We start from the raw sequence: 288,358 nt of genomic DNA on the forward strand, positions 1-288,358 counted from the left end.
CCAATCAAGCCTCAAGTTCTGTGAAAGACTCTGTTTTGAAAAATAGGTGGAGAGTACTTGAGGAAGACACCCAATATGACCTCTGACCCCACATTTCCATGTATGTGTATACACACATATAATGCACACACACAGAGAGAGAGAGAGAGAGAGAGAGAGAGAGAGAGAGAAACGAGAGAGAAAAAGAGAGATCTTCAAAGCAACATAACATCAGGAAATAAAGAAAATAAATGCAAACAGGAAAGTTAAGATAGTTAATAATTCCTTCCTCGAGAGTTTTACTTTTTTCTTGAAGACTAACTTATTGATGATTTGAAACCATGGTGAACTATTTTGTTTGATTTTTAAGATTTATTTCGTTTTTATTTGTGTGTGACAGTGTTTCCTCTGTGGTACTATGTGTATAGTGTATACACGGGCCAAGGAGGCCAGAAGAGGGCATCAGATCTCCTGAGACTGGAGCATCAGACACTTGTGAGCTGCCATGTGAGTGCTGGGAACTGAACCTGGGTCCTCCAGAAGAACAAGTGCTGAGCCATCTCTCCAGCCCCTGCTGCGTGGCTTTGGAGGGCCTGTACTAATGCCTCTCAAACAGTGGTCTAGATCAGAAACTCCCTGAACTTTTTGAAACACTGATTCTGTATCCTGCCACTTAAAATATCCATCCTTTACTTTAAACCAAATGCATGTTTCCCTATTCTTTTATATTAATCTGTACTGTTTTGTTTACACAGGTTTCTTGAGATAGAATATCTGTGCATTTTGGGGGCCTGGGACCTTTCCCTGAGACAAACCTGGGAGAATTTTAGGCAGGGTGGTGTTGTGTTCGATATATAGTCTAAGATCACTTCTCTGTGTCCTGTTGAAAGTGGGACAGGGAGAGATGGCAGTGGCCTTGAGACACTTGGAAGGTTAACTGAAGCAGCTGGCTTCTCCAAAGAAGCAGAAAGCTGGAAGCAAGTGTCCACATATACACCGAGAGAGATGTCTGTGTTATGGAGCGGTTCACCTGGTTATTCAGGCTGACCGGCCCCAGTATCTCAGGTCAGGAACTGAGATCGAGGACAGCTGCTAGCTGCTATAGTCCTCGACTCTGCCCACAGGTCTGAGACCCAGCAGAAACGATGGTTTAAGCTCTACCATGAAGGCTGGACGATGAAGGCTTAAGACAAACTAACATTTCAGTTCAAACCCAAAGACAAGAAAAGGCCGTATCCTAACTGAGGTGCTGAGGTAGAAGGCATTATTTTATTAAAAGAGTTAAGTGTTGCGGTCTACCCAGTCCTTCAGCTGAAGGGATAGGCTTCACCACCATCAGAGAGGGCTGTCTGTCTGATATAAATAGCCTTCCTGACACTCCTGGAATAACATTGACCAGATGTCTGAGCAGCCCGTAGTCTAGTCCAGTCGGCATATAATGCTAACCACCATACGATCGCTACTGAAAAGAATGAGGACGCAGGCTGGAAGCGATGTGATGGTAAAGGGATAGGGAACGCCTTCATCAGAGACATACGAGGAAAACTGACTCTGACAGAGAGGGGGAAAGAAGTATTTCTGGCTTTCAGCATGATTAACTGGGTGAATGCCGTGCCTTTTTACTGAGAAAGATACACTGGTGTGCTAGCAAACTAGAGCGTGAAGGCTTTAACTCACTGCGGACTCCAGATGTCGGCGGTACTTCTAGTGGAGCAGACAGTCGGCGTGAGGCGTAAGGTCTGCCCATTTTTTCAGATGCTTTGTTTTTACCAGTGGGCAGATGACTTTCTAAAATGGAAGGCACCACCTCCAGCCCACAGCTTGCTTTCCTGTGGAGTTGATTTAATGGTGGTCCCAACCTCCAGACAGACGTTGGAAGACAGGACCTGGCAACACCCGGGGAGAAATGCAGTGCAGGAGAGAGAGCCCAATAGCATCTTTTATCTCTAAAGTGGACTCAAGCAGAGCAACAGCAGCTGCCCATATGGTTCCCTGGCCCAGACCTTACGTCTGGGACCTGGGAAAGACACCCAGGCAGGCAGAGAATTTGCTTATTCTCATCGGTTGCTGAGGCTCAATTATGTAACAGTTCCACTGGGTTCCTATTAAACAGAACGACCCAGATGCTTAAAGATGGTAATAATGTAGAAAGAGGGACTATTTGTAGGACAAAAAGGGGACAGCAAGAGACAGTCATGGGGACAAAAGAAGTTGGTGGGAGTGGGAGACATTTAATATGGTGATCTGGTTGTATAACACTTTTAAATTAAAAAATAGATTTATTAATTTTATGTGTGTTTTTCCTGCATGTATTTAAGTGTACTATGCACATGTTTGGTGCTCTTGAAGGGCAGAAGAAGGCACTGGACACCCTAAAACTGGATTACAGATGGTTTTGAACCACTATGGAGGTGCTGGGAGTTGAACCTAGGTCCTCTGCAAGACCAACAAGTACTGTTACCTGCTGAGCCATCTCTTCAGGACAGCATATGCACGTTTTAAGGGAGGCACAGGAAGTCACATTTTACTTTGGTAGATACACATCACTGTGCATAGAGTGGTTAAGTTCCCCACTTCCTGATTTTTTTCAAACCCTGCATGAAAAATAGTGCTGCAGTTTAAGACATCTCAAGGTAGCACACAGACAGGGAAGCTAAGAGGAAGCTGCAGCTCAATTGGGAGATGGCTTGCTTAGCACGCACAGCACCTGGCTGTTATAGCTTGGGCCTAAGACTCACCATTTAGCCCAGGCAGGTCTGGGACATGCTGAAATCAGCCTAGTTTTTGAGCGTAGACATTACAGGCACCCTCCACCACATTTAGTTTATAGCCTTTGTTTTTCAGTTTACACACTGAGAGATCACCACTTAGCGTAAATGAATACTTCTGTTTTATCAGAGGACTCAGAGTTAAAGAAATAATATTGTGGTGTATTGTTATGTTTTCTTCAAAGCAAGGAATTTGGCATTATATTCTTATTAATACCTTATCTTTTGTTTTAGTTAGCATACCAAATAATGAATTCCATCTGGCCAATCCCCATATATGTGTCAATGTGCTCTGTTCCCGCTAACCTTCCTAGTACTTTCCCTTGTCCCTTCTCTTCTCGTCAGTCTCCTTCTTCCTCAGGAGCAGTCCGTCTTGCATGCCTCTATTTTAAAATGAAGGTCTTCTTTGCACGACATCACAAGGACTACCTTCTTTCCTGTGGGTGGTATTCAGCACGTGCCTGTTCTGTGCATCAGCAGTATACAGCATGGCCTCCCTTCTAACTCCCAATCACTCTGTCTAACATGTAGTTTGGAGGATGGCAAAAGGTATCAGGCAGCAAATGCAAATTGAGTTGGGGTTTCTTCAATGAAAACCCAGTGGGCCCTACTACTTTATTTATTAATCTTTCCCCCTGGGGTCTTTGTTTTATGAACCCTTATGAAAATAGTTTTTACCCGATATAATTTGTAAAATATGAAACAAAACCCCACAAGTTTTGATATTTTGACCCAGTGTCATTTAAGTGTAAACAGAAGACCATTTTTCTTTTTTTTTTTTTTTTGAGACAGGGTGTCTCTGTGTAACAGCCCTAACTGTCCTGGAACTAGCTCTTGTAGACCAGGCTTGCCTTGAACTCACAGAGATAGGCCTACCTCTCCCTCCCAAGCGCTGGGATTAAAGGCGTGCACCACCACTATCTGGCACAATTTCTGCTGGTTACATTCTGTGTTCCCTTTCTCCCTCTTTCTTATATTCATCTTTCTTTCTCCCTTCTCATTTTCCCTTTTCCCCTTACAAACTAAACAAAATAAACAGCAGCAACAGCAAGGCAAGCACAAAGTTCAAAGCATTTGACCAAATATGTTGAGCCTTTAATCTACTACTGCTGATGTAACAAAACTATCTTAGATTCGGCAATTTACAAATAACGGGAATTGATTGCTCTTGATTCTGAATAGGAAGCCCAATCCTAAGGTTCTTACAGATCCACTGTCTGGTAATGGCTTCTTTGTCCTTTTCAGGGGATGTCATTGCTGCGCCCTGCAGAGGGAAACACTGTGTCCTCAAATGGTGGAGAGAATAGGAGAGCAAAGGAGAATGAATCAGGGTCCTCCTGGTAAAAGCCAGGCAGCTGCCTGTAACCTCTTCTCTAATGACATTGGCCCCATCTTTGGGGACAGAATCAATCACTTACCAAGATGGGAGCTACGTAATAATTTCCCACAGAGACCCTCCTTTGTAATGTCATCACGCTGTAGTTCAGGTTCTAACATATCAATTGTCACAGAGACGTAGATTCAACCCACAGGACTGATGGAACATGTGTATGTCTGTAGCATGTTGTTCAACCTTTAAGGACCTGTATCTGGTGGGATACAACACACCAAGAAAAACCAAGAGATGAATGAGCTCACTGTGTACTAAAAACTGACATATCCTTCCCCTGCTTCCGACTGGAAAAGCTGAGTATGTGGTGTGGTCTTGGCAAGGCTGGGAGCAGGAAAACTGGCCAGATGGAAGGGGCTCTTTGAAATCACCTTAGTGACTGTGGACCAAGTGATTTGCTGACAAAAATTCCCCATTCGGTAGTAAAAATGAGGATTTTTATGATTGAAAAATTTTATGAGTGAAATTAGAAGCCATTAAAAGCACCGCTGAGATGCAAATTACTTCACTTAACCAAGGGCCAAAATGGCTTTGTGGATCACAGTTGTTAATGTGAATGGCACTCAGTGGTGAACTGGGAGTCAGAACAGACTGGAACCCAGTTGCTTCATGCATTCAGCAGAGATTCTGAATGGGCAAGCTGCTGCCCTCTGAAACTCCAGCACCTTCAACTCGATTGAAGGGCAGTTGCTAATAGAGAGAATTCGATCCTGGCAGAGATCCACCCAAAAATGCATTATGGATAAAGGGAAAATGGTTTTGTGGTTAAATGACTTTGGTAAACACTGAGTAATAGCATAAGTTAAAAAAGATTTTCTGCTTTAAGACCTCTGCCAGATTTTAGCACACAGATAGTAGTTGTGAATTTACGGCCTTATTTCCCACATTGATTCATCCAGTGAGCCATTTTTCCCTCAGAGCATCTTTTAAGAGTCGTGTTCCACAAAATATATTGTGGGAAACATTCTATTGGGTGAGTCTCTGAAGACAGGTTATACGTGAGATAACTATAGAATTTGCTATACAAATATGGGAGACTTTGAGAGCAAGCAGGGGCTATAAGTAATTATACCTGATAGCAAATACAAACTGGACTATCTTGGGCAAACCAGAAGGTCTGCTTTCCTAGTTATAACAACTAAGGGATGGAGCCACGGCAATAACGCTTTTCTTAAAGAAACAGGACATAAATAAATCAGGTCATTTAAGTTCCTCTGAGAGCAGGTAACAGGATGAGCTTAGATGAGCGGGAGACTTACAGGGCGAAACATCTCTGAAGGAGAGAGGAGGAGGAACAGGTAATCATTTCAGTGTCTACAGAGGAAGGAAAGACAGAGTGGGGGTAGGGGCAGAGAAAGGAGCAAAACAAAAGCATCTGAAATCTGCTCAATCTAGTTCTTCCTCTTCCTTCATAGGGACTTTCCTCTGACTTAAGCCCAGATTCTGAAACTTTCTAAGGGAAACTTCAAATTTGTTATTTCTTTGGAGTCTGTTGACAATAGAAATGGAATCTAAGAACTGTTGGGGTGCCACAGATCGAAAGAGACTGCAACTATAGAGCAGAAGAGAGGAATCTATTTGAAGCAGGGATGTGGAGCTGAGGCTGTGTCTCAGAGATAAGTGCTCACACGGCATGCACAATGCCCTGAAAAGATAAATAGCATGAGGTGATATCTAGATCTTTCTATGTCTAGAGTTTTCTTCTCAAATGATCTTACTAAATCTATTATATAAAATTCACAGCACTGGGGATGGAGACATGGCTCAGCGGTCAAGAGCTTTTGCTGCTCTTGTAGACGACTACAGTTTGATTCCCAGACTTGCGAGCTGGTTGTGTAACTCCAGCTCCAGGGAAGGCAACACCATGGTCCGGCTTTGGAGGGTACCAGGCATACACATGTTGCACTTATATACAAGCAGGCAAGACACCTGCATAAAACATAAATAAACAACAAATAAATCGCATTCCAAAGTATTCCAATTATACTGAAATATCATCACCAAAAACTAACATATATTTCTGATTTATCAATGTAGATGTTTTTATTACATGTTCATAACAAAATTTTTCACTAAGTCCAGTTAACTAGCAGAAATTTGAAAGGAGTGACTAGATATATGGGATTTTTTTTTGAGGTGTCTGCAAACTGTGATGGTGTGAGAATGGATGCCCTTTCAATTGATTACAAAGTCACAGCTTTTGATAATATTGCTTCAGCTTGTCAGTAATATTTATAACTAAAGAAAAGTCTGGATTTCTGTCAGAGGACAGTGAAAATTAAGATGTATTTTTTTTGACTCAGAATTCATGGATGCTTGTTTAAAATCATTGTTTTGTTAAGTTTTCAGACATTTCTCATCCAAAGACCCTTAAAGTGGATCTCTGATTCTGTATCTTTGGAGGGATCATGAGGGAGGTCTCTACCCACTGGGACACATAGGTGTTGATTACTCTGTGCCGTGTGTTAATCCCTTTTTTTGTGGAAAAAGTCTCTGATCTAAATTTTGGATATTAGGAAGAGATGGTGCTGAGGAAGAGGCAGTCTTAGGATTTATGGCACTTCCTTTCTCTGAGATTAAGGGAGATGTGGTTGAAAACACAGGCTCTATAGCTAGCTTTCTTAGTTTCAAATCTCCAACCAGATCTGCTTGTTACTAGCTTTGCTATCTCACCTCATTGTTTCCCATTTCCTTTGTCATAAAAAACTGGGGTAAAAATATTTACCTCAAGGGATTCCTATAAGAATTAAGCAACAGGCCGGGCGGTGGTGGCGCACGCCTTTAATCCCAGCACTCGGGAGGCAGAGGCAGGCGGATCTCTGGGAGTTCGAGGCCAACCTGGTCTACAAGAGCTAGTTCCAGGATGGGCACCAAAACTACAGAGAAACCCTGTCTCGAAAAACCAAAAAAAAAAAAAAAAAGAATTAAGCAACAGGCATAGAATAGGCTTAAATATTAGCCATTATCAAAAGTGAATCATCATTGAGGACAAAGGTGGCTAACTGATGGATATTTGACTGGCTTGCAAAGATGAAAAGGGTTTCTAAGATAGAGCTCACATTATGAAGCAGATTTCTGGGCTGGTTGCCATAAGGCATTGCTTGTTGGTTCAACTGCAAGCTTTGGATTATAGTAGAAAGGTCATTTGTTGGTTCCCAGTTGCTCAGCTCCGAAATAATAACACAGAAATTATATTATTTAACTCATTGTTTGGCCCATTAGCTATAGCTTCTTATTGGCTAACTTTTACATCTTAATTTAACCCATTTGTATTAATCTGTGCATCACCATGAGGTCGTGGCCTACCAGCAAAGTTTCAGCACATCTGTCTCCGGTGACATGGCTTCTCCTTTACTCTGCCCTTCTTTCTCCCAGCATTCAGTTTCATGTTCCCCGCCTACCTAATTTCTGCCCTATCAACAGGCCAAGGCAGTTTCTTTGCTCACCAATGATATTCACAGTGTATAGAGGGGAATCCTGCATCACTGGGTGAGGCTGGAGATCTCTCTTGCTTCCACTGAGTGCAATGACTGAACAGATCGATGCAAACAGGAAAAAGAAGTACCATGGTGAGGCATCTTTAAGAAGCTACTACCCTGACAGTAGAGTCACTTGTAGAGTAGACCGTGGCACACAGCCTTGGAAAATTTTGCTAGCAGCAATATAAAAAATGACAATGACAGTAAGGATTTGCTATGGTTTGAAAGTGACATGTTCAGTGGTGAGATGGTGTGGTGTTTTTTTCACCATGGTGTTTTGTATTCCTTAACATTGTGAGTCCAAACAAATCTTTGCCTCCTTAAGTTGTTTCATTGAGTATTTGGTCACAGTGCTAAGAAAAGGAAGAAGATCAGGACTTATTAGTTAGGCTCATTGCTTTGTCTATACCTGCTCTTGGGAAGCCAGATTGGTCCCTTTAGGTTTAAGGTATCTTTCAGAATTCTTGAATTACTCTGCTCCAGTGGGTTGAGTTTTGTTCTCATTGAGATGACCAAAAACTCAATCAAGGCACCTTAAGAAAGGGAATATTTTGGTTCACAGTTTGAATGTTCAACCCATTATGAAGCATAACTCAAGGACATGGACAGAATGAGGCTAAATCCTTTGCCAAAATGTAACAGGAATGATTCTCTTCCTGCTCCTGGTAGAGTCTTGGTTCCCCTCTGAAATCCCATGAGCTGCTTCCACTGCCCACATTCTTCTTGGTATTCTGGTCTTCTGAACTCTCACCAGATTGGCCCACTAGGCTCTGCTTACAACATTCTATGGTTTCTTTACCACAGAGCTCCATCCCATAGACATTTCTCCCATAAAGTAAGTCCAAAGGCTTAAACTTCGCACGGTCGGGTTTACTGTACCAGTTTTCTGTGCTAGTTACTTCTCTCGCTGTTGTGACAAATACATGATAAAAGCGACTTAAGAATGAAAAGTGGAAGGTTTTTGATTTTGCTGTTGATTTTGTGTGTGTGTTTTTAGGTGTGTATGTATGTGTGCGGGTATATGTGTGTGCATGTCTGTATGCGTATTTGTGTATATGTGTACAGATATGTGAAGGTATATATGTGTGTATGTGTATGCATGTGTGTATGTGTTCATGTGAGTGTATCTCTGTGTATGTATGTGTAAGTATGTGTACATGTGTGTGCATGTATGTGTGTTTGTATATCTGTGTATGTATGTGTGTGTGTGTGTGTGTGTGTGTGTGTGTGTGTGTTTGAGAGTACAGTCCATCTTAGCATGGAAGTTGTAGCAGGAGCATAAGGCATCTGGTCACGTTGTAACAAGGAAGAAGCAGAGATGACTGCCTATGCTCAGCTCATTTTTTGCTTTTATTCAGTTGCAGGTCCCATGCCATGATTGGGTCATGAAGACACACAAATAAGTATGTTCCCATGGTGATTATAAATCCAGTTGAGCTGACTATGAAGATTAATCACCACATGGATATTTGAGCAATTCATTTGAAAATTAAAGTGATATAGTCCTTATTGTGCCTGAAGGTGGCAATATGATCATACTTACAAAAAATTTTATTTGATAATTTTTTATTCATCTATTTATTTTGCATCCCAGCCATAGATTCACTCCCAATCCTTCTCGTACAGCCCCTTTCTCCATCTCCTCCCTTTCCTATCCCTTGACCCCCCTCATTTTCCATCCCATCCAGGAAAAAGCATCATGAACATCAATAAACATGACACTTCAAGTTGCAGTAAGACCAAGCACCTCCCTTGTATTAAAGCTCGGCAGACTGACCAGTGTGAGGAATAGGGTCCCAAAAGCTAATCAGAGACATCTCCTGTTCCTGTTTTAGGAATCCCATGAGAGGACCAAACTATACAGCTGTAACATATACAGAGTGCCTAGGTCAGCCATACAGGCTCCCTGGTTGTCAGTTCAGTTTTTGTGAGCCCCAGTGAGCCCAGGTTATTTGGTTGTGTGAGCCCTGCTGTGGTGTCCTTGACCCCTCTGGCTCTTATACTTCCCTTTCTGCCTTCTCCTCCTCCTTCTCTTCCTCTTTGTCCTCTTCTTCCCCTTTTGCTTTCTCCTCCTCCTCCTCCTCCTCCTCCTCCTCCTCCTCCTCCTCCTCCTCCTCCTCCTCCTCCTCCTCCTCAGGATTCCTGATCTCTGCCTAATGTTTGACTGTGGGTCTCTGCATCAGACTCCATCAGTTGTTCAATGAAGCCTCTTTGATAACAATTGGGCTAGGCACCATTCTGGTCACAGGAGATGATCAGTTCAGGCTACTTATCCTCTATTGTGAGAACTCTAAGCTGGGGTCCTCATTCTAGACTCCTGGGAGATCCCCTGTGCCAGGCTTCCACCTGACCCTGACATGCCCCCCAGCAGTACCACACAGCACTCTCCGTCCCTGTGCTAAACTCCATTTTTAAAGATTTATTTTTATTATTTTAAATTATGTGTATGTATGTGTGTCTGAGTATGGGTTATGCATGTGTGCAGGTGTCTGGAAGTCAGATGCATTAGATCTCTCTTTAGTTGAGCTGCTTGATGTAGATGATGGGAAACAAACTTAGGACCTCTGCATCAGTAGTGCATGATATTAACTACTATACAATCCTGCTAACTTCAGATGTTGGAATTACTATAATTAAATGAGTACGTCCAATACCTCCATCCCATCCCTCAGACCCCGCAGGTTACAAGCTCCACTCTGCCCCCAAACCCTTCTATCCCCCCCACCTCTGCAACCCCAGAGGAACACTGAAACAGAAACTGCAACTACACAGAGAAGACCAAGAGAGAGGACCAAGTGAGGAACTCTGAAGCACAAGCTGTGATGGCACAAAGTGGATCAAGAGAGCACACCAGGAGAGAAGACCAAGAGAGCAGGCCAAGAGAGACCTCAGGGGCTCCCTGAGTCACAGACAGTAACAGTACAGAGCAGACCAAGAAAAGTTCCCAGTGACACAGACAGCCACAGCAAGGATTGAACCAAGAGGCAAAGACACTGCTGGCACCAGTTGGAAGAAGAATGGGCAGGTGTCAATGCAAGAATTTATCCAACAACCTAAAAAGCAACATGGTAACACCAGAAGCTAGTGGTCTGGGTTCCAACAGGAAGACTTGATCATCCTAAACAAGAAAAAGCAGAAGAAAATGATTTTAAATGTAACTTTATGAGGATGACGGAGACCTTTAAAAAGGAACTGAAAATTTCACTTAAAGAAAAGACATACAAAAAATTGGAAGAAATCAATAAATCTCTCAAAGAAACCCAGGAAACCAAGAAAAAACAATCAAACAGGTGAAACAAACAGTTCAAAACTTGAAGACTGAAATAGAGGCATTAAAGAAGATACAAAATGAGAAAATTCTGGATATGGAAAATCTGGTAGATGAATGGGAACTACAGAGGCAAACATAACCAACAGAATACAAGAGATGGAAAAGAGAATCTCAGGTGTTTAAGATACTATAGAGGAAACAAACAGATTCATTGGTCAAATAAAACATTAAATCCAACAAATTCTTAACACAAAAAGTCCAAGAAATCTGGGACACCCTGAAAAGACCAAAACTAAGAATAATAGGATAGAAGAAGGAGAAAAACTCCAGCTCAAAGCACAGAAAATATATTCAACAAAATCATAGAAGAAAATTCTTCCAACCTAAAGAATATCCCTGTGAATGTATAAGAAGCTTACAGAACACTAAATAGACTGGACCAAAAAAGTCCTCTTGCCATATAAAAATCAAAATGAAAAACATACAGAATAAAGAAAGAATATTAAGAGTTGCAAAGGAAAAAGGTCAAGTAACTTATAAAGGGAGACTTATCAGAATTACACCCAACTTCTCAATGAAGGCCAGAAGGTCCTGGACAGATGTGCTATAGACACTAAGAGACCACAGATGCAAGCCCAGATTATTATACTTAGCAAAACTTTCAATCACCATCGATGGAGAAAACAAGATACTCCATGAAAAAAACAGATTTAAACAATACCTATTCACAAATCCAGCCCTACAGAAAGTACTAGAAGGAAAACTCTAACCCAATGAAGCTAACTGCCCCCACAAAAACACACAGATATCCTGACATCAGCAAACCCCAAAGAAGGGAAGCACACAAACACTACCACCAAAAAAATAACAGGGATTAACAATCATTGGTCATTACTATCTTTTAATATCTGTGGAATCAATTCGCCTATAAAAAGACACAGGCTAAGACAATGGATACAAAAGTAGGATCCATCCTTTTGCTCTATACAAGAAACTCACCTCAACCTCAAAGACAGACATTACCTCAGAGTAAAGGGTTGGGAAAAGGTTTTCCAATCAAATAAACAAGTGGGTGTAGCTATCTCAATATCTAACAAAATAGACTTCAAACTAAAATCAATTAGGAGAAATGGAAAAGGACACTTTATACTCATAGCAAGAACAATCCATCAGATGAATTCTCAGTCCTGAACATCTGTGCCCTAAATACAAGAGCACATAAGTAAAAGAAACATTACTAAAACTTAGATGGCACATCAAAAGAATGTACCTTCTTCTCAGCACCTCATGTAACCTTCTCTAAAACTGACCATGTACTCAGTAACAAAGCAAACCTTAACAGATACAAAAAAAATTGTATCTCCATTGTTTAAATTTAGAATTTAAAATGTTGTAATTTAACAACAACACTAATTTCAGGAAGCCAACAAATCATAGAAATTGAACAGTGCCCTCTTGAACAACCCCTGGGTCAAGGAAGAAATAAATAAAGAAATGAAAGACTTTCTAAAATTCAGTGAAAATGAAGGCACAATGTACCCAAACCTATGGAACACTATTAAAGTAGTGCTAAGAGGAAAGTTTAAAGCACTAAGTGCCTACGTATAGAAAGTGGAGAAATCTCATACTAGTGACTTAACAGCACACCTGAAAGCTCTAGAACAAAAGGAAACAGACTCACCCAGGAGGAGTAGATGACAGGAAATAATCAAATTGAGGGTTGAAATCAATAAAATAGAAACAAAGAAAACAATACAAAGAATCAATGAAACAAAGAGCTGGTTCTCTGAGAAAATCAACAAGATAGACAAACCTTTATCCAAATTAATCAAAAGGCAGAGAGAGAGAACATCCAAATTAACAAACTTAGAAATGAAAAGGGGGACATAACAACAGACACTGAGGAAATTCAGGTAATCATTAAAAACCTGTACTCCACAAAATTGGAAAACGTAAAAGAAATGGAAAAATTTTTGGATAGGTAACACATACCAAAGTAAATCAAGACCATGTGGACAATTTAAATAGACCTATAATCTGCAAGGAAATACAAGCAGTCATTAAAAGCCTCCCAACCAAATAAAGCCCAGGGTCAGATGGTTTCAGTGCAGAATTCTACCAGAACTTCAAAGAAGAGCTAATACCTATATTTCCTCAGTGTTCCATATAATAGAAACAGAAGGAACATTGCCAAACTCTTTTTATGAATCTACAGTTACCCTATACCTACACCACACAAAGACTCACCCAAGAAAGAGAATTACAGACCAATCTCACTCATGCAAAAATGCTCAATAAAGTACTGGCAAATCAAATCTAAGAACACATAAAAAAAAAATCATCCACCATGATCAAGTCGGCTTCATACCATAGGCGCAGAGATGGTTCAACATACGAAGTCTGTTAATGTAATTCACCATATAAATAAACTGAAAGAAAAAAGTATGATTATCTCATTAGATGCTGAAAAAGCATTTGACAAAATTTAACACTCCTTCATGATAAAGGTGTTGGAGAGATCAGGGATACACAGAACATACCTAAACATAATAAAGGCAATATACAGCAAGCCAACAGCCACTATCAAACTAAATGAAGAGAAACTCAATTCCACTAAAATCAGGAATAAGATGAAGCTTTCAACTCTCTCCATTTCTATTCAACATAGTTCTTGAAGTTCTGACTAGAGCAATAAGACAACAAAAAGAGATCAAGGGATTCAAATTGGAAAGGAAGAAGTCAAACTTTCACTATTTGCAGATGATATGATAGTATCCATAAGTGACCCCACAAACTCTAGTAGGGTACTTCTACAGCTGATAAATACCTTCAGTAATGTGGCAGGATACAAGATCAACTCAAAAAAACTTTAGCCCTCCTATATACAAATGATAAAGAAGCTGAGAATGAAGTCAGAGAAACATCACTCTTCACAACAGCCACAAATAACATAAATATCTTGGGGTAACACTAACCAAAGAAATAAAAGACCTGTTTGACAAGAACTTTGAAGAAAGAAATTGAAGAAGATACCATAAAATGGAAAGATCTCTCATGCTCTTGGATAGGTAGGATCAACATAATAAAAATGGCAATCCTACCAAAGGCAATCTATAGATTCAATGCAATCCCTATCATAATCCCAACATAATTCTTCACAGACCTTGAAAAAAATCAGCTTCATATGGAAAAACAAACAAACAAAAAAACCCAGGATAGCCAAACAATTCATACAATAAAGGAACTTCCAAAGGCATCACCATTCCTGACATCAAGCTCTATTATAGAGCTACAGTAAAGAAAATAGCTTGGTATTGGCATAAAAACAGACAGAAGGACCAATGGAATGGAATCAAAGACCCAGATAATATTAATCCACACACCTATGAACACCTGATTTTTGACAAAGAAGCTAAAATTATACAATGGAAAAAAGGAAGCATATTCAACAAATTGTGCTGGCATAACTGGATATCAACCTGTAGAAGAATGAAGATAGACCCATATCTATGCACCATGCACAAAACTCAAGTCCAAATGGATTAAAGACCTCATTGTAAATCTGACCACACTGAACCTGATAGAAGAGAAATTGGGAAATAGCCTTCAAGGCATGGGCATAAGAGACTACTTCGTAAATATAGCACCAGTAGCACAGACACTGAGAGCAACAATAAATAAATGGGACCTCCTGAAACTAGAAGCTTCTGTAAAGCAAAGGACACAGTCAATAAGACAAAAAGACAGCCTACTGAATGGGAAAAAAAAAAAAACCTTCACTAACCCCACATCACACAGAAGACTGATCTCCAATATATATATGGAACTCAAGAAATTGGCCATCAAAATTCCAAATAATCCAGTTAAAAATGGGGTACAGAACTAAACATAGAATTCTCAACAGAAGAATCTCAAATGGCTGAAGGACACATAAGGAATTGGTTAACATCCTTAGCCATCAGGGAAATGCAAATCAAAACAGCTATGAGGTACCATCAGAATGGCTGAGATCAAAACACCAATGATAGCCTAGCTGGAGAGGATGTAAAATAAGGGGAACACTCCTCCAATGATGGTGGGAATGCAAACTTGTACAACCACTTTGGAAATCAGTATGGCAGTTTCTCAGAAAATTGGGAACCAACCTATCTCAGGATCTAGCAATACTACTCTTGATTATATTCCCAAAAGATGCTCAATCATACTACAAGGATATTTGTTCAACTATGTTTATAGCAGCATTATTTATAATAGCCAGAACCTGGAAATAGCATAGGTGTCTCTCAATGGATGAATGGAAAGAAAATGTGACACATTTACATATTGAAGTACTACTCAGTGGTAAAAAACAATGACATCTTGAAATTTGCATGCAAATAGATAGAACTAGAAAAAACCATCCTGAGAGAGGTGACTCAGAAAGATGAACATGGTATGCACTCACTCATAAGTGGGTGTTAGCTGCAAAACAAAAGATATTGAGCCTATAGTTTATGATCCTAAAGAAGCTAATTAACAAGGTGAACCCTAAGGAAAAAATACATAGACCTACCTGGAAAAGGGAAACAGACAAGATTGCTAAATTGGAAGCATGGAGTTGCGGGGGGGGGGGGGGGAAGGGAGGGTGGAAGAGGAAGAGGAGCAGAGAAGCAGAGGGGAGAGGAGAACTTGAGGGAATGGGATAGTTGAGATGGAGGAAGGACAGAGATAAGAGCAAGGAAAGAGATATTTTGATTGAGGGAGCCATTATGGGACTAGCAAGAAACCTGACACTAAAGAAATTCCCTGGAATCCACAAGAATGAACCCAGCTAAGACCCTAAACAATAGAAGAGAGGGCACTGGAACTGTCTTTGCCATGTAGTCATATTGATGAATATCTTAAATGTCACCATAAAACTTACATCCAGCAACTGATGGAAACAGAGGCAGAGACCCACATTGGAGCACTGAACTGAGCTCCCAAAGTCCACTTGAAGAGTGGGAAGAGTGAGAATATGAGCAAAGAAGTCAAGACTGTGATGAGGATGCCCTCTTGAAATAGTTTACCTGAACTAATGGGAGCTTACCAACTCCAGACAGACAGGGAAGTGTTGTGGGAAGTCCTTCTATCTAGATCTTGTTTTTATTGGTTAATGAATAAAGAAACTGCTTTAGCCTACAGCAAGGCAGACCTTAGCTAGGCAGAGAAAACTAAACTGAATTCTGAGAGAAAGAAGGTGAAGCCATGAGATGCCATGTAGCTCCGCCAGCGACAGAAGTAGGGACTTTACTCAGTAAGCCACAACCTTGTGGCGATACACAGATTAATTGAGATGGGCTAGTTTAGGATATAAGAGTTATCCAGAAATACACTTAAGCTATTGGCCAAACAGTATTGCAAATAATATGGTTTCTGTGTGATTATTTTGGGGCTGAGCAGCTGGGAACTACTTAGTGGCCTCCTGTAACAGGGAAGGAACCAGCATAGTTCCAAACTAGTCCCTCAGAATGTGGATGACAATTGTGTGACTGGGGCAGACTGTGGGGCCACTGGCAGTGGTTCCAGGATTTATCCCTACTGCTTGTACTGTTTTTCTGGGAACCTATTCTCTTTGGATGTATACCTTGCTCAGCCTAGATGTAGTAGGGAGGGCTTGGACCTTTCACAAAGCAATGTATCTTACCTTCTCTGAGGAGTGGATGGGGGTGTTATAGGGAGAAGATGGAGGGAATGGAAGGAGGGGAAAATTGGAAATTGGGATTGGTATGTAAAATGAAAAAAGATAGCTTGTTTTCTTTTTAAAAAAACATAAAATAAAAATAATTAAACAAGTACATTTAGGCTTGGAAGTAGTACTGAGGGTGGAGAAAAAAGAAGGAAACTAAGATTTAAAATATACTTGAGGACTTAGGAGATTAGTAAATGATAAAGCCATTGTCTAGCATGCTTTTGGTTCTTGGTTTGATACTTATTTCCATTGCCACCAAACATCTCCATATCCACTCACCCACCCCACAACATACAAACTACAAACTATACACACACTACACCACACATACATACCACACATGTATACATACCTCAGATCATATACATACACACACCACACACATACCACACATCACATACACACCAGACACCCTCCCACTTCCCACATATACACCATAAACTACACACACACCACACATCACACACACATACTACGCATATATACACACCACACATCACAATACACACCACACACACACACACCACACACACACACACCACATGTTGTAGTGACCCCCCAGCGATAAAATTATTTTTGTTGCTACTTCATTACTGCAATTTTGCTATGGTTATGAATCATACTGTAACTACCTGTGTTTTCTGATGGTCATAGGTAATCTCTGTGAAAGGATCAGTCAACCCCCACAGGTTGAGAGCCACTGAATATGGACCAAATAACCACAGGTTCTTTCCAAAGAAACTTTGTCTATTCAGTTATTACACTGTTGTACTATGTCTTTGAATATAAGGATTATTATCTTTTTTAATACCACATAAAAAGCATTTTTTGTTAATTAAAATTATTTATTAAGAAATTTGTACCGTTAGTACTTTCATATTCCTAGCTAAAGAATTGCTGAAATGTTATCATTAGCAAATTAAATATTTTTTCCCATATTATTCCGGTTTCTATGTTATTTTGAAAATGTATGACTTTGATCCTAAATCTTTGGGAATATGTGAACCTGATGCTCCAGTATAAAGAAGGAATTTCTGATGTTACAAAGCCTCTGAAATTCTTGTTTTGTTTCAAAATAGTCAATATGGATTTTGCTGTTAGTCCCTGTTTTTTTAGTTCTCATTTCTTCTTTTCATCTTCAAAATGCAATTTAAGTATACTATCACACTGCCATCTGCTTATAGATATTTATCAATTGATTAACATCAATTCCCCTCTTCAATAGTTTTTCTTCCTACAAAAATAGTGTTATTGTTTTCCTTCATCCTTTCTGATTACAGAGTACCCAGTAAATGGTTATTTTGTTTGTAATAATTTTTGATATGCCTTAGACTCATCTTATTATCACAGCATGGTGTTGGCTCTATTTCGATTCTTAGGGATGCTCTTATTAGAACTGTTATATTTTAGACATAAAAATATTTTTAAGAATTAAAACATCAAAAACAAGTGGTCATTACTTCATTTTCATTCAATTATGTCACATACTTGAATCTCTTCTCTAAGGTAGTATTATCTACCTATTGAATAATTAATTGGTGTACAAATATAGTAGGGTAAATACAATTATGGAAACTTTTATAGAATTACTAGAAGTGAAGAATGTGTTTTTGACAATAAAACCATGTCAATATCTAGAAATTATAAACAACATAGTGGGTTATTATTTACAGGCTATATTTTAGTGAACATCAAGTACGTAATGTTATTCATCAAGGAGTCAATTTAGAAACAATAACTAGAATGTGCAAATTCTAATCTAAAGAATTTGTTTTATTTTACTGTATGCAGAATTTTAAAGTTGTTTAATACTCAGTTTTTTGTCACCTTGAAGATTTCTGTCATGAAAACAGTAATTCATTTGTTAGATGTTTTGAAATTTCAGTCTTCTGTGGCTATTATATTTTATCACATTACCAAATAAAATTTATGTCCTCATGAAACAGTTTTCACTATCCTAGAAGTCTCTGAGTACTTTGATGTGTTAATTTGTCACTTGACAGCCTATAGGACATTGAGGTACACAGAAGTGAGATATGGCTTCCTCGGTGCAAACCCCCACATACACATCAGCCTTACACTTTCCTTTTCTGTTGTGGAATTTGCTTCAGTTTTGAAAATGGTCACTGTTTGGCTAGTTGAACACTTGGCGAAGACAGAACTTATGAGGTCTATTTCACTGAGGTCTGTAGAGCTTACATGTAAACCTTAATCAATATATGTGTCTGTCTCCACATGATAGGTACCTAGAACATATCATAAAGCACATTGCACTTCCTTTCCTAGTGTCCCTGGAAAACCATCAATACGTGTGTGTGTGCATGTTTGTGTCTGTCAGAAGACATTCTCTCATTCCAGTTTGGCTTGGAGGACTCTGAGGTAGGCTTCCTGGAGTTTCACAAGAAATCTTCAATCACTGGCTCTAGTAATGGGCTTAATAACTTTGGTTATATTCATGCCTACTTATCAATTTCTTTTCTCTGTATACACAATATATAGTCATTCTAGTTCTTCATCCTACCCAGAGTTGTGTGACTGACTTTGGGAAACAACTCTTGCTATGTTGTGTGTTATTAAACTCTCTGGGATTCCGCTAGATTACATGTGCTAATTAGGGCTTTGCTTTGCTATGACCAAACACCCCAAGAAAGCAGTTTAAAGTACGAAAGATTTATTCTGATGCATGGTTTTATAGGTGTTGGTCCATCATGACAGTAAGAAATGACAGAGAAGTTTATATTATGATGGCAGCGAGGAACCAGACAAAAGAAACAGGACAAACCCAAGGTGAGATACAGCCTCCAATCCAATACACTTAGAATACCATCCCTTCAAATGGGTCTCTCCTCCTTTTCATCACCTCTCAATAATGCCATTGTTATATAAATTCATCAAGATACCAGTTTATCCATCAAATCAGAGCTGTAATGACCTGTCTTTTGATAGGCCTTCATAGATATACCCGAGGTATGCTTTACAAATCTTCTAGATATTTCTTAACCCAATCACGTTGACTATTAAGATTAGCAATCTCATGACCTGGCTTTAGAAGTAATAGGAAAATCAATCCCAGTTGTTTTCTATTGCAATTTAAGCTTCACCTTCACAGCTTCATACACAACTTTCTCAGGAGTTACATTTAGAGAATCCAATTATAGTACATGTTATTAACCTCAACAGCTTTTCGTAAGCCTGATACAAGCCTGCGCGTCTTCCCGTTCTTGCATGCTTGTAAAGCAACACTTCTCATACACATAGCCAAGAACTGCTCCCAGCTCAAGCTGCCAAGCCCAAAGGAATGGGTCCTTGGTCTACAGCCTCTTCAGCCTTTGTGTACCTCTGGGGCTAAGCCTGGGAAAACATTTCCCCAGTATGGGCGTTTCCAGCAGAATACCTTGAAGCTTTTGTATTTTCAGGTGCTCTTCTTTCACGTGTGTTCTTATGGTTGGACTCTAGAGCTCTCCATGGGTGCAGCCTTGATAATTTGCCATTTTTATTGCTCCAATGCAAATCCTGTGCTTCCTCTTTAATTGTGGGAGCAACGTCCTTGAGAACAGCAGATGCTCTGTCCACAGTGTTGTTTCCACTCATATGCTTTTACATACCAAACCACACATTTTTTCACAGTTTTCTGTCCTGCTTGTTGTCCTTTTTCACTGCACAAGTGGCGAAAAGAAGCAAGCAGTCCCCACAGAACAGCCTGAATGCCACCCTGTCGTGAAATTTCTGTGACCATGGGAATCAGTCTTTACTTCTGAATTCAGTCTCTTTCAAGTTCAAGGGCACAGAAAGAGTACAGATGGGTGCTTTGCCGGTGTATAACATGCATGGTCCCTCGCTTCCTCCCTGACAGGCCTGTTCCTGTTGAAAACTTCATGAGTACAGCCTTCACTGGCCACTTTTCTAGGGGCATTTGGCTTTCAGGAAAGGCCCTTTAAGCTCTGCTTGGAGCATTCTAGGGCTTCTCAAGGCCACAGCTCTCAACTTCCAATCAGTTCAGAAGGCCTATTAAGTACCTGACAAGTAATAGCTTAAAGGGTGAATTATTGATTTTGCCTCATGGTTGGAGGTGATACAGTCCTCTACTTCATGGTAGCAGGAGCCTTGGTGGTGGGAGGAGCACATGGCAGCTGCTTGCTAGCAATTTGGTGGGCCAGGAAGCAGAGATGGGACAGAGAATGGAGACAAGGTATAAAATTCAAGGTTGTCCCCCTAGCGACCCATTTTCTCCAGTTAGGCACGTACTGTCCAGAGTTCCACAATCTCCCAAAACAACGCCATCAGCTGGATGCCACATGCTCAAACACACGGGCCTGTGATGGTATTTTTATATCCTTGCCATAACAGCTTCTCTTTCTTCATGTGGGCTCTAATGACCCTACAGCAATTTTCTTCCAAGACGGCAGAGGTGGGAGGTGCATGGAATCTTTGCATTGTTGCTACGAAGTCTTGGTGATTTAACGGAGAAGGTGATAGATGCTCCTGTTGATGGAAGGAGTTGCATGCATTAAAGGAAGGAGAAAAATTGCTGAAAATTATATACCCTGATATCTAATCACTTTCATTGATAGTCAACAGCTTGTATTTTCCACTATATTAAGTATTCATCTCATGTTTGCCAGAGGTTTTCTCTCCGCTTTCATGGAGTGTTCAGCCTATCAGGGTTGATCCCATGCTGTAGCCTTCTTTAACACAGGGCATTGCAGAATCCGTGGGTGCAGGAGAGGATTGTCCTATATAACTGTCTTGATTTCAATAGTACTTTTGTGCTTGACATTCTCGTTAATTATTTAAGCCAGTAGTTACAGACATGCCAGAAAATACGTATTAAATCTGCTAAATATTTATGTGTAACTGGAGGCCTATCTATAACTAGTCAAGTGTTCTTGTCATTCTAATCCACTTCTTGGCACTTAATAAGAGCAACGTAAGACCTGAAGTTAGAATTAGCTCCTTGTAAATTTTCGCTTCATTTTCCTAGAATTTTAGTGGGTAAGAAATCTAAGAAATTTGCTGGTCGGCTTCTGCAGTAGCTGCTCAGAAGGGCACATCGGCTTTCTCCTTGGGGAGACCTGTCAAGCATTTCTGTCCCATTATCTCTGGGAGTTGGTCCTGATGGGCAAGGTCCATGGACTTAAACACTTCTCCTCCCTTCCCTAACCCTCTCCTCAGAGAGTGCTTCTCGAATTCAAAATGAGTATAAAAACAAATCTTCAGAGTCTTCTTCCCCTTTTGTTATTTATTGGTTGTATTTAAAATCTTTCCCTAGAGCCAACCCAGTTTTTGGACAGTGTTTTGGAGATAAATGTAAAAGCTCTATTTTCTGTATCTTTACTATTAAATAAAGAGAAGTTATTTACTGTCTGCCCTTTCCTCAGCTGAGAAATCATTATTTTAGAAGACCGGAAGCTATGTCCCCTGGCTTCAATTTATAGATATTTTTGGAATCTCATCTCCAAAGGATTGGTTCAAGGAGCAGAGGCATTTGCATATTTAATTTGTCATGTTGTGAGTATGGAGCAGAGCTATCTGGGGAGCTGATGCCTTCCTCGTCTCATCAGTACCGTTTCATTTCTCACGATTTGCTTAACCACAGCAAAATGGGTCGCATTCCTCGGATGCCGGGAGAATTCTACACAGCGACAGAAATTCATTTAGTGGGAATGTTGGCGGGCAAGATAACGTGGAGGCACCCAGCAAAAGCCCTGTCTCAGCAAGGGAGAAGGCTGGTAGGCACAACTTTTGGAGTCTTAATTGTGGTCCCGTTGGGGCCTCGAGATCTGTCACAGTGAACACAGTTTGCAGGTACCACAAAGGACTTAAGCAGGGACTCATTTGACTGTTGACTATTTTTCCAAAGCCCCATGTGTTGAAGGTTTGGCATGATTGGGGCGAGACCATTGGTAAGTGGTGACTAGAAGAAGGAAATTGGGTTACCGGGAGAGTGCACTTATAACAGCTACTGAGATCTGAGCATCTTTTTGCTTTCTTGTCTTTGCACCCTGGGTACAACATGGTGGGCAGGCCTCCACTGCTCCAGGATCTCACCCTGAGGCACTGTGCAACAGGATGAACTATAGCCTCAAACTATGAGCCAGAAGGAACTTCCTTCCTAAGGCTCTCGTCCGGTACTTTGTGACCACAATGAGAAAATTACTTAATGCAATGGTTTCGGAGGCGCCAGTCCATAGTAACCTGGCTTGCTGCTTTGGACATTAGGAAGGAAGTTCGTTTTGGTCCATCATGGTGGGGATGGCATGATGATAAGAGTGGTCCCAGTGTGGTAGGAGGAGTGGGAAGTGTTGTTCACATTGGATTCAGAGTCAGGGACAAAGAAAGTGACGAATGCTGGTGTGACTTGGCTAAACTTCTCTGAAAATGCCCTCACCAAGGTGTGTCTCCTGGGTGACTCTCCATCAGTCAAGCTGACTGTGAAAATCAGTCATCACAGGTCCACCAGCTGAGGGACCTGGCTCCCTCTCAAAGTGGATGCTACCTTAAACAGGTGTGAGGAGAAAGCAATGTGTGCCTGCCTGTGTTTGCCTCTTCTTCCTGAGCTGTGCCTCCGCCACTGCTCCTGCTGACATATCCCGCTGACACCACACTCCAGCCTCTCCAGCTGTCCCATGCTGACTCGATAGTGACTGAACAGGACGCCCCTGGCCTTCAGTGCTGGGTTGTGAGCGGAGGATGTAACCCATGGATTGAGCAGCTCCTTGATTCTGAGGCTTTCGGATGTGTAGATGATCATTGCTGAATTACCCAGTTTCTATCCTGTAAACCAATCTAATAAACCCTGATATAAATATATATATGATATATATATTATTTATATGGTGTACACACACACACACACACACACACTCCTTCTGTTCCTCTAGAGAAGTCTGTCTCACACAACTGTAAACCAGATTAACCTTCTCTCCTTATAAAATGACTATCTCAGGTATTTTTTTTCTATACCAATGGAAAGCTGGCAGTTATGGTCAAACTGAAATACTTCCTGAAGTCCATGTTTAAAATACTTGCTTCCCAGTTAATGGGGCTTTGGGAGGCTGTGGAACCTTGGAGGAGGTATGGCCTACGTGGTGAAGTAGGTTACTAGGGCTGAGCATTTTATGTAATAAACAGATCTTGTTACAGACTATGTCTCTCTATGTCCTGGTCTATTGTCACATGAACAGCTACGGCCACAGGAACTCCACACTGTGCACCCCCTCCAAATCATGATGGACGGCAACCCTCTGAAACCATGGCCCAAAGCGGGCCATTCCTCTCATGGTTTATTTCTGTAGGATATTTTGTTTTAATAATGGAAGGGTAACTAAAACATGGGCTAGCATAGAAGGATATCAAGCGTTTTCAAATAGAGGAATAAAAGACCAGAGCAGTGGTTCTCAACCTTCCTAATGCTGAGACCCTTTAGTAAAGTTCCTCATGTTGTGGTGACCCCAACCATAAAATTATTTTCATTGCTTCTTCACAACTGAAATTTTGCCAGTGTCATGAATTGTGAATATATGACATGCAGGATAACGGATATGAAACCCCTGTGAAGGGTCGTTCTAACCCCAAAGGGACTGTGACCCACTGGTTGAGAACCACTGGACCAGAGCAAGGAACACCTTTGTCCAAGAGGAACTAAGACTTCCAAAGTCAAAATGAAGTAGTGACCGTTTATCAGACACAAGCACAGACATCAGTATGTGTGGCTGCCGATTGAGCTCTGACTATGCAAATAAACACCTTCTAAATAAGATGAGATCAGCAACCCCCCCCCCCCCCAAAAAGTTCCCTGGGTAGGAATCAGAGAGGTTCATTTGTCTCTTTCTCTTGTCTCCTGAATAAGCTGTGAGCAAGCACGGGAAAAGTTAGAAAAGGGTTTTGCGATTTTCTGATCCAATGTGCTTTGTGATTCAAAGTGTTTCCAAGTATGGTCCACATACCCAAACATTCTAGGTGGAGGTTTTTTTTTTTTTTTTTTTTTTTTTCAGAAAATGTTAGATATTTTGAAACAAAAATTCCTTCTATTATTGGCTCTACACGATGAGGCAAGGAGACAGTAATATACAGAATGACAGGGATGAGCCTGGATTGCAGAGTGGGCTTGAGGGTGGGAAATAGCTCCCAGGAGAGGATCAAACAACCTCACTGCCTTTGGCGATGCCTTGGAAGTTGGAACACATGTGGACCCCTTTGTGTTAACCCCCTACAGTTGCTAGACATGGTCTCTCATTTCCTAAATTAATTATTATTCAAGCCATCCAAACACCTGTAATTTTGCTCCCAAGACAGCCGAGAAGGCAAGAAGCAAATGTATGCTACAGTCTGATTTTCCCCAGCATCAATGTCAGAATGTGATAGGCCCTAACAGAAGGTTCTTCACTCCTACTGAATGGTGGAAACCTCATGCTGGCAGGTGAGGTTGCTTTTTCTCTCGGAGCTCATTTCTTCTTCCCCCACCTCTGTCAACATCCCCAGTCCCCAAGTCTAGATGGAGTCTCTCTTACATACTCCTGAGCCGTGTTAGGTATTCTGAGGAAAGCAATATCAGCAGAGAATCTAGGTTTGAAGGCTGAGTTTGCGAAGCACCGCCCTCTCAGCTTCACACACATTTTATTTCCTCCTCACAAGAATCACTGGAAGTGCTGGCCAGAACACCGTGACTGTCCACCACAGAACCCCTCCCCTCGGCAGTTTACCATAACTGCCTCCATGGTGCTCACAGCTGTGCCTGAAGCTGAGCCCACAGGGGAAGTGGTCTGCGTATGACACATGCACTTGGTTTCATCTTCAACCACTTGAGGTTCGAGGACTCGAGTCACCAGAAACTGTCCTAGGGATTTTGAATGGACAGGGCTTTTTGAGGTGGTATGAACTTCCTCTCAGTATGACAGTCTCAAGACCTCCCAAAGGGAGTGTTCTAGATAACAGAAGGTGAGGTGTACCCATTTTTTTATGAATAACCTCAGTGTCTTGCAACAACACTTAAAATCTGCAATTGTTTGAAACTCTGCTGGTCACAGCTGAATTGCCCGCGTGGGTGCACGTGCGTGTGCCCATGTGCATGTGTGTGTGTATGTGTGTGTGTAGAGTTGTTGGGGAGGAAGAACAAGAGAACAGAGATCACACTACTTAAAAGGAGGGCATGGAATATTCTGCAGACTATTTTTTTTTAGAATAGATACAATCTATGCCATGCATAGCACCTGTGTCACCCAAGGAGCTCCTGAAAGTGACATCTATGACCCATGGCTGAAACTTGAGATCTAGGATGGCATCGTCATTATTAGTGCATGCGTGCTGATAGCTCATCAGTTCAGTTACTCCATTAAGGCTCCTCAAGCTCAGTGCCTCTTTATCCAGAGACCTGTGAAGTAAAGGAACACACGATTGGCCCCTGCTTTCACACGTGAGATGGCCGCATTTTAATTGCTATATATGTTTGGGTTCAAAATGGTCACACCTGGGAGGCACACAGCAATCACTGGCCACCATGCTTTGCACCTGAACTGGCCTCCATAGGCTCATTTCCTGAGCACTTGGCTCATCCCCTGGTGCTATTTTGAAGTTTATGGATCCTTTAGGAGGTGAGGCATTGGTGATGGAAGCAGGTGAGCAGGGGAGGGCCTCTGGTTTCTATTTCCGGTCCAGTAAAATGTAAGGAGTCTCTGTCATACGCTCCCACCATAGGCCTTCCCCAGTGCAATAAGCTGAAATCACAATGCAAAAAGTTAAAGCGTTTCTGCCTTATGTTCCTCCTGTGAGGCGTTCTGCGGCACTGACAAGAACAGTGACTAAGGATGCCCTAGCAAATGCAGTTCTAGGAAGCAGCGGAGCACCGCAGTGCTGCTCTCTCAGTAGAGCTCAGTTCTACTTTTTGGGTTTGCATCTCCAGGTCCCAACTCCAGCATCTGAGTTCTTTGCTCCACCTTTGAGATAGCCTTTATTTTCCAGGGACTCAACTCCTGTTTGCAAATGAGGGATTCTATTTTCTGCTCGCAGTAGTTGTGGTTTGGGGGCGGAGGTGTTCCTTCATGGTGTATTGTTTCTGTTCCTCTTAGGAGAAACTGACATGTTTCGGTCACTATAATCCCTTTACAACTTCATGGGGGTGGGCTGGGGAAGGTGATTCAGCACTTGCTATTTTTCTTTTCTTTTCTTTCTTCTTTCTTTATTTCTTTCTTTTTCTTTCTTTTTTCTTTTTTTTCCTTTTTTCGAGACAAGGTTTCTCTGTAGCTTTGGTGCCTCTGCCTCCCGAGTGCTGGGATTAAAGGCGTGCGCCACCACCGCCCTGCCACACTTGCTATTTTTCCAGAGGGCTAGAATTCAGTGTCCAGCATTCATATTAGGGTTTATAACCACCAGTTAGTTCAGTTCCTGAGAGACATGATGTCCTCTTCTGTACTGCACAGATACACCTCCACCCCCTCTGTGTGTGTGTATGTGTGTGTGCGCGCACATACACACACACACACACACACATTATTAAGTTAGAGTTACAGGTGGTTGTTAGCTGCCTGACATGCATTTTAGGAAATGAACTCTGGTCCTGTGGACGAGCAGCAAGCACGCCTTTCAAGTGGTTTACACTGAGCCATCTCTCCAGTCCCTTGAAGGTTCTTTGTTTCTGTCTGTGAGATCCCAATAGGCATTGCTTTATGCCTTTTTGAGGACGTAACAAATGCTTCCCAGCTCCTGTTTCAGATGAGATCTCCCACTGAAGCCATTCCTTTGCCCTTTGGACGTGTGAGGGATTAGAAACAGTTTTACTTTTGCGCCCAGCAATTTCTTCCTCTTTTTTGATTCCGAAGCCTTTGTTTGCAAACTTAACAGTTTGTATTTTAGCTCAGAGGTCTACTTTTGCATGTTTATCATAGGCAACAAGCAGAAGCCAGGTGGCTCTTTTAATATTTCACAGGAAAATCTGTTTAACTAGGTCATGGAATTCCTTAGGAATGTTTTTTAGGGTTGTTTTTTTTGTTTTTTTTTTTGTTTTGTTTTGTTTTTTTGCATTACCACATGTAAACAATTTGGTCCAACTCTCTACTACTAGGTTAGAAAGGTTTTGTTTGTTTATTTGTTTGCTTTAATCTTCTAACCTCTTAGAACGATGCCCTGGCTTCTTTTTAATCCTCCGCTAATGCTCTCCCCTGTACTGTCAGGGCTCCACAAACAGTTTAAGACAGTGGTTCTCAACCTTCCTAATGCTGTGGCCCTTTAACACAGTTCCTCATGTTGTGGTGACTCCAACCATAAAATTATTTTTCTTGCTACTTCACACTGCAATTTTGTTACAGGTATGAATTATAATGCAAATACCTGATACGCCGGATATCTGATATGCAGCACGCAAAGGGGCCGGGACTCACAAATGGAGAACCACTGCCTAAAGACCCTCTCGCTCAGTGAAAACAACAGCCTCCACACCAGTGCCTCGGGTTTTAGGTTTTCATTTAATTTTCTTTTTGCTCTGCTGGGGTTGAACCAGTGTCCTCTGGCATGCTGGGAGTCTTAGTTGTTTTTCTCATTGCCCTGAGGAGCTGCCTGAGAAGAAGCAACTTACGGCAGGTTCATGGTTCATGGCAGGGACCAGCTCCTATTTCCAGCGTGAGGGGGCTTCATCTTGATGGATCAGGAAGCAGAGAAAGAGGAGCACAGCTGGCATGCTCCTTTCCCGTTTTTCGTCTTGTCCATGGCATGGAGCACCCACACTCAGTGTAGAACCTCTCCCCTCAGTTCATGCTCCCCAGAAAGTCCCTTGCAGGCATTGCTGTCATGGGAGTGCCTCCGTCCAATGAAAAGTGACCAACAAACGAGGCAAGTTCTCTACACTGACCTCTGTGCCCAGTTGTCATTTTACTTTTGGCTTTGAAACAGAGTCCGATTAAGTTTGGAGAGAGGCCTTGAATCTGTGGTCCTCCTGCTTCAGTCTCCTGGATAGCTGGTCTTTTGCCACCAGGCCCAGAAAGTTTTCAGTATCATATACTCTGCTTCTAGCTACTAAGTTGGCTTAAAATTAACTCAGGCTGGGAAGTATGCTGGCTCAGAAAGGAAGTCAACAAGGGATATTTTTGTGTGGTTGAGAATGGGAGGAGGGGAAAAGTCTTGAGAGTGGAACACAGGACAGGGCACACCCAAGAACTTTTGAGAGCAATTTTATGAGTGGAGCAATGATGATTGGAAGTGGGAAGAGTTAAAGTCTAATTGACAAGGTAGCTTGTTGTGAAGTCTTTGAATGTCACGTCAGGAACTTGTACTTCATTCTGTGACAGTGGCTGCTATGGTTTCTGGGCAAAAAAGCAAAATGATCTCATCTTTGTTTAAGACAGATAATTACATAAACAATATGATTATGTAAATTAGGTAGGTAATGTGATCTAATCTGTTTTTAAGGAAGATAATTAATTTCAAGATGGTAGATGGATTATCGTGTGGTAAGACTGCAGGCAGACTCCTGGTGGGCAGTTATTAAGCAGGATGCTGTTTCACTTCTGATCTCTTTTTCTATTAAGTTTTTTTTTTTCCTAAGTTTTACCCTTCCGGAAAAGTTCCATCTCAACTGTATTCTCTAGCAGCTGGCATTATTTATAAGTTCTTACCATTATTTATTTTTGAAATTTATTTCATTTATATTTTATGTACAATGATGTGAGGGTGTCATATCCCCTGCAACTGGAGCTACAGACAGTTGTGCTCTGTCATGTGGGTGCTGGTAATTGAACCCCAGTCTTCTGGAAGAGCAATCAATGTTCTTGATCACTGAGCTATCTCTCCAGCCCCTTACCATTATTTATTCTGCAAAGATTTGCACGTGGCTTAAAAGCAATTTATAATGTGGCAGTGGTCTGAAAAACCAAGGAGGAGAAGACCAGAAGAAATACAAGCACACTAGCAGTGTAAGACCAGCTACAAAACACTTAACCGCAAACAAAAATAACTCCGGTGGACTTTCTTTCTGACCTAGTATACTTGCCGGGCTGGGTTAATTTTAAGCCAGTTGACTCATCAGTGATCATGGATATTTTATTTCATGACAATAAAGCAGACTTCCCTTCTTTATATTACGCCAGCCACCTGTTTTGTTACCCCCCACTTGACAAAAAAAGCCCCAAAGTTTCCTGTGATTCATCATTTCCTAGCATATCTGCAGGCTGAACTGCAGAGATCATTGAGTTTAGAGTTAGCTCAATGACTTAATATCACCTTTAAGAGGAAATAATATTAGAGGTTTTCAAAAATGTATCTGAAATGGCTCTTTGAATTTATTAAACTAAATTAGAAGATTGATACTGAGCATCCTGGTGGCTAATGGAAAAAGAGAAATGTAAACTGCTCTAAAATTCAAACTGTCATAGGACAAAACACATGAGGAACCAAGTGACTGGGAGTAATGAGTCTGAAGGCATGAATCAAACATTATATATAACTCACAGAGATCTGCTGCCTCTGCCCCATGGGGGCTAAAGTTAAAGACCTGACCCACCGTGCCTGACAATATCAGCAGTTTTAAACCATGGTTAGAAGGGTTTCAGGAAACTTTATATATCTCTTATTATGTGCCTTTTTAATTTGCAATATCCATGTTAATAACAATATCCATGTTAGTAATGACAAACATCCTGAGATAAAACACTTGCACAGAGTACTATTGTTTCAGCACACAGTTCAAGAGTTTTCAGTTCAGGGTTGCTGGGCCCTGTCATGGTACAGCGAACCAAGTTGGGAACATGTGACAGAAGAAAATTGTTTAGCTCATGGCGGCCAGGAAGCAGAGGGACAGAGAAGGGGCTAGGGTCTTAATATCCTCCTCAAGGACACCCTCCCAGTGACCTCACTTCCTTATACTATGGCCCAGCTTTCAATGCTTGCATTGCCTCTCATGGTCCTTGATCCAACCCACAACCGTGTAAGGTTATAAAGGACCATCTGGCTTACCTGAGTGATTTGTAACAGAGTCTAATGATGTGGTATCCTCGCTGCAATGTTTATCTTTGTAGAATAAATTATTACAAGGTCCTGAGAAGTCAGGAAGCCTACAAAGTCAAGCACTGTGCTCTTTGTCTATCCTGGAAAACTCTGGTCAGTGTTGATGCCCATCATCAATATTCATTTCTTCTCACTTTTGTCCATTCTTTTTCCAGCAAAGATCTTGTTTTTGAAATATAGCTGTTCAAGACAAATGGCCAAAGATAATTTTCAGGGAAATACACTTAAAGCGAGACCTTTGACAGCCTTGTGCTGAGCAGTAATGACTTTGCTGCATGCAGCTGTCTGAGTCCCATGATAGACAGGTTTCTCCCATCATAAAAGGAACCCAAGTCATCAGCATATATCCCCCCACCTCTTTCTTTCTTTTGTAGCAAGAACAATTTGATACCTAAATTTATGGCTTGAATTCAAAGCTTAGGATTCTGAGATCCATAATTTGAAGTATACTATCTCATTCTTATATCCTTTTTTTTTCCTCCCAAAGACTTCAAAGGAATGCATTATTTCTGCCTAAGCATTGTCTTTCTGGTACGTAAAATCCTTTGCATTTAAGGTAGAAGAATTCAATTCTATTTACATTTTCTCAGCTCCTATGTACCTTACGCAGGGAGCTGTGCTAAGAACCTGAAGTGACATGGCACTGGCATAGCTTAGGAAGAGAAACCAGAGCTCGAAGGAGTCCACAGAGCCACAAGTACAGCCGTGAAGCACAGGCCCCAGGCATGATCCCAACCCAACCAGGATAGAGAGAATTGAGGGTGGTGGGATGCTGTGACACACACAGACAGGAGCAGGGACTTCAGGAAAATTAAAGTGCACTTGCCACAGTCAAAGTAGGCATGGTGTGGTTAGGAGACAGCTTTGACAATGCCACAGATTTCATAGAAGCCGGTATTAGGTGACAGGCATAAATATTTCCTTAACAGAGTTATAGAATGTCAGCAAGCATCACCTTCCAGTGGCTCTCAAAAAGGAAACATCTTATTCCTCTTCCTGGATCACGTAGGAAGTGTCTGGGAGAGAATTAAGGCAGTGTTACATGCCCATGTGCACAGCAGTTAGAGACAGCAAGCCCTGTCCCAGCGGTTTGAGCTGGCAGAGAGGTCAGCTCCCAAGTGTCTCAATGAAGGAGAGACTGTTGCACCGTGTCCCCAGGGAGCCATCACCCTCCTTTTCTGTCTCCTCAAGCCGTGATAGATTTTTTTTTCAGTTTCTCTTTGTTATCTGCAATTCAAGTAAAAAGGAGGTTAGGCACGGTTTTGTGACTGAACTTTCAAGAGAGGATGAACCTACTCTAAGACGGCATGACTTTTTATTTGAGGCATGTTATCCCGTTGAGGTAATTTCTAGCAGAAGCTTTAAGGATTTTCTAAGAAACCAACTTGTAGAGAAAGCTTAAGCTTTGGTTCAGAGAATTCAAAGTAACGGAAGAATGGCAGAAGAGAGACTTTAGTGCACATAAAAATGATTAAAAGCACTTTCCAGTCTTCATTTAGATTATTGACTGGCAGGACATTCATAACCTTGAACCCTCGAACCAGGAGGCTCAGTGGGAGAAAAAACCGCATCTGTGTAACATCAATCCGTTGGAAAAGTAGGAAAAACCCAAAGGGGAAGCTGACATCTCGAGCTGAGAGATGAGCAAATCTGTACAAGTCCCCAGCAGGGGCTGAAGTGCCTCGTTTGTTCAAACAGAAGCTAAAACAGAATCCTGTGTGATGGTCAAAGAGGGTTGCGTGGGAGGTCAGGGGAGTTATTGTCCATCTCAGACATACCCTGCTTGAGTCTGAGTCTTCTCCTTTGGATATACAAAAATGATAAAAGCTGTTCAAAGTCTCCAAGTCTCCCTTAGGGCTCTTTTGGGGGAATAAAGTAAGAATACATACAGGAGGTGTCTTGAGAAGGGAAATACGGAAGCAAACATTAACCGTCACTGTCGAGTACAGAATGCTTAGCACATGCCGGACGAGGGCTTTAAGTGTATCCTTCTGCTCTAGCATCTCTGTTTGATGGGCTGGGACACTGAGGTTTAGAGAGAAAAAAAAAAAACCTCAAAACAAGCATGGAAAAGGCAAAAGGTGAGGCCCCTGCCACACAATTCTGTGTGTGGAAAGATTCAACGGACTATCACATTCAAGCTCACCATTCTATGGGTGCCATTTCTTCTTCATTCCAAGCCACGCTTCTCCTCTGTACACTGGCTCTTTCCCTCAATTTCACTGAATTCATGTTTGCTCCTAACACTTCTGCCTCCCTCCATTGCACCAACCCTCCGAGATTTCTCCCCCAGGCCCTTCTGTGGAGAATCAATACTGTATTGATCACCTCTGTATTCCTAGCTTCTGCCTGAATCTGGTCACTTGGGAAGTCCGTAAATATTTAGTCAATGAAGGATTGAATGAAATAAATTAAGTGGGTCAATACCACCAGGCCGAGTGAAGCTCTCTCTATCCAAATGCCAGTCTTTCTCCAGTATCACTGGAATCTAAAGTTATGGCTTAGTTTAAAATAATGTACTTAGAACTGGAATATTTAAATCAAAAACCATTAATTAAAACCTCAGTGGTTTCCTAAGTTAGTCATGTACTATAAAAATAGAATGATATATTATTTTGGTCATGGGAAATCAGCTGGAAGGAACGCTGAACTGAGAGCTGGGACTAGCTAATGACATGGGAGTTTGAAGCTGGAAGCAATCTGCAGATATTTGAGAAAAGACTTGGGGCTACTTCGTATTAATTTTTGTAGCATATGGAATCTCTTGTCTCAATCTCATTTGAAGAATACAAAATTTTTCTTCCTACTTAGCTATGCACAGTTCATATTCTGCGAGGGTACATGCCATGTTGTAAAATGCTGGAAGACGAATCAATGCAAGAATAATTTTTATGTAAAGAGAAGTTCAAAATAAGTTTAGTTGAACTTTAATATGTAGGCAACACTGTAATTTTAAAATGAAAAAAGTATTTTCATTTACAGCCATGTGTTAAAATATTGGAAGATGACAAATGCAAGAATAATTACTATGTAAAGAAAAGTTTTAAAAGATTAAGTTTATATGAACTATAATATATAGGCAATATTGTCATTTTAAAATGAAAAAATATATTTTCATCCATTAAGAAATGACATAATTTCAAAAGTGATTTCATCATGCCAGAATGTTGATAGAGAGTGTTACTCATGTCAGTGAGATAATCTGGCTTCTCTTTTGTCTGTTTAGTATAAAGCAATCACTATGCCACCTAGCATTTATTAAAATTCATTGACAAATGATATACAACATCATCAAGGGAAATATGTCCCACTTACAGTATGATTTATCCTCCAATGTGGGCCCATTTTCAAATGACTTGGTAACCCAGACCATTAATTCCACATGCTCATTATAGGTGGACTGGCTGGGACAAACTGTGAGTAGTAAAATGGGGAGTGTGTGGACTGAAAACTCTGAACTAGCTTGCTTTCTGTTGCTGTCATAAACCACGCAGACCAAAAGCCATATGGGGAGAAAGCAGGTTTATTTGGCTCATACTTCCCCATCTTGTCCTTCACTGAGGCAAGCCAAGGCAGGAACGTAGGCAGGAGACTGGAGATGGGATCTGAAGTGCAGACCAAGACAGGATGTTGCTTCCTGGCTGGCTTCCAGGTTCAGGTTCAGTTATTCATCATATATAGCCTAGGACCGCCTTCCCAGGGTGGTGTGGTCCACCGTGGGCCAGGCTAGTCTAATCAATCATTAGCCAAGACAGTTGCCCGTGGATATGCCCACAGGCCAATCCGATGGCGTCGATTCTTCAGCTGAGGGTCTTTCTTCCCTGGGTGTATCTAGTTTGTGTTAACCGACAAAAAATAAAAGCCAACCATCACAGACCTCCTGATGTACCGTTTCAAGCAAACTTTCGAGCATAGAGCATACATACATGCATATATAATCTACAAACCCCACATCCAATCACTTTTTTTTGACAATTGCAACTTAAAGCCAATTTGGGCTCTTTAATTGTCCATTTTTGAGACAGCCTCAGTTTGCAATAGAGTTAATCTTTTATTTGTAATTTGGCCTAAAAGTATATTAATTTGTATTCTTAAAGCATAAGAACTCTTGAAATATAACTGGATCATAATTATTAAACCTACAAACCCTTAAAAATTTAATTTTTGTGTATATGATATGTGTGTGTGTGTGCATGTAAGTGCAAATGGAAATTAAAAGCCAACCTTAAGTGTCATTCCTAAAGATTCATATACCCTGTCTCTTGAGGCAAGGTTTCTCACTGGAACCTAAAGTTCACGAATTAGGCTTGGCAGGCTGGCTGGTGAGTCCCAAGGATCATTCCTGTATTTGCCTCCCCAGTCATGGGATTACAAGCACGTGCATCATGCTCAGATTTTTAACATGGGTGCTGGGAATTAAATTCAGGTCCTCTTATTTATGTGGTAAGCACTTCACAAGCTAAACTAGCTCTCTAGCCCCCAATTTCTTTTTATACACACATTTCTTTTTTTATTTCTTTTATTATTATTTATTTATTTTATTTATTTTTTTGTTGAAAAAAATTTCCGCTTCCTCCCTGCCTCCCATTTCCCTCCCCCTCTCCCCACTCTTCTCCCCCTCCCCCCACTCCATTCCCCCTCCCTCTTGAGTCTGAAGATCAGTCCGGATTCCCTAATTTTTTTTTATTGATTCTTTATTTTTATCAGCTCTTTACTTAGTGTTCAAATTAGTCGGGTTATATCATAATTTTAAATAGGTGACTTGTTTGAATTGAGGCACAAATAAAATCTATAGAATTTATTGGTGCTGAGTGGTGGTGACACAGCCTAAGCCTAATACAAAACTATATATCCCAGCACCTGGGAGGCAGAGGCAGGCGGATCTCTGTGAGTTCGAGGTTAGCCTGCTGTACAAGTGCTAGTTTCTAGGACAGGTTCCAAAGCTACACAGATAAACCCTGAAACTAACCCACCCCCAGAAAAAAGAATATATTGGCATATTTCATATTCTTTTAATCTGTTGGTATTTCATTTTTCCCTGGCTTGCCTCAAATCACTGCTCTCTTGCCTCTGAGTCGGGAAAGCTGGGATTATAAGTGTGTGCCAACATACCCATCCATGAATTACTAATTCAGGAGATCAGACTCCTTGTTTGTTAAGCTTCCATATCTATGCTTTTCTGGTTTCTTCTTCACAGTGTCTGCTGTAAAAATGCTCCTCTTCCTTGCATTTCCCATGAGCCTGGTAGTAAGGCATAGAAGTTTAATGCTTCAAATTCAAGTTTTGAAAACAGTACTTGCTTTTTAAATTTTTTAATTTTGTTTTATTTAAATAACATTTTTTTCATTTATTTTACATACCAACCACAGTTTCCCCTCCCTCTTCTCCTCCTGGTCATCCTGTATCCCCCCATCCCACATCATCCACTCCTTCCCACCTACTCACCTCCCCTTCCATTCCTCCTCTGCCTCCATTCAGAAATGGGGAGGCCTCCCAAGAGATTGAACAAAACACGGCATCAAGGTTGGGCAAAGTAATCTAGCATGGGGAATCGATTCCCAAAAGTTAGCTAAGTGCCAGGTACAGGTCCTGATATCACTGCTAGGAGCTTTACGAAGAGCACAAGTTATGTAACTTCACATGTATGCAGAGGACCTAGGTTGGTTCCATGGAGTTTCCCTAACTGTTGGTTCAGAGATCATGAGCTCCCACGAGCTCAGGTCAGCTGTCTTTGTGGGTTCCTACACATGATCCCCCTGGCTCCTGCAATCCCTCCTCCCTCTCTTCAGCAAGACTTCTGGAGCTCAGCCCAGTGCTTGGCTGTGGATCTCTGCATTTGCTTCCATCAGGACGGAGTAGGAGAGCAACGAAAGAGACATCTTGATGGAAGGGGCATTTGGGGATTAGGGGGAAACCTGGTCCCAGGGAAACTCCCAGGAATCCACAAGGATAACCCCAGCTAAGATTCCCAGCAATCGTGCAGAGGGTGCCTGAACTGGCCATCTCCTGTAATCAGATTGGTGACTACCCTCATTGTCATCAGAGATGCTCTATCTAGTAACTGATGGAGACAGATGGTAATACTCTCCTAGTGTCTTTGCATCCCTCCACAAGGAAGCACTGAGTGATGTCAACTATGGTTGCTGCCTGGGTCCAGATTTACTTGCTAAAGGTTATAAAAGGCTGTTTAACTAATAAAAATCTTTTGTTTTAAAGAAGGAATAGTGTTTACGATGTCCTGTATTGAGAACCCAGGTTTCTGTGAAAACAGGACTCAAGTAGTTGCTTTAAACTAGGGATTATTTTCTGTCATGGATGATGATTTTGAAGAATATGGAGCATTACTGGCAAATGTGGTTCTGTGGCCTGTTTTCTCCAAAATGTCCAGCTGGTGACAACATGCTGATATGCTTTTCTCAGTTTCTTGTTTTATTTATGCAAAGCACAAGAAAAAAAAAGTATCTTCAATTAAAAATTCAAGATTTGCCAATGGCATGATGTTGTGATTCTACCATTTTCCTTTATGTATTAACCATATAACATCTCCAAATTTTTCCTTTATTAATTACAAGTATGAGTACAGTTAAAACATGTAGACCAAGATAATGCTTTGATTTCATAGCACCTTCACCAATTTTCAAGTTAACAAGTTGGTGCCCAACATCTTCTACATACAACCAATGACATTTTTTTTTTTTCAGGTTCAACATTGACTAATGGCCTAACATGCTTTTGATGTATTTCAATTAACTACAACTGCTATTTCTTTGTTGTTAAAATGATCCATCATTGGTCAGTTGGAGATCCTTCAGCTTGACTCCTGCAGTTTTTTTTTTTTTTTTTTTTTGCCATAGCACCTTAGACTTCTTTTAAGGATCACAATATTTTAGACTTACCTTATACATTTGTTGCTCTAGAACACCAGGCAGCCATTTATAAGAACAAGTGTGGTTTCTTTTTTCCTTTTTTTAAAAAATTGATTCTTTGGTAATTACATATCATGCATCCCAATCCCACTCATTCCCCAGTCCTTCCATATCTGCCCTCTGCTCTTATAGCCTCCCCACAAAACAAAAGAAAAAAATAAATGCTAGTCTAAAATTATTGCTTTGTCTGGATCCCATTCCTGGATAGTGAATCTATTCCTGCCATGATGGCCTTCATCCACTGATGAGGGCAGTGTCCTCATGACATCACCACTTAAAGGCCCCTCTTAATATTTAGTTGAATTTCAAACTGAGTCTTGGAGAGAACCTTCAGATCATAGTTCCGTGTGACCATTTATTGCATCCCACTTCAACACTTTCCATTCTTTTACAAATTTTGGTTCTATTTTTTATTTTCTCCAATTCTCCTTTTCCTCATCATTTTCTTTATTATGTTCGTCTACTCTTCACCTTGTTCTACTTTAGTCTGCATTCCTAAGTTTGTTTTTTTTTTTACTTTGAATTTTTCCTTGAATATTCTCAGCCCATGTTTCAAACTTTTTCTAGGCACCTCATTTTCTAATTCCAAACTATGATCGAAATAAGCTTCTCTTCTCTGTCAGCCACCGAGTCTTAGTTATTGTCCCATGGTTTCTACTCTTTTCAAACTCTCAAAGCTCACTTGAAAATAAAAAGTTAAGATTTTCACTGTTTTCTGCCCTTATCTTTATAACATGATTTCATTGTCTATAGGAACGATGTTCTGTTATTATCATTTTTTATTTTGTCTCTGAATACACTCTTTTATTTGTTGATATTTCTGTAGTCTTTGCCAATCAAAACAACAAGATAACATTTTAAGAGGTCACTGCTTATCTTGTTTATGTAACACTAAGTATAACACTTGAATTTATTTATTTATTAAAAATTTCCACCTGCTCCCATCCTCCCATTTCCCTTCCACTCCCCGCACTCTCCTTCCTCCTCGCTCTCCAGTCCTAAGAGAAGTCAGGATGCCCTGCCCCGTGGGAAGTTCAACCCCCCCAATCCAGGTCTAGGAAGGTGTGCATCGAAGCAGACTAGGCTCCCAAAAAGCCAGTACATGCAGTAGAATCAACATCAGGTGTCATTATCATTGGCTTCTCAGTTCGCCCTCATTGTCAGCCACATTTAGAGAGTCCGATTTGATCACATGCTCGTTCAGTCCCAGTTCAGCTGGCCTTGGTGAGCTCCCATTAGATCAGTCACACCGTCTCCGTCTTGTCTCTGTGGGTGGACGTACCCCTCACGGTCCTGACTTCCTTGCTCATGTTCTCCCTCCTTCTGCTCTTCATCTGGGCCTTGGGAGCTCAGTCCAGTGCTCCAGTGTGGGTCTCTGTCTCTATCTCCATCCATTGCCAGATGAAGGTTCTATGGTGATATGCAAGATATTCATCAGCTATGGGAAAAGGCCAGTTCAGGCACCCTCTCCTCTGCTGCCCACGGACCTAGCTGGGGAATTCCCCTTGGACACCTGGGAACCCCTCTAGAGCCAATTCTCTTGCCAACCCTAAAATGGCTCCCTTAGTTAAGATATCTTTTTCCCTGCTCCTATATCCACCCTTCCTCCATCTCAACCATCCCATTCCCCAAGCTCTCCCCAACCCTCCCCTTCTCCCTTTTTTCTCCCCATCTCCCAATCCCCTCCAACCCATCCCCACGCCCCTGCTCCCAACTTTTGCCCGGCGATCTTGACTACCTAAAATATCCAGGAGGATAAATATATGTTTTTCTTTGGGTCCACCTTCTTATTTAGCTTCTCTAGGATCACGAACTATAGCCTCAATGTCCTTCGTTGATGGCTAGAATCCACTTACAGGTGAGTACATACCATATTCCTCTTTTTGGGTCTGGGTTATCTCACTCAATAAAGTGTTTTCTATTTCTATCCATTTGCATGCAAAATTCAAGATGTCACTGTTTTTTACTGTTGAGTAGAACTCTAAAGTATATATGTGCCACACTTTCTTTATCCAATTTTCTATTGAGGGGCACCTAGGTTGTTTCCAGGTTCTAGCTATTACAAATAGTGCTGCTATAAACATAGTTGAGCAAATGCTTTTGTAATATGATTGGGCATCTCTTTGGTATATTCCCAAGAGTGGAATTGCGGGATCCTGAGGTAGGTTGACTCCCAGTTTCCTGATAAACCGCCACACTGATTTCCAAAGTGGTTGCACAAGTTTGCATTCCCACCAGCAATGGATGAGTGTACCCCTTACTCCGCAACCTTTCCAGCATAGGCTGTCATTGGTGTTTTTGATTTTAGTCATTCTGATAGGTATAAGATGGTATCTCAAAGTCGTTTTGATTTGCATTTCCCTGATCACTAAGGAGGTTGAGCATGACCTTAAGTGTCTTTTGGCCATTTGAACTTTTTCTGTTGAGAATTCTCTATTCAGTTCAGTACCCCATTTTTAAAATTGGGTTAATTAGAGTTTTAATGTCTAGCTTCTTGAGTTCTTTATCTATTTTGGAGATCAGGCCTTTGTCTGATGTGGTGTTGGTGAAGATCTACTCTCATTCAGTAGGTTGCCTTTTTGTCTTAATGACAGTGTCCTTTACATTACAGAAGCTTCTCAGTTTTAGGAGGTCCCATTTATTCATTGTTGCTCTTATTGTCTGTGCTGCTGGGGTTATACGTAGGAAATGGTCTCCTGTGCCCATGTGTTGCAGACTACTTCCCACTTTCTCTTCTATCAGGTTCAGTGTGGTCAGATTTATATTGAGGTCTTTAATCCATTTGAACTTGAGTTTTGTGCATGGTGATAGATATAGATCTATTTTCATTCTTCTACAGGTTGACATCCAGTTATTCCAGCACCATTTGTTAAAGATGCTTTCTTTCTTCCATTGTATATTTAGCTCCTTTGTCAAAAATTAGTTGTTCGTGTTCATAGGTTTTTGGGTTAATATCCAGGTCTTCAATTCGATTCCATTGGTCAACATCTCTGTTTTTGTGCCAATACCAAGCTGTTTTCATTACTGTAGCTCTGTAATAGAGTTTGAAGTCAGGGATGGTAATGCCTCTAGAAGTACTTTTGTTGTATAGGATTGTTTTGGCTATCCTGGTTTTTTTCCATAGCCTTTGCTGGAGAGGTTGTGGAGAAAGGGGTACCCTCATCCATTGCTGGTGGGACTGCAAACTTGTGCAACCACTTTGGAAATCAGTGTGGCGGTTTCTCAGAAAAATTGGGATCAACCTACCCCTGGACCCAGCAATACCACTCTTGGGAATATACCCAAGAGATGCCCTATCATATGACAAAAGCATTTGTCCAACTATGTTCATAGCAGCATTATTTGTAATAGCCAGAACCTGGAAGCAACCTAGATGCCCTTCAATGGAAGAATGGATGAAGAAAGTGTGGAATATATATACATTAGAGTACTACTCTGCGGTAAAAAACAATGACTTCTCGAATTTTGCATGCAAATGGATGGAAATAGAAAATACGATCCTGAGTGAGGTAACCCAGACCCAAAAAGAAGAACATGGGATGTACTCACTCATAATTGGTTTCTAGCCATGGATAGGGGCCACTGAGTCTATAATTTGTGATCCTAAAGAAGCTAAACAAGAGGGTAAACCCAAGGAAAAACATATAGATATCCTCCCAGCTATGGGAAATAGACATGACTGATGGGCAAAAAATTGGAATCTTGGGGGTGGGGTGGGATGGGGATGAGGGGTGATGGGGAGAGAAAAGTGTGAAGGAGAAGATGAGGGGAACTGGGGGAATCGGGGTGATTGGGGATAAAGGAAGGTTGGATAGGGGAGCAGGGAAACTCATACCTTAGTTAAGGGAGCCACATAAGGGTTGGCAAGAGACTTGAACTTGGAATGGCTACCAGATGCCCAGGGCAATGTCCCCAGTTAGTTCATTGGGGCACCTGAGGATAGGGAACCTGAAATGAACCTATCCTATAATCATACTGATGAATATCTTGCATATCGCCATAGAACCTTCATCTAGCGATGGATGGAGATAGAGACAGAGACCCACACTGGAGCACCGGACTGAGCTCCCAAGGTTATAATGAGGAGCAGAAGGAGAGAGAACATGAACAAGGAAGTCAGGACCATGAGGGGTACACCCAACCACTGAGACAGTGGGGCCGATCTATTGGGAGCTCACCAAGGCCAGCTGGACTGCTACTGAAAAAACATGGGATAAAACCGGACTCTCTGAATGTGGCAGACAATGAGAGCTGACGAGAGGCCAAGGAGAATGGCACAGGAACTTTCATCTGGCGATAGATCGAGAGAGAGACAGAGACCCAATTTGGAGCAACGGTCTGAGCTCTTAAGGTCCAAATGAGGAGCAGAAGGAGGGAGAACATGAGCAAGGAAATCAGGACCACGAGGCGTGCACCCACCCACTGTGACAGTGGAACTGATCTATTGGGAGCTCTCCAAGGCCAGCTGGACTGGGACTGAATAAGCATGGGTTGAAACTGGACTCTCTGAACATGGCGGACAATGAAGGCTGATGAGAAGCCAAGGACAATGGCACTAGGTTTCGATCCTAATACATGAACTGGCTTTGTGGGAGCTTAGCCTGTTTGGATGCTCACCTTCCTGGGCCTGGATGGAAGTGGGAGGACCTTGGTCTTCCTGTAGGGCAGGGAATTTGGACTGCTCTTCAGTATCGAGAGGGAGGGGGAATGGACTGGGGGGAGGAGAAGAGGAGTGGGGATGGAGGAGGGGAGTGGGGGGAGGGGGCAATATGTGGGAGGAGGGGGAGGGAAATGGGAAACGGGGAGCAGTTGGAAATTTTAATTAAAAAAGAATAAAAACAAAACAAAACAAAAAAAAAGTTGATTATTGTTCTCTCAAGATCTGTGAAGAATTTTGTTGGGATTTTGATGGGATTGCATTGAATCTATAGACTGCTTTTGGGAGAATTGCCATCTTTACTATGTTGATCCTCCCAATCCAAGAGCAAGGGAGATCCTTCCATTTTCTGGTGTCCTCTTCAATTTCTTTCTTCAAAGACTTAAAGTTCTTGTTAAATAGATCTTTCACTTCCTTGGTTAGAGTTACCCCAAGATACTTCATGTTATTTGTGGCTATCGTAAAAGGTGATGCTTCTCTGATTTCTTTCTCTGCTTCTTTATTCTTAGTGTATAGGAGGGCAACTGATTTTTTGGAGTTGATCTTGTATCCTGCCACATTACTAAAGGTGTTTATCAGCTGTAGGAGTTCTTTGGTAGAGTTTTTGGGGTCGCTTATGCATACTATCATATCATCTGCAAATAATGAAAGTTTGACTTCTTCCTTTCTAATTCAAATCCCCTTGATCTCCTTACGTTGTCTTATTGCTAATGGTAGAACTTCAAGCACTATATTAAAGAGGTATGGAGAGAGTGGACAGCCTTGTCTTGTTCCTGATTTTAGTGGAATGGCTTTGAGTTTCTCTCTATTTAATTTGATGTTAGCTGTCAACTTTTTGTATATAGATTTTATTATATTAAGTATGAACCTTGTATCCCTAATCTCTCCAAGACCTTTATCATAAAGGGGTGTTGAATTTTGTCAAATGCTTTTTCAGCATCTAATGAAATGATCATACGTTTTTTCTTTCAGTTTACTTATATGGTGGATTACATTGGTAGATTTGCGTATGTTGAACCAGCCCTGCATCTCTGGAATGAAGCCTACTTGATCATAATGGATAATTTTTTGGATGTGTTCTTAGATTCGGTTTGCCAGTATTTTATTGAGAATTTTTGTGTCAATGTTCATGAGTGAGATTGGCCTGTAAGTCTCTTTCTTGGTTGAGTCTTTGTGTGGCTTTGGTATCAGGGTAACTGTAGCTGCATAAAAGGAGTTTGGCAATGACTCTTCTGTTTCTATATTGTGAAATACATTAAGGAGTATAGGTATTAGCTCTTCTTGGAAGTTCTGGTAGAATTCTGCATTGAAACTATCTGGTCCTGGGCTTTTTTTGGTAGGGAGGTTTTTGATGACAGCTTCTATTTCTTTGAAGTTTATAGGTCTATTTAAATTGTTCACCTGGTCTTGATTTAATTTTGGTATATGGTACTTATCTAAAAAATGTCCATTTCTTTTACATTTTCCAATTTTGTGTCATACAGGCTTTTGTAGTAAGATCTAATGATTCTCTGAATTTCCTCTGTGTCTGTGGTTATGTCCCCTTTTCATTTCTGATCTTATTAATTTGCATTTTCTCTCTCTGCCGTTTGATTAGCTTGGATAGGGGTTTGCCAATCTTGTTGATTTTCTCCAAGAACCAGCTTTTTGTTTCATTGATTCTTTGCATTGTTTTCTGTGTTTTTATTTTGTTGATTTTAGCCCTCAGTTTGATTATTTCCAGTCTTCTACTCCTTTTTTTTTCTAGAGCTTTCAGGTGTGCTGTTAAATCTCTAATGTGAACTTTCTCTGTTTTCTTTATGTGGGCACTCAGTGCTATGAACTTTCCTCTTAGCACTGCTTTCATAGTGTCCCATAGGTTTGGGTATGTTGTGTCTTTATTTTCATTGAATTCAAGGAAGACTTTAATTTTTTTCTTTATTTCTTCCTTGACCCAGGGGTGGTTCAGTAGTTGACTGTTCAGTTTCCATGAGTTTGTAGACTTTCTGGGGGTAGAATTGTTGTTGAATTCTAACTTTATTCCATGGTGATCCGATAAGACACAGGTGGTTACTACAATTTCTTTGTATCTACGGATGCTTGCTTTGTTACCAATTACGTGATCAATTTTTGAAAAGGTTCCATGAGATGCTGAGAAGAAGGTATATTCTTTTCTGTTTGGGTTGAATGTTCTATAGATGTCTGTTAAGTCGATTTGGTTCATTATATCTTTTAGTTCTCTTATTTCTCTCTTAAGTTTATGTCTGGTTGACCTGTCCATTGGTGAGAGAGGAGTGTTGGAATCTCCTACTATTAGAGTGTGGGGTTTGATGTATGCTTTGAGTGCTAGTAATGTTTCTTTTACATATGTGGATGCTTTTATGTTAGGGGTGTAGATATTCAGGATTGAGACTTCCTCCTGATGAATTGTTCCTGTTATGAATATAAAGTATCTTTCTCCATCTCTTCTGATTGATTTTAGTTTGAAATCAATTTTGTTAGATATTAGTGTAGTCACACCCGCTTATTTCTTTGGTCCATTTGATTGGAAAACCTTTTTCCAACCCTTTACTCTGAGGTAGTATCTGTCTTTGAGGTTGAGGTGTGTTTCTTGTAAACAGAAAAATGTTGGATTCTGTTTTTGTATCCATTCTCTTAACCTGTGCCTTTTTATAGGTGAATTGAGTCCATTGATATTAAGTGATATTAATGACCAGTGGTTGCTGACTGGTTATTTTTTCTGGTGGTAATGTTTGTGTGTTTCCCTTCTTTGAGTTGTGCTGGTGGAGGATTCTTAGATGCTTGTGTTATTATGGGTGTTGTTGGCTTCCTTGGTTTGTGGTTTTTCTTTTAGTATTTTCTGTAAGACTGGGTTTGTGGCTATGTATTTTTTTAAATCTGTTTTTGTCCTGGAATATCTTGTTTTCTCCATTGATGGTGAATGCAAGCTTAACTGGGTATCATAGTCTGGGCTATCATAGTCTGGGCTTGCATCCATGGTCTCTTAGTGTCTGCAGCACATTTATCCAAGACCTTCTGGTTTTCATGGTTTCCGTTGAGAAGACAGGTGTAATTCTGATAGATTTCCCTTTATATGTTACTTGACTTTTTCCCTTGAAGCTCTTAATATTTCTTCTTTATTCTATATGTTTTTATTTTGATTATCATATGGTGAGGGGATGCTTTTTTATCCAGTTTATTTGGTGTTCTGTATGCTTCTTGTACCTTCATAAGAATATCCTTCTTTAGGTTGGGAAAGTTTTCTTCTATAATTTTGTTGAATATATTTTCTGTGCCTTTGAGCTGTAATTCTTCTCCTTCTTCTACCCCTATTACTCTTAGGTTTGGTCTTTTCATGGTGTCCCAGATTTCCTGGATGTTTTGTGTTAAGAATTTGTTGAATTTGTTATTTTCTTTAATCAATGAGTTTATCTCCTCTATAGTATCTTCGGTGTCTGAGATTCTTTCTTCTATCTCTTGTATTCTCTTAGTTACACTTGTCTCTGTAGTTCCTGTTCATTTACCCAGATTTTCTATATTCAGCCTTCCCTTGGTTTGTGTTTTCTTCATTACCTTCATTTCATTTTTCAATTCTTGAACTGTTTCCATTACCTGTTTGATTGCTTTATCTTGGTTTTCTTGGATATCTTTGAGAGATTTATTCATTTATTCTACCTTTTTTTTTATCTTCTCCATTTCTTTACAGCAGTTTTTCACATCCTGTTTAAGGTCCTCTATTATTTTTATAATGTTACATTTAAAGTTGATTTCTTCTACTTCTTCTGGAATACAGTGTTCAATTCTTCTTGTTGCATGATCCCTGGAATCTGGTGTTGTCATGTTGCCTTTCAGGTTGTTGGAGGAATTCTTGCATTGGCGCCTGCCCATCTCTTCCTTCAAATGCAACCAGGAGAGTCTTGGCATCTTGGTCCAATCTATGCTGACTAACTCTGGGTGGATCTCCTCAATGCAGGAGCAGGAACTGTTCCTGGGCCAAGGACCTCACAGACAATAGGGAAAACTTGGGGGAGGCAGGGTCATGTGGAAAAAAGAAACCCCTGCAGCAGGAGCTGAGAGGGCCTTGTGCTCCTTTCTTGGACGTTCCACCCCGCCCCGTGATGGCACCCACTCACCTGTCTGGATGGTGGTCCTCAGCACAGGGACAGGGACTCCTGGAGGTCCAAGGACCTCACAGACAAAAGGGTGAACTTGGGGGGAGGGAAGGGTTGTGTGGCTGTTACTATCATATCTTATGAGAACATGACACAGCAGTCAACTAGTCATTATTCTGGTTCTCAAGTGTTCCTGGAGAGCACAGAAACAGACAACTTCCTAGATTTGGGTCTGTAGAATCCCACTTTCTGTTGCCAGTATGCTGTGTTTGTACTTCAGGGAAAACCCATCTGCTATGGTCTTAGTTCTTCTCTTTTGTCTGGGTGTCCCTATTCTGTTCCATTTCTACACAATGTTTTATAGTTTCCTGTGGTATGATGATTTGCCCCAATTTTCTAAGGTGACATTGAATTCATTATTTCGTCTTTATGTGAATTTTAGGATCACAAAGACTTCCTTATCTTTTAAAATATATTTTCATTTGAGATTTTGTGAAGGATCTGAAACCTGAAAAGACACATCCCAATTTGGGTTATTGGAATCAAGAACACTTTAGGACAATGGGCACCATCCATGCTGAAGGTAGGCTTGGCATTGGGCTCAATAAATGCTCTGGATAAACCCTTTCCCTTTGAGACCAGACACCATCCATGCTGAGAGTGAACTCTCCTTGGGGTCTTAGCATCATTATTTCCCCTGGAGAGAAGCCCCACAAATTTTTATAGTAGACTTCTCCTCTGTTGTACTTATGTGGAGGGTGAACTCTTGTCCTGTGATTGGCTACCACTTTTGCTGAAGATAGATTCTACCTGATTAAGACTGGGCACCTTCCATTCTGAGAATGGTCCTTACTCTTACCCTAGGATCAGACGCTGTTCATGCTTAGGGTTGAATTTTCTCCCTTGGGTGGATTTTTCCCTCTGGGAATGGTCACCTATTGATAACTCAACATCTAGGCTGCTCGTCAGATGTCCCTTGCCTTTCCTTAGCCCTTTCTCTTACTTGTGAGCACAGATATCCTGTTGTTCTTGGTGATTTGAAGCCTGATGCTCATGGGAATACTGTTTTACTTTTGTTGTACATGTCATTTATAGACCTTGTTTTTGTTTTGCAATCATGGGTGCTGCTACAACTGCCTTTTGCCCATGAGATGTTTTACAACTGTGGTGGTGTGGACATTTTAAAACATGTAAAACCCAAGGTCAGTTTTTTTTTCAGTTTTTTTTTTTTTTTGTAATAGAAACACCCTTTCTTCTAAGAAGCATATCAGATAATAAACAAGATATGTAGTCAGAGGCTGATTGTTCATTTCCCAGCTGCTCAGGCCCCAAACAATCACACACAAACTGTATTTATGAAAACACTGCTTGAACAATCACTTAAGCATATTCCTGGCTAAATGTTATACCTTAAATTAACTCATTTCCATTATTTTATATTTTACCATGAGGCTCATGGTTTACTAGTAAAGTTCCTGGTGTCTGCTCCTTCAGCGGCTACATGGCTTCTCTTTGACTCTGCCTACTCTTTCCTTCTCTATCTGCTTGGAATTTGTGTCTTGCTCTATTCTGTACTGCAATTGGCCCACAGCAACTTCTTTATTAACCAATGGCATTTACAGTATACAGAGGGGAATCCCAATCAAAGATGCTTTTGGATAATATAGTGAAAAAACACTGAATAAAATCTGAAAAACCTCAAAAATTTCAAGAGAAAAGGCCACCAAAATTAATCCTTCAATCCCTTCTCAAGTAAATTATGAGAATTATGGTGATCATCAAGAAAACACCACACCGATATGCCTACAGGCAAATACGATGGAGGCAATTCCTTGATTGAAGTTTTCTCTTCCCAGGTGACTCAAGTTTGTGTCATGTTGACAAAAAGGAGCCAACGTAGAAGGGAATAAAATAGGTGGTCTTCCCCAGTGTGCAGGGCATTATCTACTTTTATTTTTATTTATTTATTGCAGTACTAAAGATTAAACTGACAGCCTTGCTCATTCTAAGCAAGTACTTAACCAACTGAGCTGTATCACAGCACCACACATGTTATCAAAAGCATTGGAGACCAGGATAGAACAAAAAAGATGGAATGCACCCTCTTTCTACCTGACTTGTGGGAGCTGAAAATTAAGCCTTCTTCTGCCATTAACTTACTGGTCCTTAGGTCTTAGATTCAGACTGTAATCTGCAGTTAGTTCTGTGACTCTCAAATGTGACACTCTTGTGGTTTGAATGAGAACTTTCTCATTCTCTCACTTGTTTAAACACTGATCCTAAGTCGATGGGGCTTTTTGGAAGGGGGCATAATAGTTAGGAAATGGAGCCTTGCTGAAGGAAGTAGGTCATTGGGGGCAGTTTGTGTGTGTTTGTGTGTGTGTGCACATACACATATGTGCACACACACACAAGCACATGTTCAGACTTTGTAACCCAGCTCTACTTCCTGTTTATGATTTATTTATTGAGTATGAGTGCAGCGTGACTCATTAGCCTCCTACTTCTGCCGTCATTCCTTCCCTGCCTGCTGTCATTTCTTCCCCTCCATGATGGACTGTATCCCTCTAGAACTGTGAGCCAAAGCAAGTCAGTTCTCCTGGAAGTTGCTCTTGTCTGGGTATTTATCACAATTGCAAAAGAAGCAAACACCCTGGCTTTGCAGTGTCTCTAGATGCAGAAAGCAGACCATGGTACTTCCTATCCTTTTAATAACATGAGCTAATGTTTTACAATAAATTTCTTGATATATTTATTATGTCAGTGTATTTCCTATTGGTGTCTTATTTTTATGAAATATGACAAATACAGGATTGTGTGTGTGTGTGTGTAGGTAGACTAGAAATCAACAGCAAGTGTTTTCCCCAGTTTACACCTCATTTTTTGAGACCTCACTGAATCTGTAGCTCACTGGCTAGTGAGCCTCAATGATTATCCTGGTTCCTAGTGCCCAGATTCTAGGTGCATGCTCACATGCCCAGTTTTTTTGTTTTGTTTTCTTGTTTTTGGTGGCTGATAGGGACTGAACTCAGGTCTCTGAGTTCATGTGGCAAGCACATTGTCAACCGAGTCATCTTCTGAGCCCTATTTTCAAATATCAACACTAATGCGAAAATATCCACAGTGAAAAACATATCAACATTTTAGATAAAGTAGGACTCCGTCCCAGTGCCATGATGAGCCATGTTGGAGCCCGAGGCAAAAGGAAAAACACATTATTCATAATGATACTGTCTTTGTTTAAAAATTGGATATTTGTTCATCATGGTTGCTCTGCATTAATTTTAATTTACTAAATTGCTAGATGCAAAGCTTATTTCCTGGATTGTCAAGTGTTTTTGAAGCACCCTGAAATTTTGGTGACTGAGGAGAGTACTCCACTGCCCTTGTCCTTGTCCTGAGCCTGCTGCAGTCATTTGGCCCTCCCTCCTTCAGTCTCTCCGTCTCCCCCTCCCTCAGCCCATCTGCCTTCCTGTGTTAGTTACCTTTTCATCACTGTGACCAAATAACTGACAAACACAGTTTATGAGACAAAGGATTTATTGTGGCTAAAGCCTTCAGGAAAGGTCAGCTTGTCACTGCAGGGCAAGACCAGCTCCTAGGGTACACCTTCCTGGCATCCAAGCAGACCCAGAGCCAGAATGCATAGGTCCAAAGGAAAGGAACCACTCCTCTCTGGCTTCACCACCCAGCATCCAGGTTCCTTCAGGGAGGCTTCATTTCCTCAAGCTTCTACATCTTCCCTAAACAGAGCCACCATCTAGGGACCTGGTACTCAACAAACACATGAGCCTATGGGGCACATTTCACATTCAAACCACACCTTCCAGTACCAGGGTCAGTATGGAGGTATTGGAAGCTCTGGCTTTTTTTTCTGCTCCCTTTGGGCATGTGGGCTTGATTTTGTCTGTTCCTGAGTCAGCAGAAACTGAAGCATCTTTACCTGCTGCCTCTAGAACCTCTCTCCCTTTATGGAATGCATCTCAATCTCAAAGCCTATTGAGCTTCGAAGCCTGAAGGACCATGGACAGCACTTTCTTTCACTGTTCATGCCCCAAATCCCCAGAGTAGCACTAATATAGCACAGGTGTCCAGAGTCAACATTCACAGTAGGTTTAAAATAATGCGAGAGGATAGCACACAGACTTCAAAACCTGAACTGAATAATAGATGCCTTGTTCCTGCCCTGGGGAATTTCTCATGGTCTGTACTCTGATTTGTCTTTTTCTCTCCCTATTCTTCCTTTTCAGAACACAGTGTGACACTCCAGAAAGTGAGCCCAAACTTTGGATACCGCAACACAAGGCTGTTATCTACAAAGTTCACATTTAAGAACCATGCAATCAAGTTGCAAAAAAAAAAATCACAAAAATCTTATTTTTGAATTAAGTTTATGTGTTTTGTTGCTGGATTCTTTTAATAGCTGTCCTCACTCACTTGAAGCTACTTGTACCTGAAGAATACAGAATAGAGATGAGTTTTTACATATGGAATATGCTGAACTAAAGGCAATTGAGGAAAAGCACACACAAGAAAAGTTCTGTGCCATCTTGCGCTGTACTTGTAGAGAGGTATCCATCACTGTGGCAAGATACTTGATGCAATCAGCTTACAAGAAAGATTTGGTCTGAATCACGCTTTCAGAAGTTTCAGTCCATGGTTGTTTGGCAGGGCATTATGATGGGCAGTATCCAGCAAAAGGAAGTTGTTCACCTCATGATGCCTGAGAAAGGGGTAGAGAGAAGAGTGGGAGGGAGTGGAAGATGAGGAAGAGCAGGAGGGAGAAGAATATGAAGAGGAGGAAGAAGAAACCAAGGTCATAATATTCCTTTCAACTTCCAATCCTCAACAACCTCACTTTCTTCGGGACTGGGAACCAAGACTTTAGCACACGGACTTTGAAAGACATTTAGGATGCCAGTGGCGACACATCTTTCAGGAAGGGTGATTTATGGAGGTCAGGGCAGGAAACAGAGCCAGAGCAATGGTGGCAGCCTTGCAAAAGCATGTATTTTCCTTTCTACCCTAGAGCCTGTCACCTCTCTGGTCTTCTCACTTCTCTCCAAAATTATTATTCTTTGTCAAGATGCTACACAAACCCAGATGTCAGCCACCTGTGTGGTGCTATCACCATCGAGGTCTTTGTGGGTACACACAATGTTCAGAAACCTTCTTTTGTTAATTTGTGTCTTGTCCATCTAATTATAGGGATTCAATCCCATGATATACAGAAGGAAAAAAGCATTTTCTCCCCTTTTCCCTTATGCCCTTTCCGTCCTTACCTCCCTTTTTTCTTTCCTCCCTTCCTATTCCACTGTTTAGGATGCTGAGAGTACAGCAGAGAATAAGCCAAGATTCTGTTCTTTATAAAGTTTATGGTTGACTAAGGACAGATATAAAATAAACAAGAAAGTATGTGTGTGTGTGTGTTTGTGACCAGCAACTCAGGCAGTGGTAAGTGCTGAAACTACTCCCAGCATGACAGCTGGATATAGGGGACAGGGAGGGCTGGGGAACAAGACCCACACACTTACATTTTTAACACCTTAGTCTCTCCATCACCACCTTCCACATTTATCTTTACTAATATGAAAAGTGCATCTGTTAGGTCATTCTTTCCTCTCTAAGTTATCAAAAACCTTTCCTGCATGTTGCATCACCTGCTGAAGAAAAATTCCCAAACTTTAGCAACACAGCCTGCAGATTAGACAAGGCCAAGTTCGCTGTAGTGTCCAGGAAGGGAGGGCACTTCCTCCACCAGGAAAGATCAATTTCTATCAAGAGCTGGAAGTTTGGTGAAACTTTCAGAGCTTGATCTGGTTACAGGACAGATTATGTTTGACAATTTAGGCTGGTGGCTATGCCAAACAGAGACTCTGAGACAAAAGGCTCAAGTACTTAAGGAAGCATAATCCTCTCTCTTGGTGTTTTCTACGAAACATTGATGGGTCTATCAGGAATTTTTAGTAATGAGCAATCAAATCACTTCCTAGGGTAGGAGTACTCAGGAATGGTAAAGTTACGCTAATACAGCTGTAATGACAATGGGACAATAAGAGGTGTGTTTATGAGATCACTCTGATTATAAAAGTAAATTGAATACATAGCCAAACCAATGTATTTCATTTATTTATTGCAGTGGGAATTGAACCTGGTGCCTTGGGCTTGTTAGGCAAGCACATTGTCACTGAGTTATATCCTCAACAACACTAGAGTTTGAAAGCTTTGTGTGACTCCCAAAAATCATAATATGAGCTACATTTTTCAAGTTTTAAAGAGTCATGTTTAGAAATATGTGCAATGTCATGATTATAAGTGATTGTCGGTTTCTGTTCTGACAGTTCGGAGATATTTTGACAGCCATCCTTTTTGTCAGGAACCTTTATAGTCAAAATAGGAAAAGAATGTTGCATCTTCCCCATCCTAAATCTATAGAAATAAAATATGTGGAAATTTATTGTTATACTCACTTAAATTGATTGTGGTCCAAACAGATTGGATTTGAAGCCAAAATGTTTACCCACTAGATCATGTTGTCATTACTTTTTAAACTTTTTTTCCGTATCGATAAATTGGGATTTTTGTTTGTTTGTTTGTTTATTTATTTATTTATTTATTTTGATTTTTCGAGACAGGGTTTCTTTGTAGCTTTTGGTTCCTGTCCTGGAACTAGCTCTTGTAGACCAGGCTGGCCTCAAACTCACAGAGATCCGCCTGCCTCTGCCTCCCGAGTGCTGGGATTAAAGGCGTGCGCCACCACCGCCCAGCTGTTTGTTTTTTTGAAGCAGAGTCTCACCATATAGCCCAAGCCAACCTTGAACTCACTATGCATCCAGGCTGGCCTGGACTTTTGATTGTCCTTCCGCAGAATCCTGGAGTGAGTTTATTTCACCCTTTTAAAACTTGAGCCCTGACTTTACTCAGAGCCTCATGGAGATGTGATCCACTAGCGATGGTGGTGGTACTCAGGACGGAGCAAGGAGATAGGGCTGAAAAGATGTGTTTGGCAAGTTCCCCACAATACTTTTTAAAATGCTCTGGCCAATTTAGAGAAGTGGGTCATAATTCATGTGTGGCTGTCGGGGCCATTCATCCTCTCTGATGCATTTTAGTTACTGCACAGCTGTCAGGCCAAGGAAGTTATAAATCTTCCGATGTGTTAACACTCACGTTTAATTAATACTAATAGGCAAAGCTGTCTCTAGAGGGAGATGATATGATGGTGAGGATAACATCTGGGAAATAGATAATAAAGGTAGTGTGTGAACCAATTATTTCTAGATCAATCTGGTCTGATAGTTAATAGCATTATTCCTTGCTGAGGTTTTTCAGTAATTTGTTTTTTTTAGAGGAATTCTTTTGTGATTTGTATTTGGTCCTTTTATGCTTATTTTAAAAGACTGTAGACAGCTCTACCATTTCTTTGGAAAAGATGAGAAAACCACACTTACACTCATAAAGTTTCCTATGCAATATTCTAGGACTGTTTCTCCCATTTTTGATATCCATCCCAGACAGGTTCTTTGGGACTCTGGGCTTTGGGCTATGACTGTGCCCAGAGGCTTGATTTCCAAGTGATCCTTGGGCTCAATCAAAGTCAAGTTGACTCAGCAGCATTGAGCAATGAGGCATTCATATTCTTTTAACTACTTCACCTTGCACTTTTGTGTGTTAAAAGATGGTCTGAATGGTGACTTTCTTCCAAAGTCCTTGAATCAGTTTCTATGTAGATAATGAACAGCCCACAGAGATTTCAGAAAACACCCACAGCGTGCATGGAAGACTCACTCTGGATGTGTTCAGTATATAATGAATTTCTGAGATTCTCTGATGGGTGATAAGGAAGAAAGCTTTATCAGACTTCCCTTTTTACACACACACACACACACACACACACCCCTCACCTGCACAATTAAGGTAAAGTCTGGCTAAGTGGCCATTTTGGGGATTTCAAATGTTAGTCTTTCTCAGACATGGACGGTTTTGAGTAATGTGTATCTGTCTATAAAGACGAATGAAGTAGTCCAGTGATGTTTCATCTAGGCACATTTTTCTTTCTCTCTAGACCTCAGTGATGGCCTTTTCACTTCATTTTTTAGCTTAAAAGTTCCACTAATCTAAGAATTGCCCTTTCCATTAACTTCAGGGGATAGATTTAAGGATCTCTGGTGATAAAGTTTAATATCTAACCTAGGTGCAGTATAGAGAGTCACAGTAACATATATAATAAAATAGGGCAATTGTTATAATGTTGTCGTAATAGCTATGTGACTGTGGTTTATCTCTTTCTGAAAATATCTTCTTATACTCTATTCACTGAAGTCTGGACTCTCATCCTACAGAAAGATCAATGTCTGAAAGAAGAGTATTGCAGATTTAGTCAGTGGGTGAAGAATAGGAAATAGGAAGCTGTACTTACAAACCAACTTGTCAGCTCCAAGAAGGGGAAGGAGAAAGATTAGACAAATCTAGGTCTTGTTAACACCATATTCAACATCTAGACTAAGCTTTTCTCACATGATCCATATGTCTATATGTAGAACTGAGTAGGAACTGATCCAAAGGTTAAGGCAGCAAAGAAGGTGAACGTATTACAAAAGCTAAGATGCTTGACCTTCATTGTCAATTTAATGGGATTATAATTACCATGGAAACACATATGTGTGTCTATGAGAATGCTTCCAGAAATGGAAAACCTAAATTTGGGCAGCACCATCCTATGGACTGGCGTCCCAGGCTGAGTAAAAAGAATAAAGTGAACCAAGCAAGAGTAATCATCTTTCTGCTTCTGGCTATATATGTAATGTCATCAGCTACTTTAAGTTCTCACTGGCATGACTTCCTTGCCATGGTAGACTACTCTCAAAGGTCGAGCCATAAACCTTTCTTTTCTTAAGTGTCTTTTCTCTGGTATTTCACACCAAAAAGAAAGTAACTGGTACAAAGGCAAAGACACCAATCCTTCTCAGCTTCTTCAGTCACATGGTAGTGTAGGGTGTGTTGGTCCAAGGGAAGTGTCAGTGGTTTCAAGAAAGATGGACAATGAGTCCTTGAAAAGTCACACATCAGAGGTATCATCTATAGCAAAGCTTTTCAGGAACTAATACTGTATTGTCCAGCCATGCTGTTTCCAAAGTCATTGATTTTTAGAAGTCAGGTAGGAGCTAGTAATACTAAATGATTTATTTAGATTTTCCCACCATAACTTGTTTATCGCTGATAGCTGAGGAAAGCAGGGAAAGTCAAGTGTAGATACGAGGGGACTGCTGAATACCAACCAGCATCTCCACAAAGTTGCTCTAAAACTCTCCTGCTTTTGGCTTCCCAATAGAAGAATGAAATGGGATGGGTCTGCCGGTTCTCTCTCAATCATCAGTGAAGAAAGGAAAAGAAAGTGTAGACCTGAGAAGCAAGTGCGATGACAGCACAAACTTTCTGGGAGCATGGTAGACATGGAATGAGTTGGGAGGGAGGTTGGGGAGAGACAAACAGTCTGGGGAGAACACTGTAGGCTCATGGGTTAAGAGGCAGGTTGGGGAAAGGAAAGCCTGGGGAGAGCATTGTAGATGCATGGGTGGGAGGTAGGTTGGGGAAAGAATCACAGCCTGGGGGAGAGCAATGCAGACTCATGGGTTGGAGAATAGCACTCTAATTGATTCCTCCTTCCTTGATCTTGGGGCAATGGTTACCATATAGTCTGTTTCAGACATCAGCTCTTTATAACCAATTCCTGTGGTGCTAGGACCTTAAATGCAATACCAGTGTAGAAAAAGACCCTTGTGGGAGTGAGATATTTATAAAGTTAGATGAGGAGTGACCAGCCACATTTCCTTTATCTTGTCCTTGTAAATCCATAGAGTAGGCAGGTTGTGGCCAAGGATGCTGCTAAATCGTGACACTACCCTTTCAAGTAGTTTACAGATGAATCTCTAACCAGAACAAACACTCAAAAATGCCAAGCACAGTGTGTATGTGTGTGTGGGGGGAGTGCATGTGCATGTGTGTGTACCTGTGTGTGTGTACAAAACAACAAACAGCATCGTACTACTTGGGCTGCAGCAACAGAGTTACAAGCTGAAAGTCTGTCTGAGCTGCATGGAGGGAATCACTAGCACTATGGCAGAGCTGACAGTGTTCAAATGGGGAAGGACAGAAGCTATTGTCGATTCTTGGGCATCTCTTCCCCTCCTATGCAAGGCTCTGATGACAGCATGTGTACCAGACACCAGACCTACTTGGAAAAAAGGTGTCTCTAAAGCTTCCCTTCTGGGCTTATTGGCCAATGGATAACATTTCCTGCCAGAACTGGTTATTTTTTAGCTGCACTGAGCACTGTTCTTTTCTGAAAGAACATGCAAATTGGATAACACAAGGTTTTCATTGCATGAAAGATGCCACGAACAAAAGTAGAAGTGACAGGTATTAAGAAATTGCTTGACAATGCCCCAAACTGACAAGGGACGAACACCTAGAATACAGAATGAACTACGGATTTCTGCAAATCAACTAGAAGGGAGGAACCCTAACATAAAAACAAGCTGAGACCATGAATAGGCAATTTAGAGAACAGAAAGCCCTAAAGGTTGTCACACATTAAAAAGCTGCTTAAATTCATTATTCATCAGCATTTAAGTTACATTACAATAAAAGGGTTCACACACAATAGCCTTGAAAAACAGCAGGGATATGGAATCCTGTGATTATGCATGGCTTATGGGGATATAAATTGACAAAACCATGCTACAGAACATTCTGGAAGGCAACAATCAAATTAACCATATGTGTACTCCAAGGTTCAAGAGTATTTATTCCTTATGATCTCCTAAAGAAGTTCATGAATAGTATTGCTCAGGAACATGCTTTGTGGGTGTTCATCATGGTGTTTTGCTTTGTTTTTCTAAGTACTGGAAGCAATGAAGGTATCCACTACTGGGTTAGAGGTCAGGGATGATGTTCTATGTCCACTCTGGTATTTAAAGGAGTCGCTAGAGCAAGGTATTACATGAACACAGAACAATGCCAACATGTCTTAAATCAGAGTCCTAAATAGCGCAGGAATTAATGCAATGTGTAGCATTAATATGTACTACTACTTATGTGAAGTCATAAGAAATATATACAATATCAAAATCAACAATTTGTAAGAATAAGCACAGGCATCAGAGTATTCATCAGAGACATTGGAAAAGTTGACAGGGTAGTTAAAAGGAAAGAAGAATGGGCAAGGAAAACAATGAGAATACAGTAGATGAAAGGAAAGAGCCTATAGCAAACCATTGCTTATAGAGATTCTAAGAAAATCTTAGAATGAATTGGTTCATGAAAAGTTCCCAGATCTGAAGAAACACAGGTACAGATCGATGGGAGATAGTATAAGTACATGAATTTGAGATTAGGAGACCTGCCACTCATAAGAATTCCAGTGAGCAGATTGTGTAACAGTTTCCTACAAATCAAAATATCCCAACCTGGAGAGAGGCTTATAGTTAAGGCTTGAGAAGTAAACAACTCGTAAGTCTCAGGTTCCCTGAAACTTACAAGATTCATAAGATCCTTTTCCATTATGTGAACAAGAACAATTTCTTGAGGAGAATATTCAATAAGCAGAACTCTCTGCAAGCTATGTGGGGAGATCCATAGAAGCAGCTTATGTAAGTGGTTACCAATGCTAAGGTAGGCTTTTTATTGATGTATCTGCCTTGACTGATCCATGGCGCTCCAACATGTGCTAGCTATATCTACATAAAACCTGAGAGAGCTTGAAAAGCAATTCTAGGAAAAAAAAAGAACAGAGTTTAGCACAGTTTTTTGGTAGCCACAATTTTTTTTCTAGATGGACTTGTGATGAGTAAGGGCACCACAGCTACTTTAAGAGAGGTGCAGTAAAATCTGCATGGCTTCTTTAAAAAAGGGGGGGGCAGTGGCTTCCTGGTTCACCAGCACAAATGGCTCTAACTCTTTCTTGGGAGGTCCAATTATGATGCATTTAAATGGGATCTGTGAGTAGCATGTTACAAACTGCTTAATGGCTCAACACAGACCCGCTGCATACTTGAAACTGGGGTGGTGTGTGTGACTTGCAGAGTCATTGAACATGTCTCTACCATGCTGGACTAGGCAAAGCAAGCAGGCAGGGCCCTGTTGGCCCTAGCCACACCCACTTAGCATAAAAAAGTGGTTCTGGTCAGAAAAGGATTACAGTTATGCAGTAAGGACAGATTCAGACATAAAAGACCTCTAAATGGGTTACAGTGTGTTTAAAAAAATGTATGTAGACTTGGAAGAGAGAAGATAAAGAGTATAGTCATAAAAAGAAGTAAATGATTTAGAAAAAATATAAAACAAAGCCTTTAAAGAAACAGAGTAAAGGCAGTCATAGATTAAAGGAGTAAAGATAATAAAATAAATATTAAAAGGCAATAGAGTAGAAAAATAATACCACATAAAGATGGAAAATACACAGAGAGTCTGGATTATGTATACTATTGTGTTTTCTTTAAATTTTTTGACTGTGAAAAAGTTAAGTAACCAACAAATATACTTTAAAGGTACCTTGTCATCAAAATTTGGGTCTAAGGATATGTTGCTTTAGAAAAGAGGTTCTTCTTTTGTTTCCACAGAGGACGAGAACCTGTGGAATTCTTCCAGACTAACGTGGTTTGATGGGCCAAGAGCCCTGAAAGGTCACCTTTAACATCCCTCAAAAAATTAATTCCCCCAACAAACAGCAGGAAGCAGTTTGGAGAGAACTATACCCATATTTCCCAATATTGTTAATAAATGTTTCTTTACATTTAAAGGAGGATAGGCTATGGGATGAATACTTTGCTTTGGTATAACTCTTGCTTTATTGATACAAATTTAAAGCTAATTTTGTTATATGTATATTTCTGTTCTTGATTAAGTTTTTATATTTGTGCAGCTCATTTAAAAATGTAATGTATAATTAAGAAATATAGGTTAATAGAGAGTTATCTATAATAGTCAAGCTTGTAGTCATGTTAGTTAGGTTTTTTTTAGATATTTAGAGATATATTTCAGTTAGATAGGTACTCTTCAATCCTTTAAAAAAAACTACAGAATATGGCATTTAAAATGTTTTAAGAACTTAGGACTTTTCATGACAATGAGACACATCTGTTCCTGGCAGCACCCATTACTTCATAAGATGATGGGCATCAAAGAGGCTTCTTATGGCATTTGCTAGCCATTTGGGCAAGAAACTGCTCTTGCCTGGATTGCTTGATGTTATGCTGTAAGAACTGGACATGCAGGACCCATAGAGAAATGACTGATGAACTTGCCTAAAGGTGAGATGGTCCTTTGGGGCTCCTGCTTCATGAGAGAGACTGCCAGACATTCTGCAGAACACAGAAGAAAGTGACTGACAAACTGCCAATATAGGCAAAACTGTCTTTGAAATTTCCTGTTTCATGGGAAAGTCTGCTGGATACTATACTATACTACGGTGACCCTGTAGATTGATGATGAATGCTCCAATGATACAGAAGAACTTTGGGTGACTGTCAATGCAGTGAGATGTCTCTGTCAATTCTAGAGTTCTGGAAGTTGATTACAATGCACTTCCTGTTTACTTAGTTAATACTACATCCTTCTGGATTCTGATGGAGTTGAAGAGTAAGATAGTTATAGTTACAGTTTTCCTTAAAATGATGACAGATAAAATAGATATAAATATTGTAACTGTAATTCTTGCTTGGTAACTGTTTTGTTATATGTAATTTTTACTATGTTAAAGTTAAAACCTTCCTTTTTATTTAAACAGAAAAAGGGAGGTGATGTGGGATTCCCCTTTGTATGCTATGAATACCAATGGTTAATAAAAAACTGTCTTAGGCCTGTGATAAGGTAGAGTAGAGCTAGGTGGGACAAGTAAACTGAATGCTGGGAGAAAGGAGGCAGAGTCAAAGAGAAAGCCATGGAGCCGCTGCCAGAGATAGACATGCTGAAACTTTCCCAGTAAGCCGCATCCTCGTGTTGATACACAGGTTAATGGAGGTGGATTAATTTAAGATACATGTTAGCCAGAAATACACTTAAGCTATTGGCCAAATAGTATTGCAAACAATATGGTTTTTGTGTTATTATTTCGGGGATGAGCAGCAGGGAACAAACAAGTGGCCTCCTACAACACATGTAGCTATGAGTAATCCCTCCCCCATACTACTATCCACAATCCCTGTAACCTCACTGGTTCACTAAGGTAGACTTGGAGTTAGTTGTTTCTTTAGTCCATTACCAGTGCCCTATATGGGGTGGATAGATTTTTTTTTTAATTGCTCCCCAGGAAAAGTCACACGACAAGCAAGGAACTAGAAGCCAGAGTGAATGTCACCTTCCTCCTGTTAGTCCTAAGAAAAATGAGTAATATTTAGATTGAAAAAAAAATCCAAGGTCAAGTACTAAACCACACAGGGTCCCTTTTCTTCCTTTAAAAGGAAAGATCTGTCACTGCAGCCTGGAGTACAGGAGACAGTGGGGAGGCTCATCCGACCTCACCAGGGAGGTTCCAAAGTCACAATTAATTGGCTGCACCTGGACTAATTTCCCCAGGTATAATTTGTCTAACCCTGAGAGATCAGGCTTTAAAACCGTGAGAGGTATCAAATACAGCAAGGAAAAGAAAGGCTGACGGGAAAACACAGTCATCCCATTTCAAAAATCATCCGTGAAATAGCATTAAATGGTACAATACTGGCATAGTGCTTAATTTTCCACCAAATGCTTTATATGTCCATACTTAAAAAAATTAAAGTGCTCCTTTAAAAATATTCCTAAACCCCAAAGTGCTGTGATTTTGAAAGGCTCTTCCTAAAGCTGTGATTTCTTTCTCTGATTTTGCTATTGAAAACAATCTCCCATTGAAAGTTGCAAACAAATGAAGCTCAGTAACATAAAAATTACGGAGCATGGCTGCAAAAGAGACCAGTGGAAGAGCGATTATATAATATAGGCATCGAAAGACGCCAAAATCTGTATCACACAGATTGTAAATACAAGCAGGTAAGGAAAGCAGCTACTTTGAATTCAGAAAATGACACATCTTTTAAGTGAGGGTTCCAGGGAAGAGCTGGTATTTGAGGTAGATTTAGAAAAGTAGGTAGACTTGGGGATGTGGAAAGGGCATTTCATGCAAAGGGATTGACTTGAAGGAAAGTTCAAATGTCATGAAAGTGAAGGCATGTTTGGGAAATGGTAACTGGTCCCGGTATTTAGATTATAAGTTTGACCATCGTAACGAACAGTGATATGACAACTACTAAATACTCTTGGTGTGGTTTTCCCTGGCTCTGAGAGGACATTCTCAAGTGCAGAAACTGTCCAAGAGTTAGCAACTGGAGTGACGCAGTGACAGACACAGAATGCTGATCTCAGGTGTCTGAGTCCTAATCGGTACAAGAGAGTGAAGGTTGACTAGAGATCGCCAGGTTTGTTCCCAATTGATTGGCAGTTGAGGGATGTTGATGTATTGATTTCAGGTCAGACACAGGACATGGCTTTGCAGGAACTCTAAAGAGACATGTTTTGGTAGTTGAATGTCAAATGGGTCGGATAGGGTATAAGTCCTATGCAGTCAAGGAAACTGTTTAGGAGGGGAGGGAGATGGTGCAGAGGAATGAGGTGTGCAGAAGAGAGAGAGAGCCATTAAAGAGGAACCTGGGACATGTATAAGGCTGCTAGCAGCTGTGGTGTCCTGTGATCTAGGGAGGCTGTGGGGAAGGCGCAGCCTGAAGATGTGGAGCTGGTGAATTTAGGAGATGAGGGAGGGAGGGACTGGTGGATAATCAAAGTGACGACTCCCTGGAGGTGTCTAGAGATGGGAGTTACTACTCATTCAAGAAGAAACAGACAGGATGACCCAGAGAATCCTAGAGGGATACCAGGGAAGACTGGGATTGGAGGAAACGCCCACATGCTCTGATGGATCTCCATCCTCCTCTCACTCTCAAATTCCAGCACACAACATGCTCACTTCACTAACAGACCATTTAACTGACTGGTTCATGACTTGTGTGAGTTTAGGACAAGGAATGCTGACCAGATTCCCTGGAAGAGCTGTTTCTAGGTGCCGGCTACCCATCCGTCTTCTCTCTGTAAAGGAACCATTCTGTCTTCTTTCTATGGCTCATTCCTGTGGTATGTGTGGGCATGTATACACCCGGTCAAACCACCCACCTCTTCTAGCTACTGATTTTCGTGAATAAGCTCTTATTTCATGCTTTCTGGAGTTCCTGTTTCTGAAAACACTCTTCATATGTAGGTGGCACCACTTTGCAAATAGAGCTTGTCTCTTTTGACTAGGAAAAGTAATGTTTTAGTCAAGAAGAGAATGTTATACATTTTTGCATCTGCCACGGTGGGGATTCCCACAGGCTCTGCCACTCACAACTAGACTTTTAAGAAATCTAAATAATGCAAAATTTATTTATAAGAAACCATAATAATCATATGTATCTTTGGGGATAATGTCTCACAACATAGCCCAGGATGGCCTTAAATTCTTGATCCCTGCCTCGACCTCTTGAGTGCCGAATTTACAGTTGTGTGCCACAATACCCAGAAATAATGCATATCTTACAGAGGAACATGTAATCTGTGCTTAATAAACAGCATCTCACTTACCCATTCATTCTGCAAATGCTTAGTATGGTCTATTTTAGTAAGAGTGCAGTCTTGAGTGATGGAGATAATGTATTCAAGACAGTCTACATTCTCTTCTGCAGAGATACTGGACTTACAAAATTTAACCAATTTCTTTAGAGGAAATGATTAATAAAAAGGGAAATAGGAAAGGGGAGCATGGCTCAATGGATAGGCACTTTGGGTTATCCTTGGGTTATTGGGTTAGAGGATTAGATTTCCCCGACACACACACACACACTACACTCTCACATGGTGGTTGGAGAATAGAATATTTGAAATGTGTTCCTCAAAATAAGTTATGCTATCATGATATTATTATTGAAATGCTATACATGCTGGAATGTAGTTTGTTTAAAAATGACCTGATTCCAGGTGGGGGAATCTTACCTGTGTGGGGAGCCATCCACTCAATTTCTCCCACCTCATCGTCCACTCTATAAAGTGATGATTTCTTAAAATGGCAACTCATTCTCTCCCTGTAATTTTAGAATTTGCAATCCTTTGTATTAAAAATTAATCCTTCAGATGTCCTTGCTTTTAATTACATCTCTAAACATTTTTGGAGGCATTGGTTTGTTCTGACCTCCTGATCTCTACACTACCAACGAATTCCTCCAATTTGTATGAATGCACCTTAAAAAAATAAACCAAAGTCAATTCTTTATTTTGTAGGCATTTTTGCTAAAAGCATGGGTCACAATAATATACCAACATTATTGTATTTGTGTAAGCTATTTTTAGGAATAAATTAAAAATAATTAGGATATTAGTAATTCTAAGTCAGGATGAAATCATAAGACCTTGGCAACATGCAGTTGCTCCCAGGAAGAAGGGAAAGGTGTCTTCCTCCAAGTGGACACAGGGTAATGTCTGATGCTTCCCGAGCAGACAGTACAGATGTCTGAGTCCATTGCTGCTAATAACTTGCTCTGGGACCAGGAAAAGAAATCATTTCACTTCCTACTGGCTGGGCTTTCACAACTAGAATAGAAAGGGTAATGAGGCTTTTGTTTGGATGAGGCAGGAAAGAAAATTCTAGTGCCTTTCACTGTTTTGCCGCATTCCAAACACAAAGCCTGATGTGGGCCTCAGTGTTCTTAGTATGTAGTTCATACTTCATGTACATGTTCCAAGCTTGATAGAAGGAAAACAAAATGTTCAAATAAAACTTGTGAGAAGCAAACAAGCATGAATGTTAGGGGGCCAGGGACAGAGCAGAACACTGGCTAAGGGAAAAGCCAAGTTTAAGTGCCCCAGAGAAAGCAGAAAGAGAACTCAGAGTGGTCTTCATTCTATTATTTTGGTTATGAAGTAACTTTAATTAAATTTGTATTTTAATTAGATAGTCGTAAGATGTTAAATGTCACAGAAACATCTTAATCAAGTTAATGAGGTGAGAAAATAGGGCACAGAATTCTAGCTAGGTCAAACGTGTAAGGTCTATTATCAAAACAGAGAAAATGTAATGGTTTCCTTCCCATAACCCAGAGAATCAAGCCATTAAAATCAGGTGCCATTGAGCTCAGGTGGAAAATGAGAATCATTCAGATATGCGAAACATAATTAAAGGAACGTTTTCCAAGGGAAAATTAATTAAACTGAATAAACATATGGGTTATCACATAACTTAAATATAAAATTACCACTTTGCATCATATGGACTCCAAGAGAATAGTAATTCTTATTTTTAATGTGTTTTTGTAATATTGTGGAGATCACTGTATCTGGTATGGAGTCACTGATCCCCAGAAAGTCAATGACAGAAAGAGAGTAAGAAAATACTCACAGCTACATCAAAAATGGGTGATCTTATCAGCTGCACTCTTAGGGCAATGCTGTTTATGCTCTACATAAAAAAGATAAAAGGTCAGAAATGATATATTTCATTATCAAGGGTTTTCTTAGCTAGTCATTCCCAGTACTTATGAAGAGGAGGCAGGAGGATCAGGAATTTAACATTGTCCTTGGCTACCTAATAAGTTTCAAACTGGTATGACCTACATTGAAATCCTGCCTCTAATTGAAAATACAACAAGAAAGATCTTCCTAAATATCAGAATTCAAGTTCCATTCATCTGATTCAACTTAAAATGCTCCCAAACCTTAATTTTCATCTTCTACCCCAGTGGGCACGAAAGGAGGGTATCTAATTTCTGTGCTATTTCCCAATCACAATAGGGCTATTTGTTAATCTCTAAATGACTGCCTCTGATTTTCCATTTGGATAGCCAGTTTCCCATTTTTAGCTGTTGGAAAAAATTAAGACTCCTTATGGGTACTTGATTTTCTTCTATTGTGCTTTTTCTGGGCTCCGCAGCTTGCTTTTTAAAAACTTTGCTACTGATCCAAGAAACCTATTTCACCTGTGGGAAGAAATGGTGAAATGTACTGCACTTTGAATAATTTACGGTATCTTTTAAGGAAAAAAAAAGAAGTGAATATTTTATATTCAGCAGCAAATGAAATGTGTACAGTATTTATAAAAACAGCATAAATACTTGATAGGCTTTTGGGCCATTACTTTGGATCACCTTTTACAAGACGCATTGCGCCTCCTTTGTGCTGGCTCCTATTCATCAGAGCAGTTGGTAAGCACAGTGGATTTCACATCACACCAGTCCCTCTGGGTCAGGATTTTTTTTTTTCAAAAGAATCTTCCTCTCCTCTCAGCCCCTCACCTCCCCTCTGCCTCCCCACTCCCACTCCTCCTCCATTTCAATTCAGAAAAAGAGCAGGATTCCTATGGATATCAACAAAACATGGTATATCAAGTTGCAGTAAGAACTAAGCACCTCCCCTGGTATTAAGGCTGGATAAGGTTACCCAGTATGAGGAGTAGGGTCCCCAAAGCAGCAGAATAGTCAGAGACATCCTCTGTTCCCACTGTTAGGAGTTCCACAAGAAGACCAAGCTATACAACTGTAACATATATAGAGTGCCTAGATCAGTCCCATGCGGGCTCCCTGGTTGTCTGCTCTGTGAGCCCCTATGAGCCCAGGTTAGTTGATTCTGTGGGGTTTTCTTGTGATGTCCTTGACCTCTCTGGCTCATACAGTCCTTCCTTGCTCTCCAGTAGGAGTCCACAAGCTTGGCCTAATGTTTGGGTGTGGGACTGCATCTTTTTGCACCAGTTTCTGGATGAAGCCTATCTGATGACTATTGGGCTAGCCACCAGTCTATGAGTATAGGCTTCACTACATGGGCATGTTTTCTTTGGTTGTGTTTGGTTCTATCTAGGTCTCTGGGTCATCCAGCCTCTGGGTCCTGGAGCTATAGGCAGTGTCAGGGGTGGGCTCACTCTTTGTGGCATGGGTCTTAGAGTGGACCAGTCATTGGTTGGCCACTCCCACAATCTCTGCATCACCCTTACCCCAGAGAGACATGCTTTCTAATGCGTAAAAATGTAAGCTTATTCCAGAGGTGCTCAGGTGCTCAAACACGTTTTCCAATCTCTCTCTCTCTCTCTCTCTCTCTCTCTCTCTCTCTCTCTCTCTCTCTCTCCCTCTCTCGCCCCCGCATGTGTTTGTGTGCCTGGAAGACAACCAACCTGAAGCCATTTTTTAGGAGCTGTCCAACTCCCGTTTTTCTTTTCTGAGAGAGGGTCTCTCACCAGTCTAGAATTCTTTGATTAGGCTTGGCAGTATATCCCAGGGCTCTGCTTGTCTCCAGCCTCTGAGGCAGTGTTCTGAAATTTTCGAGTTGGGGTTCTAAGGGTGAACTTGCTCTTGTACAGCCAAGCACTTCGCTGACCCTTCCAGTCTTCCCCTATTTAGAACTATTGGATCAGATTAGAGCGAGTATTCAAGAACGGGAAAGATAGATATTGCTCATTCAATCTTTAATTTTTATTTTTGGATGTAAGCACCTTTATACTTCAAAAGAAACACCGGCTTTAACTCAAAAGGATGTAGGGTCAAGTTTAGTGATTCCATTTGCTAAGTGTATGCTGGATGTATATACCAACACATGTATATTTGAGGGCCCGGGAGGATGAAGGGAGTCTCTGGAAGAGTTGTTATCCCTGCTTTGCCAATGAGAAAATGCAGAGAGGGTAAGTAAGGCTGAGCACCATGCACCCAACCTGCTTGGATAGAAGCCTCATGGGTTTTCACTTAAACAAGGGGCTTGTGTGTTGGACTAGGTAGAGGCTATGGCACAGACCGTGGGGAAGGCTATTCAAATCCCAGCGCTTCATTTTTGTATCCCATTTTTTCTCGAGGAAATATGTCCAGCTGAAAGTTTAATGAAAAGAAGTACTGAGAAAAAGACCTGATAGGATTTTTCATTCTATGCCCCAAATGCTTAGTTTCTGTTTTTTTCATTATAGTTCATTCTGCACCACTCATTGATGGAAGCTTCTTCCGGTCTTCACTCTTTTATCATAACTATTACTCATTTTCAAGTGTTTCTGAGTACTTTTCCTCAATCTGGAAAGACAAGGCCGTGATATGGAAGGATGTCTGAAAGAAAGATGTCCTCAGTGAGAACTAAGAGTGGAATCCCTTGAGTCAAGAGAGCTACAAACTCTCATCTAAATCTAAAATCAACTCAATGTTTGCTTTGCCATGTAAGTGAATGGGACCATCACTCTAGTTCTCTGCCACTGACTGACTATACAGTCAGATGTTTCTCAGCTTTTTCCTCTCTGCATTAATTCTTACCTGGAAGACTAAACACAGGGAAAAAACAACTGATGATCTTTCAGTTATACTGATTTTTAGGGTGGGAATAAGGATTTTGAATATTTTAAATGGTCTCACTTAGTCTTAAAGTTTTAATGAAATTAAGAAACTTATTTTTAAAATGCTGAGTTGTCTCACAGTCCACGAAGGACCTATGTCCTTCAGCATGCTGTCCTACAGCATACTGAGATGTTAACTCCTGATCTGAAAGGCATCATTGCTAAAGGGAACTAAGCGTGAGGCCTCCCTTCAAGGTTAGATATTATTTATTTTACTATTGCATTAGAATCTGCTGTCAAATTCATCTTCAGCTACCAAAAATTTGTTTCCAATTCAGGATATCCTTTGCTAACGTGGTCATAATTTCACTTCAATCATGGCAAGAAATATTTTCTCATATCAAACCAAATATCCTTGCATCATGCAAATAAATACCAACAGTGCTGACTTGGGAATCTCAGGGATTTATGGAAGTGTTAGGAAGTGAGTACTGTTCTTATTAGCTCCATTTTTTAAAGATTTATTTATTTATTTATTTATTTATTTATTTATTTATTTATTTATTTATTTATTATGTATACAGTCTGTCTGTATGCTTTCTGGCCAGAAGAGGGCACCAGATCTCACTACAGATGGCTGTGAGCCACCATGTGGTTGCCGGGAATTGAACTCAGGACCTCTGGAAGAGCAGTCAGTGCTCCCAACCTCTGAGCCATCTCTCCAGCACTATTAGCTCCATTTTTACATACAGATACTGAGACCTTCCACAGCAGGTAAATGCAATGATGGCTCTGTTAGGAACCCAGGGAATCTACCTTGTGACTTCTTTCCAGCAGCGGGGTTTTGCCCCCTCTTCTGGCAGTTTTATTCTGGGTACTTTGTATGTGGATTGTCTTCCATCTCAGTTACTCGGATTTCTGTGCTAGTGTGACGTGAAGGATGAGGAACCTCCTGATCTTCACATCACCAGTCCTGAGACTTCACTGACTTGGGGTAGGTGTGGGTGAAGATGAGGCAGAGACAGGTAAGCCCTCCGAATAGTAGGGTATTATGATTAAAAGAAGCATGGCCTGGTAGATTTCTGAGAATTCTTTAGAAACATTAAGAAGGTAAAAGGCGCAAATTAGCTTGCTCTCTGATAGAAGCAAACAGGCTTGAATGCTGGAGGACTCCCAAGGTAAGGTTTCAAGAGGAGAGCCTCACCTCCAGCTACAGTAAACTCTGATCCAGGGTTGAAAATCCTGGGGTAAAGAGCTATACAGAGGGTGGCAATGGTAGACAGCATGGAAACGTAGCTGTGCAAATATCAAGATTATGATAGAAAGGAGTGGGACTTTGGAGGCTGTCTTGGGATGTTTGAGAGGCTTACTGAAGAATCTTGAGGCTCAGGGGTCCCTATCGTCACCTCTAACCTGTGGGCCAAGGACTACATGGGGCCAAGAATAGCTGTGAATGCAGATCAGTACAAAATCTTAGCCTTGCTTAAAGCACTGGGGGATGGCATGTCCTTGAGATTGTAGATGGCAGCATCAGGTGGCAGTGTTAAAAACCTAGACACATCTGCCCCCTTGAAGAGCCTGAACACATCTGCATCCTTGTGGGTTGGCAGGTACCGCTCCCCCCACTGCTAAAAGAGAGCAGCTTCCCCTTGCCTCACCCACAGCAGAGTCCTCAAAGGTGGAAATTAATATTATGATATCCTCTTGTAGATCTGCCCTCACCTTCCTCATTGCCTTCAACCTATTACTAGGGTCCACAGCACACCTTCAGCAAGATAATGCTGTCTGCACTGTCGGAGGGAAGTGTTGACAATCAACAGTGGTGCAGCGGGAGTGGTACAACATGCCAGCAGTGGTGAAGCCCCCAGCAGTGGTGAAGCCCCCAGCAGTGGTGAAGCCCCCAGCAGTGGTGCAGCCCCCAGCAGTGGTGAAGCCCCCAGCAGTGGTGCAGCTCCCAGCAGTGGTGAAGCCCCCAGCAGTGGTGAAGCCCCCAGAAGTGGTGAAGCCCCCAGAAGTGGCGAAGCCCCCAGAAGTGGCGAAGCCCCCAGAAGTGGCGAAGCTCCCAGAAGTGGTGAAGCTCCCAGAAGTGGTGCAACTCCCAACAGTGGTGCAGCCCCCAGCAGGGGTGCAGCACTCCAGCAGTGGTGCAGCCCCCAGCAGTGGTGAAGCCCCCAGCAGTGGTGAAGCCCCCAGAAGTGGTGAAGCCCCCAGCAGTGGTGCAACTCCCAACAGTGGTGCAGCACCCCAGCAGTAGTGAAGCCCCCAGCAGTGGTGCAGCCCTAGAAGTGGTGGAGCCTCCACCAGTGGTGCAGCCTCCAGCAGTGGTGCAGCTTCTAGCAGTGGTGAAGCCCCCAGCAGTGGTGCAGTCCCCAGCAGAGGAGCAGCCCCCAGCAGTGGTGCAGCCCCCAGCAGTGGTGCAGTGCTCCAGCAGTGGTGCAGCCCCCAGCAGTGGTGCAGCTTCTAGCAGTGGTGCAGCCTCCAGCAGTGGTGCAGCGCTCCAGCAGTGGTGCAGCCCTCAGCAGTGGTGCAGCCCCCAGCAGTGGCGCAGCCCCCAGCAGTGGTGCAGCCCCCAGCAGTGGTGCAGCCCCCAGCAGTGTACATCTGGGTTTGGATCTCAAAAGTTCTGGGGCAGACGAGACAGAATAGAAGACTGAAGAAGGGAGAATTTATTTATAAAAGAGAACACTCTTCTGTGAACCAAAGTTTGATCTAGGCATATGACACGCTGCAGGACGCCTGTCACTCATTCTTCAACTACCTGAAAATGCAGTATGCAGCAAGAGCCAATGGCGAGATGCCAGGCTTCCCTCTAACAGACAATCCTCAGGCACATGCTTCGAGGCTCATCAGAGAAGTCCCAGCATGGGTCATCACCGAGTCTCTAACTTGATGATATATTTTTATACTGGCTTGCTGTCTTCTGCTTTCCTTCCTTCAGGTCTTTTATTAAAAATCCTTTCTCCTGGAGATATACTTTAAGCTACTGCACAAAAGCACTTGTCTCAGCTCTGCTTTCAGATGTGGGAGAAAGAACCAGGGCTGGTGAAGACAGCTCATTGTTTAGAAAAACAGCAACAACAACAATAAAACGCTTCATGGCCTAATCTAATGTCCTCAGTTTTTAGAGTCAGTTTGGGGTACCGTGTTTCACATTCTCTTGGTTTATTCTGCCAGATTTTATGAGTCTGAGTTGAATGCCTGACCTGTTGATTTTCTTTTTTTTTTATTAATTAATTTATTTAATTATTAAAGATTTCTGCCTCTTCCCCGCCACCACCTCCCATTCCCTCCCCCTCCCCCAATCAAGTCTTCCTTCCTCCTCAGCCCAAAGAGCAAGCAGGTTTCTCTGCCCTGTGGGAGGTCCAAGGACCACCCACCTCCATCCACGTCTATTAAGGTGAGCATCCAAACTACCTGGGCTCCCACAAAGCCATTACGTGCAATAGGATCAAGAACCCATTGCCATTGTTCTTCAGTTCTCAGTAGTCCTCATTGTCCATTATGTTCAGCGAGACCGGTTTTGTCCCATGCTTTTTCAGACCCCGGCCAGCTGGCCTTGGTGAGTTCCCGATAGAACATCCCCATTGCCTCAGTGTGTGGGTGCACCCCTCGCAGTCCTGAATTCCTTGCTCGTGCTCACTCTCCTTCTGCTCCTCCTTTGGATCGTGAGACTTCAGTCCAGTGCTCCAATGTTGGTCTCTGTCTCTGTCTTCTTTCATCGCCTGATGAAGGTTAATATTCAGGGGGATGCTTATATGTTTTTCTTTGGGTTCACCTTCTTATTTAGCTTCTCTAGAATCACGAATTATAGTCTCAATGTCCTTTATTTATGGCTAGAAACCAAATATGAGTGAGTACATCCCATGTTCCTCTTTTTGGGTCTGGCTTACCTCACTCAGGATAGTGTTTTCTATTTCCGTCCATTTTTATGCAAAATTCAAGAAGTCATTGTTTTTTACTGCTGAGTAGTACTCTAATATGTATATATTCCATACTTTCTTCATCCATTCTTCCATTGAAGGACATCTAGGTTGTTTCCAGGTTCTGGCTATTACAAACAATGCTGCTATGAACATAGTTGAGCATATACTTTTGTTGTATGTTTGGGCATCTCTTGGGTATATTCCCAATAGTGGTATTGCTGGGTCGAGAGGTAGGTTGAATCCGACTTTCCTGAGAAACCGCCACACTGCTTTCCAAAGTGGTTGCACAAGTTTGCATTCCCACCAGCAATGGATGAGAGTGCCCCTTTCTCCACAACCTCTCCAGCAGAGGCTATCATTGGTGTTTTTGATTTTAGCCATTCTGACCGGTGTAAGATGGTATCTTAATGTTGTCTTGATTTGCATTTCCCTGATTGCTAAGGAAGTTGAGCACGATCTTAAGTGTCTTTTGGCCATTTGAACTTCTTCTGTTGAAAAGTCTCTGTTCAGCTCAGTGCCCCATTTTATAATTGGATTGATTAACCTTTTACGGTCTAATTTCTTGAGTTCTTTGTATATTTTGGATATCAGACCTTTGTCAGTTGCAGGGTTGGTGAAGATCTTCTCCCAGTCATTGGGTTGCCTTTCTGTCTTAGTGACAGTGTCCTTTGCTTTACAGAAGCTTCTCAGTCTCAGGAGGTCCCATTTATTCAATGATGTCCTTAGTGTTTGTGCTGCTGGGGTTATACGTAGGAAGTGTTCTCCTGTGCCCATGTGTTGTAGAGTACTTCCCACTTTCTCTTCTATCAGGTTCAGTGTGTTTGGACTGATATTGAGGTCTTTAATCCATTTGGACTTGAGTTTTGTGCATGGTGATAGATATGGATCTATTTTCATTCTTCTACAGATTGACTTCCAGTTTTGCCAGCACAATTTGTTGAAGATGCTCTCTTTTTTCCATTGTATACTTTTAGCTCCTTTATCGAAAATCAGGTGTTCATAGGTTTGTGGGCTAAAGTCAGGGTCTTCTATTCTATTCCATTGGTCGACTTCTCTGTTTTTATGCCAGTACCAAGCCGTTTTCAGTACTGTAGCTCTGTAATAGAGTTTGAAGTCAGGGATGGTAATGCCTCCAGACGATCCTTTATTGTATAAGATTGTTTTGGCTATCCTGGGTTTTTTGTTTTTCCATATAAAGTTGATTATTGTCTTCTCCAGATCTGTGAAGAATTTTGATGGGATTTTGATGGGGATTGCGTTGAATCTATAGATTGCTTTTGGTAGAATTGCCATTTTTACTATGTTGATCCTCCCAATCCAAGAGCAAGGGAGGTCCTTCCATTTTCTGGTGTCCTCTTCAATTTCTTTCTTCAAAGACTTAAAGTTCTTGCCAAATAGATCTTTCACTTCCTTGGTCAGAGTTACCCCAAGGTATTTTATGCTATTTGTGGCTATCGTGAAAGGTGATGCTTCTCTGATTTCCCTCTCTGCTTCCTTATCCTTAGTGTATAGGAAGGCAACTGATTTTTTGGAGTTGATTTTGTAACCTGCCACATTACCAAAGGTGTTTATCAGCTGTAGGAGTTCTTTGGTAGAGTTTTTGGGGTCGCTTATGTATACTATCATATCATCTGCAAATAGTGAAAGCTTAACTTCTTCCTTTCCAATATGGATCCCCTTGATCCCCTTATGTTGTCTTATTGCTATTGCTAGAACTTCAAGCACTATATTGAAGAGGTATGGAGAGAGTGGACATCGTTGTCGTGTTCCTGATTTTAGTGGGATGGCTTTGAGTTTTTCTCCATTTAATTTAATGTTAGCTGTCGGCTTGCTGTAAATAGCTTTTATTATATTTAGGTATGACCCTTGTATCCCTAATCTCTCCAAGACCTTTATCATAAAGGAGTGTTGAATTTTGTCTAATGCTTTTTCAGCATCTAATGAAATGATCATATGGTTTTTTGCTTTCAGTTTATTTATATGGTTGATTACATTGATAGATTTGCGTATGTTGAACCAGCCCTGCATCTCTGGAATGAAGCCTACTTGATCATAATGGATAACTTTTCTAATGTGTTCTTGGATTCGGTTTGCCAGTATTTTATTGAGAATTTTTGCGTCGATGTTCATGAGTGAGATAGGCCTGTAATTCTCTTTCTTGGTTGGGTCTTTGTGTGGTTTTGGTATCAGGGTAACTGTAGCTTCATAAAAGGAATTTGGCAATGACTCTTCTGTTTCTATATTGTGAAATACATTAAGAAGTATAGGTATTAGCTCTTCTTGGAAGTTCTGGTAGAATTCTGCATTGAAACCATCTGGTCCTGGGCTTTTTTTGGAAGGGAGATTTTTGATAACTGTTTCTAATTCTTCGCGACTAACAGGTCTATTTAGATCGTTCACCTGGTCTTGGTTTAGGTTTGGTATATGGTACTTATCTAAAAACGTGTCCATCTCTTTTGCATTTTCCAGTTTTGTGGCATACAGGCTTTTGTAGTAAGATCTAATGATTCTCTGAATTTCCTCTGTGTCTGTGGTTATGTCTCCCTTTTCATTTCTGATCTTATTTATTTGCGTGTTCTCTCTCTGTCGTTTAATTAGTTTGGATAGGGGTTTGTCAATCTTGTTGATTTTCTCCAAGAACCAACTTTTTGTTTCATTGATTCTTTGGACTGTTTTCTGTGTTTCTATTTTGTTGATATCTGCCCTCAGTTTGATTATTTCCAGTCTTCTACTCCTCCTGGGCGCATCTGCTTCTTTTTTTTCTAGAGCTTTCAGGTGTGCTGTTAAGTCCCCAATGTATGCTTTCTCCGTTTTCTTTAAGTGGGCACTTAGTGCTATGAACTTTCCTCTTAGCACTGCTTTCATCGTGTCCCATAGGTTTGAGTATGTTGTCTCTTTGTTTTCATTAAATTCAAGGAAGACTTTAATTTCTTTCTTAATTTCTTCCTTGACCCAGGTGTGGTTCAGTAGTTGACTGTTCAGTTTCCATGAGTTTGTCAGCTTTCTGGGGGTAGCATTGTTGGTGGCTTCTAACTTTAATCCGTGGTGATCTGATAAGACACAGGTGGACACTGATATTTTTTTGTATCTGTGGAGGTTTCCTTTGTTTCCAAGTATGTGGTCAATTTTCAAGAAGGTTCCATGAGCTGCAGAGAAGAAGGTGTATTCTTTCCTATTTGGGTGGAGTGTTCTATAGATGTCTGTTAAGTCCATTTGATTCATTACCTCCAACAATTCTCTTAATTCTCTATTAGTTTTCTGTCTGATTGACCTGTCCATTGGTGAGAGAGGTGTGTTGAAGTCTCCTACTACTAGTGTGTGTGATTTGATGTCTGCCTTGAGTTTTAGCAATATTTCTTTTACATAAGTGGGTGCTTTTATATTAGGGGCATAGATATTCAGGATTGAGACTTCATCCTGCTGAATCGTTCCTGTTATGAGTATAAAGTGTCCCTCTCGATCTCTTCTGATTGATTTTAGTTTGAAGTCAGTTTTGTTAGAAATTAGTATGGCCACACCTGCTTTTTTCTTAGGACCATTTGCTTGTAAAACCTTTTCCCAACCCTTTACTCTGAGTAGATGCCTGTCTTTGTGGTTGAGATGAGTTTCTTGCAAACAGCAGACTGTTGGATCCTGTTTTCGTATCCAATCTCTTAGCCTGTGCCTTTTTATTGGTGAATTGAGACCATTAATATTAAGTGATATTAATGACCAGTGGTTGTTAACTCCGGTTATTCTTACTGCTTTTGGTAGAAGAGTTTGTGTGTCTCCCTTCTTTGAGTTGTGCTGTTGAAGGGTCGCTAGATGCCTGGGTTATTGTAGGCAGTGTTGGCAATGTTGGATTCCTTGGGTTGTGATTTTCCTTCTATTACTTTCTGTAGGGCTGGATTTGTGGCAACGTATTGTTTAAATTTGTTCTTATCCTGGAATGTCTTGTTTTCTCCATTGATAGTGAACGATAGCTTGGCTGGGTATAGTAGTTTGGGTTTGCATCCATGGTCTTTTAGTTTCTGTAGTACCTCTATCCAGGACCTTCTGGCTTTCATGGTTTCCATAGAGAAGTCAGGTGTAAGTCTGATCGGTTTACCTTTATAAGTTACTTGGCCTTTTTCCTTTGCAGCTCTTAATATTCTTTCTTTAATCTGTACATTTTGTGTTTTGATTATTATATGGCGAGGGGACTTTTTTTTTTGATCCAGTCTGTTTGGTGTTCTGTATGCTTCTTGAATATTCAAAGGAATATCTTTCTTTATGTTGGGGAAGTTTTCTTCCATAATTTTGTTAAAAATGTTTTCTGGACCTTTGAGCTGTGCCTCTTCTCCTTCTTCTATCCCTATTATTCTTAGGTTTGGTCTTTTTATTGTGTCCCATATTTCCTGAATGTTTTGTGATGAGAATTTGTTGGTTTTGGTGTTTTCTTTGATCAGTCCGTTTATTTTCTCTATGGTGTCTTCAGAATCTGAGATTCTTTCTTCTATCTCTTGTAATCTATTGATTATGCTTGTTTCTGTAGTCTCTGCTCGTTGACCTATATTTGCCATATCCAGCTGGTCCTCAGTTTGTGTTTTCTTCCTTGCTTCCATTTCAGTTTTCAATTCTTGGACTGTTTCCATTACCTGTTTGATCATTTTTTTCTTGGCTTCCCAGGGTATCATTTACGTATTTACTCATTTCTTCAAACTTTTTGTTATACTTCTCATCCATTTCTATGAGGGCGTTTTTTACATGTTGTTTAAGGGACTCTATTGCTTTCAAAAAGTCAGTTTTTTCCTCTTCTCCTGTGTTAGGGTGTTCAAGTCCTTGTGTTGTAAGATCATTGGGTTCTGGTGTTTTCATGTTGTTTTTCAGATTGTTGGGTGAATTCTTGCCTTGGCGTCTGCCCATCTCCTCTTACCGATGCTATCTATTGGGTTTGATTTAATTGTAGCGGGGCAATCTGCTCTCAGTGCGGGCTTCACTGTTTCTTGCCCACACTATCCTGCATCCAGTGCCTCTGCCGCCCGGGCCTGCCTGCCTGCCGGTGCCTCCGCCGCCCGGGCCTGCCTGCGCGCCGGTGCTTCCACCGCCTAGGCGTGCCTGCTGGTGCCTCTGCCACCAGGGCCTGCCTGCCGGTGCCTCCGCCGCCTGGAACTGTCTGCGCGCTGGTGCTTCCGCCGCCTAGGCCTGCCTGCCGGTGCCTCCGCCACCCGGGCCTGCCTGCGCGCCGGTCTGACCTGTTGATTTTCAATGCTGAATTTCAATACATACACTCAAACACTGCATCTCCCTGTTTTCCCTACGGATATATAACTTAATATGTTCTATTCATGACTATTTTCTTTAAACATTTTCTAAATGTAATTAAGGTGATTTCTCTTACCTATAAATCATTAGAAAATGTATTTAAGAATAAGGATAGTTTAATTAATATTTTAAAACTTAGCTTATACATTTTCTGATTTGTGATCCATCTGTCATCTATTATCTATCTATCTATCTATCTATCTATCTATCTATCATCTATCTATCTATCTATCTATCTATCTATCTATCTATCTATCTATCTGTCTGTCTATCCATCCATATTTGTGATTTGTTGAGGTTTGCTTTAGAGGCTGAAACATGGCTGGTTTTTAAGAATATTATAGGACAGTTTGAGAAGAATGTGTTCTTCCAAATTGTGCTGTGAAAACCATGGTCCTTTTTTTTATATCTTTTTTGTCTTCTTGAGACAGAAGAAGGTTGACTCTGTGAGACCTGTTTTGTGTGCAGTTTGCATTTGTGTTGTCTGCTATTCCATACGAATTCAGCATCATTATCTCTAGGGAGTGGCACCTTTCATTATGGAGAGACCTCTATATTTTCTGCTGTGCTCGTCATCCCTGTGTCTGTTTTCACTTTCTTTTAGGTAGCAATTCCCTTGTATACCATGTTACATACAACGTTTTACCTTACATGTGATTTTATTTATATTGATCTGGTCTGTGAATTTCTCAGTTTTAACTGGTAATCCTAGTTTATATACATTCACAAAATAATTGATACATTTGGATTTATTTATACCATCTTGTTTTTGTTTGTTTGTTTATTACTTTTAAAAACTCCTTTCTCTGTCTTCTTTTCTGTCTTCTATTGAGTGAACTGATTTTCTTTAATTGCATCTTTTCCTCTGTTGTCTTCACAGTCATTAGAGATATTTTTGTCAGCTGTCTTAACATTTTAAATGTTTGTATTTAACACAAAGGTAACTGCTTTCTTTAGCCACGTGATGGATGCTTTGCTGAACTCCACAAAATCTGCTTCCGTGCTGCTACCTTCTGTTGTACCCGGTCCTGTTATATGGTTTCCTCCACAGCGGCCATCCTTGTATTTTATTCAGTCAATGATGCTTACCAGTGTCCTTCTTCACCTGATTTTTTTCATCTCTTCTCCTGGGCCCCGTCTCACTCCTCTTGGCAAGCTCCTGTCATTGTCTTTCTGTCCAGGGTCATCTCAGTGGCATTGCTGCCGTCACCAGCTCTTCAGTTATTACCTCTATCTCTGTTCTCTCTTTTCTTTTCTTTTTCTATCAGTATTCCTGTTATGTAAACATTGGATTGTGGTAGATTAAAGACAGCTGTAAGCTTAGGTATGTGTATGACTGGTGAGTAACCCGGCCAGAGATAGGAAGCTATAAAATTAAGCCAACAAGGCGTTGGCCCTGTGGAGTGGATATTTTCATGGGCTCCTTGGAATATCTTTGCTGGGAGCCATGAGTCTCTGGGTAAGAAGTTTGGCTACCCTGTGCTGCTTATGGCAACATTCTGGTTGGCAGTACTTGGTGAGCCTGGCTTTTTAGCCAACTGTACAATGAAACTTTACTGGACCCTGCTGACAATGAATGACGCGGTGTGAAATAATGTTATCTATCTGAGTGGTGCCTGGACTCCTGGCCCACAGCATATTTAGATATAATAAAATAGTTACTGCTCTGAGTCACTGGACGTTTAGTTATGAAGCTATAGATGACAAGGGCGTAGAGGTTCTTGTTCACTTTTTTCCAGGGTTTTAGGCTTCTTGTTTATTTTTTTCCAGCTCTTGCCGAGCTGGGTAAGCTACCAGGCCAATGGGGTCTAGGGATCTGCCGAACTCTACCTTCCCAGAGCTAGGATCACAACTGAGCTTCCTTCCCTACATTCAAGCTTTCAGTGGAGACCCTGGGGATCATAATTAGCTTCTCATGCTTACACGACAGCCACTTTAGCCACTGAGCTGGCCTCCTGGCCCCTGAGAGTACTTAAATGGAGTTTATCTTTGTATTAAATTTATTCACAAATTTATTTAATATTTTAAAAGATTTTATTTATTTTATAGCATGAGTGTTATGTGTGCATATATGTATGTATACTATATGAGTGCCTGGTACCCACAGAAGCCAGAAGGTAGTTGCAGATCCCTTGGAACTGGAGTTACAGAGGGTTGTGAGCATCATGGGTACTGGGAACTGAGCCTGGGTCCTCTCCAAGATCTCTTATCTGCTGAGCCATCTCTTTAGTACTTGTTTAAGAAGAGTGTTTTTTATGCAGCTCAGTCTTGACTGTGACTCATTCTATAGCCCAGACACTACTTTAATTCATGATTCTCCTGCCTCAGCTGCTCCTAATGCTGGCATTATAATGGCATGCATTATGCTTGGTATACATCAGTTCTTTGTTGTTGTATTTTGTAAAACATTCCTAAATGTACAAGATCCAAGCATTACCTAAACAGGTGTTCTGGCTCTTGGCTGAGCAGTCAGAGGCTTTTCTTCTCTTCCCTTTCGTTTGGTAGATGTTTAGATATTATCTCTTTTAATATTTTCTTAGTAAAATAATGATTGCTTCTTTGACTGATAATGTAGTGATGAGGCGAGCAGGCCTGCTTTTCGTCCTGCCCGGCTTCCGCATGGCTAGCTTTACACCCGAAATAACAACACACAAATTTTATTCATTTAAACACTGCCCGGCCCATTAGTTCTAGCTTCTTATTGGCTAACTCTCACATCTTGATTAACCCATTTCTAATAATCTGTGTAGCACCACAAAGTGGTGGCTTACGGGGAAAGATTCAGCATGTCTGACCTGGCAGCTGGCTCCATGGCGTCTGACTCACTGCCTTCTTCCTCCCAGCATTCTGTTCTGTCTTTCCTGCCTACCTATGTTCTGACCTATCAGGCCAAGCAGTTTTCTTTATTAATTAACCAATGAAAGCAACAGATAGATAGAAGACACCCCTACACCATAACTTTTATGGTTTAGCCATATATATTTACCCTGAAATAAGAGAAAAGCAATGCACATTCTTTCATGCCATCCTTTATTCTTTTTCTTTCATCTTGACCATTAATCACCATGAAATGAAAATTTCTTTCCAAGAAATCCTATATTTATATAGCAACATTTCAGGGGGATGGGGACAGGGATGGCTTTAAACTTGCTATGCAGTTGAATATGACCTTAAATTTCTGATTACCTGCCTCTATCTCCTGAGTGTTGAGATTACAGGCATGAGTTACCAAACCTGACTTTAGAAGGTGCTGGGGATCAAGCTGGGCTACTGGGCCCATGTATGTTATACAAGCACTCTACATCCCCAGCCTCCCTGTAGCTGTTTTTAAAGGAATCACAATGTTTTCATAGTTGAACTCTATTACTTATTCACGATTCTACATAACACTGTGATCTTGTCATATAAGTTCAGATAAAGAGAATTGAAAACATCACAGATTCCCATATTTTTGGTCTCTAAAATGTTTCCAATGTTTAATTTTTTATGCTTAATTTTAAAGAATCACCCATTTATACATTTATATTTGTATCTGTCTCTGGTACATATACTTTCCCCTGATTGATGCATTTTTCTTGTATCTTTCTAAGTGGTTCAGTTTTTGCCATAATATTTCTTCTTCTTCTTCTTCTTCTTCTTCTTCTTCTTCTTCTTCTTCTTCTTCTTCTTCTTCTTCTTCTTCTTCTTCTTCTTCTTCTTCTTCTTCTCCTTCTCCTTCTCCTTCTCCTTCTCCTCCTCCTCCTCCTCCTCCTCCTCCTCCTCCTCCTTCTCCTCCTCCTCCTCTTCTTCCTTCTCCTCCTCCTCCTTCTCTTCCTTTTTCCTCTTCTTCTATTTCTGTGGCAATTCTGAGTACTACAATGATGGTTTTGTTGCTGTTGTCAATTTAGTTGTTATCATCTTCTATTGCTTTATAAATTTCTCTCCATTCATATTCTTTCTCTGGAGTCTCCTAAATAGTAGTTACATCCTATTAGTTCCCCGGGGATCATGAACTGATTATAGCATAGGTATTCTTCTGAACTCTCTTGGAGTAAATCTTTTTCCTAGCACACCTCATTAATTTACCTTCTCTGGTTAGATCTTTTTTTTATTATTATTATACACTTTGTAGAACTTTTGAGTGGTGTTTTTCTCCGTGCATTCATCCTTGCTAGAAGTCACATCCGTTTCTTTATGCCACTTTGCAGTTCTTCCCTGTCACAGCTACACTTACTGAAACTTGGTTTTGCTCAAAGTCTCACTATTGGACATTTGGAGCTGCATTACTATCTGCTTAGATTTTAGACTGTTTAGAATGAATAGATGGGGAAGAAGAAAGGCAAGTTTCTGTACATAATATCCGCATACAGAGCCTTTGATCTTCAATCTATTTGCATTAACTGGGCCTGCAGACTCTGGAATAAACCAGCATCCCCTGACAGAAGTCAGTTTCATATAAAAGTCATTGATTCCAAAGTCTACCTTGTTTGGACAGGTAGGATAGTTTATAATTTTCTACAGTAAATGTTGAGATATGTAGTTATATGTTAGCGTATAACTTGAGCACAGACCTGTGTCATATTTTCTCTGGTGGCAGTCATGGTGACATGCATCTACACTGTCACTGGCAACAGTATGGGTTTTTGTTGTTGTTGTTGAAACTTCTGCTCAGGTAAACCCAGGAGACTTTGATTTGTTGCAGAAAGGAGTATCAGGATAAGCCAGAGCAAAACATAGCTGTAGTTTATTAGGAGATCTTGGTGTAGGAGAATTTAAAGCAAGGGTGAAGATAAAGTTCTCAGAAATGATAATGACCCAGCATTACAGTGGTTGTATATGATCCTGTGATTGTCCAACTTTCATTGTTCGGATAGTTTAATTTACAGCAAAGTTTAAAGGCTAAAGATAAGGTGGATTTACAAGGAACATGGTTCAGAATTAGGATGAGAAGGAGGAACCAAGGTCACAGACACCTGTGGTGCTACCTGGGCAGTCTCTCCATTGTCTTCCACATTGTCTTTAGAAACACAGTACCTCTGCGGACAATTGTGGCTTTCTCAGTAGTGTTTAACTCTGTTAGAAAATCTCATCTTCAGAAAAGAACTTTCTTCCCTTCCTGCTTTTCCTTCATTTTCTGCCTTTTTACCTCGCCTTAATAACTTTGGACCTGGTTGGAGACACACCCGTAGTTTTTTATTTTATTTTATTTTACTCTTCGAGGGCCCACCACCCAAATAATAAATGCACAGAAACTTCTTACTTACGGATGCCAGTCTTAGCTTGGTTTGTTTCTAGCCAGCTTTCCTAATTTAAATTATCCCCTTTCTCTTTAACTGTGCTTTGCCTTTGGGCTTTTTACCTTTCTTTGTTCTATATGTCTTTCTTCCCTTTTTACTCCATGGCTGGCTGTGTGGCTGGCTCCTGGAGTCCTCCTTTCCTCCTTTTCTCACTCCTCCCCCTTATTTAGATTTCTCCCCCAATTTATTCTTTCTGCATGACAGTCCCACCCTATTTTTTCTCCTGCCTGTCTTTCACCTGTTTATTAGACCAATCAGGCATTTTAGACAGGAAAATAACACAACTTTACAGGCTTAAACAAACACAACATAGAAGAGTACAACACATCTTTGTATCATTAAACAAATATTCCACAGCATCTTAACTAATATTCCACAATATTTCCCACTTTCTGTCTAAATAAAAATGAAAGGTTTAAACTTTAGCATAGTAAAATACATACAACAAAGCAGTTATCAAGTAAGAATTATATTTACAATATTCAGTTCATTTGTATTTATCAAATTCAGAGAAAATACTCCTTTATCTATCTTATCTTAGCAATTCCAAAGTTTTATACCTAATTTAATTTCTATCATAACTAAGGAAAAGTATAGCTCTAACTATTTAGTCTTTAGCTCCATCAAAGACCCTGGAAGGGTATAATATTACCTAACAACAGAGACATCTGGCTGCTTAGACAGTCCCCCAAAGTTCCTCTGAAACATTGGGGCATCCCTCTTCAGCCTACAGCTTAGAATATCTGGCAGACTTTTCAGTGAATCAGGAAATCTGAAGGACTGTCTCACCTTGTATTGGTGAAGTTCATCAGTTATTTTCCTCTGTGTCCTGCAGAATATCTGACAGACTCTTCTAAGAAGCAAGAATCTCAAAGGACCGTCCTACCTTGTCTTGGTAGCTTTTGTTCTATGTCCTGCTTGTCCAGTCTGTACAGCATACTATCAGCAGTCAAGGCAAAAGCAGTTTCTTGCCCAAATGCCTAGCCTTGCCACATTAAAAACAAACTCCATATGGAGTTTCTTTGATGCCTGTCAGTTTTTTATGAAGTAGATTGGTGCTGCCAGGGGAAGCTGTGTCTCATTGTCATGAAAAACCTTAGATTATTAAGCATCTTAAACGCCAGATTCTATACGTCTTTGAGGTGTTTGAAAATTATCTATCCGTCCCTTGGAAGCACCCATGTCCTTCTCTGATAAACTAGCCTGGCTCTACTTCTGATATTGTCCACTTGTCTCTGTCCATCCAGCTCCTTGTTCTGCAGCACAGGAACCAGAAGACCATTGGAGGTGCCCACTGAACCCTTATACCTGGCAATGCCAACCCTGACCCTTTACAGTGATTGTTGAGTGGGTGTGGGTGTAGGTATGGTCTACCCTTGGCCTTTAAACTTTCACATTGAGTATTATAGGGCTTTAGTAATTTTTTCTGAATCACTCCCAGAGATCTAAAGATACGAGGATAGTACATCTTGAACTTAGCATTCCTGTCCAATTGGTTCAACTTATATTGGTACTCTTAGGAGTTTACTGCATGGGGTGTGACTTTTGTGTAGCTCTGACCTTATCTGAAATCCTGGTACGAGAAGAAATATTCTAAAGAGGGGCACCTGTGCCCCCTCCCTTTAGCCTTAAGACTGCTTCACAAAATGAGTGTACTTAACATGAGTGCAGGAGTCTGTATCTGGAAGTTGAGCCTCAAAATAGAGAAAATGGTTTATACACCATTTATCAAAGGAACGAACTTAGAAGCAAAGACCTCTACCAGGCTTGTAGTGGAGAATTTTATTTTTCCTTTATTAAAATGGAGAATCTATAGACCCCCTAAACTGCTCTTATAACCAATAGAGGAGGCAACCCAAGGTACAGGTTCCTTCTTCCCAGGAAAGGACTGATTAGCCTCCGAGCCAAATTTACATATATTCATAGTCTCCAGGCTTTCTACAAATTTCAGACTGGCTGGAGGCTCACCATGGGAGGGAATAAATGCTTCTTCCTTTAAGTCAAACTGTAATGAATCTGTTTTACTTTACTGATTTCTTATGAAACACAGGGATACTGGGCAGTGGGGTCACAAACCTGAGAGCCTAGCATCAGTCTTATGGTTTTCAGTAACTGGCTTCCATTTCCCTTTGGTCTTTTATCATCTCTGCAGCGAATTTCAGAGAGTAATGTTTTCTTAATTTTTAATATTTTATATTAAAAATAAAATTTATAAAGTAAATAATAATAATCCTTATTTTCTTGTGTAATTTTAGTTATTTTTAAAGTCAAAGCAGCTTTATTTATTGAATTTCTCCTATCTTTTATATTCAGTTAGCAGTGGACAAAAATCTGCAATAAGACATATTTGAAGAGATATCCCTTATATAAGGTCATTGATTTCCTGAAATTATTTCTGCTTTTATTTATAATCATATGATTTACTGAAAATATGCAGCCTTGGTTATACTATTCTTATGAATTTCATCTCTAAGGAGTCATTTTAATGTTATGAATGTGGTATTGTCCTGCAGTTCTCACAAATCTTCAATATTGCAAAAACCGATCAAGCAGTCTGGAGACATCAGAAACTTTCCTTTCTTGACAGAAAGGTAAAAATGTCGCCCAAATGAGGGAACAGATTCCCTGGTGCGTCCGTTCTTTATGTCTTACAATATTCGTTCCTTTCCTCGTACTGATGCCTCCTCCTATTCGTGGTTCCATGGAGATCTCTGCATCTGTCTGTTGTCTAGATGTAGAAGGATGTGTTTTTGTATCTATCATCTATCTATCTATCTATCTATCTATCTATCTATCTATCTATCTATCCATCTATCTGTCTGTCTGCCTATCTGTCTGTATGTCTATCTGCTACTGAATACACACACACAACACACACACATATACACACACAGAGTTAAACTCAGTACTGGGCTTCTTCATGAATCCTGAAATCTGTACTTAAGGAACTTGCACACATCTCTAGTTCCCCTTGAGCTGTCTTTTTGTTGTTGCTCAATGCAATTTTTTACTATTATATAAAACCATATGCCCCAAATACTAACACCCTTAAGTTCCTGGAAGATTTAAAATTACTCAGACAATTTTTAATGTATAAAAATGCCCCAATATTTCTTCTAAAAGTCATCTTCTAGCAGTGAGAGCACTCAGGGGAAAAGTGAACAAAGAAGAGTAAAGACTATGTAAGAAGAAAATGCTGGCCGTGTGGCAGAGTAGTGAGACAGAGAAGGGAATCAGAATTAACAGCCTGGAGATGGGGAGATACCTCAGTGGGTAGCACTGATTGCTGTGAAAGCCCAAGGACCTGACTTCAGATTCCTAGCACTCGTGTGAACACCAGGGTGTGGACACACCTGCACCTGCAACCCCAGCGCTCTGGGGAACTGAAACAGGAGGATCACTGAGGTTTGCCTGTGCGCCAACAGAGTAGCTCAAAGTACAGGGAGATACCCTGCCTCAAAGAAATACAGCAGAAAGTCATAGAGCAGCGCTTCTACCCACATACACATGTGTAAATAAATACCTACCTGCCCACCCTCTCACACACATGTATACACACACACATACACACACACACACATTAGCATAAGAAAAATCCACAAACAGAAGAAAAGACTGGAAACCCACTCCTGCTACCAAGGCCAGGGGACACAGCATGCATGTTGGGAGTGACGGCTATTCTTAGAAGTCAACTTGACCACATCTGGAATTAACTAAAACCCCAAAATGGAAGGCATAGCTGTGAGGGTTCTCTTGATTAATTTGAAGTAGGAAAATTCACTCCTAATTTGGATCTTTGAGGTAGGAAAATGTGTCTTTAATTCAGACCTCGACTTGGGAAGACACACCTTTAATTCAGATCATTTGTACTGGGAAAACCCACCTCTAGTGTAAATCACACCTTCTGTCAGCCTATATAAGGACATGGAAGAAGGAAGCTTTTGCTCTTTGCCTGATCTCGCCTTGTTGGCAAGTTCATTCCTTCACTGGCAGTAGGGCCTACTTCTTTGGGAGTCTAACATATACTGACAACCAGGTGCGATATCAGTCTTGTAGACTGATTTTTGGATTCTTGGACTTTCCATTCATAGCCGGCCATTGTTGAATTAGCTAGACCACAGCCATATGTATATCTATCTATATCTATTTCTATCTATACCTGTATCTATATTTATATGAAAAGACTGAAACCCATTACTGTATGTATGTATGTATACACACACATATAGAGAAGAGAGAGAGAGAGAGAGAGAGAGAGAGAGAGAGAGAGAGAGAGAGAGATATTCTTCTATAAGTTCTGTTACTCTAGAGAACCCTGATTAATACAGTAGGTATCCAAATGCAGGACAAAGCAGGTACTGTGCAAATGACCCATAAAAGAGCACAACTCTGTCACCCAGAACTTCCAGTCTTTCCTGTTCTCTGATCCTCAAAATAATCTCTTTCTTAATGAACTGTCTTTGTTTCTGCCACTTTCTACATGTCCCTGGTCCACTTGCAATAAACTGGGAAACTTCAGAAGGTGCTACCTGGACAAGAGGCAGATTCGCTGAGTTCTCTCTGCTCACACACTAGCTCGGCACAGAGGCTTGAATTTGCGGCTGGATATGTTCTTAGCACATCCCGAAGCTTACCTGGCAGAGATCTCTGGTCAAACCTATAAGCAGAAAGTTCATAGCTTTTTTTGGTGTCAGTTTTCAACTGACACATAATATTTAAAACTTTCTGTTTTCACCACTTTCTTGTCTCTAGAGGATGAGCAAGATAATTCACATCTTACCAACCAAGGTTTAAATGACAAACCTTATGGTAAAGTTCCCCACTGTCAAATTTTAAGGCTCAGCTCTGAATTCCCATTGCAAATTCACACTTGGTTTCCCAATTAAAATGGGCTTTTGTCAGTCCGGACTGTAGCCATTGGCATGACATGAATTTGCAGTAAGGGTGTTTGGGGAACCCAGGGCAAGGATGATTCTTGCAGTTGCCTTGAGCCCAGCTGTGCTGAAATATTCAACTTTAGTAAGTCAGGTGGAATTGCAGCTTCCTGGTTGATATCTTAACACACTTTTCTTTTTCTGCAGATCATTGTTAGTGTGACTTGTCTGCACAGAAATACAGTTCAGGATGTCTTCCAAAGCCAGGCAGCCCCTGCACTGTCAAGGATAATTGTGCCGCCCCAGTGTGCTTACAAGACGGAATAAACTTTTAACTCTGTATCACCATTTCATTTCACACTGCTTGAACTTTATTCTTCAAAATTTGTATTTTACTGTTATAATGGGTGTATGCATATACACAGGATGTGGTTTGCCTGAATGTAGACACGTGAGCCACACGCATGTATGAAGGTCAGGGGACATCCTTAGGAGATGGTTGTCTCCTTCCACTAAGGGGTTCAGGGATCAAACTGAGGTTGTTAGATTTGCACAGCGAGTGCCTTTATCCATGGAGCCATCTCGCCAGTCCCACCTCATCATTTTAGCACTGTCAGAATGTAGCATGCCTTGACATCATACGCAGGGTAAGCAACTGAATTCCTGAAAATGTCAGTGTTGTATAAAAGTCCTAGCTTTTTCTTCTTTCATTAATATATCTTTCTTTTAATGGCAGTGTTGAGCTGTAGAAGGAAATCGTATGTATTTTAATGATAGTGGTGAGCTGTAGATGGAAATCGCATCATTAGTCACGTTTTTTCAGCTTTATGATGCCTTTTACACTGAGAAACCCTGTCTCAAAAAACAAAACAAACAACAACAACAAAAATCACAAAACAAAACAAAAAAAAAGAGCAACATTAGTTCCACAGTGGTTTCATTTATCAGCCATTTACGGACCAGCTACTCTGTGCACACCTCTGATTAGATTTTAACATAGTATTTTACAGTAGATACAGATTAGCACAAGAGAACTAGGAAATATCTCTCTCTCTCTCTCTCTCTCTCTCTCTCTCTCTCTCTCTGTGTGTGTGTGTGTGTGTGTGTGTGTTTTCAGGTACAGAAGCCAGAGATGGTGTTGAATTGTTGAATGTCTTCCTCTATCACCCTCTACCTTATTATTTGACAAGGGGCTTCCCCGGGGCCCTGAGCTAGCCAGTTCATCTAGACACTGGTCAGTGAAGTCTAGGGCCTGTCTTTCTGCATTAGGGTTGCAGATGTCCCCCTACTTTTGTGTGGATTTGGCCATCCAGCTCAGGTGCTCCGTGAGCCATCTCTCCAGCCTCATGTTTCTTCTGAGAAAGTTCTCCTACTACTCCCATCTTGAGAGAACCACCCTTTGGATCCAACCACACTGGAGACTAGAGTGTCAACACACGGACTGCCTATCAACCTATAACAGTGAGAAAAGAAATATTTTATACAAATTAATTTCAGCGATTTACTTGAAATAAGAAGGATTCATGAATTTGGCAGCATTTTGAAACAGAAGAGGCCCGGGACCACTTGCCCAGTAGGGGCAGCAAGCTTTTGGGAGGCAAGCACAAAGGGTCTTAGTAGGGCAGGCACATCTGTTTGGTTACATCTATAGTTGACTTATTTTCATGGTGTGATGGGTTGGCTGCCTGATTGGTTGATGTATTTCCCTGTTATTGGCTTGAAAAGCTAATATTAATTATATTTTCAATTTGGGTTCTGGGTTAGGCAAGAATTCAAAATGCAGAGACTGTCCACATTGGCGGTAGGCAAATCCGTTTTTCTGGAAATTAATAGGGTGGTAAATATTTCAGATATTGAGAGCTATAGGTTCCCTGTCATCACTATTCAATTTTGCCTTTATAGTGCTACACAATCTCATGGTCATCGATAATACAAAGTACTCAACCCGAAGATGTCCAATAAAACAGCTCTTAGAAAGCAGGGAGGTGTGGATCTGGGCAAAGATAGGCGGATTTCCCGGTAACTGGTGTCAGCTGTCACCCTGAATCTGCATTTCATCGACAGAAGGTGATTTCCCTCATGCTATGCCAAGGTCTATTCAAACACCACCACATCCCTGGTAGCTTCCAGGCACGTGGGAGGATCCAGCCTAGCTGCTCCGTTTGCAAACTTTTTGAAGCAGGTCCTTTCTACTCTCCTCTTCAGCCCTCTAGGTCCTAGCTGGGGGGCCCCAGCAACGGAGCAGTCTCAGTGAAATTGGGCAGGTCGTGTTGGGCTTCCGAAGAGCTACGGGCGCACTCAGGCGAAGGTGAGAGCGCCGAAAAGTTGGAGCCCAATCAGCGCAGAGTTGAGAGCTCGTGCCCCAACCTTCAGGTGACCCCGCGCGGCGGTGGTGGCGGCGGCGGCGGCTGGAGGCAGAAGCAGCAGCGGCTGCAGCGACCAGAGCCCGCAGCGCCTGGGAGCGCCTCCGGGAGGACAGGCGGCTAGCTCGGAGGATCGTCATCGGCTAGCCGATCGCGAGCTTCGGCGGCCAGTGGCTGGCTTGGAAGAAGTGAACGAGCCGGGGCGCTGCTTCCTCGGCTCAGTGCTCGGCAACCCTGTTGCAGGCTGGGCTCGGGGCAGTCCCCGAGAGTACGGGCCCGCGCCACCGCCTTTGAACGCTGGGGGTGTGCGTGGCAGCGGCCGCGGTGGCGGCGGCGGCGGCCGCAGCGGCCGGAGCGGCGAGTCGATGCCGCCCGCGCTGCGCTTCGCCCAAGCAGCTTTGGCTGCGAGGGCGCCAGTGGTTCAAGATGAGACCAGGCTGCACGCTGCTCGCCTTGGTAGCCAGCCTGATGCTGTTGCTCCTGCTGCGTCCGCTCTGGCGCCCGCCGGACACGCCCGCCCGCTCCAGGTAATTCCCCGGCATCAGCTCTCCCCACCTGCAAGGTCCCGCGCACCCACGCCGCGCCGCGCTGGGCTCTGCTTCCCGGGGAGCCCCGGCTCAGATTTGTGTGACTGACTGCTCGCTCGCAGACTTTTGGCCAAAAGGCTCCTTGAGGGTGGGGTAGGGCTCGGGGGCCTGAAAAAAGACACTTAGCTGGATGTCATGATGTGAAGTGGAAAGGGACCCGTTCGGGTTGGGAGGGCTTCAGACAGCGTCTCTGTGGGCGAGGGAGCTGTGGAGCGGAACCTGCCGTCGAGGTTTTCCTCCAGGCTCTAGGACTCCCCCATTCTGCTCCCTGTTTTCTTGTTTTAAGGTTTTTTTTCCTTCCTAACTCCAAGATTGGGGATCCATCCCATGAGTCAGGGTGCTCAAAGATGCCATGGTTATGTTTGGAATGTCCAACCTGCCAGTCAGTGGCTCCCAAGGTGGTGTAATAACTTAGTTTTCTCACTGGCTGTGCAGGTTGTTGGTGGAGAAAAGCAGAGAGACCACCCCCGGCACCTCGGTAACGCTGAGGACACTCAGGAGCCCGGTCACCTCAGTACCTCACACCAGGAACAGGTATCAGGGCTCTTAGGGGCGGGTGAACAAGGACTGGGCAGGGCTACACCAGTGAGATTCGCTTGAGTGGTCTGCCTGGGACCACACTACTGAGGTGTGTGTGTGTGTGTGTGTGTGTGAGAGAGAGAGAGAGAGAGAGAGAGAGAGAGAGAGAGAGAGAGAGAGAGAGAGGGAGGGAGGGAGGGAGGGAGGGAGGGAGGGAGGGAGGGAGGGAGGGAGGGAGGGAGGGAGGGAGAGAGAGAGAGAGAGAGAGAGAGAGAGAGAGAGACTCCATGCACGTCAATCTTTGAAAACCCATCCCTCCATGTCAGGATTCTTTCAACCAAGACACTAAAAAACAGCCATACTTTAAAAGCTGGGTGCTGAATTCCGTAGATAATGTTGTGTGGAAAACCCCAGAGAAATCACTTGCCTGTCTTCACTGAGGGGTTTGGTTGGTGTGCTGTTTTCTGTGCTTTAAAATGCATCTGTGTTGAGGCTCAGGCTTGGAGAAATGCAGTTTTCCTGTGTGTTGTGAATGTGTTTGTCCAGGACAAATGAGGACTTAATTTTTTTCCTTATTGTATAAATATATTTTATGTACAGAAATTATTGGATATTTAATTTTTATGGTTATAGAAATAGTACAACTTAATGCAGAAAGACATAGGGGAAATATGTAAAAGAAATGAATATTTTAGATATTTTCAGGTTGGAATTGGTTTATATTTTGCTCCTATGATGTCTACTTCCTACATATAAAAAGTACGTGTGAGATTGTGCTTTGCAATTTGTGCCTCGTCCTTTGCCTTAAAGGATCATAGACCCAGACACGATTTTGCTGCCCCCGCCTCCCCCCACCCAACGCTACTTGTTACTATTCACCGGATTAATATTCTGTAGTCGACTTAAAAATTTTTCGTCTTTACTCACTTAAAGGCTTCCCTAGTTTCACGTTGTTTTGTTTGCTAGGAGACAGTGTATTCAGTCCATCCTTGTATGTAAATCTTCATCTTTATTTTAGACTCATTTCATGAGGACAGACAGAAAGGTAGATCACTGGGGCAAAGTGAACGTGCATTTGTCGGCCCACATCACATTTCTTTCCAGTTGCTTCCTAGAAAGTCTGAATCAATTTCTGCTTCCACGAGCATTACGTGCTGTGCCCTGCTCTGCTTCGCTATTACAGTGGCGATTTTGTGTACCGTCCCCTTTTCTCTTTCTGTCTCTTTTCCTCCTCGTCCTCTTGTGTATTCTTGGCTCTTGGGTCCACCTTAATCTTCTGATTGCTTGAGTGGACATGCCTTCCCTCAAGGCTCTGGGCCTGACCCTCAGAAAGATCTGGAAGTACCTAAAAGAAACTCTCTGGTGAGGAGGAAGTATTACAGCCTGCTGTAGACACTTGACTTGAATCCATAGTCTGTTAGAGGCATAGGAAATCCTGGAGTAAAGAAACTTGAGAAAAACACTGCTATGGCGCTCGATTTTGGTCAGCTTTATTGGCGTAGAAGGTGAAACTTTCCCTATGAACTGAGGTGGGGCAGGCCTTCAGTCTGCAAGTCATTCAGCTACTGCTTGTCCCGGGTCTTCCCTTTGGGAAGTTCAAAAGCATGTATGTGCTCCTGCAGTTGTCCGAGCCCTGGTCTTTCCTGAGGCCACTGATGAATTTTTATTTTTTTGGCATCCTTCTCTTCTATTTGGCATACTTCTTGAACTAATATAGGTAATTCATATTTTTATTGAATGTGGTCCATTTTATTAAGATTCTTTCATTTAAGCCAGACTGCTGTGTTTGTAAAATGCCTTTTTGTCCTTTGATCTATTTTATATCTTTCTCATTCATGATTTTTATTATTCATGGAGCGGGGAAGCAACTTTCAATTCACTACTGCTTGGCTATACAGAGAAATTGCTATTTCTTCATTTCTCAGTGGCTGGTCGGTTCTTCCTTATTACTGATGTTAGCAATAATAAGACTAGCCAATATGACATGAATGCTTCTTGTGCAGCAGACACTGACCTAAGCATTTTATATTCATTAACTCATCTATGCCTTCGAAATGCTAAAAGAAATGGTGATCCTCATTTTATAGATTAAGAAACTGAAACATACAAATTAATTTCCTGATGTCATAGAGTTGTGCAGTCAAACCAAGGCCACATGGAGAAAAAAAGGCCATCCTCAAACTCACTCCTGTGTGTGTTTTCTAGAGGTGCTGGACTGGACAAAGTGGTTTGTGTGTGTGTGTGTGTGTGTGTGTGTGTGTGCATGCGTGCACACACACATGCGTGCTCGTGACAATTTAAGTATCTCATTGTCATGATGTCTGCTCTCTCTTGAAATACATACTCAGCGTGAAAGGACCAATATCAACACAAGGCACCCCAAGAAGTTCTTAGCACAAAGGAGATTTATTTACCCCACAGAGACAAAGGGCGGGGAACAAGAGACAAAGACAGGAGATACAGGAAGAGGGAGAAGGGGAAAAGAACAAGGGAGAAGGGGAAGGGCTATTTGTCCCTCTGGTACAAAGGGCTGCCTCTGGATAGAGAAGAGACGAAAACCCCATGCTAGGATGAGGTATTTAATTTGGATGGGATAGGTTAATTAGGGCATCCAAATGGGGGCTTTTGATTGCTGGACTTCAGTATTTTGATAACTGGACCTTGGTGGTCAGCCTCAGGAGAAGTAAGTAGCCACAAAAGTGAATCGACCTTTGTGACTAGCTCTAAAAATGTAATCTAGTGGTTTTAAACAAGGAAGAGGAAAGAGGGAAAGGCAAGACCTTGCAGAACAATGTTTGCCATGCTCGGGCTTGCTAGATCCCTTCACAGTGATTTTTATCATTGCTGGTCACTATAAGATGATATCTAGAGACAGGGCAGGGGCCATAGAGGCTGGAGTTCTGGAGCACGAAATGCCTAACCTCCTCTACATCCAAAGTAATTCCTTTTTCTGTTTGATGATCAACCACCCAGTCCCTTTTCTACTTGGTGTCCTTCTTGCTGTCAGTGACAGTTCTATAATAACAGCCTGTGGCCCCTTCTTGCTCTTTTGGCATTCCCCTTGCTGGAGGCTCAGCAGCCGGAGAGCCTCCTGAAGCTGTCTCTCCAGCATCTGTCGAAGGTTTTCTTTCAGCTGTATCCTAGTCTGTCATCGGAACCTTGGCGTCTGTCACCATAGCCACAACTGGGGGAGGTGGGAACCCTCTTCTGTCACTGACACCTTGAACTCACCCAGGTGTTGTCGGGACCGCAGTCCAAGCTTCTCTCATTAGTCCAGAGCCCATGCCCGCCCTTTTTGCCCCAATGTAAATTCAGCCCTGATAAAGCGTAAGCTTTAATGGTAAGTTATGGGAAGCAGAGGGAGGGGCTGGGAAATGTCTTTCCAGTGAGGTCTTCCTGTCGAAAGAGGTAAATGAGCGCCACCTGGACAATTCTCTGGGAACTGCGGCAAGATCTGTTGTCTGACTCCCTTCAGTAAAAACTCCCCAGGTTCTCCATGCCCCCAGAGGATATTTCCAATTGACGAGGAGAAGGCTAGGCATTAAAGACAGAAAAGAAAATATACTAAAAAATTTCAAAATACAGCAATGAATTGTTTCTTTCTCACATAAACTTTGTGAAGGCCTGTCCTTGGCTTTTGGGGTCATACAACGAGCTTCTAGACTTGCTTCTACTTGAACATCTTTGTGCTCTATTTTCTTTATGTTTAAAATTGTTATCCCTCTTTTCCAGTTTCTTGAAGTGCAGGCTTGAGTTGTTATGTGCTTTTCCCTTTCCCCTTACAAACAAAATATTTAATACTATGAATTTTCCTTTGAATGCAGCTTTAGGCTTACTTCAAAAAATATTTTTACTTATAATTTTATGAATTAATTTCACAGCTTCATACATATTAGGTTGAACCACTGAGTTATATTCTTAGCCAAAGACTCATTTCTTGAGTTTTAATATATAGTATTTAGACTTTATCTATATATAATAATTATATTTATTATGTATTGTGCATATTATAAGTGCATATATTCTAGGGACTCAAAGGGTGGCTCAGTGGTTAAGAGCATGTACTGCTTTTGCAGAGGACCCAGTTGGGTTCTCAGCACCCATTTTGGGTGTCCCAGAGCCACCTCTAACTTCAGCTTCTGGGAGATCTGGTGCTTCTGTGAGCTCCAGCACTCGCAAGCACAGACCCATGTACAGATCCCTGCACCCCACACCACATAATTAAAACTAGCCAAGCAAATATTAAATAAATTCTCAGTTGAGGATAAGAGCATTCATTTGCAATAACATTTAAAACATTTCTGTTATCTCCTAGTTCTTTGCAGTATTAATTTAAAATTTTAAGATGAGTTTTTCTTAAAAAATAATATTTTCTTCAATCATATTAATTTCATCTTTATCATAAGAGAAATCTAGTATACTTCTGCTGCAGTATCAATAAGTGATTTCCTAAATAGTCAATTATTAGAAATGAGAAAGTAAATGGTTAACTCAGACCTCTGTGACAGCTGACCTGGAGTTCCCAGAATCCTTCACGGGAACTGTAGAGCTGCTCAGTGCGGTTTGGTACCCATTTGTAGCAGCCTTCACTGGTGTTTCAACATCAGTGGCGATCAGCTGGGGTCCTGTGGCTTCTTGGACTTTCTGGTTTATTGGTGTCTGTCTTGGTCCACCCAAAGTATCTGGGTAATGGATTTTCCAGAGTGTTGGGACTTCACCTCTACCCTGCTGCTCACTCTAGTGACCTTTCTCTTTTGGCTATTGTGACCTTGCCTTATGCTTGGCTTGTGCCAGTTTGAGAACCAGAAGGAGGCAGAGTTCATAAGACATAATTATGTTATTACCCTAGTCACATGGAGGAAGAGACCTGGTCAGTCGTCCTCATCAACTTAGACCATAAAACCCAATATGGGCACGTTCAGCAGAACTGCCATAAACGGGCTGCCCATGCATGCATTGCCAGGACATAAATTTTATTTCTTTTTTTCTCACACATGACCCTCAGGGGTATTTCTGATAACACTTTTTACATGTTTTAAATGAATACACAGAAAAGAAAAATTCAGGGTCATTTCAACACTCAAAAGATAGCTACTACTCATATTTTGTTTCCTTCCTAGTGTGTTGACATGAATATATCGAGCAGTTTTGCTGTATGTGTGTGTGTGTGTGTGTGTGCGTGTGTGTTTGGTATAGTGTGACAACATTAAACACATTGGAACTATCATGATATAATTATTTTTCTTCCACAACATATATATTATGCAGATATAGCATATTGAGGATATAATTACTTTTTTCCTACTTTCTGAGGCCCAGTACTAAATGTAGAGATGTTTCTTTAATGTACTTGTTTTGTGCTTTTGCTATGTGGGTTATTTATCATCTTTGATTTTGGCATGTACCTTGAGTGTGTTTAGACCTCTGATTATTTGGCCAACATCCTAGAAGCAGAGGTGCTTCATTGCAGAGCATCTGAAACGCCGCTGTGATTTACCCGCCAATCTTTCGTAATGGCGCTCCTAATTTTAGCAGTGTGCAAGAGGGACAGCTGACTCTAACTTTGAAGTAGTTTGACCCCACCTCCATTTTTAAAACTTCATCCTTAAGAGGCAAAATTGATGCTTTAATCTGTATTTGTTTACTCATTGTCCTAGATTTCTAACATTTATATTTTTTCTTTTCTAAATTGACCATTTAATGTCAACTATATTTCCATTGTTGTTCTGTTTTCTTTCTTATTTGTGAGAAGTTGATGTATATCACATGATAAGATTTATGCTCTATGGATAATAATAGCTTTTATTAACATGTAATTGTGATTGCTGTTGCTTCATCTACATCTGTAGATGTTTTCATTCTTCCTGTTGCTGTGTCTCTCATCTTTACCTTCTCTTCGATGCTAAAGTATGTAGCTCCAGTTTTAAATGACTTCATTTGAGTGTACTTAAACTGATCTATTAGAGCTTGTTTTAGAATGCAACATAAGACATGGGCTTTTTAGTGTTGCTATTATTTACATAAATGCTTTCTTCTTTGAAAATTATTTTCTAATTTAAATCCGGTTATTGTTTAAAAATCTAGAAGCTTCATTTAGATTGCCTTGTAAATGCCTGAATTATGTTATCTTAAATAATGCTTTCCTTTTTTCTTCTTTGCTTTTATTTCTTTCTTGGTCAGCTGGCCAAACCTTCCAACACCTTTAGTCATGGGGTGTACCCGTCAGTCTCCCCGAAACCCAGTACTCAGTTCCTGGATAGCAATTTCACTTCATTTCTTTCTCAACCCTTGTAGTTGATTATTGTTTTGGAATTTAAGGCTGTGTGAATGTCGACAAGCGCTCTTGCCACTTTTTCTTTTAAAACTTTTTTTTTAAAAAAAGAACCTTTTCTAAAGGTTTGTAGACATTGTTTAATATTTTCTGACTTATAGCTCTGAGAGAGCTGGACGATCCTGACAAGAAACCTACAGGCTGCCTGCTGTGCAAGCACGAGGGCAAGCACGAGGATCAGAGTCCGGGTCTCCAGACCTCACGTGTCAGATGGGCATGTGGCTGGCTGCCTCGATTGCAGTTCTCAGAAGGAAAAGACAGGGAATTCCCAGATCAAGCTGACTGGACAGTCTAGCTGAATTGGTGAGCTTTGGTCTTGAGTGAGAAGTCCTTCTTTAATGAATAAGGAGTAGATTCTTGAGGAAGGTTCTGGATGTCAACTTCAGGCCTTTGCTTGCCTGGACACACACTCAGGTCCCCCACTCACACAGAAACTCACCCACGATTCAGACACATGTGCAAACAAAACAAAACCCAAACTCACAAGCCAGATGTGGTATCACACCTGTAATTTAGCACTTGGGAAGGGAGACAGGAAGATCCTGTTAAAGTCCAGCCTGGGCTACAAGAGACTGGGTCAAACACCAAAGGCACAACAAAACAAAGCAAGCAAACAAACAAAAAACCAAAACCCCAAATCTTTCACAGTGATATGTTTACGCTGTTTTCTTTTCTTTAGATTAATGTTGTCTCTCTCCTTAGGCATCAGGGTTAACTAATTTAAAATTAGGGGGGAAAAACCTTTGCAATTCTGTGTGTGATTGTTTCAGGCATTTCCCTGTGTGCTTGAGCTGTGGGTACAGGGTGGTGCGATGCGGTGCGGCGCTGTACAGTGCGGTATGGTGCAGTGTGGTGCACTGCGGTGCGGTGCGTGCGGTATGGTGCAGTTCGGTACGGTGCAGTGTGGTGCAGCTCATCGTTTTCTGCCTCCTATATCTGCAACTGGTTTCTGCTCCATGTTGGTCCCTTGACTTCTCCTTCCCATTTCTGCTTTCTTTGCCCTTTGCCTTGCCTCCAGGGATGGGTCTCATATGTGTTCTCAGTGCTACTGAATTATTAATCCATAGCATCAACTCTCATTTTTGTCCCATTTAAATTAGTAAATGGATTACATTTTTGTTCTTTATTACTTTTTCCTTTGGGCTGTGTCATAACCACCATTTTTGTCACAGAAAGCTTGTCTTATTCTTCTTTTTTCTTAAAATATTATTTATGTGTGTGTGTGTTCCTTTGTGTTTGCATATGTGTGTGCAAGTGTGTGTGGGATCCAGAGGTTGGTGTGTGATGTCTCCCTCAGTCACTCCCCATCTGAGTTTTTTGAGGCAGGGTCTCTGGCTGCAGCTGGAGTTCACTGATTCAGCAAGGCTGGCTTCCCAGTGAGCGCAGAGAGTCTTCCCGCCTCTGCTTTCTCACTGTCATTTCAGGCACACACTACTGTACCCAGCCCACTGTGTGCTGAAGACCAGGCTCTCGCAATGCTTTATAGGCTGAACTCCCCCGCATAGCCCTTATTTTGTGTGTACTTGGATTTATTGAGAACGTGAAACACCGGCTTTCTAAACGTTCCTTCTGTTTCTCACAGGAAATAGTTTTCAAAAGTTTGACTTTCCCAGCAGTTTAAAATCATCTGCCTGTCCCTACAACGTAGTTTTAGGATTTTGTGGTATTTTTTAATAGTTTGTTTGTAGTTGCAACGGTCTGTCCCTACAATGTAGTTATAGGATTTTGCAGTAACTTTTAATAGTTTGTTTTCAGTTTATGTGTCCCCAAAGGAGGAAGCCTTTCCCTGTCATTCTGTCACCAGGCCAGCGACAGTAGGGCCTCTTGCTCTTAATCAAGAGCCCTCTTCTTATAGCATATACCAACGCAAGTTTGAGCCACAAACCTTTCCAGTAGAATTCTAAATTTTAAAAGTATGAATTTGAAAAATATAATGAAATAATTCGCTAATTATGAGCTTGTAAATTCTAGAGGCCAACACTGCATTTTATAGTCATGTCATGCTCTAAGGCCTGTCACATGCATGTGTTCCTGCGTGATCCCAGATGCCTGCTGCTGCCAGGAATGGTGCGTGATAAATATCGCTTAAATCCTGATTGAACTCAACTCCCCCAGTTCTGTGTGTATCTGACAGCACCCTCACATGCCAGGTGTAATAACTGGTGGTTTTCCTCTCTAATTCCTTCCCTGACTTTATTGTTGTATAATGTAATATATATTAACAACATTATAACATTAATATAATTAATACATAACATAATATGTTATAATTGTGGCATGCTCTCAAGGGGATATAAAAAGAGAGCAAGGAGTGACCGTTTGGTCTGGTTAGCCCCCAAACAGCCCTTTTCCTGCTGCAGGAAGCATATCCCTCCTTGCGTGGGAGAAGTGGCCTGACTTTCTGGTTTGGGCAGGAAAGCGAGGCCGACAGTGGGTGGGAAATGAATCTCAGCCTCTCTAGCATTTTTTCTCAGGACTCGCTCTGTTTCACAGGTAAAATTTACGCCTCCTGCTGGCACTTCCCTCGTGTGCCTCATCCCCACAGCTCATGAATAGACTGGCATGTCTTCTCCCTGAAGGAAATGCATCTCCGAAGCAGCTGAGAGTTGCCACCCATCATTGGGGTTGTCATTTTGGGTAGACTTGTGCATCTTCTCGAGAACAGAAATGGTTTGGGAGAGGAGAAAAAAAATCGCTAACCGTCTACCCTCTATTGTTATATCCTGAAAATTGTAATAATGTTTGCTTTGACATTTTATTGTATATGTTCAAACTGGCATCATAACTGCAGGCTGTAGAACACTGAACACAAGCGTGAACTAGAAGCATCACCCTTCCCTACCTCACAGACAGATGAGGCTGCTCAATTTCACTTCCAAGAACGCAAAGCCTTTTCACTTCTGTGTCTTTGCTTCTTTGCTATGAGAAGCAAAGACACAAATGTGTTCTAGTTTTTAACATTCAACATGTTTTAAAGTTTTCTTGAATCTGACTTCTGAAATCCTTTAAAAGAAGGCTTGGGGTCTTGCATTCTGCCTCCTCGTCTTGTTGTTCTCTACTCAATTTTACCTTCCTCTCATAAGTATCTCTTGCTTATTCCAGTTTGGATGTGGCTTTCACCGTGCCCTTGAGTCAGACATCTTCTTTCATGTCCGTCCTTAGACCTCTGTGTCTCTATATAAGCTGTCCTGTTTTGCAAAAATTTCTGATCATGTGTCCCAGGAAGCTGGCCCAGACAGACTTTAGAGTTTGGGGTGCCCTCCCTCCTGGCTTCTCTCTCTAGGTTTGTTCACCCATGGCAGGAGTGCCAGAGGAGCTTTAGGGAGGAATGTTCTGCTGTTTTCTCCTTTGTCAGTGGGTGGATGCAGAGAGAGAGTTCATGAAGAAATGGGATCTCTGTGACCATCTGTCCATAGAGGCTGTTGGAGTCGAAAATATGAACTTTATGGAACTTCATTATAATTATCCCTTGGTGTCCAAGGGAAATGCGTTCCTAGAAACCCAGTGAATATCATAATCCAGATGCTCGAGTTGCTTATACAGAAATGTAATGTTTTTGCACAATGTATGCCCAGCTTCTGTTTTTGCACAATGTATGCCCACCCCACCATGACTCAAGATTGTGCAATGCATGAAGATGCCGTGTGCAGTTGTTACACTGAGTTGCCTAGAGAATAATGACAAGAAAAATCCCTGTGCACATTTAATATAGGCGCATCCCTCCTCATCCCTCCATGGTGTGTGTGTGTGTGTGTGTGTGTGTGTGTGTGTGTAAGCACACCTGATGCATTATACATATGGAAGGCAGACCTGAGCGTAAGTCTCCACTTTTCACCTTATTTGAGAGTGTCATTCTTGCTGTTTTTCTACTATACATGTGAGGCTGGCCTGTAAGCTGCTGGGGATTCTGTCCCTAGCTCTCATCTCCCCAAAGGAGTGCTGGGATTGCAGATGTGCATGCTATGTATCTGGACTTTGTGGGAGCTCTTAGACTTAGACTCAGGTTCTTACTCAATGTAGCAAGTGCTTTTACTCATCCCCATGTGAGCCCCCATCCCAGATCTCCCACAGATACTTTCTATTTGTGGTTGGTGGGACTTGTAGGAACCCACAGATAGGCGGGGCCGACTGTACTGATGGAGCGTGCTGCTTTCAACACAGGCACTGCGATGCTTTCCCACGACTTGAAAACAGTTTGTCATCAGACAGTTCTGTTCACATGAGTGGCAGAGCCGCGGCTATTAAACGTCCCTGTTATTAATCCAAACTGACTCTGTGTTCTGTGGTTGTGTTCCTTAGTTCACTGGTCCATTAATAGTCACTTCCTTGAACTAACAGGGATTGGGATGACTTTGATAGACTAAAATCCCTGGTTAGCTGTGAGTCATGAAAGTGCTTTCTTGGATGGATAGGATGTTGAGGGAAGTACAGACATGTTGAAAGATTATTGGCTGACAGCAGAGGTAATGAACAGAGGCCTGGGCACTAACAAAGAACTTGAAGAGAAGAAAGGAAAGAAATGTGTATTAGGTGCAATGATTGTGTTTTGTCGATTTTTAGGTACTGTGGGCATAGGTACCTCATTGTAGTACTTGGGTACCTCATTTGAAGCAGAAAGAGAACCCCCCTCCAGAGTCCCTGAGGTTTGGGGGATAAAGGGCAGAGAAGGACTCTTCTTCCTGATGTCTTGTTTTATGGTCTCATCTGTCCTTATGATGGTGAGTTAGGCTTCTGTTGTTGGCAAAATAGCTGAGAAAAACAATGTAAAAGAGGAAAGACTTCTCAGCTCACGATTCGGAGGGTTCAGTACACGGTCAGCTTGGCTCTACTCTTCCAGGCCTGACACAGAAGCATGGTGGAGATCTGGTGAGGCGTAGCTGCTCAGCTCTTGGCAGCCACAAAGAACATAGTCACAGAGGAAAATCTTGGGAAAATACGGATGTTTCAAAGGTTTGCCCCTTAGTGATCTGCTTCCTCCAGCCGGGTTCACCTTCTACCTGTCCATTTTATGATGCCTTAATCCCCTTATGATCCAGTCATGTCTCAAAAGTCCATGGGCTGACAATCAGGTCCTAGATATAGACGCCTTTGGGGATAGTTTTGATTCAAACATCCGAGATGGCTGTTCTGAAGTGTGCTAATTGGTACACTCTTAGGATGTTGGCCTGCCAAGACACTTAAGTCTGTCTTTGCTGTACTTTTACATTTCTTAAAAAAACAAAATGTTTTTCACCAAGCACTGTGAATGATTTATACAGGCTCCAGATACTCTGTCAGTAATTCTTGGGAACATTCATATCCATGACTATAATTATTTCTGAAGATAATTTTGTAGGGCACAACCTCTTCCTTTGCAGTGGTTGTAAGGTAATTGTGTTATCTTACCTTGCTAGTTAGTTGTCATTGTAAAGTACACCATAATTCTTTAACATATAATTTTTTAAGCTACAAAATTCCATGAAATTGAGGTCAGATCATTATTTTTGCAAATGATTGAAGTCTTTCACTGGTTTCTGGACCCTTAGTTGGGGCACAGGTGACAGTTTCCCATGATAGCTTTTGGAAGATGTAGTATTTTGTATATTCCTTTTTGAGATCATATATATAGAGAGAGATTATACATTTTTTGGAATACAATGCATAATTACCAAACTTGCTGTTATGGTATCTTTTTTAATGTACATTTGTATGTGTGTGTGCATGTACACACACATGTGTGTGTGCATACAGATGTGTGAAGGCATACAGGCATGAACTGCACATGGAGGCCAGAAATTAACATCAGACATCTTCCTCAACTGCTTTCTATCTTAGCTTTTGAGATAGGGTGTCTCACTGAACCGGGAGCTCACTGATTTGACTCGTCTGAATGGCCAGAAGCCAGAGATCCCCTCCCATTTCCAACTAAGCACTGTGATCAAACACATAAGCTGCTGTGCCTGGCTTTTATGCATAGCTGCCAGAGACTCAGATCCACAAGTCGTGCAACAAGGGCTTTACTGACCAAGCAGTCTCTGCCGCCCTGATAATGCCTTATGTGCTTTTTTTATGTTGAGAGAATGAAACATGTTCCTATTTATAAACATAGTCTTACTATTTGCACATTAATCTTATGGACATATTTTTGTGTTTTTGACTTGAGAATTCACTCAATACTCATGATTCTTTGGGGGATGCCAAAGTACTGCTCATGTTTGAGGAATGCTCTTCGTTCGCAGACAGTGATACTGTGTAGTCTTTACCAAGTCCACCTGTCTCATGACTGTTTCTCTTCTCTGATCTACAACAGCAGCATGCTGGAATTTGTCCTGTTGCCTCATCTTCATAATGGACTTAAATCTTTATCACTCAATGATGCAAGACAGAGATGTGATGAGAGTTACATGGCAAAATATGGTTGACAAGAAAACCAGGTTTCTAGTTTGCATGTGAATATAATAACTTCATAGTTGCTGGAGAGGATGAATCAATCCCTGGAAGTTCAGACTCATATCTCGGAGACGGCGGAGATGGTCCTGTGGGTAAAACACTGCCACACGAGCACAAGGACTGGAGATTGCATCCCCAGAAGCTAGGTAAGCTCCAGGCAAAGGTGGCAGCTACCTGTAATCCATTATTCAGGGGGTAGAAACAGAGGGTCCTTGGGGCAAGCAGGCTAGCTAGACTAGTTAGAACCTGAAGTCAGCGACTTTCAGATTCAGCTGGAGACCACATCTCTATAAACAAAGTGAAGAATGAAGGAGAAAGGTACTAAAGTCTACTTTAAATCTTTACACACATGCACACACATGTATAAATACATGCGCACACACCTGTACCCACACATACCCACACAGTCAAGAAAACACCTCATCTCTATAATAATTTCTTATGGGGAAACACACTCACACACACACACACACTCTCATGGAATTAATATGTCACTTTGCCCTTTCTGTTCCTTTTAACCACAGTCTCAAAATGAAGTCCTCATATATATTATATATGTGTACGTGTGTGTGTGTGTGTGTATACAAACTGCTAAGTCTGTTTAGTGCTGATATGTATCTAATTTCAGGGCTGACCACCCTGTATTGGATAACTAATTAGGGTGCTTATCCCTGAGAGAGATTAATTGTCCCTCTCGGCAGTCATTAGTTGCTTATAGTTTTGTCTTGGAGTGGGAGCTCATGAAATCTTCTCCTTTTGAGTTTGCATGTTTGCTGTTGTCATTGTTCTGTGTTGTAGGATATTATTTTAAGATGTGTCATATTTGTTTATGCCGTGGAATATTTGTCGAATGATGCAAAGATGTGTTGTATTCTTTTATGCTGCATTTGTTTAACTCTGTGAAGCTGTGTTACTTAGCCCATCAAAAACACCTGATTGCTCTAATAAAGAGGTGAACGGCCAATAGCAAGGCAGGAGAAAGGTGGGGATGCCAGGCAGAGAGAATAAATAAGAGAAATCTGGGAGAAGATAGAGAAGGAGGACACAAGGGACCTGCCACCCAGCCACCCAGCTACCCAGCTTCATAGCAAGCTACAGAGTAAGAAGTAAAGATATATAGAAATAGAAAAAGGTAAAAGCCCAGAGGCAAAAGATGGACAGGATAATTAGTCAAGAAAAGCTGGGTAGAAACAAGTCAAGCCAAGACAGAGCATTCATAAGAAATAATAAGTCTCCATGTGTATTTATTTGGGAACTGGGTGGTGAACCCCCCCCCCACAAACACACACACACAAGAGCCAAAAAGTAAAAGTAAAAACAACCAACTACAGTTCAGGTCTTGTTTCAGTAGTCATGTTATTGAACTGTCGTGAATGGAACTTCCCTTCCATTCCTAGGAGGCACGATCTCACAGCTGATTTCTCTGTCCTCTGGTCCTTACAATCTTTTTCTGACTTCTTCGAAAATGTCCCCTGATCTGTAGGTGCAGGAGTTGTGCTACAGATGATTTGTTGGGAATTGTGCCGTGCCCCCATGATCAGTTGATCTCTGCATTATGACTCATTTGGGTTTAATGTAAAAATCTCTGTTTGCTGGAAAGAGAAGCTTCTGTGCTGTGGGGTGAGAGCCACACTTTTCTGTGAGACATGAGAAGTTTCCCCTCTGAGACCCATGACCTTTCTAACCATGGCTAGCCTTGGCATGCTGGTCCTTGCTGTGGTCCATAGGCATCACAGCTGGATGGGGCCATTGGTTTCTTCCCGCCCTTGGCATCTTTCACAGCACCTTCTTGTACTATGGAAACTGAATGGAAGAAAGGAGGCTTTCAGGTTAGTTCCAGCTCAGATCTTTAGAATCTGATTTTGAAGTGTATAGTGTTTTCAGCAAGAGGGGCTTACCTTCAACCATGGAGAGGCAACCAAAGGCAACAGCAATAATGTACATTGCTTCAGGAGTTTTTTGGTGAAGCCTCACCAACAACAGAGATTTCTCATGCTTAAATCTAGGGGCTTGGTTAGATAGTCTATGGCTCTTGAGAGAGTATTGTCAGCCCAAGTGGCATAATTCCATTTAAGGTGTATAATACTTGTTTGCATTATATAACTTTAGGTAACTATAAAATAATATGATTCCTTCAGACTTTATCAAATAACTTTGTTCTTTTCTTGTCCCTTCTTTCTCTGTCTCCTTCTATATTGACTTGATCCCTTCCTCCCCAACTAAAGCTTTCTTCCATGGTTTTCCCATCTCCTCTTAAAAAGAAAAACCTTAGAGACTAGCAATCAATTAGTGTGTTAGCCTTACTTGCTTCTGTTGAGTTTTGAACTCTCTGAGAAGCCACATATCACTAGAAACTTTTGGTTGAAATGTAACTTTAGATACATAGTGATGAAGAATGCATCTTCAGAGAAAAATGTCTGTGTTACTCTGGTTTATGCTGGGTTGCTGGTAGAATACTATTTCTAACCAAAATGGCATATTTTAAACTAGAAAGTATCCACATAAACTTTTCGATTTTATAGTATATCATTACTGCATGCTCACCACTCATACACATTTTACCTTAGACTATTTTCTTATGAAAAGTTGAACCCTGAAAATAATCTTGATTTTATAATATTTTAAATATTGTATAAGACTTTCTCCATTTGTGCTAATTTTTTTATGTGCATTGGTGTTTTACCTGCAAGTGTGTCTATGTGAGAGTGTCAGATCCCCTGGAACTGGAGTTACAGACAGTTGAAAACTGCCATGTGGGTGCTGGGAATTTGTAGTGATGAGGCGAGCGGGCTGCATCCAGCCACCCAGCTAGCTTTACCCGAAATAATTACACAGAAACTATTAATTTAAAACACTGCCTGGCCCATTATCTCCATCCTCTTCTTGGCTAACTCTCACATCTTAATTAACTCATTTCTAATAGATCTGTGTATCACCACATGACTGTGGCTTACTGGCAAGATTCTAGCCTACGTCTGTCTTGGGCTGGAGAGCCATGGCATCTGCCTCACTGCCTTCTACCCAGCATCCTGTTCTGTCTACTCGGCCTACCTAATTTTCTGTCCTATCAAAAGGCTAAGGCAGTTTCTTTATTTAACCAATGAAATCAACACAAAACAGAAGACCCTCCTACATCAGGAATTGAACCTTAGTTCTCTGGAAGAGCAGCCAATGTTCTTATCCACCGGGGGCTATCTCTCCAGCCCCGAAAATAAAATACTGTTGAAGACCCCAATGTAATATGAACATCCGCTGTTCATAAATAATTATTAGGGACAATAAAACATTAAAACTTCCATGTGCCCTTTTCTATGGAAACAATTAAAATCAGAATACAGATGCTGGTCAGGGATAATCTGAAATGTGGAACTTTCAGGCAAGATTTATTTATTTATTTATTTATTTATTTATTTATAAATGTGTTTTATTGGGTATGACAGAGTCCTTCACGTGAAATTAATTAAATGAATTAACACCTTTGGAAGTGAGATTTCCAGATGATGGAGAGAGGACAGTCCTTTTTTAACAACGAATTGTGGCACATTTGGATCACTTCACGCAATGATATAAACGTCTATAGGTTTCCTGCTTTTGTACCAGAATAGCAAGGACTTGGTCATTTATAAAAAATAGACACCTCAATTAAGACTGAGAGGGAGAAAGAGACAGATGTGCCTACTGGGAGGGCCTGCTCTGGGCGGCGAGGAGAAAACATGGCGGTTGGGCATTGTTATGGTGAGTAAATACATGGTGAAGTACAAGATTAAGAGAGAGGGAGAGGCAGACAGACAGACAACAGACAGAGACAGAGACAGAATGGTTCCTGTTCCGTGGAGACAGGCAGATCTAAAGAGGTGAAACCACTGAGGAGTGGGCTGAGGTAGGTTGGCCTGCTTGCCACCCGGGGCCATAGTGATGTTTGTGGTCTGGGAAGCTGCCTGGGTCCATGGCCCTGTGGCAGTCACGGTCTGTGTTGATGTCGTGGCTCCTGTTACCCTCAAAGGCTGAGAGGATAGGGCTGCACAGAGTTGCCCCCACTCCTCACTGGCTGCCACACTAGGGAGAACTGGACCTGCCCCTCAATGGCAGCAGCACTGGTGATATAGGCATGGTATAGAGTGAGTAGGCCAGGAAGGTATGGGAACAGGGGAACAGGGGAACCAGGCCACCCCTTGCTTAGGATGAACTAGCTGGGGGCAATGCTGGAGAGTTCACCCTGATGGTGAGAACAAGGGAGAGCTGGCTGGCTGACCAATCCTGCAACCACGCAAGCCTAGAACCAGGGCTGAGTTCGCCTCTCCCAATCCACCCCATCTAGGATCTGCTGGAGCACATGAAGGGGTCAATCCAAAGTCGCAGTATATCTGTGACACAGGGAAACAGCAGGATATCCAAGAGGAGTCCTAGTGGGGGCTGGGCATAAATAGAGGCTTTGAACTGGACCAATGAATGACTCTTGCAGCGAGCACTTGCAAGTAAAGATGTAAGGACTAAGGGTTGACTGTGTGACTCATGTGTCACACTGCAGCTTCTATGGTGAGATTTTTCTTTTTCTGTTCTCTTAAGTTTTATTTTATTTTATTCCGCAGGGGAGATTGCAAGGGCAGAGGGTAGATACGAAAGGAAGAAAAGATGAATGGGATTGGATGGCATGATGTGAAAGCCACAAAGAATAAATAAAAAGTTTTTTAAAAGACTTAAAAGCGCTTAAAGACTTTCAGAATTTCAAAAATAGCCTCATTGTAAGTTGTGCAACTACAATTCCAGTTCCCAAAGTGCTTCACCCATTCCCCCATGATTGTTTATAAAAGAAGCATAAAATAAGAAGGGGGAAAAACAGCATTTAGCATCACCCATTAATTACTAACCCAACTTAATTGTTGTCTGATACATTTCCATTTTAAGTCATAAGGAAATCAGGCCCCTTTTTTAAAAAGAGAGAGAACAGATACCTCATGAGGCTGGGAAGTCCAAGGACTTCCTGCTGTGTTATTCATGGTGGAGAGTAAAGGGCAAGTGTGGGTATGAAGCAGGGAGATGGGGGGGGGATGAGCTGTGCTGGGGGGTGGAGGAGGAGTGGGAAGCGGGGCTTGCTTTTGTCACTTCCCCTCTCATTATGACTTACCTACTCCCTTGACACCGACAGTGACCTGTCCACGAGGACTCTGCCCCAGCTGGGTCATTCGGCCTCATCTCCCAACACCTTTGCATTGAGGATTTTGAGGATTGTGTTTCCGACACATGAATTTTGGGGAAACATCCAAACCAAAGCAGTGATTTTTGTCTTTTACTTCGTATTTATATATATATACATATATATATGTATATTTATATATTTCAAATTGAGAAACAGCTCAGTAGGTAGAGCATTTTCTGTTGTGTGGGAGGGTCTCAGCTCAGATACCCAGAACCCACATAAAGACGGATGCTTGGTAGTTCAGCCCTCCTGTGCTGAGACAGGAAGGCAGACAGAAGTCCTGGAGCCCCTGGGCCAGCCAGGTAGTGTGCACAGCATCAAACAACAAAGAGGAGGTGGAAGGCAAGGACTGATACTGGAGTCTGTTCTTTGATTGCTATACATGAATGCTGTGGCATATGTGTCTGCAGTCACACGCACGGACACGCATACACCCCCCCACACACACACAAGGTTTAAAGAAGTACATGCAACATAGACTTAGGCAAAATAAAATGATACTGGATCAGCTAGAACTTTTACACAGAAAACTAAAAGTATAGAAAGGTTGATGGTTTTCAGTTCACCAAAATGAAATGTTCCATGACTCAACATATAGCAATAAAAAAAGCTATGGATTGGTAGAAAATCCTTGTAAGATGTTTATTTATTAACTGACATGTATCCGAAATATATAAAAAGCTCTTAAAATTCAATTACATGAGCATAACAACTCAGTTTAAAAATGGGCAGATGTGGCACACACCTATAAATCGCACCATTAGGGAGATGGAGACATGAAGACAGGATCAACTTGAGCTACTGAGTTCTAAAAAAAAAAAAAATCATCCTAACACTTATGAAGCCCTGGGTTTCAGCCCCAACATTGAAAAACAGGACAGAAGGTTTGAATAATATTTTACCAAAGAACACACACATATACACACAGTCTAATATGGTCATGTAAAAATGTTTAATATCACTAGTCACAAGGGGAATGCAAATCAAAGCTCCAGTGAGGTACTAGTTTCTAGAATGGTATTTAGCATTACACTATGATGCTGGGAAGTTCCTTCCCTAGCTGAGATGCTGAGCCTGGACCTCAGGAAGGAAACGATTTGGTAGGATCACAGAAAGGAACACATCTAGAGCAGAAAGGGCAGACCTGGAGGTGAAGGGAGGATGACAGTCCAGTTCTGGAACCACAATGAAATTAGTCTTGGCCCAGTAGCTTCATGTCGTCTTCAGGAGTCCATGGGGCCCTGAGACCTTGAAGCAAGGTTTTATATTTGAGGAATTATTACAGAAGTGACTAAAAATCAATACTCTTATGTGGAATATATTCTTATGTCTTATTATTTGAAAACCATGGGCGTTTTCTGCAGATCCTATAGTAATCCCCTCTTCAAATGCCCACTGTGGACTGGAACCGCAGCTAGAACTCCTTTTAAGAGCATTGACTCAGTTCTAGGTAGGGTTAAATCGGTGTTACATGGATGAAGATGCCTATCCATACCTGTATCCTTTACACTTTGAAGGAAAGCAGCCATTGTATTTCTGCTACCTTTGAGTGCCAATGGACTCTTGCCCTTGGGAGAATGAGCCAACACATGGGTACATCTCTGTTTCCCATGCCGATTCACCTGCATCAGCACACTGAGGAGTGGAGGAAGAGAGGGTTTATTTGGCTTACATTGCAGGCATGACAGACATAGGTTGAACATGAGGCTTAGCGGTTGCTCACCTGAGATCAGACATCAGGAAAGGCCCGTGTGCAGTGAATTTGACTAAGGTTGGAAGTATCTTCAAAATGTTAAACTTGTCATGAGATTCACTCTCAGATGTCTGTAGAAGAAAAGTAAAACTACATGCCAGTGCTTGAAAGACTTAAGACAGATAGACTTTAGACAACTCATGCTAAGGGAAAGGATCCTCACATGGAATACCATTCAAAATAAGGAGCAGATCAGCCCTTGCTTGAGGCTCAAGGGCAGAGCTGGGATTGAGTGTAGATGAATTTAAAGGACCTATTTGGGAAGATGTGACTATTATAAAACCAGCTCCTGCTGACGCTTCCACTGTAAAGACACTAAATATTGTCAATCATGCGATTATATTCAGTGTGCACAGGAACCTTTAGAGAAAAATATAACCACATCTACATAAGGATACCTGTGAGTATACAAACGTCATGTTATTGTATGTGCCTGTGCGGCTGGGTTTAAACAGCAACTACTACATCTAAACAAATACTGTGATGTTGGGCTATGCAGAAGATTTAAGTATTTTTTAAGAGGTCTAAATGAAAGCCAGTGTGTTCACAAGTAATATACAGAGGCATCCTTAAGTGGGACAGAGATGATACATTTTGCCCTGTCTTAGAGATTCTGTTGCTGTGGTGAAACATTGTGGCCAAAAAGCAAGTGGAGGAGGATGGGTTTCTTTGGCTTACACTTCCACATTGCAGTCCCTCACTGAAGGAATGCAGGACAGGAACTCAAGCAGGGCAGGATCCTGGAGGCAGGAGCTGATGCAGAGGTCGTGGAGGGGGGAGTTGCTTAATGGCTTGCTCTCCATGGCTTGCTCAGCCTGCTTCCTTATAGAACCCAGGACTCCCAGCTCAGGGATGGCCTCAGCCACAATGGGCTTGGCACTCCTCCATTAACCACTAATTAAGAAAATGCCCTACAAGCTTGCCTACAGTCCTGTCTTGCGGAGGTATCTTCTCAATGAAGGGTCCCTCATCTCAGATGACTGTAGTTTGTGTCAAGTTTACATAATCTATCCAGAACATCCCCCATTCCAGTTTCTTACATTTCCTCCCACAATTCTAGGCCATTTGCGTCAGGACTAAATTGCTGTTCATTAGATGGAGACTCAGCTTTCAGAGGTGCAATCCTGAGATGCCCAGGGCTTTGCATCAAGCTCAGTGGACTTAGGCAGGGTTAGTACTTACTGAGCTCTGACTCTTTGCCAGGTTTCTGAGGCTTTGTATACATGACATCATTCAATCTTTCCAGCAGTGAGATTATGTGGGACTAGTGAAATTCCTATTTCACAGCAATGAAAACAAGGACACAGACAAGTCCTGGTCACCTGGCCCTGGCCACAGAGTTAAGCAATGTACTAATGTCAGAGGCCGTGCTCCAGTTCTTGAGTTTCTGGTTGGAGAAACAACCCTGAGTTGTATGGCCCATGGGACTTGTGGGGTAATTGCCCAAGGCATCTATGGGGTCTTGAGGGAGGTGTTTGGTGATCACAAATGACTTAGAATTGCAGGAACGGGAGTCCTGGGGGAGATGTGGGGTGAGGACTCTTGGTCTAGGTGCCATATGTCATCCTGGAGCTGGCTGATCAGCCTAGGGAATCTTTGAATCCTTCCTGACTGTGAAGTCAGACTTAATGAGTCAGATGGGGAACAGCAACTGAGAATACAGAACAGCCCACAGGGAGAGGGACATTTCAGAGGGCTATCTGCATCTCCTGCATGCAACCTGGCACAACCTTCACCAGAATGCATTTGGGGGCTCAGCACTGGTTTCTTGATGAACCTGGGAAGTCAGAGCTACCTTGCTTGACTTCTGGATATTTCAGAAAAACTTTGCAAGTCCTTAAAGGTCAGGGCTGTGTTTCTGGCGTCCACTTCCGGTAGCCCTCTCCTGCTGCAAAAGAAGCATAAGCTGAGTGACTGTGTTTCTCCGAGATCCCATTGCTTCACTGAGTACCAGCTTTGTGTGTAACCGCTCTGTCCTTTTAGACAGGCCCAGGGAACAAGCCTGTCTACCTCATTCGCTGTGATTTTCATTAAAAGCCAGTCCCCTAAGGAAAGAATGATTTGTGACCAAACAATTCCACCCAGACTCAAAGGGGTGATTTCCCTTTTTCTTCTGGAAATGTTCTTCCCAGCAGAGCACAGACTCCAGCACACAGTCAAAGGTTATTAATGACTTCATTCATCCCTTCGGCAGATATTTATGCCAGGCTGTTATCTTAGAGCCTGGACTGCAGGAGAGTAGCTGGGCAGGTGGGACCTAATTCCATTTGGGGGAAAAACATTCCTCTCGCTTTAGGGAGGTGATTGCAGGTTCACTCCGCGGTATCGGCGGTAGAGCACATCAATTACTTAATCTCTAGGGATCTTATGAGTCTATGACAGAGTCACAGAGTGGCAGGGTCAGTGACCTGCTCCTGAAGGAGTGTCCCTCCCTGTTCAGTAAGGGCTCCCCACCCCTGTGTGAGGACTAAGATGCAGCGTGTGCTGTGACCTCCCAGAGCAAGGTCTGCCCTGGGAACCTGCCCAAGCACAGAACGCGAGAAACCTGAGGGAGGGAAGTCAGCGGAGTCAATCCAGTCTCAGTGCTGTAAAGTTTCACACGTAGACCAGAGACTCAAAGCCTGGGCATGAAGGACAGGGTGTGTTTGAGAAAGAAACATGTGGTAGTTTGAATGTAATTGGCCCCTATAATCTCATAGGGAGTGGAGCTATTAGGAGGTGTGGCATTGTTGAAGTGGGTATGGCTTTATTGGAGGAAGTATGTCACTGTGGGGCAGGTTTTGAGGTCTCCTATACTCAGGAGTGTCTCAGTTGACTTCTTGTTGCCTGCAAATTTTAGGATGCTAGCTACTCCTTCAACACCACATTTGCATGCATGTTATCACACTCTCCGCCATGATGATAATGGACTGCACCCTGAAACTGTAAGTGAGCCCTCTTCATTAAATGTTTTCCTTGTAAGAGCTGCCATGGTCATGATGTCTCTTCACCGTGATAAAAACCCTAAGACAAAACCCTTTCAGAGTGCCTGGGGGTGTTGCTTGAATTAAAAGTGTTCTCTGCAGGCTCCTTCATGGTTTCCCCATGGGTGGTGTTATTCAGGGAGCCTTTAGGAGGTGAGGCCTGAACGGTGGGCATAAAGCTCTAGAGATGGACCTCTGAAAGTTACTGCCCTTGGTTCCTGTTCTGCTGCTCTGTTTCCTGGTCAGAGGAGATGTGAAGAGCCTCCTCCACCAGTTCCCACCACCATTGACTGACCCGTTCTGCCACACCTTCCTTGCTGTGATGGACTAAAACCATCTAAAGTCATGAGCCAATGAAGCCTTTCCTCTCTTTATTTCCTCTATCATGTATCTGGTCATGGCTGCGCAGAATTAATTAGTATATCTTGACTCCGTGATGTCCACTGAAGACCAATAAACCTGAGATGGGAAAGCAGACAGTAGTTAGCAAGCAAATGGAGATCCCTGAGAATAGCTTCAGGCGCTCTTTTACAGCCTATGGAAACCCACTGGAAGGTTTCCAAAATGAGCGGAGAGATGGGGTCTTATTTGGAAAGTAGAGAAGATTTGGCTTGTAACTGGGCTGCTGCCCTCTGGGATAGTCACCTCAATGATTAAATCTTTGGAGAACCACAGGCCCGAGTCCAGGTCCTGTACCAGACTCCTGTCCTGTGAAGTGGGTGTTTTGGTTGAGTAGGTGCCAACACTATGAGATCCTGGCCTGATACCACAACTTAACGTCTGTGTGGAGTCAGCTGGCCTAGCATGTGAACAGCCCTAATCAGAAACTAGACCAAAAGGGGAAGGATGCAAAGTCTGAGAAAACACTCGGAAGACTGTCATAGACAGAAAGTAGGGCATAGCTGAGCCTTCACCCATGATCTGAGGATGGGGTGTGGTTTAAGGGCATCCATGAGAGGGGTGACAAAATCAGGGTGCAAAATGAGTGTGAGCAGGTTTGGGTGTACAGCTGCAGACTGCATTAGTTCCTTCAGCAGCTGTAACAAAGCACTACGGGTTGGGTGACCAGAACGGAAGCTTCTTGTAAGGTCTGTTCCAGCCTCTCTCCTTGGCTCACTAATGGCTGCCTTCTCCTTGTGTCTTTATATCGCCTTCCCTCTGTGTCTGTGCCCAGGGTTATTTCCTCATGGCACTCCAGTCATGCCAGTCTAGGGTTGTCTTAATGAGCTCCTTTTAGCTCTATTATATCCATAAGGCTTCTGCTCCGACTATGGTTCACATTGACGTAATAGATACAGGACATCAACACATATACTTTTAGCAGTCGTGGTTTAGACCAAATACATTCATAAAACAGGATGGGCAAGCTTTTGATAGTTGTCTGCTTTGAAGAGCAGTATGCTGGGCTTGCCTGTACTTCCTGTACAGCAGAATTGATGTGTTATTTATATGGTGGTAGTAGAAAAAATTTAGGCAAAAATTTCTTTTTTTCTTTTCTTTTTTTTTCTGAGATAGCTTCTTACAATTATATTTGTCTGCAACTGGGTTTGAACTCACTATGTAGCAAACTATCCTTGAACTCTAGTGACCATTCAAGGTCAGCCTCCTGAGCGCTGAGATTTACAGACATGTACCACCATACTTGAAAAAGTGCAGTTTAGATTACTATTTTCGGGGTTGGAGTTGATTCAGGGCCTGAATAGACAGACATGACAGACAAGGTTTTGATAGACAAGGGCTTTGGTACTGAGCTGGACTGGTTGCTACAGGCAGGAGTATCGGAGAAAGTCCATTGACCTAACAATGCCATCCGAGCTAAGAATAGCCTGGGGATTCAAATCACTCATAAGGTGAGTCATGTAGGAAGAGAGAAGCCAACTGCCTTTGGGTGTAAGTGCAGTGTTTCTGGTGTGGCCATAGCTGAAGGCTTAGAACGCTGATTGCAGAGAGTTGATGCCTCTGCACACAGTGCGCATGTGTGTCAGAGAGAGGAGGGGGTTTTCTGAGCCCAAGTGGGGGCTTTTCTCATGTGTCCTCACATGGTGAAGAAGATTGGAGATGCAGATGGGTCAGTCAGGGAGATGAGGGGCGGGAGGAGGGAAGGGAGGAGGAATGGGGGATTAGAGGAGGAAAATAGAAGAAGGAGAGAGGGGGATGTCTTTTCTTGTCTGAACTCTAGTCTAATCTACTCAGAACCCTACCTTCATGATCTAATCTAACCATAATCCCTTCCAAAAGCCCCTGCTATATTGTGATGGGGGTACTGGGCCTTTAGCTGTGGTTTTGAGGGACATTGGACTAGCCCATAACACTGGCCTCAGGAATTTCCTTTGCTATCTTAGTCTATTGGGCTGCTATTACAAAGACCTCTGAATAATTATAAATAGTAGGATTTTATTTCTCATTGTTCTAGAAGTTGTGGTATTCAAATTAAGGTCTGGTGAGAATCTTTCTTCATGGAGGCTACCTTCTAGCTTCATCCCTTCATGACAGAAGGCCTCAGCAAGCTGCTTGTGGTCTCTCTTGTAAAGACTCTGCACCCGTGAGTGTTGCTTAGCTGTGGCTAAATATTGGTAAACAGAAACAACTTATGGAAAAAAGATTTATTTTGGCATATGGTTTTAAGGGGTCTCAGTCTATCAGGGTGGATCAGTGATAATGTTGGCAGAGAAGCTCGTGGCAGAGGCTTCTCACATGGTGGACTAGGAAACAGATTGGAACTGGAATGAAGATAGAATCAAACTTTGAAGTTCTACTCGTAGTGACTTGCTGGCATAGCCCCTCTTACTTCATGTAAGTCTTGGCATGTATATGTCTGTACAGAGAGAAAAATCAGACCTCACACACAGGCACATGCACACACACACACACATGCACACTGTAAATATATTTTTTTTAATTTCCCTTTCTAATGCTGAGTATGTTGTCACAAACCTGTAATCACAGTACTTGGGAGACCGAGGCAGAGAGAGGATCAGAAGTCCAACACTAGATCCAGCTACATAGCAGATTCAACACTACGTAAGCTCCTGTACTAAAGTAAACTAAATTAAAAATAATTACACTTTATATTTAGAATATTTGAATCCTGTGCATTTAAAAGCGATTTTACTCTATTTCCATATTACTTTCTTTTTGCTAAGTAATTCATTAAATGGTTATAAAGCCTAAAAGTATGATGATTTTTTTTTCTTTTAGGATAAAATCCCATGTGTGTGACTCGGAGAGGTGCTAGTTGGTGGGTGAGGGGCCAGAGCCAGTTTTCCTCTGCATTGCCACCATTAAAGGACAGTCAGATACACGTGCACTCACACACATGTATTGTTATTCTCCCCATTTCCAACTCTGCCATGCCAATTTCCAATTAATTCTGTATTCAGCTGCATTACTGTGAAAGTAAATATTGTTCACAGCTGAACCATGCGCTGATTACATCTGGTCTTTGTTCCCGTTGTTTTTCTCTAGTTTAATTTTTGTTTGCTTGGTTTTATGAATAGTTGACATAAATTTTATTCTAAAAATTCTCCAAAAGGGCTATAAACTCCCACCCAGCACAGCCATTCACCCAAATAATCTATCAGTTCAATTTCTTTTTTCTAGAAAACACCCTTTCTAGAGCCCATCTGCTGCCCGCCCCAACCAGGACAGCCTGCACCCACTTCAATTTCCATGTTGTGACCCGATGTGCATTTCACGGTCAGCTGAGACTCTCCTCAGTTTCCTGGATCTTGACTAATTTTTTTTTTTAATATGGGAACTCTTTCTGACATTTTTCAGAAAGGTTGTAATGGAAGTCAACTCCTTAAACCTTTGTATATCTGAAAACTGTATCCCACCCTCCCTCTTTGTGAAAGCTGTCTGAAATCTGACGTGGGGAATCGCCTTCACACAGATATTAAAGACACTGATCAGCTGCCCTCTGACTCCTTGTGTTGCTGCTGAGTCTCTGTCACCATTCAGATTTCTCATTAGTTCGGGAGCTCATTCGTTTATTTACCCAACAAATGCCCACAGACGTGGTTTGCACCTTAATCTGTATAGATATAGAATTCATATTCTCTCTTCCTTCTCTGCAGATGGCATTCCAACCCCCTCCTTGAGTTCTGAGCCTATTAGCATCCTAGTAGCTAGTGAGAGGAGGGCTGGGGGTCTCCCGTTTACCACCTATACTTAGAGTTTTTTACTTTGGTTACCCCAAAACCCCCTCCATGTGTCTTTGTTAACTTAGTTCCCTGGGCTGAAATGACTCTTATATTGGATGACATCAGTGCTAATCTTCCATTGCTACAGAACAAGTCTAAAATGGCACTCACTTCTCTGCCTAAACTATTTTCTTCTTATACATGTTATTTAAAGCAAAGGATGATGACTAAATAGGACCAACTTGGGACTTTGAAATAAAAATTAAACACAGAAGTGGCCTAAACTATCCATTTTCTTCTTTCGGGGTTCCCACCCTGTGCCATGAATCAGGGTTTACACTGGGAGTTAGAGCAGAGCAGGAAGGTCTTGGGGTGCAGGTCTGATGCAGGTGAATTGCTGCCTCCCACACCCAGAGGCTGCACTCTGAGGGTGAAGCTCATGCATCAGCCCCCAGGAGCAGCAACATCAGGGTGTTCTGAGTAGGGGTTCTCAGAAGAGTCCCAAGGACTTGGGTCTGGAGGACCCCACATCATCCTAGCTAGCCAACTGTCAACTTTTCATCACGAGTTTCTTGATTTACATAAAGAAGTCAGGTAATGGTGGGCATGTACGACTGGGGTATATTATGCGCATGGGTGGAAATGTCATGATGAAACCCATTGTGTGTAATTAATATGTACTAACAAAAACATACAGCAAAAAATTTGGAAAAGGACAAAGATAAAAATAAAGAACAGAGGAACTGGGATGCAGCCTGCCTACAGCCTCACCCATTCGTTGCCTTGGGTCATAAAGCAGGCCCAGGGCTCACACTACGCAGCTGCATTTGTTGACTCTGTTTTCCCTGCTTGGGTGTTTTTAGCAGAAAGGTCATGCTCTGACCTGGGGATGCATCTGAAGCGCGCATGGTGCCTTGCATCCTAGATCCGTAGACATGCCATCATATTAACCTGGTGGACCAGAGAAGACTCATAACCCCTGATCTTCCAGATGGTTGTACTTGCCTCAGAGCCCATGCCCTGCCAGTGTCTATTCTTAACATATTAAAAATCTTTTAAAATAAAAACTCCAGCCTATCACTCTCCTTTAGTGAGTCCCTGATGCACTCATAGCAAAAGCCAAAGTCCACGCTATAGCCTGAATGGTTACAAAATCTGGCCCAGATGCCTTTCTGATCTCTTTCCATTAGCTCTCCCTATCTGCTCATAAGACTCAGTCGTTAAGAACATGAGGCTATTTCTAGAATGTTCTCTGTCTTGTCTCTAACCATGTTATCTGCTTAGACTACTGTCTAGCCTTTACGTTCGGGCTTAGGGGGCTGTGGACAGGTCACACCCCACCCAACTTCCTGTCTACCCCGGGGAAGGGACCCATGGCTCATCCTCCCCTTGTTTGTTTTCAGCATCTCACTGTTCACCGTGTGACATGAGATATATCCTTCATCTCAGTTGTTATCTGTCCCCACCCACTAGGCAGGATGTTCACCCTGTGACATGAGATAGCCTTCATCTCAGTTGTTATCTGTCTCTACACACTGGGCATGCTCTACATGGGCATGGCTTTTTGCTTGTTTCTTTTACAGCTATGCCTCAAATGATACCTGAGACACAGAAGAAACTGGTCAATATTTGTTATGTCAATCACTTTTTCATAGAGAAAGAGAGGCATCAAGAAATTGAATGATAGGTCTGTTGTTACACAGGAGACAGAGGGACTTGAACTCAGGGCACCTTCCGTGGCTATTTTTAAGAGATCAATGAGATCTACACTGGCTTTCTAAATTTCTTCCTTGTTTTTTTTTTTTTTTTTTTTTGCAGCAAGGTTCTTCATTGATGCTTTTCAAGTTAATCATTTATTCACTATAGTTTTTGCATCCTACATAGTTCAAAATTTAAATGAATCTACAGTGCAATCATGTCCCTCCCCTCTCTTAAAATGAAACTTTTATTATTCCCTAAAATGACTACTTTCAAAACAGTATGTCATTATTCTGGTCACACGCCGAAGTGACATGCTTAAGATAACCTTCAAATTAACACTGTGAAGAAATTCTTTCTATACCAAGATAACAAATGTGATCTAAAATCCATGCTCTGACTTCTGTCTGCCTGTTCTTTGCCTGCATCTGACCATCAAAGTAAACACCACTCAGATTTTCTCTAATTTTTGTTATCCTGTCAAAGTAATGGTAGTTGAAATAGCACCAGGAGACTGTCTATCCTTGCGATTTGAGGAGCCTCAGCTTTCTCGAAGAAAGGTGGTAGGTGAAGGGGACAGGTAACCCTCCAGGTTTCTCATTCTGGTTCATTTATGGATGCTTAGATTATGCCAACTTGGTACACATTGATTACTATATGATTTCTTATTAGTTGACATCAAAGGTTCCAGGTTAAGGATGTGGCTCAGTGGTCGAACACTCAGCCTGGGTTTAATATCCAGCACCATGTGTGTGTGTGTGTGTGTTTTGGGGATGGGGGAGACCCCAAAGCAGGAGAGTGCAGCAGAAAAGTATTTGCGGACCATTTGCTTAGTCATTTTCCAGCCAAGACCCAGAGGGGCTGCTTATTTAACAGTTCCTCGCCTTCTCAGCCCATGTATCCTGGAAGAGCTCACGGTTTTATGGCCCTTTTGAAGGGCCATAAACCCAACCACCATTTGTTACTTGGAGAGTACCAGAAAAGTGAAAATTTTGGATCCTCTTAACAGCTCTAGCATCGGTGTGCCCGGCACTGTGTCCCCCATGCCTGTGGTTTTAACCAAGTCTCGCTCTCTCCACCCCGCTTGTGCGTTCTTCTTTCTCGTCAAGGTCTCGGGACCCCACGGGTTCCACATTGTCCCTGTGGGATCTCACCCCCGTTCTCCGCTGTTTCTTACATGCAGCAGGTTGTTCATCTGCTTTTACTGGTGTGAACCTGCCATTTTAAACTTTCTTGTCCTAGAAAGTTCCTGGATTCTTTGGGACTTTATGACAAGGAATCCAAATGGTCCAGACACCTATCACATCAGTCTGTGGGATGGTCTGGTAGGATGTATTTGGCACGAATGGTGCTGGAAGTAGCATTGCAGCAGGAACTGTTTACATGAACCTGGAGTTGGTTGGCCAGGGCCACAAGAGAGCTCCATGTCTCCCCAGCCTCAAAAACCACAGAGTAACAAGCACCAACCAAGTTCCTGCTTGTGTTGCTTTCAGAAGTAATGGCGCCCATGGTTGTGTTAGTCCCTTTGAAGAATGAGTGGCAGGAGATATAACAGGTAGTGCGTATGGCTGTCTTTTATCTAGCTGTCCTGAGCTAGCCTGGGTTAGCTCAGCTGCCCCTGTGTTAACATCCCACATGCCTCTGTCTCTGCTGCACTGTGTCCAGCAGAGCTTCTCATCTTCCTATTAGCCCGGTGTGTCTGCCCTTTGAATCATGCATATTACGTCTGGGAGGAAAACGGAGAGGCAGGGAAGGGCACAGGTCTCTCCTAACAAGGCTGTGATGATTAATCTTGATCGTTAGTCCGCTGGAGAGGGACTTGGAATCACCCAGAAGACACACCTGCAGCCTTGCATAAGAGAACATGTTCAGGGAGGCTGAACTGAAATGAGAAGACCCACCTTGACTGTGGGCTGCACCCTGCCGTGATGGGCTGAGGTCCTGACCTCACTGGAATGAGAATGTGAGCTGAGAATTCACCTCTCTGCTTCCTGACTATAGTCGTAATAGAACAGCCGCTTGAGTCCTGTTCCCCTACTCTCTGCCATGATGATGTACTGTACCATCAAAACACTAGCCAAACTAAACCTTCAGAAGAGCCAGCACTAATTAAGGCTGAACCTCTCTACTCATGAGCTGGTGGATTTCCATGAAGTCACCGATAAGACCCAGGGATCTTCCTACTGCAACAAGAAAAGTAATTAACAATGAGGCATTGCTTTATAGCTGCAAAGAAATTATCACCCCATGATTTCTGCCTAAATCCTTCCAATCGTCATTGTTATCTATACAGCTTGGCTGCAGAGGAGCCCAGGAGAGCAGTGATCTAGCTTTTGTAGCTTGTGGTCTAGAAGAAGACTAAGGAAAGGGGTCTGTGGATGGTTTGTGCGTTCTAGATCCCTGCTCTGCCACAAGAGGGAGTTTCTGATCACTGAGATAATGCTTCATTAGGGTAACCTAATAGGACAATAATAGTAATATTACTATGGTAATAATAACAATAATACAAATAATAGAGATGAACAAAAGAGCAGCACCAAGTACAGTATTGCTAAGCAGAGCCCTAAAGCATAAAATGCGAGCAACAGATAAAAGTTCAGAAGCTCAGGACTGAATGCACATGAAAGAACTGTTGACATGGCTGGTGCTGTACTGTGTTCTTCAGGTGGAAAACTGGCAGTGTAGCTTTAAGGATAATAGGTGTGCTCCAGGCTATAGAGGTGTGCAGAGATTGAGTGGCAATGCTAGATACGAGGCAATGGCTGTGAGCCTCTGTGATCTCTAGACTCCTCTGTTAGGATTATGCATACACCAAGGCAACAGGAAATGGGACGGTGGTACAGCCCAGGCCACAAAAGCCACAGAGAATGTTTACCTTCATTCCTCAAGTTATCACAAGCCGATGTCTGCTCTTAGTCACTGCATGGCCCTTCTTTGTAGAGGTTTTAACAGCATAATCAGTCGACACTCATTGACCTTCGTATCACTTGCTCACTTGAATTTAGCATCCTCCCTTCCAAAACTGGCTGTCTCCTTGGCTTCCATGATGTCCAGACGTGTAGCCCCTCTTATCTGGTCTGCCCTTAATTGGTATCGCTCTGACTCCTTCTCTACCGATGCAGATATAATCTAGGTTTTAGTCTCTTTACCCCTGTGCTGTGTGTCCTAGTCAGCTTGCTTGGCCACTTTCTTCTGTGTCCCACTGGTATGGAGGCCTAACTAAGTTTCCTTTCTCCTTAGAACATCTTCTGGTTTTCTTCCTGTTAACCCTCTTTCTCTGTGTTTCTCTGTAGAACTCATTTTCATACATTATGACTAAAATCATGTGTTCCCCCAAAGACTCAAGCTTGAATGCTTGGCCTTCAGCATGGGGTTATTCTGAAGGCTTGACTGCTTTAGGAGGTGGGGCCTAGTTGGTGGAAGAAGGCAGAAGCCTGTGGGGGAACACTTCAGGTTCTGTTATTTGGAGCAGGACTTTGAGACGAGACTACGCGTCATTCTGACTGTGCTCTCTGCTTCCTGCTCCATCAAGATGTGCGGATTCTGCCTGTATAGTCTGGCCCCCCTGGGTTCTATCACAGCTTCCCCACCCTGAGGGACTGAAATCCCTCTGGAAATGTGAGCCAAAATCACCCTTCCTGCTCTCATTCTTTGCTTTCAGGCCATTTGTAGCAGTGCTGAGAAACGTAAGGAGAACTTCACAATAGGAGAAACCAAGTCTTCGGTTCCCTCCATCTTACGTGGGGGATTTTTATAGTTTATGAAACTATATAGCTTCATAGATCCTGCATTTACCATCTAACATCTGACAAATAAAAGTCAACGTTTGCGAAATCGTGACATAATGAAAGTGTTAGAATTTATAATGCATACAGTTTTACAAGCAGACACAATCATCACGATGGCTGGGGAGGAAGATGGAGTCCAGGGGAGGGTCAAGACCGAGGAGGCTACAGCAAGAAGGACCCAGATAGGCATTTAAGTCATGTAATTTTATTATCATGAAGCCCATGCTATAGCATTTTTGTTATGGTATTGAAAGAAATGGACACGGAAAGAAATTGAGCCACTTTGCTAGGATGTGAGAAGGACTGATAGAGATAACACTGAAGTTAACAGGGCTTAAAATGAAGCCTAAACAGTGTCTTGAAACACTGGAGATCAGCAGAATGATCTCTTCCCTTTCTTCACACAAGCAGAAGGGCTTTTCTAGGCCCTTCCTTTAGTGTGAGTTTAGAAGAGGGAGGCCGAGCAGTAAACAGGGCTGCCTTCTCCTGAGCACTTGGCCTTCCAGGAGCCTTAGGTACCAGGCTGCTCTCAGTAGACTTCTGCATCTGTCCCCTTGGGAGTGAAGGATCAAAGAACAAGCTGTCCCCCTTCTCTGGGCTACCGAAAAGAGCCTATTTTCCAAGAATGAGGGCGACCCTTACTCTGATTTTCCTTTGGAAGCTCCTGTTACTCTGTTTCTGAATGAGAACAGCCATGGCCCCCAGGATCTTGACTCATTCACCTGTCACCCTGGAGTATAATCGTGTGTCACCTAACAACAAGAAACCATGGTGACAGATGCACTCTTGGGCAGTTATGCCACTGTAAATACAGAGAGCATATTCATACAGTCTTATGTTTGTGAGTTAATCATCTGCCTGGGCTATCCAAGCCATCAAGTGACATGGTGAACACGCATACCTGGGTGTCGCCATTACATACCATGGGGCAGTGTTCCACTGTCTAATAATCTGATTAGAGCATAGCACAGTGTGCTCTCAGGAGGTGGTTCAGAGGGTAAAATGCTTAATTTGTAAACAAGAGGAACTGAGTTCATATCCTTAGCACCCAAAGTAAAAGCGGGGTTGTGTTGGGGGCACATCTATTACCCCATTACTAGTGGTGGAGACAGATAGTTCTCTGGGACTCACTGGCCAGCCAGGTTATGCAAAATTCCAGGTTTAGAAAAGAGAAAAATAGGTGGAAATCCACAGAGAAGATACATGACCTTGGCCCCTGACCTCCACACATGCACGTGAGATTGAGTATATCTGCCTATAAGAATGTACACACACATACAACATACATACACAGAATTTTAGCATACTAAGTATATAAAGTAGTTGTGCTGTTAAGTTTTAGCCAACTTGACATAAACGAGATTCACCTGGGAACAAGGGACCCTCAACTGAAGAACTGCCTCCATCACATTGGCTTGTGAGCATGTGTGTGGGACGTTTCTTGATTAATGGCTGATGCAGGAGGGTCCTGGCCACTGTGGGCAGTGCCTCATTGGACAAGTAGTGCTGGGTTACATAAGAAATAGATGTGAACAAGCCATGGAAAACAAGCCAGTGTGCAGCATTTAGAATTTCTCCTAGGTGTCTCTGATGTAGGAGTGTCATATCAATCTGTTGATTTCATTGGTTAAGTAATAAAGAAACTGCTTGGCCCTCATAGGTTAAAACATAGGTGGGTGGAGTAAACAGAATAAAATGCTGGGAGAAAGAGGAAGTGAGCTCAGATGCAGGGCAGCTCCTCTGAGAGACAGATGCCATGCTCTCCTCTCCAGAGCAGACACAATGAAGCTCCAACCCAGGATGGACGTAGGCTAAAATCTTCCTGGTAAGCGCACCTTGGGGTGCTACACACATGAATAGAAATGGGCCAGACAGTGTTTAAAAGAATACAATTTGTATGTCATTATTTCGGGTATAAAGCTAGCCGTGCAGGAGCCGGGCAGAACAAAAAGCAGGCCCGCAGCTCCCTACTACATGTCTCCTTCAGTTCCTACCTTGATTCCTTAGCTTTCCTCAATGACGCATTGTAACTTGTAAGGCAAATACGTCTTTTCTTCCTAAATTGCCTTTGGTCAATGTTTTATCACAGTAGAAGAAAGCAAATGACGACAGTAGTAATAAAGTTCTTTAGCCTCAAATATTTTTCATGGAACAATATTTGTGGGTTGTACTCTTTCATGATCATGAGTGGTGTGGGTTTGTTTAGGCAAGCACCATCATACATACTGTTAACTTAGAGTGACCACGTCTTCACCTGACAATAATCATGTTCAGATCCATCCATTATAATCTTATGGGATTTCTGTTGTCTATCCAGTCTGTCATTGACTGGGGCATTAACTATATCACTGACCTTGATGTATGAAAAAACATTCTCATTAAATAGAAGACAGAATAGACAAAGCCACTGAGTTTTCTTCTATGACTTCCCCCCATGTTTTGATGGCCCATGTCCCATGGAAGAAGCCTACTATGGCATCATTGTGACCATTATATCCATATTACTCAGCATAGGCTACCTTGGAAGACATTCCATTGCAGAGTCTTGGCCTGGCCAGCTGGCCTCAGGGCCAGTAGCATCAGTGTCAATTCTAAGACTTCTGAGATCCTCTGAACTGGGACTCATTTGCTAAAGGATTTGGTCCATGCCCCTCTCAGACTCACCTCATTACGGAACACCAGGGTTAAAGGGGCATTGGCACTGTACTTCATTCCAGCCTCGGCATGAAACATTTGTCTTTTTCTCCTCTTTTCATACGTAAATATTTATTTTGACTAAGGAACAAGATCTTTGTACATGGATTGATGAACTCTCTGGGTAAAAGACTGAAAAAAGGAACTTTGGCTTAATGGACCACACTCTTTCCCATGGTGGCAGACAGGGTTCTGCCTATATCCCATCAGGTCTTGGTATAGCTAGAGAGCAGCAAGCCAACTTCCCACCTGACAGTTTCAAATTCCCACTGTTTGAGGGCTGAGTTGTGGGGACAAAAGAATGACCTGGGAGCAGACTGGTGTGGGATGTCCTTCTGTATATGTGTTGCTTTTATTGGCTAATGAATAAAGCTATATCAGTCAATGACTTTGCAGAATATAGCAAGGGAGGCATTCCAAGCAGAGAGAGAGGAAGAAAGAAGGTAGAGTCAGGGAAATGCCATGTAGCTGCTGAAGGAGAAGGACATGTGGGAACCTTCAGAACCTTACCAGTAGGCCACAGCCTTATGACAATACACATATTGATAAGAGTGGGTTAATTTAAGATGTAAGAGTTAGCTAGGAATACACTAGAGTCATTGGCCAAACTGTTGTAATTAACATAGTTTCTGTGTGATTATTCAGGTCAGGGTGGCCTGGGAAACAAAGGAGCAATCTCCACTTACAGCAGGCCTTAATCCAGGACTGACAAGAGTTAGCTGAAAACAAACAGAAAACAAAATAAAAAACCAAACCAAAAAAACAAATAAAAAAAACTTCAGCTATTTTACTCCTTAGATTTCTGAGACAGGTTCTGACCACTGCCCTAATTCTCTGGAGGGCTTTTGCTCCAGTTAGTCAGCAAGCCACAGCAGTAGCTGTGGGTGCAGTGCACATCTTAGTCTATGCTTTCCTTCTACTTCTGTTTTAGTTGCTTCTTATTTATCCCATTGATGAGGAAGGGATTCCCACCTCAGGATTTCAGAGACGCCTCTGCAATAATCAACCCTCAATAGACACGACTGATGCTAATTTATTAGCCATGTTTCCACAGCTGATGGGAAGAGGGCACTACATACCACACAGGGTCATGCGGAGATCGGAGGGAGCACAGGGTATGAGAGGTAGGTAGTGTAACGGCCACGGGTGAGAGTGTGGAATTTCCCCGGCAGGAGAGTGTGGTTGTTCTGTTTGAGTAACTTAAGCTTGCAGGAAACTAAAGATTGCTGCTTGGGTTCTGCAGGAACTGGACCTCATCCTTGTGATGGGAAGGGAACATTAAATAGAAGAACCTCAGCAATGGAACAGAGGGGGACATAAGACATTGGATTGGGAGCCTTGTCTCTGGAGCAGAGGGACGGCAATGGCTTGTAGACAGGACATCAGACTCTTTAGCTTGCCCCCAATGTCAAGAGATGCATATTATTGGGCCTCAGGGTTAGACTTTATACTACAGTTAGCTCCCCACCTCCTTCTCATCTTCCCTGGTATCATCTCCCAAACATCCTCCTCCCATGTTCATCTTTGCTATATGGTCTGTTTTCAGGTTAAGATGACACTAGGTGTGATGGATGCCTTTGGTTGTTAACTTGAATACATCTAGAATTAACTAAAATCAAAACATGGAGGGCACACCAGTCCACCTTTTTACCTAATCTGACATAGGAAGGTCCACTTCTAATCCAGATCTTGAGTCAGGAAGATACCTGTCTTGAATCTGGGTGTTGAGGCAAGAAGTCCCACCTCTAATTTGGGTCACAGCTTCTTCTGGAAGCTTATGTAAGGACATAGAAAAAGGAAGCTTTCGTTCTTTGCCTGCTTGCCCTTGTCTTACTATCAAGTCCATTCCTCCACTGGTATTGGAGCCTACATCTTAGGGCTTCCAGCTTCTATTGAAGACCAACCGAGATATCGAGTCTTGTGGATTGAGGAACTACTAGATTCTTTGACTTTCCATTCATGGCTAGACATTGTTGGATTAGCTGGACTGCAGCCTGGATGTCATCCTAACAAATTCCATTATAAATATATATATATATATATATATATATATAGAGAGAGAGAGAGAGAGAGAGAGTTCATTCTATAAGTTGTTTCTCTAGAGAGCCCTGACTAATACACTAAGTATATATGGAAGCATATTCTGCCTATAGTGTATATAATACATGTATACATACATACCTGTAATTTCTGAGAGCTATCTTATTTTAGGAAACATTCCTAGGGAACTGGGTGTGGAGAATATGTGTGTAATACCAGTACTTGGTAATCATGCAGGGGTCTAAGGTGAAAGTCCATATCCTAAAAACAAACAATCAAATAAAACAAAACAAACCCTTAGATTATTTCTTCAAATTTGAGTTTCAAACAATTTGTGGCAAGGTGAGGTATGAATGGGGTGAGGATGAGGTGAGGAGGAGGGGAGAGGTGAGCAACAGTGGGGCACGGTGGAAATGGGGTGTCAATGGAGGTGAGGTCAAAATGAAGTGGATGTGAGGTAGAGATGGGGGCTGAGGTGAGCGTCACTGACAGAAGTGCTGAGGTATTACATGCTATTTCTAAGAGGAAAAAGGAGAATGATTAGCCGCTCATAATGTAAGCTGCCAGTGAAAGTTTAATAAGTGAGACAATGGAACGAGTGGGAATAAATGGGCTGAGAGGAAAATCTATGTTAAACTTGTCAAAGTGTCCTCTATAATGGAAATCTGGTTTTTCTTTTATGATTGACAGGGAGGGGAAAATGTTTTAATGACTACATTAACAGATGGCAGGGCTGACCCCTCCACCATATTGGGTACACTCCGCATTGAACTGTGGTATCTGTTACAATGACAATCATGTCCAGGCAGGGCTCTGTGAGGGGAGGAGGGCTGACTGGGTTAGCAGTAAAGCACGTGCTTTGTAAGCTTGAAGATCTAAATTCAGTCCTCAGAATCCACAAAAATGCCGGAAACAGTGTTACACACTTGCTGTATCTCAGCGCCTGGGATGTGGAGCCAGTCCTGGGACTCACTGACCAGCGAGCCCAGTTTCATTGGTGGATTTCAAGCCAGTAAGAGCCCTTGTCATGAAAGAAGTGGACCACTTTCCAAGGATGACCCTCAAGTTTGTCCTTTGACCTCCACAGGCACACACACCTTCATGTGCATACACACTCAGGTGTATGCTTCCACACATAGACAGAACCTGGGGGGCTGCTGTAGAGGGCACTGTCCCCTTGTGAAGGCTTAGGAGTAGGCCTAGAGCAGAGGGTAGGGCTGCTGGGAAGAATGTTGATTCAGGCAAACAGATGGAAATTATGAGCCTAACTACCGAAAGCCTAAGAGAACTCAGTGAGAACTGACTGCATTTCTGCCATCAGTGATGGTGGATAAGTGCTGGGCTTTTGCCCCACTTTACTTCCCTATAAACAGATCAGTAGAATACGAATGGTGTTGTTCTCATGATAATTTCCAAGACAGACAGACAGATGGACAGACAGTACACACACACACACACACACACGAGAGAGAGAGAGAGAGAGAGAGAGAGAGAGAGAGAGAGAGAGAGAGAGAGAGAGAGATCCCCTACAGGCTGTTGCTTCTGTACTTCAGGGCCCATTGCAGATGTCGGAACACAACAGAACACGTGATCTCTTCTGGTGTGCATAATTCACAGGGGTGGGAGAAACTTCCCCTTTTCTGTAAATGTCACATTGTTCTAGCAATGCTGTCTGCTACTGTATTCTCATCAGAGTCGTAGAGGAGTATCTAGAGACAGTGCTAGGAGCAACCAAAAAGAGAGAGAAAAATGAAAAACGTTGATTTGTCAACATTCCCTGGGCAGAAACAACATGTGTCTGATCTATTATTCATTCACTAAATGAACAATTTCTTATTAACTTAAAAGTTTATATGGGACATATACAACCACATACTACTAGGCACGCAGAAACTCAAACAGATGTGGGGTCCTTGGCCTCGTGGGGCTGTCTGTCAGTCTTGTCATGGCAGGGAAATATTAATTAGTGAATCTCAGGACTGTTATGTTACATGAACGGAAAGAAAATAAGACACTGTGAAAACACGCACCAGGGGAGCGGTTCTGGGGAATTGGAAATTTCCCTAAGGAAGCCATCCTGGTTGGCAAAGAGGAAGAAACACGGAGACTTCATAACTTCTCCACTCTCGTGTGGCTGGGGTTTGTGTGGTGGCTGCTGTTTCTGGTGCAATGCCAATATTCCCGTGTAATTACTTGCTAATTTGGCTGTATAATATATCAGAAACATATTTTTGTTGTTATTACCCAGGACTCTGTCCTTGGCGCTCGTGCTGCCCACTGAATGTCGCCAGTTATTCAGTGAGAAATGGCCCGGATGCATATTTATCTTCTGCCACAATGAAATGGGTTTTCATCATTTTCTCTTTGGCTGTATTCAAAGTGAAATTACCACTGTCTATCATTCTGTCAACCACAAATTGTTAAACCATTTCTGCATTTTTTATCATCTGCCTCTCAGGTTGCTTAATATTGTTCTGCTTTTCCTGTTTAATTGTTGAAAAATCTCAGCGAAACTCAGTTGACTTTAAGTGGTATTAAATCAATGAAACCGGGCATTTTGGACAATGTCTAAGTACCATGGACTGTAAAGGCAGAGACACAGTCTCATCATTAAAGTGGAGGAAGATAAATTGTTGCCCCTAAGAGTCAGTAAAATAGTTTTTTTCCAGTCCATTTCACTAAGTGTTTAGAATGTGTACTACCTGATTAATCCGTGTGTCATGAACCATGACACAGTGAATGGATTTTCAGTATGCTGCGCAGGGATAGTAAGAAAGGACTAGAATCATGAAAGGCACTGTTTGCTGTGGAGAGGCATGTTGTCAAGTTCATGATTAAAGTAGCTCCTGGCCACCTTTGGGGAAAGAGAAGATCCGTGTTGAGGGAGGACAGACAGGAGTGTGGGAAGATTGCCTTTGGATTCACAGTAATTGGACCTGATGGGCGAAATCCTATGCTATAAACCCATTCTTAATTACTTATTGGGGTGCTCTAGGCAAATTGCTAACTCACACCATAAATTCATTAATGAGCAAAACAAAAAAGATATCTCATAAAACTTGAGGTGTAGTAACTCTGTCAAGTGTAAGCTTTGTCCTAAAGGGATTTTTATGTTGCCCTTTAAATATCAAGATTTTCCTTTAAAAATAGCTAATTCTCATTCCCTCTCTCTCCCCCTCCATGTGTGTGTGTGTGTCTGTGTCTGTGTGCGTGTGTGACCCCTAAGCAGAAGAGGGCATCCAATCCCCTGAGAGTGTACTTACAGGTGGCTGAGAACCACCTAACGTGTGTTCTACGAATCAAACCCTGGTCCTCTGCAATAGCAGCAAATGCTCTTAATCACTGAACCATCTCTCCAGTCCCAAAATTTTCCTTATGCCGCACAAATTGATATTGCTTTGATTGGCTTAAAGGTTTTAGTTATTTTGACTAAAGTGGAAGAATGGACTTAGGGTCACTGTTGGGTGTGCTACGTTAAGTAAATAAATTTAAGATGGAAACTATCATGAAATGGAAGCTATAAAATTTCATATTATATGCTAAAACATATCTTAAAAGCACTATATAAAATAGATTCTAACGGAACCTTTGTACTTCTGTTTTGCTTCCATTGTACATCAAGGGCTGTGTATCTACGGAGATAAAAGGCAACGAAATTAAGATTTGTTCTTAGATCTTGATTGCTCTAGGAGAGCTAACTGAACAATATTTAAGCACACTTTTTGTCTATCTTTTAGCAGCCCACGTCAATAAACTGTGTTCAGTACAATGTGTACTGTGTCAGACGTGTGGTGAGTTGGGCTTCCTTGGAAGCAGAATCTGGGATGGAATTTGGTACAGGAAATGGATTAGAAAGTGTCCTCAGGAAGAGTACCCATGAAGGAAGCAGAGCTGGATCGTGGGAGAAGATGGACTGTGCAGCACTCTAACAGGCAGTTCTATTTCCAGTGGTATCCCTGGACTCACTCCAAGCCCAAAGTACTTAGGAGACTAGAGCTGTTGGGGAGGACATTAGCTTTATTCAAAGGGCAGCATCCCAAGAGGACAGAAGGGGACCTCTTTCACCAACACCACCCTAGTACCTCAGGCAGTGAAAGGGCTTTTATAGAGAGGGAGAGAAGTGCCTGGGGCAGTAGAGCTGGAAGATTGGCACCACACTGGTGTCCTAATCTAGGGTTTGTATCTCTGCCCCTCCTACCATGGTCAGACCTTGGCTTCCTTGTACTAATTTCTGTAGTTCTTAAGACAGCCAGTTCTTTTCTGTATGTTAAGCCTTGCAGTAATGTACATGGTGTGTTGATCTTCATGTTAAACCTTGCAACAGTGTACATGTTATGCGTTGAGCTGCATATTAAACCTTGCAGCAATGTACATGGTGTGTTGATCTTCATGTTAAACCTTGCAACAGTGTACATGTTATGCGTTGAGCTGCATATTAAACCTTGCAGCAATGTACATGGTGTGTTGATCTGCACCTTCCTTAACCTTGCAGCAGTGTGCATGGTGTGTTGCTATGTAGAATTGGGATGAGGAGGAACCAAACACATTCTGATTCTATCTCACAGTCACCAAATGTTTTGAGGGATTTTTTGTTTGTTTTTTTTAAGTCTAAAACATTATTTACAAGTTGTTTTCTGAATATTTTAGGCACAGTCTTTTTGTAGAACTTAGAATGCCAGGAAAAAGGAAAGGGAAGTCAAGGCACAGTCCTCCAAGGAATACCATTTGTTTTCCCAGGATTTTGGAAGTTGGAAAAGCACTTTGTGCTGTGCCAAGCTGAGGGCTGGAGCCCAGTATTACTCACTCATCGCATGTGACTGCCTTCCTGGGTGCGAGACCTTGGAGGGAGCAGCTGTTTCTGCTGAGGCTCATGGGGATAAAGCCAGTGGGGGCCATTGTCAGACAGATGTCCAGCAGCTGGAAGAATGAAGGAGAGGTGTGGCTGGCATACACAGCATTCCGTGTTATCCCTGTGTGGTGTCTCAGTTGGCTCCAGGAGGTACCCAGGGGCATCTTTATGAGTGAGTCTCATAGAACTTCTGGAGAGGACTTCAAGAAATACAGATATCCACAAAGTTTTCACCAGAGTGGGAAAACATGTTATTTCTTTTGAAATACACTTCAGAATTCTCCATCTTTGAGGTAGCAATTTTAAGAAATTAACTGTATCAACTATCATCTTGGTACCTCATTATTGTTTGGAAAACCTATATATTTAAGACTTCCTGGTTAAAGGGACGGCGGGAATCTTCAAACTGAATGTCAACAACACGAAGGCAAATGCAAACGGAAGGATGTTGGTTTTAGCTCCTTTTCAGAGAAGTTTTAAGAAGGTGTCCACCCCACAGCACTGTAAGAGTGAGAAGCTTGTGTAGGGTGTCAAGTAAGATGAGGAAGTTCTGATTTTTTTTCAGTTTGGCTTGTGTGCACGTGTGCTTGTGTTTGTGTGTCTGTGTGAGCACACCTGGGTGCTTTGATGAGTTTCTGTGCACCACTTGAAGGAGAATATAGAGGGCAATGGTACTGGATCCCCTGGAATTGAAGTTATGTGGGTGCTGGTAACAGAGCCTGGGTCCTCTGCAACAGCAGCATGTGCTCATAACCACAGAGCTGCCTCTCTAACTCGTGTTTGGACGGTTTGGGCAGGGAAACTTTAGGCAAAAATAAGAATAAGATATATGTTCATTGTTTGGAATATATTGGATATCACTCCCTGTTGGTAAGAAAACTAAAATCATGCTGTTCCTCTTCTGTTTCCAACTTTCTGAGTCCAATGCTCTTCAAATAGAAAATACAAAGATGAAGAAGAGAGAGAAAAGAAATCCAAGACAGGGAAGAATGAGTCAGGTTCTCTTCAGTGTATGTCATTTCTGTTCTTCTGATGGAGATAAATTAGGTACCAGGTCCCAACTTTAATGAGTATTCACTGCTGGTGAAAAGGAAGGAACCCCAGAGGACAGAATACAGTAAGGCAGATGAGCTGGGCATGTGGCTCAGTTTGTAGGGTGTCTACCTCACGTTTGTGAAGCTCTGAGTTCGAACTGTGTGTGGTGGTGCATGCCTTTGGTCCTAGAATTCAGGAGGCAGAAGCAGAAGATTCAAAAGGACATCCTTGGCTACATAGAAAGTTCAGGGCCAGCCTGGGATACATGATCTTCTAGTCATAAACAAACAAACAAAACTCCCTAAACCCAGCCCAAACCCAAACAAAACATCTAACTAAAAGAAGTCAAATGTTACATGGGTATCTAGAGGGTCAATAAAAAATGTGAGGTTTTTTGTTTATTTATTTGTTCGTTTTTTGAGACAGGGTTTCTCTATGTAACAGACTGTCCTGGAACTTGCTATGCAGACCAGGCTGACCTCAAACTCACAGAGATACACCTACCTCTGCCTTTGAGTGGAGAAATTAAAGGCGTGTGCCACCACTGCCTGGCACAATAAGAAAAATTAAAATGACATTTTGGAAACCAGAAATCAATGATCTTGAATTGAATTACTAAGAAAGGAAAACACTAACAATGAGAGCCCATATATCCAAACTCTCATCTCTGCTTTTGGGCAGAAGCAGATGAAATATAATAAGAACAAGGCCCTTGAAACTTCTGAATCCTGTGTTCAATGTTTACTCAGGTCACATCGCCTCTCAGAAATGCATTCTTTTCATATGGACCCACATAGTTCAGCCCTAGGAAGCAGGACTTTGTATGAAACCTAACCTCATAAATAGGTCTTTAAAAATTAAAATTAAAATACATAAAAAGTAATTCAACTCAATTATCTTCAGTGATGTTGGGTTTTTTAAAAGTCCCATTTCCTTTCATTTTTCTCAACAGGTTTAGAGATTCAAATCTAAGAAATATTGCAAGAATTCTGTTGTTTCCTTCTGGATCATGTGTTTTTAATTCCCTTTGCAATGCTCTCTTTGTCTTCCTGCTCCTTCGCTCTTCCTCTGTTCTTTATTATTTTCCACTGATGAGCCATTTCTCTGAGTCTGACTCCTTCTAAGCCTTTCAGGCTCCATCTTCCCCTATTAATTCTCTGTCAATGCTTTATCTTGATGCACAAAGAGCCCAGGATTTGCTGAGCTAGGTTTCCTTGGGAGATGAGTGGGGGTGCAGAGCAAGTGGAGAGTTGGGAGAAGGCAGTCGTGGGCTTCTTTTGGCAGTCTGATGGAGAGGAAGAGTCTGAGCTCATTCTTTCAGTGAGCAGTCCTATGCCAGGGCTGAGCTTGGTGCTGGAGTAGCAGCAAGAAACAGGGCAGACAAAGTCAAGCCCACTTGAGGAATAATTATTAGTATAAGAAGCAAAAGAAAGATGCTCAGGTGTATGCAGAGATCAGCCTTATACAGAAGGAGAGAAATGTCACTCGAAGGGGCTAACAAATGGGATAAGACCTACAGGATCAAAAAGAATGTCCAAAATAGAAGACCAAATGAGTGAGCCAACCCTGCCGTTAGGGTGTGTGAAAAATAGAAAGAGTGGGGCACAGAGGAAACAAGGTGAAAATACATTAAAAGCAGTTCCTAAGCCAGGGTGTGTGATGGGATGCAAACCTTGGTGTGAGGACGTTGCATTTTATTCCAGTAATACTCCAGAGCAAAGGTTTTTTTTTTTTACAAATAAAATATACGTTTATTATATTCCTTTACAATATGAGTTGTTATACAGTCATTGGAAGGAAGTCCATAAAAATTTTTAAAATGTATGCTATAAAACCTAAAGCAATCTCAAAACTAAAATGCAAGAAATAAGTACAGAACACGTAGAAATAAACCAACAATGTAGATAAATTTATAAAAAATTTAATATTTGATAAATAAGATAAACAACCCATAGAGGAGAAAAGAAAGGAAAAAATACTTTATTTGATTTTTGAGCCAGGATCTTTCTGGCCTGGAACATGTGATTATCCTGCTTCAACGTCCCAAATGCTATGTTATAGACAAGTGTAGTCATGCCAGACTTTTACTTTTATATGCATCACACAAATTCGAAGGGAAATTAACTGAAGGAAAAAGCACAAAACTTCAACATTTGTGAATGCAGGTAAAGCAGTTTTTTGTTGGAAATTTAAAGACTTAAATCTGCTGGAGCTGATGGGAGGTCCTAAGTCAACAACTGGATTCCCGGAACCTTTAGAAGCCAGAGTAAGAAAAGCAAATTAAGCCATCTGAGGTGACACAAGCCTTTAATCTCAGCACTTCTGAGGCAGAGATGGGCGATCTCAGATTTCTAGGTCAGCCTAGTCCATACAACAAGCTCCAAGACAACCAGGGCTACATACAAAAACAAAACAAAGAAAAAGGAAGGGAGGGAGGGAGGGAGGGAGGGAGGGAGGGAGGGAGGGAAGGAAGGAAGGAAGGAAGGAAGGAAGGAAGGAAGGAAGGAAGGAAGGAAGGAAGGAAGGAAGGAAAACTAAGCCTAAAGAAACCATGAAAAAGGAAACCATAAGATTGGAATAGAGGGGGCTGAGAGATGACCCAACAGTTAAGAGCACTGACTACTCTTCCAGAGGACCTGGGTTCGATTCCCAGCACCCACATGATAGCACAACTGTCTGCATCTCCAGTTCCAAGGGACCTGACACCTATGGCAAATCACCAATGTGTATAAAAGTAAAATAAGTAAATTTTAAAAAGATTTAAGTAAAGATCAAATCTATAGAAATAACAAAATTTAAGACAATGAAATTCGTGTCCTGAGAAATTAACATCCTTTGATAGGCTCTGTTCCTAAGACAGATTCTAAAGATTTTAGCTTTGCTTCGTTCTCCTCAATGGTAGCGCTTGCATTTATTTCCTGGCCTACATTTCTATGCTGTGTTTTTACCATCCTTTCAGATCTACTCTTTATTTTTTTTATTTTTATTGAGCTCTACATTTTTCTCTGCTCCCCTCTCTGCCTCTCCCCTCCCCTTCAACCCTCTCCCAAGGTCCCCATGCTCCCAATTTACTCAGGAGATCTTGTCCTTTTCTTCTTCCCATGTAGATTAGATCTATGTATGTCTCTCTTAGGGCCCTCATTGTTGTCTAGGTTCTCTGGGATTGTGATTTGTGGGCTTTTTTTTTTTTTTTTGCAGGCAAATAGATGGAGCTAGAAAAAGTCATTTTGAGTGAGGTAACTCAGACCCAGAAAGACAATTATTCATGTACTCACTCATTAGTGGTTTTTAAGTATATAGCAAAGAAAATCAGCCCATGAATCACAATTCCAGAGCAAGTTTTAAAGATGAGCATGAACATTGCATAGAGAATGGACAGCTATTGGGGGCACATGGAAGCTGAACGACTAGTTAATAGAATGTCTAGACAAGGCTGGGTAAGACAGACAAAAAGGCAAAGTGATGTGGACAGACTGGAGACAGAATAGCCCAGAGCCTGGATAGCGAAGAACTATAAAATTGATTAAGAATAATTAAGCTGCTCATTGTCATCCATGGAGTAGAAAAGAGAAAGGAAGACCAGGGTGGTGTCTGGATCCATGCTGCATTTGACCAGACTGCCAGAAGACACCAAGTGGAAAAACCAGCGAGGCTGAGAACGACCCAGACAAATCTGGAGCCCAAGGAGCCCAATAGAGGAGTCACTGCACAGATAAATTTAGGTGTCATCACCAGGGAGTATTCAAAGCAGAGGGCAGCAAACTGGCTTAAGCCAGTCCCAGTCCGTGGCCTTATTGTGTTACACTATGGCCAGATAACTGCTCTAAAGTTGCATGGCTTGAGGAAGTGCTCTCTACCTCCAACTTAGGATCAGCTTCCCAATTAGAACCCCCACTTTAGGATTTCTCACTGAATTAATAATTTTCTTCGAGTCTTAGGCAAGGGATTGGACCTGGCCTGGACAGTCGGTCAGTAGATGGGATGGAATGAGATGGTATAATGCCATGATCCAGTTGGAGCTTGAGAAGTAGCTGTCTTCTAGGACAACAAGATCTGAACTGTGGGTGGTGTGAGTGTGGTCAAAATAATGGCGAAAGCTCACCAGGAAAGGTCTTAATCTGAGCACAGTGGTACGTACACTCCTGTTATCTCAGTTCTCAGAAGGCTAAGATGGGAATATCATGAGTTCTAGGCTAGCCTAGGCTACGCAAAGAAACTGTCCCCAAATTTAACAAAACAAAACAACAGCAACAAAACTTTCAATAGTGTGGTAGTTTGGAAAAATAGCCCCTAAAGGTTGTAGCACTATTAGAAGGTGTGGCTTTTTCTGAAGTAGGTGTGGCCTTGTAGAAGGAAGTGTGTCACTGTGAAGGTAAACTTTGAGGTCTAATTTATGCTCAAGCCACACCCAGTGTCTCATACCACTTTCTGTTGTCTGTGAATTAAGACAACTCAGCTCCTTTTCCAGCACCATATCTGCCTGCATACTACCTTGCTTCCTTTCACGAGGATAATGAATTAAACCTCGGAACTTTAAGTGAGCCACCACAATTAAATGTTTTCCTTTATGAGAGTTGTTGTGGTCATTGTGTCTCTTCACCACAATAGAAACCCCAAGACAATTAGTGAAAACTGGGAAAGGATTCTAGCTGAAGGTCTCAAAGTAGAAACTCAGGCAGGGCAGGCTGGAGGAGGGGCATGATGGGGAGAGAGAGAGAGAGAGAGAGAGAGAGAGAGAGAGAGAGAGAGAGAGAGAGAGGCAGAGGCCCAAGGGCTGCTGTGACTCTAAAAGGATCAGCTGGGGATCTTTGCTTGAATGCCTCAGGGCTGGGAGAAGAAGACAGGCCTTAAAAGCGTGCTTTGAAATGCAAATCTGTTCCTCTCCAGGCCTGAGACATTAAGGCTCCTTAGAACTCTTTGCTAGGTGTGACCTCAACTCTTTTTTCAGATGGATAGGAAAAAGGAGTAGTAAGTAGTTAAAGAATAGAAGTCCTTCTGGTAGAAGGTGCTTTAGAGGCCAACCATAGAGGACTTGAAAAGAGGTCCTGGTGACCAATAGAAACAGCTTCTAGGCTCTGCCAACTTAGAAGGTTGAAAGGGAAAAATCGCAGCCCACCCTAGATATAACTGTAACAAAACCAAGTAGCTCCATCCACTTTACCTAGAGTCAGATTGTCCTAGATTGTAAGGGAAGTCACCCCAAGACACTGGATCAGCTGGGAAATTGTGAATGAGCAGATGAGAAATTAATACACTTGAATGTAGTTTCAGATTTGTCAAGGAGGTTTATTGCTCCTGAGTTGCCTGAAATGACATTTGATTGACTGCGCTTATCAGAACCTAATACTATGCTGAGTCACTTTTACTTCATCTTTTCAAAGATTATGTCTTTGCTCTGTTTCCTGCTCTGATTTCACTTGTAATTATAATGCTTCAGGCCGTGAGTGATAGGTCTCTCGGGACACTCTCCTAACCTTTATTAATTACAATGTACCTAAGCACTATAAATTGGGCTGTGCACTTCTCTTAGACTTTCACTAAATATTAATGAGAAAATTTAAATATCTTTACTTAAAATATCACAAAATCTCAATTAAAGAGAATTAAGAGATTGGGCCCATCAAATTAACTAATTCTTATAATTAGCAAGGGGTTCATCAGAAGACCCTTGTTCTCAGAGTTCTTCATCTTCCCCCAGAGGAGCTACCCTGAGTCCTCCTGTCTGTCTGGTTATTTATTCACTCCTTGATTTGAGTTTATTAGAAATTTCAAAAGGCAATGAAACAGCCACGCCAGAGACAGATGTCCCCATCATGACTCGGGGACTGAGGCTGGAACTCTGTTTACACTCAATCTTAGCCATAAGCTTGGGAAGAGGTAGGAGTTCTTTTCTTCAACAAATTGTGATTTCCTATCGCCACTTTTTTTTTTTTTTTTTTTTTTTTTTTTTTTTTTTTTGAGGCAAGGTTTCTCTGTAGCTATGGAGTCTGTCCTGGAACTAGCTCTGTAGACCAGGCTGACCTCGAACTCACAGAGATCTGCTTGCTCTGTCTCTCAAGGTGCTGGGATTAAGACATGTGTCACCACTGCCCGATCTTATAAATATAGGTTGCAGGGAAAAAGCAGAAATTCCAGACAAGATTGGCATGTTCCCCATAAACTGAATGAGTTAGTCCTTCTCTTTCCTCAATCAGGAAATCATTGTTTTGCATGTCATTTGATATTTCTGAAATCACAGGAAGATAAGATGTTCCATTTCCTACTTTTTATTAATTTCTGTGACATACTTTTCTTATTCAGGATACAAGGTATTTCCCCCAATGTTTAAACATTATTGCTGAAAGTTTCTTTGCAATTATTTTGAACTCTACAAATAAACATAAACAACTATGACAATATTATCAGACGCATGTACTCGACAACTAGCTCTTGTAATAGCAATTTTTCTGTGACAAATGACTTCCTGAACTCTCTACCTTCACTAGGCAGCGCCATCAGGTTGCTCTCAGCTTTGCCCTGGTTACACTGGTTCCATCTCACAATAATTCAAGAACAGAAAACTCCATTCACAGAAATTTTCAATAGTAACACAGAGCCACTGTTGTAGGGGTGCACATCTGTACACAGTCACTATTGTAGTAGTGCACATCTGTACACAGTCACTATTGTAGGGGTGCACATCTATACACAGTCACTATTGTAGGAGTGCACATCTGTACACAGTCACTATTGTACGAGTGCACATCTATAATTCCAACACCCAGGAGGTGGAGAGAGAAGCATCTATGCCTGAGGGTAGCCTGAGCTAAATAGCATGTTTGAGACCAATCTATGCAACAAACATAAAGGGGAAAAACCGAGATATCTTCTCATTGATGTCTTGTCTCAACGACTGATTCTCCAAGACTGAGTGAAAAACTATTCAGTTAGTACAGAAATTCACTCATGTGGATGAGAACGTGCTGATTATCATTATAGAGACAAGATGGATGCTTTAGTGTGGACATAACTGACATCAGACAGCATCTCCAGTGCTTGCACCCTGTGATGACTTCTCAAAGGTGACCTGCATCCTCTAGCTGTCATCGGGATTTTGCATAATAGACATTTAAGGGCTGCATCCATACAGCCAGATTCCATGCAGGGCTGCCTGGAGGTTTGCCTTAATGCAAAGCTGCTGGGAGACCAAGCCTTGTAGCTGAGTCAGAAAAGCAATTACATTGTGTTCTCAGCATGCAAGACACCCTTTACACTATTTTCTTTGTTGTGCTTTTCATATGGAAAAAAAAGATCTCCAGTTAGTGACATGTGATTTAGCTCATTTTACTCTCATGATTTTCGAGTTATTTTATTGCTTTTCCACCAACATTGCACTTCAGCTGTAAGAAGAAGCTCTCACATTACTGGTGTGTGAAGTCTTGCTGTAAGCTGTGTATTAGCAACCTTTCGGATCGCTGTGATACCCGACAATAGCAACTTAAGGAGGAACGGTTCATTTGGGTTCACAGTTGAAGAGTTCAGGGGTTGTGGTGGGAAACTTGAGGTGGAAACACATTGTACCCGCAATCAGGAAGCAGAGACTGAGAGGCTTATGTCTAGATTACTTTCTCCTTTTCAGCCAATTCAGGACCCCAGCTCATGTTCCTTGCATTGGGCTAGATCTCTCCACATCAGATAATCCTCTGCAGAATGCTCAGGTTCAGTACGTTATCCCATGGTTCTTATAAATCCTTTCAAGTTGACAACCAATTTTTGTTTGTTTGTTTGTTCTTTTGAGACACAGTTTCTCTGTGTAACAGCTATGACTGTTTTAGAACTCACTCTGTAGACCAGGCTGACCTCGAGACTCACAAAGATGGGTCTGCCTCTGCCTCCCGCGTGCTAGGATTAAAGGCAGGCATTACCACCACTGGATGGCAGCCAATTTTTAACCATCATAAGATATTGACAAAGGGCAGAAGAACTTGACTCTGGGGCTTTTAAGACCTTGTTACCCAAACCACTCTCTCAGTCCTGCAGATTGACACAACCTGGGAGTCCCACCCCCAGGTGGGACACCTTAGGTCCCACCCCCATTTACTAAACCAAGATTTGTATTTTTTTTTGTAAACATTTCCAGGAGACACTAGGGCTTGATGCAGTTGGAGATGTTCCACTTAAAGAAGCAGGCAGCCCAATGATGAACTGTGCAGTATGCATTGCCGTTCCTGAATGCCACTTACTATGTGGGCCACCCATTCCCAGCTGAGCCTTTTTATGAATTATCTCTTACAGGCTTTGCATCGCTTCCATGTGAGAGGCACTATTATCCCCAGATAGAGAAAGGTTAAATAACTTTCCTTAGGTTAATGGCGCGACGTGTAGCAGAACAGAGATGGGAATTAGTGTCTTCTCACCAGCGATGTTAATCTTGCTCACCCACTCTGTTTGTTCAGAAATGACTTCAGCATGCTTGTGCAGGGCGTTAAAAGGTAATTTTTATAAGGGGGCAAGAACACATCTCACACAGATATGAAAATGGACATTGTAAAGGCTCTGTGTAACGTGTCAGCAAGGAAACTTGTGACATGTTGTAGCTGATTTAAAGAAGAGTTTATACAGCAGACACATTTATCAATTAGGAAGAGCTGTGGGTGTGAAGACAAGGCAAAGCCAATGTGTAGGTATGGCAGGGCTGTCTCTCCATCGGAAATAATTCCTCTGCGAACCTATGAACAAGAATGCTTTTGTGTTGCCATTGTTATCTACAAAGTGAAAAACGGCTCTAAGAAACAAAACCATTCATGACGGCCATTATTATGGTGAGGCAGATTTTATTTCCATACCTACCACAGTAGGTGTTATTCCTGGAGCTTTGTAGTAGACAAATATGGCTTCAACTCCAGAGAAGGAAAAGCAGAAATTTATAACTAGGGACCAGGATACGTATGTGTGTATATATAGACGTGTGTGTGTGTGTGTGTGTGTGTGTGTGTGCATGTGTTGTGGGTGTGGGGATCTATTATTAGGGGGAAACACTTAGGCTCAAGTACAGGACTTTGCTGAAGGTAGATCTGAGGGATCAAATATTCTAGTTGCTTCTCTGTTGCTCTCATAAAAGACTAACCAAAAGGACCGTAGGTGAGGGAAAGTTTATTTGCCTTACACTTCCAGATCGCCTTCCATCATTGAGGGAAATCGGAGTAGGAAATCAAGGCAGGAACACGAACCAGAAACCTTGACGAAGGCTGCATGCTGGCTCACCCACAGGCTTAGGCTCAGTTTCTTGTGTAGCACAGGACTCGCCTAGGGATGGTGCTGCCCACAGTGTCCTGGGCCCTCCTGCAGCAATTACTAATCAAGACAACTTCCCACAGATGTTCTCACAGTCCAGTCTCATCTGAGAAACGGTCAGTGGAGACCCCCTTCTCCGGTGACTCTAGGCTGTGCCAAGTTGGCAGTTAAAGCTCACTAGGACAACAGACATGAGTTTGAGGAGATACTGAGTGTACTCAGCAAGAATGTGGGGTGCAGAATCCCCTGTCTGAGCAAGGTTATTGCTAGAGTTGGGCTCTTACGGGCATGTCCTGTAGTAGGAGCTCCTTGAACAGAGTTCAGGGTAAGGCATAATGGAGTTTGATCAAAAAGAGAACCCTGTCACCCCCATAAACTCAGAAAAGATTTAGGAAAGATGGAAATGTGAGGCTCAGTGAAAAAGTGCTCCCTTGAAGGAGTGGAGTAGTGGGGTGGCTGAGCACACAGAACCATAGCATCAGAATTAAAAACCCACCCTTCACTTTATTTTCCTCCTTTACCGAAATGTCCCCAGTACCTAACTCGCAGGTCTCTGGTAAGGAATAAATGAGACAGATACAGGGAAGGTGTACTTAATGACCGTACCATATGAGTTTCTTAGGGCTTTCCTTCTTAACCATGCTAATAGACAGGAATTTGTTGGTACAGGGCTAAGGGGATAAAGTTTACTAAGTTGGTAAAGTATAAGAAGTTTCATCCCCAGAACCCAGCTGGGTGTGGTGGTTCACACTTGTAAGCCCAGTGATGGAGTGGGGTAGAGACAAATGGATCTCAGGGTTCACTGTTCACCTACTTCGGCCTCCTTGACGTGCGTTAGGCCAGTGGAAGACCCTGTCTTTAATAAATAAGATAGGTGGCCTTTCAGGAATGACACTTAAGGTTGGTCTTTGGCTTTCGTATGCACACATGTTCGTATGTGCCTTCACATACATCTGTATCTGCACAAACACACAAACCGTAGTGATATTAACATTGAAATACCCTCAGCATAGCGAAGATTTTTTCTAATTCAAAGTATCCCAATGAAAGATAAAATAGTTTTGGTTACAGAGTAAGAAAATGCTGCTAGAGTTTGTTTTTTTTATTTCATCATAAATATCTGGTTATTTTCTAAACGGAAACTGTATCTTAAGTAGTTAGTAACAGAAATACAACAACTATAATTTAAATGGAACATTTCTGCTAATCAATAATCTTGGCCTAAATCAAAATTCTTTTTTTTTAAATTTTTTTATTGGTTTTATTGAGCTATTTATTTTTCTTCTCTCCCCTCCCTTCTTCCCCTCCTCTTCTATCCTCTCCCATGATCCCTACACTCCAAATTCACTCAGAAGGTCGTGTCTTTAATGTAGATTAGATCCATGTATGTCTCTCTTAGGTCCTCTTTGTTGTCTAAGTTCTCTGGGATTATGATTTGTAGGCTAGTTTTTCTTTGCTTTATGTCTAAAAGCCACTTATGAGTGGGTACATATGATATTTGTCTTTCTGGGTCTGGGTTACCTCACTCAGTATAAGGTTTTCTAGATTCATCCATTTGCTCACAAAATTCAAAATGTCATTTTTATTCTCTGTGTAGTAGTCTATTGTGTAAATGTATCACATATTCTTTATCCATTCTTCAGTTGAGGGGCATCTAGGTGTTTCCAGGTTCTGACTACAACAAATAATGCTGCTATGAACATAGTTGATACAATGTCTTTGTGGTATGATTGAGCATCCTTTGGGTAAATACCCAAAAGTGTATTGCTGGGTCTTGAGATAGACTGTTTCCTAATTTTTGAGGAATTGCCACACTAATATTCACAGTGGCTGTATGATTTTGCACTTCCATCAGCAATACAGGAGTGTTCCCTTTATCTCACATCCTTTCCAGCATAAGTTGTCATCAGTGTTTTTTATCTTGGCTATTCTGACAGGTGTAAGATGGAATCTCAGAGTTGTTTTGCTTTGCATTTCTCTGATGGCTAAGGATGTTGAGCATTTTCTTAAGTGTCTTGCAGCCATTTTAGATTCCTCTGTTGAAAGTTCTCTGTTTAAGTCTGTACCCCATTTTTATTAGATTATTTGTACTTTGGATGCTCAATTTCTTGAGTCTCTCTATATTTTGGAGATCAGCTAGAGGTAGGTCTTAAAAAGTGTATTTTATTCTAAAATTACTGAGATCTAGAGGGAAAAAACCATTTTCATTATGGGTAGACTCCTTCTTGACTTGATACTTCTACACTGGCTTAAGGCACCTAAGGATTTCACAATTGTGGAGTGAGATATGGATGCCCCAAGATTTACCACTTATACCCAACCTGCTCATATTTTATTTTCTCATGACCTAAATATGCCTACGCCTAAGACCACCCTCTTGTCCACTGGATTAAGAGTTTCCCCTAGTATCCATTCCAAACTTGTTTTTTGGGTACTTCTTCCCAGTGCTCACTTTATTCGACTCATATAAACCAGTTCTTCCTGGTTGTACCAGAAAACTCATCACACCTAAGTCAGGGGCATCCATTTCTCTCTGAGGGAAGTCTGAAATTCATAAGAATCAAGTCAGTTAGGTTTGGTATTGTGAATCCATCCTTTGGTCTAGTGGGAGTAGGCAATGGTATTGTTTAAAATAGAGAGATTATTTTTGTCTCTTTTTTATCTTTTTATTGAAAATAAATTTTTCACCCCTCTAGTAATATGTCCTGATTATGGTTTTCCCCTCTTCTACTCCCCTCCCATTCAGATCTGAACTGTCTCTCATTAGAAAACAGAGTTATAGGGGATAATAATGAGATGAAACAGGATAGATCAAAAACTAACACTTAGGAATATGGCAAAGCAAACGGGAGGGGAAGCACTCAAGAACAGGCAGAAGAAATGGATACAGGAGCAGACTCACTCATTCACACACTCAGGCATCCTACAAAAACACTAAACTGGAAGCCAAAGTATTTATTCAAAGGCCTTTCGGATAGAGAGAAAATACGTATAAATAAAAATAAAATAAACAAAAAGATTATTATTATTAAGTAATAATAATAAATGATAAAGATTTCACACAACATGAAGAGACAAGGAACCCCCAAAGATACCCTGAGTTCATTTTTTGTTGGGCATCTACTGGTCTTCCAGTTTACCCTGAGGCGTAGTTTCTTTCCCTAGACACATTCCCTTGGAGAAAACTATATTCTCTTTTGAAAGTGGTTATCAATTGGAGATTGTGTCTGGGTTAGGGATGGAGGTGTGTCCACTTCTCCTTTCAGCTTTAGAATCCCAGCTGGTGCAGACGCGTTTAGGCCTGGGCATGCTGCCTTGGTCTCTGTGAGTGCGTGTGTGTATCCATTCAGTTGCTATAGAGGGTCTAGTTTCCTTAGTGTCCTCCATCCCCTCTGACACTTACACTCTTTATGCCCCCTCTTTGGGGTAGGGTTCCCTGAGCTCTGAGAGAGAGAGGTTTAATGGAGGTATCCCTTTAGGACTGCGTGTTCTGAGGTCTATCATGAGCTGCATGATATCTGGTTTTGGTTCCTTGTATTTGTTCCAAGCTGCTACAGGGTGAAGCTTCTCTGATGGCTGAGCAAGACATTGATGTATGAGTGTAGCACAATGTCATTAGAAATTATTTTATTGCTACATGCTATTAGTAGAACAGTAGCATTTAGTTTTACCCTAAGTGACTGGGCTCTCTAGTCTCAAGTTCCTGGCTATTCAAGCAGTGTCAGGTATGGGTTCCATTTCACAGAGTGGGTCTTAAGTCAAATCAGATATTGGTTGGTTACTCCTACAAGGTTTGAACCACCGTTGTCCTAGCATATCTTGTAGGCAGGACACCATTGTAGATTAAAGGGTTTGTGGCTGGGTTGGGTTTCTCTTTTGGTAGCATGTGGTGTACCTTCCTGTGCCAAAGACACTAGAATGTACATGTGAATGCTTGGCTTCTCTAACTTCAATGAGTTGTGTAGGTGTTGTCTTTAGCAATAGGGCCTTGCTGTTAGTTTGTAGAGAACAACTCACAACCTTGGCAATAGCCTGGGATTTTTGAGGATTCCCATAGGACCCCTTTAGCCAACAACTCAATTAGATGTAACCCATTTCAGGCACTGGAAGCTTCATTTGGTGGCAAGAGATGGCCAGTTGGGGCTCTGTCTCCCCTATTATTTGGTGATTTCATTTAGATTGCCTTTATATAGGTATATATTTTAGGAAGCTTCTACTGAATTAGGTTTTCATACCATGACTCAAATGGCCCTTGATTCTTAGCTGTCTCTCTGTGTTCCCTCCACTTTCCTTCTCTTCCCTTCCGCTCAGTTCCAGCCTCCCTTTCCCCTTCCATCCATGGGTCTCTGTTCTATTTCCCTTTCCTATGGAGGTGCATCGCTCCCTCCCCAGTCCCTTACTCTATGACGAATGTCTGTGGTTCTATGGATTGTAGTTTGGTTATTGTTGACTTAACATCCACAACATATAAGTGAATATATACCATATTTGTCTGGATCTGGGTTACCTCAGTTAGGGTGGGGTTTTTTTGTTTTGTTTTGTTTTTTTAGTTCCATCCACTTACCTGTGAATTTCATGATTTCATTTTTCAAATGGCTGAGTCATATTCCATTGTATAAATATACTGAGTTTTCTTTATTCATTCTTATGTTGAGAGACATCTAGGTTGTTTCCAATTTCTGACTATTATGAATAAAACAGCCTTGAACATGGTTGAACAAGTGTCTCTGTGACAGGATGTAGGGACCTTTGGGTATATGCCCAAGAGAGGTATGCCTGGATCTTGATGTATATTTATTCCCATCTTCCTGAGGAACCACCACACTGATTTTTACAGTGACTGTGTAAGTTTGCACTTCCACCATTAATAGGTGAGTGTTCCCCTTACTCCATATCCTACCAGCACGAGTTGTCATTTGTTTTATTGATCTTGGCCATTCCAAAAACTGTAAGATGAAATCTTAAAGTAATTTTTTTCTTCAGACTATTAGATTCTTGTTTTGTTTTGCTTTGTTTTTCTGAGACAGGGTTTTTCTGTGTAGCCCTGGCTGTCCTGGAACTTGCTTTCTAGACCAGGCTGGCACCAAACTCACTGAGATCCACCTCTCTGCCTCCTAAATTCTGGGATTAAAAAAACTCAATCAGTTCAAAATAGTCTTGATTTGCAGTTCCCTGACGACTTAGGATGTTGAACATTTCTTTTAGTGTCTTTCAGCCTTTTGAGTTTCCTCTATTGAGAATTCTCAGTTAAATCTATACTCCAATGTTTAATTGTATTATTTGTTTTCTTGATTTTTTTGATAGATTTTTAAAATTTTTATGTATTTTGGATATTAACCCTCAATTAATGTGTAGTTGTTAAAAATCTTTTCCCATTCTGTGGACTGCTGTTTCATTCAAATGTCAACCTTAAAGGAGCTGGGAAATGTGCTTTTTAGGGCTGAGCACTCAGTTGCTCCTTATGCTCAGCATCTTAAATAACTACTAGTCTATGCCTTCACCACCACCATTGCCGAGTGAAGCTTTTTGAATTAAGGCAGAGAGTGACATATGTTTATGGGCATTTACATATATAGTTCGATGACAATTTGATATCATATTAAGTTAGTTAGCAAAAGCGTATTATCCCCTGCTTAGCGTGGGGCCTGTGATATCTCCAGCCATAGGTTGTCACCAGATGTACAGTTTCAGGCATGATTTCCTCCCATGGATCTTGTCCCAAATCCAATCAAAGAGTGGTTGGCTGCTCCGGTAACTGTGGTACTACTATTTTGGCTGGAAGATTGACATTACAGTTCATAGAGTCCATAGTTGTGTAAGTGTATGGATGGTTTTTTTCTCTGTGTGACCATGAAAATTAGCCAACAGGTTCATTAGTAAGTTTGCTGTGTTTAGATCCCACAATTCTGAATTATCTTGGTCTGATCCTCTGGGAGCTCCTTGAGAACTCTAAGATATAGACATCATGCAAACTAAATTTTATCTATAAATATGCAAATTATCTTACCCCTTTCTAAATAGCTTTACCTCCACACATTCATCTCAATATTCTTGATTTATAAATATGTTGGTACTGTGAACGCTTCCTTTAACTAGGTCCCTTATGAGCAAAGTAAAATCTTTCATGTGTATAATTTTGTGTATGCACAATAGTTCTGAATTTATAATTTTGAAAATAGTCTTTCCATAATGGGAATGTTCGAGATTACATCTTGATAACTGATTTACTAGTCAAGGGGTGGCTAATTAATCTTCATTGATGGCAAATGGAAACAGATAAGAGCCAAGTAAACAGAGATGATCTGCAGAATATTTAACAATTTAAGTTGCCAGCAGTGTTCATGTTTAAAAGAATAACTCTATATCTACGTTGTCATTTTAAAAGCAGTTTCCATATTTTGAATTAAATGCACAGATTCATGGTTTCTTGAAATTAATGTGATTATGGAAACTAGCTGGCTCCCATGCTGCAGTGTCAGATGGTGTATGTGCATTTACTCGCTTGCCCCACCCCCCACCCCTGCAGATGACTTGCTCCAGGGCACCAATGCTATGGCTCTTTTCACTGTATCATCTCAAATGTCACCCATCTCTCAGGCACCTTGTGTGGACTCCACAAATAACTGGTGAATGACTGAGAAAAGAAAAAGATCAGGATCTGCCCCTCATCTTTGTGGGCACCGAGCCTCAATTTGATCTGGTTTTGAGTATGGGCATTTCAGAAGCAATATTTATCAACACACATATAAGGATGATATACAAGCCAGGACACTACTTTGTTAGTGGAGAGTAACCGACCACACAGTGTGCTGGGCGCTGGCTATGTTGGCTTCTCTGGAGGAACAGAACTGATGGAGTGGGAACTTGGTATAAAAGATTTATCAGGTTGGTTTATACCAAAGGGACCAGTTAATCCAACAGTGATTGTCTGTGATGGAGAAGCTGGGAACCTGGTAGCTGCTCAATCCACAACTCTGAGCCTCAGCAGTCTCAGGCTGGAGCTGGAGACCTTACGAATTCCTGGAAGGCTCCTGTTTTCAGAAAAAGATGGCTTCTAATGTAAGCCAGACATGGCGGTGGTAGTGGCAACAGAAGGACAGAAGCACTGACTAGCAAGGTGCAAGCACACAGAACTGCTTCCCATTTGAAGCTCTTTTTATCTGGGATTTCTGGAAAGCTCTGCCTGCTCTGGGGGAGGATCTACTCCATTCATTTCACCCTTCCTACAAACACCCCCACAGATGGCCCAGGGGCTTGTCTCTTAGTTGAATCTAGTTCCTATCAAGTTGAAAGTCAAGATTAATCATCACAACTGCCCTTCCCCTAACAGAAGCCTACATGGGAGTAGAGGAGCATACCATAAGAAATTTGCTTGATGATCTTAGACTCTAATTCGTAGGCTTAGAGGTAGGAACCAGGTCTTACCTGGCTTGAGTCCCAGCGGCCGGCCAGCCTGTTAGACCCCTCCACATAGGGTTTTCTGTGAGCGATCTGCATGCCGTCCTGTCTTATTACTCTTGGATGAAGAAAGAATATTAGAAATGTTTAACTAAAATATTCATTCTTTGAGCTTTCTGTTTTTAGAAACCATTCTCCAACTATTATTAATGCATCCATTCCTCTGAGAGAGCAAAACTGATCAGACTTTAAGCTTTATGTTGTGGCACCCATTATGTTCCCATAAATAGAACGTCGCTGTACTTGGCGTTCTGGAGAGCCTTACATGCAGATTGTTCCTTGGGATATTTTCCTTGGCTGGGGTAGTGATTGCATGATTGCATGATTACAGGTCACACTCAGAAGGTGACATTAATTCTGTGCTGTAGAGGTCTTGGTGGATAACGAGTACCAACGGCAGTGTTCTGCAGATTTGTGTAACATCGTTCCCTTGAGAGATATCCTCGGCATTATCAGACTTGTACTGTTTATTGCTTGGCCAAAGCCAGTGCAGTATCCCAGCTTCTTGCTTCTCTTGTGAAATCCCCCCAGGTGGATTTATAAAATAGTCACTTTCAACTCAAGGATGACTTATAAAAATAGATGTTTCACAAAAGCCCAACACCTATAGAGGTAACACTGATAGGAGAAATGCTTCATTTTGTCTCTTCTCCCCCAAGTCTTGTTAAAGAGTTCTTCCTCCTGGACACTGAAGCGATGACAATGTGCCTAAAGGCTTCTTTGTTGGCACAAAACAAACAAATTCTATTATTAAGTAATAAAGGCAGTCAGAATTCATGGTATAAGACTTGCAGGGAATGGAGAGAAAGAGAAATTTGTATCATTTAGTGTTCAGCAAACTGTTGTTAAACTCATAGTCAAATGCCAGCCAGCTAGATGGCTGATGTTTTGGAAATCCCACTAAGGAGTGGGCTACATGTCCCAAGGGGAAAGATTTGGAGTGGAGAAGTGGCATGATGAGATCAAATGTACAAGTGAGACAGCCACTGTGGAGCAATGAGAATAGGTGAAGGATAGGAAGCCTGTGCAGACGTTTAGGGAGAGCAGGCAGGTGGCGAAGGTGGGAGACCCACAGGCAATGTACAGAACAGCACCTGTAGCTGAGTGCCCGTCATGACCTTAAAGTCATATCGGAAAATGAATGCAGACAGTGCCAAGACATACAGAACAGCCCAGGAAAGACTCTGCGAAAGGGCTCTGACTGTGGGTGGAACTGGATCCTGCTGCCGGCTGGGAAGCAGAGAGGCACTGAGGTCTCCTTTGACTTAGTGATGCTTTCTGAGAGCCAGGCAGTGAATTTATAAACAGAGAAGATGGGCAGTGGTGGCTTGCCATTAGAGTAGGCAATAAAGTGAGGGGGACGGCAAAGTGAGTTATTTTGCTTTTGATTTTGAGACAGTAGTGGATTGATCATGGCAATGGCAGATAGCGAGAGAGCGAAGATGCTTTCAGAAGAATTAGCAGGGAAGGACCCGATCTCAGAGGCGATGCAGAGGGATGGGCGGCAGGTACATTATCATTATCTCAGAGAGGAGGTCTTTCTTTCAGATGGAAGGTCAGGACTGACAGCTATGGATTAATCACACCCAGAAGCACCGTGTCCTCTGAAACAGGCAGCATGATTGAGTGCCATGTGGGAAGGGCAGTGAATGGTCAAGACAGTAGGAGATCTGAATGTGTAGAGCACTCCCTGAGGGGACTGGGGTTTGAAATAGAATTGTCAAGGCCTAGCAAATTGGACACTATGGATTTATCAAGTCACCAGTCCTATGGGCCTCAGATCGAGGGATATCTATGATTGGCGCTCTATTTCTTCAGTCACTTCTTTTGCAAGCTGTGGGGGGCTGTCAGCGGAGGAAGGAATCAAAGGTGCTGTCAAGACGTGACAGATGTGCTAAATGCTACAGATGCACAGAGACAGGTGAGCAGGGCTGGTCGTCTTGCAGAGGAACGCTGGCAAGGAGGACCATTGTAGTCATCTCTGCTTGTTGGTCTGGGAAGCTTTAAAATCTAAATTAACCTCCACGTTGTAGCACATCTCCAGGGAGAGAATCACTGTGCTACCCAGGACATTTCTCTCTGGTGGTGGAGGGGGGACTGTGGCAGGGACGCTTGCTGTGAAGTTTGGTCAGGAATATATGAGCCCATAATTTTCTGTTTGAAATAATTTGGTAAGAAATTTACATCAGAAAATTGCAGTGAACTGGAATTAAACAGCAATATTAAGAACTCAGAGGGGACAGAAACAGAAATCATACTTGGAGCTTTCAGAGTCTACCCTTGGGGTTTGGGGTGGTTCAGACAGCACCTGGAAGTCCTCTGAATCCTGTTCTTCTTTTCTTTCTCTTCCCCAGAGACTCAGACCACACTGAACTAGCGCCAAGTTGATAACTCCTTATTTATCTCTTAAAATGAAATTCGGATAGCGGATTATGGTGCCATTTGCTTCTGTGGCTTGCCATAGCCGAGACTGTTTTCACCCCCACCCCTATTGATACCAGTCCTTTGGGGTGGACTATTCTGACCAAATCTTGCTGGGGAAGGGGAGATGGGGAGCAGCTTATACATCCTCCCTCTTGACCCATGGCAACCTCTGGTTTTACCAGCTGCTCTGACTCAGAGCCTTTGGAGTTCCTACTATTGTTGAATTATGAAGTAGCGGAGCTGCGTCCCAGGCACCCGGCCGCCCGCATGGCTTTACCCGAAATAATTACACGGAAACTGTATTCTTTTAAACACTGCTTGGCCCATTAGTTCCAGCCTCTTATTGGTTAGCTCATACATATTGATCTAACCCATTTCTAATATTCTGTGTAGCACCACGAGCTGGCTTACCAGGAAAGATCTTAACCTGCATCTGTCTAGAGTGGGAGAATCATGGCGACTCACTGACTCGGTTTCCTTCTCCCAGCATTCTGTTCTGTTTACTCCGCCTATCTAAATTCTACCCTATCAGAGGCCAAGCAGTTTCTTTATTAATTAACCAATGAAAGCAACAGATAGAAAGATGACCCTCCTCCATCATTTCCCCTTTTTCTGTTTAAACAAAAAAGAAGGATTTCATTTTAACATAGTAAAATTACATATAACAAAACAGTTATCAAGCAAGAATTACAGTTACAATATTTATATCTATTTTTTATCATAACTAAGTAAAACTATAACTATCTATTTATTCTTCAACTCCATCAAAGACTCCAGAAGGATATAATATTACCTAAGCAAACAAGAAATCCAAAATTCTAGAAATGACAGAGACATCTCGCTGCCTGGACAGTCACCCAAAGTTCTTTTGTACCGTTGGGGCATCCATCTTCAGCTTTCAGGCCCATAGTATCGAGAAGACATTTTCATCAAGCAGGAAATTCCAAAGACAGTTCAGTCACTTTCTGCTGTGTCCTGCAGAATGTCTCGCAGACTCTTTCATGAGTCAGGAACCCCAAAAGACCATCTTACCTTTAGGCAAGTTCAGCAGTCCTCTCTCTGTGGGTTCTTTGTGTCCAGTTTATGCAACAGTCCAGGCAAGAACAGGTTCTTGCCCAAATGGCTATCCAACTCCATAAGGAGCCTCTTCGGTGCCCATCTTCCTCTTGAAGTAGATTGGTGCTGCCAGGAACAGACGTGTCTCATTGTAATGAAAAGCCCTAAGTTATTAAAACATTAAATGCCATGTTCTGTAGTCTTTGAAAGATATGAAGAATGCGTTTCTAATTGAAATATATCTCTATATATCTAGAAAATTTAACCTGACTACAAGCTTGACTATTATTGATGATTATCCACTAACAACCTATATTTCCTAATTATATACTTCATTTTTAAATGAACTACATAATCACAATACCTTAATCAAGAGCAGAAATATATATACATATAACAAAATTGACCTTAAAATCCATACCAATGCAAATTATTCATATCTATATCCCCCTTTAAATGTAAAAGAACATTTATAAGCAATATTTGGGAACATGGGCTCAGTTTTTTCTCTCCAAACTGCTTCCTGCTGAATGGGGCGCTGTTATTCAGATCTTTTATGGGATAACCTGTCTGCTAGGTTCATCTCAGTAGGCACTTGAGCAAAGTAATTTTTTGAGGGTGTTCACAGCAACCTTTCGAGAGGGCGTGGTCTATCATACCATATTGGGATAGACGCAATCCACAGGGTCTCATCCTCTGTGAAAACAAAAGAAGACCCTCCCCAAAGCATCATATCCTTAGACCAAAATTCTGAAGTCATAATACCCTTATGATATCTTTTCTGGTTCCACTTGGCAGCCCATATAATGAAATGTCTCTCTGTACTTAGCTCCTTCACAGTCAAAAACTTTAAAGAAAACACAATGTACATAATCCAGACTCTATGTGAATTTTCCATTTTTATGTGGCTTATTTTTCTTTATTTCTTTTAATCTATAACTATCTGTACTCTATCTCTTTAAAGACTTTACCCTTTTTTTAAGACATTAACTTTATTCTTCATACATTTTTTTCTCTCTCTCTCTCAAGCCTACGTACATTCATCCAACAGTGTCTGAATCTGTTCTATTGTGAATCTGTAATTTTTTTACTATCCAGGAGCCCTTTGTTTTGTGCTTTTAAATCGCTAAGCGCTTAAGACTCTAAGCTGTGACATTCTTAGGTCAAAAACAGGTACTGCCTGCTTGCCCTGCCCAGTCCAACATGGTGGAGCCACTCGTGCCTCTGATCCTTGCACATTGCACCAGTAGCGTGGTGGAGCTGCTTGTGCCTCTGAGCCGCAGCACAAAATGACTTCCTTTTAGGCACACAGCGAGTCTAGTTGCCATCAAACACATCATGGCACTTTACTCCAAATGCTCCATTCAAAAGCTCTGTCTCCCGCAGGAGCCAGACAGAGATCGCAATGGCAACACACCCCAGAAAGCCGGCATTTTAAAACAGCCAGTTTTTTCCTGTTGCTGAGTCAGGACAATTTCTTTGTGGCATGCAACCCAGAAACAGCAAAAAGCTGTCTTAAATTTTCTCTCTCTCCTTTTTAAGCCCTCTCAGGTTTTATGTGGAGTTCATTATCACGCTGGGCGCCACTCTGTTGAATTATGAAGTGGCGGGGCTGCGTCCCAGGCACCCTGCTGCCCACATGGCTTTACCCAAAATAATTACACAGAAACTGTATTCTTTTAAACACTGCTTGGCCCATTAGTTCCAGCCTCTTATTGGCTAGCTCTTACGTATTGATCTAACCCATTTCTAATATTCTGTGTAGCACCACGAGCTGGCTTACCAGGAAAGATCTTAACCTGCGTTGTCTGGAGTGGGAGAATCATGGCGACTCACTAACTCAGCTTCCTTCTCCCAGCATTCTGTTCTGTTTACTCCGCCTATCTAAATTCTACCCTATCAGAGGCCAAGCAGTTTCTTTATTAATTAACCAATGAAAGCAACAGATAGAAAGATGACCCTCCTCCATCATACTATTATCTTGATTGCTCCCTTCTGTTCCTTTTGACTTATCAGAAAGTTGCCAGCCAATCAGATGTTAAGGAGGGCTCACCCTCACAGCCACTATGGGCTGCATGCTAACCACTAAGATAGTATCTGTCTGCCAGTTATGAGTTTTCTCACCTCAGAGCTTACACGGTCTTCGTTTCTTCTTCCGAGTGTCTTAGAAAGAAACTAAAGGTTTTGAATGAAAAAAAGGGACAGAGAGGCACAGAAGGCAAAGGAAGTTAGAAGGCCCCTGTTTGTTCTCTGGGGATTGAGTGATTCCCTGCAGACAGAGGGATCTGTAGCCCCTCTGGTGATGAAATACTGACTAGCCTGAGGACAGATTTCAGTGATGATTTTAGAGCAAGAACACACAGTTATCTGATAGCTTCTGTGCGTCAGGTGTTTTCATAATACCCCGTTTAATCCCTTTAGCTACTTTATTGGGAAGAATTAAGAAAGAGAAACTCTCAGGCTGAAGGTGAGGTCAGAGTGAAGCCCAGAAGACAAGGTCAGCTCCTCTAACTCCAACGAGCTCACTCACTTCTCCAGACTCCATTCTGTCATTTCCACGCTGCGTCCATACTCTCAACTAATTTGCATACAGTCTGCCTGGTTTGTAGCTGGGCAAAGCTAGTTTGTGTTTATTAAGAAAGAAGCTCTCCAGTACAAGAAAAGGTGTATGAGACAGTTCTGTTGGCACCTGGTTGTCACCATTCCACAACTGAGCATTACAAAGCCATCATAATTCAAAGCACCGCTCATTGAGTAATTCACTTTGTTATCGGTGCTGCCTGAATAAAACACACAACAAATTAGAGATAACCAAATGCTTAGGAGTGCGATAATACATTCGAATACTACAGGAAGTGCTGTTAGGGAAAGAGTGAGGGGGAAAGGAAGTGGTGGAGGAAGGAAGGTCAGACAACTTGTGGGAATCAGTTCTCCTCCTTCACCACGTATTCCAAGAACTGAAATCAGGTCACCAGGCTTGGAGCCATCTTGCTGGCCCAGGTAATCCATACCCAGTATTCTTAGAAAGCACCTCTGAGAAATAATGTGGAGTTAGTCATGAATTTTTCTTGTTTATTTCTTTACCTTCATGCCTCTTCTCTCTTGTCTCTCATGCCCAGGAAATAAAGAAATGCAATCTGTCCTGTCTTTGTCTAGATCTTAAGTCTGTTTGCTTAGCTCCTCTCTGGTGGACCCAGACACAGTGTGTCTCCACTGAACACCATGTCCATGACCCTCACTGTGTCTAAGAGTCAGTTAGTATAACATGCCTGTGTCCATGAGACTGTTTTTATTTCTGAGAGTCATTTAATCAGCATGCATGTGTCCATGAGGCTTGTCACGTGCAAGAGTCCGTTTCCTTAGTCTTTATGCTGTGCTTGTGGTTTGTTTATGTCCCACCTCTGATTTCTCTGAGTTCATAGAAGTAAGCATGTGGGGCTTGTTACAAGAATCAGAGGCCAGTTCCACCTGTGTTTTTTATGGAGAAAACATTAATTTCCTGTGTCTCTGGGCTTCTTACCCAAGACAGTTATTAACAAAATATAGGCTATTTACATATGGTGATCAAACCACACAGCGTCTTCTTCATTATGAACACTCACCTGAAAATACAAAAGAATAGAAAGAAATGAAAGTGCGATGTCCTCAACATGACTCCTTTTCATTTTGACTTTATTATGGAGTTCGTAAAAATTTAGACCCATCAAAGGCAAAAACATTAATTTCCTTTTCCAGGGAGAAATTTAATAATGGAATGAAGATCAGACTTCATTTTGATATACACCTTATCAATTAAATCTGATTTTTGTTAATAATCTTACATTCTTTCATTTTAAATCAGTCTTTTTTTATTCTTTCACAAAACAGCACATATCTGCTGCATGAGACGTCACCCCAAGTAACGGAGAAATGCAAAACTCTGCAGCATGACTTGAAGTCTTTATCTAACAAGACGAAACGGTAAGTTCCACTCTTCCCATTCAATTTCAAGTAAGTGTTTTGTATTCAAAGCGTTCCGAAGCATGTCTGAAATCATTTGCAAAATAGGACTGTGCTCATTTCAGGATTGTTGGCTCTGAGACTGTTTCCCTGTTGAGGAGGATGGGGGAAGGACAGACAGTGCAGAGAAAGACTGTCCCCTGTGCCCTGGCTATAGGACTCAGCTTATCTGCCCTGGGGCCACCTTTATTATACACTATGTATTCTAGCTGGAATTTAAAGCCCGCACATGCTTCTGAATTTGATGTGTGGCTGAGGCATTATCCAGGGAAAAATGCTCACTTGAACAAAATTTTGCTTACAACATCAAGTTAATGGTTTACCTCTGGCCTCAGTGGGGTTCACTCATCACTCACTGATTGGAGCTTACAACCTCCAATTTCCAATAATCTACTACACCCTCTCCTTCAAACTAGGGCAAAGGCAAGCCAAGATCTCCGCACTTGATGCATGGAAGAGATGTTAGTAGCCTGAGAGTCTGGTCACCGCTTGAGTCATAGCTGGGAAGACTAACCGTGCTGGAGTGAGGTCCTGTACGTGAAGCTTGGAGCTGGGCTGTGCTTGTAATTCCCCTTAAGGAGCATGGACATATACCTCAAGTGCAGGGGCTTGTTTAACACACACAGAGTCCTAGGTTCAACCCCAGTACTGCCCAAAAAAGAAAGAAGTGTGTGTGGGTAGAGGAATCATGAAAGAACGTGTTCTAAATTTCACTTTGCTATGTGCTCGGCTGACAAGGGGCAGGGGAGTGTAACAGGTAAGAGATGGAGCCGATTTCCTCCCAGGAGTGTGTTCCAGGGAGACTGACTCAGGGTCCTTCCTTTACAGGGAGACTGACCCAGGATCTGTCTACATCTTTCCTCCCATTCTTTTCTTAATTCCCCCTCTTGCTTTTCAATTATAACAATGGTGCTGGGGAAGGAAGGAGTTGAGCCAGTAATCCATGTTCTCTCTTTCCTGAGTGTGTGGGAGGTTGGCCCGAGACAAGAAACCAAGGTAGGTGGCCTGGTCCAGTCTACTTGACAACTTCACCTTGGGACAAGCCAGTTTAGGAGTTTTACTTAATGCATCGAGCTCCCCAGAAGGCTGCTTCCTGAGTAAGATAGAGCTGAGGGTTACCCACGATCCAGGGTATGACAGGGAGATGTCTCACAATGGTGCCTGCTGTGTGAAGACTCTTATGCTCTCACATAGAGTTCTCAGACTGTTCTAGAGCATGTCCACCAAGGGAGGGCAGGACCAACATGGCAACACTTGATGTTCCATGCCTCTTTTTGTTGTGTCTGAGTTTCTTAACTACCACGATCCTTGAAATTAGTAAAAAGCATAACCATGTTAGGCCTCTGAGTTGATCCATTTGGATAGCCTAATTCTGTCGAAGGGATGGACTATTAGGGGCGTACCTTCTTTTTCTTCAGACCCAGATGATGAGTGCTAAGCTTGCTGGAGAAATAGCCCATGATGTATGACCTCTCTGCCACAGCCAATGCTCTGCTCACGCTTGTAGCCCATAAGAGCTCTCCAGCTTTTGGCCATCTTTATTCAGAAAGGAGAACCAACACAGTCTTCATCAGCAGGCTCTGGGATCTTTTACTGTTTGCTTATTTGTTGGATTTGAACATATGGGAACATGCATAAGGGATCAAGATGAGGGAGCAAGGAAAAGGAGTGTTCTCCATGCAATACCATAATGCCATTCCAGTTTCCAGCACTGGCAAAAAAGATGAACACAACTTTAACGCCCTCTCTCTCTCTCTCTCTCTCTCTCTCTCTCTCTCTCTCTCTCTCTCTCTCTCTCTCTCCTTTCTTTCTCCTTTCTCATCCTTCCTCTCTTTCTGTGTGTGTCTCTCTCTCCATTCCTCTCCCTCCCTCCTCATTGCCCTCTCCCTTCAACTCAGTACATTGTTAACAGTCCCTGTAATCTGACCTCACCCTTAAGAAAAGTTCTTTCTATAAAACTTTAAATTACACAGTTTGTCTTCCCTATGGGTCCCGCAATGGCTCTAGTTTACCGTAGATGGATTGGAACACCTGTGTCAAGACTTCTCACCCCGTCCATTCCACTCAGTGGACTCAGACTGGCTCAGGCATTGTAGATGGCACTTCACCTCTGTTTCGATCCTGTTGGACCTGCTGTGTTGCAGTTTGGCCTGTGGATGTTACAAGGTTTTGGCTTGCATTTCCAGAGAGATTCTCAATTCAAAGCCCTTTGTGGTTCCCTTTACATATCAGACACACGATGCTAAGAAAGAAGAAAACTACGAGAAGAAAACATTGCCCTTTGTTCTAGCATGCCCCATAGCAATCTCTGTAGCCTCCCCTCAAATACACATCAGCAGAGAGCCCTTGCCTCTGAGAGACTTTCTCACTGATCTTGTCCAGTTTTGCTATTTGAAGTCCGCAGGGGAAGGATGATTTGTACCTACACCTCCTGGGAAAGTACTGATTCAGCAGGGAGATGTTCTCTAATGTTGAACTGAGGTGGGGGAACGGACGATCTGGGTTGCTAGGACTGAGTAGTCAGCTATATAAGGCTAATGAGAATGACCCAGCACATGCTCTCCTGTGCGTATCCTCGCTCTCACCCTGTTGTCTGGGGCTTGATGGCAAGCCCTTTCCTAACTGCTCCTCTAGGCTTTGCCTTCCTCCCACTACGCACACAGTTTCAGCTAGCCCATATAATGAGCCTGTGCTAGGATTCTGTGCAGCAAAGGTCTCGGGAGCAGACACAAATGGCCCACTGCTCGCAAAGTGTTATTCGCGCACACAGGAGACTAATTTCTTTTTCGGTTGTATTGTCTTTTGTCAGGAATTGTACATTCTACAACCAGGGGACAATTAGGAAACTTGCAGGGGACAATTGGGAAAGCAACTCAGTGTATGGTGATAAAAAAAAAAAGCAATTTCATTTTCTTACATTTAGCCCTATTTTTGTCATGGTCTGTTAAAGACTTAGAATTTTCTTTTTCATTGGGAAATTTGTTCCTTTCAGGTTGCTAAAATAGAGTTTAGGAGACAGAGTTACAGTGGGAGAAGAAAAAAAACACTCTTTTTTTCTGCCTAGTGTTGATTACATTTTTGAATAAAAGAATTAAGCAGTAGAAGTAGTATAATCAGTAGAATGAGTCTTATGCACGGCAGTCTATCTGTGTGTGTGTGTGTGTGTGTGTGTTATGGACTTATTAGTGAGATTGTATGGACATGTGCATGCATTCACATACATATGCATGGAGGTCAGAGGCGCGTGTTCAGTGTCTTGTCAGTGTTGATTACATTTTTGAATAAAAGAATTAAGCAGTAGAAGTAGTATAATCAGTAGAATGAGTCTTATGCACGGCAGTCTATCTGTGTGTGTGTGTGTGTGTGTTATGGACGTATTAGTGAGATTGTATGGACATGTGCATGCATTCACATACATATGCATGGAGGTCAGAGGCGCATGTTCAGTGTCTTGTCAGTCACTCTCCAGTCCCAGTCTGAGACAAGGTCTCTCACTGAGCCTGAAGCTCATCATTTTGCTAGTCAGTTTGGCTGACTATTGTCCTTCGGGGATATGTGTAGCTCCTCTTCTCCCTACCACTGGGGTTCAGGCGTACAACACCTCTCCTGATTTTGAAGAGGATTCTGGGGCCAAGCACACATGGCCTTCAGGCTTGCACAGCAAGCACCTTGCTTACATCCCCAGCCCCAAGATTCTTTATTCTCTGTTTAAAACCATCATCTCCAAGGTGAGCAGGGCCTTGTTTTGAGTTTGGCCTTTCATGTCTGCATATAAATTAATTGCTTCTTCAGCATTTATGGAATAAGTAATTTATTAAGTCTGCAAATTAATTTATTAAATCTGCAAAAATACTTCCTGTACAATATAATCTGTAAATATTAAAAGTTAATCATTCAGTCCAGAAGGTTTAACTCTTTGGATGCCAAGTTTCCTTAATGTGGCTCTTTCCATTGCTTTGGGCTTGTGCCTTTCTGGAATTGATTTTCTAACTGATCCCTTGCCCCTGACTGTCTTCTGGTTTCTCCAATGTGATCTTTTTTACTGGGTTTTTTTTTTTTTTTAGAAAGTGGAAATATTAAACTGTATTTAAAGTATAATCTTACCATTGTTAGTTTCCCCATTTCTCAAGATGACAAACTTATTATTTATATATTTTTGCTTGTATGTCTAGAAAAATGGTTGTCTGGCTCTCCAAGCTGTCTAGTGTAGGCTTCATTGCCTCAGACAAATGAAGGCATTTATCTCAGAGCAGTTGCTTCAAAGGCGCCAACCTAGATACAGTCTTAATTGTCCCTTTCTTGGTTCTTTTGACTCTGTTGTTATTAGTCAGATTTTCTTTGCTGTAACCAATACCAAAACAAATCAACTTAAGAGGAGAAAAGGAACTCTGGGGTCACAGTTTTAGATGCTCTTGTACACGATTAGACAGATAAAAAGCATTTATGCCTCTGGTGGGAAGGCAGCATGTTGTGGTAAACAGAACAAAGCTGTTTACCATCTGACTGGAATGCAAAGTCAAAGAGAATCCCACAATCCTCTTCAGATGCTCACTTCCAGAAACCGTAAACTTACTCTCAGACTCTAAATAGAAGGTTCTATCATTCTCAAGTGTGCCAAACTGGGGACTGAGCCTTTCATGTATGAGTTTGTGGGATGTTTAACATCCAAATGTAGCAAGTTTTGAACTTTCTCTTCTTTGTGGGTTCAGGAATCCCTCAACAAATTACAGTTATGTTTATTTAGTTCCCATTGTTTGCCAAGAATGATGGACAACTCTAGAGAAATCTCTAAAAACTCAATGTCTTAATGTGAAATTCTTTCACCTACTCACAGTGTTCAATCTTCCTTCCTGATGAGGGAGCTTCCATGGGAGTCTTCACCCTCAATATTGACCCGGTGATTCTGATAGTCACCTCTTACAGGCAATGGCCCTGGAAAGACAAAGGAAAATCCTGTGCTCTGCATAGCTTATAGAAGACTCCAATTCTACTCACATTCTACTGACTGCTTTGACTCAGTAGACTGTGAATGGGTTTGATGTGAGGTCGGTATTCAGGATGTAGTGTCTGTCTGGGCAGCTGCTTGCAGCAAACATTTTGTTCTATGTACAAGGAGAATACGGAGGTCAACCTGGTATCTCTACTCCATGTGTTTCCAGTAGCTTTGCCATTCTGATCATCCTAGAAATTATAGGCCTTGTCTTAGTTAGAGTCTCTATTGCTTTACTGAAACACCATGACCAAAAGCAAGTTGGGGACAAAGAGGGTTATTTTGCTTACACTTTCTTATCACAGTTCATCATTGAAGGAAGTCAGGACAGAAACTCAAACAGGGCAGGAACCCGGAGGCAGGAGCTGATGCAGAAGCCATGGAGAGGTGCCACTTTCTGACTTGCTCAACATGGTTTGGTTAGCCTACTTCCTTATAGAAGCAAAGACCACCAGCCCAGGGATGTCACTACCCACAGTGGGCTGGGCCCCCCTCCATCAATCACTAATTAAGGAAATGCATTATAGCAGAATCTTGTGGGGCATTCTCTTAATTGAGATTTGATCCTCTCAGATGACTTAAGCTTGTATCAAGCTGACATAAGCTACCCAGCACAGGCCTTCTATGATGTCTCTTCAAATGAAAAGATACCATTCTTTTAAGCAACAGCTTAGGCTAGGGAGGTAGCTCATCAATAGAATTCTTCTCTCTCATGTGCAAGAGGTTCTGGGTTTGCTGCTAGTACAGCACATGCAATTGTGAGTAATAGTTAGAATCTCAGGACTTGGGTGGCAGGAATAGAAGAAGCCAAAGGTCAAGATTTTCCTCAGCTCTATAGGAAGTCTGAGGCCAGCCTGGGCTAGAGACCCTGTCTCAAAAAGAAAAAAGAAATAAAAAGGAAAAAAACAATCTGGACAGATTATTAAGTGGCTAAAAGCCCTGTCTGCTCATTCAGAAGGCCCTGGTTCCATCCCCCAGAACCACACAATGACTCACAAATGTTTGCAGTTCCAGTTCCAGGGGATCCAACACCCTCAACTGAATCCCAAAGGTACACAGAAATACACACAGGCAAAATACTCAGATACACAAATCATAAAATAAAAGAATTTAAAAGTAATGTAAAAGTGTAAAAAAGAATCTTGCACATCTTTTGAATCTTTGAGCATTTTATGCAGCCTCTCTAGTGAGAGGATTAGTGGTCATCCTCAGAAGTAAGCAAAAGCCACTGCCTTGTAACTTTCCACAAAACCATCAAAGCATGAAAGACCCACTTTGTATTCAGACAGTCTCCTGGAGTAAGGTACAATGCTCAGAATTATGATTCAGAATTTCTGTCTGGCACTGCGAGGCTGTGACTTGACCATAGACTACCTAGTCAGTATATGTGTTACTCTTGTATGCCACTCTGTTTTCAATTGCAGTAGAATTTTCTGAAGGATATCTCCTCCGTGGGACAGCATAAAGGTGCTTGTTAAGAGGGTGTGCATGGCAGGGTGAAATGTGAAGTGGATTGAAGACTGGCCCTAAAACTTTGTCATTCTTTATTACCCTGGAGAGAACAACATGACCTGAATTACTATGTGCAAGGCGATGGTGTAAATTACAGCAGATCAGCCAGAATGTGAGCATTTCACTTGACAGCCTGCTAACAAAGCAAGGATTCCTAAATCTCAACTTGTCTGGTGGGAGGAAAGATTGTTTTTAGTCATATGCAAGATCTTCTAAAATGATAAATGACTTGTATCCCTTCATCTTTAAATCCACAATGCCTTAGTTGCGTTTGAAGGTGACATACACAATTTTGTCTCTCTGTTCTCCTCGGACCTTTCTGGTTAGCTTTTAAGGACCCCCAAATCTGGCATGCCTTCTTGCCACTGGTGAAGAGAATTAAGTCAGAAAACAGCAAGCGAAGACCAAATAGCCTATCAACAAACAGAAAATAAGATTTGTAGCTTAAGAGACTGGAGAGATGGCTCAGTGGATACGAGTGCTTGCTGATCTTTTAGAAGACACAAATGTGGTTCCCAGTGCCCATATGAAGCAGTTTACAACAGCCCGCATTTTCAACAAAACATATTTTTCCAACCCTATTGAAAGGGTGTTGAATGAGGCCCTGCACCTCAACAAGCACAAGAAAGTGAACAATCACGACTGGAGAGCTTGAAGGAATAATTTCTTAAGTTCTTCTAACCAATATGCAATGTTTTGTTTTAGTACGTTTGTTTATCTTTTGAAGAAATCTGATTCTCTAAGGTTAAAAAGAAGGAAAAAGTGGGACTATGATCTAGGAAAAATGAAAATAAGTTTCCCCCTGTTACAGGAAGGCCGCTTGTTCATCCTGGCCGCCCAGAACTGAAATCATCACACAGAAACAATATTCATTAAAACACTTGGCCCATTAGTTCTAGCCTCTTATTGGCTAACACTCACATCTTGATTTAACCCATTTCTATTAATCTATATATCACCACGAGTTTGTGGCCTACCAGGAAAGATTTGTCATGTCTGTCTCTGGCGGCTCCATGGTGTCTCTCTGACTCTGCTTTTTTCCTCCCAGAATTCAGTTCTGGCTTTTCCACCTACCTAAGTTCAGGCCAAGGCTGTTTCTTTATTCATTAACCAGGATTCATTTTTTAGGTTCTACTCTTAACATCTCTATGATACAACCCATTGTGAGAACAGGATCATAGTTCACAAATTTTGACAGAGAAAAGCATTTGATTTTATAATGTGAAGCTACTCAGAAGAATTCATCTCGAAATGCTGCAGGAATTCATCCATTTCCTCTTTCATACTTATTTTCCTTAAGTTTCTCTAATGTAACGACATTGACATAGTATTATTACCTTGCATGAGCTACTTTAGTTGCAACTTGGGTGATCAAGTGTCTTCTCTTGGTTAGAGCATGGTTGTTACCTATCTATTGTCATTGTTCAGAATTAATATTTTGAAACTCGAGTCATATATTGCATTGTAATTTCAAAGACATATAGCAAATAGTATGTTCTTATGACAGCACAAGGAGAGATGCCTTCAGTCTGTACCTTGGTGATATGCCTTAGATTGACACGGAAGCTTTCTCAAAGAACATGAACTTGAGAGTTCCTGAGTAAGGAGCATGTCTATAAAGACATTCTTTTTAACTGTAGTACTAGCTGTTTAACCTAGAGTAAAACTGATGTAGACTGAGCTACATCCACTGCTCATGACATTTTTCTCAGCTCACAGTATATTGGGACAGCTAATTATTTAAACAGATATTTGCGACACATTGGCTTTCCTTCTCATTTTTCAATGCTGATTTCACCTCATTTTCTCTCATTTTTGACATGGAGTGTGTCCTGGGCTAGGTGTGGTGGCCCATGTCTTTTAAGCTCAGCATTCAGGAGGCAGATGCAGGCAATCCTATGAGTTTGAGGCCAGCTTAGTTTATATGCAGAGATCCAAGCACGTTAGGGATACATAGTGAGACTCTGTCTCAAAACCAAAACAAGATAAACAATCAATCAAAAACTACCATCACTAACATCACCAATAACAACCAGCCAATCAACCAACCAACCAACCAACCAACCAACCTACCAACCAACCATCCAACCAAACAAAAAAACCAAAACCCAGCATGTCATCCACTGATCTGGACCTCCTCCTGAACTCCACTCTCTAGTAGGTATCCCCCACCCATTTGTTTCTAGCTTGTCTATCCTGGAACTGTCTCAAGCTTCTAACTTTGGAATTATCTTCAGTTCTTCTCTTTTCATAAAAGTACATTCAACCTGCCATTCAGCTTTAGGGACCATTATTACATAACATCCAGAAGCCAGAGACTTCCTACCACTACGCCCACTATGGTTTGAGTCTCTTTCGTCTTTCTTAATTATTCTCTCTTTCACCTCTTTTCTCCTTTAGAGATTCATAACAATTACAACAGATAAATATTATTTTTGTTAGTCAGATTAGATACATTTGCTTCTAACATATTCCAATTTCACTTAAATAAAAGTCAGAGTTTTATATAGGATACAAGAACTTTTTTTTTATAAAACTTTGTATATTTATATACAATATATTCATGATATATTTACAAATATACATAATACCTTCATATACATACATATATAATGTACCAGTAAAACCAGAACAAAGCTATAGCATGCTAAGAAATTGACTGGGCATAAGCAGCTAATAATTAACACAATGTGTGGTTATGTTTTTAACATTAATAGTTTTATGCAATAATAATGTCACAAAAAAGGGGAATAGATCCATTTAAGAAGAATGTTTCTGTACATCATTGTAATAAACATAAGTAGGAAGCTGATTTTTGTGTTAAGACTGTAAAATTGATAAGTCATTGGAATTTTCCATTAGATTAGACAAATGTCCTCAAGGCCAGAAAGATGTAAATGAATAATGCATGTACCACAAAAGAAGAGTCACAAAACACACAACAAACAAGTAAAATAGCAGCTGCAAACATAACTATATAAACAGTGCCATTCCATCTGAATAGAGCAGAGATGATCAAACTGTGATTAAAAGACATGACACAGCCTTCTATTGTCTACAAAACACAGACATTGGACTCAAAAGATAAAACAGACTGAGATTAACAGATGATGTCATCCAAACAATGACCACATGAGAAATGGAATAACTTTAATGATATCAGACAAACCTGACATTTTTGGAGACATGGTTTCCTAATGTAGCCCAGGATAGCCACAAACTAGTAATCTGCCTGCTCCAGCCATCTGACTGTTATGTTCACAACCATTTTCACTGCAAAACAGTCTTTTAAAACAAAATAGTAGCCGGACTCTGATGGAACATGCCTTAAATCCCAGCAGACAGGAGACAGAGGCAGGTGGATCTCTGTGAGTTCGAGGCCAGCCTGGTCTAGGAAGTTCCAGGACAGCTAGGGCTGTTGCACAGAGAAGCCTTGTCTTGAAAAACCAGCACAAAGAAACAAACAGACAAACAAACAAAACAAAAAAGCAAAATAGTGTTAATGAACAAAGACAAAGATTTCCTAATGACTGAACGACCAGTGTCTCAGGACTGTGTAATAACTATAAATGTGTATCCAATATCAGAGTGCTGCAGTATGAAAAGCAAAGATTAGGTTTATAGCCCTAAGTTGAGAGCTTGCTTAGTGCAATGAGGTTCTAAATTGATCCTTAGAATTAAAAAGTATGACAGCAAACAAAGGGAATTCAACTGTAGTAACTGGAGCTGGACATGGTGGCTCATGCCTGTGATATCAGCACTTTTGTGACTGAAACAGGTGAGTTTCTGTGACTTTTAAGCCAGCCTGGGTTAGATAGTGAGTTCCAGGACACTGAGCTGCAGAATGAGACCCTGTCTCAGAACTGTGCCTCTCCCACCTGCAAAAACTCTAATACTCCACTCTCAGTGGTGGATGAACTGAAGAGGTACAAGAAATGCTTGCTCAAAGAACACTATCGATCCGCTAGATTGAACAAGTACCTCTGAATACCCGACTACAACAGTATATACCTCCTCAAGACAGCAAACAGTGTCTAGGATAGTGTATGTGCTGGCTCATTAAAAAGTCAGCAGGTTTAAAACAGAAATAATACCAAGTGCATTAGCTAATCACAGTGGATTGAGACTCAAAATCAATAGCAGAAAAATGATTTTGGAAATTCACAAATATGTGAAAATTAAACAACACTTTCCTTGCATAATATGCCCAGGAAGAAATCAATATAGGAGTAAACCACATTTGATATGAATGAAAACAAAGACTATAACCCAAATTTATAAAAAGCAATAGATGGTAGGCAAGATCAAGGATTTCTCTTTGGTGGTAATAAAAGCACTGTAAAACTATAACATTGTTGAATATCTATGTGAATATAATAAAAACACTGACTGGTACAGTTGCATGAGTGAATCACATATACAAATTATATTTCAATAAAGTAGTTAACAGTTAAGTTTTCCTATGCTCACTGTTTTAGGGTTTTATTGCTGTGAAGAGACACCATGACCATGGAAACTCTTATAAAGGAAAACATTTAATTGGGGCTGGCTTAAGGTTCAGAGTTTTAGTTGATTATCATCATGGTGGGAATCATGGCAGCGTGCAGGCAGACATGGTACTGGAGAGGTAGCTGAGAATTCTACATCCAGATCCTCAGGAAGCAGGAAGAGAGAGTGTCATTGAGTCTAGCATGGACATTTGAGACTCCCAAATCCCACCCCCTCATGATGCAGTTCCTCCAACAAAGCTACATCTGTTCTAACAAGGACACACCTCCACTAATGTCACTCCGTAGGAGACTTTGGGGTCACTTTATTTCAGACCTCCATACCTACATCCACCTGGGGATTTGTTGTAACGTGGCTTCTGGTTGTAGATCCGGGACAAGGCCTGAGGTTCCACACATCCGACAAGTCTGTGTTATGTGATGCAGGATTGTTAGCCGGAGTGAGACTTAAGTGAGGCCCATGACATCAGAGTTATTCTTCCTTCTGACCTTATCTACTGACTCCTTGGTAAATGTCACCCTGTCTTGGTCCTTGACTGTCCCTGCTCACCTTTCCTTCTTCTTGCCCTGAAGGTACCCCTCATACCTGCTCCCATACATGCACAGCCTAACTACCTCCCTCAAGTGTCCGCTCAACCCTTCCTTTTTACTATAAGAGATTTCCTAGTCACGCTACAGAAATTACCACCCTGTTCTACTCCCCCCATTATCTTGTTTGTTTTCTATCCATTCCTTAATGCATAGAAAAACTTAAACATGATATTAATCCTCGTGCTAATGAGATTTACTGTGGTGTCCTCTCCTATTACAACACAAACATCACAAGAGCATGGATTTTTTTTTATTTTTAGGTTGCTGTTTTATTGATGTTCAGAATAGTGACTAATACAGAGCAAGTGCCCAGAAAATATTTATCAAATAAATATTTGAAAATAAAAGAATAAGTACTGTAGGTGAACATATAAATGAATAATACAAGGCATACAGGAGGGAAGGGCCCCCTCTGCAGGTGTGAATCAGGTGAATGTGAAGGCAAAGGGTTAACAGTCACTCGCACATGGCCCAAAAATCTGCCCCTCCAGCTTCTCTGGCTCCTTGACTGTTGTAATGCACTCATCCTGTATGATGCTACTCAAGGGATAAGACATACTATATTATCGGTTCTCTCATACTGTTTGCAATATATAAGATATTTCTGCAATTTGACACTGACCTGCTGGTTTCATCTCTGAATATCCACTTATATGTCTGTAAATTCATTTCCATAAGATTCAAAAGTAGGTCATCATTTTTATCTTCCAAAACCTCATATTTTAAGAGTGAATGTGAAAATCTTAAACAAGATGCTCCTTCTTGGCTGATGTATTCTTTGTATCCTGTTGATGTATTTGCATGCTGCAGATATCTGTGCAGAAGGAACTTTCCAGATACTGGGTTACATTTTGTTTTCCTCTGCGAGGTTCTGATTTACTTTTACATTGTACCAAAAGATTCCACTGAAGCAAAATCCAGCTATTCCCAGATAATGCTGAGAAATAGACTTGCATTTGTCTTACGTAGTTCTCACTGTCCATCCATGGCTGGTCTCTGTGTTTTAACTTCTGTTGTGTTCCTGGAGTTAGTTAGGATGGATTGCCTTTAGCTGGGAGTCTCTAATTAGGGTCATCCAGGGAATAACTGACAAGAAGAGGAGAAAGTGGGAGAACTTCTAGAATCTGGGTATCACTTTGGGTGGCTGGGGCATAACTACATTTTCCATCATGGACCACAGTTTCTGGTAAGTGGCCCTATGCTGGTTAGACTTTTTTGTCCCCTTGACACAGCTCAGGTCATCTGGAAAAATGTCACCATCAAACTGACTTGTAGGCTACCCTGTGGTGCATTTTCTTGATGATTGATTTGACTGATGTGGGAAAACCCAGGCCATTACGGACAGTGTCGCCCTGGGCAGATTGTCCTGGGTGCTACAGGAAAGCAGGCTGAGTAAGCTACAGGGAACAAGCCAGTAGGCAGCATTCCTCCAGGGCTTTTTTTTTTTTTTTTTTTTTTTGGTCTTTTGAGACAGGGTTTCTCTGTAGCTTTGGTGCCTGTCCCGGAACTAGCTCTTGTAGACCAGGCTGGCCTCGAACTCCCAGAGATCCGCCTGCCTCTGCCTCCAGGGCTTTTGCTTCTGCCCCCGGAGTTCCTGCCTTGATTCCTGCCCTGACTTTGCTTCATGATAGACTGTAGACTGGAAGATGAAGTAAGCCCCTTTCTCTGCATGGTGTTTATCACAAACTAAGACTGGCCCTCTTCACCTGCCACTCTCTTTCTAGGGACCCAATAGATGTGAAGTGGTAACGGCTTCTCCTGGTCTACCTCTTTGCTAGCCCTACTGTGCATCACCAAGTAGTACAGCCCTTATCACAACTTCCCATCTGGCTGGGGTCTGGAATGTTCCCTCCCAGTTTACTTAGGTTAGTCACAGCTTGTAGAATTTCCTCCCATCTATCTTCATAGTAAGTAAAAAATACCCCCAAATTTTAATTTCCTGGGACAGAGAAATCATCCATTCATTTTTAAAAAATCAATGTCAGACATTTTCAAATAATGTGCTATCGTACCCTGGAGACTTTACCTGGATTGTGGACAAGTACACTGGTATTTTTAGGAGTTAATTTCTGAAGCTGTTCAGTAATATTTATTTAACCTGTCAGAAAGCCATTAAAAGTTATGGAGAGAATAAAAGTTTGAGATACACCCCCCCTCTTCCATGCTGGCTGACAATACCCATAGCATTCTAATTGGAAGTTAGAGCATACAGAGTTGAAATGCAATGTGAGTCGAAGTCTTCTGTTGTGGATGAAAGTAGCTGAAGCAACAGTGCTATTGCATGGCTCCATTCATACAGTGGTCACATGCTTTTTTTCATTTAGGTTCCATGGTTTTAAAAGATTCTTTCCCAGTAAAAACGATTTTATGAGAGGACTAAATAGCTCTCAACACTGCATTACCTTATAGGATTTAGTTATGCACTTATTTATTTATGTTTGTGTGTACATGTCTGTATGCATGTGTCTAGACATGTTCATACAGGGACCAGAAGTCCAAATTAGGTATTTTCCTCAATCACCCGCTACCTTATTCTTTGAGGCAGAGTCTCTCGCTGATGCTGGTACTTACTGATGCAGCTAGACAGGCGTCCTCCTATTTCTGCCTTCCCAGGACTAGAACTGTGATGCATGCTGCCATGCCTGCTTTTTATATGGGTTCTAGGGATCAAACACAGGTCCTCACGCTTTGGAAGCAAGCAATTTTCAGACTAGTCATCTTTCTGGCCCCAAAGGTCTTATGCATGAAGAGATGAGCTCTGCTAATGGCTACAATGATTGTGAGTCACACAGCATTACACAGCGGCTAACATGGTAGGAATGAATTATCCCTACACACTCCAGTGGGCATGGTAGGTTGGGATTCCACCTGAAGAGACACTATGAGAAATTAAATGAGTATCACAGATGGGCAAATGGGACTAATAAATGAATATCCCCAGGATAACTTCAAGGTACCTTATAAGTGTCCAATAAATACTTAATGCTTCAATTAATTACTCATATATTAAACATTTTAAAGCCCAGTCTTATCTTAATTGACATAAAGCAAGTCACAGCATATGGAGCTTCATCTTCAAAAAAACATTTATTGAAAAAACCCAAGACATTTAATATGATATTTATTTAGTATCATTCACTATGTTATTTATAATGTATCTCATTTTGAGTATTATTAATGATGACTTAAGTAGATAGTATTTATTCTACTGAAATAACTTGCTACATTATTTAGAGTGATTTATTGTGTGTGTTGGGACCAGAAAATGTTTCTGATGAGATTAATTTTCAGTTTCATTATAGAAATAGATGAGATGCAACATGATATATTAGCAAGAGAACTGGAATGTAAATCAAAAGCGCTCAATTCTTAGTCCATCCACTTACAATGCAATACTGAGGAAGCTGTTTGCCTCTGCCGACATTTTAGCTTTAATCTTTGTAAAAACAGAAGCCACAGTGTTGCTTGTCAAGACTTTAGGGTAGCATTTGGACCTTGTAAAGCGAAAGCCCACTCTAAAGTCATAGTTCCATGGAGCTGCTTTATCAGCAAAGTGAGATAGAGTATGAATGGCGTCTTCCAATTTAACAGAAGATGTGCATCCCTAAACTAAATGTTCTGACTTCTTTCTTAGGGTTCTATTGCTGCGAAGAGACACCATGACCATGGGAACTACTAGAAAAGAAAGTATTTAGTTGGGGGCTGACTTGCAGTGCAGAGCTTTATTCCATTATCATTATGGTGGGACATGGTGGTGTGTATGCAGATACGGTGCTGGAGAGGTGGCTGAGAGCGCTACATCCCGATCCTCAGGCAGCAGGAAGAGACAGTGACAATAGGTCCGGCTTGAGCATTTGAAACCTCAAAACCCAACCCTAGTGACACGCTTCCTCTAACTATACATGTTTCTGTCAACTCAAGAGAATTCACACCAGATCTTAGTGAACACGAAATCATTTTTAATATCTCAGGGTAACGGTTGTCATTTGGATCCTTTAAGGTAGTTTTGTGTGAGTCTTTGAGCCACTCTGAGTCAGTTTGTTGATGATTCAGGTGTAGCCACACCTGTATTCCTTGGCATGGCTCTGGAATTGCTATGGAGAGCGGATGTTGTTGAGTTAGGCTAACATCACACAGCTGTGAGGAAGTGTAGGCATCACAGTGAACTTTGGCACTAGGAGCAGAAGACAACCCATTTTTTTTTGCCACATTTGCCAACTCCTGCAGTGTGAATGGTCCCACAATGGCCAATTTCAAGCCACCAGTGGTTTATCAAACTGTTCACAATAGTCCTGGAAGTTAAACAGCTGGGCTATCATATGCGCTGGCTCCGGCTAGTGAGAGAACATGAAGGAAGGGAAGAGAGGCTGTCCACATCCACCCTACACCAACAATGAGGGTCAAGAAAGATTACATACTAGCGAGTCCAAATGTCAACTAAACTGACGTAGGAGGCATGAGCTGAACGAGGAATGTCCCTGACAGGCTTCTGTGTTTAAACATTTGGTTCCTGTGTGGTGGCACTGTTGGCGGAAGTTTTGAAGCCTGTGGGACAGGGAGCCTGGTCAGCAAAGGTAGATACATCTAAAAAGGCTTTAGGGGCTAATGTTTGGCTTCCTTCCTCTGTCTTCTCTGCTTCTGGGTTCACTGAGAGCTGAGGAAGTGGCTCTATCTCATGCTTCTGCCTCTCTGAATGCTATTACATCCTCTGTGGCACAATGAACTCTCTGAAAGGATGAGCCCAAGTGGTTCCTCCCTTAAGTGGTTTTGGCCAGGTATTTCATCATATTGAAAAGGAGTGTACTGTATTCACTAGTTGCTAGAGCTTAAATCTTTCCTGCACAGCTGCAGAAATCATTCCTCCATTTCCTGTGTGAAGAATCGAGTAAATTTCTATAATGACTGCTAGGAATTCCAAAAGGAAGCTAAATTCAGTCAACATATAAATGACTTATGGATTGAACAAGTCGGTGGAAGTTCGTACTGGGGGCGTTATTAAGTAGAAGACATAAAACATGAGGTCCGGGAATGTTGACTTGAGCTTCTTCCAAGTAGCTGATGGTCTCACGTCACACTTGTGTTTAAGCACAAGTTTCCTAAGATAATGAGTATGTCCGTATGTCTTAGAGATTGTGCTGGGCTGGGAATGGCGAGCCTGACAGGCCCTTTGGAGAAAACATAGGGAAGGCAACCAAGATGCTAGATATTCGGTGTGAGATGGGCCATTGAGGAACACTGGTCAAGGTATTGCATGGGTTCATGAGAACCAGCTTGAGCTGTCCAGGGAACGATAAAAATCTTACCATTGAAAATATATTCCGAGTTCATGATAGAATTCCAAGTATCAGATATTTGATCCAAAACAAGGGCTGATAGAATATTGTTATGCATCATCATAATAGCAAAATACAATTCTTTAAATTGTTACTTTGTTGTTGTGCATATGATCTGTGTGGACAGGCATGGACATTCATGTCATGGCAGTCGTGGAGGCCAGAGGGCAAATTTCTGGAATTCGTTCTCTCCTTCCACCTCCAGAATCTAACACAGGTCACGAGGCCTTCAAAACCTTTACCCACTGAACCATTTCTTTGGATACCCTAAAATATAATTTTAAAGCAATTATGAACACTTGAAAAGTTTTTTAAGGAATAAATAAGTTATGTTTACCCCAAATTGAATGTATAATTGGAAGGATCTTTGCATTCACATCCACCATGAATATAACAAAGGTTCTGAACCTGTCAATTACCTGCAAACATTTTCTGGACCATTTTTGCAATGCATACATCTCCATGGCGTCCCCACTTCTGCATACCAATCCCGTCCCTAGATGACTTCTGGTACACTTTGTCATTCTTGTCAAGTTTGCATTTTTCTGATGCAGCCTGAGCCTTATTTTCTTTTTGTTTCTGGCTTCTTCCCTTTGTTGTAATTATTCTGAGGTCTGTCTATCTTGCTGCCATAACAGTACAGTAGTTCATGCCTTTGTACTGCCGAATAAAAGCAGCATATTCCATTACAATGTATATACAACAATTTTGTGCAACCCTTTTGGATTACATTGGACTGCTTTCAGTTTTTGTCTGGTACAAATAAAGTTGATTTCACCAATTGTTTTTGGGTCTTTGTGTGGATGTGTTTCTGTCTCTCTTGAATATTAAACGCCCTAGGAGAATGGTAACAGGGCTTTCATAATATGTTTATGTTTAAGTTTTGAAGGAACTGCAAAATGGCTCACTAAAGTAATAGTCTATTTTACATTCCCACAATAAGCATGAGAGTTCTGGGTGCTCTGTGCTTGCCAAACTGTGTATGATTCATATTTTTAATTTTAGCCCCGTTAGTTGATGTGTTGTGGCATAGCATTGTGGTTTTTATTTGACTTTCTTAGTAGCTAGCATTGTTAAGTATCTTTCCATGTTCTGTTTTGTTGCCACCTATTATCTTTGACAAAGTGTCAATTCAAATCTTTTGCACATTTTTATAGGCTTATTTTGCCTCGTTGTGAATTTTGAGAGTTCACTACATCCTTGTTCCTTTGCCTTTTAAATTTTTCTTTATCAATCGTACCACAAGGGCATTGTTTATCATAGCCAGAACCTGGAACAACCTAAATTCTTTTTAACTGAAGAATGGATAGATAAAGAAAATGTGTTACATTTACACAATAGAATACTACACAGTGGAAAAAAATAATGACATCTTGACATTTTCAGGCAAATTGATGGATCTAGAAAATATATTGAGTGAGGTAATCCAGACCCAGAAAGACAAATATAATATGTACTCATTCATAAGTGGCTTTTAGACATAAAGCAAAGAAAAACCAGCCTACAATTCACAATCCCAAAGAACTTAGACAACAAAGAGGACCCTAAGAAAGACATACATGGATCTAATCTACATGGGAAGTAGAAAAAGACAAGATCTCCTGAGTAAATTGTGATTGTGGGGATCATGGGAAAGGGTAGAAGGTGAGTGGGGAGGCAGGGATGGGAGCAGAGAAAATATATAGCTCAGTGAAAACAATTAAAATTTTTTCTTTATAATGTTTTCCAAATATAATCTTTTTATTTGACATTTAATTTATAGATTTCTTCTTTTAGTGTATTTACTACATACACGTCTTGGCCTAGGAAGATGACTCAGTGGGTAAAGTGCTGGCTTAGTGAGCCCAAGAACCTTAGTCCAGATCCCAGCACACATGTTAAAAAGGAAGCGATGGCCAGTCAAGCCTACAACTGCAGTGCTGGGGGAGGAAACAGGAAGATCCCAGGCCTTGCAGAAAGAACAAGCTCCAGGGCCAGTGAGAGACTCTGTCTCAGAAACTGGGGTGGAGAGTCACTGAGGAAGACACCTGAGGTAGATTTTTGGTATCTACACATATACTCACAGACAAGCATAACTGTGCACACATGTAGATACATGCACACCACACACGTGTGCACACACACACATACCTCACATGCACACATGTTCCTCACACATACAAACACACATGAATAACACAATGAACTTGTCATACATATACACACATCTCTTATACACACATGCATCACATACCACACACACACACACACACACACACACAGATACTGAGGTACCATCAAGGTTTTGTTTTCACACAGCTGTTATGTCTAGGTTAGTAAACTATTTAAAGGTAATACTTGAATATTGGGCAAGATGAAAGTTGTTGGTTTGTTGTTGGTATGACTACCAGTTGTTCCAGCAGTCATTGTTGAAAGGATTATTTTTCTCTTGGAATACCCCTACTAGATTTTCCATTCTTTCAATAGTTAATTTTTCAGTCTTACTGATCATTGGAGTGATACAGCATGTCCCAAATTCAAGTAGTGTAACTCAGCTTTGTTAGTTTTTTTTTTTATTCTGCAGGCTACATTTGATCTTTCAATTTCTATATGAACTTTAGACCCATCTTTTTATTTTTGTTTTGTTTCTCAAGACAGGGTTTCGCTGTAGCTTTGGAGCCAGTCTTGGAACTAGCTCTTAAAGACCAGGCTGGCCTCGAACTCACAAAGGTCTATCTGCCTCTGCCTCTCAAGTGCTGGGATTAAAGATGTGTGCCACCACCATTCGGTTTAGACCCGCCTTTTAAAATTTTGTAAACAGGGTCTTTCTATGCATCCCTGACTACCTGAAAACATGCTGTGCCATCCAGAGTAGCCTCAGGCTTGGGGGTCTTCTACCTCCTCTCTCTAGAGTGCTAGAATTTTTTCCTTAATTTATCTTTTAAAAAAACAAAACATTGATGTAATTTTTATTTAAATTCATGAAAATCTCTAAATAAAGTTTAAAAATTGACAGTCTTGAGACGTCTGACCAATGGGCATGATTTTTGGCTCCATTTACTTAGTTCTTCAATTTCTCTTTACAGCATCCTGTACTTTTAATGCACAAGACTTGTACATTTTAATCAAATTTATTCCTCCATATTTCATATTTTTAAATGTCAATTTACACAAGGATATTGCTAGTCCTGGTTCCAATTATTCTAGGCTGTTGCACAGTGAGAGCGAATATTGATTGTGTTTCTAATCATTGCTTCCCATGTAACTAATTGAGTGTTCTGAGTTTGTATCTTTCAGATTTGCTAAGTTGCTCATCTTAGTAGCTTTTGTGTAGACCCAGTCAATGACAGTGTTATCTCTGAGCTCTGAGTAGAGACAATTTTCCTTCCTTCTTTTAATCTGGTGGCTTTGCTTCTTTCTCTTACATTATTGTACTGGTTGGACCCCCAGCGCAAACGGAAGACAGCTCGGGAGAGTGGGTGTCCTTCCATCTTCCTTGTCTTGGGAACCTTGATCATTGATCTCAACCATAGACTGTTTGTGGGCACCTGTCATTGTACTGCGAACATTTCTTCTGCTTTTGAATTTGCTGATTTGTGTGTGTGCGTGTGTGTGTGTATGGTGGTGGTTGAAGGTTAGGCTGGACTGAAAGCTGTTTTTACTTTCTGTGTTAAAATTATCACTGGGTTCTTCTCCATCACTACATCATGTAGTGAGTTGCATTGGTTGGTATATCTCATAACCAACCTCATATTCCTAACACTTATTCATGAAACCTTACTCTTCTTATGTACCCATTGCATTTAATTTATTGTTTTATTGAACATTTTTTTATGTGTGCTTATAACGAGTATTAGTATTTTTTAAAACAATATTTTTCTCCTGACTTTGGGATCAGAGCAACACTGTTCTCAGAGAGTAAGTTGGGAGATGCTCAGCCCTTCAGGTTTCTTGGAGTTTTTGTGGATGCATAGTTTGTATTAAATCCGTGATGCTGTTGTGTGCCTGTTTTCTGTTCAGAAAGTATTTTCATTGCAGTTTTGAAACAGCAGTGATACTAACCATCAACTTTTTTCTTGAGTGGGTTTTGGTGGTTTTACCTTTTAGTAAGTACATCCATTACATCTAAGTCAGCCAAACTGTTGCTACATTATTTTACCATTAGGACAGTTCTTCTTCAAGCTCTCATTGTCGACTTTGCTCATTTGTATCTTCTCTCACTTTTCCCATAAGTATTGTTTCTGATCTTACCCTATTTTCAGAATAATAGTCCTTACTCATTAATATTGATTTTATATAGCAATATTTCTTGTTTGGCCTATACTGTGGCTATAGCCACTCAAACTTTGTTTTAATTATCTCTACTGTCGTTATCATTTTATAATCGCTTTTACGCACTTGGCTTGTTTGATGTTCGTCTTGCAAAAAAAATACTTTAGCTTTTTAAAACATTTAGTCTGTCATTCTCTGTCTTATGATGGGTGTGTCTCGATCATTTACATGTTACTGGTCATATGGTTATATTTATTCTACCCTCTTGCTATTTGTTTTTGATTTACCTGTCCTTTGCTTCTTTTTATCTGCTTCCTTTTGCTTTGCGTATTTTTATGACTACATTTGTGTGGCTTACTTTATGTTAGAACAAACATCCCTTTTCCTACCGTCGTCACCTTTCAAAAGTTTTTTACACCTCTGCTCCTGCTTACTGACTCCACCCTTGCCATCTAGGCATTGCTCTATAGTTGTGATTATATTTATTTTGCAAACGTTATAACAATTTCCTTCTATTACTATTGCTATCTTGATTTTAAACTGTCAGCTTTTCTTTGCTTTTCAATTTTTTCCTTAACTATATTGTGTGGGGGGGGTGTAGGGGGTGCACATGCCAAAGGACAGAGATCAGCTGTCCACCTCCTTCCAGATAGGGTCTCTTATGGCTTTGGTCTTACCAAACAGACTGGATTGGTGGCCAGCAAGCCTCAGGAATCCTGCTGTCTGTGCCTTCCTGCCAGGAATACAAACATGGGTGCCATCCTAGCTGTCATTTTTACCTGGATTCTGGGACTCAAACGCAGGTCCTCACGCTTGCTAGGCGAGCTCTTTACTGGCTGAGCCATCTCCCAACTGTCAAATGCCTTTTAAAGGAATGTAGGCAAGAACGGAAAAGGCCCCTGTGTGTGTCCACACACCCTGTTTTTAGAGCTCTTCATTATGTTTCGCCAGCCTGGACACCCATTTGCCCTCATTACTCTTCTTCCTGGAATCTTCTTCCAACACTGCTGCTGACAAAGTCTTTATCTTACCTTCATCTTTTGGGAAGATTTTCTGAGTATCGAATTCTAGGATGAGCTTTCCCCGGCTCCATTTTGTGGTTTATGTCACTGTTCACTGCCTTCCAGCTCCCATTGTTTTAAACAAGAAGCATCTGCAGGCTGTGCTTTCTTCACACGTACTGTGTTGTACTTCATAACAACTTAGGCTTTTCTCTTTGCTGCTGCTAAGAACTTATTCTTATATTGTCATTTCCTTCATGTTTCTTGTCCTTTGTGTGCATTGGGCTTCTTAGGTGTACAGCTTTATAGTTTTCATTGGTTTTAGAGATAAATCCCATCAGACTTCAAGATGTTCTCCCTCTCTGTTAGGAGGACTAGAATTATTCATACATCAAACCATTCGAGGTTGTCCGTGGCTAATTTTTCTTTTCTTTCAAAAGTTCACATTTACTTCTCAACACATTAAAGCAATATAAAGTCTTGACACAGAGCTTGGCTCGGTTCGAACCCATGACCCTTCTGCCTCGGTGCCCCCTGCGTACTGGAATTATAGGCTTGTACTATCAGGCCCAGCTTGTTCACATTACCTTTAGTTTTCCCCATTTGTTTTTTAATTTTCAGTACTTTTTATTGCTCAGTCTTCAAGTTCACTAACCTGAACCATACATCATAAAACATTTCATTTCTTTTGTCTTATAAATACCATGCCAATAAAATTTAGACACTGGTACATCTAGTTTGATGATAAGACAATAGCTTTCTTTTCCTTTATCTTCCAATTACACTTTATATTGGCTTCAGGTGCAACTGCAATTCTTGTTGATTTAATTGGATGTGTGCTTGGCCTTCACACTCCCTTATACTTTTTCTCTGATGGAGTTTAGTAAACACAAGTAATTTGCTTACCTTGGTTCATGGGCTCTTATATGTACAGTGCTCTGATTGTCCCAATAACATCCTGAAATGATGTAAAGCCATGCCTTAATAATTGATAAGACTTCTCTAGACAAGAAAGATGTCACAACACTAAATCTCTTAAAGATCCAGAAATGAAAATGCCGAATTGGTATTTCTTTCAAGTTTAGCAGTCATTTGCAAAAGGTCTTGTAGAGGCAGGCACTACACTTCAGCCAGAACTAGCTCATCTAGAGTGTTTGGGCGTCAGAGTGGGGCTCTTATGATGTAGTGCACTGAGTACTCGACCCATGCAGTGATCTAACTCTACCATGTGGGGAGCTGTGCACCTAAAACTATTTTTAATCTTCTGGTGGAATCTTTGCTTTGCTTTCAGTATTCAGTATGTTCTTAGAAGATTTTTCTGGGTTCATCGGCAGAGTCAGTGGGAACCAAGTTGATTCCTTGATGCCTGTTACTTGTATTGTTAGAGGGAGAAACCCCAGAGGAAGGGAAATTTCAGCTACAAAGGAGTTCTGTGGTTGACTACACCCCTGCCTGTCAGAAATTTTTCCGTTTAGAGATAACCTTGGAGAGACTTCATTTCCTTCTCATGGGTTATGGACTCATTCTACCAGGAAAAACTGCACAACATTTTTTCCACACACTCACCAACACATTCTCTCTCTCTCTCTCTCTCTCTCTCTCTCTCTCTCTCTCTCTCTCTCTCTCCCTTGCTATTGCACGACTTTGATCTTTAATGGCTGGCAACCTGATGGCTGAGAGACGAATGGAAAGAAAATTCAAGGTGTTTTTTTTCTCAACTCAGAGAGATATTTGCATTTCAAATGAACACTCTTAAAGATGAAACAGCATTCTGTGTGTTAGGAATTAATACTTAATGGTGGAATTGAGAGAGATCTAAGGGGACTGGGATTTTTGGCCCATGCCTATCTTATCAGACTGTGTCACTGTCTATAGCTTTTTATGCCTGTATTCAGCTTTCTCACCATAGCCCAGTCTGGGCTTTTAATGTGTTGCAGAAAATTAAAACCTGATGATTACGTGTGTGTGTATGTGTGTGTGTATGAGCATGTGTGAGTACATGTAGGGGGTTCTAACTACATATTTCTATGTGAAGCTATTAACAGAATCCAAACTATATGTTCATGACCAACATTCAGAAAGTATTTATCTGGCCGGGCAGTGGTGGCGCACGCCTTTAATCCCAGCACTCGGGAGGCAGAGGCAGGCGGATCTCTGTGAGTTCAAGACCAGCCTGGTCTACAAGAGCTACTTCCAGGACAGGCTCCAAAAAAAACACAGAGAAACCCTGTCTAGAAAAACCAAAAAAAAAAGAAAAAAAAAAAAAGAAAAGGAAAGAGAAGAAAGAATTTATCTGTCATTTAGTTAAAGTTAATATAAGTTAATATAAGATCGCTTTGTGTATGTGTGTGAGAGAGAAACAGAGATAGACAGAGAAAAGGAGACACACAGAGAGAATATGTTCACTGTTTGCAATGTGAAACTCAACTTATGAGATTTGCGGTATATATATTCTTAAACCAGCATCATCATCATCATCATCATCATAATAATAATACCAAATTTCAAGCTGTATGTTCCTCCATGTTTAGAAGTGAGCATGATATTTAATTATTTCTGTTGATTTCAGGGCTAAAATGAGGAGATTTTCAAAGTGTCCATGTGAGACTTTCTTATCTAATCTCGTTGCTATTCAATTCCCAGGTATTCTGAGGATGACTACATTCAGATCATCAGTAACATACAGAATTGCCCATGGAGACGGCATGCAGAAGAATATGAAAATTTCAGGTAAAAAAATTTTATAAATAATATGAGTGAAAAAATACATCATTTGATTTTTCCAGAATAAAAGCAACATGTTGTTAAAAAGAAAAGTGGGAGGGGCTAAGGAGAAGCCAGAAGAGCTGAACTCTACAGTCTTTGGAAGCTATTGTATTCTATTCCCACGGCTGATGCAGGCATTTACAGTTTTGCTACTGGAATTAACTCCAAAGACATCAGAGTTCAAAAGAAAGTTTTTAATTGTGCCATTTACTGTGGATTAGATTGATGCCAGATCTTTGTGTCATTTCTACTTGCTCAATATTTATTTTGTAAATAAAATGTTATAGTATTAGGGGATTCTGGGAAAGCATAGAAGGAAGAACATTGCCCATGAGCCCATCGCTTTAGAACAAAAACTGGACTGAGGAGATGGTTCAGGGCTTAAAGGACTTGCTGTGTAAGCATGAAGACCCTATGTTCAAATCCCCAGAACCCACATAAGAAGTAGGGCATGGTCCTGTGTACTAGTATCCCCATTGCCATGATGAGTGGAGATAGGAAGATCACTGAACTTGCTGGCCACCATTCTAGCTCCAAGTTCAGTGAGAGACCCTGTCTCAAGGGAATAAGATGAAGAACAATAGAGTCGGGCACTAAGCATCCACCTCTGGCCTCCACGTTCATACACACTCACAAGTTAACACACCACATACTTATTACACCAAATATACACACAAACTTAAATAAATTGAAGACTAATAATGTTTTTTACTTTCTACATATCATCTTCTAATTTTTTTTCCTCTAGTTTTTATACCACAAGCAGCATCCAGGGGCCCGAATTTCTCCAGCTTTTAACCCACTGAAGTGCTGTCAATTTGGCAAAATGATGCTGCCAGGCTACCATTCAAGAGCCATCAGCAGGATGGATGTGTCAGCTTATCCCTGTACCTCTTGCACTAAGACAGTGACAGGAGGATTGCCACAAGTTCTAGATCTACATAGTGGGTCCTAGGCATAGCAAGAACTTTTTCATCCAGCCAGTCCAATCAATCAATCAATCAATCAATCAATCAATCGACTAATCAATCAGTTATTTTACTTCTAATGCTGTTACATTTACAGCTAGGTCATTTGTCTCTTTGTGCTTTCCCAGTCATGATTATTCTAGTGTGTTGGGTTGGTTTATTGCCTATACCCCAAGTCTTTGCTCTGCATTCGGCACAGCATTTGGTCTGTGCTAAACTGTTTTATCACGTGATCTAGAGGCTTGGCTTTCTTTGCCCATAAGCCAACAGTCTTCATTAAACAGTATGTCTTTCTTATCACCAAGGCTTTTCGTGGGAAGGCTGTCCCCCTTGCCTGTGTGTGCTAGGCTCTACCTCTCCCCGCTTCCCTCAGTATGCTCTGAGTCGAAACCTAGTAAGAGAAAACTTCCAGTTAGTCTCCATTGGCAAAGGAGTAACTTTTTGACTAAGTCATAGCACAGCACGAGTCTCTCCTCTCTGTTGGATAGACATGTGGATGCCAGGGTCTCCTATCAGACCCTGTCTCACATTGGTCTCCCTTCAGCTGTGGTTTCATAAAACATGCTCTCCCCAAATGTGCATGTTGAGTGCTAGGTTCCTAGTGCCATCGCTGCTTGCGGAGGGGAGGGGAGATCCCAGAAAGTTCAGGAGTCAGGACATGTTTGGGAAAACTAGGTCAACAGGTCACATATCTTTCAGGGTTTACCTAGTCTCTGGTCCTTTTCCTCAACAGCCATGAGGTGATTGAAGCACTTCTACTGCATGCTCCAGCGGCTATGATGTTCCACCCAAAACATGATCCTTTGACCAAATCCTCTGTGACTGTGAGCCCTCCCAAAGAAGAAAAACATGAAAATGAGAATTCTTCACTTTAAAGTGTTTGTCAAGTATTTTATTCATAGCTACACAGAAGTAAATCATACAGATAGGGATTCCAGTTCAACTGTTTGAACTCAAAGATATTTTGTCTTGTGCTGTGCAGCTCAGGACCAGACTTGACACCTTATAGAGAATTGTACCATCATAAGCTAAGCCAGTGAGTGGAAAGAGAGTTAGATTTTAAGAGACCTTTATAGAAGGCAGGGTGGACAAGAGACAAAGAGACACCTGGCCTGAGCTATTGAAGATCAGTCTAAGCTTCTTAGCTAAAAGACAGGGAAAGTGTCTGCAGTAATCAAAGTTGGGCTTTGAGTTTCTTTGCTTCTGGCCATGGATTCAACGTAAGCCTCCTGAGAGTAAGGCAAGAAGAACAAGGTGCATGGGCCACCTGTGTGAGGTACTGAAAGCCATGGAGGAAAGGCAGGGTCTGAGAGCAAAGGAGGAGGGAGCCCAGCCTCTGGGGCTGCTCATTCTCACAAGATACTTGCCGAATGTCAAAGGGCCAAGAGGCAGAGAAGTTAATCAGAGCTTCCAGAATCCCTTGGAAAGGCCAGTTCTCAAAAGGACTGGAGCCTAAATTAGAATGATTTCCATTCTCGGCTGGATTTAGGGAGATCTGCCCTTAGCCCGGATAACTAATGGAAGCAGAAAGTAAATTCTCTCTGAAAGAAAAGAGGGTTATTCAGAGACTGAAATTGACTTTGCATGTTCTCACACACAATCTGACACAATTAAAATAATATTTTCTATTCAAGATATTCCTCTTATCCTCTTCCTTTTGAAGATGAAGGCTGTTCCAGGCTGGCCTTAAACTGGCTATGTAATTAAGGATGACCTTGGTCTCCTGATCTTTCTGCCTCCACCTCCAGAGTGCTGGGTTTACAGGTGTGCACCACCACCGTATTGTGTTTATGTGGTACAGGATTTTGAACCTGGGGTTTCATGCATACTAGCTAAGAATTCTACAAACTGGGCTACATCCTCAGCCCCCCTTAAACACAAATCAGCAGTCTCTTTAAAGCTAAAGTTGCACGATGAGCATCCCTGCTGTATATTATGATGGATGGGAACTATATGATAGATGGTACCATTTTGCCTTAGTACCATTTTCACATAAAGAGTGAATCAGTAACCATGGTGATTACCCAGCAACCTATCCATCCATCCCTTCAGGGCCAGTTGAAATAAACATCTGGGGCTGCACCACTTATTGTTTGTTGCAATTCAAGAGGATAGTCGCAGTGACATGTATTCATTTGCTTGAATATGTATTATATTATAATGCTTATTTTATGAACATATTTGTTAGCTAAATGATGCAAACCCTCAACAGAAGTTTGTGCAATTAAATTATAATAACCAAATCTTGGAGCTTCTGCCTATTTATAAATCTGGCCTTATAGAACACCCCCTGTTATTATAGATGTCAAGTAGCTAAATAGCTTTCCATCCGATTTATTTATAGTATTTTATGTCAAACTGAAGAATAAAATGTATGGTTTAAAAAGGCAATAACATTCTTTTAGCAGCCATTACAAAAGTGACATTAAATTCTCAAAAATATAAGCAAGTGAATATATAATAAAATCTATCTGAAACCCAATTGTTGAAACTTTCTAAGGTTGACTCCTGGGGACTATTTAAAATTTATAGGATTTCTATGGTCAAATGAGCTAAAAATATAAGAGCTTAAACGTCTTTTTTCCCCTCTTAAATAAGTATGCTAGGAAGAGGGCTACAATTTATTCACCCACAAATATTCCTTTGGACTAACTATGTCAGTATGTACAGTAGCCTCTTTTACTACCTGGTACAGTATTGTGTACAAAGAAGGCCTCAATAAATAGCTAAATGAAAGGATCCATGAAAATTAATCAAGAAAAATGCAGTTTCTTTATTGACCTCAAAGAATTTTTGGTTAGTTCAGGAAGAAAAATAAGCAAACAAAATGTAAATTTACTTATGACCTAATGTCAGAAAGATTACTTTAGATAAATGCTGTGATGACCCAGGGCCAGATCACTGTAAGAGGAATTTCTTGAAATGTTTTCTAGAAGAAAACAGAACTTGAGTATTAGCTCTGAGGGTGGATAGAAAGGGAGGCAGGGACCAATGTGGGAAGGAGGAAGCCAGGAATTAATTTCAGGTCTGTCTGGGTGGGAGCTATAAACTTGTACTTGGTATAAAGAGGTCCTTGTAGGCAGAGTGGGGAGGGCTTGAGGATGCCCAGGGCACTGATTACTAGAGGAAAGTCCCTGGGTGTCCTCTGGACACAAAGGACCAATAGAGATATTCCTAGCAGGAGTTACACAACAGATTTATGGAGTTAGGGAAAGTACTCAGTCAGCACACCATTGTGTGAGTTGGGGTGTCAAGAGGGAGTGTGGAGTCCGAATAGTGAGGGGCTGCTTACAGGCTGCTTATAGACAGTGACCACGGGAGAATGAGGATGTGAAATGTAACGGTGCACACTTGACTCAGCTCTCTGGGCATGGCCTGTTTTATCTTGTGTCTCCAATGCTCTGCCATATGAGTCTGTGTGATTGAAAGTCAGCAAGCCTTTTTAGTTTTTTATTCAATTCTGTAATCAAAGGAGAAGAAAGATAAAGTTAAATATGAAAGTTCAGATCTGAATGTTTGGGAAAATCACGATGCTACTGACCAAAACAACTTTCAAAAGAAAAATGCTTTTTGAGAAAAGAAGCCCTTCTTGGACAGGCTGTGTTTGAAGTAACCCTGGGACAAGTAGGCATAGAAGACCTTTCTTTATTCTGGAAATATATCGAAACTAAGAGAAAGTGTGCTCCCCAAGTCAAAAAAAAAAAAAAAAACAAGTGGAGGAAAGTCCCTCTTCTCAGAAGATTCTCTTTTTAGCTATGATATTTTTTCTTCTTTTATAGATGCCTAATCTTTACTCATTCAGCATTTAATTGTGAGTCTGAGAACTTTGAAGCCTGGTGTTGGTATCATTTCTTTCTTTTAGATTTTACCTGGTAGGGCTGGAGAGATGGCTCAGCAGTTAAGAGCATTGCCTGCTCTTCCAAAGGTCCTGAGTTCAATTCCCAGCAACCACATGGTGGCTCACAACCATCTGTAATGAGATCTGTTGCCCTCTTCTGCCATACACACAGACAGAATATAATAAAAATTTTTTTAAAAAGATTTTACCTCGTAATGGGAAGTTTTAATAAGAAAGATTCTTTATAAAATATCCATATGATTGGTTTCCTGAAGCTTTTAATCCCAGCACTCAGGAAGCAGAGGCAGACTCCAGTCCAACCTGGTCTACACAACAAGTCTCAGACCAGCCTATCTGAAAACTAAGAACCATGATTATTGAATTATCCTTGCATAATTAGACTCCTTCCCAGTGGACTGAAGCATTCTAAGTACCCCTTTGCTTTGGAGATTCTTTCTGCTGTAGTATTTGAATGTTTATTGCCCCTTGCATGTAGACAGAACACATCCATTTCCTCTTTCCTCCTTCCTCCTCCAGAGAGTCAACATTGTACCTGTAGATCGATTGAACCTAACTAAAGTTTTAAACAAGAGTTAAAGATGCTATGTGTCCCTTTTCTCTTGACCTCCAACTTGAATAAGTTGCACAAAGTCAATCATATTGAGGTGCCTATCATCCCTGCTTTTAAACTCTACCTGGGTTTCAACCTGAGAAATGGCCGTTCTTCCTGGCCTTCCCTCTCACTTTGATAAACCAATGTCTGCTCACTTGTCTGAGCATGACATTGAGATGTCTGAAAATGACACTGAGATATTTGAATATGATACTAAGATGTTTCCTTGAAATTAAACAAACTTTCCCTTCCCCACTTTCTTAATTTCACCCTTGAAAATTCTTTGTTAAGCCCTGGAAACTTCTGATAAGTAGGTTCCATCCTAGCAGATCTTTGATGCAGCCATTAGTCTTAGATCCCTAGGCAACTTGCATGGTAACTATCACATTAGCTTCCCTGACTTAAAAAACTCATTTGTTTGCGTAATCAGTTACAGAAATTACCAAGCACAACAACCACACTTATTTCTCATGCTCCTCTCACCTTTTCTCTCCTAGAAATACATATGCTATTGTATTGACTTTAGGTCTGGGAGACTCTTTGGTAACAACTGATATATTAAGATATACTCATGTTTCTGAGACATTAGATAAAAACTTAATGGCAGAAAATGGTGCTATTGTAGAAATGTTGATGTTTAAGACTCACACAAATGAGATACCTTTCAAATAATTTGGAGAATAGGTATTTTCTGCCTAATTAATTTGTTACTGACAAGGATTACATGGTAATGATTTTATTAAACCTTGAGCTAATTTCCAGGTTTGATTAAATTAAAACTTCTTAAAAGTCATCCCTATGTGCTATGAGACAATGGTCTGGTACCCAATGGTCTGGTAACAATTTGTCATTTGTATTTTAATGAAATGCTGATTGGCCAGTAGCCAGGCAGGAAGTATAGATGGGACAACCAGGCAGGAAGTAGAGGCGGAGCAACAAGAACAGAAGAAGGGGCCGGGCGATGGTGGCGCACGCCTTTAATCCCAGCACTCGGGAGACAGAGGCAGGCGGATCTCTGTGAGTTCGAGACCAGCCTGGTCTACAAGAGCTAGTTCCAGGACAGGCTCCAAAGCCACAGAGAAACCCTGTCTCGAAAAAACAAAACAAAACAAAACAAAAAAAAGAACGAGTGGGACAGAAACCACTCTCAACACCTATTCTTGGGTTGAGTGTATAAGAAAATATCCTAAGACTAGTGACAGTGAGATGGCTCACCTGAAAAAGGCACTTACCACCAAGCCTGATGGCCTGAGTTCAATCCCTAGAACCCTCAAGGTGGGAGGAAAGAACAGACTTCTGAAAGTTGTCCTCCAGCCTCCAAATGTGTGCCATAGTGCACACACATGCACACAGACATACAATAAATAAATACACTTTAAAAAAGATTAAAGACCCTAATGTTGTTTAGTAGATTCACTGAAAGGCCTAAAAAGTATATTTTAAACAAAATAAACATATATAGAATCATATATATATATATTAAAAATACATTTTTACATTGTCAAAGAAGTACAATTAAATTTAACTTGGAGTTAAACAAAGTTTGCGAGTAAACAGACCCATAAATTACTTGATATCTTGCAAGAAGTCATGGTCCTGGAAATCCAAACTGAGTTTCATTACCAAGTTTTCAGATATCTTTGAAACATCTGTTCAAAGCAACAGTAGTGTTTGTTTTCATTACCGTCTTGTGAGTTTATTCTTTGTCAGGCGGCCAGTACTTCATATTCATGTTCCAGGTGGTTTGTTCTGAAGCACAGATTTCTTGGTGAGAAGCAAGCATCATCTCCACTACCTGCTCCCAATTATACAAGACCATGCTTGTTGTTCTGAGCCACTATTTTCCTCCTTTCCAGTCCCTGAAATGTTTGCTGTTTATGATTTGTGCATGATGACTGTTGATGACAGCTAAAGGCAATGCATATTTTATTCTCGTTCAAATTTAAGCAGAAGCGTGCAGTTTATGCTAGGTGTTCTGGGTCAGCTGTCAGACTGAGAAAGCCTCTTTTGGTTTCCTCTGCATCAGGACCATTTTTCACTGTTAAAACCCTGTCATATCATCTTCTGTCTGTCACACCATTCAGCATGTCTGTGCATTTAAAAAAGCAACAAAACCCACACCATGTCATTACCACTGCAGTATTTAATCATAGAAACCACCTCTTGTGCATGGCGACTCGTTCCTCTTCTTAACATTTTAGAATATAGAGTTTTCCATAAAAATGCTTCAAACTTACATGAAATTCACTGGCCTTCTAAATTCTGTTTCAAAACTTGTCTGCCAAGCTGAACTCAGTACTTACTACACTGCTTTCCCTAGCTGTGTCAGATGAGCCTCCCTCCAGCCTGCCCTGTCATGTTATAAAGATCTTCTTGTCTTTATAACATTGCCTACAGTGTCTTCAGTGCTTTACAGCTTGTTTAAGCGTTGCTATTGCAACCCTGCAGATGGGTCTAGCCAGTGTTTCAGCTGTGCCCTTTACACCTGGGCTCTCACCACCATCGGTTTCTGCTCCTTTGTTTTGATGATCACTTTCTCTTGTGTTTTATTTTTGCCTTGATTTCATTCCTCAAACAGAAGATCTCCTCTTTCAAAAACTTAAAGGTAACAGTACATAAAGAAGCCAACAAGGGGACTGCTCAGTTATCTGTCCTGATTCAGTTTGGTGTTTATACACTTTCTCATTTTACACCAAGGCTTGAAATAATTCTACTGAACTTTGGCTCACATTAAAAAAAACATATTTGTGTGTGTGCACATATCACTTGTGTGAGGGGACCCGTGGAGGCAAGAGATGATGTAAAGTCTCCCAGGACTAGAGTTACGGTTAGTTGCAAACTGCTTGGAATAAGTGCTGGCACCCCAGCTAAGGCTCTCTGGAAGATCAAGAAGCACTGTTAACTGCTGAGTCATTTCTCCAGCCTATTTCTCAACTTAAAAAAATTATTTTAAACTGTGTATATATGCATGATGTGTGTGTGTAGAGATGTGTATGCCACAACAGAAGTGTTGAGGTCAGAGGAAAACTTGGTGTAATCATCTCTCTGCTCTCACCTTTCTGTGGGTTCCAGGTCGCTGGAGCTACACAAGTCCTTTACCCGCTGAGCCATCTCACTAGTACAGTTTGGGGCTTCTCTGTGGCTGGCTAGATATGAAGAACTCAAAGGTATTATGATGTTGAGTGCTCAGCAAAACTGTAAAGCGTATCGTACTTTATATTTTATTCATATTCGTATTTGCCTATTTGCTATCAGGTTCTTGAGTTCCATTTTCATCTCCCACTTTGTCACCCACCCATAAATTATTTCAAGTCCTTCTTTTTCCTTTTCAATGCTGTGCCTTGGGTGGGAGGGTGGGGTATATATGCCCTCACACCAAGTCAAGATTTCACGCTCCCAAATGCTAGTTTTCTTAATTTCAAGATCCCAGTTCCTCTGTGGAAATCTCAATGGCCTCTGATACACTAACTCCTATCACTCATGAGGAATCGGTGGCCTGCTCTATAAAGGAGAGGAGGGACCCGAAGACATACTGAGTGACTGCCCCATATTGCGTGGTAATTTGAATATTGTATAGTTTTAAAGGCACACTTTATAATTTTAAAAAAATAATTTAGTATAATTCAGTATTTTTAGCCTATTCACATAGCAATACAACAATCAATAATGACTAATTCCAAAACATTTTCATCATTCTCAAATATCTATTCCAATTGACAGTAACTTCCTATTTTTCTTTCCTCTACGACTTTGGCAGTTAATGATCTACTTTCTGGCTATGTAGGTTTGGCCCCTCAGGAAATCGAATATACACGGAATTATACAACATGGCCAGCATGCTCTCCTTTATTTACTGGCTTCTACTTACTGTGATGTTTTTAAGGTCTACCCATTGGAACATGAATCATCATTTGCCTCTATTAAGTTGTCAAGTGATATCCTACTGTGTGGACATGCTGTTTCGTGATGTCCTACTGTGTGGACCTGCTGCTTTGTTTACTATCTTGTTTTAGTTGCTTTTCTTCTTACTGTGATGAAATGCCCCATTAAAATCATCTTAGGGGAGAAGCCTTTGTTTTGGTTCATTTGTTACAGTTGTCTGGGGGCAGGGGGCAGTTACATCAGCAGGAGCTTCAGGCAGCCAGCCATATGACAATCACAGTCACTTACTGGCTTTTCTACAGCCTAGAATCTCAGCCCAGGGAACAGTACCACCTATAATATGTGTGTGTGGTGGTGGGGTCCTTCCCAACTCAATTAATCCAATCAAGATAATCCCCATGGACAAACTCAGAGGAGTCACTGCCCCATGGGTTTGCCCAGGGGCTTTTTTTTTTTTCTTGGTGATTCTACATCTCATCTACTTGATGACTAAGACTGTCACCTGGTCATTAGGGGAGGAGCATTTGGTTTCTTTTGACTTTTTGTTTGTGAATATATGTTTTCATTTCTCTTGATGTACATTTAGGAGCGGAATTACTGGTCACATGGTAACTCTGTGTTTAGCATTTTGAGGAACTGAAATTTCTTTTCCTAAGTGACTGCACCTTGTTACAGTCCTGAGATCATGTTAAGGTGGAAATTTCCTCAATAACATTTCTGTGTTGTGGTTTTGATTTGGGTTTGCCTAGGCATTCATGAGGTCAAATATCTTTGACGTGCTCAGTAGGTATTTTATAATATACATTAACACAATGCTTAATCCAGGCCCTTACTCATTTTATAAATGAACTACCACCTTACTTTTGAGTTGCTACTGTAAGTTATACATTTGGTAGCAAATTACTAATGATATATATGATTTGAAAGAATTTTCTTCCATTCTGTCAACTTCTTCTTCCCTTTCTTGACCATGTCCTGGGAAGCACAACACATTTAAATTTTGATATAAACCAATTCATCCTTCTATTGGCACTGATACTGTTGGTTTTATAGCTAAGAAAATATTCCCTGACTCAACTTTTATGCCTTTGGTATTGTCTGAATACAAAATGCCTATGGGGACATGGGCTAATGACTTGAAAAATTGATCCCAACATGAAATTTTGGGGTGGATTATGGAAATATTAGAGGTACATTCTGGCTGGAGGAAGTGGTTACTAGGAGCAGTTTTTGGAAAATATTATCCCTAGCAACTTCCTGTCTCATTTTCTGCTTCCTGGAGTACCATGATGTGAACTGAATTGCTTTACTTTATCTTCCCTGCCACGATGGGCTGAAATACTCTAAAACCATGAGAGGAATAAACTGTCAGTGTTATGACACGGTGATGGAAATGAAACTAATGCAGAAAACTGATACCAGTGAAGTGTGATCTTTTCTAGGAATAAAACATGATCATGCAGTTCCTACATCTTTAAACTGGTTTTAGGGAGAAATTTGGTGATGTTTGGCAGTGTGGGCTAGAAACACTCTAGGCTAGAAGTGGACCTGATTTGGTAAGTCTGAGAAGACTCAGAAGACCAGAATTCTCACAAAAAAGGCAGAAAGTGTGAAGATGTTTTGTGACATCTCAGATGGGAAAAAGGACTCCCCTGAGCACAATTAGTTTTCTATGTTGTCAGAGAATTTTGTTCATGTCCTAAACTTTGAGGGAAAACTGACTTTAAAGACGGAAAACCCATTCATTTGATGGAAGCTGTTTCAAGACAACACAGCATTCCTGCTGTGGCAAGGCTATTGTTGACTTTAGGTAGGTTTACAGTCAGACTTGGGAACAAAAGGCAGAGTGGATGCATTTGAAATAAAGACCCACTATGCAGGACATCTGGTGTGCAACCCCAAAGGGGTCACAACCCACAGGTTGAGAGCTACACCTCAGAGGATCATGATTAGATTGCTTGGCCCAAGATGGCGGTGCTATTTAGGGGGTGAAACTTTCCAAGATGAGGCTTTGCTGGAGGAAGCCAGTCACTGGCAGCTGCTCCACCCTTCCTGACCACTTCCTGTGTCTCTACCTCCTGAGCTACTGTGATAGAAACCAAACTGCTCTGTTCTGCTGCTGTTATTATTATTATCAGCCACTATGATATATTGAAATCTCTGAAAGTACGAGTGAAGTAAGTCTTTCTGCTTTAACTTGTCTGTGCCAGGAAACTGCATCACAATGATAGAGAAAAAAAACAAAAACAAACAAACAAAAAAACCCCCAAAAACCTAAGCTGCTCTACTTTCTCCAAAGAGTTTCAGCTTAGCCTTTACATTTGGTCCCATGATCCATTTTGAATCAATATGGTGGCATAAAATAGGTCTCCAAGTTCATATCCATTAACCTGAGTGCGATTTATTGATAAAATTATTATCACTGCATTGTTCTGAAGACATTATGGAAAAAAATCACTTTATGGGCCAGAGAGATAGTCAGGGTATAGCTGCTTGCTACGTAGGCTTTGAACTTGTTTTCCACCCCCATTTTTTTCTTCTTGAGACAGGCATGGAGTCTTCTCTGTAGCCTAACCGCTATGTCGGTCTCCACTGGAATATCACAAATGCACATTTGCATTTGACCGTTGGCTGTTCATGACGTCATCATCATTCTTATAAGCAAGTTCATTTTTTTGTCTCTAGTCCTGTCATTTAATAAAATGGAGATGATATTTACATTTATTTAAAGACGTGTTCGCTATAGTAAAATGCTTGGTAGGAAGTAAGTTATCTCTTAGCCTCTCACCGCATGGCAGTTGCTGTGACTTCCAGTTTGAAATAATGCTTTATTATTATAAAGAATGTTTAGCACTCTTGGTATCTAGAGCAGGCGTGGTATGTCTATGAGATTGTAAAAAGGCAGTAACTAACTGACTAAATGACTCCAGATCCAATCCTCTGCTTTAGGGGGAAGTATAAACACATATATGCCCTGGTTTTTCATCTGTGATCATTTTATATAGATTTTCACCATCCCTGCCATGAGGAACAACACTTCCTATTCAGTTTGTTCCATTAGAACTTTCTTTGATCCTCGCATGATGGAAACTAGGTCATGCTGAGCATCAAGTCTAAAGCCTCAGCTATCTAAGCTGCAATTATCTTGAGCATTATTTTCTACTTCCCACCAAAGGAGCCATTGGCCGTCTGACCTTCCTCTTCAACACGGGCGATCAAATCCCATGTCCTAATGTCTAGACAGAAGTGACTAGGAAATGCCGGAACATTAATCAGCATAATTATAGAAAGATCCTAGAGTTCTACAAACCCGAATTATTTAGCTCACAATTGGGAATAAAAAGGAGATGGGAAACACAGGGTGGGGATCGGTCCTTCATATTGAAATGCTGTTGGGCAAAGACTGGGGACAGATTTGGAAAGGAGGGATCTATCTATAAAGAAGCCAGAGAACCAAGGGGAACATGGTCTAGGCCCATAGGCCCAAAGGGAGAGCATGTATCTACTGCCCAGAGGCCCAAAGGGGGACGTGTGCCTAGTTTCCAGAGGCCCAAAGGGGAACATGTGTCTAGTGCCCAGAGGCCCAAAGGGAGAGCATGTGTCTAGTGCCTAGAAGCCCCAAGGGAGGGACATGTATTTAGTGCCCAGAGGCCCAAAGGGAGACATGTGTCTAATGCCAGAGGCCCTAAGGGAAGCATGTGTCTAGTGCCCAGAGGCCAGACAGTGAGAGAGCTGAGCTTGGGACGAAAGCCAAAGAGCAGACGATAAACCGCACAGGGTGTCCTGACATTTGTCTTGGAAGAATGCCTGGCTTTCTAAGAGCAGTGAGAGGACAGTAGTGTACATGAATCAGCCTCCATAGGACCATGCCTGTGGCCTCCCTACCTCATCCTCCACTGTGCAAGATGTGGACGTCCATCCAGAGAGCAGGACAAAGCCTCCTGAGGCAGGTGTGGGTTACTTTTTGCAGGTGCCTTCTATTCAGACTGAATCTAGTATGTGAAAGTTCCTAACATGAGGAGAGTGTTTGAAGAAGGAAATAGCATCAACACAAAATAAACCAAACTATTTCTCTTTTAAAAATAAATGTTTCACAGGACCAGGGAATTGGTTCAGTGAGCAAAACGTACTCACTGAACAAGCTACACAATCTGAGTTCAAATCCCTGGAACACATGTAAGACAGCTGGACCCACTGGCATGTTATATAACCCCAATACTCCTACAGTGAGATGGGAAGAGGAGACAGGAAAATCTCCCGGAAGCTTGTGGTATATCTAATCTAGAATTTGCAGCACAGTGGAAACGAGAGAACCTGCATCAAAACCAAGAGTAAGGAAAGGACCCACAGCGGAGGTTGTCAAGGCTTAGGCTTCTCTCTCTACACACACTGTGATTTGCCTGTGTTCTAACACACGCACAAGAGAGAGAGAAAGAGAGAGAGAAAGAGAGAGAGAAAGAGAGAGAGAAAGAGAGAGAGAAAGAGAGAGAGAGAGAGAGAGAATACTTTGCAGAGCAGCATGCAGTCTGGGGCCTGCAAAACAACACTAGCAGCAAAAGGTTTCTTGGTCCCGCTTTCTTTCCCTAAAAACATCTCCCTAAGTAAAGCTATGAACTCTGTCAACAAAAGGTCAGCACAAATGACTTCTTTTCCTCTTTCATTGAAAATAATTTTTTTTCCTACAAAATATTCTGATTACAGATTCCTCTCCCTCTACTCATCCTCACTCTTCCACAGGTCTCTAAGGGATAATAATAAATCATAATAAGATAAAATAGAACCAAATAAATCACAATAGACCAAACAACACAGACAGAAGGATAATATCCTAAGAGAAGGTACAAGATATAGACGCAGAGACCCACTTGTTCATACTTCCAGGAATCCCACAAACTAGAGACCGTAATATATATAAAAAAATTGTGGAGTTAAAAAATAGGTAAAATAAAAGTAAAAATTAAAAAATAAAGTGCTGAGAGGACATTATGAGACAAGGGACCTCCAAGATGTCCTCGGGTTTGTTTTCTGTTGGCGATCTACTGCTGAGCATGCAATCTACCCCTGAGAGTAGTTTGTGCTCCCAGTGAGACTCCTGTGGAGAAAAGTATTTTTTTTTATTTTGATGGAATAATTTTATTCAAAGTTGGAGTACCTTTAAAATGGATCCCAGAGCATGCATAACAATTGCACCCAAAGGTGAATTTTGATGATTCAGTTGCCTGTCTTTTTTTTTTTAACAGTGTCACCTAGATATCTTTATTATTTTTAACTTTCTTTTTACTTATTCTTTGTGTCTTTCACATGGTACATCTCTATCCCATTCATTTCCCCATCCCTTCTTATCCACCCTCTCTGCTCTTGCAACCCTCCCCCTAACGAAATAAAATTTAAGAGAAAAGAAAGAAAAAAAATTCTCATCATGGAAGCTGTGGCGTGACACAGTGAGTCACGCAGTAAACCCTCTTGTCCATGTATCTTTACTTGCAAGTGTTCATTGCAAAGAGTCATTAGTCTGGTTTGAGGCCTCAGTTTTCACTGATAAGTGGTTATTAAATGGAGATAGCTCCTTGGTTGGGAACATGTATCCATTTCTTTCAGCTCTAGGATCTAATCTGAGGCCTCGTGAATCCTCAGTCACTGACAGTTCATATGTGTTCAGGCCCAGCTGTGTTTTCTATGTAGGCACTTAGTGCTAAGAACTTGCCTTTTAGAGCTCCCTTTACTGTGTCTCATAAGTTTGTGTGCCCTGTATATCTATTTTCATTCAATTCTAAAAAGTCTCTCATTTCTTTCATAATTTCTCTCTCGACCCACTTTTTCTATGTTCAGTTTCTAGGAGTTTATAAGCTTTCTGTTCTTTTTGTTGTTTTGATGTTCAGCTTTAATCCATGGTGGTCTGATAGGATACAAGGCGGTTATTTTGATTTTCTCATATCTGATGAGGCTTGCTTTATGTCTGAGTAAAAGATCAATTTTGGAGAAAGTGACATAAGGTACTGAGAAGAAGGTGTACTCTTCTGTGTTTGAGGGAAATGCTCTGTAAATATCTGCTAAGTCCGTTTGGTTTATAATGTCAGTTAGTTAGCATTTATCTGTTTAGTTTTGTCTGGATGGCTTACCTATTGGCTAATGGTGATAGGATTCTGAAGTCTTCACTATCAGTGTGAGAGTCGATATGTGATTTAAAATGTAGTAGTGATTGATTCTTTTATGAACTTGGGTGGTCTTATATTTGACGCTTAGATGTCCTCTTGGTGAAGTTTTTATTTGATGAGTATGTACTATCCTTGCTATTTCTTCTAACTAGTTTTGTTTGGAGTCAATTTGGTCAGATATTAAAGTGACTATACCAGCTTGCTTCTTAGGTCCCTTTTCTTACCCTGTAGTGATGTCTACCCTTGATGCTAAGTGATTCTCGGTTACAGAAGAAGAATGGAACCTGCTTTCACACCAATTCTGTTAGTCTGTGTTTTTTATTGAGGCCATTGATATTGGGAGATGACAATGATCAATGATTGCTGATTCCTTTTATTTTGTTTTTATTTGTAGTGGTGGTGGTGTTTGTAATGGTGATGTTGCTGTCGTTATTGGTGGTGGTGGTGGTGAATGTATGTGTGCACCTGTTTCCCTTCTTTTGACTTTGCTGGTCTGGGATTATTTATTCCTTATGTTTTCTTGAATATAGCTAATCTCTTTTGGTTGGAATTTTTTTTTCTATCACCTTCTGTAGAGCTGGATGTGTAGATATCTGCTTAAATTTGGTTTTATCATTGAATGTTGTTCCTTCTTCATCTATTATGATGGAAAGTTTTTTGAGGTATAGTATATTGGACTGTCATCTGTGATCTCTTATAATCTGTAGATAATATGTCTAGACCTGAATTAGTTTGAATGTAATGGGCCCCATAAGATCATCGGGAGTGGTGCTGTTAGGATGTTGGAGCAGGTGTGGCCCTGTTGAGGGAAGTATATCACTGTGGGTGGGGGCACGCTTTGAGATCTCCTATTCTCAAGCTATGCCCAGTTTCACAGACCACTTCCTGTTGCCTATTTGTCAGAATATAGAACTCTCAGCTCTTTCTCCAGGACTATACGATAATGAACTAAACCTCTGAAAGTGTAAGCCGCCCAATTAAATGTTTCCTTTTATAAGAGTTGCTGTGGTCATGGTTTCTCTTCATGGCAACAGAAACCCTAAGACTCTGGCTTTTAGAGTCTCCATTGAGAAGTCAAATGCTATTTTAATAGGTCTGCCTTTATATGTTTCTTGGTCTTTTTCTCTTGTAACTTTAATATTTTTTATTTCTTCTGTATGTTAAGTACTTTTATTATTATCTACAAAGGGGATTTTCTGTTCTGATTAAGGAATATTTCTTTTCTGATTCAGTCTATTTGGTGTTCTGTGTGTTTTTTTGTCCCTTGATAGATACTTTCTTCTCTAGGTTGAGAAAGTTTTTCTGTGATGTTTTTTTGAAAACTTTTTCTGTGCCTTAGGCCTGGGTTTCTTATCCTCCTTCTATTCCTATTATTCATATACTTAGTTTTTTTGTAGTGTCCCAGATTTTCTAGATTTTTTTTGTATCTGCAGTTTTTTAGATTTATTATTTTCTTTGACCAAGGTATCAATTTCTTCTATTGTGTCTTCCATGCCTGAGATTCTCTCTGCCGTCTTTTATATTCTGATGGTAGGGCTTGTCTCTGAGATTTCTGTGCAAGTTGCTAAATTTTTCATTTCCAGATTTCCCTCAGTTGGGTTTTCTTTATTGATTGTATTTCCACTTTCAGGTATTGAACTGTTTTATTCATTTCTTTCTAGAAATATTTCTTTAAGGGATTTATTTATTTGTTCTTTAAGGACCTCTATCATATTTATAAAAGCTATTTTAAAGTCCTTGCCTTTTGCTTCAGCTATGTTGCATTTCTCAGAGTCTACTATAGTAGTGTTTCTGGGCTCTGGTGAAGACATATTGTCATGACTCTTATTCATTTTATTTTTACACAGGCATCTATATTTGGAGTGGTTATAATTCTAGGTGCTGGTATCTAGTTTTGTCATTGTTGGGTAGGTATTTTGTGATCGGAGATTTCCTTCTGTATGCTATGAATATGTTTTGTGACCATTAGTTAGTAAATAAGCTACTTTGGCCTATGGCAGGGAAAAACAAAGCTAGGCAGGAAAACTAAACTGAATTCAGAGAGAAAGAAGGTGGAGTCAGGCAGATACCATGTAGCTGCCAAAGGAGAAAGATGCTGAAACCTTACCAGTAGGCCACAGCCTTGTGGAGATACATAAATTAATATAAATAGGTTAATTTAAGATGTAAGCGCTAGTTAGGAATATGCCTGAGCCATCAGTCAAACAGTGTTGTAATTAATATAGTTTCTGTGTGATTATTTGGGTCTGGGCAGCCAGGAAACAAAAGCAGTGTTCATTTACAATTTTGTTCTTTGGTTTCTGTTACCCTCTCTGATTCTAGGAGAATTTGGTGGTTGTGTATTGACTGATAAGGAATGTTTCTGAGATCCTGCTTGGTGTGGTTACTGGGGATTCTGGGTACAATGGGTCTTTAGGTATTGGGAGATGATGGGGATAGGCTGGGGGAATGAAAGGGTCTATAGGAGGGAGGAAAGCAGGGTTCCCCCACACCAGGATCTACTTAGTCCCTTGGGAATGGGGCAGAGAGCGAAGAGAGGTCATTGTAGGTAGTCTGCTATAGATCTGGGGATGAGACTGGGGGACTGGATTTGGAGGGAAGGAAGAAGAGTGAAGATCTGAAGCTAGCCCACCTACTTTGTGGGACTATCTGCTTTACTGGTCTATGTCGCTACTGTGTTGCCAGGAAAGGGCTTGATAGGGGAGCTGGAATAAGAGGACGAATGTGTGAGGGAAGGTTGGAGGAGATCTATGCGGTCTTCTAGAGATGGGGGCGGGGGAGAGGCTGTAGTAGAGATCTATTACAGAGCTGGAGTGAGACTGTGAGATTGCATTTGGAGAAGAGGTGAAGACCTGCAGTTCACAAATGACTTCTTTACATCCACTTCACCCTACAACAGTGGTAGCAACCTGGATGTGTTCCATCTGAAAACTAAAGTACATCTTAAGTCACCTTAGTTGGTTCTGTATTTTTAGACTAGCCTTTCCTCACTTATGCAGTTCACAGTTGACTTTAGCAGTTTGGCAAAAGCCTGGCACGATCAAGCAACTGCAGCACTAGGAACATTCTAGAGAGTTCCATCCGGCCTTGTCTTTGTGCTCCTTACAAAAGGCATCTGAAGTCAGATGCGGCTGAATCTCTTTCATGTTTTCAAAGACTGTACGACTCTCCTCTTTCACAGGCTCACTGTCCTTTCTGCTGGCACTAGGTGCCCTGTTTCCATTTACAAGTCTCAGTATGAATTGAAACCATACTAAGTCAGCAGCTGTGTTGTGGGTGGGAGACTACCCTACTCTCTTTTGTCGGGATCTTCCCTGGAGGCCGCAGGGCTCTCAGTTGGAAGCTCGGACTTGACCCTGGCCATCATTCCCTATTTCTATGCAATCACCAAAAGTTATCAGTTTATCATTCTTAATTTGTTTCAAATCTATCTACCTCTTACCACGCTTCCTGGTCTTGTCTTTATCAACATAAATTTTTAATTTACCATGTTGTTCTGGTTTTGAGTCATTCAAGCCATTTGCTTAAATCTTAAATTTGATAAATATTTAAAAAATTAATCACAGTTTTTGAAAATTTCTCAAGATCTATTTTCCCCATGAAATCAAAGTCAATCCTTGTCTTATGACAGTGACCAGGTGGACCATCTGTGACCTCTCTCTCTCTCTTTCTCTCTCTCTCTCTCTTTCTCTCTCTCTCTTTTTGTTTCTGCTATGGTTTTATTTATTTGTACATTTGTAAGGCAGAATTGAGAAGAAGGAAAGGATGTGATGACTTGAGCTGGATTCAAATCCTAGTCAGGCTAGCCGTGTGAACTCGGGCTAGTCACTTCCTCCCTAACTGGGCTTCTGCACCGGAAACTCCTGGGGAGAGTGAGGTGATCAGAACCGCTTTTCCTTCCTGGGGTGTTTTGAGGATCAAATAAGTTCATGCTGTAAATGTTTAGAGGAATTCTGTTTGTATTTCCTAGTATTACCCATTTGTGTACTGGATACTGGGGCTCATGCTCCTCCTCAGTATGTTCTTGTCTGGGTGTCTGGTGTGTCTCTTTCTGCCCTTTTGCCTTCATAGAGCTGTGGTTCTGCGCATGTCTGCATCTCTCTCTTTCGTATATGACCTGTCTCTCTTGTCTGCACTGCCTGATCTTTATCCTCTGCGTTTCCTGGCACTGTGTTTCTCTCTCCCTTTCCATGACTCTTCCTTTTCCTTCCTTGTCTTGTGCTGTGCCCATCCGTGTCTTTGTCCCATCTCGATTTCTCTACACTTTTAATTTGTTCCACCCACCTCCTGCCCTTAACAGAGCTGGACATTTAACAACCCAAATAAAAACCTCCCGCTTTCATTAAAGTGTTTTCTATTACCTTTTCAAAAATTTATTAAGTTTATGAATACAGTATTCTCTATGGCTCCCTGGGGAGGAGATTCAGATTGTTCTTTGCTTACACAAGCATCTATTGATTTTCTTCCCTGTGGTTCTGTGACCCTTTGGAGGAAAAAAGATTGCTCAGGTGGCTGACCTTTCTTGCTGACCATAGTTAATAAACCATTCATCACCTCCATTGCTCTGCTCTGGCTGGGTCTTCTCCATTTTCCTCTTAATCCAAACTGTGCTTTGATAGGCACAAGATGGAGACAGGGATGGGCTTGTCATGTTCACTGTCCCAGAATAGTCAGTGAATGGGAGATACTCTTGAAGAATGTTTGTGAAATAAATGGATTCCACCTGTCTTTGGAGAGTGGTTCTCAACCTGTGGGTCATGACGCCTTTGGGGGTTGCGTATCAGAGATCCTGAATATCAGATCTTTACTTTGCAATTCATAATAGTAGCAAAAGTACAGTTATGGAGTAGTAGTGAAAATAATTTTTTGGTTGGGAGTCACCACAACATGAGGAGCTGTATTAAAGGATCACAGCATCAGGGAAGTTGAGAACACCTGTCACTCAGCACTTGCCTTGTCCACTAGCAGTTTATATTCTTTATCTTTGTTTTCTGAACTCAATAAATGTACCTCAAACCTGTCTTTTCTCCCCTTTGTACCCTAAACCACTTTCCTGGTGTCAAGCTAATGTTTGAAAACTTCTTAAAAAGAGTATGTGTATGAGTGTTTTGCTCACATGTGTATCTGTATATTATGTATGTGTGTTTTCCACAGACATAAGTGTGTGTGCAAAGTGATGGACTTCTAAAGGATACTTTTGTTTGAGTCTATCATGTGCTCTGTTTTCAGGCCCCATTAATCTTTCTGTCCTCGCTCCTGCTTGTCCTCTTTCTCTTCCACCCCCATCTATTTCCATGGCATATGTATTAATGTATATATATGCATATAATATATATCCCCCACGCACACAGTGAAGGTTCCACACACGAAAGAAAAACATCATTTTTTTTTTCTGGATCTGGCTTATCTCACTACAACAACATACAGGGTTATACCTGTTCCTGGAAATGGCCTACTTTCTTTCTTATTTATGAATCAAACTCCACTGTGTTTGTACACCACATTTTCTGTATCCATTCCCCGGCTGATGGACACCTAGGTTGGTTCCAATTGGCTATTGTTCATGGTGCTGCAATCAACCCAGATGAGCTATGATCTCTGTAGCGTGCTGACTTAGACTCCTTTGGATATATTTCCAGGAGCGGCTTAGCTTGATTACTTCCCTGCTGGTGGGAATGTAAACTCGTCCCTGTTGTGGAAATCAGTACGGAGGTTCCTAAAAAGAAAAACTAAAAATGAAATCATCTAAATGTTTGATTAGAAGGTTTTCTTGCAGTAGCCTGCCAGTCACTTCCTTTCTCTGGTCTCCTGCTGCTTTCTGTCCTCCGATAAAAACGCAATATCGTTCCCAAGCGCAGGCTATTAGTTCCCCAAACACATACTGAGGCTCTCATCTACTGGACCGTCTCAGTGTCTTTGTAAGTTCTTTCCCTGAGCCCCGGGTTAGTGATGGGGCTCTAACCATGTGCTCCTCCCACCAGGGCATCTCACCTCAATCTATATTATGTCAGACAATACCAACATACTAATTACAGCTCCCCCTAGGTAAGCAAGCTCCCAGAAGGCAGGTCATGTTTTATCCATGTTCGTATTTAATAATTTGTAAGTGCTAATTCCCATGACCTTGGTCTCTGAAGATTGCCTGCTGGCTGCCCAGTAAATGTGTGCTGGGTTGCTGCCAGGCACTGACCCTTGTTTAGTCAGCTCCAGCAGCTGTAACAGAATACCACAAGCTGAAGGTTTAAACAGCTCGTATCCCTCACAGTTCCAGAAGCAGGCAGTCCAAAATCAGGATGGCAGCATAGCTTTACTGAGATCAGATTAGGTCCCTTCTCTGGGGAGTACATGGGACCAACTTCATATCCTTACAGCTCCATTTTCATGACCTCAGGTATGCATGGTCAGCTTCCAAAGACTCTTTCTCCTAATACCATCATCTCTAGGGTTGTAGGTTTTTTTTCTCTTTTATTTATTTATTAAAGATTTCTGCCTCCTCCCCGCCACCGCCTCCCATTTCCCTCCCCCTCCCCCAATCAAGTCCCCCTCCCTCATCAGCCGGAAGAGCAGTCAGGGTTCCCTGCCCTGTGGGAAGTCCGAGGACCTCCCACCTCCTTCCAGGTCTAGTAAGGTGAGCATCTAAACTGCCTAGGCTCCCACAAAGCCAGTACGTGCAATAGGATCAAAACCCAGTGCCATTGTTCTTGACTTACATTTTGGGGGATTCATGCATGCACTTGGGTCCCACACTCCTCATTCTGTACCTTGAAGTTTCATGGGTTCACATATCCTTCCCTCATGTTACAGCCTTTCAAATATTCAAAGACAGCTACTGTGTCTCCAGTGTGGATATGACTAATTCACTTGTATCGGTTTTCAATGTGCTCTCTCCAGACAGGTCTTTACTAATGTGCTTTCCAAAGACAAGCCTCCCAACAGACCCTACCCAGCAATCGTGGCTCATCCCAGTAAAAGGTGTCTAGCCTCCTAGCCAGTGTTCCTTTAATTATGCAGCTTCAGGACCACATTCAAGTTTGATAATGACCTACAATGCTCATTTACAGCAAGACATCTAAAATACCTGCCAGTCTCCAGCATTCCCAAAGAGACCTCAGAAATGACTTAGTGTCTGTCCCCCTAGAGCTGAATTCTTCCTTTCTCTCACCTTCCCTGCACCACATCCCTCACCCCTGTACACGCAGGTCCACCTGCAGACACAGAGTTCCCCAATCCTGAGCCATGAGGCCTGTGTGTAAGAAGCTAAGCAGAAATTTCCTGCATGATATATGTGGCTTGAACTGAAAAAAGCCCTTTAAATTCATGTGGGTCACTTTATTTTTAGGAGGTGCTTCCAAACATGAACTTAAAGACTCTAGAACAATCTCTTGAGTCACAGCACTTTAGACTACAGAAGTGTACGCATGTAAATTTTCTATAGTTTCTTTGTGGGGAGCATTAGGTAGGCAGTGGGTTGTAGAATATGGATTTGAGTTTGGGATTTTAATCTCAGCTTTGTCATTTAATACCTTATTATTAACTCCTCCTTGTAATTCTCTTTAATAGTCCCTGAACACTGTAAAGGCAGTGATGTTTTATCCACCCAGCACTAAAGATTTGATAGATACTAAATAGGCACGGGTGAATGGAAGGAAGATTGCTGAACGTGCAAGGCCCAATGAATATGATTTGTGACTTCCTTCACTTGGGGAGCTTGAACTGTCCCCCTCTGCAAAACAGTATTCACTGTGTGCAGTCTGTAGGATCTCTGCTGGACTTAAATTTGGCACAAAGCATTTGGCAGAAGGTGAGACCGCATTAAACATTTGCTGTGCTAATGGTGGGTTATTATTGGTCAGTCAATGAATCGTGTGCTGTCTGTGGCAAGCTGGGGGAGCAACACGAAAGGGGCATCAGATACATTTCTGTTTGTTGTAAATTTAAAGAAATGAAAAGATGGCTGGGCCATCTCAGTGGCTGGGAGGTCTTGCTGCCCTTGCAGAGGACCCAAGTGTGGTTCCCAGTTTCCCCACGGCAGCTCACAGCCTTCCGTGACTGCAGCTCTAGCAGATCAATAGATCAATGCCACCTTCTAGCCTCTGCAGGCTCAAGGAGCAGGCAAACAGAGAGACATTCATAGATTAGAGAGACATTCATAGATTAGAGAGACATTCATAGATTAGAGAGACATTAATACATTAGAGAGACATTCATAGATTAGAAAAAGTTAATTTTTTAAATAAGAAAGTAAAGAGAATACATAGGAGAGAATCAGATGGAGGATTGATTGCTTGCCTTAGGTGAGGGCAAAATGAAACTGGGTTATTAGTTAGCAGGGGTTAGGATGGCAAATAATAAATCCTCTGCATTTCTGCTGATCTTTATGTTTTAAACCTCCTTTCTTAAGATTCTCATTAGAAATAGAGAGAAGGAGCAAAGCCTGGGAATGTAACTCGTTTTTAAGATGTAGAGGGAGCCTGAGCCTTTCTCTCACCCTGAGTGGCCCACACCTCATTAGGGAATCTCACGGAGTAGTAAACAGAAGGGAAGCAAAGGAGCCCTGGGCCCAGGCTGGAAGGTCATTAGTTTGCAGACTGTCCTGTACTGTCCTGTACACTGTCTGCCCTAAGGAGTGATTAACATTTCATGGAGAACTCAAGCAGTATTCCTCTTAGAACCAAAGGAGAATTTTGCTTGAGATTCCATACAAATAAAATAATAAAATAAAACAAATAAAATAGAATAATAAAAGGAAGGGAGCAGCACTTACGATGGAAAGGAAAAGGCATCTCAACCACATTGGAGACACACATTCTTTTATCAAAAGTGTGTATGAGGCCGTCTGAGAAGCAAAGATACATTTGCACATTTTGAGATTCCATCTTTAGAGGTCAAAGCTAAACATCCTCAGCTGGGTTCTCCAGGACCAGCTTGCTCTTTGGAAGCTAAGTGTTGCTGAGAAACTCATGACCTTTCCTGACTTCAGAAAACTGACATGCTCCGAGGGGAGGAGAGGGTGGGCATGCTCTCCTCTCTTTAAATTTTGTATGGAGGAAGTGGCTGCAGGTGGCACAAGCACGAGTTTAGGGCACAGTGACAGGGTCAGCTGACTGTGCTGATTCCGTCCAGGCCTCTGTACCTTCTCCATGGGAAACAAGAGCTCAAGGGTTGCAGTTATATGCAAACAGCTTGGGGCATTTAATATGCATAAGCAGTACAATGGCCTGTAAGGCATGCCTGGATAAGCAAGCAGCAATATGAGATGCTGCCTGCCTGAAATTGTGAGTATCTGTGTCCTCATAGAAATATTTTGAAATGTGTTCCCAAAGAAGAGGCTTAATCCAGAGGCGTAAGAAGCAGCATTTCTCCCTAATTTTTATGTATTCTGATAGACTGGAAAGAATGTCATCAGACAGCTTCAGCCGCGTACAGTCGGCATTTCTTGGTCTCCCCTTCTTCTCTCCCTCCTTTCTTCACTTCTCCTCTCTAAGATTTTACTGTGTAGCCCATGCTGGCCTCAAACCCACCACATAGCCAGGCTTGGCTTGGACTTGTCTGACCTTCTGCCATAGTGCTGAGATTACAGGGCTAGACCAGACTGCTCGGCCCACTTATATACCAGCTGCAGCTTGCTTTCTTGTTGGACTCGCTTTGGATTGCCAGCCCCCAAATAATGACATGGAGACTTATAATTAATTGAGAAAGTTTGGCCTTAGCTTGGGCTTTTTCTCAACAAGCTCTTATAACTCAAACTAACCTGCTTCTATTAATCTATATTCTGCCGCATGACTCAGTTCCCGCTCCTCTGTACTATATGTCTGACTTGTTTCGAGTCTCTCCGGCATCTCCACCTTTTCTTCCCAGAGTCCTCTCTCTCCCCCAAAGTCTTCCTAACTGCTTCTTCCCTAGCTTTTGGCCATTCGGCTCTCTATTAAACCAATCAGAAGGTGCCTTGGCAAGGACACATCTTCACAGTGTACACAAATATTCCACAACAATCAAGCCCCGCTTTTTAGGTCTAAAAATGGGTTTAATAATAATGTCTACCACCCTTTCAGCTGTGGGAACTGAGTGGGATAATGTGTGTCTGCCAATTCTCAGGAAAGTGCACAGGGCTTTACAGGTGTGTGGCTCATGAATCTCGACACTTACTGTAGAAGGCTGTGAAACCTCTCATGGCAGATGGTAAGGAGCCCAGAGGTGAGGTTGTAATTAACATCAGCAAACATTCTCTATTTCTTAATGTGTCCTCGCTTTTCACAAGAAGGGCATAATCAGTAAACCTATCACTGTGGCACATGGTTGGCTTCAGATCACCCCATCAGGACGTCCTGGTTTTAGGTGGATAAGGAAAGGAACAGCAGTTTCTTTGTTGTTATTTTGTGTTGTTTGTTTTCTGGTTTCCTTGGTGATTAGAAGCAGCTTAGTTTTTGGTTACCTCTGGATGCTTTTTTCTGCATAGACAAGCTGGGGTAAAACAAAGTGTGTTCAGTTATCACTCTCTTGTAGACCAGGAGAGGTTTACAAGTCCTGTCAGCCCAAAGGCAGGCATGGAAATGTTACTCTGATGTATTGGTATTTCCCAGGAGAGCAGTTTTCATCATTAGATGTTCATTTTGGTCTTTTGTTTGTTTTGTTTTGAAACAAGGTTTCACTATGCAACCCAGGCTGGCCTTGAACTCTCCATCCTCCTGCTGCAGCCTCCTGAGTGCTTGGATTATAGAAATGGACTACCCGGCTTCCATGCACCATGCACCTAATGATGATCATTTTTATTGTGATCTTCTAAAGAATGTAAAGTCAATAGCTAAACAAACGTGGTACACAAGTGAAACAGAATTCTGTAATAGCAAAAACAGTCTAAAGTGAAAAATAACCACAAAAGTGGTTGCTGCTTGTCTTAGAGTTTTGTTGCTGTGAAGAGACACAATGGCCATGGCAACTTTTATAAAGGAAAACATTTAATTGGGGCTGGCTTAAAGTTCAGAGGTTTTGTTCATTGTCATCATGGTAGCATGCAGGCAGATATAGAAGGAGAAGGAGCTAAGAGTTCCACATCTTGATCCGCTGGCGACAGTGGGTGTGTCTGTGTGTTACAGTGGGTGTAGCTTGAGCATAGGAGACTTCCAAGCCTGTCTCTGCAGTGACGCACTTCTTCCAGCAAGGCCATACCTACTCCAACAGGGCCACACCTCCTAATAGTGCCACCCTATGGGACAAGCATTCAAACACATGAGTCAGTAGGTGTCCATACCTATTCAAACCACCACACCACTGGGGACAGAGGTGTTGAAAGCTGAGTCATAATGAGACCTTCAGTTTGGAGAGATGAAAACAACTACAACAGTCACTATGGACAGACAGACAAACAACAGTGTATATGACTTACAGATATAAAACACTGTATATGACTTACAGATATACAACACTGTACATGACTTACAGATATACAACAGTGTATATTTAGTAAAGAGTTAATTATAGAATCCAGCTGGTGATTACTCAAGTGCTCATTTCTCAACTTCCAACATTCCTGTAAATTTAAAAATGTTATTACAATCCACTTAAATAGTATAATTCCAGAAATACCTATTGATATAAAAAAACACTAATTGGAAACCCTGGTTAACATTTTTTTGTTTTGTAGTATTCTTGTAAACACTGAATATCTTTAATAAATTACTTTTCAAAAGTAAATGCGAATTTATTATATTGCCCTTTCTTAGTACACTGGATTAAGGAGACATTTAAAATGATAAGTACAAATGAAGTTTTGAGTTTGCAGAGTGACAAAGGAATTGTTATCAAATTAAGTTTATAATTAAAAACTACTTAGTATTTTTATTTCCTTTGTTTTCATTCTCTTGTTTTATTTACTTTGGTTATCTTTATGAACTTTCTTCTAGAAATGTTAGATCCTAAGGGACGGAAAACAATAAGCAGCTAACAGAAATCAACTAAGAAGAGCACAGCATTTTTATGAAGGAAGTTGCCTGACGAGTGCTGTAGGAGGCCTTGACCTTGAGAACAGGTCATTTTACCTGCACGTTCCATTCACTGAGAATTCCTGGAATTCGGGAGGGGGAACTTTTAAATGAGCACAACACGTCAGAGCATCATGTCAATTCAAAAGCACAAAACTCAGTAGGAATGTGTCTAAAAGTGTGTCCCGAAAATAAACGTGGAATTGGAAAAGACCCATTATAATGACTCTTACCACAGCCAGGTCCCACTTAGAGACATTGTGTGTGGTCCCAACTGTATGCATATTTCATAAGTGATATGGAAAAAAGACAAGTTTCAAGAGTGATAAGATGATGAAAATAATGGAAAATGGGTGCTATTCAGAGAACACAGAAAGAAGAGGAAATTCTGCAGACTCTCACAAGGCTGAAAGGTTAATCGGGTGCTTGGTTTCCATGTTCAGTTACTCTAAGAGTTCCTATGAAAATGGACAGAGAAAACAGACCTCAGCAAAAAGATATCTTTGTTGTATAAATAGAAGTTTCTCCTGGCTTTAAGATTTCTTAATAATCCTGGAATAATTATTAAGAAATGCTTTGCCATCAATGTCCCTAAAGCATTACATAACAACATGTAAGTTATGAAATTTTGACATTGTCCTGGAATAATTATTAAGAAATGCTTTGCCATCAACGTCCCTAAAGCATGACATAACAACATGTAAGTTATGAAATTTTGACATTGTCCTGTGTTATAATAACCGGGACTTCTAAATGTATTGAATAGTAATTGATGTTTTTCTGGAATTTCTTTTGGAATGGCCACCCGAATTCAAAACTCTCAAAAATCATTGTACTCATCGATTGATCTCAAATAAATGGTTATATGTTATTATGTAGGTGACTGCAATCCTACTCAAACTAGTTTTTATATTTTTGTAATTATTACACAACAATTGATAAGTTCTACTTTTATTTATTACATTGTTTCCATTATCTCATCCAACTGTTTTCTCGGTCTGCATTAAGGTTTTGATACACATCCTCTCTAAAGTCCTTGAACATACTCAGAATTGCCATTTTGAAGTACTTGTCTCATGTTTCAGCTGAGTTGCTTTTCTCAGGATCCATTACAATAGGCTTCATGGTCCACCAGACTCTCCCTGCAGCACTTTTCAGCCATTCTTCCTAACCCATCTTCATCCCTTTGTGACTCCCTGCCAACATGCAGAGCCACTCTCTACCCACAGCCACCACACTTAACTAGTGTGTATCTGGGGAGGCATGTTGATTGACTGTCCATTTATGTGTTTTCGCGCTGGGATCTAGGCATCCGGAGTTGTGGTGGTTGAGGTACATCTTGATGTAGATATCAGGTTTCACCTTGATGGTGGGTCTACTGTTCTTGGTCCCAGCCACGGTGGCTGTTGTGAAACCTTGTTAGACAATGATTCTGCGGGTTGGTTGGAAAGTCACAAAGGAATGGAGATGGCATCAAAGGAAGGGCTGAAAGGGGATCTGGGAAAGAACTAGGAGGACCCTGAGTCTTCATTATAAGGCCAAGTCCCAAGGGGGCAGAGGTGGGCTCGGAGGAGGAGCTCAGGCAGGCCTATTACAAAACAATGGTATAATATTTTTCTTTATTATCCTTGAGAGATCCGTTTCAGATCCCACCCGGCTATGACTGTCTGAAACTCCAGATAATGCTAGGCATTATATATTATTATATATATGTGAATAATATATGTGTATGTTATGTGTGTATATAGTGCATGTATGATAGATATGTATATAAAGAATATATGACATAGTATTATGTATGATATATGTACATTATATATGCACACACATGAAATATATGGCATATATACATACTATATATTGAATTACATAGTATATATGTATAGACACATTGTTTATGTATATTACATATATATGTATATAGATTGTTGTGCACATATATGTTTAGTTTATAAGTTAGACACAGTAAGAGATTAACCACAGTAACTCATGATAAAATACAGTTTAAACTGGGGCTAAACAATTGTCATCATTAAGGCATCACCCAGCCCCTGCAGGAGCAGATGCAGAGACCCACAGCCAAACATTAGGTGGAGTCAGGAGAACCCTGTAGAAGTGGGGAGGGAGGATTGCAGGAGTCAGAGGGGTTGAGGACACCAGGGTAACACAGCTTACAAAATCCACTAAGCAAGGCTTGTAGGGGCTCACGGAGACTGCAGCAAGAACACAGAACCTGTATGAGTCTGGGCTATGTCCTCTGCATATGCCTGATGGTTGCATATCTTGGTGCTCTTGTGGGACTCCCAACAATGTGGATGGGTGTGTCTCTGACTCTTTTGCCTGCATTTGGGATTGGGATTCAGCTATGATATGAGGGTTTGTGCCCAGTCTTATTGTATTTTATGAGGCCATGTTCCGTTGATATCCCTGGGAGACCTGCTCTTTTTCTTTTAAAGAGAAACAGGGGAGTTGATCTGGGAGAAAGAGAAAGGCTCTGGGAGGAATAGAGGGATGTAAAGTACAAGAGAAAAATAAAGGTAAAAAAAAAGTCAATAAAGAACTTGGACTAGGGAGATGGTCCTATGCTCTACCAGAGGACCCAGGTTTGATTCTTAGTACCCACATGGCTATTCACAGGCATCTGTAACTTCAGTTCCAAGGAACCTGATGCCTTCTCCTGGCCTCTGCAAGTACTGCATGCAGGTGGTGCCCAGACATACATGCAAATAAAACATTCATATGCATAAAAATAAAATGTAAAAAATTAAAAATGCAACAAATAACAATGTTCTTACTAAAGTTATGTGAAATGGCTCATCCTCTTGAAATTAGCTTGGAGCAGAATTTCCGGTGGGTGACTGAAACCTCACAGAGCATAGCAATGGCTAAGGGACCACAACGATGGATTCTCTCACTTCTCTGTTTCTCTTGGTAATCTAATCGCAAGTTAATCTCTGCAACTGTTGTGTTCAGAACTCTTACCTCTGTGAAGTGGGTTTCCACCTGAAGGTGTGCATCCCACGGGTCACCATCCTCCCACCCGGGGCTGCAGAGGAGTGATGTCACCTCAGTGCCTGGTCTGTCTTCCTGCTGAAACACAACAGCCCAAATTCCTTTGCGCTGTATCCATTGTCATGTCCGTGTTTGGTGTCTTCGTCGTATTCCTCGGCTTATTCCTTTATTCTCATCCACTGTAGGGCAAAGCTGGCTTCCTGTTGTGACGCAGTTCAGACCTTCGTGGTTTCCCAGAATAACACTCCAATGGGGACCAACATGAGCTATGAGGTGGAAAGCAAGAGGCAAATCCCCATCCGAGAGAACATTTTCCAGATGTTCCCAGTGGTGAGTAAGGCTGGTTTGAGGTTGTAACTAATGAATGAGTCTTTTAAAGCTGGTGTGCTATCTTATGGCAAATGAGACATGTATAGTGGTGGACCTGCCAGAGTCCAGTTCTTTTATTTTTATGTTTCGCCACTTTGAGACTAAACTCAGGACCTTGCTCATGCTTGGCAAGGGCTCTACCTCTGAGCTACACCCCCTGTCCCTATGGAAGCAATTCAGAACGCAGTGTGGCTCCCTAAGAAGAGAGTTACTTAAATGATAAATTCTTTGAGCCATCCATGCCCCCAGACTCTTCAGTGAATGAGCTGAAACACAACATTTCAGGGCTCTATTGATTGGGGCTGGGGTGGTGATTTCAGGGCTCTATTGATTGGGGCTGGGGTGGTGATTTCAGGGCTCTATTGATTGGGGCTGGGGTGGTGATTTCAGGGCTCTATTGATTGGGGCTGGGGAGGTGACAACCACATTTTGTCTAGGATCAGACTCTTTCGGTTGTCATTTTGGATGACTAAGCCCATCCTCGTACAAAAGGCTTACGTGACTTACTTTAGTGACGTCACTATGTAAGACTTCATGGACAATTCATGTAACATCCACAAGACAAAGTATATTGTCTGCTGTGTCCGCTGCTGTATCCCAGGCTCCTAGAACATTTCCAAGCGTATATGTACACTCTCTACATGTCTGTAAATAAGCATGTGTAAATGACATGTCCTCTGCTGCTCGGCACAGTAAGAAAATGTAATTTTCATGTACTGCAAGTACAAAATTCAGGGAGACTTTTGTCATGAAAAACACTTCATTCCTTATAATCATGAATTCAGAGATGTCTTCCTTATGATGTTTAAAAGCCATTAGGTCAAACTGATATGATCAGATGGGATCTCTGTATCTGTGCAGCTTTCTATCTGTAGATAGGGTTTCATAATTCATTTTGCCTTTGTTAGATGTTTGACTTCTCAAAACTAGTTTTGTGCGGCTTATGTAAGTTAACTCAATATTTTTGTGTTACAATTCAGAGAAAGAATAATTAGTTGAGAATAAATGAGAAATAACTTGAAAATGATAGAGAAAAATGCTGCAAATTTTCTAGATGAAAAGGACAGAGAAGTTTCTCATGAAGCAGAGAAGATTTTTAAAAATAAAGATAAATTTGCTGTTTAGAAACAGTTAACCAAAGAATGCAGTTTGTTATAAATAAGTGTACCTCAAGAAAGTTTAAGAAAAAAATCTTTGTTGCATTTGGTAGTTTATGCATGCAATTCCTGCACTTATAGGTACAAGGTTCTGAGTTTCATCCCCTAACTCCAATTACAGACCAAAACACCCAAAGCAAACAAGACCCTTATGAAGCCATTCGTGGGATACATTGAAACCATGCTAGTAACTAAGTGTTGCTCTGCCCATGGGAGGCCTAGGATAGCCGAGCGGCATCTCTCCCTCCAGGCACACCTTGCTTTCTGCTGCCCAGCTCAGAGATGCTGTCTTTCACAGAGCATGAAAGATGATGAAAGTTGATAATTCTGTTTATTGACAACTGCACTCATTTCCAACTACCCTGATTTTTGTTTGTTTTTGGTTGGCAAACAGGAAATTCTGCTGGGTGACCTGGGTAAAACATTGTCACCATGTGTTGCTTCCTTTTTCCCCTTTCATTGCTAGAGATCAGGATGGAGCAGACCTCCTCCCAGCCCTCCTTCCCATGGTCTACATTGTGTCCCCTGCTCCTCTGTGCCCACACCTCCTAGGACCACCAGGCATGGAGCAGCTTGCCATAAAACTTTTCCATCAAAAAAAGTGAAGTACTGCCTCCAAATGCTGGTTTGTTTTGGGGAACATTGAAGTTTGTATTTTATTTCAGCTCCCACTGAACACCGGTTCACCAAACCTATGGCTGTGTCTTCCCAATTGACCAAGAAACCAGAGAAAACAGTCATTATTTTGAGGGCTTAATTTGACATGTGTTTCCCTTAGTAATCTTTTCAATTGTACCATAAAGAGTGTATTTGCAGTATTGCGTTCCATCCTGTCTATAAAACTCAGAATTTACTAAAAAAAAACCATGGAGTCAAAACTCTGGAGCCATCCTGGACTTAGATTTCAAAAATGAGAAATAGCTTTCACTATCCGGGAAGCATTCATTAAAAGCCGGGCACGACAATGGCCTTCTGGATAGACAGGGATGAACCGCATCATGAACATGCTAATCCACTCACTCGCTAATTGGACTGGGCAGGGGCTTGGACCAGCCTACCTGGGTCACAAGCCCAGTTCTGCTTGTCCAGCGCTGTTGCTTCAGCTGATTGGTCTACATTTCCATCTTTAAAACACTCACAGTGGCTGTGTGAGCTAAATCTGCTAGTAAGTTACGCATGTGGAACAATGCCTCTCATACAATAAATACAATGTGGCAATTAAAACCTAAAGACAAGCTTACAGAAAACTCTGTGTGCCTGTTGGGCATTTCTCAGAGGCAGTGTCATGAAGAGGTGGCAGTGATGGTGGCTCAAGGGTCTTCGAGCACTTTGAGGAGCTCAGAACTCCTAGGATCTTGCCAGAGGAGCCAGTGACTTTGCTCTGGGGATGGCGGGGTGGCGCCTTGGTTCTGTAGCCTCTCCCATACTCTTTGGTTTAGATACTAACATCATGGCCAATTTTCTGTTGCTGGTGATTTAACTGCCAGCTCACAGAGTTGCTGAGTGTTTTCCAGTCATCTCTTGCGATGTCAAATGAGCCAACTCTAACACACAAATGGGATTGCACTAGGGGGGAAGCCCTGGACCAGCAAGTGCTTATCGAAAGCTCACTATGAGCACTGCATTAATCTAGCTCTGGGGTAAGAGATGAGGGGGAATGAAAAATGAAGACACATGTTCTCTGCCTGTGAGGATGTACACTACAGTGGAAGGGACAAACAGATCTCAACACTTTGGTGTGTGTGCAAAGCCTAGGACACTCTTTTATGTGAAGGGAATAGATCAGCAAGAGAAACATGTATGTCGAATGGCAAGGTTTTATTTTATACGAGGAGGATGTGGGGGAAGTGGGCAACCCTTTAGGGTAAACAGTATGGGTGAGTCCTAGAAGGGAATAAAAGAAAATGTCAGACTAGAGAGTCCCCAAAGCACACTGATGGTCATCTGTAGGGTTGGCCTGTGTAAGTCCAGTGACTTCACTGAGCCTGCATGTCTAAGGATTAGTGAACCAAAGAAAGTATTGATAAATTATCTTTAATTCTACACATTAAAGTTACAGATTTAATGCTGTTTCCCAACTTCTTTATTTTCTCTCTTTTTAACTCTGAACTGCTCATGTTTGGTGAAAATACACAATACATGATTTTCTCATTTTTCTTTAATTTCTTTATGTAGTATGATATGTCCATGGAAGGTAGGGGAAGATATATCAGGCATCCTAGGCCACTCTCAGTTACATAGTGATATTGAACCCAGACTCTGTTACTCGATAAAATAGCTTCAACATAAACATTGTATTAAGCCAGGTGGTGATGGCACAAGCCTTTAATCCCAACATTTGGGAGGCAGAAGCAGGCGGATCACTGTGAGTTTGAGGCCAGCCTGGTCTACAGACTGAGTTCCAGGACATCCAGGGCTGTTATATGGAGAAACTCTGTATTAACTAAAAATTTATATTGTAGTTTATATTATAAGAATATTATTTTTGACTTATATTTTATTGCATTTATGTAGTGTTTATTCCTCCCAAGAGAAATGATACAAACTTACATGATGTTTTTTAATTATAATAAGTTGATCATATGCTATGCATTTATTTATTTAATTAATTAGACATTGCATGTGTTTAATGTATGGTATATGTGCACACATATACAAGGGCACTCATATACAAAGAAACTAGCACCAAATGTTGGGTGCCTTCCCCGATTTCTGTGCACCTGCTGTTTTGAGACAGGCTTTTGTGGAACCCAGAGCCCACAATTTCAGTTAGACTGGCTGGCCCACAAACTGGAGCTCCCAGAATGCACCTGCCTCCTCCTACCCAGGTTCGACTATAGGCATGTCTCTGGATTTGACGAGGGAGCTATGGACTTCTAAGCACACATGAAAAGTTAAATTTCTGAGATCCAGCTGATGATAACATGATTTCTTTTTTTCTTGGGGGTGCTGAGAATTAGATGGTGTCAACTTAGCCACATTGTAGCCTTGGTTTTAATTTTCAAGCAACTGTGTCATGAATGGTTTCTGCTCTCTCCTGCTAGTCCCAGCCTTTTGTGAACTACCCTTATAACCAGTGTGCCGTGGTTGGCAATGGGGGAATTCTGAACAAGTCTCTCTGTGGAGCGGAAATTGATAAAGCTGACTTCGTTTTTAGGTGAGTCTTATCAAGATGCTTTCTTGGACGCCAAAGGTCCAAGGGTAATAGAAACAACCTATGTGTCGAGTTTTGCCTTTGTCTTTGTGATTGTATTGCTAGCATCTACAAGTTACCCAGGTAGACTTTACTGGAGGTCACAGGACTCACGAGTCCCTCAGTTTGTCCATGTCAGCAACACAAGGATATGCAAGAAGTAACTGGATGGAATCGCAGTGAAAGGTTTGGGACTGCAGGGCTGATTAGAGGCTTCAGCCTGCAGGCGGGTACCACGGTTCCCTTGGAAAGCCTCCCAGGAGGGGCATTTCTCTGTTCTGACAAACCAACGTAGGGGCGTTTGTTCTTCAGTCGCACTAGGAAAGATGCTGACCTAGACTTTGTATAGTCACACACAGCACCGTGTTCCAGCTTGAGAGTTAGCTCACACTGCGCATCTGCTCAACGCTGGTCTGGTAACACAGTTTTGTCTGGATACAAGGTAGTCTATAAGAACAGACACAAAGTTGATTTCTGTGTGTGCTTCATGTTAGTGACCACTGACTCATCTAGCTGTAATGTGACTTAAAAGAGGGAGCAGCAGGTGTCTGCTTCTTTAAGTTCTGGGAGCATCGATTTTGGACATCAAGGCCCTTTGGTCCCTACGGATTGATGATACTTGCTCTACATATTGACAACTACCACAAAGGAGGTTCCCAAACAGCTCCTCCCGCACGCTCAGCTGGTGTTGGTGATTTATATTCATGGTAATTACACAGCACCTGATCTTATGGTCCAGAAATTACTGAACACTCATTGAATTCATGATGGAACAGTTTTCACACTTTTCCTGTTTTACTTTGACATGGCCTGGGTCATGGAATGGGTCAGCCATTGTTCACATTCTCAGTGTTTGTGTGTGGTGGGGGAATCACAACGAAGATAAATAATGGTTCATGTAATAGGCTTTTTATAGACTTAAAATTCCCCAAACATCTGTGGTGGGTATTATGCAAAAACATTAATTTGACTTTATAGCAGCCATAGAAAGAACAGCTTAGTCTTAAAGTCTAGGAAAAAACTCTCAGCAGTTATTTGATTGATAACTTTAGGACAAGGCCCAGATTTCCAGGTTCTACTTTAGCTGATGCTAGGACTTTTCTGAACAGACTCTTTCTTCTGAAGTTGGCCATTCAAACTGAAATAAAACCTAGGGCTACATATGGCTGGTGTCATTAAAATGTATTTAGTTTTTAAGCCTGTACTTCCTTTGCCTATGCTTGTTGGTTACAGATAGAAGTTGCCCATTTGTTTTCATTTGAGACATTGGGATACAAATTTAGTGTATAAGGAACAAGCATGGCCATAACTACATTATATAGTAGGCTATAACTGTACTGTTACATCTGTGTATGCATTTTATATAAATATTACACACATATTATACACATATGTATATGTGTGTGCATCCTGATGTTTTCCATAAAGTCTCCTGTTATATTAGAAAGCACTTTTAAGCCTGGCATGGTATCTCATGCATGTAATCTCAACGGTTGGGAGACTGAGGCTGAAGTGTCTTGAGAACTTAAGGCCACCCTGGGCTGCAGAGTGCACTCCAATCAACTTGGGCTACAAAGTAAAACCCTGTCTCAAACAACAGCAAAACCACTCTGGATTCTTCAAAAGAATGTCTGTCTGCCTGTGACTTGTTGCAGGAGGCCACTGTTAAGGTCCTTCTGTGGCCTCCTATCTATAATGAATACATATTTTTGATGTATATTTTATAGCAAAGTGAGAAGTACATATTTCATTTATTACTGTGTTTTGTAGGGCATGGAGCACAGTCCTGCGCCTTATCCATATTACAGATGGTGTCAGCTGTATACAGTGCTTTTGTGGGCACTCAGTACTTCCCTCCCATGCTCTCCTTTAAACAGATGTTCTAAGTGAAATTTAAAATATATTCCCTTTTTTATGTCATTGGAATATATCAAAATCAGTATCTTTCATGGTTTTCCAATAAAATAATTAGTACTCTTGTGATGGAGGAGGGTCATTTGTCTTTCTGATGCTTTCATTGGTTAATTAATAAAAAAAAAAAAGCTGCTTGGCCTGATAGGACAGAATTTAGATAGGCGGAGTAGACCGAACAGAATGCTGGGAAGAAGGGAAGTGAGCCAGTCGCCATGCCTCTCCTCTCCAAGATGGACACAGGTTAAGATCTTTCCTAGTAAGCTACCACCTCATGGTGCTACACAGATTATTAGAAATGGGTTAATCGAGATGTGAGAGCTAGCCAGTAAGAGGCTAGAGCTAATGGGCCAAACAGTGTTTAAAAGAATACAGTTTCCATGTAATTATTTCAGGGCATAAGCTAGCCAGGCGGCTGGGAGCTGGGGCAGCAGGAATGCAGCCCACCGCTCCTCACTACACTCTTGGTTTAAGACAGCTGGATGAAAATTGCTGCGTATTTCCTTTATTAATAACATAACTTGGTGACAAAGTTATCCAAATAGATATCAGAAGATACTAGTGCTCCTATATAGGTTTTGATTCTGGGAGACTCTATCACTGTATTTTCAGTGCCTTGGGTTCTTTAAGTCTGTAGTGACCATCCCATTGTGAGAATATAATCAACATCAATCAATATAGTTGATCTAAGTCACAACATCAATAAAAAGCCTTGAAAATTCTTCAGAAGCATGGCAAGGAATGAGTTGTCACTTCTGGCTTTGATACTTACAAATGTCAATGAAAATGTTAAAATCACGTGACATTTTGTACAGTGTTGAAACATCATCTGAGAGTCCAGTACTTCTTGTTATTTTCAAGCGGCAATCAGGTAGATACGAAATTCTCACTGGTTTCCCAGGCAATTGCAACAGCTGTCAGATGTGTGTGTGTGTGTGTGTACACATCTGCTTTTATAGATTGCATTTTGAGATTTTTTTTCTTCTTTATTCCAGGTGCAACCTCCCCCCAGTCACAGGGAATGCTAGTAAAGATGTTGGAAACAAAACAAATCTTGTGACTGTCAACCCCAGCATCATAACGCTGAGGTGAGTGCCTGCAAGCTGCTCGTAGCTCCTCAGAACGTGGTCTGATCACGTCACACATTTCTCCCGCTGCTGCTGAGGTTGACATGCCCCACAGCTGAGCCAGCTTCTTGGGAAAACACAAAAGAAGCCATCTGCAAAGCTGAACTCTCATCCAGGCTGGGCTTTGTCAGAAGAATGACTCAGTTGTACTTCTAGTGTCGTGAGCTACATGTTTCTAATCAAAGGGGAATTTATCTCTTCCACTTAAAAAATAGGGAGTACAGTTTCTTCCATTTTTTTCAGAGTCTTCATGCTATCTACAGTTTTTCCTTGATTGTGTGTGTGTGTGTATGTATTTGTGGGGATTTTTTTGACAAAACTGTTTACGATTTAGAAAGGAAGTTCTAGCACAGCCTGACAAGCCCCATTGGCTTTCACTTTCAGTAGTTTGTTATACAGAATACTTTCCATGGCTTCTGTAATGTAACTGTTGCAGAATGTTGATTCCTTCATAAAAATTCCACATATACTTAGTTGCATTTTTTTCCTGTCAGAAAGAGACTCTTAGCACACACCTTTAATGCCTGCACTGCAGAAGCAGGCAGATCTCTGTGAGTTCCAGGACAGCCAGGGCTACAGAGAGAAACGCTGTGTCAAAAAAAAAAAAAAAAAAAAAAAAAACAAACACAGAAGCAAAGAGAGAGACTGCTAATCATTAGTAATAGATGAGATTCCTCAAATTGTTCTAGAGTCTCGGAGTGAGAAGAAAACACTGTATCTGCCTTCCAAAACCTAATCGCGGAAACATTTTACTTGGAAGAGTTCTTTCTCGGGTATCAGGTGACACAGAAGAGGGTGACAGCCTAAATCAGCAAGGAAATTGTAACAACATATAGAAGGCATAGGCTCTCTGAACAAAACTATTTGGTGATTAAATGTGTAAAATAGATGAAAAATTGACTTTTAAATATATATAGGCTATAATGTTTGGTTAGAAGTAAGTTTAAAGGTATTGAAAAGCAAGTGCAACAGTAGACAATGGGTTGTAATATAAAATAATAGAAGAAATGTCTTTCTGCTAATAAGTCTCTGTAGATCAAGAAATAGGAATGAAAACCAGGTATTGATATTGACATATTACTTGATCAATGTTTCTAAGTCAGTGGTTTGACTTTTTAATATAATGGATATAAATAGTTGCATTTTTGATCAGATATGTATTTGACATCATATAACTAAAATTATTACTTTGATTATTATTGTTGTTATTGTTGATGATGATGATTATTGTTATTTTTTTTAATTTGACAGATACAAGAGCTTGAAGGGGAAGAAAACAAGGTTTCTGGAAGACATTTCCAACTATGGGGACACGTTCCTTCTCCTGCCTGCCTTTTCCTACAGGTTCAACACAGGCATCTCCTTTAAAGTCTACCAAACCCTCCATGATTCCAAAGTTAAGCAAAAAGTTCTCTTCTTCCATCCCAGTTACCTGAGGCGCCTTGCTCTTTTCTGGAGAACTAGAGGGGTGACAGCATACCGCTTGTCCACGGGCTTGATGATCGCAAGTGTTGCCGTGGAACTGTGTAAAAATGTGACGCTCTACGGATTCTGGCCTTTCTCAAAAAATGTAGAAAAAGCACCTATCAGTCACCACTACTATGACAACAAGTTACCTAAGCGTGGTTTCCATCAAATGCCCAAAGAATTTAACCAGATGCTGCAGCTCCACATGAGAGGGATCCTCAAACTACAGTTAGGCAAATGTGACGTGGCTTAAAGTTTCTTAATATGAGAATAATTTCAAGAGGAGGTGATAGGTGAGTCATGATGTCAGCAAACACTAAAGGAGGGAGGCGCAGAGAGTGGAGGATTGCGAAAGAGTTCCCCAAGATGGCTAGACCAAAACTCCCCACTAATTTCGCAGCCTCCACCAGCCACTTAGTCCAACCTCCAAATTTCTCTGAAATCGAGCTCGTGATATCAGACTCAAACAAGAAAATTCTTGGGAGAATGTTTTAAAGCCTCTTGGCATAGGATTTGATTTGAGGCAAGGCCTCACTGAATGTTTCCTAGTTCCTATTTGTAATAGCCATTTCCAGTTCTACTGGAGTGGTAATGAAACTGAGCCAAAGATCCCTTTTGAAGAGAATGGCTGAATCACAAGGATTCATCAATTTCTTACTCACAGCCCTTCCTTTATTAATAATATCTTCCCATTATCTCCTCTTTCCTAAAGAGTACCTACAAAAATATATCATTAAATAAGAAAGTGGTGATTATTCGGGAAGAAAATTCTTTTTTACTTGGCCATGTTCCTGGTTTTGACTCAGTTCACTTATGACATAGCCTCAATGAGCTGATGGTTGGATTTTGGGGCCTTTCCTTGCCTCTTTTGTCTACATTTTCTTTACTTTTATCATTTTATACTAAATTACTTCTTCAAGGTTCTGCTTTTCTCCTCCCCTCCCCGACTGAAAAAAGTCCACTCAATGATATAAGTAGTTGAATACTCACTGCTTCTCACCTTTTATCTTGGCTGTGGAGTTAACTCATCCAATTTTAAAAAATATTGAACATCTATTTGATGTCAGGCTTTGGGACCAGGCTCTGTGGGAGGGTATGAAGACACTGCCATTGGCAGAAAAACAAGTGCACACCATTGATTAATAAGACATCACAATCCTCATCAGACAGTTACAAACACAGTGCTGGAAGGATCCTAGACAGGAACAGTTAGATCTCTTCTAGTAGAATCAACTTCAATGAAACTAGTTCAGAGAAGAGGTGGTTCCCGAATTAGGACTAGAAAGCAATCGATCTTGGCAAATTCAGAGGATTCTAGGTAGAAGGAAGGTAACAGGAAGAGAAAGCCAGTCCCTTGATTCTGATCATCAAAACAGGGGTGCCAGAAGGTAGAACGGGAAGCTACCCTAAAGCTTCATGTTGGGGGAGAGGACGGTGTGTGGAGGTGATGACTTGTGCACACTGGTGAGGTGGGAGTAATTCGGATCCAGGCACTTCAGGAAGAAGACTTACCATGGAAACCCCTCATGTATTTCTCCAGGGAGAGATGAAGGTTTTCATGAGAAATTATACTCAGAAGCGTCAATGCATAGTGAAATTTGAGTGGACGTTAAATATGAGCACTTCACATTCAACCCTTTGCTGATGTCCCAGTGATGCCCTTACTGTAAATCATAAAACATTTATTACGTTATTTGACGATAAATATTCATGTGCATGGATATTCCCAAGAAATCTAAGACAGAAGTATAGAAGATGAGGTCCACATTCCAAGATAACCATAAATTTTATTTTTAATTCTTACCTGAGCCATCTTACTGCATATCAAACAGTTTTTACTGTGTTGTGAACTCTTCATTCTGATGTAACCTTGTATTTGACATTTGTGATGTTATTTCTTTTGTTCTTTTATAGCAAATTAAACTTATTAGCTTTTAAATTTATGAACATATATAAATATTTTCAAAAGATCAAAGGCTTTTAAGTTACACAAAATCAAACTTATTTATCATCATTCTTCTTCTGGTGAATAGAGACTCTTTTATGCTGCTGCTAATGGTTTTAATTAGCTTTAAGTATCTCCTAGCAACATTGGTCATGTTTCAAACATGCTATTAGCAAAGAAATATTTTTTAAAGTGGATCAGAAAACTACCATTTTTATAATTAATAAAAATATTTCTCAAAATATTTTGTGTCTGGTAGAAACAAAGTCTTTTTGATAGTACTGGGAATACAGGATCGATGAACAAAAGTAGGCTGTATTGACTTAAGTTATTAAATAAACAGTGTAGAGATATTGCAAAATGTTCTAGCAAAAAAATTATATCTGGCTAGGAAGTTTTCAACTTACTTAGTGTTTTCCCATATAAGATGCTATTTTAACTCAGGAGATTTTAAACATTAAAAAAAAAAAAAAGCCTTTTTAGTGTCACATACATGGATTTCAGAAAATCTCAAGATAACCTGAGGCTAATGATCATCAATTCAGTAGAAAAAAATCCTTGAAATTTCTGTATAGAAAAGCACAGAGTTGTCCACATGGAGGTTGCTGATTCGTTTCTTGCTTCGCGCTTGTGTTGCCAAACCTGATTGTGTTTGGAGATTTCCTGCATAGTCTGACGAGTCCCTGAGATTTCCTGAGTGCTGTGGTCAGGTCTCATGCCGCCTAGTCCACAGAGCTACAAGATGGGGTTCGGGGCTGTCTTTGGTGCTTTGCTCGTAGTATGGAACTTGCAACAATTAACTGCCATGGGACAAGAAGAACTGTGATTAAACGATTGCTGTTCCCAAAGCTGATGTGCTGTCTGCAGAAACTCACGCACTGTGTTGTGCACCCGATGCATTATAGGCTACATGCATGTCTTCAACACATTCTGCTTTAAACCTACCTCCCGCATCAGTCTGTAGTTGTGATTTTGCTGTGGTTTGAGGCTTTTGGCTGTTACTCAAACTCTTTTTAGAAGAGTCCACATCTAACAAGAGTGGGTGGCTCATTTACATCTGGATATTTCCTACCTGGGTGAGCATGACTTTCCTTTTGTTCCCTTATGATTTGCCAATAATGCACTTCCGTTCCCAAAGCCAACATGACTAAAAACATTCTAAAATATGCTAGCATATGAATTGTGGTAATTCAGGAATATCAAGTATGTAATTTGTAAAAACAAAACTTAGGGTTTTTTTTTTTGTTACTTAATGGTGGTTAATACTGTCTCAAGCTTCTGCCAAGATCAACACACACAAAAACTCCTGTAGACTTAATAGATTAACCACATCAAGTCTGACAACACTGTCAAGGAGTCTGTGTGGTGAGCATTGCTCAACTGCCGGTAGGTGGATTGAATTTGATATTCTGCTACTAAATTCCAGTCCATCTATAGGCATTAAAGACAGATAGTCTGAATACTAATGCTAGGTAATGGCAGACTTTCAGTTAAGATTTTTAGGATACTTCATGCTTCCAGGTTCTAAGAGATATACTAGCTTGCTTGATTTTATATTCTGTTTATTGTTTGTCCTCATTGGATAATGTAACAGAACAATAAAATTCAAAATAATTTCTTACCACATCCAAAGGGATAAAAGAAATACACATTCAAGTTTATGGTTGGCAGTGTTGCATGTGAGAAGATACTGTGGACAAAGGAATAGTTGGTTGTTGTTTTTTTAACTTTCAAAGAAAGAAAAAGACAGAGCACGAGTTCCATGAAAGAAGATTTCATGCTACATGTGAATTTAAACCTAGCAAATGTTTGGACTTTGAACAGATAATCAAGGGCATTTTGTCCCAGCAAACTTTCTTTGCATAGAATACTGAACTGGGCCGTAAATCAGACCCACTTTTGCTTAGACTTTTTTCCTTGCTTACAAAAAAAATCTTCTAGTTAAATGCTATATCTTGTCAAGTATTTTGAATCATTCCAGGAAATTAAGGAGACTTTGGGAAAATTTAAAAATTAGCGTGTAACAGGTATACTATGATCTTAAAACTATTATAGAAGTATAGTTTTATGTAACAAATATATTATTTACATAATATTATATAAAATATTATTTTACTATTGAAAATTGAAGACATTTAAGAATCTGTTATATCTGAGAGACATAGAAAGATTCCTTCTCTATTTGTAACCCAAAAATCCAGATTAATAACATTTCCTATTTATGTGTGGTTCTGAAGGCTGGATAAAAACACCTTTTGACTTTTACTACTCTGCGTCATTACTCTTTTAGGATCATTCTTCTTTTTATAAAAATATTCAAATGGTGAATGATAAAGACATTCTGCTTATATAATGGGGACAGTCAAACTGTTTTTTAAGAATAACTTATTTTATTTGCATTGGTGTTTTGCCTGAGTATATGTCTGTGTGAATCCCCTGTGTCAGATCCCCTGAAACTGGAGGTAGAGACAACTGTAGGCTGTCATGTGGATGCTGGGAATCAAGCCAGGGTTCACTGGAACGGTAGTCAATGCTCTAAACTGATGAACCATCTCTCCAGTCACAACAGACAGCCAAATTCTTTAAAAGAGAGTTTTGGAATACAGATCATTACATGGGAAGAAATGTATACCTACACAGCACCGTGGGAGAGGAGAAGCCAAGCTCCAGATAGATTAGAGGATAACAAAGTAACAGCATAAAGCTAAAAGAAAAAATACATAGTTAAAGATTGCACTTCTGCACGTAACGAAAGGTAATATTTTAAGTAACTAAGCTAACAAATGACAGATGTGACTATATTAAAATGAAATATTTCTACTCACTAAATGACATCACAACACTCATAGCCTCATGACAGACATTTCAGGGGAATGCCATCACAAGTAAAATTTTAAAGTGAACAAATACTAATGTGGATGTGGTTTGCAAAGGAAAACCTGAGTAGCTAATAAGAACAAGAAGTAGTCAAACTGACTAAGAAGCTAAAAAGTGAAAATTGGAATTATGGTTATATCCATTGTTTTGGCCAAAGTTAGTGATGTCATTAATTCCTAGTTTTGGTGGATGCATAAATTAATTCAACATTTTGGAAAGCAGTTGGAGGTGCTGAGTAAAATTCATCCCACAGCTGTGCTATGACCCAACTAGCTCACTTGAGGATTTATGTGCCGGAGAACTTCCAGGAAAAAAAATACTAAGACAGATAAACAAAAGAACTTTCCATGTTGGGAAATCAATGAGTTAAGTTTTGTGGGTACATGATGTGGAAAATAATACAGCTGTCAGAAGCAACTGGCTATACAGAGAATGGAGAGAATAATAAGGATAGGTCTTAAGATTTTATCATAAAGGAGAAACGATCTATGTCAACGCCATTCTGTTACTTTAAAGAATATACTTTAATGCATATATCTCAAGGTCATATGTCAAATACATGAAGCGTGTCCACTTAGGAGAGAGTAATGGGAATGGGCTTATGGATAAAACAAGTCATCACACAGCCATGGACACATAGATTCTTATTCTCACATAAAGTATTTTACTAACTTTAAAATAGAATCTGAGACACAAAACTGTAAGTAATTTACATAAGGTTGCACCATAGGAGCAAAGGTAGCATCAAACTCTCATGTCTGACTATAAAGCCATTTCCCCCACCCAGCATGCAAGTACAGAGGGAAAGGGGAAAAAAGGCCATAGCTACAACTGACATATAACTGATTGAGCATATTGAAAGTGTACAACTTGCAAAGTTTTGACCTGTGCATACTCACAACTCCATTTCCACTATCAATAATCACATCGTTTGCCCCCAAATGTCTCCTTGTGCTAATTTGTAATCAGTTCTTCTTACTGTTGATGTTTCTACCCTACTTCCTAAGAACTCTGAATTCATTTTTCTATATACTAGCCTACATTTTTTACAATATAGACAGTTTACATTTTTTTAGAATTTTGTACAAATGAAATCATGCTAAGTACACTCATGTGCTGTCTTGCTTTTTCTCAAAATGATGGCATGAAGACTGATTTTGGTTTGTGCATCAGTAGTTGACTTCTTTAATTTCTGGACAGAGTCTTGTGGAACTGTACCACAGTCTGTTTGCACACCCACCTGTTTATATACAATCTTGTTGTCTAGTGGTTGTGGATTCTCCTAATAAAGTTATCACCGACAGTCATGTGCAAGTCTCTCTTGCTGCGCCTTGTTATTTCTGTGGGGCGAAATCTAGGATGGTAATGGCTAGGTCACAAGGTCAGTGTGTGACTAGCATCTTTAACAACTAGTTGACTGATGAGAGTCTTAAAACTTACTCAATTCTAGTTTGTTGAGTTTCCATAATTTTTGTTTGAAATTAAAAACCCTTTGCCAAATCCAAGGTCACTGAGATGTTCTATGTTTTTGTTTAGGGGATTTATAGTTTAGTCCTTCCAAAGTGTGAGTCACTTTGAGGTAAGTACATATTGTGTCTATTTAAGGTGTGAGGTAAAGTTCAAAGCTAGTATTTTACATATATCAAAAATATTTTGTGCATGTCTTACAACTTAGCCAGTAAACTTACTGAAGAAATATTTAGACTTATTTACTAGGAGGTTCTGTCTACTTCCATTGATTTGTCTGTATTTATGCCAATATCTTATTTTCACTGTTGTATGATGTCATAAGTCTCAAAATAAGAAAGCATGCACACCAACTGTATACCACGTGTGTGTGTGTTGCTATTCTGAAAGATTTTGTGTAAGTTTGTTCTTTTGTCATTATATGTTTGGTAAAATTTACCAACAAAATCATTTGGGATATAATTTTCTATGAGGGAAGGTTTAATCGCAGCAATTTCTTAAATAGACATGGGACAGTTCAGCTTGTTATTTTCTAGAGCATAGTTTTGGTCCTTTATCCTCCTACTGTGACTAGTGAAGTTGAGCGCCACCAAGTTGCTCATAGCTCCCCTTCCCCTTTAACGTGGCCTTGTCTGCTGTGATCCCCTCTGTCCTTTTCTCTTGTGGTTACAACTTGTGTCTTTTTCCCCCAACTGACCATCTCAGAGAACCAGATTTTAGATGGCTGATTAGATTGTCAATATTTATTTTTTTCAGTTTAATTTTGTCTCTTATAGTTTTTTTTTTTAAACATGGGAATCACATGCTATGTTTTTCTTTCGCTGCCATTCTCAACAATTTTTTCAGGTGTTGGAGTTTAAACTCAGGACTTGCACATGTTGGACAAATGCCCCACCACTGAGCTGATTCCCAAGTCCAAGAAAACTTGATGCATTTTAGTTACCTTTTATTTCCTCCCCAATATCCTCCTCAATGTATATGTCTGGCTGGCTCTCCTCCATCCTCAGTCCTCCATCCTCCATCCTCAGTCCCCCATCCTCAGTCCTCCACTGTGTTTTCATGATACCTGCATTCTGCTGTCCTTTTTGGTCTCTCTCACCACTCATGATTCCCTTTCTCTGTTCATGACCTATATCTACACACACATGTAAATACATTTATATATACATCTCTATATAAATTTTAATCTAAATTCTTCTTGTGAGAAGAAACATGGTATTTACCTTTCTAAATCAGGCTTATTTGTTTCAAATAATTATTTACAGGTCTACACATTATTTTGCAAAATTTCACCCATTTTATTTTTCTCTATAGCTTTATAAGATGCCATTCTGAATAGGTAGCATTTTTCTTTACCATTTATTGTTGATGGACATGTAAGCTGGTTCTGTTTTCTGCCTACTGTGAATAGAGGAGCAAGAACATGGATGATATGCATCCTTTGGGCATGCTGACCTTATGATACATATCCAAACATGGTACAGCTGGCTCGCAGTCCACTCGCCAACCACATAAAAACTAAGCCTGTACTATCTTGTTTAAAACTAAAATCTTTGTGGTGCTTTATTTTTTCATTTGTCTTTCTGACAAAAAAAAATCACTTTTAACGATGATTTTTAGGTTGATCTTTGCTTGTTTTGAGACAGGTTTTATATAACTCATGCTAGTCTTGAATTCTTGGTCTCTTGCCTCCACTTCTCAAGTTGCATGTGCCAACACACTTATCCTTATTATTTCCATTGTATAAATGAGAAAATCGAGGCTATGAAATTTGCCTAATATCATATAATATTCAAGCATCAGAGCCAGGATTCAAGCACAGAATGGATGCCCAAAGACTGTGGTGAGCTCAGGGATCATTTTATACTATTCAGTTTTATTGCTACTGGTGGCATTTATTTGAAAAAATATTTGTTACCACAATGTTTAAAATTTTAGAATTATTACATTGGATTTTTATTTTGTCATCAGATTCTGTATTAGAATTTCTATTTTATGGCTTGAGGTATTTTCATTTAAGGACCTATATATATACATATATATATTAATATATGTTTTAATATATTTCATATAATTTATGTTTTATTATTTTATATGTTTTTAGATATGTTTTACTATGTGTATTTTTATATTTTTGAAACATCCAATGTATTACAGGCTACTGAGGTTTTTTTCGAAAATGAGTATGCAGTGTGGAAAATTAAGACCATGTGGTGCTTTTGAAAGTGTGTGTGTGTGATAAAATATCACTGAACTATTATAATATTTGCTGTCTTTTAGTGATCTCAAAGAACTTTAACATCTTTAGCTCAACAAATACTGTCTTCTTTGGAGTTTAATACACTGGTCCCATCTGTTATGGAAATACAGGTAATCAAAAATCAAGGCAAATAGTAAACAAAACTAATAGCAAATTTGTAGGATGTGCACAGACATTTTCCAGACTTTGATATCATGTATTGAAGGTTTATGCCACGCCAAGCTCTCTAGATAATGCTTTTCATGTGTTACTATAAATTTTCCCACGATTTTGAGGTGACTTTCTGATTTCACAGATGAGAAACCATGAGAGACTCAAGTTCTTTCCGCTACAAGTATCAAAAGCCCCGTTAATGTGGCCTGAGCTCTTTTGCAATCTTGGTCCAAAGACAGAACAGCTAATCCTCCGGTCCTGGCCTCATGTTCCCATGAGTATCTCAATCCAGCTTAACTCAGTGTGTTGATCTCAGCCAACGTCTGTCTTTCGGATGGATAAAAGTCGTGTCTTCACGAGTTACATTACACGTTGATACATGCCCAGAGTGGACAGGGTCACTTCTGAACCAGTTCAAAGAAGGAAAGAATTGACTTTCTTCACAAAGCTCAGCAAACCCTTCGTTACTTCTAGTTGGCTCAGGCTGTTCATGATCCCAGAGTTGAATCAGTCACTAAAAAAGGATTTTATATATAACCTTGACATTTAGTTCTATCCCAGTGACACGGGTGTCTACGGATCAGAGATAGCAGGGTTATACTGGAAAAGAAGGAGCTGTGGAAGAGATGCTGTGTGGGCCTCAACCATGTTTGCTAAAATGAAGCCTCCTTATGTTACTCTTACTAAGAGTTCAAACTGGATTCTGAATCCAGCATCGCTGACTACAAAGTCAATGACCATTTTTTGCCCTAAAATTTACTAGGACACCATCCTGCCAATCACTGAGAGAACATGCTATAACACTTAAATTTTCTTTCACAAAACTAGTTGCTAGACACAAAATGCATTCATTCTACACGCAATGCTGATATAAAACTACCTTTTAAAAATTCCGTTGGGTCATAAAGACCCCTTTTGTGCTAAATCAAAATGTAACATTCATTCTTATTTTTCTTTCTTATGAGAAAATGGCTTGGTTAATTTTACATCAAATATGTGAAATGAAATATTCGCTCTTATGTGAAGCCTGAGAAATTGCTATTAAGACTTCAGCAGGGACTCTGCACCTTTGATCTCTGGGTAAATATATATTTTAGTAATGTTGTCTAAAGCTGATGGCTTTCGGGGTTGACAACCTTCTTCTTAGGCACACACATGCTTCTCTTTTAAGAATCATGGACGTCTCTGCATCCTGAGAGCACCATAAGAACCACTAACTCCAGGGAGTGGTTGGTCCCAAGCAATACATGTCTCTAAGAAATTCTTCTTCCATTGTGTATCACTAAGCCATCAGCTTGTGGAAAATTTGTTGCTAACATGATAATCTCACGTCCTCATTTTACAGACCATCTTAGTTCCTTCCTGTTCATTCTCAGAGGGGAGGTGTCCAATTTTAGTAATAAAGTGTATGTGGTCATCTACATTCTTTTAAATTGGGTTTTCATAGACAGGCGTCTTTATGTTACGCGTAGAACCTTGTAGAAAGTTTGAAGTTCAGATTTTAAAAGACTTCTTCAGTTGGCAAAGTGCTTGCCGTGCAAGCATGAGAATCTTAACTCAGATACTCAGCACCAATGTAAATATGAAGCCCAGTGTGGCAGCATGCATATGTAATCCTGGTGCCAGAAAGATGCAGGCAGGCAGATACCTATGGCATACTAATCAGCCAGCCCCGAATCAGTGAACTGCAGGTTAAGTGGAGACCATTCTCAAAAATAAGGTGGAGAATGATTGACAAAGATGTGTGATGTCATTTTCTAACCTCCATGTGTATACACGTGTACGCATGCTCCTCAGCACATGGACACATACAACATACGCACATGCCCCTCTTGCCCAGAAATGCAACATTTCTACCTCTCTGATGAGCCTGGAGAGACGGCTCAGTGGCTCAGTGATTAATATCCCTGGTTGTCCTTCCAGCGGACCTGAGTTCAATTCCCAGCATCCACGTTTGTAACGCCAGTCCCAGGAAATCAAATGCCCAACTCTGGCCACTACAGGTACCAATCATACATACCTGTGATGCATAGACAAGCAAACAAGCAAAATACTCATACACATAAAAACAAACTATTTTAAAAGATATTTGGTCATATCTGAATTTTAAGTGTCATATTGACACACTTTTTCACCTGGGAAAAGAGTCTTGGGGAGGAAGGGGTTGTGGTGATCAGGGTGACCTCCAGGCATGTCTGTGGACAGTGGTCTTTGTTGCCTTAATCGCCTATCTTCACATCACAGCCTGGAAGTGGGCAGCACCATCCCGTGAGGCCAGACCCTGGAACGTACGAGTGGAGCAAGCTGGCTAAGCAGTAGCGCGGATGAGTTTATTTCTCTCTGCTCTCGAGGGAGGATGTGATGTGGCTGTTTCCACAAAATGATGAAATGAAACCCAGAAACAAAAGCTAAAACAATCCCATTCTCCCCTAAACTGCTTCTTAATAAGGTAGTTTATCACAGCAGCAGCGATGAAACCAGAACCGGAGTGTGGCGCCTGTCCTGGGAACTGTGGGGCCTTTGGATGTGTTTGCCTAGGAGGGCGAAAGGATTTGGGATATCAAATGTGCCATTTTTGAGAAAGGGTCCGTAAATATCAGAGGCCATCTCCGGTGCTGTGCATACTTATCTAAAGCAGGTTCCTTTGAAGAAGGTAAAATTTCTAAATATTTTTTATTTTTATTCTTTTTTGTGCTAAAAGATGTGCTCCAGGGATTACTTTCATAAATTAAATGTTTCCAACTATTTAAAGGCACCTGCTGTTAAAAAATCTTAATATTTAACTTTTGTCAGCTCCTTAAAATATTTCTAGGTAAAATTAAGGTTAGACATTAATGCTGCTGGAGTAATTATTACCCCCATAAGCACCAGAAAAGAAAAAGGGAAAATAGTACTATGAAAAATAGTACTGGTCTGAATTACAATCTGGACATCAAACTGATGAAGGGCAGGACCAATACTTATTCTTTCTATAGATAAAAATGTTTCTTTCTCACGGCACCGAGCAAAAGTAAAAGTTTCATTGTTTGTACATGTTAAAAATAATTATTAATGTTTGGGCTGCATCTAGGAAAACAACCCTCAGACCTACCTACCTACCTTTCTTTCTTTCTTTCTTTCTTTCTTTCTTTCTTTCTTTCTTTCTTTCTTTCTTCCCTCCGTCTTCCTTCCTTTCTCTTTCTGTCTGCCTGCCTGTCTTTGTTTTCCTTTTATTCTTCTTTGGTCTGTCTTTCCTGTTTTTTGAGCGGCTGTTAAAAGTCTGCAGTTTCTAATTAAGTGGTTATTCCTTTAGCTCCTCTATTTGTTTTCAGTTGTAAATATCTTTGGATTAACAGACATTTTTATAATTTGTCTTATCATTTTTGTTATGGCTCCTTTACAGTGCTTGCATTTACAAAAATTAAATATTATTGGATATAAATGTCCACCAAATAAATATAGTTTCTTCATATTGTATTACCACAGTGGGAGTATCATGCAATGGATTAACTGCTTATAATTGACCAAAACCAAACTCAAGCCGAAAAAAATAACTCTTAAGATTTTATTAAGCTGTACCTAACTTTCCCTGAGCTCATGATCATTTCATTGACTTCTTTGAGATTGCTACTCATCAGTTTTCTCCTTTCAAAGATAAGGAAGGAAACTGAAGTTTCAAAAAGAAATAGGAACTTGAACTAACACAGCTAAAAATGTAACTTTTACTTTGAAATAGTTTGTATTTACAGAAAATTATAGGAACAGCATAATAAGCTCTCCATTAACCTCTTCACAAGGAATCCACTTGATTTGAGGGTAAACGGATGAGGTCGTGATCTTTTGCCCTAAACCAGCAAGTGTTCTTTTACATAACCCCAATAAAATTAGCAGTGAGTTCCAGGAAGATAATTGTCTTTCTTAAGCAACATGCTGGACTGGTCACCATTTTTAATAACTATATATATATTCATGGACATGTGTATCACTTAGAAGTTTCTGAAAAGTATTTTTATGGTGTTTTTGCTGTGCTTTGCCACATTGTAACCAACTAGTTAATGCCACTTTGAGTGGTCAGGATACAAGGTAAAAACACTTCAGAAAATCTCTTTCATGAAGATTCATTTGTAGAAAGAATTTCAATAGCCTTCTTGGCCTCTGAGATGTAAATTAGGAAATCCAGAATGGTGGCTGTCAGCAGATTTTATCCGCACTTAACAACTCCATCAAGTGAACACTTGGCTCTTCTAAGGACCCTGGCCTCTGGGCGTCTTTGGAGAAGATTGAGGTAGCTCATTGTGTTGTCTTCGACTTTCAACACTGTTAGTAAAGACCACAGGTTCCCTACATTTTCCTTCCACTTCCAGCAGGCTTGTGAGTCCTGCTCCAAACCTATGTGCAATGCGGAAACGCTGTGGCCACCCTGAGACATGCACTGTAAGCGCATGCTCCTTTTTCCACCCAGACATGGAATGATAAAAACTGATCAGTTCTGACATTTCATCATCAAGCCTTCCAGCACTTTGTGAGCATAAGACAATGAAGCACGGAAGGTGTCTTTACTGGGTTTTCTATTGCTGTGAGAAACCACCATGACTAAAGCAATTTGGGGAGAAAGCACCGCCTTCACAAACACTTCCAGGTCACCGTCCATTGCTGAAGGAAATCAGGGCAGAAACACGGGAACATGGAGACAGGAGCGGGTAGAGATCCCATGGCAGAGTGCTGCTTACTGGCTTGCTTCTCATGACTTGCTCAGTCTGTTTTATTATCGTACCCAAGACCCCCATCCCAGGCATGGCATCACTCACAATGAGTGGGTCCTCCCACATCAGTCATTAAAATACCCACCCCCACTACAGGCTAATCTTACAGAAGTGTTTTTTCAATAAGATTTCCTTTTCCCAGATATATCAAGGTTTGAATCAAGTTGCCAAAAAAATGACCAAAGTAACTAGCTCACAAAGGAAGACATAAAACCATGTCATGCTCTTTCATGATCCATCACGTGACAAGCTTGACTTTTAATTCAAGCTCCTTGGCAGGTGTATGGTAAAAGGACCTAAATAATATTGGATTGTTGGGCGTATGTCTTGACACAAGGTATAAAAGCATCTTCGTTATGATCAGCCTCATGAACTCTGCTTTTGACACCGGCCGTTCTCAGCTGCGTCCTTTAAGGCATATTCCCAAGGAATTGCATCATTCTTATTTGATTTTCCGGTAGTCTCAGAACTGAAAGATGTTTTATTATTACTAGTTCATGGTGCTTGGATTAAACCCAGAACTCTGTACATACATAACTATAACCCTGACCCCAAACTGTCATATTATTGAGGTTACTAATGTTTCAACTAAATATCACACTCACTTGATTGATGAACCTAGATTTTCTTCCTTGCTAAGATGGAGATGGGACCTGTTTGGCAAGCTGCCAGTTCTCAGCAGCACCTGCTTGGACAAGGTTGTCGACCTAGCCTCTAAAGCTCAGTACTCCCCGAAAACCAGGAAGCCAATGGGCAGCACTTTGCCTGAAATGAAGGAGAGGAAAACAGACCACTTTAGAAGCAGATGGCTCTTGGAAGAATTTCAGACACAGCTAATTATTTCCTTAAATTGCCAGGAAAAAAATCTTCTCCAGTAATTGGCTATAACCTTAAATAAATATGTTTGACTTCAACATTAAATAATTTGAGAAGGCCAATTAGTCCAAGATGGAGGAAACGAACGGCAAGAATTGTCATAAGAGAGCACAGTTTTTTACCATTAAATTCATCTTAATGTGAGCTATGTGTTATGTTTGTTGCCAAATTATTCTATATAGCTCAACTCCTAGGATTTCACGATGAGTTTATGATAGAAAACTGCTAATTTGAGTTAAATCATCTTTCCCTCCATTTCTTTTCAGCTCTGTTTTCTTTAAAAGATCCATTTGTTTTTATTTTCTGTGTCTGGGTGTTTTGCCTGCATGTTGTGTCTGTGCCCCACATGTGTGCTGTGCCTGCAGAATCCAGAAGAGGAGGTACAGACCTCTAGAAGTGGAGTTACACATGGTTTTCAACAGCCAATTGCATGCTGGGAAAGGAACCCGAGTCCTCTGCAAAAGCAGCAAGTGCTCTTAACTACTGAGGCCCTCCCGCCCCCACTCCATTCCCACCCACTTGTTAACAGGTCTCCTATATCCCAGGCTGGTCTGAACATACTCTGTAGCCAAGAATGATCTTGAACGTCTGGTCTTTCTTTCTCTATGTCCTGAGTGCTGAAATTATAGATGTTTGCCACAATGTCCAGTTTATGCACTGCTGGGGTTTTTAACTCAAAGCTCAAGGCAAGCTAGGCAAGCACTCTACCAATTGACTGGCCATGCTCATCCTCTTAACTTCTTCAGTGTGTTGAGTTTTTTGAATATGCAATGAGATAGAAAACCAATTTTAAAATACAATATGCACAATAACATAAAAACAAGTGGTGTCCTTGTTAATTTTTCAAATGTTAATAGACTAGCTACTCTTTGTGTTTGTGGCTAGACACACCAACACCATCCAATGTACTCTCAAGACACTTAGCTAGGGGTGGAGTTCGGTAGTATAGTGTTAATGTACTAGATGAAAATTCAGCGTGATGAAGGTTAATATTCAAATAGAACAATGGCAATGGGTTCTTGATCCTATTGCACGTAATGGCTTTGTGGGAGCCCAGGTAGTTTGGATGCTCACCTTAATAGACCTGGATGGAGGTGGGTGGTCCTTGGACCTCCCACAGGGCAGAGAAACCTGCTTGCTCTTTGGGCTGAGGAGGAAGGAAGACTTGATTGGGGGAGGGGGAGGAATGGGAGGTGGTGGCGGGGAAGAGGCAGAAATCTTTAATAATTAAATAAATTAATTAATAAAAAAATGAAAAAAAAAAAAGAAAAAGAAAATTCAGTTGCCAGCACCGGGAAAAAAGAAAACTAGGATTCCAGAATTAAGGTTAATGTGTTTTAACTGTAAGAGAACTTGCAAATTAGGATTAATAAATGGAAAAAATATAAGATGGACAGTTTCCTAAAATAAATATAATTTACAAAAAGAAAAGAAAAAAATAGTATAATTCAGTAATCTTATAATGGAATCATGTCCTGAGGATTGTGGGAACTTAGGAGGGATGTCCCTCCTAAGTCTAGAAAGTCTAGAAAGACTTGCAGTCAATAAAAAGACTTTAATATATGTATTTATTGTTACTCATATCTAACATTATTTTAAGACCTTTTAACATGTGAAGCAGTGATACACTAGAGAGAAAATCCTAAAAGCTGATGATGGGCAAATGCAGCTTCTAGGGAAATAATGTCAGTTATTACATATGAAATCATACTGACATTGAAATATCTGAAGGAAAAGATTATAGCCTAAAAGAAAATGAATTATCCCCAAGCCCATTATAAAGTACCCTCAGCCCTTTCTTCTCAAGCAGATGAATGGCTGTCTTCTAGTTCTTATTTCTTTTTTCATGAATGTTCTTTAGCTAGCCTATGCTCTACTACAGTAATATTGTTCTAGTGCAATGTCACCTTCAATAGTTTCTAGAAGTTTATACTTCAAGGAAACTCTTTTTGCCTAAAAATAAATTAGTGGCAACTGGTTACAAAGAAATAGTAAATTGGAAAGATTTTGAAAACGCTAGCTTTTGAGAGGTGGAATTAATGCACTGGTGCTTGCTTTTAAAGTAAAAATGAAATATTATTAAAATGTTTTTGGTAATTGTGCCTTTGGCTTAAATTCTTGATGCAGAACAAAGATACATCTGGCTCCTTATCATTTTCTCTCAGCGCTGTGGCTGATATTGACTTTTCACTGTTTGTGTTGTATAATATTCAACCCGGTCTGGGTGCATTTTTATGCGAACAGACGCAAACTCTGAAGCAGAATGTTTGTCCAGTGACTTTTCCCAGGGAGTTCATTTCATGGACGATGACTAGGCGGTAACGTCCTCAGCCTCCTGCCGGTTGGGTTAGAGGAGATTCTTGGAATGTAACATAACCATGTTATCAGAAAATAATGAGAAGAACTTAGAAAATGATAGCAAAAACATTAAATGCATTAAAATCGTTAAATGCATAATTTAGAATAAGGTCGGAAAGCATCCCCAACACATCTCCAGATGTGTAATGATTCCAGACACGCCTGTTTCCAACTCAGGAAGGTTGGGATTGTGTGTTTGCCATTGACTGGCAGGTCACTCCTAAGCATCAGCCCTTGGCCTACATCTCTTCCCATCTGAGGGCGTGTCTGTCTTCAGCACATGGTCTCTAAACTTTCCCATCTTGCCCATCTATTCTCACCCCACAGAAAGAGAAAGGACAGGGGCAAATACACGTTTGAGGGGTTTCTTGTAGGTATTGTTTTGCTTTTTAAGGGCTAGACATGTATGAAGAATAATGCTTCTACCTGCATGATTGACGGAGCCACCTGCCCTCTAGTAATTGTAAAGAGGGCGACTAGGCAAGAAAAGAAAGGCCAGGTTGCACTGAGCAGCCAACAGTGTCAAAAAATTATACATTTGCTGGGCGGTGGTGGCGCACGCCTTTAATCCCAGCACTCGGGAAGCAGAGGCAGGTGGATCTCTGGGATTTCGAGGCCAGCCTGGTCTACAAGAGCTAGTTCCGGGACAGACTCCAAAACCACAGAGAAACCCTGTCTCGAAAAACCAATATATATTATTTTTACTACCGTCACATACATAAATTCAGTTTTTTTCTCCCTTTCCCTCCCTTCTCCCTTCTCCTCCTTCCTTTCAGATAAATGAGATTAGTCTCCTTTTGTTCTGAGATTACCACTACATGGCTTTAAAGCACTGTGAATCTGCTAACTGCTTAATTTTAGCAGAAACTTGAAGGATTCGTGAATGTAATTGGTAGTTTCCAGCTTATTTAGTTAATTGCATAAATGAAACAAGCATCTAATTAAATCTATCGCAGTCTTCATTAGATGATAATGTCCTCAGGACTGCAATCAGAATTTAAGAAGAGATGAAAACACATGCACTCACCTTACATCTTCATATACAAACGTGCATATGCTCACAAAAACAGTCTAAAAAGAGCCCTGAGATTCAGCAGCGGTGTCACTGAGGAGGCACAGAAATCTCAGACCTGAGTTTCTATAAAAGTGTGCTAGCATGGCTGATAATAAATACACTTTTACCATTGTGCTATTTATCCCTCTTAAGTGCTTAACTTAATTCAAAATCTCTCTCCAACATTGGGCTTTATTAAGTATACTCTCAAATTACTCACAGGAAAGATAACATAACATCAATAATTACCATTTATTTAAGATACTTGCGGACAATCTGTAGCTTACCTAACTCTCACGATTACCCGCCTATCCAAATCCTATTATCTTTGGAGTGTGTGTGAGCATTTTATCTTACATTAACATGAATTTCACTTCAAAATACCTTACACCAAAAAGAAAAGATAGAAAGAAAAAGAAAAGAAAAAGAAATTTGCTAAAGCTTAAGATCACATTCAAGAGCTCCATGTATGAGGTGATTTTTTTTTTTTTTTTAAGAAAAGATGAAAAACCCCTGACATCAAGACAGACAGCACCTTAGCTATTTTCCCTCTTTCTGGGACCACAGATACCACACATCCATGTTCTTAAGTCATTCTGTGTGCTGCCTGGCTTTCTCTGCTTCCCCCTTTGCATGCTAGCTACCCCATTATATCCTGATTCCAGCCACAAGCAAGACTTAGTGACTGATGTTTTCTTTCTCTTTTTATTCTAATGCATATTTGTTTGTGCGTACCTGTGTGTACACATGATGTGTGTGTGTTGTGTATGCATGGGTGCACACACCTCTACACATGCAAAGGAAAGGGCATCTGGGGTGGTCTGCCCTATTACTCTCGACCTCATTCCTTTGACATAGGGTCCCTAACTAAGCCTGGAATTAGGCATGCTGCCTGTAACTCCCAAGGCTACCTTCCTCCCTTCACACTGGGTTTTACAGGCCCGTGCAGTGACACCTGGCTTTTCATAACAGTGCTAGGCCTTCATATTTGTGTAGAAAGATTTCCTACTCATGTAACCATCTCTCTAGCCCTTGATATTTCTAAACTCCAATCTCTCAGAGAAGAAATTTGATGAGCCTGCTTTAAGTCAAATGTCCACCGTAGGTAGTAGGCACACAGGACAAAACATGACTACCAAACATCACCAAAGCCAGGATGTGGAAAGGACCTCGGAGTCCATAGATAAAATGATAAAACAAATACACATAAATATATACACAATACACACATATATACACACGAAATCGAATATGATTCACCTTCGAAATGGAAATCTTGTTACTTGTGAAAACATAGTTCAGCTTGGAAGGCACTGTTACATAGAAACCGGCACAGAAACTGAGCCTGGTAGGCACCCTTACAATCCCAACAATTCAGGAGTCTGAGGCAGGAGGATCAGAACTTCACAGTTAGCCTGGGCTATTGTATAGCAAGATTCAGGCCAGTCTGTGCTACCTCTTTTGTTTTGTTGGTTAATTGTTCTTTTGGGGGTTTTGTTTTGATTTTTCTGGCATTTTGTTCTGAGAAAAAGAGACATAGCAAGGACTTGGGTGGGTACGGTAATGGGAAGGATCTAGGAGGAGCTGGAGAAGGAAGAAGAATAAAATTTAAATACATGGTATGACAATATTTAATGTTAATAAATAAAAACAAAAATGATATCGTCCTAGAGAAACAAGAACTGAATGAATTAATGCACACGTGGAGTCTTAAATAGTCAAATTCGCACATGTAGGTGGTAGAATGATAGTTGTAAGGGCAGAGGTGGAACAAAGAATGTAAACTAGTTCCAAGAAGCATAAGATCTGGGGGCTGAATTCATAGCTCAGTTGGTAGAGAGCTTGCCTAGTCCTAGGCAGAAGTCCTAGGTCTGATTGCCAACACCACATAAAACAGGCATAGTAACACATGCCTGAAATCCCAGCACTTGGAATATACATTATCCAAATTGAATTTCATCCTCAGCTGTGGAGTAAACTCAAGAACAGCCTCAGGTGTATGAGAACTTGTAATAAATAAATTAAGTAATTAATTAAATGTCAGCATTTATTTAAAAAATATTTGAACACCTAATGTGTAGTATAGTGTATTTTACTTAACAATGACATATTGTTTATTTGATGATTGACACATTATTCAAGTGTTCTTAACAATGTTCATACACACAAATGGTTATGTGTGTGTGTGTGTGTGTGTGTGTGTTCACTAGCTTGATTGTGGTAAATATTTCATAATGCATTTAAATACTAAAACTCACCCTACATTTTCATATTATTTGTCAATAGATAAAATTCTATTTGCTTTAATATGCAGGGGAAAAAGATAGCTTGCAACATTACTGAAGAAGGTACGAGCAGAGGAGGAAGAACCTGAGTGAAGCAGATATCATAAAGAAAGATATTTTAGCTACTCTTTTAAGCAAATGGAGGTAGGGGATGAGTGTATCAGTGGTAGAGTGATTGCTTGAGATCCATCCGAAGTGTGAGGGTTAATTCTGTCAATGTGACAGGATCTGGGGTCACCTAGGAGACACCCTCTGGATCTATCTGTAAGGAATTTGTAGGCTAGATTAATTTAAGTAGGAAGACCCGCACCAAATGTAGCTGACACTATTCTGTATGGTCCTGGACTAAATATAAAGAAAGTGAGGTGAGCATCAGCTTTTGTCACTATCTGATTCCTAACTGGATACCGTGTGATCATCCTCCTCAAGTTCCTGCCACAATGGCTCTTTGCCTTGATGAACTGTGTCCTCAAACTGTGAACCAGAAAGAACCCATCCTTCCTTAGGCTGGTATTGTCACAGCAGTAAGAAAAGTAACATGCCCAGAATCACAAAAGGGGGAGGGTTGGAGGGAAGGAGGGAGGAAGAGAAGGAGGTGGAGAAATAATAAGTGAGGGAGAGATAGAGACAGAGACACACAGGCAGACAGACAGACAGGTAGGCAGACAGACAGACGAGTCTAAACAATATAGGAAACACTGCTAAAACCAGACCGCAGCAGGACTTTTAGATTCACATGAATCCAAAGCCTGGGTTGCCTTTGCTCCTCAACATCATGTTTGATATTAGTTGGAAGCCCTAGGAATCAGCACCTTCTGCTCTTATTGTCTGGTGTCAGATGGTTATGAATCCCCCCCAAAATAGAAAACTCATTTTGGCCATAATCCCCAGCAATTCAAATGTTTTAATAAATTTCTAGTTATGTGATCTTTTTTAGGATTTCATTAACACTAAACACCCACTCAAGCAACAAGATTTTAAAGCCTTTCCATTGATTTTTTGTCCCACTGAATCCAGTGGGTGGCACAGAAAATAAATAAATAAATAAACTTTAAAATCACAGAGAAGGAGAACTGTGAGGTCTCTGGGGCAGATGCTGTTGCAATATTGCTCCTTGAGAGTTGAGGCTCCCTCCATAGTTCCCAATTCTCTGCTAAAGTGGAAAAGAAAAGACTGCAAGGCAAAGTGAAAGCTACGGATAGTGAAATACCTGCTGTCAAGAGGAGACAGAGATTGTATGGTTCTGGGAAAACACTAGGTAATGAGAGCAATTCTAGCTGAATGATTTCACTCAGGAAGGCATAAACTTGTAACCCCCCAAGAGAGAAGCGATCCCGTTCTGTGGAGTTTGAACTTATCTAAATAGAAACAGGCTGCCCCATAAAATCAGTATGAATTCAACATACAATGGCTTTTTTGATGTGAATTTACTATCCTGTAGGGCCCTCTAGGGACTGAACTGCAATCTTAGAAACACGTTTCAATCAGACCCTAGAACCTGAGGGAAGCCCAAATGCTCAGACCAGGCAGGTTGTAGCTCAATCTTGCCGTCAGCAGCTTTTCCTCAATGTGTTACTTGACTTCACCCACTGGGTGCTAGCCGAACATCTGCAGGATAAAGGAAGGAGGCGCCATCAGATTTTGTTGAAGGATTATTGTTCTTTTAGCTGAGAGCAGCTATCATGGGACAGAGGTCTGTATTGCCCCATCGCATGGCAGCTCGGACTGTGATGAAATCCGCTTTGCTCCTCCGCTGAAATGAAGGATTAGTGGAATTGCAGGCGCTGAAATGGCAATTTGATGTAAGCTTCTATTTTCTGCAGTTTGACAGAGCTGGGAATGATTGACTCTGTATGACCCCAGAGGCGCCCAGCAGAATGCTTACTATGGCCCCACGGAACAGTGTTTGCTCCAATAGACAGTTCCTCTTCATCCTATGCAGAATGTGACAAACACGCTTTCAACTCTCCAAAACGGAGAGACGGTAGACCACAAGCACAGGATGCTGGATGGAGGAATCTGGCTGAGGAACAGGCTGGCTGGTGACTGTTATGCCCAAATCTGTGGGGTCCCCCACAAAAGCCAACAAAAGGGACCGAGTCCCATATGTAAAAGCAAAGAGCCTTTATTTTAATCAAGTTTGCAAACTCGGTCTCTCCGCATGTCCAACGTATTAGAATATCCGGAGAGTCCCGAGCTCAATTAGAATTGGGTTTTTATAAGTAGTAAAAGTGGGGGTGAGGTGTCTCTGAGGTTCAGGACCCCTGATTGGCTGACAGTTGTCTTGGAGTGTCCTGGTGAGGTGTGCTGGCAGGATTCCTATCTACAGAGGTTAGAATGTCAGGCACTTCCTTTAAATGGTCTGCTCTTGGGTGGTGGTCGGGTAATCTCAGCTTGTGGTGTTTTCCTGCTACCAGGTATTGCCTCAGGGTAAACTACTGAGATTCAGGCCTCTTATTTAAATTTATCAATGGCCAGAATCCCAGGTGATAATGGTTGGAAGTAAAGAACTTCCTTTGGGTGACCTGCTCAGACTTAGATTATCATGGCTGGCCCCCACAGTGATCAGGGTTAGTAGAGATACTCACTCACTTTTATCTGTGAAGGCTTTCTGGGGGTAGTTTGCATTGTAGAGGTCAGTTTCTCTTTGTTTCATGGGAAATCCTCACCTTGAGTAGGAACAATATTTCACCCTAAAAAAAAGATAGAATAGAGAAGGTTCCCCAATTCATTTGCTCAGCCCTTGCCTGAGCCTCCAGAGCTTCTGTGGGCTCCAAGGAAGACAATCCTAAGCAGTCTTGTCGGTATCATTTTTATAGCCAGTTTTCTATATTATAAACGATCTGGGGAAACTCAAAAACATTTCTGACTCATAATTTCATCGATGTGGTGTGACTGACTGGGAAAGTAAAACAGCATTTCTTTGCAGATAAGCTTGGGCACTCTCAGGGCAGTGTGACCATTTTAACTGAACTAATACTCAGTGAAAAGAACATTCTCTGTTCTTTTTCTCCCTCTCCCCCCTCTCCTTCTCCCTCTTTACCCTCCCTCCTTACCTCCCCAGTTCCTCTCTGCCTCCTTCTTCCCCTCCTACCTCCTAGTCCCTCCCTCCCTCCATCTCCCCCTCCCTCCCCCTAGTCCCTCCCTCCTTCATGCATGTGCATGTTGCAGTACACATGTGCAGGTCAGAAGACAACTTCAGGAGCTGCTTCTCACCTCCCAGCTTGTTCTGGGCAGGATCTCTCTCGCCTGCTGTCTCCATCCCATATCACCTTAGCAATGATAGGATTATGGACCTATGCTACCACATCTCATTTTTTTTTAATATTTAAATGTGTTTATTTATTTTTAAAGCAATCTTATCTCATTTTACATACCAATCCCAGTTCCCACTCCCTCCCCTCCTCCCATCCCCCTCCTTCCCCCCATACCCCATCCACTCCTCAGAGAGGATAGAGTTTCCCATGGGGACTCAACAAAGTCTAGCACATCACTTTGGGGCAGGACCAAGGCCCTCCCCACTATACCTAGGCTGAGCAAGGTATCTCTTCAAAGAGAATGGGCTCCAAAAAGCCACTTCAAGCACTAGGGATAAATCCTGGTACCACTGCCAGTGGCCCCACAATCTATCACCCACATTCAGTGGGCCTAGTTTGGGCCTATGCAGGTTCCCGTGCTGCCAGTTGGGAGTCACTGACTTCCCACTAGCTCGGGTCAGCTGATACTATGGGTATCCCCATCACGGTCTTGTGCTTGCTTCAGCAGCACATACACTACAACTGGAATGATATAGAGAAGATTAGCATGACCGCCTCTAGTTTTTGATGCAAATTCCAAGAACCCAAATTCAGGTTGTCAGGGTTGTGTGTCAAGCACTTATCCACTGAGCCATTTTCTCAGCCTTCTTCACCTTTCTCGGACTATGCACTAATCCTCCGATGCTTCCAGCATATTGAAATGCAGCATTTCCAAAGAAATGTCTCTCACTTTCTATAGATATATATGTACTTTTGGGTGCTTGTGAACTACCTTCTGTAGCTGCTAGTAACTAACTCTGACTCAGGTTCCATCAGCCAACATGAGCCATATTGACTCTATACTATAAAAATCATGTTTATGTTACCCAAGTCTATCATTTTTTCTGAGGTCTTCAGGATGGTGGCAGTTAATCAGTAGTTCCAATGAGCAAAATGAAAAACAAATTACACACCCTAACAGTACTCATTCAATATTATACAGAGGGACTATCAAGAAGACATTTACGTGGGGTTGTCCAAGTTAATTATTGATCAGCTGTGTCATTTGTTCAAGCTCCTCCCACAGTCCAGATCAGCTACACTTGAAAGCTGAACCCTTACAATGGTACATAGTAAACCTTGTAGGACATATAAAATTATTAGATATGGATCATATTGATGTTGAACAGATTGAGGGATGTGGCACAGAGAAAACCTACACTTCTACAGCTGAGTGGCCTAGCTCCACTCCATGCTACTGTCAGGATACCAGAGTATTTAGGAATCATGTGGTCTCTTTAACTGTGACGTCAATAGAGGGCTGTGGGGACAGTACGGTGCCACACTCAAAAGGTGTTAAGGGCAATAGCAGTAGCAGAGGAAATCTCAGGTTCACAAGACAGCATGAATTAGGGGGCTATTTATGGTGGTAAATAACTTCTGGTTATTTGCTCTGTGCTACAAGACTTGTGGTGTTTCCAAGTATCTGGTCCCTTATTACATATCCAGGGATAAATGAGAAATGTCTTCTGTGTTCAAGAACATAGCAAGCCCCCTCGTCAAAAAAGATATAGAACACGAATTCTAATAAACCCCAAAATGAAGCATGGTGTGTAAAAATTGCGGTGACCATTGCATGCAACCCAGTCTCTGTGGCTCCTTCTCCAGCTGGGCACCCTCAGTACAGAGTGTCATTAGCAAGGTTCTCTGGGTACCCTATAGAGATTTTGCCCAGGTCCCACCCACCCTGGTCTGCTCCTTGGCCAGTGATGCTATGGTATCAGAGTGCAGTCATTTCTGCTAGTACAAGACTCAAAGTTTAGCTCTTTTGGCCATCTTCCTGTGCCACCACCATGGTGCTCATGAACGTCCTGGCTGATGCTCTCAAGAGCATCAACAATGCAGAGAAGAGAGGCAAACGCCAGGTCCTCATCAGGCCCTGCTCCAAAGTCATCGTTCAGTTCCTAACCGTGATGATGAAGCACTGTTACATTGGTGAATTTGAAATCATTGATGACCACAGAGCTGGGAAGATCGTCGTGAACCTCACAGGCAGGCTGAACAAGTGTGGAGTGATAAGCCCTAGATTTGATGTGCAACTCAAAGACCTAGAAAAATGGCAGAACCACCTGCTCCCGTCCCGCCAGTTTGGCTTCATTGTACTGACCACCGCAGCTGGCATCATGGACCATGAAGAGGCAAGACGACAGCACACAGGAGGGAAAATCCTGGGATTCGTTTTCTAGAGATGTAAAACATAAATAAAGAGCCTTTATGGACAAAAAAAAAAAGACTCAAAGTTTAAATCTTTGCTCTGGGCATCCCGTGGGCCTGATGAGACTGCGCTGAAGTCCGAGGGCTCCTCACTCTGCTCCCCTCCACTCCCCTTTCTCCTGTTGCAGATATCGGGTTGTGAGTGTGGGCTGATTTCCTCACTCTGACTTCAAATTACCCTTAGCTTTTCATAGGTCAGTCTTCTAAATCACTCACTCAATCATGAAGTTTCTCCTAGACCACTAGAGCCAACGTTTAAAGATACAGTTGCTTGAAGATTCAGAGACGTGATCAAGCTATGTATTTATATGACACACAGAAGGGAACATCTGAGTGGGACTGATCTGGGATCAGACACGAGTGAGATCAAAATGAAGTCTTCAACACACTCATAACCAAATCTGAAGCGTTAAGTGGCAATGAATGCCAATGCCGCCCTTTGAGGCCGCACTGATGCTCCATTTGCTTCAGCACCAATCAGTGGAGTTCATCACTGGGATTCGGAGGCTTTTACCCACTATCATCCAGCAGGTCATTTTTATCCCTTTCTTCTCTCCCCATCCCCTGTTCTGCAGAGAAGAAAACTGAACAGAGGTCAATTCCCATAAATCATTCAAAGCAGCCCTGTGACAGAATGGAGAAAAGATGTTCTCCTAATGATCTCAGCCTTGAAATATTCCACTGCCAGGGGAGGATTTATGACTTTGTTGAGACAACCGTTAGTGTCCAGTATCTCTTTTCTAGATTAATTTACCACAACAACTCTTTCAAAATGCTTCACAAGTTTTTACTCCCCAGAGAAGATAAGGGAATTACAAGAGTTTGAAAGTGTCCCCATGCCCCCAAAAAAGGAGATGCGGGAGTCTATGAGTAAATAAGATCTAGAAACATCTGTGCTAAACCCTATGCTGGTAGAACTTTCTGCACATATTAGCATATGGAAGGCCTTGAAAGAGTAAAAGTAAAACTATTTGTTCATGTTCGTTTATTTCAGTGTTTCCAAAACTTACTTTATTATCGAATTCATAATTTAGCTTGCCTAATAAATATCTCATAGAATTAGGCTTATTCTAGAAAATCTGACCCAGAGAAGGCAAATTTATTATCTGCCTCATATTAACAAAGTATGGAAGAGCTAAAAATCTATATTCTAATATTCTATAGGTATGCCAAGCAGTGGTGGCACATGCCTTTAATCCCAGCACTTGGGAGGCAGAGGCCAGCCTGATCTACAAGAGCTAGTTCCAGGACAGGCTCCAAAACTACAGAGAAACCCTGTCTCAAAAAACCAAAAGAGTAAATAAATAAACTAATATTCTATAGGTCCACACCATTTAAGTTTGAAGACTTGCCTTTGTACACACAAACATCTAAAATGGTGAATAAATGTCGCAATATTATTCTGTCAGTCTTGAGCCTCTCCTCATTACCTTGTTATCCTTCTTTTTTCTTCCATCCTTCCTCTATCTCTCTCTTTCCTCTCTCCTATCTTCTCTCTTCCCTCCTTTTTCTTCCTTCTCAAACACTGGCATCACTACCGTCTTCTTCCCCTGTCACTTGTTCTTAGGACAATAAACAATTGTATGTCCGTCTGGACCATGCTTCAGACTCCAGGATGACACTTAACCAGGTTAAGTCTAACTTCTGCAGATCTGGCAACTGACCCTGCACATTCTGGAACAGCCTGTCTTCAGGTATGGCCCTTCTCTGACTTTTGGGAGGTGAACTCTGAACTGCTGGAATATTTACCTGATCCAAACTTTTCTGCATACTGAGTTTTTGGGCCACACGGTATTAGTGTAGTGTGATAATTATGCTAACAACATGATTTCTGGTGAAGCCTGCTTTTATTCTGCATGGTTGAGGTCATTCTCTTAAACTTTAAACATATTCCTTACAGACCGACTCCCACTTAGTTCTGTGCTCAGAGGCTAAGGTGCACTCCCTGGCTGGTACCTCAGCGGCAGTGTCTGGGGTCACCTTGGGGAGAATTAAGTGCAGCCACAGGATGAGAACATCTGCAGTTTGCACCTAGTTTCTCATGGACTTCGCCCCGCAGGTCTTTCATCTTTGTTGATTTAATGCAGACCCTGTCTCTGTGATAAATGACAGCTCTGAGTAGAGTAACTTTTCTGAGTCTGACGTGAGCATCCCGTACCCAGCCTTCATGGTCCCCATCTTTCACCAGGCACTGTTTTCGCTATGGTCATCAGTTCTGCAGTGCGACAACCTTCCTTCCAGGGCTTTCCTGACAGATCAGCTTTCATTTTCAGTTGTTTTTTCTCCTGCGAAGTCTCAGAAGTGGATGGTCTACCTCCAGAGTAAGGGGGTCATTCTTCTCTTGTTGAATTTTATTGGCATACAATCAGAGAATGTGATTTCTTGACATGTTTCACTTTTGAAAATGTGCTGTTTTCCTTTGTCTGTGAACAAATGCTTTCATAAACCAATACTACTCCTTTACAATTATATAAAAACACACAACAATGTGTACACACCTCAGACACTGTTTCTCTCCTCTTCCCATGATGCAGCAGAAATAAAATATGTTTAGAATAGCTTTGTTTTTCTTAGACTCCCTCTCATTCCCTCCAGTCCCAAATTTCACTTTCCTTTTACATGTATTCATTTCTTTGTGTTTGTATGTACGTGTGTGCCTGTATGTATATATGTATATATATCATGTTGACAGGCATTTCTGTCCTGCCCAGCCCCACAGCCATTCAGTTCCAAAGCAAACACACAGAGGTCTACATTAATTACAAACTGGTTGGCTTATTAGCTCAGGCTTCTAATTAACTAATTCTCACATATTAAATTAGCCCATAATTCTTATCTGTGTTAGCCATGTGGCTTGGTACCTTTTATCAGTGAGGCATTCCCATCTTGCTTCCTCTTGGTCTGGGTGACGACTGCAAACTGAGTCTTTCCTCTTCCCCAAACTCTCCTGTTCTGGTCACCCTAACCATACTTCCTGTCTGGCTACTGGACAATTAACATTTTATTAAACCAGTACAAATGACAAAACTTTACAGAGTACAAGACCATTGTCCCACAGCAACATCATATGTATTCCCAATGCCCATGGCCCATGGAGGCCAATAGAGGGCATCAGGTCCTACGGAACTGGATTTACACAGTTGTGAACGGCATATGGATGTTGGGAAATGAGCTTGGAGCCTCTGTAAGAACAAGTGCTCTAGTCCCTTAGTCCTTTCTCCAGCCCCACCCAGGTGTCTTTATCAGATTCGTGTTGACCTCACCCTCACGGTGTGTAGAAGGACCAGCTTTGCATAGAACAGACATAGCTCAGGTTTCCAAACGCAGTCAAAGTCATTTATAAAGTTGTTAGGAAAAAGAACTGAGAGGTAGGAGGAGGGGGAGGAACACAGGAACTTTGTAAAACAGAAGAACAAACACAGTGTGTTAGACTCATTGTCACAGGATCAGAGTGGTCACATTCTGAATAGAAGGCTATTTGTCACACAGAGGATGAGTTCATTTACAGCTGAAATGAAGAAAATCAGTTTCCTGTAACAAATGTTTTTAAGTGTTCTGGTTAAGCCACTGTCTTTTAAGCCTGGTTCTCAAATACTTGTTTCTCAGGAAGTCTTAATTTTTGTTGTTTGTTTTTTTATTGTATTTTTTTCTTATAATTATCTCATTTAGGAACAGCATCTTGTTTAGCATGTAGCTTTTAACCTTGAAGACTGTGGCTGCTTCCAGAAAGTATTCAGTTTTGCTTGTTTGCTTGCTTGGTATTTAACAAGCTCTAGGGACACAGGGGTGTAAGCATTGCTCACCTTCCTCTTCCTTGTCTTGCTAGGAAAGGCAGCATCGGTGCAGTCCCTGAGGCTCCTTCCCCAGGCTTCCTATCAAATGATGAGTTAGATTTCCATAAATGAAATAAATCTCAGACTTCTAATTTTCATAGTCTACCATTCTTTGTTTACATTCAATAGCATTTAAATTTCAGGGTTCATTGCTATATTAGTTCAGTCTTACTGTGGATAAAATCCCTGCTAAAAAACTAGTTGAAGGAAAGATCTGTTTTGACTGAGGATTTCAGTCTGTCATGGCAGGAAGGCATTATAGAGCTGCTTAGCAGCAACAAAAGTCTAAAAAAAAGCTGTTTACATTATGACTCAGAGAAATCAGAGAACTCTATGAAAAGCAGAGAAGGCCAGTGCCTGGAGATCTGCTCCCCCAGCTGGCCCCTACTATTTCACAGTAGCATATCAGCTGAGGACCAAGCATCTAAAGCATGAGAATCCTTGTGTCTTAGTTAGGGCTACTGTTGCTGATGAAACACTATTACTGAAAGCAGCTTGGGGAGGAAAGGGTTTATTTCACTCACAGTTCCATGTAAGAGCTCATCATCAAAAGCAATGAGGACAGGAACCCAGAAGCAGGAACTGATGCAGAGGATATGGAGGGGTGCTGCTTAAGAACTTGCTCTCCATAGCTTGTTCAGCCTGTCTTCTTATAGATCCCAGGGACTGCACCACCCACAAAGGGCTGGGCTCTCCTCTATCAATCAGTAATCAAGAAATGTCTCACAGTAGTGGTTCTCAACCTTCCTAATACTGTGTGTGACCCTTTAATACAGTTATAATGACCCCAACCATAAAATTATTTTTGTTGTGACTTTACAACTGTAATTTCGCTGTTGTTAGGAATTGCAATGAGGATTTTATGTTTCTGATGGTCTTAGGTGATCCCTGTGAAAGGGTCATCTTACCCCCAAGGGGGTCCAACCCACAGGTTCAGAATCACTGCCCTCCAGGTTTTTCTATAGCCTGATCTTATAGCGGCATTTTCTTAATTGAGGTTCCCTCCTCTCAGATGACTTTAACTTGTGTCAAGTTGACATAAACTATCAGCAAAACCTTGTGTGGGACACTCAGTTTCAAATCATAGCAGCCACTAGCCTCTGTTTTCTCTTAGCCACTCTCTAGTTTCTCATACTCATTTAAGACATTTGTTATTTGGTTTGAAGTGTTTAGAGTGTGTGTGTGTGTGTGTGTCTCTGTGTGTGTATCTCTGTGTGTGTCTCTGTGTGTGTCTCTCTGTGTGTGTGTGTCTGTGTGTATGTGTGTTTTCCTGGAATAAGACACATTATTATGTTTCTAGAATAGTGTACATATCTAGAAGTATCTTAATATTTGTTGGTACATGAATAAGCTATTTTTTATTTTATTTGGATGTCCATAGTCTTCCACTGTACATTCTACTTAACGCCAGGGTGATTTGTATGTAAACTAAATTTTCTGCCTAGAACAGTTCAAAACAAATGTGGGGATGGTGAGTGGCTCAGTGGATAAAAGCCCTTGCCCTACAAGTCTGATATGAACAATCACCTTCCAAAGGTTGTCTTCTGGCCTCCACCTGCTCACTAGTCTTCATTAGATATTCACAAGGATGTGTGTGTGTGTGTGTGTGTGTTCAGAATCACAGTTGCTGAGTCAGATTCAGTTGATGTAGTAAATAAAATAAGGATTCCTATAAAGGTTCTCACTTTGAGAAATATAGGTAGGTTATATGATATTACAGGAGGAAATAAAGTGGTGAGCGGAATTAAAGCTATAGTCACATGACCCTGAGTTGGGAGATTACCCTTGGCTCTCTGGGTAGATCCAATCACCACAAGAATTCTTCAAATTGAATTAAGAAGGCAGGAAATTCAGAGGCAGACTAATACATATTTTTGAAAATTTACTTTATTTTTATTTATATGTGTGTATCTCTGTCTGTGTGTGTGCATATACATGTTACAAACAGTTGTGATCTACCCTATGTGGTGTAGGAACCGAAATTAGGCCCTCTGCAAGAGAAACACACTGTCTTAACCACCGCGCATCTCCAGTCCTCCTACAAATATTTAAAGATGTTACTAAGCCAGCTTCAAAGGTGGAGAGCAGGACCCAAATCACTGAAATCTGGAATAATCAAGAAAATGGGTGTGGTGCTGTAATTTTTAATCCCTGAGACCCAGTTTGGACATCTGAACTCCAGACCCATAAAACAACAAACAGAAAGAGCTTTAAGCCACTAAGTTGGTGAACATTTGCAATAATAGTAGTAGGAAATTAATGCAGTTGATAAAAGAATGAAAAGAATCTTGCCTGTGCCTCTCTTTGCGCACATCCCCAAAACCTGCAGTGTTGGTAGACTCCACGCTGTGGGTAAAGGGTGGAAACGGAAGCCAAAAGAAGGAGACAGTGGCTGAAAAGATGGCTGTGTCTCTAAAGTACTTACTGTGCACGCAGAGGACCTGAGCTCAGTTCCCAGGTTCACATTAAAATCTGGACATAGTAGTGAATGCTTCTAATTCCAGAGCTGGGAAGGTGGGACAAATGAATCCCTGAGGCTCATTGGCCAGTCACCCTAATTAGTGAGCCCCAAGATCCAGTGACCCTTATCTAAAAAATAAAGGTTCAGTTCCTGAAGAAATAGCATCAGAAGTTGACCTCTGACCTATACAAACACACACACACATACATTCACATTCACACATACACATGTACACACACATACACACATACATCTACCATACACATACATGCATGCACATACATATGCATACCATAAACACACACATACACACAGAGACATTTACATGTACACATGCAATACACCCACATACACAAATACACACACATCTACCACATACATACAATATTCACATACATACACATACCATAAACACACACATACACACACAGACATTTACACATACACATGCAGTACACTCACATACACAAATACACACTTACATCTACCATACACATACGATATTCACATACATACACATATCATAAACATACACACACTCATATACACACTTACATATACATGTACCATATACATATACCATAATCATACACACATGTACAAACACATACATATGCACACATCACACATATATACATAACACACACATATATTCATATACTTATAAAAATACACACATATTGAAGATAATAAAAATTAAAAAGAGAAGAGACCAGCAACCTCTTGGCACTTTTTAAAGAAAGGGTCTCATTCCACAGTTCAGGATGACCTGGAACTGACCATGCCGTCCAGGAAGGCCTTAATTAGTCTGTTATTCTCCTGCCTTAACCTCATACTGCTAGAATGACGGGCAGCTGCCACCAGATCTGGCTGTCCTTTCCCTTTTCAATGTTTTCCTGCCGATTCCTAGTGAAATCCTTCCTTTTTAGCTTGGAAATCACTCATCTGGCGCAGGTAGGCTGGGGCCTATTCTTTTGTAGTATTTGTTTGAACTCGAGTGTTCAGCTTTGTTATAAACTTAGAGTTTGCAGGCAAAAAGAGGGAAGATAAAAAGTTCTGAAAGAAAATCCAGGCTGGTGAGATGACTCAGCAGGAAGACATGTCACCAAGCTGAGAACATGAGGTCTATCCTCTGGTCAGTGGAGGGGGAGGAAAGGGTTAACCCTGTGGGTTAGTTATCCTCTGATTTCCACTCTTCCAGTGTGGTGTGCACTCCCTCCCTCAACACATCCCACGCCCCACATCCCACACACACACAATTAAGTAAACTGTAATTTTAAACAAAGCCATTTCAAGTACTCATTTTGCTATGTGGGTGATAAAACTGGAAGATTTTGTCAGAGATTTTGACTTTTCTGACCTACATAGGTTAAGATGGCCTCTGCCTGAGGCCACCAAGAATTAGTGGGAATAACTACCGTGACCGGCAGTGCAAGCAAGGTTAGTGTAGAGAGAAGTGACTGGAAGGGGCAGAGCCATGCTCAAGATGTCCCGCACGGAATTAAAAAGGAACAAATTGAATTAAGTAGTTTGGCACACCACTGAGAACTTAGGATTTGATTGTTAATTAGAAGTCTTGCTTTATTTAGCAATAATTACTGCTGACTCAAAAATGCACATAGGCAGCCAATCTGTTTTTAATGAAGGAGATGGCGTTCTCAAACACATTTCTTTATCAAAACCTTGTATCACCATGGTTCAAATAAATAGAAGGCTTGGGGTTATGTTTTATGTTATCCGACTGAAAGAGAATAGCATTTAAGGAATAAAGCAAAATATCATGCAATGTTCATGAAAGGATATATGGTTGTATAAGGGGGAAGGTAGTATGGCCCACAAGAGAAGCCACCAGATAGGGGCTGAATCAGGGGAAAGAGGCAGCCTTGGGTCTGAGAAGGTGCAAGGTTGGTTAGACCAGACCCTCTCTTAAGGTTCTCCACAGGAGACCCCTCACCACCCAAGAAATTTGTATATGAAACTAGGTATACAGGTATCTAGCATAAGATGCAAATAAGCACTTGATAGTAGTTCAGCGAAATTCATTTAAAAATAGTTTCTTGATACACATATATTTTGCACTTATTAAAGGCAAAGCTAAGTTTGAATAATAATGAGGTGATATAAAGAGTTTTGGGCTGAATATTTGATGAAAATAGTATATCTTTAACATTTTTCAGAGTTCAACAGTATTTTGGTTTTAGAATCATCAATGTTGAGAATGTCATTTCATATATATACATGACACACAAATATATATTATATATACACATATATATCTACATATTATATATGTATATACATATACACACACATATATGGAATAATAGATGTTCAGAGTCAGTTCAGAAAATTTTGAAATGTTGAATGAATCCCAAGTCAATTTCACTGGATTTTTAAAAAAAATAAATAAATAAAACCTGCCATTCAAACAGCAAAATTTAAATCCAAACATTTGAACACAACACCAGCTAGCATAATACTTGAATGTTGGGAAATGGCAGGAGGGAACTAGTTGTAGTTTTTAATTCCAACAATTAAACCACAGTTAATCCACTGCTTCTATCAGAACAGAAAGCTTCATGTGTACCAAAAAAGACACCATTGCCTTAGGCCAGCAAGATGGCTCATCAGATGAAGGTGCTTGCCTCTGAGCCCAAGGACTGGAGTGTGATTGCTGGAAACCAGTTTCTGCAAGTAGTCTCTGACCTCCAGACATTCTGTAGTGCACAGCACACACACACATACATACATATATAATCACACATATGCACACTCACACAAATACACATGCACTCACACATATTCACACATATACACACTCATACAAATACACAATACACTCACACACATACACACATACAAGCATAATTTTTAAAATATGCTCGAACACTGTAGTTTATAGCATTTGAACCAAGATGCTTCCAGTAGCACTTTCTGATTTTAAGACATGTAACCATGTGGAGATAGCACGCCGTGTGGTCAGAACCCTGGTTCTGAATGCAGTATGGTGAGCATTGCCACGACACCTTTGGGTGTGTTAGATGTTTGACTTTGAATTAGTTTTTGGTTGTGATGTTTTCAGAAATCTTTTTCTGTTGCCACCTTTTCCACGACCCCATCCTCCCTTGCACAGCCCAATACGGGGTCATGACGGACATATTCAGAAGCCATGGTCAGAGCAGAGACAGCAAAGTAAAAAGACTAACAACGTGAAGGTCGCCAGACGAGCAAAACATCAGAGTGGGGCAGAGGCACACACACCACTTCCCTGGCACCTGGAAAATCAAGTGGAGGAAACGGGTTTGAGGCCAGGCTGAGCTGCACAGAGAAACCCTGCCTTCAGCAAAGGACGTTAGGATGTTCTTCCAAACTGGAAATGGGAAGGTGTTGAAAACAGATGCCACATCTACAGAGGGAAATTTGAGGAAGGTAACTGTATGAATTCTTGTCCTTTTTACTTTCAACTGCAGCAGGGAAAGCTGACGCTTTAAGTCAAAGAAGAATATTTATTTTCAAAGCAGACCCTCACATATGATATAAGAGACCCGAGATGTCTTGAATATAAACCTCAGCTTGTTCTGAATAATAGGTATAAATTCCAAATGCCTCAAGTCTAAGATTCCTAAAAACATCTTTCACATCTCCTGAGAGACAGTTCATAGCAGTTGATCTGATGTGTCACAAATGGCCATGTGGCCAGCGTTTGCAAGTGTTTATGTATAACAGGAGTGTTATTCCCAGAAGAAGGAGACACTAGTACATCCTTTGGGAGAACTGAAATATTTTTTGGTGTATACTGCTATTATTATCTTGTTGCAAATTATCATAGTGTGGCCATAGGCTCAGAAAGGAAAAAGTGTGTGTGTGTGTGTGTGTGTGTGTGTGTGTGTGTGTGCAGCATGTTTTTAATGATTTGGTGCTTACTGTCTAAACTTCTGAAGGACAGGATTTGTGAGAGAAATACTTGTTTTGATTTTGTTTCGTGGGGCAAGAGATTGATTCCATGGCCTTGTTCATGCTAGACAAGTACTCTACCACTGAGGTAAATACGTTGCCTAGAACAATGTCTTTATATTGTTCAGTCCACCCTTAACATCTTAAAAATAATCCAGCTCACAGTGGAGCCTACATGAGTATGACGTTCTATGCTTGTGACTCTGTTTTTATGATCTGGTTGCTATAAATTTAACTATTTACACCAAATATTTTACTTTTCTCACATGTTTCCATCATCACAGAGGACTCTCCAAAAGATGTTAATTCTCAAATCCAATCTTAGCTGCCAATGAAACGAGGATAGAACAGGAGCCCATACGTGAACATATTGATTGCTCAGGCTTTCATTTACTTCTCTTACTTGGTTATGTCTTGTCTTATCTGTATTCATTTTGCTTCATCTGCTGAAAATAACATTTCCAGGGTTTGTGCTCACATGGCTTGGGTGGCTGATACTCACTTAGGAAAATTAAACACTAAAAGATGACTTCTTAGCTTATGCAGCAAGGATCCTGTGTGAGGAAAGGAAAATTCCGTAAGTTTGGGTGAATCTGAAATTCTTCTTCTGTTTCCAAAACATCTTACTATTCTTCATTTTCCCATCTTTACAAAGAAATAAGTATATTTAAGTGATAACTATAGTTAAGGTAGTATTTTAGGGCTGTTGTGATCTCATCTGTTTGACAAAAGAGATAGTACACATTTTCACATCTTTAAAGTCATTTCGAAGGGTTTAAAGTGCGTACAAGATTAAAAATGAGCTGTAACCTTGATCTACTACAAGCAATGAGTATTTGGGGCTCCACACGGGGAATGATGACATCGTAGTGCATCATTTGATTCTGAAATATCCCTGACAGGACCATGTTTTGAACTCTTGTTCCCCAGCTATCGGTGACTATGCATCCTTTAGTGGGCGACACTTAGCTGGCAGAAGTAGATCTTTAGGAGAAGCCTTTTCACGGCTGCTAGTCCTTAGCTCCTTGACTATTATAGTGTAAGCTGCCTCTTTCACACAGCCCTGTTCTCCTGAACTATCTCATGAACTACCTTACCTGCCATGGTGGGCTGAAATCACAAGTCACAATAAATTGTTCCTCCTCAAAGCTGTGGTCGCAATGATTAAAGGCAATGAAGCCAGTGGTCAAATAGGCAAAAGCAAACTTCTTTTGCAGTCTTATAAAAGATTGGTGTATCTCCAAATCACAAATATCCATCACCCTGACATTTTCTAGTTGCTGCTTAGGGAGCTGGGAAGAGCAAGAATCCACCAAGGAAGCTGGGTGATAGTGGCACACACACCTTTAATCCCAGCACTTGAGAGGCAGAGGCAGGTGGATCTCTGTGAGTTCAAAGTCAGCCTGGTCTACATAGTGAGTTCCAGGACAGCCAGGTTTACAGAGAGAAACCCTGTCTCAAACAACAGCAACAAAACAAAAACAAACAAACAAAAAAGAATCCACCAAGAAGTGGAGATAAATAATGGAGAATTCCATCTTAGTAAACGAGTGGGTAAAAATTCAGGCTGGAAAATAACCAAGATCAATATTTCATATGATTAAAGTAGAGGTCATAATATTTTATTAAATAAAGAATTTAACCAAGGTTCTCATTTCCTTCAACTAAAACACTATAAAATGCTAATATCTCCAGATCACAGCTTCTGTTGTTATTTTACTTTGAATTTTCTGCAACTGCCTTCAGTTCGGTTCTTTGTGGAGAATCAAAATGAAGAAGGAACTGGGCCCCATGGAGAGTCTGGTTATTCTCTAAAAATTCAAACTCTGAAATGTAAAGAGTTTGAAAAAAAATCATCAAGTTCATTTTACTCAAACTTTGAAGTTATTTCAAAAAAACTTCTAATAAAAATCACTATAATTTGAATGGAGCTCAAGGTTAAGGAAGCAATTAGGACATTTACAAGAGAGGCGGGAACTCGTTATTTTGACAGAGCCAATTTTCGTTCTGAATAGTGCTATAACTTAGATTTCATCTCTTGGTAACATGGACCATTATGTAGTTGTTTTCAGGCTTTCTCAAAATATTGAAAAATTTTTTAGGGATCTTCATTGCTAACCATGAATTCTGTCATTATTGCCTGGTTTTATTCCTCAGGCTGAGGTGGAACTCTCATTTTTGAAGAAGAAGGTCTTCGTACTAATCGCTCTTTTCTCTTGCCACAAACTCTACACCATCGAACACATTAACAACATACTTGCTCTGTTTTTAATATGAGCCATGCATCTGCTTTGTTATTCTTTGCAATGTGCAAGCTAGGCAAGTGCTCTAAAACTGAGATACAATGCAACTCCTTATGGAAAGTGATTCCACATGGAACTCCCTTCAACCAGCCAGCAATTAGAGCAATGTGCACTCGGTTTGGAAGTGTTACTGGTCAGATTGGCTGTGTGAGGTTGATAGGAAGTAGTTACTCTGCTTTCTCATACCTCAGTCCAGTGGATTTTCTCTTTTCTGAGACCTTTTACATGACACAACCTCATGTACATGAAAGGGGCATAATGAATCTCTCCGTCCTTATTTATTTAAAGCCCTATTATTCATTAGTTCCCTTCCTAGTATTATTCTCTTCTGTGAATCATAAATCATACACCATTCTTTCCAATATATTAAACATCAATAATAATGAAACACTGATGGATGGCTAGAACTTTGTAACAGTTCCAGGGGTCCGACATATATCATTCCTTACACGCGTGGCCCAGCCAGGTGCTCTTCTCTGTTCTGCAGAAAGAGAGGCGGCAGCATTCTTTCCTAAAGCGGTGCTGTGTTTGCTTATCTGTGAATGTCCAGTGCATGTACCCATTAGGGATGTCTCTCCTTGCTCTCCTTGAAGGAGCACATCTCGTAGAATCAGTGTCTTGACATTAGTAGCCACAAAATACCAACTCCAAGTCAGACTATACTCCAGACTTCACAGAGCAAAATCAAAATCAAAATGAGGAACACAAATGAGGAATGAGAGTTCTTCATTACCCGTATCCTTCACTGTCGTGCAAAACCAAATACAATGTCTGTGGCCGCCTGTCATCTTTAAAGCTGACTGGAGACAATTAGACATGTGTGTTATTTATATGGCTACAGAAAGGCAGAAATGGTGGGAAGGCAGCAGATGAGACACTCTCTGGAAGTTTGCTGGCTAGAAGACACAATGATAACCATTACTACCACTGTCGGTTATTTTCCTTTCTAGAAAGGAATGGTCTTTTCACAGTGACCATTATCATCTGACAAAAGTGCATTTGAAGAAACATGGTAAAAAATAGAGCACACTTGTCAAAACCAGAGGTGGATTGATTTTAACCCTTAGATTACATTAACAGAAGTTATTCTGACCATTTGAGAAAATGGAAATCAAATCAAGACCTCCTAAGTCTACACTTGCACCATCCCTGTACTAGGTATTATTAAATATATTTGTTTTTTTAGATCAGAGAAGGAAACTTCAAGGGGGCCTCAGGCTCACCAGAGTACCAAATGACTGCTTGGGTATATAGCTTGTCTCATGTATGAGCTAAAGCAGAGTCCCTTAAACTAGAGAACGATCATTCATTTTCTTCCCTCTCAGAAATTCAATTTCTATTTAGACGACTAATGATCCTTAAAATGTCTCATCAAGGAAACTGCAGAAGCTTTTTTTTAATGTATAGCTGTTTTTGTTTTTCCAGGTAATAAACACTTGACATTTAGGAAATGTGATTCTAAGTTTACAAGGCACACAGCGGTGTTCAGCTAAGCAGAGTGCTGTGAGGTGCTAGTCACAGACATAAATACTTTAGCAGCCTTTTCTATGAGCTGGCACATTTTGAGAAAGGGAGATAGATACATTTGCCTGACTCAACAGAGAATGAAATGATATCCAACTTAAAAATCTTTAAAGGAGAATAATTGCCCTTTAATTCTTAACCTCACTCTCTTACTGTCTTATGCATCTCAAGAAATAAGGAATGAGATATATTGACCGTCGCTGCAGTGAGGAAGGGGGTGCAGTGGGGCTGGTATCTTCAGCTTGGTTGGTCAAGGGCTTCTCAGCCACCCACAACATCCAATGTTGGCTGTTTCTGAACATACAGATAAGTCACTACAGTGTTATGGAAATCTAAGGAAAGAACTTGGACACCTGCAGATACATTCAGTACTTCTCTTTAAAACATTTATTTATTCTGTGTGTGTGCTTGTGTGTATGTGTGCACGCGCATGCACGTGCATGTACTTGTGTGCCTGAGAGTATGTGTGTAGGTATTAAAACAGCACGTGTGTGGATATCAGAAGACAGCTTGAAGGACTCATTTCTCTCCTTCCACTTGGGTGCAGGGGACCTCATGTCTTCCCAAAATATCTTTGGTGGCAGGTACTTTTTCTTGCCGAGACATCTTGCTGGCCTTAACATTGTTAGTCTTTGGAAAAACTAATTTATTCAAATGATAAGATCATTTCAAGCTGCAATAAAGTTTTCTAGCATTTCTTTTTAAAGTATCTTTATCTGCTCAGAACAGCTAGCACATTTTTAGAATGCATGTCTATTGGCCTTCAGAAGTCCTGCCCATCCTCTGTAAATTAATAAATGCGCAGACAGATAGATAATAAAGATTTATTTATGTAGTATTGATCTTGGAGTGTGATTTTTCAAACACACACAGAGAAACAGTAAAACAACGATAAGGAGATTAAAATAAAGACACCCTGTGTAAGTAGAAAGGATGTCCCCAGAAGTCCCATAGTTGTTGGCATGAGATACCTGTCTGAGTTCTTAGGCAAAGTGGCCCTGAGGCCCCAAAATCCATTAAGGCTATTGCTACTGCTATTATTTATGCCTGAACTAGGTGGTAAGTCTCTATTCCTAAAGACACTGCAAACTTTGGCTAAAAGGTCTGGAGAAGCCAAGTAGGACTGAAGTGAAATCTTCCTATTTTAAGGACTACATTTCTTAGACCCTGAAAGGCATAGGAGGAGAGGATTGCTGAGGAGAATAGTCACCAGCGATCCTGATTGATTATGGAAATGTGAACTACGGCATCAACATATTAAAGAAGATGTGCCCACTGGTGCAATAATGGCATAATTATTATAGGTACGACCAACTGCTTTCTGCTTAGATTTAAGGTCAGCCTCATAGGAGAGAACTCACATCTAGGAATATAAGTCATGACAGATGTCCGTGACTGGGGAGGTCATAGGCTGCAGTAGGGAAATAACTATTAATGTTTTGTTAGATGAATGTGATATGTTGCCAACTTGCTTATGTTCATAGTCATTGAGGGAGACTTATTTTTACAACAGAAATAACTGGTCAAGTTATTGAAGATAGGTGATTCTAGCTATGACATAGGGGCCCAATACTCAACTACATTAGAACCTCCAATCAAACATCACAGAAGAGGCAGAAAGAATGTAAGAGCATGATGAGTAGGCAGAATGCTATATAGCTACTCCCTCTGAATTACATCATCTCCTGTAGGGAAGAAGGAGGACTATAAGCCTCAGGATTAAATGAAACGTAAAAGCCCACCAAATGTGCAAGGCTCAGAAAGAACGTGAAATTTGCAAGCACCACAAGGCCCCTTCCCAAGATTATTTAAGCATTAATAATTAATTGTGAGGGAGAAGAGACTCTTCAACTGACTGAACTGTCTACAGGTCCACATCCTGTAGGGAGCTCCAAGAATACTGGCTTCACGAGGTATTGCGTAACCTCTTACATTTTACCTGTATTCCTGCAACGCCAGTAAACATACTGCGGCACTACACTAGAACCAAGGTTGAATTCATGTTTAAGGTCTGTAAGCTGTGTCCTATTGGAGTAAACAGGTGTTTGTTCATGTCTCCCTGGGGAATGTCACACAGCACTGTGGTTTGCTCATCACCAATGGGAAGCACTGTCATGACGTCAGTCCTATTTTCTGTGCCCATGGTGTTATGACTTGTCCTGAGTCATACAGTCATGTGTTTTACTCATTTGGCCCCCAGCTCCCCCTTTGTCCTTCTCTCCCTTTTCCCACTAGTCCTTTGCCTCTTCCCAGAACCCCCCTTGTGAATTCACTTCATAGATACCCTATATACATAATCTGACTCCATATTTGAGAAAAGGTGCAATGTTTTTCTTTATAAGGCTGAATTTCTTTTCACTTAGCATTGTAATCTTCAGCTCCATTAATTAATTTTCCTGAAAAATGACATTATTTAATTCTTTATGACTGCAAAAGAATAATAACATAACTCATTCAACAGCACCAGGAAAACTGAGCATCTGTTTATAGGGTATGGAATTAGATATCTCTCACCTTGCACAAAAATAGATTTGAAATGGACTAAAAGACCTTTTATATAAGAACGGGAACTGGAACCACTAGACAAGAACAGGGAAATAATTTGAAGCTATAGCAATAGCCAAGGGTTTTATTTTTTATTTTTTGCAAAATAATCCAATCCCCCAGGAAATAATAGAAATAAGTGTGATTGTGTGAAATTAAAAAGCTGCACAGCAGAGGAAATAGCACTACCACCACCAATTTTCCCTCTCAACTTTGTGTCTTCTCCAAAACAAACAACAAACCTACTGAGTTCCTAGTGTTGCCTGTGTGTCCATGGTACAGGTTTATTTACTGGAGCCTGAGGAGACTCTTGGGGGCTACGTCCCTGAATAAAAGGGACCTTCCCTCTCCCAACAAGCCAAATTTTGCCCATAGCTCTTCAGAGAGTGTTGGGACTTCATGATCCCTGCCCTAACCATGCTGGTATTTGTGTCATAGCTGATCTTGTGCATGGAGTCCCAACTCTTATGAGTTCATGTGGGCAATAGCCCTGCCATGGTCTGCAGATACAGTTCTGCTATAAATGTCTGCTCCTTCGGGCACTTGCAGGTCTTCTGTCCCCTCTCCCATGATGACCCCTAAGGCCTGAGGCGGAGAGGCACGTGATTTAGATGTCCCATTTGGAGTCAAGCATTCCACTGTCTCTTACTTTCTTTATGTGGAGTAATTGTGAGTCGCTATATTAATTACCATCTACTGGGAAAAAAAGAAGCTTCTCTCATAAGGGTTGATAGATGCACTAATCTATGGTACAAGGACATAAGAGCTTAGGAGGGAGTTTATTACTGTGTCTACTCAGCAGAATAGCAGTACTAGTCCCCATGACTTACTCAGCCTCAGGTTTTTGGCCCCTGCAACAGTAGCAGACATGAATTCCACTTTGTGAAACAGGCTCTTAATCCAATGAGAAAGTGGTTTGTTGCTCCCTTATGTTTGTTCCACTATTGCATTAGTGGGAATATCTTTCTAGGACAGTCATTATTATAGATTCCAGAGTTCAGAGCTTGGTAAGACTGTTGAGGACTTTTCTCCCTTGGCAGGATACATAGAACCTTCCAGTACTATGGAAGAGAGCCAGTAGGGATGAAGACTCCAGGTTGACGCAAGCTTAATGTCTCATATCTTATCCTTTTTTTCAGCAATAAGGTCTTACTCTCAAGTTCTGGGTAGTAACTAAAAGCAGTAATGGTAGCCTATACTGTCAGGGGCACCCATGGCACTACACTGACCAACAACCTAAAAAAAATAACCCAAAACCCTGTAACCTTAATTGTTAATAAGTTTTGGATTCTGCAGCTTAAAGGGGAAGTAGGACAAATTTGCTGTCAACTTTTAACTTACCAAATGTCTCTTACAGGGCCTTTCTGACTAGAACCCAAACTTCTCTCATGATAAGTATAATCCATAAATTAATAAGGAATGAAAATGAATTTTTCAAATTTGGAAAATTCATTTTCCTTACAGCTTGCCATCCTACCTTCCTCTTCTTTTTCTCTTTCTTTTTGGTTTCCTTTTATGAGTGTGTCTATGTGGTGTGTGTGTGTGTGTGTGTGTGTGTGTGTGTGTGTACCTATACACTACACACATCTGTGGGGATGTGCAGAGGCAGGAAGTTGACATTTGGGTATCTGTCTCATTTGCTTTGCTACCTTTTTATGAGACGGGTTCTCTCACAGAATCTGAAGCTTACTGTTTAGGCTAGGCTGTCTGGGCAGTTGTCCCCAGGGATCGGTCCTCTGGTCTCCACCACTGCCAGTGTTGGGGTTAAAGGCAGGCACTACCATGAATTTTACGTGGGTGTTAGGGATCGAACTCTAAGGACCTCATGATTGCATAACAAGTACACATGGAGCCATTTCCACAGCACACCCAGCCTCTCTCAGAAGTTTTCTCACTATGCTGCTCAGGCTGGGGGTGAGCTCAGGCTACGGGTGAGCTGTCTCAGTTGGAATCCTAGTCACTGGGCTTACAGGTACGTGTGGCTGTGCTTGGCTCCTCGTGTAGTTATTGCTTAGGCAATGATGTTTTCAGACCTACTGGATTTCATTTTAAATATTCACAAAAGAAGACAATCATTAAATGACATCTTGAATCACCTGACCACTAGAGGGGGTTAGACCCCATGGATTCCTTGGGCTTAGAGAACCAAAACAGTAGCAAACAGCAGCTCTAGGGAGCTGGCAGGGCTTGCTCTATCTCAGGCCCTGGCTCTGACTCTTGCCTGACTGAACCAGAACCTTCCTACTAACAAGATTCTCTGGAGATTTGTGCATGGGTTAGAGTTCAAGAAACGCCCCCCTTAAAGTGTAGCTTAGTCAGTGAAGATGAAATGAGTCCAGAATGTTCTTATCCTTTCAATGTAATAGCAGCCTCGACTACTGAGCATTTAATGTGACTGAGGCATTCTGCTAATCATCTCTAATTACCATTAGAGCTGTCCATGATAGATACCCTTAAACCCCTTTTCAGATAAAAAGACAGAACTTTAGAGAGATGACATCATTTGGCAAAAATGTCAAAGCCAACAGAGAGAGGTTCCTGCAAATCACAGGTCTCACTTCAAAGGGAAGAGACGAGTTTATTCTGAGCTGACCATGAGTGACCATGGCCTCGGCTGCCCCGAATGACACATTCCAAATGGAAGTCATCCCACAGGCTTTTAGTAAAACAAAAAACTCAAAAGTCACAAGTAAAGGCATTTAGTAAAGAAGTTGGTGGTGACCTCAGGTGGGATGAATTGCAGCAAAATGGAGAGAATTCTGCTATGATTTTTAGATGTTACCTGATGCCTGACCTTCCTAGCTTAGGGTCTAGTGGAAGCCAGTGGCCTGCTAAGTTCAACATTCTAGAGGTTTCCATGTGATGCTCACAAGGATGCTGGCTCAGACAAGGAGATGGGCAAAAGATTAAAGACTGCCCAGCGTAACTTTGGTTTTAGAGTTTTAACATTCTAGTTCACTGAAATGACAAAGCTCTTATCTGCAATCAGTTTCGTAGAATCTTCGGCATAGATGTGGCCTTCTATCCTGGGACCTTCAGTTCACAGGGCACAATTTGATCTTCCGACTGATTAGTGTGGCTTCTTCTTTATGTGTTTTGCAGTCTTGATCTTGACAAGGTCTGTTTTCAGGAAGAAAATGGAAAAATCTCATTTTTCTACTCTTCCCAGGATAGTTGCTTCTGTTGCTAAATATTTTAGCAACTGAGTCTACAACTATTCATCTCTAATAAATAATAGAGACCCACAGAAAATATCTGAATGGTTATGTCTCACTCTTGAGTCCTCAGGAAGGCTGAGTTATACTCGCTGTGTTTTAATCCCAATGACCTGGGCTAACAATGGCCCTTGGGAAGGGCTTGTGATTTCTGGACCTGCCAGTAGATGTCAGTATTTCTTTGAACACTACAAAGGCCAGCCCATTCTTTGTCATCAGATCAATTATATCTGAAGAATGGGTAGTGGTTTCTTCAACATTTTTACTTTTTTGGAAGAATCTTCTCAGGCAAACATCATCAGTGGTGTTAGAAATCCTAAAGAAATCCTTTTCATGGAGGGGATACCTGAGACTCATTGGTCAGTCAGCCAAATTAGTGAGCCCCATGGCCCAGTGAGAGACTCCTATCTCAAAAATAAAGGTAGACAGCTCCTGAAGAATGGCATCTGAAGTTGACCTCTGACCTACACACATACATACAACACACTCACATGCACATATACAATACACTCCCATAGATATACACACACACATATATATTCGTGCATCATACATATATACACATGCACACATACACACACCATAAACATACAAACCATAAAAACATACATGTACTCACCTATACTCATAAGTACACACATACTCATGTACACACATATGCATACATAGGCATGTATCATATACCCAAGCCATAAATATACACATACAAACCATACACACACATACACACACATACACACTCATACATGCCAGTCTAAAAGGAAGGACTATTTGAAGTAAGTCATCAATCCACAGGACACACACTGGTGGCTTTTGGGTCTTCAGAGTTACCCAGGAGTGAAACCTTTGTTTTCCCCAAAGGCTCTCTTTATTTCTCAAATGGTATTCTACATGCTAAAATGTTGTGAGTCCTGTCTTAGAACATTAGTAAATGTATAAGACAAGGCTGAAGTGATTGGGTTAAGCAAAGACTAGGATTTAAGTTGACATGCATTTGATTTTAGACACTGGCCTTTATCTGTGCGGCTTCTTCATGGCCCCGCTGGCGCTAGGTGTGCTAATACCAATCACATTTTCCCCAGCTGAGGGCTTTTCTTGTTTGCTTTCCAGAATGACTCTGTTCTCCCTGACACACACCCCCTTAATCTGTGCTTTAGATTCACCACATAAAATCATTTGACAGGCGTCTGTAGAGACTCGCGTCCCTGACAAGGGAGGTTATTAGAGGCTGCTCTGTAAGGGAAAAATACTGAAAGGGATTAAATAGGAGAAATATTTTCTGAGTCATTGGATGCTAGCCAGGTTAAAACACCAGAAAAACACACTGCAGCACACCACTTGGCATTGGTAAGGACTTAATGGCTCTCCAGATTTCTAATATTCTTTGAGGACTGTTTAAGACCTCCCGAGGCCTGATTAGCTTCACTCACATGACAAAAGATGGCTGAGATGGCTGGAAGCCTGGAAGATGGACCTGATTCAGGATTCCTCCCAAGGACTGCTTTGTAAGTCAGCAATTATGCAGAGTGATGGCGAGAGTCATTATCCTCAACACATCTGAAAATTGAACAGTGTGCTCTTCCTCAGAACCTCAACCCATAATAAGGTACAGGGTTTTTGCGTTTTTTTTCTTTTTCAGTTAGGCTTTTATGACGGTTGAAATAACACACTTTGAAAGTAGATCCGTATCCCAACTTCCTGATTTACTCCCTGGACAGCCCTGTCAATATTCCTTAACTTGTGTAAGCCTTAGTTTTCTCAGCTATAAGGTGGGGATTATAATGCCCAGCTGCTGAATGATTGTGTGGGATTCACAGGGCAGCTTTGCTCTAGTCCCCATTTTTGCTTCAAGAATTTTCTTTAGAGTATAAATGGCCTGCCTTAGAGGGGAGTTTTTTTATTTAGTAAATTTCTATAAGCATGTACTATCAGGTAACATTTATGAAATTTTGAAAATATGCCAGTGAACCAGATAAAGTAGGCTTCTGAACGTGTGCAGTTGCACTCCAGTGAGGTCACAGAAAACGGTCAAGTGATCAAATACATAAGTGTGCAATAACAGGTTGGCATGAGTGTGTTACAGAAAAACCATCTTAGTGAAAAACACAATTGAATAAAGGAACAGAAAGTAATGAGGTCAAAAAAATTCACTTGGATGAGGTAGCATTTTTTTTTAAGTTAATTTAATAGCAATGATTAAAGAAGAGGAAGGTGGTGAACTTGGGAAGTACAGAGGCCAACATGGAGGGCAGGACAGAGGAGATCTAGGGGAAATGATGGAATTAGATTTTACTTAAGTTAATCTTTAAAAAAAATGACAATTTTGAAATTTTGGGGCTTTAGGAAGTTAAGAGATGCAATCAGAAGGATTAAAGGCTAAAGGGTTTTTTTTTCCCTCTAGAGGCACAGCCTGAAAGATGAGAATTAAAAGACCTGGTATCTAAAAGTCTCTAGAAGATTTAGGGACCCATTTTAAGTACACAATTACTTAAGGAAATGATTCCCAGTACTAAGTCACTTTGGAAGAAGGACTTGGGGCTCAGAGCTCAGTGTTCAAACAGTGGAAGTCTTTCCCTGTACGTGCCCTGCTGGGTCTTGAACCTCAAGTGTAAGAACTGAGCTAAAGCTAGACACGTTTTCATTCCACGATTGCTACCAGCCTTTTCCTGCTCCGTTCCTGCCTGTTATTATTACTGGAGTTAAGAAGCATCATTGATGACTGTCTCTATATTTTGTCCCTAAAGAAGTCAGGGTACAGCTGATCTCCACAGCTTTCTGTGACTCAATTCCCTTTTAACATCTTTCCACCCTTACAGCCATTATGAGTTTGGTGGCTCCCTGGATTTTAAGAGTTTACCAGATGGCACCAGTCTCAGGATAGTAAACAAACCCAACAGTCGGTCTACCTCGCCTGGCATCAGCTTCATTCTGCAACCTCACCTTACCGCCGTGTTCCACCCCTACTGCTCCAATGGCGGCTTTTAGGTCTTCAGATGATTAAAAATTGAACTTGTTGCCGGGCGGTGGTGGCGCACGCCTTTAACCCCAGCACTCGGGAGGCAGAGGCAGGCGGATCTCTGTGAGTTCGAGGCCAGCCTGGTCTACAAGAGCTAGTTCCAGGACAGGAACCAAAAGCTATGAAGAAACCCTGTCTCGAAAATTCAAAAAAAAAAAATTGAACTTGTTGTATAAAAGGATTTACTGTTTAACAGGTCACAGGGGCTTTTGTGGGCATGCCTTTAATCCCAGCACTCAGAAGCAGAGGCATGTGGACCTTTATGAGTTCGACACCAGCCTGGTCTACAAAGTGAGTTCCATGACAGCCAGGCCAGTTACACAGAGAAACTCCCCCAGGCACTCAGGGATACTGATGAATTGTTTGCTACTGATAGATTCAGGAAGAGGGGGTGCCTTGCCTTCAGTTTCAGGCTCCAGTGGAGGGTTCCAATCCAGTGCTCATACAGATAGCACTGGTTAAGTGCTGGATCCTTGGGCATTCTGTTCATAGGCAGCCATTGTTGGATACAGCCATAGCCTGTAAGGTCATTCTAATAAATCCCCCAAGACACCCTCTCTTCCCCCCACCACACACACACACACACACACACACACACACACACACACGTTTGTTATGTAGGAAGAGAGAGATAACATAATGCACAACATTGCAACTTAAGGAGAACAATTGTTTGTGGGACCAGCTAAGAAGCCTCAGGCACAAGTTTCTGAAACCTTGTGCTAAAACAAATCTTTCTTCTTTTGTACTGTTTTTCTCAGATATTTTGTTACAGTGCTGGAAAGCTGATAGATTATGTGAACACTCAGGGACATTCCAATTTGTAAAGTACTAGGGACCCAGTGGTCTTGGCACGCCTGGTGCCCTTTTAAAGCAAAAATCAGTTGTTTTCCTTCCAGGCATCCTTTCTTGTCAAGGACTGGCCTCAACAAAAATACAAAAAAAAAAAAAAAAAAAAACAGGATAGGTGTTATGGTTTAAATAAAAATGCTGCACTGTTCTGGAGTGACAGCCGTGGGCAGTGGGCCATGATAGTGTGCTGCAGGTCCCTGAGTAACAGCAGGCAGCAGGCAGTGGGCAGTGGTTCAGAGACCACAGCAGGCCACAAAGGCAGCCAGGTCCCAGGAAGGTGAGAGACAGAGACAAGGATAGGCATGAAATGCAGAGAAAGTGGGTGTTTATATAGTGGGTTATGGAGGGAAAAGGTAAAGGGGAAAAGAGAGAAGGGGAAGACCAGAGAAAGAGAGGAAAAAAAGCAGAGAGAGGGGGAAGGGAAGAAGTGGGGAGAAGGGAGAAAGGCAGAAGCTGCCTCTTTGGGAGAGAGATAGAAAGGGAAAGACTTGGGCTGCAGGCAGGAAGGAAGATCTGCCTGCTTCAGGAGTACACAGGGGAGATAGTGGGCGGGGCTTGTCTCTTTAAGGGACAGGACAGACCATTACAGTACCTGTGTGGGAATTTTAGAAATATAAGTAAAGAATATGAAAATGCATAAAAATAATAAGACAGAAAACATAGAATAATAGTGGGAGGGTATCCCAGTGATTACCAAATGCACCTGCACTTATTTTTCCACAGCTTTTATACCCAACATAAGGGGGGGGAATAACAAAAGACTTTATTAACATGATACGAAGGATAACTCAGTCAATCTTTTATCACTCTGAGACATCAAATCATTAGCATTCTGTTGTCTAGGTAGCTAAGGTGCTCTAGATCACAGTATCTGAAGACTGCCCCTCCCCAGGTGACCTCACAGTTACAAAAGAAGGAACAGAAATATGTTTGTGTATCCTGACCATCTGTCAGAATTGAATGGAGCTATCTAAATGTTAAAAGAACCAAGTAATCATATCCTGAGTGGGAATGTGCAACTATGCTTGTCAATCATTTGAGTAACCTCCAAACTCTCTGACCATCAGACAAGGTGGAAATGGGGCCACATTTCTCAGGATCCACACTACCTCAAGTAGCACAGCCGATTAATCTTCTTTAGGTAATGGAATAACATATTCTGCACAGGTATACTGTCCTGGTCCTTAGGCCAGGGACTATTACAGAAGGCTGCCTTCTATACAGTCCAGAGTAGAAGAGAGCTCCACAGCAGGTCAGAACAAGCTGTCTGATGCATTAGCCATCAAGTCCAATTGACTTGATGGTGTAAGAGCAGCTCACATCATCAAGTTACCCCTTCTCCTCCTGACACCTGGGAGATATGGTAAGTGATCTCATACAGGCAGCTCTACAAGGAGAACAGTAAGCTTGGTTTATTTACAGGCTGATATGCATATGACATAAACCTACATGGTTCTATTGCTCCCACATTTATGGGTGGTTTTCAAAAAGAATGAAGACAGTCCCAATGATCAGTTTGCACCTGCAGTAACTGCCATAGATGGAGAAGTTGCCTAAAATCAGATTACACAGAGATTACTCGGCTAGGGTCAATAGCATGGCTAGCTGGTAAAGAACCTAAAAATAGTGGAACGGATTATTAAATATAAACAAGATTAGGCAGAGGCTTGTATATGGCCATATAAGAGATGCACACAAGATTTATTGTATGTCAATACCTTTCAGAGAGCATCTCATCACAGAAAAGTTGAAATGCCAGGTGTAATAGATGACTCAGCCATTTGGCATTAGCTAGCTACCATGATAGACCATCTTGGAACGAGAAAGATGACCATATAAATGGAGTGGCCATGGTGGCAGGATTGAGCCATGGGGCCAACAACATAAACATTCATTTCCTAGAGAGTATTTATTCAAGAAGCTCTTTTACCCATTGGCCCTATCATGTGTGCTACTAGGAGTACTAATGTTCTATGTTTTCTAGGCAGCTGATAGAATGCTGACCACTTTCTGAAGCTTTTGGCCCACACAGTGCATCCTTGGCAAGAACATAGCTACAACATATTTTTTGACTACTTCTCCTAAAGCTCTAGTATTTGAATTCCTAGTGTTCTGGTTATGTCCAGCTTGCTTCATTGCCACAACCTATTAAAATGAAGATTAGCTTGCCCTGGTCTGTGGGTAGTGAGTTGCTTTGGAGTAAATCATCTTATAGTCTTCCTCATGAAGTGTTCTCATTTGTTCACCACAAATACCTCATTTTTGTTGTTGATTTTAGCAGAGAAAATCAAATCTCATCAATATAAGATTGTCAAGAGCACCAGGAGTAGACTTGACTGAATTGAATTCTTTCTCTTTTCTTTCCTATTTGACTTAAGTGAGAGTACAGAGTAATAGCTTTCATGACATCATCTTCATATGTGTGCGTATATATATTCATGCCTGCATATACATACATATGCTGTCGTGCTTTCTGATCATTTGACTGTGTCCAATGCTTGACTAGAACATACTAGAATTCTATGCCATCCTACGTCCTCTGTGCACTGCAGTTTGAAAACAAAAGAACACGAATGTAACTGCTGGGCTGGAAAGGTGACCACTGAGAACATGAAGAAGGACTTGCTGAAGCTCATGGCTATTGAAACAGAAACTGCCTGCTTCTCCAAAGCCCATAGGGAGAGACATTTTGAGATGGGTTCTGCCTAGAGCAGATTACATTGTTTCGCAGGCAGCTCATCCTATCTACCACCCACCGACAGCTCCAACCCATCCACTCCTTTGATTCTCACAGAAAACCAAATTATGATCAATGAATCACAGAGGGGAAAAGAGCTTATCTGGAGGTGACGGAGAGGATGTTCAATTATCCAACTATGCTCATGACCTTACCCACGTTGGATTACATAACTAGAGCTCCTGTGTTACTTTGAAATTGAAACATGGACTAGATTGTGCCAAGGGGCAAGTCAATGAATGGAAAACCAAAGACTTTTAGTTCCCGAATTAACTTTAGATTATTGATATAAAATGAAATTTGTTGAAAAACAAACACTTCGATATGAAAATTATGTATTAATAAAATTTTGGAAAGTTTGTAATAGACATTAAAGCCACTCTGCAGTGATGTGGTTTCCTTAAGGAGTTAAGTGCTGCATATCACTTCAAGTTTAGGATGAAAGTAGCCAGGAAGAAATTGGGACTCTGTTACAGAAAGCCATCAGAAATAGAGTTTTTGTATATGTTATTTTGTAGTATTCTACTTTATAGCCTTGCTATTGGTTTCTGTGTCAATATGTGGTAATGCCTCTTAGCAGGACTTTACCTTGGTAGCTCCAGCTAATGCTACATCACCTTATCCCATCTTGAATGACATTTCTTCTCTGCACATTTTGCTTCGTCTAATACAGACTTTGTATATTGTTTCAGATTTACCAAATAATCAATAATATCATTTACAAATCATGATTTTGAATTTTTTCTTTATTTTGACTTAATTTATTTTCCTCTAGTGCAGTATGGTTTGGAGTGAAGATGGTTGCTATTCTATTCTTGCTCTGTTTGGCCTTATAGGACCAATTAAGCCAAACCGGCATCCAACTAACAATCTCTGTCTTAGGTTTCCAAGTTCTGGATTCCAGGTGTGGATCACCACACCTGGCCTTGCTCATGACTGGTTACAGTTTCCTGACATAAAGTTGAGAAAATTTCTTGTATTCCTAGTCTAAGAATATATATATATATATACATATATATAATGACTAAGTGACCAATTGGGTAGTTTTTTCCATTTTGTAGTTTTCATTTTCCCTTTAGCCTTTTAAATATTAGCTTCTAATTAATCTTGCGTGTCTGAGACATACCCGGAACATAAATAATTTTAGCATAAAGTAAAGTAGATATAAATATTTAAAACATTTTATTGTTATGTTTGTGTAGTGGCAGGAAAATATGTCACTAACATCTGCTTCAGGAGCATAATTAACTGACATTTGCACTTCAGGAGCATAATTAACTGACATTTGCACCTGCTAGCAATGTGGATCAGGACACACTTCCCCTCAGCTGTTCCCAATGAGTGCACACATATGGTGAAGACAGTGGTCCTGGCCCATGGCTTTGAGGCCACTCCATTGTGCAGTGGCCTGAGGATCCCTCAATGATTTTGCTGGAAACCTCTCTCTTCTGTCTGAAACAGCTCTTTTAACATTTTTTTCCTTTTTTTTATTACTTAAAAAATACCAATCCATTTCCACTCCCTCCCCTCCTCCAAGTCCCCTACCACCCCTCCAACCCTAAGGAAGTGCCATGCACCCCACCCTGTGGAAAGTCCAAGGCCCTCCCTACTACCTCCCTACTACGTCTAGGTTGAGCAAGGTTTACATCCAAAGAGAATAGAAACTCACAAAGCCAGTACATGCAGTAGAGACACAGCCCAGTGTCACTATCAGTGGCCCCTCAGTCTGCCCCAGCTGTCAACCCCCTTCAGAGGGGTTTGGTTGTTCCCATGCTCATTCACTCCCAGTCCAGTTAGAGTAGGTGAGCTCCCATTAGCTCAAGCACACTGTCTCAGTGGATGACTCCCTTATGGTCTTGAATTCCTTGCTCATACTCTCACTCCCTCCACTCTTCAACTGGGAGCTCAGTCCAGTGCTCCAGTGTGGGTCTCTGCCTCTGTTCCCATCTGTTGTTGGACGAAGGTTCTATGGTGATATTTAAGACAATCATCAGTCTGACGACAGGGTAAGGTCAGTTCAGAAACCCTCTCCTCTATTGCTTAGGGTTCATCCCTGTGGGTTCTTGGGTATTTTTCTAGAGCCAGGTTTCTTGCTAACTTTATAATGGCTGCCTCAATCAAGATGTCTCTTTCCTTGCTCTCATATCTGTCCTTCTTCCATCTCGACCATCCCATTCCCTCAAGTTCTCCTCCACCCCCCGCTCCCCTGCTCCCAAATTTTTGTCTGATTCCAATTTTCAGGTGGGTCTACATATGTTTTTCTTTGGATTCACCTTATTACTTAGATTCTCTAGGATCCTGAGCTATAGGCTCATTGCCCTTTGTTTATGACTAGTATCCACTTATGAGTGAGTACATACCATATTTGTTTTTTTGGGTCTGGGTTACCTCACTCAGGATGGTGTTTTCTAATTCCATCCATTTGCATGCAAAATTCAAGATGTCATTATTTTTTACTGCCGAGTAGCACTCTACTGAGACCTGCTTCTTATTCAGTCTTTTCCTGCTTCCTTTTTCTCTTGTCAGACTTTTGATACGTGCCCAGGACTCACCTCACCTGTCCTTTCTTGCTTCTTACCGCTCGTATCTCACCACAAAGCACCTGTCCTGTCTAATCCAACCCTTGCCTTTTGCAGAACCTTGGCCATCGCAGTTTGGATGTTGAGTTTTTTTTTATTACAATATGTGCTTCTGCATCAATGTCTAAAATGGCAGTACAGTGTACATCTCCCATTCCATCCCAGTTTGGGGTGTGAAGCCATGCTTTTGTTTGTGATACTTTCACAGCTGACATTGCAAACCTCCCTACACATAAGTGTTAGGAAGTGTGGCTTTTAGGAGGTGAATGTGTCATGAGGTCTCCACTTGCATAAAAGGGCTTCAGGAAGAGTTCATTCCTTCTCATTCCATTTATTCCTTGCACCATCTGAGGACATGGTTTCTGTTCCCTCCAGAAGATGCAATGGCAAGTCACCATTTCAGAGGCAGAGACTAGACTCTTAGCAGACACCAAGTTTGCTATAACCTTGAGTCTTAATCTCTGAAAACTTTTGTTTATTTGGTTTTTTTTAAAGTTACTCAGTCTTGCGTATTTTCTTATAGCAACATAAATATATGGCAACATCTACATAATGATCTTTTATAATTAAGAAGACATTTATGATGATTTCACATTCAAATATTAAATGGTTTGGTAGAACTCCCCAGCTAGACCATCTTTTCTTGCTATTGTTTCCCAATGAAAATTCAATTACTGAATCAATTGTAATAACATTGTTCAAGTTTACTGTGTCTTCCTGTCAGCACCGTAACCTTGACTCCCTTATCTCTAGAGCTTATTTACAATAATGTATGTTTTTTAAACCACCCTGTCTGTGCTGTTGTATTATAACAGATGAACAGAGCAATGGAGACTTTTAATTTATCTGCAATCTAACAAGTTAGAGAGACCAGCCTGCTTGGGGACTTCCTTGCTTGTTTCAGGAAGCCTGTGAAGGCTCCTTAGGGACAGAATTATCACAATTCCATTTGAGTTGATGTAACATATAGTTACATTGAGTAACTTAGAAACCCATTGCTCACCGTGCCATAGGATGGAAATCCATGATCGAGGTGGCAGCAGATTCTGGGTCTGGGAAGAACCTGTTTCCTGGTTTGTAGATGGTGACTTCTTGCTCTGTCCTGCCAGACAGAGTAGCAAATAAACTTCCCAAGACCTGTTTAGTAAATACTTGAGTTCTATCAGTGAAGGCTCTGCCCTCCTGGCCAAGCCAACTTCCCAAAGACTTGGAAAGTGGGTTTCACTGTGTTTTAGGGAAAAGCAAACACTCAGACAACAGTTATACTAGAAGCTGATGCCTCTCTCCACTTCTCTAAGCATTACTCCTGTCTCTCTGTAGCCGCAGAAAAGAGATTTGGGGCTCTTGGTGTCCATGTTAAAGGCTGATCAAGGAAAGGCAGACGACTGCTGTGTGTTGAGAATTAAATGCACTTGCTTGGCCAGTAGCCTCTTTCATCTGTCACTGCCATGAGAGAAGAGACATCATATTCATATTGTTCTCCTGGCTCCCTCAATGCTCCTGGTAAATTGTTCGGACCTATACTTTATGTCCTCATTCTTTCTCCCCATCAGCTACTTAAAAAGTAATCTCCTTTAATCATGTATTAATATTATACATAAAAGAACCAAACATTAATCTCTGCTTTCACCTTAGGTTACGAGAACATAGTCCCCTTTTATTAGTTTTTCAAAGTTGAAGATAAGGAAAATGCTAACAGTATAATTAAAGATAAAAGTAAAAGAAGACTTAATGAGATTTGAATTCCTGTGAGATGGGTTCCTAGGGCGCCTTCCATTAAGGTCTAATTTCTGACAGTCACAGATAAGGGAGATGGATCCAACCCCTAACACCTTAAATTTCTCGGATGTGATTTTCAACAGAGCTGTCAGAAGCTTTGCAGGCTGGGAGCTATTAGTCTCAATGGGTATTGGCAGCACTCCTTATTGTCCTTCTCACCCTCTGGGAATATGTGACTTTAAAGTGACTAAATGCCAAAAGACCATAGATGTGAAGAAAATGAATATGTGGCGGAGGGAGGTCCAGTCTCATCAGCCAAAGATGAGTTAGAAAGGAGAGACAGGATGGGGGAAATAGGATTAGGACACTGAGAGCATTGCAAAATGAATAGAGGACAGAAAATGTGGCTTAATTATATGTATTTATTTTCCCAATCCTGTTGATAGAATCGAATCATTATGAGCCCATTGACAGAAAAGTTACTGTTATCAAATATAATATGTTAACATCATATTTATTACTTACAATTCAGAAGTGGGTCTGTGTGGGTCTGGGGTACTCACAGAGTTCGTCTTTACTTTTTGTTGAAGCTTGCTTCAAACTTGCAGCAGTCTTCCCAACTCTGAGATTATAAGCACGGACTATCTTGCCAGACATAACACTCTCTTGGGGCCTAAACACTGGAGTGTTTCCACAAAGTCTGTGCAATCATAGTTTGATCCAGCAGCTGTAACAATGGGTGTTAGAGAGCCAGGCACATTCATGGTTCCTTTCCAATTAGATTATTCTAGAGACATAATGACCAGAGATCATCTTTTACCTAAGATAGAAGGTTTGCATTGTAACATGAGGGCTGGCTTGTGGGGTTTCTGTCCTCCCACCAGGTACCCCACAGCCAGCAAGTCCCAGAGAAAAATCACACAGAGATCTCTATAAGTTATAAAGCTGATTGGCCCATTAGGTCAGGCTACTTATTAGCTCTTGTAGCTTATATTAACCCATTATTCTGATCTATGTTAGCCATGTGGCTCAGTACCTTTTTCAGTGGGACAGATCACATCCTTCTGCTTCTGTGGTCTGGGCAGGAGTGGGAGGAATCAACTTCCTCCTTCCCAGAATTCTCCTGTTCTCATTGCATCATTTCTACTTCCTGTCTGGTTTTTCTGCCTATACTTCCTGACTGGCCAATCAGAATTTATTTAGAACATGATTGACAGATTACAGACAATTCTTTTGCACCATTTGCAGGTTAGAACAGAAGCGCTATCAATAGCTGTTCTAAGGGTTGGGCCTGCAGTTCAGTTAGTGAAATGCTTGCCTTGTGAACATGAAGAATTTCATCGACACATTTATAAAAAACAAACAAACAAAAAAACAAACATGTATTGGTGTGGTGGCTCATGGCTTTAATTCCAATACTTAGGAAGAGAAGCAGGCAGGCAACTGTGAGCTCAAAAGCCTGTTGTTCTACATAATGAGTTCTGGGCTGTAGAGTGAAACCCTGTCTGGGGGAAAACAAACAACCAAACAAAAAACCCAAAGCAACAACTGGATGTGGTGACTCACTTGTAATTTCAGTTCCAGGAAGGCATAGGCACACACACACACACACACACACAAGCAAACATCATATAAACACACAAACACACAGAGGCACACATAGAGACACATGCAAATACACACAAACACATATGACACATTCACGCATATACACTCAGATGTAGAAACTCACAGAGACATATGCATTCACAGAAACACAGACACACAAATTGTGATCCAGCAGACATAAACTGTGATTTCAGCGACCATGCTTCTTCTACTCGTGCAGTCTCTGTGACATGAAATACTTCACAGCTGCTGTCACAGGCTGTGTGCAAGGTTTTGAGTGACTTCCCTTGACTCCAAAGGGAGGTGGCTACAAAGAAAAGTCACATTTAGTGCCTGCTTATTAGTCGTTAAGGGGGTGGATAATCACAGAATAATAGGAATTTTGAATTTAGAGAAGCCCAGGAGGGCTGCTCCAGAACACACACTGTCAATAGCTCTATTCCCTGGGGACAATACCTTCTGTCCTCTTTTTATCTCTGTTCTATCCACTCTCTGAAGGCCTGTTCTTACAGCATGGCCTAGAGGCAGCTTTTTGTGTCTAGACGACTTCTCTATTACTCCAGGTTTTGAAACCATGTACACTTTGAGTTAATATGGCTTAACATGTGACTCCCATACAATAATCCCACCTCCTCAGAAGAGAAGATAGAGGCTTTATTAGACTCCTTTCTCCAAACATGAAGACTGTTCACAGTATCTCTGTCTATTTACTAATCTTTTGATGAATTAATTATTAAGAAGCTCCATCTTGAATGACGAGTAAGCTGGCTGCAAGGGGAGAAAGTCTCGGTGATGTGTTGTAAAAAGTTTTGTCTGATATATCTTCATACGTACCTCAGTAGACACACAGGTAGGAAGCTCTTATGAGATATATACTTACACATAAAAGTAAACCATCTTTTCTTCTGAGGAGGTAGGATTATTGTATGGGGGTCATGCATTAAGCCACATTAACTCAAAGTGTGCATGGTAAACTTGAATTCTATTCCTTTACATCATCTTTTCCATTACTTTATAAAATACTGTCTCACGTAGTTGATGCCGGACTTGAACTCAGAATGTAATAGAGGCTGTCCTTGAACTCCTGATCCTCCCACCTCCACCTTCCAAGTGCTGGGATTGCAGGTGTGCACTCCCATCTGGCAGCTAATCTGTGTCTCACTAGAGGAGGGTGTGACTCTCTTTCTCAGGCATTGCATGAAGTTTTAATTCACATACTGGGGTTTCTGCTGCTCGTGTGCAACACGTGCTAAAATACATGTTTACTTTTTTCATTTTAGGAGGCTTACTTGTCAATATTGAAATTCTACTTGAACCCAAATCCAGCTTAACTGATTTTTAAGTGAGCTGTCAACATTTTTGCTCGCATTAACTTATACAGGTGTTCTTCTATGTGCAGTGGGGTTGTATTTTGTTATGCCCTTCATATAGCCCAAACATAAAGAGCAGAAAGTGTCTTTCAGAAAACAAGCTTACTTCACATCCTAAATTAGCAGCATAGAGTGCTGGTTGTCTCCCCTCGTGGTTGTGTGGCTGTGCAGGGGCCATAGCTACATGTCCTGTGTCACCACGACTGTCAGCTGGGAAGAGACCATACTGCAAAGTACAGCTTCTACTGAATGGCCCTCATTCTGACATACGATGGAGTCAACAGCTGTAAGTTGAGCCATCACAGACTGGGAGCCTTTTACCTAGCATCTGTTTTATTTTATTGTGTGCATGGCATATGTGTTCAGATATGTGTATATGTATGTGAGTGCACATGTGTAGATGGGGACCAGCGGTCTCATACTCTACTTTTGGAAAGAGTCTCTCACTGAACCTGGAGCTCACAAATTATCTTAATCGACTGTCTGCAAGCCCCAGGGATCCTCTGTCTAACCGTTCCACCCTTACCCTCTGCAAGCATGCTGGAATTGGGTGCACACCCTCATGTTCTGCTTTTCACATGGGTTCCAGGAATCTAAACTCAGGTCCTCACAATTCTGCAGCAAGAATTTTACCAAGTGAGTCATTTCCTAAGCACTATATAGTATCTATGAATCAATTTTAACTTATGCATGTGTGTGTGTGCACATGTGCACACATGCATGCATTCACTACAAACTGAACCCAGGGTTGTGCACGTAAGCACACCTTTACCAGTAAGCATACACCCATCCCAAACTAAAAGAACAAACAATTGAAGTGATCACTCTTTTAAAAGGCTAACTTGAAAACTGTATTGCAAGCATAAATAAATTGAGTTTATAACTTGAAAACTAAGTATGATTTCAGTAAATTAGCCAATAGGACTGAAGAGATTTGTTTAGATATTATAAAATAACACATCAAAAGAATATTTCTGAAGATTTATTGAAGCAGTAACAAGTTGGTCAGGTATTTACGGGGGAAAAAAGCAGTTTTAAGGATATTCAAAAATACTTTAAAAAGTATTCTAGCACAAGATTTCTTCGTAAACTAGACTGTGTTGTAAACCTCTAAATCTTTGGGGTGTCAGTTGTTAGAAACTGGGGCTTATTTCTATCTCCAATCTATCTTGCGCTCCTGGAAAACTGCAGCAAAGGCACTTGGAAGCTGTTTCCTTAAGATGCGAACTCCTGTCTTCTTGCTGGTGCTGCGCTGTTGCACGGAGTGCGTGCAGTTTTTACTCAAGGTCATCGTGATGCTGAGAGGTTTCATTGATCACCTGCTCACAAAAGAAGTAAGTCAATCCATGGTAAGAAGACACAGCCCTAAAGAGACAGTGTTTACTGAGCAGGCGGGGGACTATGCTGACTCTTCATAGCAAGGGTTTCTAGGGAGATGCATAGCCAAGATTTTCTTCTGCAAGTAATAGAATTATCCAATGGACGGTTCTGACACACAAAAGGATAGTTGAAAACTGAGTTTAGGAAGTTTGCTGTAGCAATCCTAAGCAGAAAGCTCAAAAGCAACAACACATATTAAAATGGATTAAATAAAATGCTTTTTATATTCTCTTGTGAAGTTGAGCTTTCGTAATTATACTTAATTGCAACCATTTCTTTCCTAGTATCAAGAGGTAAAAAGACACTAATTGACCATATGCAATTCCTTGTACTATATAAACAGGTGACAGTCACTGAGAGAGACCTGTATGTCCAATGTCTAAGCGTTCCTGATATTCACTGATGCCATTAGGTAAAACCCTTTAATGCAGTTCATCTAGAAAGTACCTTAAGGGTGTTTTACTCTCATTTCAAATTACAAACTTTAGAGTGCAGGAAGATTACTGCCGAATCTAAGGACCAAACAATCAGGGCCTATTCTTCCAGTGGGCCTGGGGACCATTCAAGGTAGCTGCCTACATCTGGGATATATGCTTGCTGACTTAAAGGGATCGAAGCATATTTGAAATGGCTCTATATTTATAAATTATCTTTTTATTTTTTCCCTTTCCCATATTGTATCTAAAAGGTACCAACCTGTCCATCTCTGGTTTCAACCGTCTTAATCAGGAGGGTTCTTTTTGAGTGGGTGTCCACCAGAGGGAGTGACTCCAGATTAGTTTCTGAATTTAAAAAAAAAAAAGGTAAAAATGAAAATTTTTAAAAAATAGCCATTTTATCCAAAGCATTATGAATTTATATTTGCAGTTGTTTAAAGTACTACTTTACATAATTTTACAAAGCATTATCTGTTTGAATACATAGTACCTAATGTCTCCTTCACTAAAACTGAGACAGTAGTTCACTGTGTAAACCATTAGGAGGGAGCAATCTGGAATCTGCAGTTAACTTAGTGTGGTTTTGAAAGTTAGGGGATTAGGCCAGGAGTATAGCTCAGTGGGAAAGCACCTGCCTGGCTCAAGGCCCTGGGTTTGATCTTCAATAGTAATGTAAACTATAATATAAGAGGAAATGGGTCCTGTACTAAATGGTCAAGACTGAAAACATAGACATATGAATAACGTTAAATCGTCTAAGCCATTGTATGTATTTAGGAATACATAGCTATTCATACATAGCTATATTTAGGAATACATAGCTAGCTAGCTAGATGGTAGGTAGATATGCATATATATGTGTGTATGTATGTATGTATATACAACGGCAATTAAACAAAAAGAAGCCATCCATGAACTTAAAAGACAGCCGTGTGTGTCAGGGGTGGTACATGGGAGGCTTAGAGGCAGGAAAAAGAAGGGGAAACGATGTAGTTATACCATAACCTCAAAAAAATAGAAAATAAAATGATATATGCATATATTTATAAAAAAGGAGATCATGGATATTTCATAGAATTTTCTCTAGTATAGAAAATTCTGTTCAGTATCACTGAAAAGGGGATGCTGTGCTATTGAGTGATTGGTTGTAACCTTGAAATGACATGCTTACCTCTCAGGTTCAGGGAAGAAAAGTTTGGAAGAGGCAGAGAAATCCTGTTAAAAGAGAAGAAACATTTTCATTTTATTTTATTTTAGACAAAGCACTCTGACAAGAAGAAGTAAGTTTACACACTTATTGCTTTCATCCTCTAGGACATCTGTTGCCAGTAGAGATCTGATTCAGAAACATCTACCCATGGTTGGTCTCATTAGTACATTTAAAATACTGCAAGCATTTTCTTCGCAGGGAATTTTAGAGGGGAAAGTATTGACTTTGGTGTGGTAGTGAGTTCAAATCCTGGCTCTGTTATTAATGAGCTCTAACCACAGCAAATTAGTCTCCTTGAATCTCAAGTTCCTCATCTCTAAAAAGTGTAGCTACCTTGAGGAAAAGGTCTCAGGGTTCACTGAGATGAACCTAGAGAGGCTTTAACGATTTAATTTCTCTGCAAGCAAATCGGCTTCTCTACCTGCTCTCCTCGCCTTCCAGCAGCTTCCTGTAGGTGGCAATCTCAATGTCGAGCGCCATCTTAACATTGAGCAGGTCTTGGTATTCACGAAGGTGACGAGCCATCTCTTCCTTCATGTTCTGAATCTCATCCTGCAGGCGGCCAATAGTGTCCTGGTAGTTAGCAGCTTCAAGGGAGAAATTCTCTTCCATCTCACGCATCTGGCGTTCCAGGGATTCATTCTGTAGGATGGAAGAAGGGCTTCCTGTGATTTCCCAACTCCAGCTGTCCCCAGAACATTTACAAACCACATGCACTAGTCATCTTAATGGAACCAGTGCCTGCTAGTTTCCAACAGAGAAGACAAGCTCGGAGTCCTACATTTGTTTCGTTGAGATAAAATTTGTACATGGACAAATTATGGAATACTTACAATACTCCTGCCTTGATCTCCAGAGTGCTGGGGTTACAGGAGTATACTCCTATGCCCGACTCTAAAATATCTCTTATTACAGTCAGTAACATATGTAAGCTAAGACTTTCAAAATACCCATTGAATAATTCTTAAAACTGCCTTTATATATAATTGTGTATATATAATGGAGATTATATATTATATACAATATATTTATATATTTTATGTCTAGCCAAAAAATATAAATTATCAGATACATTTAATTTTTCTATACTGTTAACCTAGTCAACAGAACGGAGCTGAGCTCATCGTCCTCTCCCTTTTGCTGCCGGGTACTCACCGTTCCTTTAAGGGCATCCACCTCGCAGGTGAGGGACTGCACCTGTCTCCGGTACTCATTGGACTCCTGCTTTGCCTGGCGCAGAGCATCGTTGTTCCGGTTGGCAGCCTCAGAGAGATCAGCAAACTGTCAGGAAGAAATCAGAAATGGTGACTGCTCACTCCCAAGACTCTTCACCCTTCTAGGAGAGTCATCTTCGTTTGACTCAGTGTTTCCTAGGACATGTCTAAATAAATGTCTGGAAATGGAAAGTCAGGGAGAGAGGAGTGGCCACCAGTGCTGCTGTTGGCAGTGAGGGGTTCTTTGAAGCAGAGTGGAAGACAATGAGTGGGAAGGGTGTCTGGCATACTAAAGGAAGCATCGTGAGCGGCAGGAGCACAGAAACATCAAAGCCTGCATCTGGGGAAAATTTGGGGATATTGGTGGACTTGGAGGCAGATGTTTGCGAGCAACAGGCTTTTCTATTGCCCCAGCCACTCAGGCTCCTTTCATACCTTGGACTTGTACCATTCCTCTGCCTCCTGGAGGTTCTTGGCAGCCACACTTTCATACTGCTGGCGGACATCACGCAGGGCAGCGGTGAGGTCAGGCTTGGAAACATCCACATCAATCTGGACATGCTGTTCCTGAATCTGGGCCTGTAGCTCCTGGATCTCCTGAGGAAATAAGAATCAGAGAGGGGTCAGATATGGACAACGTGGGTGCGACTTGGCCTTGCTCGATCGCTGAAAGTGACGTCACTTACTTCATCATGTAGTTTCTTCAAAAAGGCAATCTCCTCTTGCAAGGATTCCACTTTACGTTCAAGATCAAGACGTGCCAGAGAAGCATTGTCAACGTCCTGTTTTAAAAAGAGAAAAGATGATGTGGGGCACTAGAGTCTATTCTTTATTTTATCTATTTATAGTAATGCTTTTTTCATTTTATGTTAAGTATATGGGTGTTTTGTCTATGTGTATGTAAATATACCACGCGTGTAGTGCCCATTAAAGCCAGAAGAGGGCTTTGTGTCCCCTGGAACTGGAGTTAAGAGCAACTCAGTGGGTGCCGGGAATGGAACTTCAGGTCCCCTAGAAGAGTAGCGAGTGCTCTTTACCACTGACCCATCTGTACAGACCCTTATTTATTTGTTTGTTTGTTTGTTTATTCATTCATTAAAAAACCCATATGCCTTACTATAGAAAAGGTGCTAAAAATTTCATGGCTCTTGATAAATTTATAAATTATTTAGTGTCACATTCCAATACACATTCTTGGCTATAAAAATGAGTTGAAAGGCATTCTGTTGCATTGAAGGTGACTAGTAGACAATTTAAAAATAAATACATATGTATGCACATGACATGGTATGGTAAACTCTATTGCGTCCATATTTCTTCATGTAAAATTTCATTATCAATTTTAAGCCTGAAAAATCAGTGTCACCGCACTTAATTTTTTTAAAATTTTGTGGTGATTGTATTTGATACAATTCTACTACTCCATGTCTGCCTGAGCACATGTAATATAAGAATGCAAACTTCAAAAAGTAAAAAAACTAAAGTGTGATGTGGGACAACTGAGGGGATGACTTGTTAGGGGTTAGCAAGCTGGTCTCTCAGAGGACCTGAGCTTGGGTTCGAGCACCCACATCTAGCAGCTCACAAAGGCTTCTAAAGCCAGCTCCAGGGGATCAGAAGCCCTCTTCTGGTCTCGTGTAACCTGCACAAATGTGGTACACACTCACACAAACATACGCACACAAACATCTCTCAAATACTGAGTGCAAGAGATTTAACACATATGCAGGCTCTTTTTGTTTCCCCTGTGTAAATCTTCTGATGCTTATCTCTGGGATCCAGAGCAAGTGCTCAGTTATCTGGCATCCAGGTTCCCAGGCTAGACTCATATTAAGTAGCAATTCGTTGATCACACTCAGGTCATACATTTGCAGAGACAAGCTCATCAGGCAAGAAGGATAAGAAGTGATTTAATCCTGATATATATGGTTTTTGCCTTCTCTGAATTTTTTGAAATGCCCCCTGTAGGGTATTTCTATCTTTCTCAGCCATTGTTGTTATGAATTCAGTGATGCTGCTGTTTTAGGATGCTAGGGCAAAACACAATGAGACTGTGTGTAGACTCCTTTACTGAGATTTTGCCCGGCGGTGGTGGCGTACGCCTTTAATCCTAGCACTTGGGAGGCAGAGGCAGGAGGATCTCTGTGAGTTCAAGGCCAATCTGGTCTACAAGAGCTAGTTCCAGGGACAGGTTCCAAGGTTCCAAAGGTACAGAGAAACCCTGTCTAAAAAAACAAAACAAAAAAGGGGGGGGAGAAAAGAAAAAACTTTGCAATCTTGCTACTGATAGTTTGCTTCCCTTGAAGGGAATGTCAGGATCCATATGGTCCTTCTCTTGCAAACAATTGTATTTATAGCATAGTTTATAGCTTTACGGTTCTAAAATGTTGAGTTATGCTATCAGCCTCAAAGAAAATGCAAATTAATAAAAATGAAATAAGAACTTGAGTAGTAGTAGCAATCATTTCTGCCTTTCACTAAGTCCTCAAAAAGATATAAATGATGTTTGACTAACCTTTTCTGAAAAAAATCCAATGAAATGTACCTTTTATTTAAGTGAATGAAGTCCATAAATAAGAAACCCAATGCTTTGCATAAAACATTCCTTGGGTGATGACCATGAACCCTCAGTGACTAAAGTGAGCCACATATTCTCGCACTGCCACTACGTATCCAAATATCTCCTACTTTCA

General features: G+C 41.1%; 3 protein-coding genes across 3 annotated transcripts in view; 2 read left to right on the forward strand and 1 right to left on the reverse strand.

The window, feature by feature from the left end:
• Positions 1-89,529: 89,529 nt before the first annotated feature.
• Positions 89,530-224,321, forward strand: St8sia6 (ST8 alpha-N-acetyl-neuraminide alpha-2,8-sialyltransferase 6). The gene is made up of 8 exons (XM_057787672.1): positions 89,530-89,852; positions 90,348-90,446; positions 157,429-157,521; positions 182,390-182,476; positions 213,144-213,288; positions 217,529-217,641; positions 220,584-220,676; positions 221,967-224,321. Exons 1-8 carry the CDS (start codon positions 89,752-89,754, stop codon positions 222,433-222,435), a joined length of 1,200 nt encoding a protein of 399 aa, XP_057643655.1. The 5' UTR covers positions 89,530-89,751; the 3' UTR covers positions 222,436-224,321.
• Positions 224,322-247,288: 22,967 nt separating this feature from the next.
• Positions 247,289-247,699, forward strand: LOC130886157 (40S ribosomal protein S15a-like). The gene has a single exon (XM_057788057.1). It carries the CDS (start codon positions 247,289-247,291, stop codon positions 247,679-247,681), a length of 393 nt encoding a protein of 130 aa, XP_057644040.1. The 3' UTR covers positions 247,682-247,699.
• A 34,692-nt stretch (positions 247,700-282,391) lies between these two features.
• The window catches only part of Vim (vimentin), an 8,301-nt gene continuing 2,334 nt past the window's right edge, over positions 282,392-288,358 (reverse strand). The window contains exons 3-9 of the mRNA XM_057787825.1: positions 286,352-286,447; positions 286,101-286,262; positions 285,607-285,732; positions 284,873-285,093; positions 284,413-284,456; positions 283,501-283,586; positions 282,392-282,743 (exon numbers count right to left, since the gene is read on the reverse strand). Coding sequence (XP_057643808.1) covers positions 282,702-282,743; positions 283,501-283,586; positions 284,413-284,456; positions 284,873-285,093; positions 285,607-285,732; positions 286,101-286,262; positions 286,352-286,447 — 777 coding nt within the window. The 3' untranslated portion in view covers positions 282,392-282,701. The remainder of the gene's footprint in view (positions 282,744-283,500; positions 283,587-284,412; positions 284,457-284,872; positions 285,094-285,606; positions 285,733-286,100; positions 286,263-286,351; positions 286,448-288,358) is intronic.

The sequence above is a fragment of the Chionomys nivalis genome, chromosome 13, assembly GCF_950005125.1.
Source record: "Chionomys nivalis chromosome 13, mChiNiv1.1, whole genome shotgun sequence".
NCBI classification, from domain to species: Eukaryota; Metazoa; Chordata; class Mammalia; order Rodentia; family Cricetidae; genus Chionomys; species Chionomys nivalis.

Excerpts from the sequence above, each read along its gene's own strand:
- LOC130886157 (XM_057788057.1), top strand. The coding sequence starts at position 247,289 with ATGGTGCTCATGAACGTCCTGGCTGATGCTCTCAAGAGCATCAACAAT.
- St8sia6 (XM_057787672.1), top strand. The coding sequence starts at position 89,752 with ATGAGACCAGGCTGCACGCTGCTCGCCTTGGTAGCCAGCCTGATGCTG. Across the intron at positions 157,522-182,389 it reads TTATCTAACAAGACGAAACG|GTATTCTGAGGATGACTACA; the intron begins GTAAGTTCCACT and ends TTCAATTCCCAG. Across the intron at positions 182,477-213,143 it reads GAAGAATATGAAAATTTCAG|GGCAAAGCTGGCTTCCTGTT; the intron begins GTAAAAAAATTT and ends CATCCACTGTAG.